The sequence below is a fragment of the Triturus cristatus genome, chromosome 4_1 (assembly GCF_964204655.1).
Source record: "Triturus cristatus chromosome 4_1, aTriCri1.1, whole genome shotgun sequence".
Taxonomy (NCBI): domain Eukaryota; kingdom Metazoa; phylum Chordata; class Amphibia; order Caudata; family Salamandridae; genus Triturus; species Triturus cristatus.
Genome location: NC_140585.1, coordinates 226,960,014 through 227,248,371, shown reverse-complemented (window position 1 = coordinate 227,248,371; position 288,358 = coordinate 226,960,014). Strand labels below are relative to the sequence as shown.

Genomic DNA, 288,358 nt, shown 5'->3' with positions numbered 1-288,358 from the left:
GTGTCCCGGTTTGTTCATGGTTTATGTCTGGAGATTAGCTCAGATATTCAGCAGAAGATTCTCTGTTGGCAAGGCAAACCTTTGGATGCAATGTTTTGCTATGCGAAGTGCTGCAGTGATGAACTGAAGATGAAACAGAAAACAATGAAAGAGAAGTTTAGGTTGGCAGAGACAAAGTTAGCACAAAGGGATTTCTGAATGGCCCGTGTGTGGCAAATACATGTTAGAATTCTGGTGGTAGTACTGGAATGCAGGGAGTTGATATTCAAGGTGGAGGACAGAAGATGCACAAAAAAATGGTGTCTTGCAAGGTACAGGTCCTGGTGTGATGATAGATCCGAATACTGAAATACACGTGGCGACTCTCAAAAAGTCCAATCCATGTCATTTTTGTAACAAGTTAGGTCATTGGAAGTGGGCATGCAGGCTTAATCCCAAACGAATTTCAAAAGATGGTCAAATGCAAAACTTGAATATGATACCAGTGAAAAACAGGCTGATGCCAAGAACTCTAAACCCAAGTATGCCCCAAGCTTTGATGATGCAGTAAAATATGGGAAACCCAAGGTTTAATGCAAACCAAGACCATATAGCTAATCCAAATCCCTTTGCGAACTATGTGAATTTCCAACAGTTCCCGGTCTTCAACACTTCTAGAGACTATGGGTTTGCCATTCACAATGATGGTGCTTGTGGGGGTAGGTTTGCCATAGACTTAGATGAAGACCAAAGTGGGCTATTGTGGATGGTGAGGTAAATGGCCATGAAGTGTCCTGTGGTGATGTTTAAAAGGGCCAGTGCCCAAAAGCTTCCATTTTACATGTTTAGGTTTAAGCTTGACTTATTTTAGACTTGTGACTTTTTGCCTGGTTTGCACGTACATGATAATGCACTCAGAAAGTGTTCTGCTTGCAAGCACATTTCATCGTAAGCATTTTATCACAACAGTGTGCATTATGTTCAAGGATAAAGTACACTGAGCATGCTGCCCTTTCGCATTGTTGTTTTCCATTCGGAGACAGCTCTGAGTCAGAAATTGAAAATAAATAACTAAGGACCTCAGGCACAGAGAGGACAGAATCAGTTTTATTTTATAAACTGTTCTGACATTTAACTCGTCATAGGAGCACTTCCATGGATTATCATGGACATTCACCTGCGACTGATTTACAGCCCGGCTGACTTCTATCATCATCCTGCAAAGAACAGCAGCCTCTTCCACACCAGGCTGGCTTTCTGATACACCACTCCTACAGGTAAATGAGGAGTTAAGCTACTCCAAGAGATCTGGCAGAATGTACAACATGTTATGCTCTCTAGCATAGTTAGGGTTAGGTAGTGTTTTAGGTATGATATACAATCATATATTCAAATAACCACTGCAAAATCATAATGGTTGAATTATTCATCTTTTTCACCATTCCTGTAATGCTGGTAACAATGCTTTGGTTCCTTCTGCTAATAATTGCAGATCAAGTCTCTTACACAAGAATCCAACTGGTCAATAAATATTTGAAATGACAATTCGTGTATTTCTTGTGTCTCCCTTTGGGCATGCCTAAGGTGAAAACGAAACGCTAGATCTGTTTCCACGATTTCCCTGGGGGTGGGTGGGGGAGGGGGGAGATTAGAGTGGTCATGTTCTAAGCTTGCAGATAACATCAGGTTCCCTTTCAGGTTTAGGGATCCAGATGGGGCACTGTGAGCTAGCCAGGAATTGGGCCAACATATTCTGATGGTATGAGTGGACTCAGTTCCCATACTCTGAAGCATAGGAACCGTGCAACAGTCCTTTTTAATAGACACTGGTGCTACCCGTTCTACTCTAAGGATAGTGGAAGTTCCAAATATACCTCTCATTGGAAAGAAAGTCCAAGTTGTAGGTGTTGCGAATAAACACATTTTGCACCCTGTGTCAGCTAAAATTCCAGTAAGAATAGTCCCTTTGAGGAGGACCATCAGTTTGTGGTACTTGATTCATGTCTAGTCAATCTATTGGGCATGGATCAACTCAGCAAGCTTAATTTCTTTATCTAGTGCACACTGGAGGGTGTTGAGCTTCAGTCAAACAATCACCATGTAGATTTTAAACCGACCATGCAAACATCAACCACTCGCTTGCTTCCTATGCTGACCAAATATGATTTGCCCCCTTCTTTGAAAGGTTCTGTGAAGCCTGAAGTTTGAGATTTTTCAGATAATGATATTGGTCTGATCAAAGGTATGTAAACAGTGGGAATAACAATCAAACGAAATGCAGAGTATTCCTGAACATGATCTCTCACAAGAGAGAGTGGCTGGAATTGCCCCATTGATTAAATCCATGATAGAGCAAGTCATTTTGAAAGAACTTTTCGGGATTCCATATAACACTACAGAAATGGGCCTACAGAAACCAAATGTGAAGTATAGAATTGCCCAAGACCTTAGAGAGATCAATAATGTTGTTGTCCCATGTTGTCCCGTGGTACCGAATCCTGCAGTGATATTGTTTCAGATACCCTGTGAATTCAAGTGGTTCTCGGTGTTCCACAAGAATACACTGAAAGCCCTTCAATCTTCTACCAGATCTTGAAAAAGAATCTGGAGACCCTGAAGATGCCATGCAACTCAGTCCTAGTTCAATATATCGCTGACCTAATGGTGATGTCGACGAAACAAGAAGCATGCAAGCAAGATACTATTGCTCTACTGAATCATTTGGCTGAGAACAGACATCAGGGGCCAGATAAACTAAGATGTCTGGCTTTCATGCAGCTCTGCATTATATGAAAGGGAGACAGCAGAAATGTGGTATATTTTTAAAGGCATGGCGCAATTTTGCTGCCTCCTAGCCTGGTGTACCTCTTGCTGCCTAGTGCCAACACAAACAATAAATCTGGGCAAAAGTGTCGCAGAGCAAATTGCACTATTGTCAGAAAGAAGTCCTGAATCTAAGACATCACATTGAGAAAGGAGCAAGGAAGGTGTCTCAAGACAGAGTATCTGCTATTCTGAATATGAAACCTCCTACCAAGCAGAGAAAAGTCAGGAAGTTTCTGGAAATGGTGGTCTACTGTTACCAGTGGATACCCAATGTTTCCCTAGTGGCAAAGCCTTTATACAGGCTAACACACAAAGATGTGTTTGATCTGCTACCTTGGGACAACTAATGCACATGAGCAACTTCCTCTAGCTGTGAGAAAGTTTATGTTATGCCTAGCTCTAGGAATGCTAGATTACAGTAAAAGGGTGTGCTCTCTCAGTGCTCACACAAACCCATGGTGATTCCAAAAGGTCTTTGGCTTATTTCTCAGCCACTTTTGGCACAGTAGCAGTAGGGTTGCCAAAAGGAGGTGGCCACTGTTGATGTCAGCATTCATCAATGTGAAAGAATTGTGATGGGGCACCCTCTCACAGTGAGAGCTCCCCACTCTGTGGAGCTCCTTTTGACTAGAACTAGAAAGCTTCAACAAACAATGGCACTGTCAGGTATCATTTAGAGAAACAAAACACATTTAATTACTCAATGGGCACAATGGCCACTTGCAATTAATGCCATCAACATAGAATCATGCCTATGACCACATTGTTACTGAATATGTATGGAAACATTTATTAGATACATTTAGTATATAATTAAGAAACTATTAACAATCACATTCACTAAATCTAGTGGAAAATAGTGTGTGCAATGTCCTTACTGAACCAGAACCACAAGAAAACGAAAACAAACTATTTTATAATAACACAATTACGTGTGTTTCTCATAAAAAACGACTCCACAATATCAACATGAATTGTCTAATGGCCTTTTAACAGCACCACAATGTTTTTTTGATATAGCTGTTGACAACGTTTCAATCATTCTGAGTCTGTGCAATTTGCCAGAAGCACAATTTGGGCAAAACGGTTGCACTGACCATGAATTACATAGGAAAGTCTGATGGGCCCTTCAATCATTTCTAGATTGATTTTGTGAAGATGCCCGATGTAATCAGTTGAAGTACATCCTTGTAATTGTGATGCTTATTTTCAGATTGGGTGGAGACATATCCTTCCAGGAGATGTAACAGTCTGACAGTCACCAAACTACTATTGCAGGAATTAATATTGTGTTTCAGGATGTCAGTTTATCTTGAATCAGATCAAGGAAGTCACTTAAAAAATTAAATATTGCCCGCGCCTTCTCAGGATTATGCAGATATTCAGAGAGAACTCGGGCCTATATATGAACAAAAGTAAATCGTGTCTGTGGTCCTTGCATGGGGGAGATCAGCTGGGTATATGGTCTCGAGAGACTACCTTGGTTCCTGATGGTTTTAAATATTTGGGGGTGTTTTTATCCACTTCTCAAACTATTTCATGGGAAAGAAATTTGGCTGCCCTATGGGCGCAGACGGGAGATCAGGTCCGCATTTGGTCTCACTTGCTGCTTTCTTTATTGGGTAGGTCAGCCATATTTAAAATGGTATCCCTGCCACACCTACTCTATCAGCTTCAAAACCACCCCTATTATATACGGCCGACCTGGTTCTGGCAACTTAATACAATCCTTGCTCGTTTTCTGTGGGGAGGAGGGGTGGCACGCATAGCATTGAGAACTTGTTTTCAGGCGGAGGCAAGATGGCGTCAGAATAGAATCAACTGGCACCTCTCTCCTACCTGGTTAGGTGTATCCCGGGAGTTCGGCGGCAGAAGCGGCATGCACGGCGCTGAAGGTGGCGACAGGATGTGTGGTGCCCTAGTGTGCTCCGGATCGGCTTTACTGTGGGGAAAACACAGTGTGTGTGGCTGTGCAAATCCCTGGAGGGAGCACAGGAGCTAGGAGAGGTTAGCACGGCTGCTGCTGATGGCGGTCGCGGAAGATGGACGTCCATACGTCTCATCGTGGTTGCTGAGGGAACACAGCGCGTCCCCGGAAGAGCTGCTGGCTTCAATGGCAACTCGAGCCAGAGGAAAGCGAGTAACGGCGGCCGCTACGGGACGGCAAGACGGAGCTGAAACAAAATAGAAGATAAGAAAAATTATCCCCATCCTTCCAGATCTGAAAAACAGGCAAAGAGCATATCTGTTTCTGAAAAGGACGACCCCTTTGTGAAAGTAGTTAGGCGCAAAAGCAAAACACCTTATGAACAGGGGAAAACCCAACCGGCCATCACAAGTCTGTTTTTACCTGTAGGTGATATAAAAAACATATGCTAAGGTGAAAATGTTATGGGGAGCCCATAGACCGAGACAGATCAAACATTAACTGATAATTCACCGGTAGGGGCAGTACAGATGACAGTGGAAAATACCTGGTATGATAGAGGGCTCACTAGAGGAGAAATTGGCTTGTAGCCTAGGTGGGGCAGCGAAGAACATAACAAATGAACAAGAGTTAGCCCTAGACTGTAATATGGCTGACAAATATGGAATTCCAGACGTAGCAGATATTATGGCAACTTATTGCCCCCCCCAGAGCGCAGTGGTTAAAGGGTTGATTGAACAATGTGAGTTACCCCTGGATGCAACAGGAGAAAAAACAATCCAAGCTGTCAGATATTAACATATCTAATAGCGGGAGGATGAAGGTTATACAGCCTCAGATGACAGTATCCCAGCAGGAAAGCCCACTACAGCCAAGAATAAATCTAAAAGGACATCAGGGGGTAGTGCCCAACAAAATACCCCGCAAGAGAGACTTGATGAGATGGGCTGGGACTACTCTGCTTCATCAATACTGTCCCCAGAGACCCAAGAGGAAGATAGGAAGCTCTCGATTGCCCTAGGAGGAGAACCGGAGCAAAGTAAGAGGGGTGGGGCCCTGACCCTTCACTTGCTTTAATCTTACAATCCTTGAGGTCATTTCAGGATGATGTCAAAGCAGACACTTGACAAGCAAGGCAAGCCACAACACATTTACAAGGATCCGTACAGAAAGTAGGGAATATTTGTTCAGAAATCGCAGAACAGATGAGTATGGTGTAAAAACGCACAGAGGTTTTGGAAAAATCTGTGGAAACCCTCCAGGTTCAGTCCACTTTTCAGGATAAAACTATCAAAGACGTTATGTGGAAACTGGAGGACTATGAGAACCGCCAGTGTCGGAATAACCTGCGGTTGCTCGGGGTGCCCGAGAACCTCGAGGGTAACAACACGAGGAAATTTGTGGTTAAGATGCTGAAAGAATCCATACCGGAATTATCATCTTGGGATTGGGAGAAAGACGTGCAAAGGGCTCACCGATTTCCACTAACTCAAGCCAAACATGGGTCCGAAACAAAAGCATTACCTTGGGCTATATTGGTATATTTTGGCAAGTTTTACTGAGACAGGCTGTCTACGATATAGCTAGACCGAACGCCATGAAACAGTTTGAGGGCTTTGCATACATTGTGAAGCCAGATTTTGCTCAGGCAACGGTGGAGCGTAGATGGCGAATTAGGCAATTAATGACTCTATTCCAACAGGCGGGAGCGTTGGTATTTCTCCAAAATCCGGCTAGGCTCAAGGTAGTATTCAAGGGGCAGACCTTCACTTTAATTCAGAAATACAAGCCCAAAAATTGTTAGATGATATTGTGACAGAAGCTAGGGGATCCAAGATATGAAAGCTGTGAGTAACTTCATCATTAGAATAGTTTTTAAATGATTTATAGAAGATAAGCTTTTTTTGTGAGAGAAACACGGGATTAAGGTATATCGTGATGTAGCTGTAATTGTAGGAGAAGGACTAGAGATGTGGATGGATTCAGAAGTCCTTACACAGGCTCATGTTGGAGCCTGGTTTCCTAGAAATTGGTGGAGGGTGGAGGGGTGGGAGAGGGATGGGGAAGGCTGTCATACAGGCGATTAAAAGGGAGATGAGAAACGTATGTAATTTGCTAGAGGCAGGAAACTTTGGTATAATTATATGTGCAGGGATATTTGTGGATAAAATTGCTATACGGATTGTGGGAGGAGGAGTTATATTTGGAATACAATATGTAAGTGTATGGGGTGGTAAAGGTTATGCCTATGATTATATGTGGCTTTAATGATGTAAAAAAAGACAAAAAGTAGCAGTAGGGTTACAAGCATTGGGAGTTAATATTGTATGTCTTCAAGAAACACATTTAGAGGGTTCTCAAACACATGTTTGAAAAACACTAGGGTTTAGGGTGATAAGTGCAACATCACAAGGGGCTAGGGTTAGAGGGGTTGCAATTCTAGCTAAAGATAGTGGGCTGGTGTTTAACCGATCTAAATCTGATAAATTTGAACGCTGGGCAATTACGGCGTGTCAATATGGAGTGGGGCAGAATCTAACACTTTGCACATTATATAGAAGTAACAGTGATGATGCGGTGGTGCTGGATGATATTTCAAGTGAACTTACTCATTGGCCTTTAACACTGATAGTCTGTGGGGATTTTAACATTTGCATATGGCCATGTCTGAACTGGGGTAGCGGAGTGAGCTAAAGAATGATGATGGATTAAACCCAGATCAGTTGACTGGGGGTGAGTGCTTGCAATGTTCAACACTCTGTCCATCATCCCCTTTGGTTTTGCTTTGGGATTTTAACATTAACCTTCCTAGCGATTGGTCTGTGGAGGAGGGATGGTGCTATGTGGGTCGGAAGCCTAAAGTATTCAAGGCATTAAAGAACAGGTGTTAGACACATGGATTAGTGGGTGGCTGGCAGGCTGCAAATTCAAAAGACCCAGGGTACGCATATTTTTCATATCCACACTCCAACCATGCCAGATTAGATTATGTGTTCATTTCCAATTCTTTAAAACAAAATGTTGTATAGAGAAACTGCTGCATGTCTTATCGGATCATAATCCATTAATATGTAAACTAGAAGTAGAAACGAGTAATTCCAACATAAGGTCTTGGACATTCGAGAGGTCCCTGCTTTTAGATAGAGAATACTGTATACATATGAGAAAATGGACTACGAACTTTCTAAAAGATAATGTAGGGAGCACTACAATTGAAATAGTGTGGGATGCCTTAAAGGCCGGAATTAGAGGTGAAACATTACGATACTCCCTAAATGCTAATAAATAAGCCAGGGAATCCTTGATGATATTACATGATAATTTGGGGTTGGCAGAAGAGGAATTGGTGAGAGCGGTTACAACAAACAAGGATCTAGAGAGAATACAAAGACAGGTCGCAAATGCTAAAGCAGCGATTATTAATATATTTACCGATAAGACCGTAAAAAAAGCTACAGTACAAAAATAAATAGTCTATGAAGTAAACAAACAAATTGGTGACCAACTTGCTGTGCGTACAAAACAACAGACCTCTCTAAATTTGATCCGAGAGATTAACGATCCTATGCTAGGTCCTTGAACTCATAAGAGAAGCTTTTGGGAGATTTTATCAATATTTATATGCAGCAGATGTGGTGTGTGGGCAGCAAGATATCGAAGGGTATCTAGATAATATATTAGGGGTAAAACTTGAGGTTGAGGATCAGGAAAGTCTGGAGGATCCACCTGATGTTGAAGAAATCTCAAGGACTATCAAAGGTTTAGCAAATGGGAAAGCGACTGGAACGGATTGAATTCTGTCGGAATTTTATGTCACCTTTATAGAGCAAGTTCAAACTATCCTTTCCGACCTTATGCTACATATTTTTAATGGTGGTCAACCTCTGAGTTCCTGGTCAAGGGCGAAAATTGTAATCTTTCCAAAGAAAAACAAACCTCCAGAGCAAATGAGGTCTTATCACCCTATCACACTCCTTAATGCTGTTTCAAAGATATACTCCAAAATATTGGCCAATAGGATTGCACCTATTATTCATAAAGTGATTTCCAAACGTCAACATGGACTTGTGCCAGGGAGGTCCACCATCAGCCATATTCAAAGTGTTATTACTCTATTTGATGCTATGGATGTTGCAGGAGACCCTTATGGCTTTGGTTTTACTTGACGCTGAAAAAGCCTTTGACAGGGTCTCCTGGCAATAATTGTGGACTGCCATGTCTAGGGTGGTAATTAAGGATGGGCATATTCAGGCAGTTCAAAAGCTATATGCCGAACCAACAGCGGTAGTGATGGTTAATGGTAGGTTATCAAAGGTATTTACAATCTCACGAGGCACGAGGCAGGGCTGTCCCTGCTCTCCGCTTTTATTCGCGATGTATAGCGACCCTTTTATCCGTAGAATGGAAGAGAACATAGGAATGGTACCTATATGGTACAGAATAATCCCACCAAATCCTTAGCCTATGCGGATGATATAGCTCTGGTAACGGCTGATCCGAATACTGCCATGGTAGCCATTGAAGATGAGGCCAAACGCTTTGGACAAATCTCTGTCTATGCTCTTAACCAAAGTAAGACACAGATTGTTTTGAATGATTAAACAAAAATGAATGATATACGCGCAGTAGACAAGGCTATATATCTAGGTGTTTGTATTTCATCTAAACTAGATAATGTGGTTAAGTTAAACATAGAACCAATTATCGATACAATGCAAAAAGATCTTCAACGCCTTGATAATTTGCATCTTTCTATTATAGGCAGAACCAATGTTATTAAGATGGTGTTTTTCCTTGGATTTTATACTTGTTTAGGGCAATATGTCTAGAATTTACAACACAGTGGTTTAAAACAATCGAGTGAATGTTTTATAGATTCATTAGGGCTTATTCGCAACCACTGCATGCTTATAAACTTCCTACCCATCCTAGAGACGGGGTGGGCTGGCACTCCCAAATTTAAAAGCATATTACTGGGCCTCTGTATTGCTTTATAGTAGGGAATTATTACAGAATGTAAGGGAGGATATACAGCCGGATGCTATACCATCTATTTTTGAACTTGTGCTAGGCAGTGGGAGTAGAGGCTACCTTTGGCGTCAACTGCATGATAGTTACCATAAAAAAGTCAGGTTCAAAACTTTGTATAGTGGGTTTAAGGCATGGAGTGCAATAAGAAGAATGCTTGGGATCGGTAGAATTTCTTGTTATACCCCTTTAACCGATAACCAAATTCTTCCGGAGATTTTTAGAGGAGTTGTATACAAAAATGGAAGAACGCGGGAATTGTTCAATTAGTTTGTTTGTTCACCCCACAGGGAATTGCGGGGCATATGTATCAAATACCGTATTTGCGATTCTCAAATAGCAATTTTTAGGGAAACGCTATTTGAGAATTGCAAACGGGATGTAACAAATAATTCGCAAATGTTTTGCGATTCCTTGGCATTCCTTAATTGCAATTAGCAAATTGCTAATCGCAATTAAGGAATACCTTCCCATTCATTCCTATGGGCTAGGAGGCCCAAAGGAATGAATGGGAAGACATTCTCAATTTGCGATTCGCAATTTGAGAATCGCAAAATGAGAATGCAATTTCAAGGGTGCCAGGGTGTCAAAAGGACACTCTGTTGCACCCCTGAAATATGTATGTGTGCACATGTGGTGCACATACATGCCCTAATGGCATGTCTGTGCGTCAGATGGCACTTTGAAAAATGCCAAAAAGTTCAGTTTTTCAAAGAAATCGCAAATTACCACCAACTTGAAGTTGGTGGTAATTTGCGACAAATTTACGGACAAATTGCACTTTTTCTGTGCTTCATACATTGCATTTAAGGAATCGCAATTTGCGATTCCTTAAATGCAATCGCAAAATAGAGAATCAAAAATTTTGCGATTCTCTAATTTGCGATGCCCTTTTGGGATGATACATCCCAAAAGGCCTTTTCCCATTCGCAAACGCGCCGATTCTGAGAATCAGCCCGTTTGCGAACGGGAAAAGGGCTTGATACATATGCCCCATAATATTTTGAAGAACTAAAAAACTAAAAAAAGCTTTTCATTTAGACTGGCAGGATTTTTTTAAGTATCTTCAACTTAGAGATTTTTTTGTCACGGAAGGTAGGGGAAAAGGTTCAATTTGAGAAAGTCGGAATTGTGGAAAAATTACTTTAGGATAAATTGAGCACTATCGGGGAAATATATGCACTTATTAATGCTGTACTGCCAGATGATATGGATACAGTTTCACAGAAGTGGCAGGAGAAAGTGGGAATTTCAAATGAGGAATTTAATTATGCATATGTGATGTCACAAACTATTTTAATGTCTTCGAAATTACAAGCACAGTTTTTTAAAACATATTTTTTTTGGTATTACTGCCTTGATAAAATTGCTAAATGGGGAAGCAGTAAGGGAACATTCTGACCGAGATGCACGCTGTTTAAAGCAGATAGTGTCCATATTTTTGCTGCCTGTGATGAGTTAACAAAACTGAAGAAAGATAGTGGGAACTTTTTGACTGAAGTGCTGCAAACAGAAATAACTCTGACTAATGATGCCATTTTATTAGGGGCTACGGATCCTAATGATGTAAAAACAGGACATGAATTGATTTTTATTGCCATGGCAGTATTAATAATGTGTATCGCTTCTGCTTGGTTGTACCCTAATGCCCCAACCTTTCAGCAATGGCTAGCCAGGATGTTGGCAATTTTCAATTTAGAAATGACTATTTACAGACGAAAGGGCAGCAAACTACGTAGAAGAGGGGTGAAGATATGGGGCCCGATTCACAGAACTAACTTAAGATAAAATCCTAAACTTACTACCATTTTGGTATTCACAGAAGGCACTTACTCATTTTGGTATTCACAGAAGGCACTTACTAACTAACTTTAGGACTCCTAAATGCCTTCTGTGAATACCGAAAGTCTTAAAATTAGAGTTTTTCTCAGTTTAGGAGTCCTAAAGTTAGGACTCTTAACTTTACTACTACTAAACTGAGAAAAATCATAATTTTAAGACTTTCGGATTCGCAGAAGGCATTTAGGAGTCCTAAAGTTAGGAGTCCTAACTTTACTACTACTAAATTGAGAAAAATCCTAATTTTAAGACTTTCGGTATTCACAGAAAGCATTTAGAAGTCTTAAAATTAGGAGTCCTAACTTTACTACTACTAAACTAAGAAAAATCCTAATTTTAAGACTTTAGGTATTCACAGAAGGCATTTAGGAGTCCTACAGTTAGGACTCCTAACTTCTGTGAATACCGAAATGAGTAAGTGCATTCTGTGACTACCAAAATGAGTAAGTGCCTTCTGTGAATACCAAAATGGTAGTAAGTTTAGGATTTTGTCTTAAGTTAGTTCTGTGAATCGGGCCCATGGACTCCCCTGCTTGAGTGGAGTCAGTCTCAAAGTAGCGAGTAGATTGAAGGAGATTATCTTCCCCAGGGAAGCAGGGATGTGCAGAATTATTTGTTAAGAGGATGATATTGTAACTGTTATGTTGATCTACAATAGACCTAATCCAGGCTCGATACTTTATGTAAATATGTAATAAACTTGAATGTATATTCCTGTCTGCAGGGGGAGGGGGAGAGTGGAGGGGGAGGACAGTGACACTTTTTAGTATTTGGGGAAAATTGAATAAAGACTGTTGAATTAATAAATTTAAAAAAGAGAACTTGTTTTTAATCCACCTATTGTGGAGGCATTGCCACCCCAGATGTCCAAGCCTATCATGCAGCCTCACACATACTAGTCCTTAACGACTGGTGGTATGGCCACCGGAGAGACCCAGCATACGTGGTGGAGCGCTGGCTGATGGGGGCCGGGTCATTACACCGGATCTTATATTCTAGCTCGCTGCTTAATGTGCTGCCGCCGGCGGCGACCAGGATGGTCCTTGGGATATGGAAATGAGCGCTGTGTGCGATGGGCTGGTGGGGCAAACTGACGAAGGAAACCCCCCTATGGAACAATGGTTAGCTGCCACAGGTGATGCAGCTGTCAGGGTTTCGGGGATGGGAGGCCATTGGTATCGACACACTGGGGCCAGTTCTACATGGGGGGAGTCTGAAATCTTTCCAGGAACTTCGGACAGAATTTAATATGCCGCACACACAATTCTACAGGTACCTCCAATTACGACACGCCCTCTCTCCGTATTTTGTGCAACAGGATGCCATTCCTGACTTCAACCTCATTGATGTCAATGTTTTTATGGGAGACTTGGGGGATCACAAAATAACTAAGATCTATCGTACACTTATAAACAACACCCCCACTACAGTAAAAAGAAAACAGGTGGCCTGGCAGCTGGACCTGGGTTCCCTCGACGAAGATGACTGGGTAGAGGCACTTTAGTCCCAACGAGGCGCAGAGATTGCCGCCCGCTTGCGGCTGATCCAATTCCAATACTTGCATTGGATATAATTCACCAGATACAGGCTGTGGCGGGCTAGGCTGATCACGTCATCTAGGTGCCTGCGCTGTGAGACGGTACAAGGTAACTTCTTTCACACAGTATGGCAGTGTATGTCCCTGTCGCGGTTTTGGAGAGGTGTGGCAGCATGCCTCTCGGAGCTCCTGGGATGGGATATTCAACCCTCGCCCCGACTGTTTCCGCTACATATAACCGAGGAGCTGGGTGGCAATATATACAAGTGCCACTGGCTGTTTCTGGGCCTTACGCTGGCTAAGCGTGATATCACAAAGGTGTGGAAGAGTAAGGCTCCGCCATCGGTTGCAACCTGGAAGAAAGGCCTCGACTTTTGCATGGGGCTGGAGATCCCAGGCTTCACAGCGAGAGGGTGCCCCTAGAAACACTATAAGATATGGAAGCGGTGGGTGGATTACAGGGGATTATATCTAGAGCCTCCACCCTCTGTCTCTGCTGTAGAAGAGCTGTTGGGTTGACCGTGCTGTGCTGCAATATTGATATGGACTTTACCTACATATGTACCAAATTGCTTCGACCTGCATGCTATAGATCGCTGGGTGCTTCCAGCGATATTGTTACGGCACTATTGTTTGTTGTTCTAAGTTCCTTTCTACTGTGTTTATTGCATCAACACAGCCCTGTTTTTATTGAAAATGTTTAAATCAATGCTGTTTGTCATTATGTACTGGTGGCGTTCTACGCGACGCCGAACTTGTATCGGCTTTCAACAATAAAATTGAGTTGTGATTTTATTTTATTTTTTTATTCTGCAGTTGCTATATACAGTGTTAGGGATAGGTCAGAGAATCCATTGTAGTTGCAGACCAGACGCTTCAGGCATCGTAGAAAGACTGAATAGAACTAGAAAATCTAAATTGGCCAAAGCCTGTGTGTCCACATCTCTTCGATGAAATGGCCTTTCGCCCATCATCTGGTACGGATGAGCTTTTGAAGCACACACTGTAGACAAACAGGATGGCCTCCTCACGAGGCATTGATGGGAATTGCCATGCAAATGCCTTCCACTCCAGCTGCTGCTCTTGTTAATATCACAGGTGATCTGGTTCTTGATTACTGCAAGGCATTCGCTGATGTGGTGCACTCCATCTCTCATCTGGCAGATGCTGCTATTCAGCTGGGCTAGAGTCTCCAGATCTCAACTTGACCCTTCCCCCGATTGGGTGCACGTGAAAAAACACATTCGCAGATTCTCTCTAGAGGAGCATTGGAGAGGTCTGTAGCATGTAATCCTGGTCACCAACACTGCTGTGAAGTGTGCTGGTCTGCTGGTCTGCTGAACTGGATACACCCCTTGCATGCCAAGAGCACGAGAGAGGAAGAGGAAGAAGCAGAGCCAACATCCACCAACCCTTCAAGTCCACCTATGTTTGAGGTCTCCTAGTAAATGTATGTAAATGTAGTTGAGCTTATATAGCGCACAGCTACCCGCTGTGGGTTTCCCGGCGCGTGCTTAGGGAACCCATCCTGGTATTCCCCTGTGAGATAGCAGGGTATCCAAAAGGTGAAAGTCAGACATCCCGCCGCGAGGGGCCGTTGTGGAGATTAAGCAGAGTCACAGAGTGTGAACCCGTGAGTCGAGGAGGCACCGGGGCGAGAATTATCGAGTCCGTGGAATTTTTAGCCCAAGACCCGCTGAGGCGGGGAATTGAACCCTGGTCCAGGACCGATCTCAGCTTCCGGGTCTGCCGCCTCTAACCCCTGAGCCACACTTCTCCTAGGCTTCAGAAGAAGAAGGTCAGTCTGAGAGCTTGCAGTGTTCCATAGGGAAAACTCAACAAAGTGTCATTCCAGTTTTGACAATGACGCCAAACACTGGGGTAAGAATATGCAGACACTGAGACAGCGAGAACTCACGGAGAGCTGAACTAAGCCTGCCCAGTCAGGGCTGCAGGAACTGGAGAGCGGCATTGGCAGAGAAAGCTTCGCTTCTGAAAGTGAATCAGAGATCATAAGCACCTCCAAGGATTTTGCATCAATAGAGTGAGGCTAGAACAAGACAAAAATTAACCGAAAAGGACTGTTGACAGCAACAAAAAGCTCAGAGACAAAGAAGAGGTTAGCGAGTTAGGAGAAAAGGGAATTCTAGAGCAATTAGACACTGAAGATGATAGCTCAGACCTGACAAACTCGAAATGACCTAAGAGCGGGAGAAAGTTAAACTGCAAGTACTCAGGTCCTGATTGGATAAACCTTGCAAGAATCAACATGGAGTCTGATGACTGTCTGACTGACATTGACAAACCTCCTTGCGCCCTAACTCGACAATAAGAGAGGCTCAAACTTCGCAAACTGCTGATTTAAGTCAAAAGGGCAAATCGAGAGCGAGGGCAATGGTTCGAGGATTTTAGAGCCTCAGGCCTCCCGTTGACGTAGAATGAACATCTGTGTAGCTTTCAAGATAGGGTAGCAAGTTAATAGCTTCATCTGAAAGAACAACTTAATCGCTTTATCTCATTTAATTTAACTTGGCACAGCAATGCTTAAAAAACTATACTTGTAGTTGTGGCAGCTGCCAGTTCTGTTTCCGTGTTTGGGTGGATGTTAGATGTCCATCTGCTGGCTGGAAATGTTTCTCGGAATCTTGTGAACATAACAAGGAGCCCTATTGTTCGCCAAACAGGACACGGAGGCGCAGTCTCACACATTCCTCATCCTGAAAGTGTTTACAGTTACAATATGTACTTTCAAAGGGTAACTGAATGTGTGCAAATGATGCCAGTAGAGGATTATTTGTCTGCTCTTATCTCCCAGCCTCTGGAGCCATTTCCAGCTAACTCTGTTCTTTTCCTTATTTCCTTATTTGTGTGCCTATTGTGAGTGAAGCATATATGTGTTTATGGTATACTAAACATGCCTATCGTTTTACCCAAGGCGTTCTTTAGATTGAGGAATCAGCGTGAGTATATGATGAAATTCTTAATGCCCAGGACTAACACAAGCGCTACTAACCAAAGCATGCATGAATTAACTTGGAAGAGTAGCAAAGATGACAGGGTTTTTGTAGAAATTTCAAAGGAGCCACTCCCAAGTATAAGCATTGCCATCACCAAGAAGGGTGTTGTATGGATAATCAGGAAACAGGAGGGGAATGAGACTGTCAAGATAGTGGGTTGGAGTGAATGTGAGCATAGTTCATGTTAGACCTGTCAGCCTAAGAGTGATCTTCCCCCAAACCTTTTGCATGCTTGCCTCCAATTTTGCTGAATTTGTTTTTGCTGCACTTAGGTCTCTGTGCACTTTACCACTGCTAACCAGTGCTAAAGTGCTTACGCTCACTCTCCTCAACATGGTTTGATGCTGAAAAGATCAATGCGAGTAAAGAGCAATTCTGCAAGTCAGACTCAGCGGGTGGCTTTAATCATAGAAGATGCTGAACCTATTACGAAGTGCCCTGCACGAACACGTAAAGATGGCCCGTCTATGAAACAAACATACTTTGCTGGAACCAGGTTTAAACTCGCAATGAAGTAGGTAGGGGTTGCTGCTGCTGCTGTAGCCACGTGTGTGAATTGCTACAAGCCATAGCTTCTGCGAGGCATGGATGATATCAGAACTGATTTTCGTTTAAGCAACAGCCATACTGTTATTTTATCAATATGAATATCAAAGCATGACCAGGAAGTGATATACCAAGCCAAGATGGCTCATCCCACATATGCTTCATTTGATACTACAAACAAAAGTAAAAGTGGAAACAAAAAACGACGGTGAAGAACAAATGCAACAGAAGTGCTTTTTTAGATATACTGCATAGCAGCATGGACAACATGGCTTAAAATACATTGCTATGACGTGGCCAGCGCTGGCTGCATCATAGCACTTTTTTTTCTTTAAGCCTGTGCTGCTTAACAGCATATCTAATAAAACATTCACAAAGCCAATAGATCTTGCAGAGACAAAACCTATTGGCTTTTCCAATGCTTGTTACTATAGCAATGCACAAACAGTCAAAAGAAAAACACCTGTAAGACCAGCCTGATGGCCCCATAGACCAGTGAACCTGTGTCTCCCCTGCAGCCTGTTGACATGTTAATGCACTCAGGGGCAGATTTACAAGGACTGGCGCATCCCTGCATATCAGCAGGGATGCGCCAGGTAAGATGCGTCATGCAAGTTTACCCTTGCGCCACCACAGATGCGCCGCATTTACAATGCAGCGCATCGTGGCACAAGGATAAACAAATCTGATGGCGTAAGGGCGGCGCATTGCTGGAGTCCTGTCGCAAGCGTGATGCAACTCCAGCAATACTCAGGGGCTGCCCATAGCTAACATGCTGCATCACGCCTTACGCCTGCTTCAAGCAGGCGCAGGGTTTTGACGCAGTGGCGTCGGAAAAGTGACTCAGTGAAATCTTGTAGATTTCACTGCGTCACTTTTCCGAGGCTTTTTCAGAAGAAACGCCCACCTTGCATACATTAAACCTGACGCAGGTTTAATGTAGCGCAGGGCTTTACAACGTGATTCATCTCCCTAGATGCGTCACGTTGTAAATAAGGCACAACATGGCGCATGGATTACGCCGCCGCTGTGTCACAGAAGTGACGCAACGGCGGCGTAAATGTGTCGCAAGGGGCTTGTAAATCTGACCCTCAGTACCTCGTCAAGTCCTTTCAAGCAAAAGGGCTTGTTAAGGTGTTAAATGCATTAGCATATTTACTTAAATAGCTGCCTCGTCACATTGCCATGCTGAGGGGCCCCATCCAAATACGGATGGGATCCCAGCACGATCTTGTTTCAACTGGATTCCTTCCCCTTTTGCAGAGCACACATGAAGAGAAAACGTCCTTCCATGCTGCCGCATTCTTTTTAAATGAGCAGCTGGGGAAGTCTTTCTCTCCGTGTCGTAATCTGCTGTGCGCTCCTGCAGAAGTGCTGGGTGTTGTGAAAGTGTACGGTGTGTACATGGGAACATAGATAACATGCATGCTGCTACCACCACAATATTTTACAAAGAAGGTGTGAGAGGCAAGAATAAACGTGCTCGCTATGCAGTCTTAACCAAAAGTAAAAACGTCCCACCAACCAAAGCGGATGGGAATGAGTCCTTAGGCGACGAGAAACACATAAGAGAAACACAGATGGGACAAGAGGCTAAAACCAATAGAGACAAGAAAAAGTGAAGAGGCAGGTACACAGACCAATATGGAGTGAAGAAGTAAAGGTGGGACGTCAGTCCCTTTAGGGATATATTAAATACAATAGATTCCACAAGCACTGCGCAAGAGCTGTGCAGACGAAACCTAAATATGTCACTTTTAGAAAGATGGCATTTTTCTGCTCCTAACCCTGTGTGCCTTCAGCCTCTCTCTGAAACACGTCTGGGGAAGGTGACAGCTGGACTTTGGGCATTCCCCCTAGACAGCCACACACAATGGAAGCTTAGGCATGACTTGATGGGCCATCCTAGGAGGATGAGAGGAAGGAGCTAGGCACAGCCTCCCACTTTTACCTGAATAGGCTGTGTCCTGCCCCCTGACAAATGGCTGCATACCCCCCTGTAGTGAGTCCGGAGCCAGGGCAGGAAGTGAGGACCTCTGTGCACTTCAGAGACCCTTCTTTGAAGTCTCCTCCATTCAAAGGCACCACTGGGTATAAGACACTTCAAAGGCACCACTGGGTATAAGAACAGGACCTCAGACCCTACCATTCCGGTGCTCTTCTGGGGTTGTGGATAGTGAAGAACTGCTTCTTGCTGTGCTGCCTGCTGCCCTCCTTTTCTGCGTGAGGACTGGACCTGCATCACTTGACCCCCAGAACCCAGAGTGACTGCAAGGGCTAGGTGGCTAGCCTCCTGATCAGACGTCTCAGGGCCAGAACAGACTTCCAACTATCATGCTTCTGTACCTGTACTCTGCCATATGTGAGCCTTCCCTGCCAAGTGGTGCTACCCCAGTCCTGGACCCTTAGAAGTGGGCCCAAGATGCTTGTGAAGTAGAATCAATGCATCGTTACAGCTGTGGAGACAGAACCACCACATTATCACCACTGCATGGGTCAACGCTGGCACATAGCTGACACTGCGCCGATTGGAACCGGTACATAGCTGACATTGCACGTATCAGAACCGGTGCATCGCTCCTGTTGAGGGGACCAGAACCGGCTCATCTCTGCTGTTGCTTGGCTCAGAGATGATGCTCTACCTTTTGAGCCACCACTGCATGATGCTCTATGAAAACCAAGTCCTCGCATCTGTGTCGACGACAGCACCGACGACGACCCTGAAACTCTGCATCACAATAACCCACTCATCGGAGCCGATGCATCGGCGCTGTTGCGCGACTAGGACTAGAACATCGTCGCTGCTGGTTGGAGCTACACCGTCACATCACCCTCTCTGTGCTCCACTCCCTCCTCGTCGACAGGATCCTCAATGTCTACGCAAACCGGACTAAGGGACTTTTGCCTAACTCAGCTGGCTCAATCTGATCCCTGTAGCCGGCCTGCGCTCGGCCTGAACTTTTGACTTTGGTCCATTCCAGCGCAACCAGATAACACTTATTGCTGTTTTGTGCTTTTTGGCACTATTTTCACTTAATTCTTTAAAAACCAATATCTCCGGTTTTACTTATTGGATTCTTGTTGCTTTGGTGTCAAATAATTTATAAAATATAATCTATTTTTCTAAATTGGTTTGGGATTTGTCTTGTGTTGTTTTTGCACTTTATTACTGTTTGTGTGCTGCATAAATACTTCACACATTGCCTCTAAGTTAAGCCTGACCACTTGTGTGCCAAGCTACCCAGGGTTAAGCACAGGGTAATTTTGTGACTTTTTGTGGTTCACCCTGCAAGGGACTGTGGCTGTTGCTTGACCAGGGATCACACCCCAGTCAACAAACAAATCAATTTGTCACAGATAATTAGCAAAAGTTCGATTCTTTGCCGAATTGGAGGTAAGTATCAAGGGTATATATTATGTATGTGGTAAATCAGCTTATTTTCATTTACTACTACACAATTTAGTAAGTGTGATTTTAAACAAGTTCTTAGTGATATCTTTGGAGCACTAATACTGTCAGCAGTAGTTACATTGAATGGCGTTAAGATTAGAGATGATCACCCTCGTAGACAGGCTTTACTATCATCGCAAGTGCTTTAACAGCTATTAATAAAGAATTGCTTGCTGTGAGAGCTACGAACATGCCAAACTGCCTTGCATTAGATTTGCTTCTCGCAAAAGAAGGTGGAGTCTGCAACGTAATTCATGCAAGGGAGAGTTGTGTTTACATCCCAAAATTAGATAACCAGCTTAATAGTTATGTTGCTAACATCACAAATATCACACATGAACTGTCTGAACTAGAAGAGACTGGTGGTTGGGAAGGGAAAGGTTCAGTAATTGGGTCTATTGGAAGGGGATTTGCTAAGATAGGTGAATGGTTAGGGAGTGTAGGCGGAAGAATACTGAAATGTCTCCGAACACAATTTTTGTTCATACTAATCGGTATTGCGTGTGTGCTTTTCTCCCTAAATTTGCCAAAGGAATCTCGTCAAAGAAATAATTTAAATTGTGGTATTAAAAAACTGTCAGCAACGAGACGAAGAAAGCAACAACAAAAAATGTATGTAAAGGTTGAAGAGATGCAAATTCAACGCTACAACACCAAGGGGCTCATTACGATAGAGGGAGGCCCGCCACTGTCAGCTCGTCGGTGGTAGTCCCCCACCAATCGTAAGGGCCGATCAGACCGCCACATTAAGATGGCAGTCGGATCGGTGGTGGTTGGAAAAACCGACTGCCACGGTTCCGACAGTCGGATTGAATCCGACTGCCAGTCGGTCCGCCTGCATAGCATAAAATGGTGGCGGTGCCTGTTAGGCACCGCCGGTCAGATTAGGATGTCAATCCATGCCAGCCTTTCCATGGCAGTTCAACCGCCATGAAAAGGCTGGTGGGGATGGATATTGGAGGCCCGTAGCGGGCCCCGCTTCACCCCTGGACCTTTCCTTTGGGTTTTGGGGTGCACCTATGGTGCCCCCCTACATATCCTGTAACAAGTGACAGGCACTGCATGGTGCCTGTCACGTAGTACAGGGATGTGTACAACATTCCTTTTTAACATTGCGGCGGGTGCTGCAGCCAGCAGCATCCGCCGCAATGTTAAAGGTGGGTGATGCGGCCGCCAGAGTGGCGGTTGCATCCTAATTCCTATTGTGGGACTGCCGCACGGTTGGTGGGTGGTCCCAGAAAGGAGACGATGGTGGACGGACTGAAGTCCGTCCGTCATCGTAATGATGCCCCAAGTAAAGATTTAAAAGAAAATCACCCCACATTGATAAAAGCTGTGTTGTAATAAATGCTGTAGATGTGATGATTAGGAAATCATCGGGGTGGTTGTGAACGTTGTTTTACTGTTTTACCACTAATATGTTTGAAATCGAGCTTGCGCTAACATGAAGCAAAATTGCCCTTTCTGCCATTTTGAAATGACGTTGCAATACACCATGTGACTATTGCTGTTGTTTTTACTTTTCTGATCTAAGAAAGAATTGTGAACTTTTCATGGAAAGACGGGAGCTTTTCCAGTCTTCTGATCGAAGTGTATCTAACTAAGGACAACCTAGCTGTCCAATACCTTATTGTATACCTTGTTTCTACTCATGTCACCTGAATAGACTCTGAGAACCTCTTGATCTAATCTAATAGTATTATCAGGAAATCATCGAATGTATTCTGTAGAAAATTATTTCTTTTTGCTTGTCTCCCATTGTTGTACATCATGAGAACCATGTACTTGTGTAGCAATGTGTGGAATCCTCTGTTAAAAGTCTTATAAAAGGATGTACTTTTTCTCTGCTATTAGAACCCCGATTCCCCATTGTTTCCAAATGAATCTATGGTGGATTTTCTATTGAACCTTACTTGGTTTATTGCCCTTATGATTTATATTTCTTGAAGCTAACTTCATCAAAGGTCTATTTATGTACTTAATATACTTTGCTTTGATAATTCTTCATATGTACCTTTAAAACTTTGGACCGTGTCTGTCATTCTTATTGATAATGTTGCACCCTTGAGTTAAAAATGTAGTTTTTGGTGTGCAGAGGTATGTACCTTGTCCAAGCAGGAAACACAATCCTAGTCAGAGAAAGTCAGATACACACCATAGGTTAACCTGTGCTTATCCTCTAGTACCTTTGCACAGAGCAGGCAGGCTTAACTTAAGAGGCATTGTGCAAAGTATTTGTGTAACACTTCAGACAGTAACACTGTAAAAACACCACAAAAGACTCCACACAAGACTAAATTATGATTTTATAAATAAAATAAGACCGAAATGACAAAAATCCAATAAGCAGAAGACGAGATATTAATTTTTAAAGAAAAAAGTAGAAACAGCAGTTAGAAGCAAAAGGAGCATATGGGGGTGATCTGGTCAATCTGGATTGGGGCAAAGTCAAGAGTTCAGGCCTACCACAATGGAGCACAGATCCGATAGAGGAGCCACGCAAGGCCCGTTGAACAAAAGTATCTTGATCCTGATCGCAAAAGTGAAATGCGAGATGCAGCATGGCAATCCGTCGGTGTCGATCCCGCAGTTGAGGTGATGTGTCAGTTTTCTCCATGCAACGATGGTGAAGCGGTGGTTCCGAAGACAAAGTGCCGGGTCCGAGATGCATTAGTTCCAAAGCCGATGCGCCGGGTTTCTCCACGCAAATGAGGGGTTGCGTCGATCGTCTCTCACTGCAGCAACGGTGATGAGGTGGTCCCGATGCATCAGTTCTGATGGCGATGCTCTGGTTTCAAGTGCAATGTGCCGGTTCTGTTCCCACAACAGCGGCGATGCATCAGTCCTGCTTCGTGCAACAAAGGAGGTGTCGGTTCTACTGGAGCAAGCACCTGGATCCCCTTCCGATGGACCAGGCACAGGAGCAAGGGGTGAGACTTTGATATGCCTGAGTCTCATAACAGGCGGCAAGCCAGAATAGCCTTGGAGATCACTCTGGGCTCAATCAAACATCCAGTTCTTCTTCAACAGGGCAGAGGACAGCAGGCAGCAGAGCAGCACAGCCGAAGAACAGTTCTTCCAAAGCAGCAGTCTAGCAGAGGGGCAGTCCTTGTAGCAGCACAGCGGTCTTCCTCTTGGCAGAGTTCTTCACAGGTCCAGTAGTGTTTGCTTCAGTGGGATCAGAGACCAAGTACTCATACCCAGTTGTGCCTCTGAAGTGGAGGTGACTTCAAAGAGGGGCTTTGAAATGCACAGAGGTCCTCCTTCCCTGCTCCAGACTCACTACAGAGGGGTATGCAGCCCTTTGTGTGGGGACAGGGCACTGCCTATTCAGGTGTAAGTATCAGCTCCTCCCTTCCATTCTGCCCAGGAGGGCCCATCAGGATGTGGATGTCCAATCAGTCACACCTAAGCCCCCTTTGTGTAAAGTTTTCTAGAGGGAGTGTACAAAGTCCAGCTGTCACCCAGCCTAGGCGTGTATTGGAGACAGGCTGAAGGCACCCAGACCTAAGAGCAGAGAAATTACATCTTACTAAAAGTGGCATTCCTAAAATAGTAATGATAAGTTCAACATTACCAGCAAAGAGGATTTATCATTACTGTTACAATTACATGAAACATGACAGAGCTTATCCTTCACAATCAGGAATTACAGATTACATTCCCAATGTTAACGTATGAGAGGGGTAGCCTCACAGTAGTGAAAAACTAATGTGTGTGTGTAGGAAGCTGGCTCTGTATACACTATACCAAAGTGAGGTATAGTGTGCATAGAGTCCAGTGGAAACCCAAAGGTAGGCAGAGGTAAAATTAGATAGAACCTTACTCTCTATTTGTGGTAGTGTGGTCAAGCAGTAGGGCAGTATCAGAGGACAGTGTTAAGCATTTGTTGTACACACTCAATCAGCAAGTGAATTCACACACTCAAAGACTGAACTTCAGACCAATTGTTTTTGTATAAAAATATTCTTTTAGTTATTTTATTTTCTAGAACCAAGCAAGCCTGGCACAGGTAAGCAATACATACTTTACAGTAGTAAATGCTGATTGTAATACAGTTCAATTGCAATTGTAAATGTACTATGGTTTGACTTACAGTATTGTTTCAGAGAAATGCAATCACTTGTAAATACAGTACATAGATTTAAATGGGATTTTCAGTAAAATAGCAGGTAAGTTACTTTTGGATTACTTTTCTTACTCAGTGCTGTATGCCTGGATGCAGCACTGGGACATTTCCTGTAAACAGGTGAGTAAAAACTTTTTTGTTAAATCGTACAATTGTAAAGAATTTCTTTAGGTTTCAAAACTCCACACTTAAAAACCTTTTCAGGAAAAAGTGTCAATGTTATCCTATGGAGGAAATATGGTTATCGTTTTTTAGGTAAGTAATCGGTCTTTGGAGTTGTGGTTCTGGGGTTAGACTCAGGGGTCCCCCAGGGTCAGTGATGCACTCTTGTTACACCCCCAGCGGCACTAGGGCGGCCGGGTGCTGAGTGTTGAGGCCCAATGTTATCCAATGGGGGATAGGGAGCCTCTGGTTGGTTGCTGCTGGCAAGCAGGCCACTGGGTTGTGGAAGCAGAGCTCCCAGACTTTAGCTCAGGGCAAATGGGAAAACAAAGTAGCACCTAAGGTGCACCCTCAGCGGCATTAGGGCGGCCGGGTGCAGGGTGCTGTTTCGAGGTTGGATGCCCTGTTGTTTCCAATGGAGAACCTCCGGTATGCAAAAGCACTGCAGGCAGGGAGTCGAAGGACTTCTGGGTGCGACCACCACTTCGAGAGGTAAGTTGGGAAGTTAGGGGTTGGTTAGGTACCAACGGTTTGGGCACACAAGGCCGTGGGGCATCGAGTGCATTGGTGCATTTTGGGGTCGGATCTTCTTACCAGCTCTTGGTCGCAGTTAAGGGGGCCTTCTGGATTTAGGCTGCAGTCATCGGCTGGAGGCTTGAGGGAGGTCAGGGGTCACCGGATATCGGTTTGGGACCACCAGAGTGACCTCCTCGTGGTGTTTGCCCACTCGAGCTCGGGCCGTAGACAGCGGGTGCAGTGTGGGGCGGATATGCGGTTTCCGGCTGCTGCCAGAGGTTGCAGTTGAACAAATCCGGTGTTCACGGGAGAAGCAGTCTTTGGAAGTGAAGGCAGGTAGGTCCTCTGGGGTTTTTGAGGTTGCTGCCTGCAGGACACACTGGGATTTTGCAGGAGCAGGTTCGAGGGGTGGAGAGGCCGGTATGGCTGGGACCAAGTCAGTGGGTGTCTTCCTCTTGTTAGCTGCTGCACGACTGTTCGGTCCTTCTTCTTCTTTTCTTCTTGTTTCTTGTCTGGATCTGAGGAAGCAAGATTCAGGGGTGCCCCTAAATACTAGATTTAGGGGTGTTCCAGGTAGGTAAAGGGCAGGGACCAATGGGTCCCACCCTAGGGTGGGTATACCCCCTATTTTTCCACCCTCCAGTGTGAGGGGGGCATACGCCTTTCCCTGGTTGGCTGAGTAGCCCCATCTGCAAGATGGCAGGGACTGAGAGTTGTGCTTCACCTCGTCTCCCCCACCTGAGGGGTGGAGTTGGCAGAGGTGGGCACACCTCTCTTCCTCACTTGTTTTTCCTGCCTGTTCTCCCGCCCAAGGTGGGGGTCAGAACTAGTGGGGACCAGTTGCTGAAAGCAGCAATTGGCCTGGGGAAGCTCACACAGGTGGCAAACTTTTGAAGCTTCCCCTTTGTGAACCCTACCCATCCTGGGGGAGGAGGCTTGGCACCTCGTCCCAGGATGTGCATTGTTTCAGGCCCCAGAGAGCAGCAGGCTCTCAACCCAGGGGTCCAGAAACATGTCTGGTGGTGGCAGCTGAAAGCAGCCACTCAGCCTGGACACTAGTGGTGGGTTCATTTTCAGGGGGCATCTCTAAGATGCCCTCTGTGTGCATTTTACATTAAATCCCACATTGGCATCAGTGTGGGTTTAATGTGCTGAGAAGTTTGATACCAAACGTCTCAGTTTTCAATGTAGCCATTTTGGTGCTGTGGAGTTCGTAATGACAAACTCCCAGCACCATATACTCTTAATGGCAGCACTGCGCTTACAATGTCTAAGAATGGACTTAGACACTGTTGGGGTACAGGGCTCATACACCTGTACCCTCACCACTGGTATAGTGCACCCAGCTAGAGGGGTGACTGATCTATGCCAGGGAAGTGGTTTGTAGGCATGGCACACAGGGATGTGTGCCATGTCGATTCTTCACTTTGTTCTGCACCAAGACATGCAGCCTGCAAAGGAAGTGTGTGAGTGTCAGAGTACAGGACCCCTAAGGGTGACACAATAAGTGCCCTTTAGAGGCCTTCTCTGGTCACAGTGTCCTGGGTGCCTGTGGTACCATTTACCAGGGGCTGACCTGTGGCCAGAGATGCCAATTGGGTTTAGGCTTCAACGCAGTTTTAGGGCAAGAACATAGGCCCAGGGTACCTGATTAGCAGGAGCCTAAGGCACACTCAGTCAAAGTACATCAGCAATTCAGCAAAAAGTGGGGGCAACCATGCAGAAAGAGGGCACTTTCTCACAGTGTGTTTTTCACTACCAGTATATGCGAACCTTAACAGTACATGTCCTACCTTTTAATTACACAGTACCCTGCCATATGGGCTACCTAGTGCCTACCTTAGGGGTGACTTGTATGTAATAAAAGGGGTGTTTAAGGCTTGGTAGTGGTTTTAAATGCCAAGTTGCCATGGCAGTGAAACTACACATGCAGGCTCTGCAGTGGCAGGCCTGAGACATGTTTAAAGGGCAACTTATGTGAGTGGCTCAATCAGTGCTGCAGGCCCAATAGTAGCAATTTACAGGCCCTGGGCACATGTCATGCACTCTACTAGGGAATTATAGATCAATTAAATAGGCAAATATTGGATATGTCCATCGAACCATGTTTTAGGGGAGAAGCACGTGCACTTTACCACTGCTAACCAGTGCTAAAGTCCTCAGGGTCCTAAGAACAACAAAACAAAATCAGCAAAAAAAAAAGTGAGGCAAACAGGCAAAAAGTTTGGGGAAGACCAAACTAAGGCTGTCAGGTCTAATACATTGTTTCTATGATTGAGCTTATTTGTAATGGAGATGGGTCCAATTAGGAAATGCCAAAGTCCGTATTAGGACTATACCGCTCTCGGTCTGAGTCGTTGGCACCCTCTTGGTAAAGATAAGAAAGACAGATTTGCGCGCTGACACTGATTGTCGATGTTGGGTTCCTCAGGGAAGATCACAAAAAGTTGAAAGAAATGGTGAGCACTAACGAATCAACATTGGTTTCTTTATGCCTCTCAGTGGCTACAGCACAAACACAGCTTGTGGCACTTCAAGAAGAAGTCAGCATATTACACTACATGGTAGATGATGCTGGGGGCCACTGTAGACAGAATAACATTTGTGGAGTGGGGCTTCTGGAGAGAGTGGAGGGCCTGAGCATGGATCTCTAAATAGAGACCTGGCTGACAGAATAGGTACTGGGGGCAAAACATCAGCCTGCTTTTCGGTGGAGCAAGCACACAAGTTGCTTGGAAGGCCACCCAGGCTGGGGCCGAGGCCAGTAGTGGTGAGGCTTTTAAATTTCCTAGACAGGGGCAACATTTTGCACATAGCCAGAGCCAAGCCCATGGACAGTAGGAAACAGCAAGGTCACAATATAGTGGGATTACACAGTAGATGTACGAAGAGAGCATAAGTTCTTTTACACAGATAAACAGCTGCTTCACCTCCTTAATATAAAATACACACTATTGTAATCGGTGAAACTGAAAGAATTAGATGGAGACAAAGCTTTGTTCTTTGCTTTCTGTGAAGGAGGAGTGGACCTGGTTGGAGACGAAAGGAGAGACAGCGCTTCAGTTTCCCGTGGATGCCGTACAGGGATGGAGGACCAGACATAGCCCCAACATGAAATTCCATAGAAAAACCACAAAGGAATAAGCCACCATTAAAAGGGATCATGTGTTAGCTGAAATCGAAGACTGGAGCATCAGGGATAAACACCCTAGACTCCGATTTGGACATGTTGGAATCACAATATTACGTTGAAATGGAGGAGATCCCGGAAGAACTGAGGGGAGGGCCGCATATTACTCCAATGACAGCAGATCTACTGGTGTGCCCATAGCGTATGTTGTATCCTTCTGGCATGCTTAAATAAGCAGACGCACTGTTTACACGCCACTGACGTGCGGTGAGGTGGACATCGGATCATAATTTGACGTGACCAGAGAGAGGTATACACTAAGATACTGGCGGGTACGACGATAAAGTGTATAGCTGATGGACCACCAGGAACCCTCCAAAACTCAGAATAATTATCACTTGTTTGCCAGATCATTGTGAGCAATAGTTGACCATGGCCAATTGATGACATGGTCTGGGCTGTAGGATTGTTGGGGTTTGTTCAAATGGCTTGTTTCCTGAGTGGGCACAACACACTAAAAGGGAGGACAACGGCAATAATGATATGGCTGCACAAGACTACTGAGTACTGACATGAGAGGCATGGGCACACATCTAAAATGGTATAGGATCCACATGTACCTGAAACAGCATACATTTGACATGCTCCAGGAGATGCATCTGATAGCAGGGGAATGAACTAAAGTACACAAGAGGTGGTGGGAAGCAGTATACAGCACCACGTATTCGGGATACACAAGGGGCATCCTGATATGGGTGGCATATACCGTGGAGCACTCGCTAATAGACCAAGAGGGATGGTATGTAATCTAGGAGTGTACTGTTGATGGGGCACCCTTAATGCTAGTGGTACTATATGCGCCGAATGTGGGACAATGCTTATTTCTTACTTCCTTTACAGAAGCACTCCTACACTCTGCATTGTCCCTAGCGTTGTGGTGCAGGGATTTTAACTGTGTATCAGATCTGGGATGGTATAGACCAACAAAACCTATCATGGAGGCACACTAACACTGAACACCTACAACAATGGGCTTGCAACTTACGGGTGGTGGACATCAGGCGATCCCAACCCTCGCAAGAGAGGACGTACTCCCACCACTCTGCATTACATGCACTGCATACAAGAATTGCTGTGATGTTCGGCAGCATGACTATGTTACAGAAATTCCCATGTACTGATTACTTGGGATGCACACTGTCAGATCACAACCCATTGCTAGTCTCACTATCATGCGGAAGCCACACTTAAACACCTACATAGCGATTACAGCCCGTGGCACTGAGTGATGGGTCATTCAGCGCACAAATAGGGGACCAAAATTTTACTGATAACAAAGGATCAGCTGCTGACGAGGTGGTGGAGTGGAATGCATTGAAGGTGGTACTGACATTGTTGTGCATGAAGATGCTGTATGGAACAAAGAAGGTTCTGAGGGAGGAGTTATTGGGGCTGGAAGACCGGATAAAGGCAGCAGAGGGCGCTTGGGTGGCAAATCAAGACCTACTAAACTCACATCACTATGAAAAAAAGAACAAACTATGGGGAAAAGTTAAACCTTCCATCGGAGGCCACAGAGTGGCACGACTAGGAGATGTCGGACCTTGACGCAAGTGTGACTACAGGGCGATAGCCCCACTCTCACTATGATTTTGGAAATAAAGCGATGAAACTCGGGTACTTCTTGGGTGTGTGTCTACAAAGGGCAAGTACTGCCACATGTTAAAATAACCTCTACCTTATGCCATTGACTAGGAAGGAGTGTATAAAGGGATCTGGATCCTGAAGAAGGCCATTGATCCATTTGGGAATTTGTTTACGGCTGAAACATGTCAATACCAGCATAAGGGTAACAGGGTTGTTGTTTGTCTGATATAACAAAATAATAATTTTTTAATCCTGCCAAGAATAAAAGTATGGGGGGACCCTCTTAGACAGTTATAATCACTTTTTCTGCAATAGGTATCCCGCTAAAATATTTTAAAATATGCGCTCCACCCTGAGAGTTAGTTTTTGCCAGGGTGTGTCAGCGGCCCTATCATGAAGCATACCACTATTTAGTGGGTGAGGGCAATTTTAAAAACCCAAAGAGTTTTCCAGGAATGTTTAACGTTTCCCCATAGTCTGTTCTATTTTTCATAGTCCTTCTTGTGATGTGAGTTTAATGGTATTCAAGGGAGAGCGAGGAAAGGCTCAATCTCTTGTTCCTTTTTTTTGCGTGCATAAATCAATACCTACGACACACACTAACAGACCTTAGAAAAGAATATAGGAATGCCCTTAACTGCTTCTCAAAGATAGAGTGTAAGAAATATATCAAATGTCAACATGAATGGGGGATAAAGAGGGAAGCTTGTTATCTTGGTTACTGAAATGGGAAACTTCTCGTCACTATCTGGGCTATTCGCACCGGAAATGACTTGGCTCTCAATCGGCCATTAACGGGGCATTCGAGAACTATTATAAAGTCCTGTTCAGTAATCATATGAGTGGAGCCAACAGCATCCCTGGACAATCTAGGACATACTGAGATCCCCACTCTCAACCCTCTACAGCCACACAAGGAACAGAGTATACTGCCTGATTCTATGAGAGAAGCACTGATAGTGGTTCTCTCGATACTGGAACATGCCCATTAGATGTAAAATCCTACCAGTCTCTATTGTTACAAAATCTTGATTACAAAATACTAGGGAAGCTGCTAGCTAACAGGATGGCCCTCTTATTACCAACAGTGGTGCACCCAGATTTAAACAGCTTTATTCCGGACGGGAATACATTTATGAATTTCTGATGTTTATTCTGGACTATGGATTGAACAAGACAGGAACGCAGTGTTGGGTGCCCTCCTTAGATAGTAAGAATGCCTTTGATACCCTGGGGTGGATATACCTACAAGCAGTGTCGGGTAGATTGGGCTTAGGACCAGAGTTCTGATGGCGGATAGCGTTATTGTACAGGTAACCATGAGTGAGGGTCCTTAGAAGTGGGATCATCTCAGATCCGATATCAAAAAGAGGGAGATTAGGCAAGGAGGCCCCCTCCCCCAATGCTATTCTCATTAGCCATGGAGCCACTGGCCTGTATGCTGTGATTAGGTATCCCACACTGGGATATCCATATAGAATGGCAGCGTTAAATACTGTCCTTCTATAAGGATGATGGATTGATATATTCAAGAGCAGACCCTGGACTGCTACGGGACGTAATGTGCCTGCTAGATGAGTTTGACCAGGTGTCCGGACTGTGGATCAAGTGGAACAAGTCAAGCCTGTTCCCGTTCCTCAGCTTACCAGAGCCACAGGAACAGGAGCTGCCCGGGGTGCAACTGCAGTGGAAGCTGGATACTATTAAATATCTTAGCATTCAAATACTTCACAGTGAGAGCAAACTCATTGATGACAACTTGGAGTAGACACTGACCTCGATCAGACAATCCCTGCCTTTCTGGCTTCGGTTGCCTTTATCCTCAATGGGCAGGGGTTTGATCGCGAACATGGTAGTACTTCCCAGACTCATTTATTACTTTGCTCCACTATTGGTTATACTTAAAAGCCCATTTTTTGCAGACCTGCAGCAGCTACTCACAGCACTCATATGGAATACCAGGAGCTGAAGGGTGGCAATTCATACGCTGTATGGCTTTATTCACGAGGGAGGACTTGGGGCCCCCAACAATGAGCTCTACTATGCAGCGGCACAATTCTAGTGGCTGTTGTGCTGGCTGGGCGGGGTGCCAAACCCTGAACATACTACGGTTCATGCTGAATTGGGGGGACATCTGCTATTGGACCGGTTCTTAGGGTACCACATCCTTGAGAGGCATAACAAATGTGATGCTGAAAGTAGCTGCATGTTTCTTAAGAACGTATGTACATGGGGTCAAGAAGACAATGCTCTATGCACCAAACCTTCCACTCTGGGCAATACATAAAACAGATGCCGATGGTCTCCTAACCTAACAAGTGGTAATAATGAGGAGGTTTTCCACAAATTGGTGACGAAAGGTTTGGATGACTATATCACTAAACATGGGCCTTCGTTGGCGACCAGGAGAGGCAACCTGACCCCCAATGAACACAAGGCACTGAAATGTCTAAGGATGAATAACAACATGACTATAAAAAAAAGCTGACAAAGGCGGGAACATAGTGGTTATGAACTGAGACGATTACGAACTTGAAGAGCATTCTCAACTTCATGACACCCGATGCTATGAGAGGGTACAACACAAACCTATATTTACATTAGTGACTATGATCAATGGGTCATTAAAGGGGTGGCATGATAAATGTTTACTAAATGATGATGAATACCTATACCTGAAAGTGGACCACCCAAGATATCCGTGTCTCTATACACTGCCAAAGATACACAAAGACCTACCATTTCCACCAGGGAGACCCATTGTATCCGGTATAGGAGGTCCAACGGAAAGAATGTCCCAATTTGTGGATATTTTTCTCCAACCTCTAGTACTAAATCTACCCTCATATATAAAGGACGGTAAATAGACATAATATCGGAAAAAAAATATCGAGTGGACAGAATATCGAGTTTTTAATATCGAATGGACAGAATATCGAATTGCCAAAATATAGTGGTGAAGAATATCGAAAAACAGGTAAGAAATATCGATTACAATAATAAGTAAGTAATATCGACAGTCATAATATAGTTGTTAAAAATATCGAATTTTTTATAGTGTTTTAAGTGTTAGTATATGTGTTAAAAGTATGTATTAATATTGTAGTGTATGTTAGAATATTTTTAAAGTAATTAATTTTATGTTATTTTATTTTTGTGTAATTCAATTCTGTAGCGGGTTGTGGGTTTATAGGGGAGTAGGGTGGGAAGTAATTTAATTATAGTACATTAAATAATAATTAATAGGAATTATTAATTATTTTTAATTTAATTTTGCGTTTTACTTCTGTAGCGGGTTGTGGGTTTATAGGGGAATAGGGTGGGAAGTTATTTAATTGTTATTAGTTAATTATTAATTAATATTGAAAATTAATTGGTTGGTGATTAATTATTAATTGGTAAATAATTTGTATTAATTGGTAATTAATTTGTATTAATTGATAATTATGTTAATTGTATTGATTTAATATTTGTAGCGGGTAGTGTGTTTATAGGGGAATATGGTGGGAAGTAATATAATTGAAAATAAATAATTATTTAATTAATTTGTGTATATTGTTAATTAATATATCTTTAATTTAATTTTGCGTTTTACTTCTGTAGCGGGTTGTGGGTTTATAGGGGAATAGGGTGGGAAGTAATTTAATTGTTATTAGTTAATTATTATTGAAAATTTATTGGTTGTTGATTAATTATTAATTGGTAAATAATTTGTATTAATTGGTAATTCATTTGGATTAATTGTTTAATTGATAATTATGTTAATTGTATTCATTTAATATGTGTAGCGGGTAGTGTGTTTATAGGGGAATATGGTGGGAAGTAATATAATTGTAAAAACGTAATTTTTTAAATATTTTGTGTATATTGTTAATCAATATATTTTTAATTAATTATTAATTGGTATTAGCATTTATTAATGTTTGTTATTGAAAAACAATTGGTTGTTAATTAATTATTAATAGATAATTAATTAAACAAAAATGTATTGGTATTTATAAATAATCAATTATTAAATCTTGTGTGATTGGTAATTAATTGTAATACTTGTATTGATATTAATAAATAATTATTTTATAAAAAAATATTAATTTATGATTTTCCCTACTTTAGCACTTACTTGAGTGGGAATAGTAAATGTTGAACTCCCGCTATCCAACGCTTTCCCTACTGTTGCACTCTCTGGAGTGGGAATAGTAATTTTTATCCCTACGTTAACCAACTCTTTCCCTACTGTTGCACTCTCTGGAGTGGGATTAGTAATTTTTATCCCTACTCTATCCAATGCTTTCCCTACTGTTGCACTCTCTGGAGTGGGAATAGTAATTTTTACCCTCCCGCTATGCAACGCTTTCCCTACTGTTGCAGTCACTGGAGTGGGAATAGTTAATTTGACCCTCCCGCTATCCAACGCTTTCCCTACTGTTGCACTCTCTGGAGTGGGAATAGTAATTTTTATCCCTACGCTATCCAACGCTTTCCCTACTGTTGCACTCTCTGGAGTGGGATTAGTAATTTTTATCCCTACTCTATCCAATGCTTTCCCTACTGTTGCACTCTCTGGAGTGGGAATAGTAATTTTTACCCCTACGCTATCCAATGCTTTCCGTACTGTTGCACTCACTGGAGTGGGAATAGTAATTTTTACCCCTACGCTATCCAACGCTTTCCCTACTGTTGCACTCACTGGAGTGGGAATAGTAAATTTTACTCTCCCGCTATCCAACACTTTCCCTACTGTTGCACTCTCTGGAGTGGGAATAGTAATTTTTACCCCTACGCTATCCAATGCTTTCCCTATTATTGCACTCTCTGGAGTGGGAATAGTAATTTTTTCCCTCTCGCTATCCAACGCTTTCTGTACTGTTGCATTCTCTGGAGTGGGAATAGTAATTTTTACCCTTCCGCTATGCAACGCTTTCCCTACTGTTGCAGTCACTGGAGTGGGAATAGTAAATTTGACCCTCCCGCTATTCAACGCTTTCCCTACTGTTGCACTCTCTGGAGTGGGAATAGTAATTTTTACCCCTACGCTATCCAATGCTTTCCCTACTGTTGCACTCTCTGGAGTGGGAATAGTAATTTTTACCCCTACGCTATCCAACGCTTTCTCTACTGTTGCACTCACTGGAGTGGGAATAGTAAATTTTACCCTCCCGCTATCCAACGCTTTCCCTACTGTTGCACTCTCTGGAGTGGGAATAGTAATTTTTACCCCTACGCTATCCAATGATTTCCCAATTATTGCACTCTCTGGAGTGGGAATAGTAATCTTTACCCTCCCGCTATCCAACGCTTTCCCTACTATTGCACTTACTGGAGTGGTAATAGTAAATTTTACCCGCCCGCTATCCTACGCAGAAAATATTGAATATTTTAAATAAATATTACGTTAATATATATGTATTAATTTTTGTTTTTTGCTTACATTAATTATTTATTAATTTTAATGTTATTTAAGTATTTTTAAGTATGTGTCAGTTAATTATATGTATTATTTCATTAATTTTACATTACTTTTAAAACATTTAAAAAATTCGATATTTTGACTAACTATATTATTTACAACGATATTTTGGATTCGATATTTTTGTACTTTCCTGTTTGGAGATAGAGAGTCGATATTTTGGTATTCTATAATTTGGCATCGATATTTTTGTAAGTCTATATTTTTGTAGTCGATATTATGTCAGTGATCCATAAAGGACACAGGCCACATATTCAATATATGAGGAGACATTGTCTGGGAACCAGGAATGATTATGGTGACACTGGACGTAGTGTCCCACTTTTATGTGCACATCAGTTGACCTCTAGTCGAGGTGCGTCGCACGGACGTGTGTCCCGTGTTTCTAGGCACAGTTTCTTGACCTCTCCGGAGGTGTGTTGTGGGGTTTTTCCCCATTATCATGTGCATTTTTACCTCTAGTCGAGGTGCGTCCGTAGGTGGACATCATATCATTTGTTTATTGCCTTCACTGTAGTGCACGGGTTACCTTTCTTTAGGTGTTTAGTGTTGGCAATTGTTTTGTTTTCAATAGTGCACATATACCTCCACACGAGGTTGCCCATGCAGATGCAAATGTTGTTACCCTTGGTGGGTGTGTGGTTTAAGTCGCCACAGTGCATGGGTTACGTTAATCTGGGCGTTTCAATTGTCTTAGTTTTGTTTGCACGCTGTAGCCCAGTTGTATTTTTTCTATTTGTAATTTTTCATGCTTTCGACAGGGAAGAATGAGTATTTCTTTCTATTCTGTCGTCTTGTTTTCTCCTGATGTGAGCTGCCTTCGTGTATCTCTACCTGGCCAGTGGTTATGCAGAGGACACTCATTAATGGTTTCTTTTTCTATTCTTCATTTGTCTCATCTTTATTCGTCTCTTGTTCTGTTTCATTCTTCTTTTTGTGTATAAAAAGGAGGATGGGTAATGGTTTTAAGTTTATTTTGCCAACTTTGTTATCTTTGTGTCTCTCTCACTATCCATTCTGGTTTCCTTTTGGTTCTCTATTTCGCTGCATCTAGCTTCTCCATCTTGTTTCTGCTTTTCTCCTTTTCACTTCACCTGTTATAGTTTTCTTTTCTGTTTTTCTGTGGAAGAAAGGAGGATATGTAGTATCCTGGTGTTATGGTTCATGATGTGCCAGTGGAATGCTGCCTTAATGATGTAAGATGGAATGTTGGGAGTGGGAACTCACAGTTGGAGATGGGCTGAGCGCCTGGCTGGCTGCTCCTGGTGGGGCTATATACTGGCTGAATACTGGCTTATAACTGGCTGTATTTCTGATCTTGTAACCAACCTCAATAAATCTACATGAAACTACTTTCTGGATCCTGGCCTGATTACTACACCCCACTTGCCCACGTCGCCCGACTGCATGACCTCAACATCATCTCCTACACCGACGACACCCAGCTGATCCTCTCCCTCACCAAGGACCCCCTCACTGCCAAAACTAACCTCCATGAAGGAATGAAAGCTGTCGCCGAGTGGATGAAGAACAGCCGACTTAAGCTAAACTCGGACAAGACGGAAGTCCTCATCCTCAGCTCCATCCCCTCAGCCTGGGACGACTCCTGGTGGCCGACCGCACTGGAAACCGCTCCAACACCCACCGACCACGCACGCAACCTAGGATTCATTCTCGACTCTACTCTCTCTCTCCATGACAAAGCAGGTCAACGCCGTCTCGCCCTCCTGCTTCAACACCCTCCGCATGCTCTGCAAGATCTACAGGTGGATCCCCACCGAAACAAGAAGAACGGTCACCCAGGCCCTCGTCAGCAGCAGGTTGTACTACGCAAACGCCCTCTACGCAGGAGCCTCGGCCAAACTCCTGAAACGACTTCAACGCATCCAAAACACCTCTGCACGCCTGATCCTCGACATCCCTCGCCGTAGCCACATCACACCCCACCTGAGAGACCTGCACTGGCTTCCCGTCAACAAGAGCATCACCTTCAAGCTCCTCACCCATGCACACAAGGCACTCCACAACACCGGACCAGCATACCTCAACAGACGACTCAGCTTCTACACCCATAACCGCCATCTCCGCTCCGCCGACCTCGCCCTCGCCACAGTCCCCCGCATCCGAAGAGCGACCTCCGGCGGCAGGTCGTTCTCCCACCTCGCCGTCAAGACCTGGAACACCCTCCCCATCCTCCTACGGCAGACCCAGGACCTACTCACCTTCAGAAGACTCCTCAAGACCTGCCTATTCCAGCAGCAGCAGCATCCAACCCCCCCCCAGCGCCTTGAGACCCTCACGGGTAAGTAGTGCACTTTACAAATGTTCTGATTGATTGATTGAATCAGCAGGTTGGATTGATCCTCCAAAACAGTACTTGAATTTAGGAGGTAAGCGTGGTATTAAGCACAGACTTAGATTCAACAGCAATTGCAATTGCTGTTTGCGAATTATTCGGTTCAGATACTGATAGTATGCGTATGTTTCTGCTCTCCTTGATTTATTAGGATCCCTTGTGAAAGCAACCAAAGTCTAGAAGGCATTGTCTTTACTGTGTTATTATTAGCATGTGTGGGTGTCACAGGTGGAGAATTACTGAAACAAATAATAAGGGTGCATTATCTGTGAATTATGAACAAATAGGTGAATGAGTACACGTTCTATGGTTACAGCACTGTGACAGACGATGGCTATGATATGATCGGTGGCCATTATTATTATTTTTGATATGAAGAGAATTTTGTGAAAACGAATGCTATGATCTAATGAGCTTGGAGTAACAGTATGGATTAAACTATATTATTAATTGTAAAAAACTCAAGAATCTGAAAACTGATAGGTGGTGGTTTAGAATGTCACAAAAATTGACCATTCATTTGATAATGTCTTTGCACCAGGTGCCTTTAGCAATGAATATGGAAAATTAGTCCTTATGCATATACTACAACACTGGTATTTTTGGTATATTTTAGCCCTGAGGAAGTCGTAAGGGGAATATACGTTGGCATAAGGCTAAAAAAGGAATAAAAGAACACAAAGAAGAACAAGAATTTCAGCATCTTTCTTTTCCAACAAACTGTAGTCTTGATTGTATTAGCGTGTGCCTTGAATGTGGTGAATTGTTGTTTCAATCATTTGATTGATAATTGGGAGGAGCAGGGTGTGTCTCCCCCACTCAAGAACACTGCATTAATTTAGCTAGTAGATACCAAGTGGTGTATTCCATGTACTGCTCCTGAAGATTAATACACCCACGACAGTAGGACATTAAACAGATGGATGAATGGATGGCAGCCGAGATTGTGGTGTGGGCAGACCTAGTAGAGGACTAGAAGTTATGGTCGTTCAAAACCCTTATGACTACATATGCACTAGGACTGGGATAGTTCCTGTTGAACTCTGTTCTATGTGGGGTAATGGGACAAACATGGGTATCAGGGGGGCGGAGTCTGGCCACCGATGGAGATAGCCGCTGGAGTGAAGGGCTCTACAGCTTTGAGAGGCCTTGGGGGGTGTTGCCGCAACATTGGATAGCTGAGTCTGTGGAGAAGACGGCTCTCTGTCTGCACTGCCCAGTACCCAATTCTCCTGCACACCGCACTGCTGGCCAGGACCCCTCCCCAAGCGGGAGTCAGCAAGGCTGCATGGCGGGTCTGTCCTGGCTCGCAGGAGGGCGTGGCCACACCAGAGAGAGCCAAAGGGCTGAGACGCGGCTGGTGAGTTCATCACCACACATCGAGGAGCTGGGAAGTTGTCCTGCCCTCCCTACTTCTCCGCACACTGTTGTTTTTGCCTCCTTTCTGCCTCCTACCTCTTATTTGGTCCACTGCATGGGCTGGTCCACTCGAGCCCTTACAGAGGAGGACATGAAGTGGTGCTGGACCTGCATGCCTGCGTGCAGCCTCCCAGGGATCTTTTGCCCCTCTTGCCAGCGGTGGAGTGGGGCCCCTGGCTCCTGACATCTGTGAGGGAAGAGTAGGGATTGTCCATTGCCCCACACGGACTTGGAGAGTCCTGTATGGACTTGGCCTATTGGAGGGGTCTGCTGCCTTCCCTTCAGCCGCATCAAGCCTCCCTTCTCAACCTACATCTTTGTTTTCTGCCCTCAGTGACTCAGTGCGGGCCAGGGTCCCCTCCTCACCCCAACCTCTCTCATTGGACTGGAGCTGGAGCTACCTCAAGGACCCTCGTGCCCGGCCCTTTACCTGGGACAGTATGAGACAGTAGGACATTCTAGGGACATAGGCCCCCACAGCAAAGACTTTTGTCCCATGTGGCAGGGGCTTATCTTGGACTTGGGATCTGCCGTACTGGGAGGCTGCACCAGGGTCCTCCCCCGGCCCCCTCCTAACCTTCGGCCTCAGGAAGCTGACGCATGCTCATCCTCACCACGGTGTGGACCGCCTATCCAGCAGCTGGGGTCCTTGCTAGTCCTGTTGGGGGGCCGTGTACCCCTCTTCTGTCCACAGAACTGGAAATGCCTTCCATAAGCCGAGCCATCAGTTGCTCTTTGCGGAGGTTGTCTCACCTTATCAACCACACCCCTAGACCCTACAATGGACCGCTTCCTTCAGGAAATCACCTCGGTTGGTCGCCCTCTGAGGGGCATGGACACTAAGATGTCTGACCTAACTGCAGAATCGAGATCTATCCGGGCCGATATAGCTGGTTTCAATGACAGGGTGGAAGGGATGGAGCACCGCCTGTCGACTGTGGAGTGACTCAACCACATCCCCAACCGGGACTCGGAACTATGGTACCTATGCTACAAACTCACTTACCTTGAGGACCGGAGCCGCAGGGATAACCTCTGCTTCTTTGGCTTCCCAAAACGCGTGGAGGGGTCTGACATTCGTGGCTTACTCAGGGACCTCCTTCCCACTCTCACATGCTTGCCTTCTGCCCTCCTCTGCAAATACTACAGGCCCATCATCTTGATCCATAGAGTATGGTGATGCCGGGACATGCGTAACCCATTATCACCTGCCTCCTCCGCAGCCCATACCATAGGTACGAATGACTAAGGGCCAAGAGAGCCGTATTGCAGCAGAATTCTCCCGGGAAACCAATGACAAGTGGAGGGCCTTCCATTCCCTCCAACCCCAGTTTTGCCATCAGAACAGACTGCAGCACCACTCCAGCTGGTCCCAGAGTGGCAAGGACAAGGCAATCTGAGCAGAGACGTAGCTTATGGAGGACAGGGGGTGCGACAATCCTGCTCCCCGCTGAAATCTGGTTTGGCTGAGGAGTGAGGTGCCCCTCCGCTCCCCCTGCTCTCTGCCTGTGCCTTTGGCACCCTCCATACAGATGGATGAGTATTACCAAATTGCCTCAATGACTGCATCCTGTGCTGCTGTTCTGCTGTTTTTTGCCTTCGATGCCGTTTTCTACACATTGTTAATTGTGCCTGGTGTGTGGTGTAGTTTGTTACCCACCATGCCCAGCTTGTGTTCCTTTGTTGTATTCCATGCCATTTACCTGCATTCAGTGTTATACTATTGCATTCCTCCCTCATACGCTGACTGTGTTCTGCCACTCCTTAGCCCCGGAACTCCCAAGCTCCCGGCTCTGCTGCTGTACCCTCCCGGCTCTGCTGCTGTGACCTTCTCATGCCCTTTCCTCCTGCTCTCCTTTTCATTCCTGCAGGCCTGACTGGTCCCTCTTAGTTTCCAGGGATTGCCGTTGTGGGCCCCGGATGTCACCCCGAGAACGTGGTAACCCCTTTCTGTCCACCCTATGCTCTAGCCTACTTCCCTCCCTCCCTGCCTCCCTGGCTCCGGTGGCCTCTCCCCAGCCTTCCCTCACCCTGGCTACTTTGGCTCCTCTGCTGTCCTTACTGGATTTCCCACACTGCCATGGGCCTCCTGAGCTCTGTGAACCCCCAGGTTTGGACCTGTGACTTAAGGCTATTGGCTGTCACCGAGACACCGGTTGTAGGTCCCTCGCCAGTTTGTCTCTGGTACCTCCCTCTTCCATGGTGTCCCTTTGCGCTCCCCTACCCTGCCCTTGACTTAGGGCTTCTTTTTCAGCCCCATCTCTCCTCCATGCCTCCCCCCTTCTTGCCCCCCTTTCCTCAGGAGGGGTTTCTTCTCCTTTCCCCCTCCCCCTACCTTTCAAATCCCCCACCCAGGGTTCCTCCACTCCTACCTGTCCCCCCTCTGCTATTCTGCCTGCCCTTTCCCACTCCCTTCTAGGCTCCTCTTTTTCTTCACTCCCTTTTCTGTTCTCCTCTTTCCCCTGTGCTACTCACCCACCCCTCTCCATCCCCTTCACCTCTTCCTCCTTCTCACCTTAGCGCTACCGCTGCTTAATAGCCACTACTGTGCTCTGCCCCCCCAAGTCCCTGCACACCATGTGCTGGAATGTGAATGGTCCCAGCCATTTTATCAAGCGCAAGAAGGTACAGGCATACATCCAGTCCAAGCAAGTTGATGTGGCCCTCCTTCAGGAGACTCACCTCTCACCCAAGGAAGTGGAGAAGCTGCGGTAAGACTGGGTGGGGAGATTGATCCACAGCAGCCGCCACCCCCCAGTGACTGAAGAGATTGGACAGCCTCTGAAATGCGGTGTTGTGACCCTCCTATGTACATCCTTGCCTCTTACCATACTCAAGACTTGTCAGCAATAGGACTATCTGTGCTGAGTCTGCATACGTGTATGGGACCCAAACGTCAGTCCTTCCTGCAGCTCCTAACGGAAATTGATACCACCCACTTGCTCATCAGGGGGTACTGGAATCTGACCCGAGATGTGGTCTTGGACCACACCGGCCTGCTCGATGTGGGCAATAACGCAGACCGGGCTCTCTTGGGGGACATCGTCGTGGATCATGTTCTTGTGGACATATGGCAGCTCTCGCATCCAGCAGAAAGAGAGTTCAAATTTTTCTCGCTGGTGCATGGTACTCAATCACATCTGGATTACTTTTTAGTTTTCCAACCAGTGGTCACCTCTGACAGCACGAGGTAATCTTTGAGGATGCACTCTCGGACAACTCCTCAATTCTCCTCTCCCTGGATATGAGACTGTCCACCCTGGGTCACAAACAATGGTGTCTTAATGTCTCACATTATCTTTCTCCTAATGAGAGGTCCTGACCTGTCCTGGGGAAGACACACATGAACCTTAATGACCTTCATGTTTCCAAAGCAGAGTGCGTGCTGCAATGGATGAAGGGCTGGCACTATGAACAGGGTGAGAAGGTTATTGGTGGTTCAATTGTGCCAATAAGAGGCAGCGTTGGCTATCCTGACCATCAGATCACCAAGGCAGAAATAGTGCAGGCCATCTCTAACCTCCCATACTACTAAACCTCCGGGGAGGATGGCTTTCCGGTAGAGTTTTACAAGTGGGCAGGTGAGGGGGGGTAGTGGATTCACTTTACGAGGCATTCTGGAAGGTAGACTGCACGGGGTTCCTTGGCTTTATCTTGAATAAGCCCTGATTGAGGTCCTCCCCAAGCCTGGGAAGGACCCTCTACGGCAGCTACCAGCCCATCTTTCTGCTCAACTGGGATATCAATATCTTGGCTGTGAATCTGGTGGCTCGCCTCCCGACACTAATCAATCCATCACTCACAGGTGGGGTTTGTCTCCGAGCACTCATCTCGGAACCACCTCTGCACCCTGGCTTGCGCATTATGGTCCACTAAGGAATTCAAGAGAAAGGAAGGTGCACTCTGATAGAAGTCAGTCAGAAATCACAAGTATAGTCTATCAATCTTCTTTAAACTTGTTTTTAAAACCGTCACACAGCCAACGCGTTTCGTTCCCTAGTGCCACGGGAACTTCATCAGGGCTGTAACAATTATAACAAAGATAACATAAATATACGTATTAAAACATAGAATAAGAATTGTGCATAAGGCATATTGACAGTAACAAGCATTAAAAACAAGACGACCCAAAGCCAATACAAAAACTTCCTTTAAAAAAGTTTACTGCGTCCTTTGCACTGGCCGAGCGCCACGCATGAGTAGTGGCTCTTGACCATGTACCAGATGGCCTCGTATGAACGAGTCATTTAAAACCTACAGGACAAGGTGGAGACCTTCCTCCAAACCTGGGCACCCTTCGTGCAAGATGATGGGCATTGAACGATCGCCTCTAGCTGTCTGATGACTGAGTCTGATTGGCTATCACGGCTCCCTGAGCCTGATCCTGCTACCTGGGGTAGGGTGGCCAGAATTTTGCAGCCTAAAACCGGGACATTTCACAAAAATAGAAGAAGGACTGCAATTTTACTTTAACTGAGTGCACAGAATGATAGCACTCATCAGCATAGTATTACAGAAGTGGCATTAAGAACATAAATAAAATGCAATTTTTAATGCCAGTATTACATTGCTATCCTGTAACAGGTGCTAACCATCCCTGCTATGGAAAACATAAAAAGGCTCCTCCCACCGTTTTCAGTTGAGCTAAATTTCCTGAAATCTGCTAGGACAGTTGGTGAAAAACGGAGACTGTCCCAGCATATCTGGGGTGCCTGGTCACCGTACCCCTGAGGCATTCCTTGGTTCCTTGGTCCACTGCCGCTGCCACAGACCTGCTCATGGATCCCCCCTTGCTCCACCCCTCATCTCTTTGATCTACCCTTACCCTCACTTTCCTTTGCCTCCCTCTTGTCTCTCGCCCCTTTTTGTGCTCTCCGCAATCCTCCTCCTTCTTCCATCATTCCCTCCTCTGCACTTTTCCTCCCTCCCCCTCCTCTCTTTCCCCTTTCATACTCTCCCCCTCTCCTCCCTTTTCTCTCGCCTCTATACTTTTCCTGTCCGGGCTGTCATTGCTCCTCCCCCACATCCTCTACTTGTCCTGCTGATTTTGCAAGTAACCACCTGTGCAGCCATGTCCACCTACACCTTCCAGTGGAAGCCCTCCCATCTCAAATACCTGGGAATCTACATCAACCAGGGTTTGGACCGTAGGGTGGCGGACATCCTTGATTCACTGCTAGCATGCAGGAAATTGGACTACGATAATGGTCCCATCTCAGTCTCTCGTTGTGGGGCAGGATGCAGGTGGTCAGGATGGTGACTCTGCCAAGATTCACCTATGTTCTGAGTATTCTATCCTAGCTCATGCCTCTCCTACTCCTACGGACAGTGAATAGGGATATAAGGTTAAGAGCAAGGCATCTGGGGGTCATTCTTGCCCCCAGAGTTAGCTTGTGCTGTTGAACTGTTCAACTTTTAAGTCATGTCCATATCCTTCGAAACTGAAAACACTGTACATTAAGAGGCAGTTATTGTTGAACAGCACAATTATCCGGCTTGTGTTAACAAGGGTCCTTTTTGCTGCTTATGTAAGAAGATTATTATTTCCTCAGAGACACTTTTCCATTTTCCTCCTAAAAAAAGACAAAATAAAATAAAGATAAAAGTTACATACTCACCAATAATTGATAACAGTGATACATCACTATACTTTCTAAGCATTACAATTTTTTTTACCCACAATCACATATTTATATCTAGTACACCATTAACTTGATATTCCTTTCTCCTGAAAAAATTCCACACCAACGACCACTCTATTTTCATAGTTTTATAATTAAATTATAACATGCCATGAACTCTGCTTGAATAATAGTTTATAAAGTAACACATTCATCTTCACACACCTTTGCTAACACTTACCACATTGTTTCACACGAGAAATAGCAATATCACCACGCAAACACCTCATAGGGCTCAAGTATATGTACAGTGAGGTTCATAAAAACACTAGGGCATGTATTAACACATTCCAAAATCTTTCTTTCATAGTTTGGCAAACACTGCTTCCTTTACTTCCATGTATATACAGTTGGAATACTTAATTTTTCAACACAATCTGCAAACCTTGCTCACATCTCTCTACATTATAATGTGTACTTTACAAAAGCTATATTAACATATCTGCACCACCCCAAACAGCTTTTCACTCTATAAACATGTAGAATAGGTTTAGCAACATTGGTACACTTACTGACTCTTCGCAACAACGTTTATGAAATATATTATGTAATATCTGAACTTGGAGCTAGTTCTTAAATGTAGACGAAGACAACAGTCTCTTTCAGTTCCAAATTAAGTAACATTTGCTGAGCACAACTCAAAAGGACTTCCTTCTCCTTCAAAGCACCAAGCACAAACTGAGATAACGCTGGTTTTGCAACAAATCACATCACAGCATTTCTTTAATCAAGTAATAAGAATGGTAACTATTAATTGAGCCTTGACCCTTTTTTTTTTACTTCCCCCATACAAACTTGTGAGATTCTGCTGGAGGAAAAAAGGTTACCGCCCACACTTGTGCGTAGTAGTGAGTGGAGAGGGACAGTCCTCTCCTTCCAGACCTCTCTCAGATGACTGTTGTGCATAATAGGGTGTGAGGAGAGACTGGCCTCTGGTGAGACCTCCGTGTGCATAGTAGGGTGTGGAAAGGGACTGGCCTCTCTTTTCACACCTCTTTCTTAGATGACAGGTGTGCATAGTAGGGTGTGTGAAGGAACAGGCTTCTCTGCTGAGACCTCTCTCTGTAATGATAGGTGTGCATAGTAGGGTGTGGGGAGGGACTGCCCTCTCATTTTAGACCTCTCTCTCAAATGACGGGTGTGCGCAGTAGGGTTTGTGGAGGGACTGGCTTCTCTGCTGAGACCTCTCTATATGTAATGATAGGTGTACGTAGTAGGGTGTGGGAAGGGACTGCCATCTCCTTTTAGATCTCTCTCTCAGATGGCAGATATGCGTTGTAGAGTGTGTTAGGAACTGGCCTTTCTGCTGAGACCGCTTTCTGTGATGATGGGTGTACGTGGTAGGGTGTCGATAGGGACAGGGCTCTCCTTTCAGACCTCTATCTCAGATGATGGCTGTGCATAGTAGGGTATTTGGAAGAGCCTTAACTCTATTCACAAATCTTCTCAAACCAATGAGTATAAATAGTAGAGTCTGATAAACAGCATCTCCAGTAAGACTCCTTCATACAGTAACAAGTTTGCATAGCAGGGGCAGCACCTCCGCTAAGGAGGAGGAGTGTTGCCCCACTACTGTCAGAGCAGGAAGTAGGAAAAATAAAATGATAATAACATTGTTATCATCATATTATTTTTCTTCGCTATGGGGTTAGGTTAGGGCCGGGCAGGGCAGGATTGGGGTCAGAGGGGGAGCAGTGGTGAGCACACTCTAAGTGCACATGACAGTTTGGCCAGTTTTTTGGGCCGGCCAAACAGTCATGCACACTTTGCATTTTCCCTACCAGGCTGTAATACACAGCCTGGTGGGGACCATGCACAGACTCCCAGTCCCCATCTAAGCGCCATACCACGGTGCTCAGAACAATCACAACACTGCATTTTAGCGTTGTGATTGGCTTAAGGAGCCAGTGTGCTTCCTGCTTCTGGCTCTGTAGCTGACGAGAGACGGCGATATGAGAAGGTGTTTCTTTTTCAATTAGTTGTTGTTCCCCCTATATCTACCCCAGCCCCAGTTCCCCCACCCACCACCCCCATTCCCTGCCAACCGTCACTGAATATAAAAATAAATAATCATCAAATGTTGAATACTGACATATCAAAAGTACATTAATCAGTCAGTTCAGCGTTCTTTGGTACCAGGCAGACACATAAGTAACGTGGCTGGGGGCACTAGGGCCAGTCAGGAGAGCAGATAAAAGACAAGTCACGTTTCTACGCCAGATGCTGAGGAAGCTTGCAGTACCTCTGCTCCAACCACCTATTCGTCTTCAGTAAGCCACTTTGTTTTACTTTTAATGCTTCAGGTATCATCAACTACAATTTTAAAATGCACTCCTCCCGTGCCAAAGGGCAAAGAAACGAATGATTCGCACACACAGTAAATTAAGGCCATGGCATTTGAAACATTTTGACATAGGTTTAATTGTGGCTTGACCGAGTGATGCCGCGTTTTACACATAACACGAAAACGTTTTCAAAATGACTACGAGGAGTCTGCTAAGTGCGGCAGCCCTATCATAAGTTAGAATAGCGTTGTGGTGTGAACTTTTTCACCCCGGCTTTATCCTGACTTCTGATAGGGCAGAGGGGCTGTTTGTGTGAGCGCTCGGGCAGGGTCCTAGATTTAGACATGCTGCACTCATAAGGCATGCCGGCATGTCTATGGGCCTGTGAATGGGTGAAAGGGCTGATGTGCACAGCGCTCGCACATCTGCGCACTCCACGTACCATGCGCACCTGCACCATCAGCACACAGGTCTGGGAAAAGCAAACAGACAAAACGGCCGACACCCGGCGCGCGAAGAGCAGCATCTCTTGCTGCCCTCGCTGGAGCTGATAGGTCGACGCCCTAGAGTTCATAAGGTCCATGCATTCATAACTACCTACGTCAAACTTCACTTGGCACAGTACTCCTAAGGAGCGGGAAGAGGCGGGGCTGATGACTGATATGAGATTTAGGAAGCAGGGTATATATAGGCAAGAGGACGGGACAGGAGAAGGAGTAAGAGATAGAGGGCTGCAGAGGAATAAGAGGTAGAGGGGAACGCCTTAGAAATATTACAATAGCCTCGTCTTTTCAAATAAACTACCTCGTGCCACTCTGCCAGTCACCATGAAGGCATTATTCCTTCTTGCAGCGATCACAACTACAGTGCTTGCAGAAAGTGAAGCCTCCGAGGGCGCACCCACAGGTAAAATGCTATTGTTCACTGATGCTATTAATTTCTGTGTTGTGTTTTCTAATGTTCAATTTGAATTTCTTTCACATGTACAAAAACTCATAGCGAAAGAGGCTACACACCGTAGAATTCATAGTTCTAGAATGGAATAATTAAAATATGACACCATCATGGCTTAATCTTTGACAGTTGAACAAAAGATATCCTATTTTATCTCCCAGTGGACATATGACATATTTTTTCAATCTTAATTATAAACAGATTATAAAAGAAATGTAAAATTAGCTTTTACTGCTCTGGACCAACGTTAGGGAATAAACCTTGGATACACAGGGCCTCATTTATGAAAACTTTCGCATCGCTGCGTGAAAACAGCGATGCAACAGGTTTCACTGCGCCCTCCTTGCAAATTGATGGATGCATCATATTTACTGTATGACACATCATGTTGCAAGTAATGACCGATACGTCATTATTACTGACTTATCTGTCAGCACAATAGTGACGCATTGCTGGGGTGTGTCTGAAAACCGGCGCGACTCCAGCAATGTCTCCTTTCACATGGGGCAACCCCTTTGTGAAAGGTCCTGCGTCAGTCTTACGCCTGCTGCGAGGCAGGCGTAAGATATTGACGCAGTAGCGTCCTAGAAATTCTTATAGATTTCACTGCATCACTTCTGCAAGGCTTTTTGCGGGGGATCGCTCACCCTGCATACATTATACCTGAACCAGAATTACGCTGCTTCATTGACTTCGAAACGAGTGCACCTTCCATTTCTTTTGTTTTGGCTTTCACATAACACCCTTGGACGGCGGGTGTGGGAAGAGTTTGCACCACCATACGAATTGGTAGTATATATGGACTGGAAGTGCTTGGCCTTGGTCTGCCGTTTGTTCTTTTCTCTTATAATGTAGCGCAGGGGTTTACAAAGTGATGCATCTGCTTAGATGCGTCACTTTGTAAAAAGGGCGCAATGTGGCGCACTTTTTACGCCGCTGCTGCGTCACAAAAAGTGATGCAACGGCGGCACAAAAGTGATGCAGGGGCTCATAAATAAGCCCCACAGTGTATAGTACTTGGATTCTAAAGTATGAAATATCTTTAAATTAATTATAAATAAAAGTTTTCCTTTAAGTGTTTGTCTAAATGTATTAATAAAAGTATTTTTAAAGTATTATTTTCAATATAATTTAGACTAAAAATTATTCGATTATTATTGGATTCGGAGGTTAGGAGGGATGGGCATTTTGCTCGATCTGTTTTGCAAGATTTTTTGGTCTAGTCAGGTGGACACCCTCCTCCGGGTGAGGTACGACTTGAGGATTCTATTCAAAAGGTGAGGAATCAACAGGCAGAAGTATCCATGAGAAGAGCAAGTTACTTACCCTCGGTAATGCTTTTTCTGGGCGATACAGTATCTGCCTGTAGATTCCTCACTGTCCCACCCGCCTCCCCGTTGTCCACCTGTTTCTACCAAAAAGATGCTTTTACTGTTTGGCATGAATGTTTTTAATATGTCTTAATCATGCTTATGTTTTAATAGTGAGAAATGCTTGATCTGTTGCAATTTCTTTATGCCTTTATTGGTTATGCATTTGTGTGTATATATATATATATATATATATATTCACTGAAAAAACCATGGGTTTCACACACGTTATAGTTAGGAATTAGCATTTAAAAAACCTTTGAAATTCAGTGAAAAAACCATAGGTTTCACACACGTTATAGTTAGGAATTAGCATTTAAAAAACCTTAGAAATTCAGTGAAAAAACCATAGGTTTCACACATGTTATAGTTAGCTGGACATTTTACTCGTAAAAAACCAATGAAATTGCCCCGTTATAGTTAGTTCAGCTAACTATAACTCGCGCGCCCGCAATGCACTGCTGATGACGTCACATATTACATCACTCATGACATGGTCAGTGACATCACTCATGACATCACTGATGACATCTCAAATGACATCACTGATGACATCACTGATGACATCATCCAGTGAATGTGGGTTTTTCTGAAAATTAAATATGTTTTATATATGTATATCTCAAGGTCAATGGAAGAATAAATGGGTATATAAGTGTCTAAATGGATGATTTGTTTTTGAAAAATTGATTGTTTAACTGACTGATTAAGTGTATCATAGTGAATACATGTTTTAGTGAGTAATGTTTAAATATGTATATATCTGTATCAGTCTCTCACTTTGTGTATAAGTGGCTGCATGGGTTGGTGAGTAGATACATGGGTGTCTATATAGGTTATTAGTTGGTTTTTTGAGTATCAGTCTGAGTGTCTGCATGGTTCGGTGGGGGGTATTACGTAGTGCATAGGTGTATGAATGAGTGACTCACTGTTTGTATGTGTTGAACACAGCATGTGTGCAGGACTGTATGGGTGGATGAGTGTGTGCATGGATGTGTTATTGAGTGAATGACTGTCTCAATAGTGTCTTTATGAGTAACTACATATGTTTTAAACTAGTATATGTGACTATTGGTGTATATATGTGAGTATATGTGAGAGTGAGAGATTGAAAGAGTTCTTGTATGAATAAGTATGTGTTTCTATAAGTGATTGTTTAAAAGACTAAGTATGTGTAAGTTTCCGTAGAAGTAAGTGTGGTGGTGTGTGTATAACTGTATATGCAAGTAAATGTATGTTTGATTCTTTGTTAGCATGAGTGACTATGTGTGTGAGTAACTCTATGGATGAGTGGCATTGTGTAACAGGATGTATAGGTGTATGAGTACATATGATGAGTGAGTACATGTATGAGTGACTGAATTGGACTGTTGGTGAATGAGTGGATGTGTATGTGGATCTTAGAATTACTGAAAAGGTTGTTTTAACTGGTATTGGTATGTCCATTGTTTTGAACATTGTAGTTTCTATTTTTGAATGTGTGTGTCAAAGGTTATATTAGGGGAAGAGGAGGTCTGCCACTCTATCACAAGGATGATGTCATCAGTGATGTCATCAGTGATGTCATTTGAGATGTCATCAGTGATGTCATGAGTGATGTCACTGACCATGTCATGAGTGATGTAATATGTGACGTCATCAGCAGTGCATTGCGGGCGCGCGAGTTATAGTTAGCTGAACTAACTATAAATTTCATTGGTTTTTTACGAGTAAAATGTCCAGCTAACTATAACATGTGTGAAACCTATGGTTTTTTCACTGAATTTCTAAGGTTTTTTAAATGCTAATTCCTAACTATAACGTGTGTGAAACCTATGGTTTTTTCACTGAATTTCAAAGGTTTTTTAAATGCTAATTCCTAACTATAACGTGTGTGAAACCCATGGTTTTTTCAGTGAATTTGCAAGGTTTTTTAAATGCTAATTTTTTTTTTATTCATATTTTTAATTTAATTTACTTACCTTTTATAAAGACTATGCTTTAATTTTTAAAATCCTTAAATATTTTTTTTTAATATATTTTTTAAAATAAACATGTAAAATTTATTTCCAGTTCTTTTTTTTATTTTTTTATTTTTTTTTGGTACGCGTACCGTAAGCTCACGGTAAGCGTACGGTTTACGCAACGTCCGTAATCTATCTACGCTGCTTGCGTATAGTTACGCACTTTGCGTAGCCGCGCGTACTGCGCGTGGGACGCTTACGCCACACGCGCACGTTACGCGGAAGTGCCGGGGAGTGACTGTTATGCGCATGCGCGCAAGCGCGTGTCTTTTTTACGCGCACGCGTACTTTTTGCCGTAAGCGTACCGTAAGCGTACCGTAAGCGTACGGTAGGTCATGTGATCTTGAAACACAACTTTTGATTGGTTGAAACTACTTTCAGTTTTAGAACTCTCCTACACCACACCCATTCCCCTCATTTCTGCTTGTGATCCCTTGGGAGAAGGAGCTGGTTTGTCTTTGGGATACGATGGCAGAACAGCAGAGCTCTTCTGAGAGTGAGGCTAGCACTAGCAGCACTGTCTTGAGGCAGAGATCGAGGAAACAAAAGCCTTCTTATGTTTGGGATTATTTTACTTTTCCAGAAGGCCAGCAAAAGGTGAATGCACCCTTAGTTACTTGCAAGCTGTGTCAGCGTGTACTTTCTAGAGGTAATCGTAACAGGAAGTATTCCTTTGGGAATCACACCATGAAGAGACACCTCCAGGATGTACACAGAAGGACACATGGTCATCTTTTTGGAGGTAACTCTTCAGAAAGACGAGCCAGTACATCCACAGCAGCTCAGCCTGGACCATCACCTGCAGGGCTTACTCCTTCTTCTGCAGGTCAGGTGAGCCCTTCATCTGTGGGGGGAGAATCTCCTTTTGCTGGCCCTCTGGAAATGAACCCTCGATTTCGGAAGGTTGATATTCATTGATATTCATTGCACATTTTGTAAAGATCTAATTTGCCATAGGGAGACCAGTGTTTCCCTAGTGAACAACAAAATAGATCAGCACATTTGTCGCTTTGAATAATTTTCCCATGCTTCCTTTCCTCTGTCCCTGCATGAACACAACGGTTCTTTTAAGAGCCAACCTTATCTTTCATCTTTTTTTTACATATGTTTTTAAAAACTTTTTTTTATTTTTTTTTACCGTACGCGTACGGTGCGCGTACTTTTTTTTTATTTTTTAAAAAAAACACTAAAAATAATTTATCACATTACATTGTCCTTGAGAGACTACAATTATTATTATTGACTTACCATACTCACTGAAAAAATATTTATTCATTTCTTTTTTTTAAAAATAGTTTTAAAAATGTTTGTAGTTTTCGAAAATTTTCTATATCTATCTGGAAAAAAAGAAAAAAGTATTAATATTTTTTAAACATTTTATAATACAGTACACATATTTACATTTTTTACCAAAAAATCTTTTTGCCTTATTTTTGCTGTTTTCAGAATATATTGCATTTCACTATAAATTGTGAAAGCAATTGCATTCATCATTTTACAGCGGGCAAAAAAAAATACCAATCACAAAGATTGTATTAAAAAAGCCCTGATTCTTTTTTTAATTAAACTTAACATTATAGAAATGCATAATATTGTAAAAAAATATCATCTAATACCAATACTTATTTCTTTAAAATACCGTCTGATATGTTTGTTTCAGAACTATAATCACAATATTATATCTCAAATAACTCCAAAATACATCTGATTTCATTTCCTTTAGGCCAAATAGTAATTTTAATTTTTTTTTGGGAATAAATTTCCAACGGAAATCCAATAAAATTCTAAAGTTTAATTTGTCCAGATCTCACCGATTCTCTGTAACATTTTGGTTCACGAAAATTTTTTGAATAATTTATTTAGTCCACAATAGAATTGGTTACTTTTCCACATGGCCAAATAGTAATTTTTTAAATCATTTTTGAAAAAATTTCCAATGGCAGTCCAATAACATTCCAAAATTTAAAATGTGCAGAAGTCACCGATAATCTCTAAATTATTGGTTTTTCAAAATTGCATTAAAAATTAAAAAAGTCCACATTACAATTGGTTATCTTTCCATTAGGCCAAATGATAATTTTAAAAATCTTTTTTTTACAAAATTGCAATGGTAATCCAGTAAAATGGTAAAATTATTTTGTCCAGATCTTGCCAAGTCTCTCTAAAATTTAGGTTTCAGGAAGATTAGATAGGAATTTGCTAAATCAAAAGGCAAACGTTGTTTGAAAATCAATTCGGAATCATTACACAGTGTCCAGCCTTTTTCACATTTTAGATAAACTGTGTAATGTCCAGAAGTAACAGTAGGTCCATCATGGGAAATTATTGCAACAGTTACAAAAGTTTTTCCTGAAATTGATAATTGCTGTCCTGTAAACTTCTTTATTAAAGTATCCAATTTTGAACCATCAGCTCTACATCGTTGCATCATTAAAATTACATACTGTCCGTATTCCTTTAAAATTAATGTTGAAAACATGTCAGAATTACACTCACCACATTTCATGCTATGATTAGCATCTTTAACTAATTTTGCAAAAGTGACTGTTTTACTCTCTGGCAATGTCAAATAAATAAACCTTTCATTATCAACAATAGAGCCACATATATTATAACAATTATCACAACTATGTTCCCATTTATAAGAGAGACCAAAAAAAATGTCAATGGGAACTCCTTCTTCTTCCACTACCTGAAGAAAATACATCAAAAATTAATGTGCATCTTGCTGTTCATTTTGAGAAAACTGTGTTCGTCCTGAACATACATCTAAAAGTTTTCTAATGTCAGTAGCACTTTCTATTTGAGTTTTATCTTTACTCAACTTTTGAAAAAGGAGACTCAGCTCTGAACAGAATCTTTTTCCCTGATTTACTATTATCTGCTCTTGCAAACTTTCCAGATAAAATGCAACATTCAGCACTACATTTGCGTAGCAGTTGACACCAGAGCTATTTTCAAAATGACATCCTACAACCTGTTCTTCATTTTCCTTTTTCTTTTTGCTTGCAATTACATCACTCCTCTTTTTTTTCCTCTTCTCTACATCTTCACTACAGATATTCTCATTTTTTCTTTTACGAGAAACTACACGTTTCTCCAACACAGGATACTGACCTAAATGAGGAGCATAGCTTCTTCTTAATCTATTATACTCCTTTACACAATTTGTATCAGCACTAACTTTTGATTCTTCAAGGTCTATCATGAATAAACCTGATAATGTTTTGACTCGTGACAAAGCAACATATGCCATACCTTCTTTGAACACAGTTGAACCAATGTTCACAAATGCACAATCTACAGTCAATCCTTGAGACTTGTGAATAGTTACAGCATATGCTAGAGAAAACGGAAACTGCTTCCTACGTACATATAAGTCTTTCACAAGCATAAAACGAACTGTACAACGACAAATATCTTTAACTTCATCTATCTGATCAAATTTTATTTTTAAACATTCAATTCCTTCTTTTTTCTGATAATTAATAAAACCCACAACTCTTCCCATCGCTCCATTAACTAAACCTTTCTCAACATCCAAATTTCTCCTTAAAAACACTCTACAGTTCATGCAAACATATAGATTTTTTTCTAATCCAGCTGTTTTGGAGATGTTCTTCTCTAGTGAGTCCAATTTATTTTTCAGTTTGCCTGTTACTGTGACAGTAATTCTTCCATCCTCAATTTTGTCCACTGCTTCCAATTTCCTGATCTCTTCCTTTTCCAATTTCAAAAGCTCCTCATTGAATATTGAGCATTCACGTAGAGTAGGCATTAAGCAGATGACACTTTTGTTTTCTGCAATGTTCTTGTATATCTTCTCTGCAACTATTTCTTCCTTTGGAAATAAATTATGTAGCAGCCGAGTCTGTAATGCTTTTTTGCCAGCTTCTGTGAGTAGTCCAATCCTGATATCTTTCAGAATACTTCCATATTCTTCATCGTTTGCTTGCCTCATATTAGTTGTAAGTTCCTTGTACTCAAAGAAGGACCAAATATTTGTATTACCGATACTTCCCAATGACTTCTTCGTGTCTTCATGTGTCACAGTATTAAACACTGGTTGTCCTTTAACTGGAGTAAGTTGCAAAAGATCTCCAAAAACTATGACGTGTTTTCCACCAAATAACACGTCATAGTCTGTCTTCAAAATTTGCTGCATTCTTAAATGCACAAAGGCAAGCATTAAGTTTGATACCATGCTCACCTCATCAATAATGAGAACTTGCATCTTCTTCAATACTCGTGAAACTTCCAAGGATGCTTCTCCAGTTAGCTTGTTGAATTGTATTTTGTTCTCATGCTCCACTGGTAACATTAGCAAACGATGTAAGGTGATTCCTTTTATGTTATATGCTGCTAACCCAGTTGGAGCAGTAACCACACAAGACAAAGTAGAATCCGTTTTTTGCTTTAGGTAGCTTCTGATGACTTTAATTAGGAAACTTTTTCCAGTGCCAGCTTGTCCGCTTACATACATCCTGATTGGATGAAATGATGTGCATGAGCACTCTTTTTTTACATGTAGAAATCCGTGATCAATTTTGTTTTTGATCTCTTCATAAATTTGTTGCTGCTCTTGATTCAGTTGTCTTTCCAAATTTTCTAAGTCTATAAATTCTTCTTGAGCTTGATTCATAGCTGTTTCCACTTCATTCATGGCTATTGATGCTTCATTTTCAACGATTGGTTGTCCTAGGGGATCTTGACTGTGTGTTCCTGAACTTTGGCTGTCCTGAGAACTGTCTCTAGCTATTTCTGCTGCAATTGTAGTTTCCTGTTCAATTTCTTCATTTAACATTTGCAGATAAGTTGTGAATGTATTGCATTGTATGCTGTCTTTGCAAGCATTAAATGAATCCTCATAGCTTTGAAATTCTCCCAGTAGTTCATCCTCTGTACGCCATGGTTTAAACAACTGTAAAAGAGCCAAGTAGTAAAATTCTTTCTTGTCGGTAGTGTCGCAACTCAGCTTCCGGTGATTTATCAAACTTCCTTTGGTTTGCTTCACCAAACATCCTTCTTCACCAACAACTTTATATTTTCCATTATTAATGTCTTCTGCAGCTTTCCGTGAATAAATGTAGTTCTGCAACACTTCATAGAGACACATGTTCTCCAGATGATGACTTCTCTTGGGATAATATGTGTCCAACATGTTTGTTTTCAATATATCTGTACTTTCTGGGTCATTCTCGGCCAAATATTCAATTTCTCCAACAGATTTCAGTACCCGATTTCTCATTGCTGCAAGGCCTAAACTTGCCCAAATTATTCTTCTTGACTTCGAGTAGAGACTTGCAGAAGATAACCTATCTGAACATTCGTAGGATCCAATTTCTCGATGCGATAACATCTTCAAACTGAAACTGTACAGCTTCTTACTGACAGTCTTCTCGTGAGAAATCTCTTCCCACATTTCCTTCAATTCTGTTTTTTCTGATTTCGTAATGTAAGACGTTACATATCGTGCAACAGCAATGGAATTGTCAGCTACATACTGTATATCCATGTTAGCGTTCCACATGGATAAAATGACTGGGTTGTAGTCATTTATATTTTTTGATTCTTCTTTTCTTTTAAGGTTGTAGGTATTCTTAGGTGATTTTCTTGTGATAGTATGTCTCACAGCTGACATAAAACTGTTTACTCTTCCATTTGAAAGAACAGGTCTAGGAAATCCAAATCGACATTTAGTGTAGTATTTTTCTTTGCTCTTGTATTTCCGTCGACAGTATTTTCCACACCGATGACTTTGGAAACGTAAAACTTGCTCCTTTAACTTGTTCTCTTCTGTGCTTTTTGGTATACCACATGTTGCATATTCTTCAATGTAAGATAACACTGCTTCATCAGTATCTGTTCCAAACTTTGGGGCATCCTTGATCCACAACAGCATATGAATATGAGGAGCACCTCTTGCCTGGTACTCTTTTCTCCAAAAGAAATCCACTACTTCTCCAAGGGGTGGATTTTGTTTATTGCAGATGAAGGACATCATAGCCTCAAATCTATGATTGAAATATCTGCAAACATTAACCGGATCCAATGAGCACAGTTCTCCTGCTGTCTTGTATTCGATGTTTTGAATGTTTGAATTGGCCTCTCGTAGAAAATCCAGTAAATCATCCCAAGCGTACTCGGCACAGCTTAGGGTAAGGAACCATGTTGGTGTTCCTAAATTGCGTAACATGCATTTTAGTTCACCATGGCGTCGGTACCAATATTCATTTGTCCCACGCTGACAAGCCATCAGATTGATCAGTTGTGTTTCCAAATGATCATCTCGGTGCTGCACTTTCTCCATAAAATCCTTAGCAGACACATTTTGTAAATGTACTCCACTTTTTAAAATGTGATTTACTGCATAAGACAGTGCAGACAAGTCGCTTTCAAATAAAAGATGAAACAAATAAGGAATACTTTGTCGAAATCTGGGATCTTCAGCATATAGTCTTGTAGTCCGATACTCTGAAGCTGGAATCTGTTCTGGACGTTCATCGTATCGTCCTCCTTTTCCCGTAGGAAACAGCTGGGGAAAACATCGAGCTTCCAAGCTCTCCTCCCATACACTCACGGGAGTTCCTTTTGCTTTCTTCATCTGAAAGAGATCAATATTGTCTCCCATAACTTCTTTCGAATGAAGAGGATGTATGCTAAAATGTTCATAAATTTCTTCTTCCTTTGTCTTGTCCACTTTTTCAATTTGTCCAGTTGGTGTTTCTGTGTCTTCTTGAAAATCTTCGTCTTCTTCTTCTTCTTCTATATAAATTGATTCATACCATTTGTTATTTTTTTTCAAATACAAATTTGCTCTTTGTACTTTCCGCACATCTACCAGCTCCTGCCAAATCTTCTTATTCTTTGTAGGTACACCATTAACCAGAATAATTAATGGTTCAGTTTCCAAAGTATCCGCATCAATAGTTTCCATATTTTTTTTCAAATCCAAGGGCAAATACACCACTCTACCTTTTAAACCTCTCAGTAAATCTGAAGGAGGTAATTTACCAGTTTTGGGCTCCATACGTACTATGGTCTGGAACGGATGAACACATTGAATGAGTATAGACTCATATGTATTTAATTCAGAAAGTTCAGCAGGAATAGCATCCAATTCTAAATTATTATGTACAGCTCTGGTCGGCATTCTATTTTCCTCTAACTTGTTGTAACAGTATTTACAAATACGCTGATCTTCACCCAATTCAAAACAATTTTCAAGAAATATATATGTGGCAAAATCCATCCACTTATAATTATCTTCATTTTCACTCTTTCTGTAGAGATCAACATTCCTAGTTTGTTTTCTATAATGAGTTCTGCTGCAACAAATACAAGTAACATTTGGTCTTTCATTAGAGACTATTGCAAATTTTGTTATGTGATCATTAAATGTCTTACTTACAGAAGGTTCTACATTCTCTTCCACTTCTTCCTCATTTACTGTGTCCTTCTCTGCACTGTTTTGTTCAGGACCAAAGTAACAAAACTGAATTTCATCAACAACCTTCTCTACATCTGATACCGTTCCTCGGAACAGAGCCCTATTCAATTCATTTAACTTTATTGCTGGACTTTTGGCAAAATACAACCGTCTCACAAACTTTCTCATTTCAGTATGATGAACAGCCAGCATCCTAAAATGATGGAAAACACTATTGCACACTTTTCTAGATAGACAAGCCAGAGAATGACCCTGCAAACCAGTATTCTCTCTCACTCTGCATGGATCCAGACTTTGAAGCACCTTAATCTTCTGTTTTACACTTTTTTTACTATATTCTCTTAGAAACTCTCGAAATCTGTCAATAGATTCCTGACGCACAGTGCAAATACTACTACAATTCCAAGTGTACACTGGGGCTTTAGGACGTCTCCCCATTGCCTCATCTGCCATCACTTGTACCTCATCTCTTGGAACCATTATCTCCTTCTCCATTATGCAACCATTTTTTACTTCGTATGAACGACCTCTGGTGTCAACTGCATGCAGCAAACTATTACTTTGAAAATCGCTCTCTTCATTAAAAAAAGGTTCACTACTTGAACTATGCATCCACTTTCCTAAAAACACTTTACAAAAGTTTGTTCTGTTCACTACTCTTTTGCTTTTGCTTTGTGATTTCAGTACATTAACCATTTTATCTAATGTACGCATCCTATTCAAAATTAATATGAATAGTTTCCTTTTTAATTCTAATGCTTTTGCTGCAATGGCTTCAATTTCTTTTTTTCTCTTGTAATATTTTGCCTTTTGCTTATATTTCTTCACATCCTTTATCAAATTGGACATAACTCTTCTCTGAAACATTTTTCTACGTATCTCTTTAAACGCTGTTTTTCTGTTTATGTAAAACTTTTCAGTTGCAGAAGGTATATTTGCATTAACTAAATTCTCAATTTTTTGCTGTTCTCTTCGTTTTGTTACATTCTTCCCAGGACAGACATTTTGTACATTTTTCTTTGTTTTGAATATTTTTTTAAGAAATTCTTTTTTCTGCTTACCAGAAGATTTTTTCTTTTTCCCAACATGAGCATCTTCTACTAACTTTGGTCCTCCAGTTGTCTTCAAATATAGTTTTTTTTTTTAGCGTTTTTTGAACTCGAGATTTTGTAGGCATCTTAAATTTTGTTCACTGTTCTTCAGCAATACCTGAAAAAAACTAAAAAAAAATCCTTTATTGTATTTAAATATATTACTACATTTCTTTTCACAATAGTCACAAAACAAAATTTCTTTGCCAATTTGAATGCACACAAACTGCTCTTTTTTTTGGGCAAGTGAAAATCTCTTTTACAAACTGTCACATTATGAAACCACTTTTCAGATTTTTTAAAAAGCCCATGTCCAGAGTGCTACACTCCAGCAAGGGCAACCAGCCTTAGTGAAGCTCAATGTATTTGCATTACAGACTGAAACCTGAAAACCCCACTCGCTTCTAAATACTGTGCATGACTATACACGGCAAGCACATGGGTGTGTGCTAAGACTCTGCTTCTTCCCCCAAAAATTCACTCCCCCTTTCCATCTAATGCAACTGTGAAATCACCAGAGCAAGACGCAATAAATCTCTGCCTATAATTCCTCTATGCACACAGAGTCATGTTTTCACATTAGTCCCAAAACGAAATTTCTTTGCCATTTTTAAAGCACACTTACTGCTCTTTTTTTTTTCGGGGCAAGTGAAAATCACTTTTACAGACTGACACATTATGAAACCTTTTTTTTTAATTTATTTAATTGCACTTGTCCAAGCTGTTTTTTTCAGACCACCACCATGTGTATTCGCGGTGACTGCCTACACTCCAGCAAGGGCAACCAGCCTTAGTGATGCTGAATGTATTTGCATTACAGACTTAAACCTGAAAACCCCACTCGCTTGTAAATACTGTGCATGACTATACATGGCAAGCACATGGGTGTGTGCTAAGACTCTGCTTCTTCCCCCAAAAATTCGCTCCCCCTTTCCATCTAATGCAACTGTGAAATCACCAGAGCAAGACGCAATAAATCTCTGCCTATAATTCCTCTATGCACACAGAGTCATTTTTTCACATTAGTCCCAAAACGAAATTTCTTTGCCATTTTGAAAGCACACTTACTGCTCTTTTTTTTTCGGGCCAAGTGAAAATCACTTTTTACAATTGGAAATCACTTTTACAGACTGACACATTATAAAACCACTTTTCAGATTTTTTAAAAAGCCCATGTCCAGAGTGCTACACTCCAGCAAGGGCAACCAGCCTTAGTGAAGCTCAATGTATTTGTATTACAGACTGAAACCTGAAAACCCCACTCGCTTCTAAATACTGTGCATGACTATACACGGCAAGCACATGGGTGTGTGCTAAGACTCTGCTTCTTCCCCCAAAAATTCACTCCCCCTTTCCATCTAATGCAACTGTGAAATCACCAGAGCAAGACGCAATAAATCTCTGCCTATAATTCCTCTATGCACACAGAGTCATGTTTTCACATTAGTCCCAAAACGAAATTTCTTTGCCATTTTTAAAGCACACTTACTGCTCTTTTTTTTTTCGGGGCAAGTGAAAATCACTTTTACAGACTGACACATTATGAAACCTTTTTTTTTAATTTATTTAATTGCACTTGTCCAAGCTGTTTTTTTCAGACCACCACCATGTGTATTCGCGGTGACTGCCTACACTCCAGCAAGGGCAACCAGCCTTAGTGATGCTGAATGTATTTGCATTACAGACTTAAACCTGAAAACCCCACTCGCTTGTAAATACTGTGCATGACTATACATGGCAAGCACATGGGTGTGTGCTAAGACTCTGCTTCTTCCCCCAAAAATTCGCTCCCCCTTTCCATCTAATGCAACTGTGAAATCACCAGAGCAAGACGCAATAAATCTCTGCCTATAATTCCTCTATGCACACAGAGTCATTTTTTCACATTAGTCCCAAAACGAAATTTCTTTGCCATTTTGAAAGCACACTTACTGCTCTTTTTTTTTCGGGCCAAGTGAAAATCACTTTTTACAATTGGAAATCACTTTTACAGACTGACACATTATAAAACCACTTTTTTTGATTTATTTAAATGCACATGTCCAAGCTGTTTTTTCAGACCACCACCATGTGTATTCTCTGTGACTGCCTACACTCCAGCAAGGGCAACCAGCCTTAGTGATGCTGAATGTATTTGCATTACAGACTTAAACCTGAAAACCCCACTCGCTTCTAAATACTGTGCATGACTATACATGGCAAGCACATGGGTGTGTGCTAAGACTCTGCTTCTTCCCCCAAAAATTCGCTCCCCCTTTCCATCTAATGCAACTGTGAAATCACCAGAGCAAGACGCAATAAATCTCTGCCTATAATTCTTCTATGCACACAGAGTCATGTTTTCACATTAGTCCCAAAACGAAATTTCTTTGCCAATTTGAAAGCACACTTACTGCTCTTTTTTTTTTCGGGGCAAGTGTAAATCACTTTTACAGACTGACACATTATGAAACCACCATGTGTAACTACAACAAAAACAATTCCCATTTCTATTATTCATTTCTTAAGTTACCACATACATCCCCTCTCAAACTGTAAACTCACCTTTAAAATTAGTTAGTTGTGAAAGAAATGTGACACTCAAACAGCAGATTATCAGAGCCAGGATCTCTGTTGTGTTCACCTCTCTCCTCTCAGCAGAACCAGATAATGGCAAACTTTCCCTCTATTTTTCCACACATATACATGTAAGTTTCAAATCTCAGTGCTTCCCCCTTTTTTTCAAATGTAATCACACATTTCTATTGGTTGAAAACCAACCCTTTTCCAAAAGTACCCTTCCCCCAACTTGACTTCTGCCTAGTACCCTTCCCCCAACTTGACTTCTGCCTGCTACCATAGCAACAGCTCATGGAACACTGCTGTGTAGAGTTAGGTCAGAAGTTCGACACACAATGTTTCAATTCCACAGAGCAAGAGTGCTTGACTTTTCAAACCTTACAGCAAATCCATAGTACTGTTCTTTGGTTACACATTTTTTTGTACCAATACAAAACATGCTTCTATTAATTTACACATACAGCCTAGTTTTTATTCTAGAATGGTATGAAACAGCCAATCAGTTCTTTTTGTTTTGAAAAAAATATGTATGCCTCCATTTCCAAACTGTCTTTCTTTTCATATTGCCATTCTACTGAAAGACACCTCCTGAGTGCATCCAGTTCTCCTTTGAAGATGTTCACAGTGTGGATTGTAGGGCACAGCTATGTCTTCTGGAGTGAAAAGTTTGCAGAGAAAACAGGTATGGTGAGAGACCTTGCTTTGCCAAATGTAGACATTAAATGGATTGGTCAGAGAGGGTTAAAGTGGCACCAATTGATGCCATTGGTGAAATCCTTCATTCAAATCCAACACCCTGACCTCATAATAGTGCACTGTGGTGGCAATGACCTAGGCACTTTGACTGGGGTAGGTCTGGAAATGCTTATGAAGGACACCTTTGCACAACTGTTTACACTTTTCCCTAAAACTGCCTTTGTGTTTTCCAACATATGCCAAAGGCAAAAATGGAACTGGTCCAATCATTTCTGTCCGCAGATTGACAAAGCAAGAAAGCACGTCAACAAATCTGTTTCTGCTTTCCTCCGTGACTATGGTATGGGTGCCATTTACCACAACAACTTGCGTTATGACATGCAAGACATTTATAGAGGAGATGGTGTGCACTTCAATGATGAAGGGAACAGAGTCTTCCTCTTGAACCTTAGACTCTGCATCGGTACTTACTTGTAGGTACCACTAAAAAAATGACTTCATAAACACAACAGCTCTTTTTAGAGCTCCCTAATTTCTAAACTCTTAAATCTGCTTTTCATTTATTTATTTTTATTTTTTTTACCGTACGCTTACCGTAAGCTTACGGTACGCGTACCCCGTGATTTTTTTTAAAATCAATAAATGTTTTTTTTGTACTTTTCTGTCCTTCTTTGACCCCCTTACAAATGTTAGGGGGTCTGTAACTCTCCTCATTGCCCCCTTTCCTTGTTTTCTCTGTTTTTTTTCTGAGTGAAACACACAAAATGGCGGCCGCCGCTTCCTGGTTTCGGCCGATTCGAATGTTTACTAAGATCTATGGGCCAATCAGAATCTCCTTCGCGCACGCCATGTTTCTTCCGTACGCTTACCGTAAGCTTACCGTACGCGTACCCCGTGATTTTTTTTAAAAATCAATAAATGTTTGTTTTGTACTTTACAGTCCTTCTTTGACCCCCTCACAAATGTAAGGGGGTCTGTAACTCTCCTCATTGCCCCCTTTTCTTGTTTTCACTCTTTTTTTTTCAGAGTGAAACACAGAAAATGGCGGCCGCCGCTTCCTGGTTTCGGCCGATTCGAATGTTTACTAAGATCTAAGAGCCAATCAGAATCGCGCTCGCGCACGCCACCGTACGCTTACCGTAAGCGTACGGTAAGCGTACCGTAAGCGGGCTCAGATATATATATTGATTTAAAGGCTATTTTCTCAGAATCTACTGAACAGATTTACACCAAACCTACAAAAGGCACTTCCTTGACCTAGGGACTACCTCTCTGCCAAATTTTGAGTAATTCTGTTCAGCCGTTCGGGCTGTAGCTCGTTCTAAAGGTCCTATGGAAAAATGCATGGGAAAAACGCGTTTTGGGACCCCCCTTTTATCTCAGCCCCCGCTTGACGGATCCCCCCGAGACTTTCAGGGTAGGAGCGGAGCGTAGCGCCCCACCTATTTTGAGAAATTCGCGAGGATTCGTCGACCGGCGCCAAAGTTATTCAAAATAGAATGTTGAGGTTTTCCTATGGAAACGTGGTCCTAACTATAACTACCTACTGGCGACCGCCAGTAGGTAATATATATATCAGCAACAACACCTCCAGGCACAGGAGCCCCAGACCCTTCAGGGCGGCCTCACAACAATGGTCCCGGAGAGACCCATCTTAATGACTTCAATCACGGAGGAACATGAGGCCCAATACCGGAGTTTAAGCTTTTATTTTGCAAGTACAGCAGCGCAGGAAATTTCATCTCCTCTCCCCTTACGCGTTTCGGCGACCTTTCGCCTTGATCACAGGTAGGAGTCCGTGTTTGCAAAGTGCATTAGTGCGCGCTTTTTAAATTAAAAGTCATGTGACAGTTTGCTGTACACTTCATGTCCCATAATGCATTTCATTGCGTCTTCACTGCAGGGAACCGTGTAAATTCCATCTGCCTTCATATTAAAAGTTTATTTATCATGCTGGCATCACCAATAGTGGGTATAATATTCAAAACTGTCCATGCTCATTTGATCGTGCTCAGTGCTCTGTTTTTTAAAGTACCTGCAGCAAAGCTTGTCCTTCGGCACGATCGAGGCGGGAGTTACCCAGCTTCGAATCCCTTCCACCAAACATTATGGGACATGAAGTGTACAGCAAACTGTCACATGACTTTTAATTTAAAAAGCGTTCACTAATGCACTTTGCAAACACGGACTCCTACCTGTGATCAAGGCGAAAGGTCGCCGAAACGCGTAAGGGGAGAGGAGATGAAATTTCCTGCGCTGCTGTACTTGCGAAATAAATAAAAAAAAAAATATATATATATATATATATATATATTTAGTATACTATGTATACATGTGAAAATGTGTCGGTCCACCTGTTTGCCTCGGTGGCACGGAAAAAATGGGTGAAACTGACGTCAGCACGCCGACGAGGTCCTCTTATGGCTCCTATGACGTCATACGGTGTCGCGAGCGGAGCCATGCTATTATGATATCGTTGTCGACGTGGGAGAGCTAGGAAAGAATTTCTGTGGAATGGTGGTGCAGGGGATATTCACCTAAGTGTTCAGGCTAGTCCATTGGGAGCAACTGTTTATGTTGCCACTCCAGAAACCGAAACCAGTGATCTGAGTCCAGAGGCCCTGCAGATGGCACATGAGGTGGGGAGCCCAGTCGTGTGCACCGGCGGGGCAGCGAAGTGACAAGCACCACTACCCACAGAAAAGGTAACAAGGGCACTGAATAACACAGAATCTTCTCTTTGTATCTGGCAGGAACAACAAGGTTAAAATGTCCTAGTTCCAAAATGTAGAATTAGTGCCACAACGGTCTTGAAGAGGACCGGCAATCGATGCCACTTCTGCCTTCCGTACACTGGAGGCGGCACATGGGTCACGCGGTACGGTCATACTGCGGTGGAACGCACACTCGTTGACCTCTCATGGCACTGCTCCACACTTCAGGGACAACGCTTTCCATTAGCTGTGTTTTCTGATGACGTGTTGCGCCGGCCCGTCCAACAGCAGAACCCCATTAATTCAAACAGACTCTTCCACTCTCTCACCGGAAGTGAAACCAGGCCACGCGGACACTTTCACAATACAACAGCCGGGACTGGACTTTTCGGTAAAAAAAAAAACACATTCCTTCCTCCTAATTTATCAAATAAACGACTCACTGAAGAACAGGGGCCAGCTTCGATCGGTAAACACCTGTTACAACGACTTTTTACTTCGCGATACCATTACAACGCATGCATTACCACGCATGCGTTGTACATCACAAAGTCATTACTACGCATTTTTTAGAACGCATGGTCATTTACCACGCATGCCTTTACAACTAATTTTGTTGTAAAGGTATGTATGGTAAATGACCATGAGTTCTAAAAAAATGTAGACGATCCACGTCGTTGTAAGGGAACAGAGGCTGTTCCGTTTCCTCACAACGACGTGCACTGCCCCCCAGAGACGACATGAAGCAGGAACCACGAGGAGAGGGAACCATGAGGAGGGAAAGGTAAGGGGGATTGGGCATGGGGTTGTGGTTACTTTTCTAGGGTTTAGGGTAGTGCAGTGGTGTTTGGGTAGTGTAGGGGGTCGTGCTGGTGGTAGTGTTTTAGGGTTTAGGGTAGCACAGTGATGTTTCTGTAGTGTAGGAGGTCGTGCTTGGGGTAGATTTAGGGTTTATGGTAGTGTAGTGGTCTTTGTGTAGTGTAGGGGGTCGTGTTTTAGGGTTTAGGGTAGTGCAGTGGTCTTTGGGTAGTGTAGAGGGTCATGCGGGGCTAGTGTTTTAGGGTTTATGGTAGTGCAGTGGTGTTTGGGTAGTGTAGGGGGTCGTGCTGAGGGTAGTGTTTTAGGATTTAGGGTAGTGCAGTGGTGTTTGGGTAGTGTAGGGGGTCGTGCTGGGGGTGGTGTTTTAGGGTTTAGGGCAGTGCAGTGGTGTTTGTGTAGTGTAGGGGGTCGTGCTGAGGGTGGTGTTTTAGGGTTTAGGGCAGTGCAGTGGTGTACGGTCAGTGTAGGAGGTCGTGCTGGGGGTGGTGTTTCAGGGTTTAGGGCAGTGCAGTGGTGTTCGGGCGGGGTGGGGGTTGTGCGGGGGTGGTGTTTCAGGGTTTAGGCCAGTGCAGTGGTGTTCGGGCAGTGTAGGGGTCGTGCAGGGGTGGTGTGTCAGGGTTTAGGGCAGTGCAGTGGTGTTTGGGCAATGTAGGGGGTAGTGCAGGGGGCTGGTGTTTCAGGGTATAGGGCAGTGCAGTGGTGTTCGGGCAGTGTAGGGGGTCGTGCAGGGGGCTGGTGTTTCAGGGTTTAGGGCAGTGCAGTGGTGTTCGGGCAGTGTAGGGGGTCATGCAGGGACTGGTGTTTCAGGGTTTTTGGCAGTGCAGTGGTGTTCGGGCAGTGTAGGGGGTCGTGCAGGGGGCTGGTGTTTCAGGGTTTAGGGCAGTGCAGTGGTGTTCAAGCAGTGTAGGGGTCGTGCAGGGGGTGGTGTTTCAGGGTTTAGGGCAGTGCAGTGGTGTTCGGGCAGTGTAGAGGGTCATGCTGAGGCTGGTGTTTCAGGGTTTAGGGCAGTGCAGTGGTGTTCGGGCAGTGTAGGAGGTCGTGCTGGGGGTAGAGTTTCAGGGTTTAGGGCAGTGCAGTGGTGTTCGGGCAGTGTAGGGGGTCATGCTAGGAGTGGTGTTTCAGGGTTTAGGGCAGTGCAGTGGTGTTCGGGCAGTGTAGGGGGTCTTGCTGGTGGTGGTGTTTCAGGGTTTAGGGCAGTGCAGTAGTGTGCGGGCAGTGTAGGGGGTCTTGCTGGGGGGGGGGTGTTTCAGGGTTTAGGGCAGTGCAGTGGTGTTCGGGCAGTGTAGGGGGTCATGCTGGGGGTGGTGTTTCAGGGTTTAGGGCAGTGCAGTTGTGTTCGGGCAGTGTAGGGGGTCGTGCTGGGGGTGGTGTTTCAGGGTTTAGGGCAGTGCAGTGGTGTTCGGGCAGTGTAGGGGGTCGTGCTGGGGTAGTGTTTCAGGGTTTAGGGCAGTGCAGTGGTGTTCGTGCAATGTAGGGGGTCGTGCTGGGGTAGTGTTTTAGGGTTTAGGGCAGTGCAGTGGTGTTTGTGTAGTGTGCAGCGCATGCACTGCATCGCTAGGCGAGACCTAAAAAGCATTGCACCAAGATGGCTGCCAACACTTCCTGGATTGAAGTGTTGGCAGCCAATTAGAGCCAAGCTTGTGTTTGTGTAGTTAGGTCCCGCCCAGATATATAAAGATTTTTTTCCTTTAATACCTCGTAAACTACTGAACGGATTTACACCATGTAAAAAAAGGCAGCTTTATGAACCAAGCACTACTTTTTTGCCAAATAACCGTGTCTAAAGTTTCCTATGGGAAATTGATTTTTTTACCTCTATTTTTTGAATTTCACAGGAACTACTGAATGGATTTACACCATTTAAAAAAAGGTCTCTTTCTGAACCAAGGGCTACCTTTTTGCCAAATTTGGTGTAATTCCGTTTAGCAGTTCGGGCTGTAGTCGTGTCTAAAGTATCCTATGGGAAATAACATGGAGAAAACGCCTTTTGGGACCGCCTTTTTTTTCTCGGCCCCCGCTTGGCGAATCATCCAGAAACTTACAGGATATGAGCTGACCGGAGCGGGACCAACGTTTTGAAAATTTCGCGAAGATTCGTCAACCGGCGCCAAAGTGATTGGGAATAAAAAAAACGCTTTTTGAATAGAAACAAGGTCCTAACTATAACTACCTACTGGCGACCGCCAGTAGGTAATATATTTACATATATATGTGTATGTAATTATTTTATATAAATATATATATACCCACACACACACACATATGCATACACCCATGCCACCTAAAACCCCATACCCACCGTAAACCCCTTACCATCCAAAAACCCATACCCACCCAAAACCCCATAACTACCCTAAACCATAAATATACCCGTACCACCCAAAACCCATACCCACCCTAAACCCTGAAAATTTCCTTACTGCCCAAAACCCCAAACCCACCCTGAACCCTAAAAAATCCCTTACCACCCAAAAACCCATACCCACCCTAAACCCTACAAATAACATTGCCACCCAAAAACCTATACCTACCCTAAACCCTAAATATACCCTTACCACCCAAAAACCCATGCCCACTATAAACTCTGAAAATAACCTTGCCACCCAAAAAACCCATACCCACCCTAAACCCTAATCCCCCCTCAGCACCCAAAAACCCCTAAACCCTAAAAATCCCAATACCAGCCAAAAACCCATACCAACCCTAAAAGTTCCCTTGCCACCCAAAACCAGCCTAGTTATAGTTAGGAAAAAGTTTTCATAGGAAAAGCGTTTTTTTTGTTTTGCCAATAACTTTGGCGCTGCTTGACGAATCTTCACGAAATTTTCAAAACACTTCCTGTTTTTGGTTCAGCTGCTGTGTTAAGAGTTTTGGGGTGATCCATCCAGCATGGGCCGAGAAACAAGAGGGGTCCCAAAATTAGTTTTCCCCGTGTTATTTCTATGAGGATTTTTCATTTTTTTAACACGACTACAGCCAGAACCGCTGAACAGAATTACACAAAATTGGCCAGAAAGCTAGATGTTGGTTCAGAAAGCATGCTATTTGTAATTTGGTGTAAATCCGTTATGTAGTTTTCAAAATATTTAACTCTAAAAAATATAAATATCTTGGGACGCGAGTCCTTGTAGTGGACTCACGGATCCTACTAAAATTTGATTGGTTGCCAACACTTCAACCAGAAAGTGTTGGCCCCCATCTTGGAATTCGGCTTGAAGCCAAGTCCCACAAAAAAGTTAAAAATAAAGAAAAGGAAGCAGGCTAGGAATTAACCTGATCCCCCACTTCCCCTAGCCCCCCCTCCCCCAGATATGGTGGGTTGTCCCACAGGTACCCCACGGGGTTTAAAAGCATTTTATTTTTAATGTTGCGGCAAACCCACAGCAAGATAAAAAAAAAGAAGTGCTGGCCACCTGCACATCTTTTTTATTAAGCCCCCAGGCGGGCCAAATCCCAGGACAATGTTTTATAATAATGTGGGCGGTGCCCATGCGGCACCCCCATGCCGAGGGGACTGCCACCTACCAGGGGCAAACAAGTAAACTGGTAGACCCAAATGGCCTCCCCTGGGCTTTATTCAAAATAATTATGGGGCTGTGCGGCCCTCTTGCCCAAGCAACCCCGAGGACCACCACCTCCCCGGGGCTTTAACTGTCAAACATGGGTAGGGCTGCTTGTCTCCCCCCTCCAATGGGCTTTATTCAAAATAAATGTGGGCCCTCCCACGTTCCCGGGGACAACCACCCCGGGGCTTTTACTTTCAATAATGGGGGGGGGGGGGCTGTGCAGACACCTAGCCCCACGGACCGCTACCTCCCCGAGGCAATTAACATATTAATGTGGGGGGCTACCTCCCTAGGGCACAAACAAAATAATGGCGGGGGTCTATTGCGGAACCCCGCCCCAGGACCACCACCTCCTCTGGGCTAAATGAAGCAAAGGAGGGGGGCATGCACCCCCTTCCTAGAGCCAAAGATGACCCTGGGGACCGCCACCCCCCAGGGCCGGCTCCTACAGTGTCTCGGGTGCCCACCCCTGGGACATTGCAGTTTGCTATGGCTTGGTATGAGCTTCACTGCTTCACTTCTCGTAAGCGAGAACAGAAAAAATGCTTTTGCTTTCTAGAAGCGGAGCAGAATTTCTTTTGACAGAGGGAGCTGCATGTTCCCTCAGTCCAAAAACAATACTGGCTCCCGCAGTACGCGGGGAGCCAGCAGGGACTGTGAGGGCCATCAGGCTCCTGCCATGACCCTCAACAAAGTGTCTGGGTGCCCTGGGTGGGACCCCATCCCCCCGGCGCTGGGGGATGGGGTCCTAGGAGCCGATATATGCCCAGGAAGAGAGCAGCTCAGCCCTTGGCTGCTGAGGGACCTTGGGGGCCAAGAAGCACTCCTGTTACCGCCAGTAAGTCCAGTCAGCGGGATTCCTGAGAGCTGGTCAGAGGTACCATCCCCTTTCTTCATCACTCTGCAAACGCGAACTAGTTAAACAACCATAGAAATTCAAGAGCAAAGCACAGGTGCACCACACACAAAAATGTGGTCAATAGGTACAGTTATGAAAGTCCATATTCAACAACGAAATTTCTTCAGTTTTTTTCTTTGCCGGATGGGAATATGGTTCATATACAGAATTACCCTCGCCTTGACAGCTCAGTGTAAATCTCTGAGTCCATCTTTATCTAGTGCCCTGAAGAAGTCCTTTATAAGGACAAAACGCGTTGGCTGTATTGTTTGTTGAGACACAAGAACTGGACTCTGTTTGTGCTTCATAAAATGAAAATGGAATAAAAAGAAAAAAACTGAAGAAAATTTGTTGTTGGATATGGACTTTTATAACTGTACCTATTGACCGAATCTTTGTGTGTGGTGCACCTGTGCTTTGATCTTACATACCTGGGTTCCCGACGGGAACAAGCACTGTGACAGTGGGTGCTATTCAGTGTGCACACGAGTCCCTATTAATACTAAAGGGATAATATTACAGGAGTGATACTAGGTTAGGTGATGAATTTTGAAGGTTCCACTGTTGGTTTCAATTGTTATTACAACCATAGAAATTCACTTTAAAAACCAAAGGTTCCAGGAACGTTCTAGTTAGGCTGAGATTTCACTTGTACAAAACAAGGGAAATTTAGTCAGTGACATAAGCAGTGCATTGCGGGGGCCTAAGTTATAGTTAGCTCAGGTAACTATAACTGCTGAATTTCTATGGTTTTATACAAATGAAATCTGAGCGGAACTATAGGGTTTTTTTAATTCCATTTCATAACTATATCATCCCTGTAACCTTTGGTTTTTTAAGTGAATATAAATATATATATGTAAAAAAACTTTAAACACTTAATACTTACATATACTTACCTTTCAAACTTTTACAACGAAAATGCCTTTACCATTCATGCCTTTACAACAAAATTTGTTGTAATGTAATGCATGATAAAGGCATATTCGTTGCAATATTGTGTGTTGTAAAGACTTGTGTGGTAGTGTTGTATGTGTGTTAAAGCCTACGTGGTAAAGGCATGCAGGGTTCTGACTTTGTTGTAAAGATGTTTCCCGCTGCGAGTCAGAAAACACCAAGGATGCATAGCTGCCACATTTTCAGATTGCTTATGTATAACATTACCATTGATTGGGTGCACACATGAGTGACATTGTACTGTCAAATATGTGACACTACGAGGCACATTTTCTCACAAGTGAAACCAAGCATAAAGGTCCATTTAAAGAGATAAATAACGGAAATTACTGGTTAAAAAAGTCCTATAAACTGCTGTAAACCCCAAGAAATGGTAGGCCCTTGACTATGCATTTCACTGTAGTGATTTCCAAAAAAGATGCCTTGTGATGTCTGCTATGATTGCTGCCTGATCGCTTTTGGGAAGACCCTTATTCTGCAGTGACCTTGGTATGCTAGACAAACCTCCCAGCAGGTAGTGAGAAAGAGGTACACCCTAAGTCGTCATCAGGGTTGAGACCTGACCAATATTTCACCAGGATTTAACCAGCCAAGTGGGTTTTTTCATGCCAATGGAGAAAAAATGGGGAACAACCTTGAGAACTTATATGTTTTCCTATAGAAATCAAACGCCCATAGCACCAAATATGCAGGCAGCATTTCCGTGTTGTCTAAAATTTTCATAAATTAGTTTTTAAGCAGCAGAAGCGCTCCATTTAAAAAAAATAATAATACAGATGATTTTACTCACTATATGACAGTGGTTTTAAACAGTTTCACTTGGCTGGTATTTTTCTTTGGGCAAGGCAACAGTCACAGATAGCCTGACATCAGGCGTGCTGCCAAAGTGGCTCTCTGGGGGGCTAGAATGTCCCTCAAGCCAGTGGTGCCTGTTGCGCCGGCTCTTATCGCTGTGCTCTCAGCCAGAGAGCTCACCTAGTCTGTCTGAGGGCTAATCTCGAGTCAGGCCTCTGGAACGTCACATGCTGGCACATAGTTTTGATGACTAGGTCACTCAGGACAGGTAGGCCGGGCACCAGGTCCCTTGGAGTATTACATCTGCAAGGTTGTATGCTTAGTCGGAACTGGATGAGTTTTTTAAGGGGTCGGCTCTCTCCTTCTGAGGGTTCAGTGAGCGGCAATCAAAGCTTCTGGGACTCCAAGGGGTTGTCAAGCCTGGGCAGCGCATGCGCTGCTCTGCGAGGCATGCTGGATTCGAGTATGGACTTGAAGCTCCCCCACTCTCTGCCCATATTTTTCATTGGCTTGTGTCATTGTCCTTCGCAAATGCTGGCGTCTGATTCGTTTATAGGCTTGTTAGTCACTGCTTAGCACCGTCTTGTCTTCATTTGACAACCTCCCATGAGGACTGGCCCTTTTACTTCTGTTGTTAAACGGTATGTCTTATTTAGTCTGTAAGCACTAATTTCTTTAATGAGTTTCTCCTACTGAAGGCACGACATGCTTTCCGGCAACATTCAGTGTGCCATGCGCACTTTTACTTTCCAAGCAGCCCGGGACAACGGCGGACGCTTCTTTGAAATGAAATAGGTCTCGCATTTACAAGAGTTTGAGCTATTGGCATTGTAAATGACATTGCCTTTTATTTATGTGTTAATTATCAAAACAGATAAATAAAATGCATCATCATTTACAATGCCAATATCTTAAACTCTTGCAAATGCGAGACCTATATTGCATTGTAAATGCTTGTTTTTAATTTGGTGATCAGTCTGCTTGAAAGGTGGCCTGTGGCTCCCATTCCTCTCTTTTTAGGTCTCGCCTAGTGTTGCAGCGCATGCGCTACTCGCTTTGCGGGGCATGTAGTATATACTATAGAGTGGAAGCTTTCTGGAAGCTCTGCCCACTAACGGACCATCTTTTTGATTGGCTTACATCCTAAATGCTGCCTTCTGATTGGCTTTAGGCTTGTTAGTCCCTCCTCCTGACGGCCATGTTGTCATTTGTATCCTTCCCTGGCTATTGGACCCTTTACTGCAACACTATTTTCTGCCCTGTGTCCCCCCACACCTTCCCGTAGTGTGTCACTTCTCGCCCCCCCTCACCAGCCCACTCCCATTAGTGCCTTCTTAAACGCCCGCACTCCCATTTCCAATGCAATACGACTTGCGTAAATGCGAGTCGTATTGCATTGCAAATGCTTGTTTTAAAGTAGTGCGCAGTCATTTACGAGCACGCCCAAGGAAGCCGTAGTGTACCGGAAGTGACGTCCCTGGGGTGCACCGGAAAAGAACCCTCGGTTGCTCCAGAACTCTTGTTTTAGTTTGCAGCTTGTTCGCTTTCAGCCTCAGTGCTGTCATCATGGCCCCAGGCGCCGTGCTAAACTGTCGGCATTAGCAACAGGGGCGCCATGCTTAATATTTTAGCAGGCGCCCACTCCGGCACATTAGCTGAAATAGTATCTGATTAAAAGAATAAAGCAGAACCTGGTCTGTAAAAAGGGGCGTCTCCGCTAGATGATGTCTTACATTAATGGACAAATCCTGATTATGTAACACATGTAAAATCCGTGCCACCAAGCGCTATATAATTTACATTATTATAATGTATGTGTATTTATAATTACGTACGTTATTTTTACTGTTGAACTTTGAAAAGCAAAATGCGTGAAGCGTACACCGCCGCCGGTTGCCGGCCGCACCACAAGTTGTCTGTAATTTTATTTCCTGCTTCCTCGGAGGAGCTGTAATTGGTGCAGGCTACGGGCCCGCCTTTTCTCTACAGGCACGGTGTGTAAGTAGCTGCCTTGCCTTGGCTGTGCTGCATATGACCCGGGGCACTCCTGGAGTCAGGGGCGCTCGGAGCTCCGGCACCCTTGTAGTCTGGGCTCAAGAAAACTGACAGGAACTGCTCCCCTCGCCCCCTCCCCACTCCACCGCTGCGGTAAGGGCTTTGTCTTTATCTCTGGGCACGTGTGCGCTGATATACAGACCGCTTTATGTTGGTGGGGATACCATGGAGGACTGATGCGCAATTGACTACAGTTTGGAGTTGGAGGGACCTCTCATAGGCGGGCGAAACCAAAACATATGGCCGGACTCAGTGAGGGCATATAACAGTGAGCCAACAGGATCTGTGCTCTAAGCTCACTAGAAAGACGCATACATCAAATGTGAGTTTATATTGTGTGATTGTGCGCTACCTTGTGCATAGTATTGTTTAAACAACTTGTGTAAAGTAACTGGTGCTCATGTGAAGCGCTCCAGTACCTTCAGGTCGATTTCGCGATATATAAAACTGTAATAATATAAACAAAGACAAAAACATACACCGTATCTTAATGCAAAGCACATATTTTTCTGTGGATGTATATACGTATCCACGCCCACCCTGTGTAAATTTGATCTGCCCAGTTACAGCATGCAACGGTCTCCCTTGGTATCGGTTGTCATTCATGTATATTTTTTTACGATTGAGCCAGCTATTGGGGGTTTGGGGTGTCAATTTCCTTCCTTGCATTAGGGCTCCTGGTACCCTTGCTATGCCACCGCAGCCTGTGCTATTTACATGGCCTAATATCCTTAGTAACTGGTCAGCTCCAACTCCTACCAGTGACAGTGGCAGGTGTAATAAGTTCTGCACTTTGTTAACTGGGACTTATAAAACTGCGCGTAAACGTAGCACAGTAAGTTATAGCATGTAAACCTAAAAGCATGTTCTGACTGGTGTCTGCATCTCTATCAGTGCACCTCACACCATAGCACACCTTCATTAGTAAATCCACACATGTGAATCCGCAGGTTTTATAGACCGATTAACCAGGTGGCCCTACAACTCTCTAAAATAAAGTGGTCTCTGGCTATTAATGTACTAGTGCAATGCCTTCAACCTGACCGGACTTCTTCGGTGGGCTGGGGAGGGGGAGGGGGTTCTGGGGTAGGATGTGTGGGTGTGTGGGGGGGGAGGGGTCAAAAATGGGATGGCATTGTCCTAAAAACTGCACTGTTTCCAATATAAATAAGTTTGCTTCGGAACTTCTACAAACAATCCTCCCCTTTCTTCTTGGATTTGCAGTGCTGGTGCTCTGCTAAGAGAAAAGTAGGGTATGCCCGTGGCTCAAGAGCCTTTAGCGTTCCTTGCAGAGCCCTTGAACTATACCGTTTCCCGCTGAAAGGAAATATTCCTCTCCATGTGTTCCCATACCTGACGTGTCACGCAGTTTGGTGCTTTCCCTCCATGTTAAAAACAGTAGATGTTTCAGCACCCAGGCTAGTGTGCAGCATAGCTAAATACAAGTAAGGTCCCAAAGGCGAGACCGATTTCATTGCAAATGCTTGTTTCTGGGATCCTCCTTCAGGTCTGCAGAATCCTCACTTCAAAACTCTGACCTTGGCCACTCCTCCTCTGGTTTGCGACTAAAGAGGCCTTCCTGGTGGCTTTCAACCAGACCTACAGATTGGAAAATTAAGGTCTTTGGTAATGTGTGCCTCTTACTTTTGCTTCTTTCCTGAGAGGTAGTTTCCCTGCTTGGCACCGGGTTTGGCGCCGAGGCTCCTTTCCAATTCAATTAGGGTGACCAACCGTCTGTAAATTTCACGGACAGTCCGTAATTTCGGCCGTCTGTCCGTTGTCCTTGAAGGATTCTTTAACGGACGCCATTTGTCCGTAATTTTAACCGGGCACCGTCGTACCACCCTAAAGCCGGCACAGCTTCCACCCACCTCCCTGCTTGACTCTGATGCTGTTGAGGTCGGGTTAACAGACTCCGATGCAGCACCAAAGCTCAGATCCCCAGCAGCATTGGAGAGGCACAGCGGGACGGCAACCCTCACACCTTCCGCCCTTGATGAGCTGTTAAGAGGTGCTTGAAGGTGACAGAGGGAGGGGCTGCAGCTTCAGGCGCAGGGGCATCTATTCAGATGCAAACAGCCCTGAATGCCTCATGTCTCTGCAATTTAGAGGGGCCTCCCACATTCCCTTCCTGCCCAGGGCCACAAACACCCTAGAACCGGCCCTGATTACCCCGAGGCAGCACGTGGTTCTCTTCACTGAGCTTAATTACTGTCACTAAATTGTAAGCAAACCTGGGTTCTTCAAACATGCAGTCTATAATGTAATAAAATAAAGAAATGGCACAATTGCACCCACACTGATTAACAAAGTATGGAGGACAATCAGTTAAATCAGTTCTCTTGGAGCATCTCCTTTAAGTACTGTACATCACAGTGGGGGATGGCAAAACTAACATTTTGGAAAGAGAGCCTGTCTTCTCGATGTCCTGTCCAGGAGGGGGTGAGGAGCCCTATGCCACCCTGGAAGAGACCAAGATTATACTAGAATACTGCATGCCCACCCCTGTGCCCACCCTGGTGGATCCTGTTCCCCCTCCTGTGATGGCTCCTGCCCCCCCCCCCCCAGTGATGGCTCCTGCCCCCCCTCCCTGTGATGGCTCCTGCCCCCCCCCCCCCAGTGATGGCTCCTGTCCCCCCATGTGATGGCTCCTGTCCCCGCCAGCTGTGATGGCTCCTGTCCCCCCTGTGATGCATCCTGTCTCCGCCCCGGGTGGCTTCTGTCCCAGACCTGGAATGGCTCCTGCAGCGAGGGTGAAGTTCTTGATGAGCCTCTTCTCAAAAAGGCTCAGCTCAAAATTAATATGAAAAGGTGAGCGAGTGAGTAAGTGAAGGGATGGGTGGATGGCTGGATGAATTAGTGAAAGGGTGAATGGATGAATGAACGATTGAATAGATGGATAACGAGAGAGGATGGATGGATGAGTGAGTGGAAGGATGGATGGATGAGAGAAAAGGTAAATAGCTGGATGTATGGGTGGAAGGGTAGCTGGATGGGTAAAAGGGTGGATGGATGAGTGAAAGGATGGATGAGTGAAAAGGTGGATGATGAGTGAGTGAGTGGATGGATGAGTGAAATTATGGATGGATTGATGAATTCATAAGTGCAAGGGTGAATGGATAGACGGATGAGTAAAAGGGTGGATGTAAGGATGGATGAGTGAGTGAAAGGGAGGGTAGATGGACAAAAGGATGAATAGATGAGTGAAGGAGTAAAGGATAGATGGATGAGAGAAAGGATGGATGAGTCATAGGGTCAATGGATGGATTCATGAGTGGATGACTAGATGGGTGGGTGGATGGATGGAAGGAAGGATGGCTAAGTAAAATGGTCGATGGAGAGAGAAAGGGAGGATGGATGGATGACTGAAAGGGTGGATGGGTGGAAGGATGAGTGACTGGGTGGATGGATGAGTAAGTGAAAGGGTGGCTGGATGGGTGAAAGGGTAAATGGCTGGAGGGATGAGTGACTGGATGGATGGGTGGAAGAGTGGATGGATGAGTGTACAGATGGATAGGGTGAAAGGGTGGATGGGTGGATAATGGATGGATGAGTGAAAGGATGGATGAAGGGATGGATCAGTGAAATAATAGATGGAAGGATACATGATGGATAGGTTTGCAATATATTTGGATAAGGCTGGGCTTACTTATATACTATTGCGCGACCTCCTCTGATGTGTCTGTAAAACTTACTTATTGTCCTGAAGTTTTGTCCTGAATTTTGACCTCCTGTCCTGAATTTGTGTCCTGAATTTTGACCCTTTGTCCTGAATTCTTACACTCACCGTCCTGAATTTGCACCAATGCCAGTTGGTCACCCTAAATTCAATAGTACCCATTAAATGCTTTGCCCTGATTCCCCTATACTGTGTCGAGAGCTGCTAAGAGTGAAGGTCGCCTGTGTCTCTAGAACCACAGATCTGCGAGGCAGGAACAGAGGATTAAGGTGCCGGATATGATGGCTCCTGAGCTACGTGTGGGCGGGATCAGCAGGAAGCTCCGTACTAATGTAACCAGGAACAATTAATCACACAGCAAACAACTTAGCAGGATCAGGCAGGCTGGTTTTCATAGCAACCTCACCCCACCATGACCCGGACCCGGTTCATACTTCTGCCTGGGGTATTACAGCAGTCTGGTCACCTCACATCCACTCAATGTGCTGCAGCGCCTAGTGGCTCATGGGGAGCTAAAATGCATGACCTTAGCATGAAAGGGAGGCATTTTTACCCGAACCCGTAATGCGTGGTACTTCGCAGGGCTGCTGTGATTAAATGCGCCGTCTTGTTTTCGAAGCTGCAGCCGCCCCTTCTGTCAGTAGAGACGCAAGAGCTTGTAAGGAGGAGGTAAGGGGGAGGAGAGGTCCCTTACACTAATTCCGTTTTTACAGATTTTTACAGATAGACATAAAACAATATGTTCCCTGTCTGTATTTATTTTTAAAAGCAGAAAAATACTGGAAATGGTGCTTCTGGTGAGACTCTCCATGCCGTATTTCATGAATTCCAGGCAAAAGCTAAGCAGATAGACAGCATGGAGCGTTAAAAAACGGAATGACCCAAATGTCCGATTAGGAGTAGGGGGTGGAAAGTGTCGGGGTTGTTGTAGTGTGGGGTCGCGGTGGATGCTCCTGAAATCACGTATAACTGTTTCATTGACAATGTTAAAGAAGGATTGGTGGGGATGGAGAATAACTGTATGTAGGCCATGTGTTTCTGTCATGCTTATTGTTTTCAATAAAAAAAATGTAAAAAAAACACCAAAAAAACAGAATGACATGTCCTTAATACAGGCATATATTTGTAATATAACACTAATATGTACCTGTGAGTGTAGTCTTTTGTTATAGATGGCTGTTTAATTAGCTAGAAAATGAAGGCATCTATGTATGTGTGCATGTCCAATAGTTAAATAAATGTGGAAATATACCATTTTACAGCTCCATTTATTCCAATACACAAAATAAATACGGATAAATACAAACAAGAAGTCCAAAAAATAAATATAGATAAATACAAACAAGAAGTCCAAAAGATAAATATGGAAAATACAGACGGAAATGTTAAAAAAATAAATCCCCTAAAACCGGGAGCCCTAATGATAATTTTTTGTCAGTCAAAGAGGCTTTATTTCGATATGAATATATCTTAAAAAGCAAAACTACAACATTGTACAATAAGAAGATAAAAAGGAATCAGTGCATGGAAAGATAGACAAACATTTCATACTGCTACTGATGCCAATAAATTAGCTAAAAACAGGTAAAAATATCGGATAAAAAACAGATTAAACAACATACAAAAGCCTAGATGACCTGATGCGCCAAGCCCATCCTAGGAACTTGGCTAAACAACAAGCAAAGAGGGGCCTTGGGTTATTTTTTAATATTCGTAGGGCTTCTATACAATGTCTGGTTCCAAGTTCTCTGCAAAGTGGTTTTAACCACCTACTCCGGGGGGCTGCATAAGCCGGACATTCAAACAAAAAATGGGGAACAGACTCAGACCTCTTATCACAAAATGGGCAAAGGGAAGTTGTTTGAGATGGAACCTTCCACCTGGATGTTAATTCTCCCACAGGGAGTAAACCTATTCTGAATTGAAAATATAGGGCCCTGTCTTTACAATTGGAGATGACATCCAGGTAAGGTTCACAAAAATAAATTTCTTTGACCAAAAGAAAATCCAAAGTGGACCTGCACAGATTGACATTACTGCTTCTGATGCCCGCCACCCAGCTCCAATAAATCTTTTTCAGCTCAGACTTAGGAGGTGCGGTTCAATTAATCCAGGCCTCGCCAAGACCAAGGCAGAAAAGGAGACGCTTGACCTCCCTCAGCCAGTGGATCTTGGACCAGCCTGGTAACCCCAGCACCTCGGTTAGGCCATCCGCATAACTGGATAATTCTGATGTTCTCCATATTCTCGCCCATAGGAGGAGAGGGCGGAGCCTAGCCTGATCGCTAATTGGCCGAGTGCCCAGATCCAAAAGCAGTGGGAGAGTTGGAGTGCTATAAGGGAGCCCCATAAGATCTTTATGGAATTTATTTTCAGAACGGGACAAGTGGTCCACCTTATAGACCCCCCAAAGTTCAGCCCCATAGAGAGCGGCGCTAACCCCCCTTGCCCTGTATATATCTAGGACAGGAGCAATGGGTTTCAGGGATGAGGCACGATGTTCCTTAAGCAAGGCACCCACCACCCTCTTATGGGTCAGCAACATCTTTTGATGGTGACACTTCCAGCTCATGGAGTCGCAGAGGCGAATACCAAGGTAGTCGAACTCTGACACTCTTTCGAGGGTAACAGAGTCCAAAGACGGTGGTTTGGCCAACCTTTTCGGGGGGTTAAGGACCAAATACTTGGTCTTAGCTGTATTAATAGCTAACCCTCTCGCATCGCAAAAAGACTTGAAGTTAGTTAATAGACTCTGCAAACCCACCGGGGTTTTAGAAATCAGAAGGGTATCATCCGCAAATAGAAGGGTGGGTATTCTTCTACCGGCCAGGGATGGTGCATCTGCGGGGTGTTGTAGCAGATGCTCCACTACTCCGTTGACGTACAATGAGAACAGAGTGGGGGCAAGGACACAACCCTGGCGTACCCCTCTATTTACAGGTATACGTGCTGTTTTTTGTCCCTGATTTCCCCACCTAATCTGGGTAAAATTATCAGAATGGAGGTTTATCAACAAGCTCAGCAAATAAGGTGGTATACCCTGTTCGCTGAGCACACTCCATAATTGGCTACGGGGAACTAGGTCAAAGGCAGTCCGCAGGTCTATGAAAGCAAGATACAGACTGCCTTTGCCCAGTAGAACCACTTTCCAGTATAGCATCAGAAGACGAAAGGATTGCTCTATTGTCCCCGTGCCTGTTCTAAAACCAGCCTGAAAGTCTGAAAGAATACCCTTTTCCTCTACCCATTGCAGTATCCTTGCCAAAACCACTTTTCCAGCCACTTTTTGTGAAGTATCTAAGAGGCTTATTGGGCGATAGTTAGCTGGGTCGTTACGACAGCCTTTCTTAAAAATAGGAACGACCTCAGCACCCTTCCATGAAGTCGGAAGGGATGCCCCTTCAAGACTGGAATTCAATAAGGCGGAGATGAGTTTTCCCCATTCGTCTGGGTTGATGCGTAGCAAATCTCCTGGGATGCCATCCGGGCCAGCAGCTTTATTGGGCGCAAGGGTATTAATCGCCTCCACCACTTCCTTGAATGTGAACACAAGCTCATCCATAGACTGAGAAGGTGCATACGGGTGGCATATTCTCAAGCTTTCCCCCTGGTCCTGGGTCGTTGAATAGAGTTGGGAAAAATGATTAACCCACGCGCACTCAGGTACGTTACAGGTGATCATTGTCTCCACAGGTCTCTCTCTATTTCTGAGTAGATCCCAAAAACCCTTTGCATCCTTCCTTAGACTAGCGGCCTTCAGGTCACACCAAAACTGGTCTTCCCAATCTGTCTTTGCCTTTGTTAATACCCTCCTATAATTACCCCTCGCGGCACAAATCAGAACTCTAATCTTAGATTTTACTGCCTTTAGGAGTTCCCGTTTGGCCATACGACATGCAGCTGAAAACCACCCAGCAGGACCCTTCCTGCCACCACTCTTATTGGCCCTCTTCCCCCCAATGGGGGCTATGAATAATTCACCTATAGCCTTTGTGGTTCGTTTAAAAACTGCAGGTACCTCTTGCACACTAAATGAGGGGGAGTCTAGGCAGAGTGTAATATTAGCCATTACAGATTGTACCTCCCGCATCTTGGCCTCATTACCAATGATATTTTTCCATTTCAGGCGCCTACCACAATTAGAGGGGCACACTTCATGGGTTGTTTTCCACACATGCGGGGTTAGGAGGGGAGACCAACCCTTCCACAGTGGGGACAAAGACAGGGTTAGAGGATTGTGGTCGCTATCAATAGAAGGCCGAACCTCCATGTCCACCAGGAAAGACCACAACCGAAAATTCAGCATAATGTAGTCAATCCTAGAGGAATGCCCTATTCTGTTAAACGTATGGGCCCCCATTTGGTCTGATTTGGATCTACCATTAGTTGCTCTGAGACCATGCTCCAGGCAAAGAGCATTGAGGTCAATTGCGTTTTGGGTCCATCTTCTAATAGGAGTAATTGACAACGGAGGGATGCCTCTCCTTGCATCATCGTCACTAATGCCCAGCACATCTTCCACAGCAAGAGGTTCGAATGTGCAGTTAAAATCCCCAGCTAATAAGACAAGGGAGTCTGGACCACAGCGCTTGAGTTCCTCGTCGATGCCAGATGGGGCAAGAATAGATAAACCACCTCTAGTGCTTCTACCATAGATATTGAATATTTCAAGCACTCCTCCACCAGACGGGCCTCTTACTGATAGTCTCAAAAGGTCCGGGGAATTAGTGGCTATGCTTTTAATAGAATACCGCAGGGAAATGCTTACCCATATTAGCAGGCCTCCGGAGGGGCGCCCTTTGCCTCCGCTCGGTCGAACTGCTGGTGCAAAATAAGTAGTGTATCCCAGCTTATGTTGTGGATCCATGCACCAGGTTTCCTGGAACAAACAAATCGAAAAAGATTCGACAAATGTGTTCCAGTCTGGGATGCTTATATTCCGAGCTAGGCCGGCAATGTTCCAGCTTACTACCTTCAGAGGAATGCTGGGAATCTCTCCATGCCCTAAAGCCAATGCTCCTGTAATGGGAGTATAATCCATGGGAATATCCTTATCACCAACAGGTGATACCACAGCAAAAGGAGTTTGAAAACCTTCAACAGGCGTCTCCCCACTAAACTGGGACAACGCCTGTAAATGTCCCCTAGGCGTAAGAAAAGGAGGGAGGGTAGTGATGGAAGAGCTCACCTGCGGCTCTCCAAGGGGTAAACTTGCAATTAATGACTCCCCAGATGGTTCAATGTATAGCTCACGTATAGAGGGAATTACCTGTCAATAACCTTTCCAAAATCGACCCTGCAAATGGCCAGGACCATTATTAAATAGGCTGAATTGAGAGGTACAGCCACGAATTTGTCTACAGTCCCGACCTTCCCACCTATGGGTTCCGGTCTGCCTCGACAGAATAGAAGGATTAAAATAGCTGAGGTCACAAGTGCCAATTGAACCCATGCTTCCTACTAAGCTATGTTCCTTCATGGGACCTCTACATATGAAACTGGCAATCCTTGGGTCTTCAAAATTCACTATGATACAATCGCCACAAATAGATTTTTCCCTAGTACCAATCCAACCAACTCTACGTACGTGTAATATCCTGCCCCCCCAAAACTCGGGCAGGGGTCTGTTCTCTTTGAGCCAAAATAAGGTCTTATTGAACAATTCAGTATAGGACTCACTCTTACCTGGACTAAGAACCGGAACTCCGGTCAAAACGACTACATAGGGCTGGCACTCAGGGGGGAGATTTATAATAGAGTCCCACCCACAGGGAGGGGCCTCACCTGGATGCATCACATGGGCTTTTGCATTTTCCTCTAAGTTAGGAGTTGGGATCTCTAGTGCGCTATCAGCTAATGGAGATATAGCTGTAATAGTAAAATTTCCCTCACCTGCGCTAGCCGAGGCCGGGGGACAAGCCGTCTTTTTGCCTGGGATGGTGGTAGTAACTTTGGGGGATTTGAATTTCTCAGCAGGCTTAGGGAGAGACAGGCCGATGGTACTGGAGGTACCAGCGACAGGCACCGTAGAGAGCAAGTTATGATTAGTCCCCTCCAAAACAGCTGGTGAGTTGTCGACTGTAGGAACTAAATTGTGTTGGGCAGTAGACGTCACCTTTTTGGCAAAAACCCCGCCTAAGCTGTCATCCCTAGATCTTAGCTGCACTTTTATAAAAGATTTCAATGAGAAAAAATTATCTAGGGCTGTCTGCTCCATTTTATCCATTCGCTCAGATAGCCCTCTAATTTTATCTAATACTGGCAAAAGTAGAGATTTCATTATTTCCTCCATTTTTTTAGCCAGGAAAGAATCTGAGGAAAGGGGCGCTACACTACCAACAGTCTGAGTATTGAGGGCGGAAGTTGCATTCCCCTCAGTGGTGCCCTCTTCTTTATCTTCCTGGAATAGACTAGAGTCCCCCCCCCTGTAACCTTATTGGAAACGCCCCTCCTAACAGCCGCCCGCCTCTGGTTTTTACAGGTTTTGGAGAGTCTATTTTTCTGTTAGGTAATAAATCTTCTAGTCTTTAGGGGGACTGGCTGGATTTCCGCCTGCACCATGGTAGTCGCCGGGTAGGTGAAATTAGGAGAGTGGTGGGGTCAGCCGAGTGGGAAATAGAGAAGGCTGACTTGCTTACTGCTACAACTGGGGCCACATAACTTTGGGCATTAAGTGCCGTATCCGACAGAATCTCAAGCCCTTCTATATTGGCTCTCAAGGCCGCCACACGAGGATGGTCCAAAGGAGAGGGGGCAAGAGGGTGCGGGAGTGGGTCCAAAACACGCTCCGGTGAGGGTATTTGAGCTATCGGGCCGATCGAGGATCGTCTATCACCAAATGGGCTACCAGATAGCCGCCGCTCAGCCATAGAGATTTCTTTGTCAATGACATTGGCCACACGGGTAATAAACTGATCCATAGTTCTCGCCATACCCCCCACGCTCCCCCTCAGGCTTTTACCTGAGCGAGTTGACATTAGTAATACAGGGGCAAACCGTGAAGCAAGTCAAAGCAAACCCCAGTAGAGTGTATAATAGGCAGGAGGTGACTAAAAAATATATGTAGCTGGAACAAACTAGTATCAAGGAAGGGAGGCCCAGACACACGAACACCTAACATATGTAGGGCGGCTATGTCAGGAAATATTCAGTAGACACAACCCAGTCCGAAACCACAACAGGGGGTGATTGACAATGTTACTTGATGACAGTACCTGGTTAGAGTCAGAAGCGTCAGTACCAGCGATTTAGAGGGGGGGCCCAGCCCAGCCTCCTGCAGCCCCTGACGGCCACAGACGGCCCGCCCTCTGCCCGGGCTCAGCCCGGCGCCGCGCGCGCGCGGTCCCGCGATGCGGAGGGTGAGCTTGATTTTGTAGCGCCTCCGGGCGCGGCAAGTGGGCGTCGACTTCCGCTCCCCTCCAGCAGGTATTGCTGGGAAATGTAGTCCCCCTCCTAGCCGCAACCGCGAGTGTGTCAGAACGCGGCGGCGGGAGGGAGACACAAGCACAGGCAGGAGCCGACGGGAGACCACAGGGCACAGGACTCAAGGCAGCAAACACGGGAACCTCCTGGAACACCACGAGAAGGTAGGACACCCCCTAATGATAATATATGACAGCGCCAACTTGCAAGGTACAAGAACAGGCCATAGAAAATGTATCAGTGCAGCTCTTCTGCCTCTCCACAGGGTGCAAGAGATAAAGGCTGATGTCTAAACGTGGGAAGGATCAATAGGTGGCTACAACACCTGCAAAAACAAAATGCAACATTTCTTGCTGCATATTCTAGTAACCCTCTTTTCATTTTATCTAGATGAGAGCGCACATAAATTGAGCCGGCGATGGGTGAACAGCTACGACCAGCAACTGTTGTTTACCTGCCCAGGTCTGAATTCAATCAACTCAATAACAAGGTATGATTAATGCATCTGCTAAATGTTCATTATTTATGACATTGCTGTAATGTACTGCACAGGCACTCTGCATTGTTCCTCCGGCTGTTGTTTAATCCCCCCCTATGTCTGGCATTTTTTCTGCCATGTTCCACAAGGTTTCCCCTGTTCTGCCTTTGAAGAAACGCAGGCCTAAATGTGACTCATTTTCCACCCAGCTCAGCCCAGCAATCACATTTGCTGTGTTGTGTTGCATGAGGAGGAACACAGCACAGAGCCATCTCTAAGACTGACCGACTACTGCTGTCATTCCCTGTGCTGGTGTTTGCCACAACGCACAGCTTTGCACCATGGTGCATAGGTGAGTGTGCTCTGTCTATCATATCCTTCCAGTTCAAATTTATATGTCTAGACATATGGATCCCACAGATAGGATATGTGATATGCGCTGACGCACAGGCGCAATACATTGGATTTTGGAGGAATAAGCACATTTCTCCTTGTTAACTCTTTCTTCGAGTAGGCGCTAGTTTTCAACATAAAACTTCGGGTAAACAGAACTCGTGGAGTTTCATAGAAGCTCTGCGAGATTCTGTGGAATTCTGCCAAAGGCTGGAAAATGTGCATGTTGTGCTGCTCTCGCTGTAATTTAGCGCCCATAGTATGAGCAGCGCTGAAGAATCAGCACGCATAGCACCATTAGGTGTGCAAGAGCGCACAGCCATTCGAGTTGATTTTGCTTCGCTCGAATAGCAAATCTCCTCGAGCTGCAGCAAATCTACTGGGAAAGCAGTTCTCTAACCACGACCGCCAGCGTTAGAAAATGACGGTTAGGAATTCCAAATCTTGCTCGCGCTCACATTTCTGGAGCTTTGTGGGAAAAATTCCACCACACGGCAATTGGCAGAATTTGGCCAGAATTCACAAAATTCTGCCAGTTCATTCCACCCACCCCTACACAAAACCTGATCTGGCTGTCTTAGTGGATCGAAATTTGTGGTGAAATCTAATGGTGTTGGTGCTGATCTGTGCAAGTAACTCCCTCTTTCCCGTAAGGCAGTAGGTAACAGTGCAGCAGGTAACCAATTTTTCACTAAGAAAAAGGGCACTCTTCCAGCACAAAACACCTTTTGTATCACTTACGAGTATTTGCCTGAATTCCTTACCAGGCAAATACCCTGCATCCCTTTGCATTGCTTTACGTTGGTACTGGCCTAGTAAATCTGTGCCAAAATACATTACCCCTATGATGTAATTTGTCACCTTCTTATCTCTTTCCTTTCCTTTTTCAAAAAGATCACCCAGTGAACTTCCCATCAACGCCCATCTGCTTTATTGACTCAAGGCCTCCCCTTTCCCTTGTAATGTATTGGGTTTGAACCCTCAGCTATGGGCACCTAGAGGGTCTTAACTTAAGATGGTGTTCTGATACTGGCTTTGCTCTTTCAACCACTATGTTTATTATGTAGGAACCTGGTAGTTTCACATCCTTTTTTGCCTCTGGACACCTCTGTGCACCACACCTATGAAGGAGGAGATTCCACAGTTGTCAGAAACACCAGTTCTAAGGTTTCTACAGTGACTTCCGTGGAAGCTATTTGTTTCTCCTCAGAAACTTTAAAACATCAGACCATTTTTCCTCTGCTGCTGCTTTATTACAGAAAATAATTGCCCATCCCGTTTAAGCGTGTTTGTGGAATACTCTCTGTTCCTCAGTAACTTTAGTTAAGTTTGGTAAGTTTAGGTGAGCATTGCTGCCAAGCACGATAACTGGTCTCCAACTTCTTATGTCACCAGTGGTGCCCAGCGTAAATTTAGTACCGCTCTTGGTACTCCCATTTTTGACTACGAGGGCTACTGAGGTCAATGAGGCTTTCTGAGCCAAAGGAAGACGAGCATTGACCCCCACAACGCTGAGTACCAACACACATTGGTGCTGACCTGGACGTAGAATCTGGTGAGATACCTTTGAAGCTCTTGCCCTTACAAGGATGTAAGGGGCGATATTTATCGCTGGCCGCAATTAGCGTGTAAAATTTTAATGCCGACTATTGCCGAAATCTATCGCCCGGTTAGCGCACTATTACCAACGCGCATCGCCGAGGCGATAGAAATCCAGGCAAAAGCGTCGGAAAGAGTCAAAATCGCCGGAATTCCAGCGATAGAAAACCGCGTTAGAGAAAACCTTGTTGATAGGGAGACGTGGACTCAGTATAACAATCCACCTCCCAGTATAGATATGGCTTAGTAAGAAAAAAAAGCAGGCGTTACAAACCGGCGAAATACCTGGTTAGCGCTGATTTTAATATCGCTATGCGTGTTAGCGATACACTTGTAAATAGAGAGAAGCTGGGTTAGCAATAATATCCCATGTTGTTTCACGGGACACGCCTCCCTTGCATCTCATTAGCGATGCAAGGCGATGCGATGTTGAAACCAGCGCTAATCCCATTAAACACACGTTAGCGTGCTCTTGTAAATAAAGCAATATTTTTATTGTCGCATTTCGTCCGAAAACGTACGCAAACGCGGCGATAAAAATATCGCTAGCCCTTGATAATATGCCCCTAAATTACTTAGAATTCCTTACCTGGAGGGATGTTGTGGTTGCAATTCATCAGATAAACTGACAGGAATTCCCCAGTTATGGTGAACATCCGTGACTTCCTCCAAAGGCATTCCTCATGACCTTATATATGATGTTACAGAAGGCATGCCAACTGCCATCAGTGTTAGCATAACGAGTGATGTCACATATTTAAGTGATGAATGCGTGTTTTCTGTGTTCTGTAACATAATTAGTGATGTCATCACTGATGCAACCGTTGTGCAAAGAAAAACGGTGACGTAGAGAACATTAGTTGGCATTATATGTGTCTCATTTGAAACAAAGTGATATGGAAACATTTGGGAGGGGCAGTCCTCCCTACCTCTTCCCCACCACAAAGTCCCTCTTCCCTGACAGCACTAAACAAAGATCCTATCTTGATGGAGTTTACCGCCTCTTCTCAGGAAACCTTTACAAAGACTCATATTGGGCAGCCTTGGGCTGCTTAATCGTTTCTCTTTACACAACTCTTTCAATTCACATGTGTGCTTCATGCGTGCAATTGTTATCAGGTTGAGAGAGAGCATGGAACACTTTCACAAAAACTAGATGAAATAATAAGTATGCAAAAAAAGCTTCAGTATTTTGTGTTTACGAAACTGCTCATATAAAGCATATTAAAAATGTATTGGATAACTTCCACCAAAGGCACGACTTATTTGTTTTATTTGATGAGTTTTATATAGCGCTGGCTAGAACCGCACGTATCAGAGCGCTTTACAGAGTATCAGCACGAAGCAAGTTACACTAGGTTACAAAACAATTACACAATGTTACACAGTAGAAAAAAAAACACGAGTTAAGGATATGAGAATTCTCGAGGATGGCAATGAGAAGACGCATGATGAGGCAACAAACAGCAAGAGGTATAACAGTAAAAGCGGAAGTTAATCGGAGGCAAAAAACAGCCTAAGGGGCAGGGGAAGAAAAAGGGGGAACTAAGAAAGGACAGGGTAAGGAAAGCAGATAAGGACAGGAAAGTTAGAGGGAAACAAAATGGAAAAGGCAGCGGTGTCCGATCCGTTGTCGAAAGGTCACGGGAGGAACTGTTACGGGCGCCAGGGCAGCAGACCAAGAGAACAGGAGGCAGCAAAGTTGGAACCAGCATGGGCGCTTGTCTGGCACGGACGGGAGGGTGACAGGCTCAAAACGCCACATAGAGCACTGCCGATAGTGCTTACCTCCGCTAAAACCCAAATCGTCCCAGTTGACTTGCAGGAGGTGCAGTAGGCGAGGTAACTGTAGGGGAAGGCAGACGTAATTCATTAAAATGATCAATCGATGGTGTGAAGGGGTCCTTCTTTTCCAGTCAGTCAGTGGAAGAGCACCAACCTATCTGGAGGACAGACCATCACTCGAGATCTTCCTTCCTATAATGTACAGTGAAGCAGCTTGGGTCTTCTCCACAACCCCAGAACTAAACTTCAGTGGTAGAGAGATCCCAGATTCTTGATAGTTGATACATGGAACCCCAAGATATTAAGGATAAGAGCACTTTGCTAAACTTGTATTCCTTTTCATTAACTAATTTAATTTCAATTTCCTTCCATGATTTGGCTGTCTCTTTTTGCTGCACTAATATATCTTTACAATATACAGCCCCAGGCAAACGTGTTTCACCCAGCAAATACACCAAAAAGCTTTCTTAAGGCCAACAATTTGCTGTTATATTATGAAATGCAAAAAGAACAGTTGATGGACGGAATGCTGAATCAATCGAACATTCAGCTCCAGTCACAGATCTGGGTTAATTCCATCGTTTTTTTGCACGCCACACCATAACAGTTTTAACCAAGCATATGCAAATTAGTCTTGACCCTGTTCCCCAACTGCCAGGCCAGGTCCTCCCTGGACTTGAAACAAGCATTCTAGGACTTGTTACGGGGTTCCACCCTTCATCAGCCAGGATAGCTTGAATCTAGTGGCGTAGCGAGCACGGAACCCGCGTCTGGGCATACCCGTCCAACTTAGGGTGACAAAGGCAAAAACAGTTGATTGACTGAATGCTGAATCAATCAAGAATTTACCACCAGTCACAGATCTGGGTTAAATCCATTGTTTGTTTGCACGCCACGCCATTCCAGTTTAGACCAAGCCATATGCAAATCAGTCTTGACCCTGTTCCCCATGGGAACAGTCCAGCCCGACCTGCCATGCCAGGACCTCCCTGCACCAGAAACAAGCATCTTAGGGCCGGTTTCAGTGTTTCAACCCTCATCAGCCAGGATAGCTTGAATCTGGTGGCGTAGCGAGCACGGGACCCACGTCTGGGCATAGTCCTTCCCACTTAGGACGACAAATGCAAATGGAACAGTTGATGGACAGAATGCTGAATCAATCGAACATTGACCCCTAGTCACAGACCTAGGCTAAATCTATTGTTTTGTTGCACGCCATGCCATTCCAGTTTAGACTAAGCCAAATGCAAATCTGTCTTGACCCTGTTCCCCGTTGGAACAGTCCAGCCGAACTACCAGGCCAGGTCCTCCCTGGACTGAAAACAGCATCCTAGGACGGGTTTTGAAGTTTCACCCCTCATCAGCTAGGATAGCTTGAATCTGGTGGGGAAGCGAGCACGTGACCCACGTCTGGGCATACCCTTCCCACTTAGGGCAACAAATGCAAAAACAAAAGTTGGTTGACGGAATGCTGAATCAATCGAACATGCACCCCAGTCACAGATCTGGGTTAAATCCATTGTTTTTTTGTACGCCACACCATTCCAGTTTAGACCAAGCCATATGCAAATCAATGTTGACCATGTTCCCCATGGGAACAGTCCAGCCCAAACTGCCAGGCCAGGACCTCCCTGGACCAGAAACAAGCATCTTAGGACCGGTTTCAGCGTTTCAACCCTCATAAGCCAGGATTGCTTGAATCTGGTGGCGTAGGGAGCACGGGACCCACGTCTGGGCATACCCTTCCCACTTAGGATGACAAATGCAAAAAGAACAGTTGATGGACAGAATGCTGAATCAATCGAAAGTTCACCCCAGTCACAGATCTGGGTTAAATCCATTGTTTTTTTGCACCCCACACCATTCCAGTTTAGACCAAGCCATATGCAAATCAGTGTTGACTATGTTCCCCATGGGAACAGTCCAGCCCGAACTGCCAGGACCTCCCTGGACCAGAAACAAGCATCTTGGGACCGGTTTCAGCATTTCAACCCTCATTAGCCAGGATAGCTTGAATCTGGTGGCGTAGCGAGCTCGGGACCCACATCTGGGCATCCCCTTTCCACTTAGTATAACAAATGCAAAAAGAACAGTTGATGGACGGAATGCTGAATCAATCAAACATTCACCCCAGTCACAGATCTGGGTTAATTCCATCGTTTTTTTGCATGCCACTCCATTCCAGTTTTGACCAAGCATATGCAAATCAGTCTTGACCCTGTTCCCCATGGGAACAGTCCAGCCTGAACTGCCAGGCCAGGTCCTCCCTGGACTTGAAACAAGCATTCTAGGACTTGTTTCGGGGTTCCACCCTTCATCAGTCAGGATAGCTTGAATCTGGTGGCGTAGCGAGCTCGGGACCCACATCTGGGCATACCCTTTCCACTTAGTATAACAAATGCAAAAAGAACAGTTGATGGACAGAATGCTGAATCAATCAAACATTCACCCCAGTCACAGATCTGGGTTAATTCCATCGTTTTTTTGCATGCCACTCCATTCCAGTTTTGACCAAGCATATGCAAATCAGTCTTGACCCTGTTCCCCATGGGAACAGTCCAGCCTGAACTGCCAGGCCAGGTCCTCCCTGGACTTGAAACAAGCATTCTAGGACTTGTTTCGGGGTTCCACCCTTCATCAGTCAGGATAGCTTGAATCTAGTGGCGTAGCGAGCACGGGACCCGCGTATGGGCATACCCGTCCAACTTAGGGTGACAAAGGCAAAAACAACAGTTGATTGACTGAATGCTGAATCAATCAAACATTCACAGGGGGAGAATGTTTGATTTGCTCTACATTCCGTCCATCATCTGTGCGTCTTTTGCTTTCTCGCCCTAAGTCTTCCAGTTGTGCCCAGACGTGGGTCTCGGGCTCATTGAGTCACTGGATTCAAGCTAGCCTGGCTGATAAGGGGTCCCAGGATGCTTGTTTCTGGTCCAGGGAGGACATAGCTTGGCAGTTCGGGCTAGACTATTCCCATGAGGCACAGGGTCAAGACTGATCCGCATATGGCTGGGTCTAATCTGGGGTGGCATGGTGAGAAAAAGAACAATGGATTTAATCCAGATCTATTGACTGGGGGTGAATGTTTGATTAGCTCTGCATTCCATCCATCATCTGTGTGTCTTTTGCTATAATATGAAATGCCATAACTGTCACCGAAAAAAAGTCTTGTATAATGGCCCAGGTTCTTAAGCTGAACTGGATCAGCTTTATTTTCTACATACACTGTCTAAGAATTTGCATCAGTGAAGGCATTACAAGTGATATTAAACAACACTAGAAACACCTTCACATCTCCATCTGATAGATACCAAAGTACTTCAGTATCCGTCTAGAAGACACCCACACAGTTGGCAAAGTATTCCAGGCTTAATGCTTAAGCACCAAAATGATAGACTCACGCTGTAATTAAAACAACATAGGCATGTAACTGAGAATATAGGCAGAATACAAGACCTGTAACATCATCAAAAGCTGAATCAGACCTAAAAAAAATAATCGGTATTTGTAAAGCGCGAACTACTCACCCTTACGGGTCTCAAGGCACTGGGGGCCGTCGTAGAAATTAAGTGAGCTATTGCCCAGAGTCACATGGTGCTGAGCTGAGCTGCCGCCGGAGCTCGAACCGTGAACCCTGTACTCCGAAGTCAGCTGCCCTGGCCGCAGCACCACACCTCTCCACTAAAGTGCCTCATGGCCCCATGGTATACCTTAATCCATATGGAAAGTGCGTGGACTTCAGAACATGCTTAAAGGCTATAACAATGGCAGAATGTGTGCTATACAAATGTGAATTACCTAACCGCACCTCACCGATTATATATTCAATAAAACTGCAGACCTGTGCCCTGAGCCTGCTATGTATGGGCAAAGACTGTGCTATGTACCCTTTGGAGGTAGGGGGAGTTTATGCTGGTCATGGCCTTTCTACTTAATATATATGTTTCAAGGACACCTATTAGCTTACAATTTTATTTCATATCTTTTCTAGTGCATTTAAAGTAGTCATTCGATTAAAGATCAATGACATATCAATACTGATAAGATATGTGAAGTCACCAGTTGCATCATAAATTGCGTAATTGGTGATGTAATCTGTTAGGCTCAAGGAGTGTTTTAAGCAAGTTGTAGTTGCATGACTTACTATAACTAGTGAATTTCAATGGCTTATAATTTTGAATAATAATGTACTTCAAAGTGAGTTTTTCAAAAATAATTTAGTTGGGCAAGTTATGTGTGTCAAGCTTAAAAATGTAGTAGAGCACACAAATTAAAGATTGATTGTTATTGTTTGGATTGGGGTATGCCTCCACTGGGCGTTGATAGTGGTGTCACATGCCAGGCAGAACAAGAGAGAGAGATAGTGGTGGAACAAAAGCAAACATCTCTAGTGCCTACCCTCTTTTCATTGGCCCAGCGGCAGTGCTGGGTTAATAAGATGGTTGAGTCAATATTTGTTAAAAGATTTTGTGGGGGCCTTTGAATAATCAGAGGATTTTTACAAAAGTCCTGTGAGAAATCGAGTTATCGGTTAAGGAGGGTGAAAACCCAACTCAATCAACAGCCTCAATCCCCAAGGTGAATTACAAAAAGTCACTAAATTAACCTATGTTTAACCTTCTATTAGCTTGGCACAAAAGCAGTTAGAATGTATTTAGAAGCAAGGTGTAAACTCAACACAAGAAAAATCCCACAGCAACTTAGAAGACAAATAGAGTGAATTGTAATAAATTATTTGACACCAAAACTACAAAAATCCAATCAGTAGAACTGGAGATATGCAATTTCAAAGATTTTAGGTAAGTATAGCACCTAAAAGCACAAAGCGCCACTCGCAGTTATATGGTCGTGTGACACCAGGTGAAAGTCCCAAGTTCAGGCAGACCATGATGGAGCATGGGCCAGATACAGGGAACAAGTTAGTTTCACTGAAAAAGTTATCTTCTAAATCTAAATGCTAACATTTCAAATTTTGGTGGGGAAGGCCGCTCCAAAAGAGGCCAGCGTGTCCAGTTGCAGGTCCAGAGCAGCAGGTTCAGTTAGGCAGTTGCAGGTAGGCCTCTTGAGCTTGTGTGTCCTTGTAGCTCTGAAACATGAGGTTGATCAGCTGACCTCTGGAGCCATTTCAGCCTGGTATGAAGGGGACAGGTCCAGTCTTCCTTCTCAGACAGCAGAGAAAGCTTCTGGCAGGTCCAGTTGCAGCTCCAGGTAGGTCAAGTGCAGCAAGTCAGTTGGGCATTCTTCTTCTGAAATATCCACAGGTCCAGGAGTGTACTGAAGAATGGGTCTGAGGGTTACCTGTATAGGTTTTGCCTGCACAGCAGTGAAATCTATTGTATTTAATATGGATCTTAAAAGGGACTTACATCCCGCCTCCTTGCTTTCTTTGTTTTTCATTGATTCTTGTGCTTGCCACTTACTTTTCCTCCATTTCTATTGACTGTTGCATACTGTTTCCTGTTACTTCCTTGTGTACTTTTCTTATCTGTTTCCCAAGGCCCAAGTACTCCTTTTCATCCTCGTTGGTGGGTGGCACTTCTTTTATTCCATTTCATTTGCACAGCGTTTTTTGTTCAAGTTTATGTAATCGCTCCATGCCTGCATGCATTTTAAGCGTGCTTGCAATCAATCTCTCCCTGCCTGCACGCACCAGCTTGTCATGTGCATGCTTTTCACGGCACCTGCTCCTTTATGTAAATGAAGCCCCTCTCTTTCATGTGCTCGCCAGCCAACCTTGTATTTCCTGGAAGGCTTTGAAGATCGAGCCATCCAACATGTGGTGCAGCTGCTTCCTTTTAAGGAACAATACATTTTGGATCTGCAGCCCCACGGTTTGTCTCCTCTACGGTTCTCCCGTGGGCACCTACTACTGTTGCACTGCTGATAGTGGCGCAAGCCGCACCTCACAGCTCCCGACTTCATTTTGTTGCTTGCTTGGCTTTTGTGTTAAGCATTTTTCCTATAGTGCAGCACTGTCATGCTTCCTACTTGTGGCTACAAGTCTCACTGCACATTTTATGCCTATTAAAGGGCTTTAGTTATTCCTCCTTCAGAATGGTGCCACACTTTCTAACCGAGTACAGTATGGTTACTGCGCTCGGTTTAATATCTACAACCAATGCGCATGTTTGCAGAAATTAGGAAGTGCACCTCTGTTTACCAATGAAAAAAAGAGATTTGGACGGTCCCTGCCCTTAGTAGGCAGACGCCAAAGACTTTTCTAGTAGTGGTATGACATCGACATTCGCCACTCTGGACTTTATTTTAGTGCCTGGTATAGGATATATTTACCATCTTTTTCATCACTGCCGCCATCGTACAGGCTGCAAGGTAAGGAAAGATTATTCGGCACGGCTATATTTGTATGTCAGCACAGTTTGAGGTGCTACAGTAGTTCAATAAGTTGCTAAGAGCCCACTGCACATTGGAAGACTAGTACAGCACCACATATGTTTTCTATTCATTCTTGCTGCGGGCGGTGTTTATTTTTGCTAGACATAAGAAATTAGACATAGCTACATGCTTGTACGGTCTGTAGGCAGTTGTTCTGCTCGAGATACTAACCAATGTAAACTGTGCCTCTCACTGTCAGTCTTAAATCCTCTGTCTAACCGTGACTAATGGGGGAGCTACTCAGTCAGTGCAGCCTATTAGTTATCTATTTGCCCAGCACTTTAATGTGTGAATTCTCACATGGCGGTTCACTCAACCCATTCCTGCCTTCCAGGACTGTGGAAACTATTCCTTAACTATATTTCCACTCTTTAAAGTTCTGGCACTGTTCATCTCAGCAACGGCTTGCCTGTAAGCCCATATCCTTCTTTGTGAACATTAACTATGTGTCAACCAATCATTCTTTCACGTTTTTATTCCCACATCTAGCTTAGATTTTTGCATTACTGTCACTGGCGTAACGAAACTTGAGCATGCCTCCCTGCAATGCACGTGGAGGGACCCCCTGTGGACTCGATCAGGAGCACTCTGGCCAGAGTACTGTGCTGAGGGGGCCCCCTGGAGCTTGGGCCCGCCCCGCAAAATATAGGCTGTGGGGGCTTTTGTAATGTCACTGTTAACTGAATACCTTTTGCTCTGTTCCAAAGTCGGCAGCTCTGGTCATTATGCCACATCTCTAAAATAATACAAATGGTTATTTATGCAACTTTTTCAGCAGATACCGACATTTTTAAGATCTGTGCATGGCGGATGTTGGTATTGTCCTTCTTAATGGCCCTCAGTTTGCCAACTACAGAAGGATGAAAGCCTGATTTAGTCTTCCGTGTTTCAAGGTTGAGCCCAGCAAATTATGCCAAATGCCAGCAGTGAACAGTTAACTATTTGATGAATCTTGCAGCCCATTTGGGATTAGAAAAAAGCAGGATAAATGAAACATGTGATCTAGCAGAAAATAAAAAGGTTGAATCACAGATAAACGACTGTTTGGTAGTGCGACTAGTAATAGGCTCTGCTCAGATGCAGCATCAGCACTTTCTGAGAGTGTTTATAAGGTCAAGCGAACAAACTTCTTGGAGAGGCACAGTATTTATTTATTTACATATTTGTTAATGGGCACAGCACTTTTTTTGGGGTAAATCGTACGAGAAAGGGAGGAAACCAGCACTGTTTCCAACTTGTAGTAACTGTTTCTCATGTAAAGTGCTCCACGTAGCAACCAATGCAAATGTTTCACAGGGCAGGGGATACACAGACAGCAGTAACTTATAAACTGGGAGGAAGCACAGGTTCGAAGAGCAGGGACAAAGGTAAACTCACATGCAGCTACCAAACACGCTTGCTTACATCCCTGGCATAATAGGGAAAATTTGCGACATACCGTGGTCATCCTTAGCCTATTTATGGCCATTTCTGGCTGGAATTTCAGTGTGCACCTCGGGCATAATGATAGCTTAAATGTGTCTACACATAGCATAATGGTAGCTCCCTCATCCAATATATTGGCCATTCCAAACACACTGTGTCTACCACAAGGCTAGTGTGAAGTCCTGTGTGTGTGAGGTAGAGTCTTTGAAGTGCTAGTGTGACAGGCGACAGCTCCACCCCCTCAAGCCAGGGTGGCCCATCCTGCCAAAACCCAGACCCTCTAAGGTGGGACTGTCTAGGAGGAATAAACGAAGGCCAACTGCCAACTATACCTAGTCATGTGACCCGGGATACAAGCTGCAGGCACCAAATGGTGAGGGGGTGAAATGAAATGAAATGAAAAATGGTATTTGTAGAGCGCACGGCTACTCCACGGAGTGTCCCGGTGCTACAGGACCAACTGAGACAGAGTAATCAGAGTTCAAAACAGTCGCACTAAAGCCATAACAGAAGCATTATGTCCGGAAAAGCCATGTTTTAAGCGGTCTCCTGAAGGCCAGCAGGTCTTGTACCCGCCTAAGATGAAGGGGTAGCCTATTCCATAGGCGGGCTGCCAGCACTTGGAATGAGCGCCCGCCTGCCCGTGAGCGGGAACATTTAGGAGTAAGTATCAGGGCTTGATCAGAGGACCCCAGGGCACGATGTGGCACATAGTGTTGGACCCGTCTTCTAAGATAAACGGCACCCGTGCCATGGAAGGCCTGAAACGCCAGAACCAATGCTTTAAACTGGATCCTTCTACGTATTGGGAGCCAGTGCATGCTTTTTAGGTGAGTGGACATGTGTGCTCTGTGTCCCACCATGAGAAAAGCTCTAGCCGCTGCATTCTGAGCCACCTGCAAGCGGTTGAGTAAGTACTCAGGAAGACCCAAGTACAATACATTGACATAGTCTGGAAGTGACCAAGGCTTGAACAACTGTCTTCGGGTGTTCCACCGGCAGCAAAGGGAGAACGTTTTTTAACATTTTCAATATGCCGAACACGTGCCGACAACAGTCTGGATTTGGGCTTTCATGGTTAGGGTGACATCTAACTTTACCCCTAGGTTTTTCACAACACTTACAGGGGCTGCAGGAGGAGACATGTCGCCAGGCCACCAATTAAGCCACGATTCGCAAGATGGACAGCCAAAAAAGATAATCTCTGATTTTTCAGGGTTGCATTTCAATTGATTGAGCCGCAACCAAGAGAAAACTTTCGACAAAGAGGTGTTAATCTCCTCATTACTAAAGTCACAACCTTTATCACGCATGAATAGCAGTTGAGTATCATCGGCGTAAGATACTATCTTAGTGCCGTGCGACTCTGCTAAGAGAGCAAGAGGGGCCATATAGATGTTAAATAGTGATGGACTCAAAATGGACCCCTGTGTGACCCCCACCTTCATAGGGGGGATGGAGGCCGAAAAAGGGGGGGACCAGATTTCTTGATGGCGGTCATTAAGGAAGGAGGTAAACCACTTAAGTACCGTGCCCCTGATGCCACAATCCGATAAGCTTTGTAAGAGCTGATCGTGGAGCACGTTATCAAAAGCTGCGGACAGGTCTAAGAGTATCAACACATCGCTTCCTCCACCATCCAATTGCTCTTTAATGGTTTCAGAGACTTTCAGTAAAGCTGTTTCAGTACTGAGATGGGTCCTAAAACCAGACTGACTATCATGGAGTATATGGTTGGCCTCTACATACTCAGTCAGTTGTGGGTTGACATATTTCTCCAAGGTTTTGGAGAAAAATGGCAGCAGTGAGATGGGCCTGTAGTTCGCAGCCACAGTGGGGTCTGCAGAAGGCGTTTTCAGCAAGGGGATGATTTTAGCCCTTTTCCAGCGGCCAGGAACCAGCCCCTGTTGCAATGAGGAGTTCAGAACCAGATTGACCACTGGATTAAGGATCTCTGCAATATCCAGAAATGTTTTTGCTGGGCACGGATCTGAAGGAGAACCGGACTTCAGGGAGTACATGATCTCGAGGGATTTTTCAGGGGAAATAGGCAGGAATTGAGTAAAAGAGTAACTGATGCTAGGGCTGACCAAGCCCACCAAACTTGCCCCATCTTGCATACAGACGAGGAGGTGGTAAAAGATTGTTGGATAATACAGATTTTATTGTAAAAGTGGTCAGCAATATTATTGACCCAGGTAGATGAGGGGGTGAACGGGGTACTCACCGCAAACGGAGAGGAAAAATCTTTAACAATTTTAAATATTTCCTTACTCTTGTTTCTGGCTTCCCCGATTTTGGAGGAGTAGTGTTTCTTGCCCTCCCGAATACTCTTATAGTGGGCTTTTAAAGCCGATTTGTATTTCGCTTTAGGTACCGGGTCAAACTTAATCCTCCGCACTCTCTCTAGCCGTTTACACATACTTCTACTGTTCCTAAGAGTTTCGGTAAACCAAGGGGCAGAAGCTCGCAGAGATTTAGCTGCGCGGGAGGCGGGCTAATTCAAGAGCCCGATCTTCTAGCCAGTTATCCAAGCTAAGCACGTCTTTCTCGAGGTCGCCGCAGAAAGGAATCATGTGGTGACTCAAGGCTCTCTTCATGGCTTCTGGTGTCATCTGGCAGAACGGCCTAAAACTATGTGAAGATGGTTTGGCATGGGATAGGGGGCGGGCCGATTCCTTCCGGATTCTGAAAGCTATCAGGAAGTAATCAGACCATACCAGCGGAAGAGGGGTGTCTGTCTGTAGGACAATATTGGAGAATATTTGATCTAAGATATGTCCCTTCTCGTGGGTGGGGAGATGAACATAGGGGGCAAGATTAAAGATCTCTAACGAGTCACGCAATTTTAGTGTGGGCGCACACTGCCTCACACTCCAGCACTCAGTTTGCCCCGATGCATCATAATAAATGCAGTGCATGATAACACTTTCTTCTGTGTCAGGCTTTGGTTTTTTATCCTTGTTGGTGCAGCCAGTGCTGTATATCTCTAGACACGTGTTTCAGGATAATTGTCCTTCTTCTGTAGAGAGCAACACGTTTTTTGGGGGGTGCTGGAGATGCTGCCTAAAGTCTTCTCAGGTCTCAGTACCACTCGCTGGGCGACTTTCTACAAGCATTATACAACACACAGGGTTGGGCTCTAATCATCAGTTAGGCTGAGCCACCTAAAAATCCAACAAACACACTGTGGCCAAAACTAATTCGCCTTTGCAATCTACAATATATCCCAAAATGCTATATTCAATAAAAGCGGTCAATATTTAATCTTTTTACAACAGCTAACCAACACTTTTATTTTTGTATTATTTTCTGTCACACATAGAAAAACCATATACATTTGATCAACAATATTTGTATCCCTCCCACCAACAGAAATATAAACGCTACAGAGGATACAAACAAAATCAATTCACACAAATGCATACATAAAAGTAGTACTCAACACAAAAATCATGAATACAACACATCAATAGATCAGTTCTTATTTTACACTGTCCAGAGCACAACCTAAAGGGAAATATATTTGAATACTCTATAAAACAAATTAACAAAGTTCTGGTGCTCTCTGATTTTCATGGACAATGAGCCTCTGCCTACACCTGACTTCTTGCACCAGGTTTGTATCTTTTACTACACCAATTGTTCAGTCTCTGGAATTTGAAGTCACTCTGTATTTAAAACAATTTTCAATTGTGACATTAGGCCCACAACAATGGTCAACTCATTTCAAACCCCCTACATCATCCTTAGTGGGGTTCTCCTCAGGACGTAGAACTGATATCCACTCATGATAACCACAGATGGCTTGAAGCATAGGCACTAATGTGATATTGGGAGCAAGTAAACGCCGTATGAATGCTGGAATAAAATGCAGATTCTGCTAAAATTACTCAGATTGTTGAATCGCCGAGTTTAAAGTCATTTGGAGACTGCGTGTGTTGGAATAGAAGGGCTCTGTCCCTTTTTTCAGTTTAAGAATCCAAATATTGCATTAGTGTCTATGCTTCAAGCCATCTGAGGTTAAATAGATTGCCCATTTTTCCTATTTTGTGTACTTTCAGCCTACTTCCAGTTTGTAGTGGAAACTGGTGTGAAACCCATGGGTGATCCTGGAAATCTATAAGTTTGAAAAAGTAGACATAATTTTGAATTCAGCAAGGGGTCATACGTGTAGATCCCTTGAGGTTTTCCTGAAGATATTAACTTTTGAAAAAAAGAAATATTGAAAATGAGTTGGAAACAAAGTCTATTTGTGACAATGTTTTCATCTGCAACTTTTTGTTTACAAAAGCAATATACCATTACATCTGCTAAAGCCTTCTGGTTTCGGGGATACATAGGGTTTGCAGCTTGTCCAAGAACCCGATGTACCCAGAGCCAACAACTGAGATGCACCTTCCAATGGTTTTTCATTGTGTAGCAAGTAAAGAACAATTCTTATGGTGAAATATGTAGAGTGAAAATGAGTATCAAAGAAACCTATGTATTGCTGAAAAGGGCAATTGATAGGGGGTTTAGGAACGGTGGGCCCGATTCACAGAACTAACTTAAGACAAAATCCTAAACTTACTAACATTTTGGTATTCACAGAAGTCACTTACTCATTTTGGTATTCACAGAAGGCACTTAATCATTTCGGTATTCTCAGAAGTTAGGAGTCCTAACTTTACTACTGAGAAAAATCCTAACTTTAAGACTTTCGGTATTCACAGAAGGCATTTAGGAGTCCTAAAGTTAGGAGTCCTAACTGTATTACTCCTGAACTGAGAAAAATCCTAACTTTAAGACTTCGGTATTCACAGAAGTCATTTGGGAGTCCTAAAGTTAGGACTCCTAACTTCTGTGAATACCAAAATGAGTAAGTGCCTTCTGTGAATACCAAAATGGTAGTAAGTTTAGGATTTTGCCTTAAGTTAGTTCTGTGAATCGGGCCCAGTGTTTATTTGCACATCTCTGAATTTGTGGCTACCCACGCAAGCATGTGATTCAGGGTGCATTTTTCAAAATGTCTTCTTTCTTACTCACTGGTTTACATTGGTAAGGCACAAATGCAGAAAAATCCAATTGGTAATAACAAATGTTCCACTATTTCAGGTTTCCATATGGCTTCCGATACAAATGGTAACTCACTTGTGTGGGTAGTCCTAGTGCACGTGACAGGAAAAGGGGAACAACACAACATGTGCACATCACATTATTCCTTTGAAAACAGGCCCTTTTATTGCAATGTGGGGGACTTAACCAAGTCCCTAACACTATTTTTAAAACATTTGGGAAAAGTCAAAAATTGAAATAAGATTCTGTTTAAAGAAATTTTTTGGATTTCCTCAGTGAAATCAATTATCAATCAAGTGGTACAACAAATGTCAAGGTATTGCACCCCACCACTGCACCACCAATGTAAGAAGCTGGCTCTGTATATGATATTGCCACTAGGTGGTAATATCATGCACAGAGTCCAGGGGTTCCCAAAAAGTGTACAGGGCTCAATATAAAACCCAAAGTGCTCTATTTTTTTTAAATATCTGTTTATTGAAACAAATAAAGACGAACAAAGACACATAACAGCAGGATAGTTCCAATCTGAGTTACATATCACATGTTTATTAGGATCATCACCCTCAGCGCTCCTCATTCTACTGTGCTATTCAACCTTCCCCTCTCTCCCAGATTCCCTCTGTTTCCTCAGTTTCCATTTCATTGGGTGGATTTCTAACTGGCTGACAAAGCATCCCTCTGCTCTCGTTCGAGCCACCCCAGATTTTGGTCCATTTATGCGGGCAACCTCTGCCTTCGTATATCGGCCTCTCAGCTTGCATAGACCAGTCCATGTCTGCTTCCCAGTCTCGGGTGTGGGTCCTACCCCCGCCCTCCATTTCTTTGCTATGTTGCGCTTGTCTACTATTAGTCCTAGTGTGACCTATATTCTTTGCCCAGCTGTTATATTTATTGTGCCCCAGATATTCAATAAACACAATTGAGGTGAGGCCTTTACCTGCTTCCCACACCGTGTCTCCATGCAGGTTACAATCTTCTTCCAATATACCTGGAGCAGCGGGCAGTTCCACCATAGGTGTAGAAAGGTGCACTCCTGCCCGCAATTCTTGGGACAATGTGTTGACTCAAGTCTGCCCATTTTTACTAGTGTTGTGCATGTATAATACGTCCTATGAAGGATTTTTAGCTGGATCAATCTAAATCTGGATCGTTTGGCCACCTACCGGTGGCACGCAAGTGCCTCCACCCACTCCTCCTCCATCAAGTCCCTAAGGTCTTCCACCCACTTGGCCCTTTCTTTCTCCAGGGTATCAGGGGAGTGGTTCAATTTTTTCCAGTAAGTTAGAGAGATAGCTTTTTCTGAAAGGTAGTTGTCTAGCAGTCTGTCCTCTAGAGGAGAGGCATCCGGGAGGTCAGTACCCTTCTGGATGGTTCGTTGTAGAGCATGTCTTACTTGGATGTAACGAAACGTCTCGGACGGCACTAATTCATAATCTCTCTGAAGGTCAGTAAAAGGACTAACCTTCCCATTAAGCCACAGATCCTCAACTTTTGAGATTCAATAAGATCCCACTTACGAAGCCTGGTTGGCTTGCTAGCCGTCCAAGCTTAGCTGCGTCCCACAGTGGCGTGACTTGAGTAATTTTGTCTTGCATCCCCAAGGCCGCCGATGCCGTATGCCACACCTTGATCGTGGTTACTGTTGATGTGGCCACTGGTGCACCACGTTTGCCTCCATAGATGGCCTTAAGGTAACCCCTCAAACCCAAATTATACCGGTCCATTCTATAGGCTGGCTCTTTGTGTGTAGCATGCAGCTACTGATTGACCACTACAATTTGTGCCGCCCAGTAGTAATATTGAAGCACCGGTAGAGCTATTCCTCCATCATACCAACCTTTAGTCAGTTTGGTCAATGCTATTCTGGGAGCTCCTTCATCCCAAAGGAAGAATCTTACCTTCGCCTCGACCGCTCGGAAGTATGGGAAGGAGACTGGATAAGGCGTATTCTGCAAAATATAAAAAAAGCGGGGCAGTGCCATCATTTTATACAAGGAGGCTCTGCCTATCAGTGACAAGGCAAAGACCTCCAATGCTGTACATTGTCTTGTAGGCGACCTGGGGGGGGGACCAAGGTGCGTTCATAGGAGAGCACAATGTCCTTAGTGATATAGATTCCTAAATATTGAAATCCCTCTGTTACCACTTTTGCCATACACGTTCTAGAGAGCTTCGGTGTTGGGCCAGAGAGAACATATATCAATGATTTATCCCAGTTTATGGTGTACCCCGAATAGTTCTGAAATAAAGCGAAAATGTGAAGTACTCTGTGTAGGGAGGGGTACGGTTTTGCCAAGTACAGGAGGATATCATCTACATAGAGGGAGATTCTATCCTCCCAATCATTAGTCCACCTAAGTCCTCTAATAAACGGGTCACCCTGAATCCATATCGCTAGTGGCTCCAGGACCAGTGCAAATATCAAAGGAGAGAGAGGACAACCCTGTTTCGTCCCTCTCTGCAATTTAAACACTGCTGATCATCCTCCATTCACCGTTACTTGTGCTAGAGGCTCTGCATATAGCAGGCAAACCCATGCAACAAATTTCCTCCCAAATCCCATCCTCTTAAGGACCGCAAACAGGAATGGCCACTCTATCATATCGAACGCCATCTTCGCGTCCAAGGACATTACGATGGTGTCTTCTTGAATACTTTTGGCTCTTCCAAGCACCCACTGAAGACCTCGCAGGTTAAGCGCCGTGCTAAGATTTGAACGTCTGTATTTAGTAAGGAGATTGGTCTATAGGACGCACATCTCTCAGGTGGCTTTCCAGCCTTATGTATCACCACTATGTTGGCAAGTCTTTGATTTTCAGGCAACTTCCCGGTCTTTAGGCTTTCTTGGTACATCCTCATCAGGAAGGGGCTAGTTTGGAAGCTGTTAGTTTATATAGCTCGATCGGTAAGCTGCTTGGGCCCATAACTTTCCCGGCCTTCAGAGCTGGGATTGCCTGTACTACTTCATTCTCTGTGAGGTCCGCTTCTAAGTTATCTCTATCTACTGCCTCCAATGAAGGCACAGCCAGAGTTGCCAACAGCTCCCTTGCCGCCACTTGTGTGATGCAGGTCGTTGGTGTATACAATTGGGTATAGTAGGCCATGAATGCGTCTGCTATTCCTAGACGATCGCGCACAACCTCCCCTTCCTTTAAGATGATCTCAAATACCCATTTCAAGGCCCTTTCTTTTTTGTCCAGCCATGCTAGGAGCCTACCCGCCATGTCTCCAACTTCATATATTCGATGCAGTGTTGCTCGATGTCTGGCTCTAGTCTCCTCCTCTTCTAAATCCCTGTATTCTTTTTGTTTAATACCTATCTTGTGTTATGCCTCTGCGGGGTCTGGTCCTAGGAGCTCCACCTCTAATTTTAGAATTTCTGCTTCTATATCTTCCAGCTGTTTTTGCTTTTCTTTTTTATATCCCGAGATTAGGGAGACCCCCTGACCTCTAATCACCGTCTTATAAGCCTCCCACAGTACCTGGGCTGACTCCACTGACCCCTCCTTTTCTTGAAAGTAATTAGTTGTTCCCCTTTGAAGGCCCTCTCGGATTAGAGGCACTTTTAGGTACCTTGGATTTAATGCCATTATACTGTCTCTGTGTGGGGGCATGCTACCGTAGGTGACACAGACCGGGGAGTGGTCAGAGATTCCCCTCGGGAGGTAGGCCATCTCCCCAAACCCGGATAATTGATCAGCTAACCCAAATATGTAGTCTATGCGAGAAAGACTTCAGTGAACGCCTGAGTGGAAGGTGTATTGGCGAGCCAGTGGATTTCTTGTCCGCCATACATCCACCAAGCCAAGTGTTGATAGGAAATCTGCTAGGTTCTTCCCATATGAGTCTCCCTGTCTGGCTGGTAGATGGTCTAGGTCGCCATTGAGTGCTGCATTACAATCCCCTCCAACTAGAAGTTTCCCATGTGGGAGTGTAATGATGTGTGGACCCAGGTCACTGAGCATGAATGCATGTAGCCTTGGGGGAATATAGAGGGACAGGATATTAAACAGTCTGCCCTCCCAGTATCCGGATAGCATTACAAACCGGCCATGAGAGTCATACGTGACTTTTTGTACGGTGAATGGAAAGGTTTTACGCAGTAGGATACCCACCCCTCTCAAACCTCTAGAGTAGCTCCCATGTGCAACTAATTTGTAGCCCCATCTATTGAGCGCACAGTAGTTGGTGCCTTGTATGTGGGTTTCTTGCAATAGCACTACCTCTGGTGAGTGGTATTTTAAATACTGTAGCACCACTCCACGTTTGATTTTATCCCCTAGACTGTTTACATTAGAAGAAAGGGTTTTAAAAGGGCTAGCGAGTATTCGCACCATGGCAATAGTGTTCTGTCTATGTGGTAATAGAGGTGTGTCATGGGATCGGCCAGCCTGGGGGGGGGGGGGGCCTGGTCTTGACCACAATCAATTGTGTATGCTAGAGAGCTACTGTGAGGGGCGGTTTTTATATGTGTTTCTGGAGCCTCTTGAGTGAAGTCATGTGCAGCTATTTCCTGCTGTGTAAGATCTGCGTCATCTGTCGATGTATCTAAAAAAGGTGTGTCTTTTCGTAATAACCTACTAAACAAACTGCTATAACTTTTCCCCTCCCCCTCCCTGCTTCGCTGTAGTGTGGACTTAAAACTGCCCACCCCCGAAGTTGCAGAGCGCCTTTGTGTCCCATCCCATAACCCTTTACTTGGGGGAGCGCATCGCAGCCGGCCCGTCACATTCCCCTACTTATTCTTATAAAAACTTTAAACCCCACAGCAACGTTCAGTTTAATAACCAATCGGGCTTCGTGCCCCTCCATCATTTTTGCGCAAGAACAATCTCCCCATTATTTAGGTTATAGCAATTATCTGTTGCTGTGCAGCCGTTCGCCTCTGTCCTGATTGCCGCCAGCCATCCAGCCAATCCGAGGCTTCCCCAGGGGAGACAAAAACTATGTCTTTCCTTCTGCAATCACACAGAGCCTGGCTGGAAACAACATTGCGTACTTGAGGTCTCTGTCACGCAGTATTCTCTTAACTTCCAAAAAAGAACAGCGCAGCCTCTGAACCTTGAGCCTAAAGTCTGGGAAGAAGGTGAGTGTGCTGTTTTCATATTTACTGGGGGGTTAAGTGGGCAGTTTGTATTATAGCATCTCAGTCCCTGTAGTTGAACATCCTCGCCAGTATTGGAGGAGGGGGTTTCCCCTGGGCTTGGAGAGCCTCCAGGAACTCGATGGGCTCTCTCCACCAAGAAGAAGTTGGAGAGTCCCCGAGGCTGTAGGCATTGCGTTATCAGGTCCTCCACAAATAGATCTATAGTTGGGCCCTTCGCCCTCTCCGGAACCCCCAAAATTCTAACGTTGTTTCTGAATGAGCATCCCTCAAAATCTTTCAGCTCAGCCTCTAGGGTAGCGGTCGTGGCCAAGAGCTCTTTGACACGCGTGTCCAGCACCCCTGTAGAAGAATGAAGGGTAGGTATTGAGTCTTCAGTGGCTTTAACATGGTCCCCCAAGTTGCGTAGATCTGCGCGTATTAATGTCACCTCAGAGGCGACCGTGTCTATCTTATTTTCCAATGCCGACCGGACCCCCTTAATTGCGGCCAGTATGTCTTGGAGCGTGAGGGTTCCTTCCTCCTCTGCCGCCTTTTGCTGCTGGTCACTACCTCCATCGTGTGATGCGTCCGATTTATGCTGCGTAAATTTGTCTAGTTTTGTTTGATGCGTTGTCTTGGGCCCTTTTTGACCAGATATTTTGCGGAGGGGCCTGAGTTGGTTGTCAGTGTATTGGAAGTCTCTTTGAGGCCCTTTCTGGGACAATTGAGTGGGTCTCAGCGTGGAAGGTACTTTAAGGTATAGTCTCTTTTTTCACTGCGATTTAGGTGTTGGCTATATCTTAATCTCTCTCCTTAATCTGGCCAGTATCGAGCGTATCAGTCAATAGAGAAAAAAGGGGGGTCCATGGAGGGCCGCTCCCCACTCGCCCCCTCAGGGATCCTTTTTCGCTCCTGCCTTCATTCACTGTGCCCTCTTCAGAAGCCCGGGGGGGCAATACGGTGCCTCAGGATCCCACCGCCCCAATGCTGCGCAGTAGGCCAGACACGTACCTCAGGTAGTTGTCTCCACCGCGGCCTAGATCTCCACTGCGGCCCAGATCGTACAAGTCTCACCTCTGAGGGCTGGGTTACTGCGTCTCTCCCTCCACCTCGAGGATCGTCGGGCAATTTTGTCGCATGCTGCCAGGTCCGCCACTGCAGTGCCACGGAGCCCAGGGTTCTCTGACGGATCTAGGCCCTCCCATCGGGCCATGTCTCGGTTGTCTCCGGCAGTCTTGAAGCAAGTCGGAGCGGACGCTGGAAATGCCGCCTCACCGCTCATATCAGTGCAGGGATCCTTCCGCTCTCTTATGCTGTGTGGCAGACGGATAATGTAGTGGATTTACGGGGGTTGTGTCGGGCGTTTGCTGGAGCTCACTCAAGCTGCAGCATGTGGCTCGGCTGCTAGCCACGCCCCCCCAAAGTGCTCTATTAGTGGTAGTGTAGGCGAGCATCCTTAGGCCTAACACAGAGGAGTATAAGACATTTATTGCACAACAGTGATCAATAATAGACACATGACTCAAGAAGGAGATCCAATTTTATAAAATTATACTTTGCTTATACTTTATTTTAAGACCCAGGTCTTTGTAATAAGGTAAGTACGTTTTTAATTAAAATAGTTTTCACATTGAAAAATCAACACTTAAAACTTTTTCACACATTCTAATGTTATGCTATGTGGAAAACAATATTGCAGTTAAACAGGTAAGTATTTAACTTACATTCTCAGTCCTTGGGGCCAAAAGTCAGCAAAGGCCAGGGGTCAGGTGAGTACCAAACCTACACCACCAGCAGCACAGGGATGTCTGGGTGCAGAGGTCAAAATCTGAGTTCGGCCCAATGCTTTCTAATGGAGTCAGGGGGTGACTGAAGCCACACTGCTTGCAGGTAAGTTGATTGGTTGTAAGGCCAAGCTTTGGGGGTTAGGTTAAGCACAGGTGTGGGGGTAGCACAAAGCAGCACAAAACATGCACCACCAGTGTTCCAGGGAGGGCCGTGTGCAGGGTGCATTTTCTTTTTTTTTAAACAGTTTTTATTAAGAACAAACTGCAGCATTGATAGACATTGTACAGACATCTTTGGCAGAGTTACACAAGGTTTCAGCATTGTATCGCACCTTCCGGACCACCAGGAGCACCAGGGAATACAATCTTTGTCAGGCATCACGCTCATTAAGATGGTTACAGTTGTACGCTTGGGTCACGATAGCAAGAAAACACGCAACAGGTTCATTTGTAGGTACTCACTATTAATGGCTGTCCCGGGCGTGGGCCATCAATGTCCCATCCTCTCCCCCCAACAATGATTGTCTCTCCCTCCTCAGTTCTATCGTAGGAGATATGCAGATCTCACCCCTATATTTGTTCCAGTGTCCCCACTTATGATCCCATTTTCGTGGACACCCTCTCCCTTTATACACTGCTTTTTCTGCAGTCATGGCATAGTCCATGTCCTTTGCCCAGTCCCGTAAGTGTGGTGTCGTGTCCACCCCCCACTTCTGGGCGATATTTCGTTTTGCTATGCTTCAGCCCATTGTGGCCCACGACTGCTCCACCTGTGAGAGGTCAGTTGCTTCCCAGATATTAAGGAGACATAGTGTGGGGGATGGTTGTATAGGTTTGACGCAAGTCCTGACCAGTTGTCGGTTGACGTTTGTCCAGAATTTTTGTATGCGTGGGCAGTCCCAAAGGATATGTAGGAATGTGCCAGTCTGATCATAGTGTCATAGGCAGAGTGGATCGGGCCTCCTACCCATCCTGAATAACAATACGGTGTCAAAGTATACCCTGTGGAGTATCTTGAGCTGGACCAGCCGTAGTCTCATTGGTATAGCCACTTCCCGGGGAGAGGCCAGTGCCTCGCTCCAATCCTCATCGGCCAACTCTCCCAAGTCAACCTCCCAACTCGACCGCAGTTTCAGTATAGGGTCCGTTCGGTTATAAGTCCAATTGGTCGCACACTGCTCGTCCTACCAGCGTGTTACCCCAAAGCATTGTGGTCCATGAAGTTAGCATCAGCGGGTGCGCCTCTGCCAGGGTATTGAGCAAGATTCAAGTCGCGTTGGCCATCCCTGGACACGTGTTTCAAGGTCATTACCTCTCGTCAGCAGGGAATAGGCATGTATGTAGGGTTGCTGCGTAGGCTGCCAAAAATATTCTCAGGTCCGGTACCGCTCGTGGCACGCAGGCGCGTAACCATGAGCTCGTCAGCCCCACCGGCTCAAGAGAGCCTGAATATAAACATAAGTCCAATTGGTCGCACACTGCTCGTCCTACCAGCGTGTTACCCCAAAGCATTGGGGTCCATGAAGTTAGCATCAGCGGGTGCGCCTCTGCCAGGGTATTGAGCAAGATTCAAGTTGCGTTGGCCATCCCTGGACACGTGTTTCGAGGTCATTACCTCTCGTCAGCAGGGAATAGGCATGTATGTAGGGTCCGTTCGGTAGTTGACCAATTTCTTATACGTGAGGGAGATAGCCTTGCGGTCCATCGGGTCCAATAACAGCCTATCTTCTAGAGGAGAGGAATCAGGAAGGGGGGCATCCTTCGGGAGGGCCGAATCAATGGCATGACTGATCTGGAGATATCGATAAGCCTCCAACGGTGCTAACTGGTACTTAAGTTGAAGGTCAGGTCAGCGAACGTGGCTTTCCTCCCTTTCACCCATATGTCCCCCACCGTAGAGATCCCAATCATGTCCCATTTATCAAACCCTGCACAGGTACTGAGGCGGCCTAAAATATCTGGTTCCCATAGGGGGGTAGCCTTCGTGAGGCGTCCCTGCCAGCCCAGCCTTCGCTGGACTCCATGCCACACTTCCACCGTACGCGCTGTGGGGCCACTTAAACGTAGCCTTCGATAGTTGGTATACAGTGCCCTATTGTAGCCTCCCTTACCCATTAGCCAATGGTCGGTGCGAAAGCTGGGGTCGTCATGTGGTCCAAAGACCCATTTGTTAATGGCTGTCAATTGCGAAACCTGGTAGTAAAGGCGCATATCCGGCAACCCTATACCCCCGTCGTACCACCCCATAGTGAGCTTAGTTATAGCGATGCGGCCGTTTTGTTCTCCCACAGCAATTCCCGCACTGCGGCTTTGATCTGAAGGAAATAAGAATTAGGAATGGGAATGGGAGCATTTTGTAGGGCACAGAGAAATCGTGGCAGGGCAAGCATTTTGAATAGGGACGCGCGGCCCAAGAGAGTAAGGGGCAGTGCCCTCCAATGTGTCACGTTTGATCTAAACCGCTGTAGGGGCCCCAGAAGATTTTGTTCGAAAAATAATGCAGCATTCGGAGTGACGAAAATACCCAAATATCGGAAGGCCTGGGTCGCTACTGGAATGTCGTATCCTCAAGGACTTTGTGGGGGTCTCCCCAGAGTGCGTACATCTGGGATTTGGACCAGTTTATCTGGTATCCTGAGTGTGCCCAAAAAATATGGAAAATATGTAACACCCGACGTAACGAGCGCCGTGGAGAGGCAAGATAAAGCAGAATATCATCCGCATAGAGCGATATGCGGTCCTCATGGTCTCTCGTCCATTTGAGGCGTCTGATGCCCGGGGCTCCCCTTAATCCACACTGATAGTGGCTCCAGCACCATGGCAAAAAGGAGCGGTGAGAGCGGGCATCCTTGACTTGTGCCACGACAAAGGGGGAAAGAGGAGGAGCGATGGTTGTTTACAGAGACATGCGCCGTGGGTCGTGTATATAAGAGTTTGATCCACCCGATCTGCTTGGGTCTAAACCCTATGCGGGCTAGGACAGCGAACAGATACTCCCAAGCAATAGTGTCAAATGCCATTTTGGCATCTAGCGCGAGCAAAATCCCTTCCTCCTCAAGTGTGTCTATACGCCCCAGTACACCATGTACACAACGCAGATTCTGTGCCGTATTCTGTCCTGGCATGAATCCCGACTGGTCTGGGTGAATCAGATCATTAAGATATGGGAGCAATCGATTGGCCAACAGTTTGGCAAGAATTTTAGCTTCCACCGTAATCAGAGACATGGGCTGGTGTGATGTGCAATCTTCCGCCGGTTTACCGGGTTTGTGAATAACCACAATGGTGGCTGCGCGAATGTAAGCTGGAAGAAGCCTAGATTCATAGCTTTCATTATATAGGTTACGCAAATGGGGCGCTAGCTTCGTTGCCATGGGATTGAAAAGTTCGATAGGAAGTCTGTTAGGACCCATCGCTTTACCTGCACGAATGTCCTGAATTGCCTTCTGGATCTCAGTTACAGATAAGTCCTCATCCACTGCCTCTCTACCCTGCTGGGAGATGCGCACTACCTCTATAGTGGTGAGGAGATCAGCTGCCATTGAAGCTTGTGAAGCTTGCGGAATTCTGTATATATTCTCATAGTGGGCCGCAAAGGCGTCAGCTATGCCTTGCGGGTCAGTGATCAGCTTGTTATTAGGCCCCTTAATTACTCGTACCCATCTCGCTGACTGTTTCTTACGTTCCAGCCATGCCAGTAATTTACCTGTGCGCTCACCCTGCTCATAAATCTGGTGGCGAGTAGCCAGGGAGCGTCTAGTAGTGTCCTCTAGAAGTAGGTACCTATAGTCCTGTCTTTTAATATTGAGACGGTGCTGGGTGTCTGGATCAGGGCCTTGAGAGATGGCCCCCTCCAGGTGCAAAATGTCAGTTTCTAGTTCAACCACCCTCCGATTACACTCGGTTCTATGGCCCACCATGAGAGACAGAGCCCTTCCCTTGATCACTGCACCTTATGCACCCCAAAGTGTAACTGCCGACTTTACTGACCCCAAATTCTCTTCAAAGTAATAATCTGTGTTTTGTCGCAAGTTTTCTAATATGTGGTAACTTTAGCGCCCATGGCTGTATCCTGATTGGACCAGATAGTCTAGCGCATTGGGCCCTGAGAACGGTTAGGACAGGGGAGTGATCCGAGATTCCTCTCGCCAAGCAAGCCGAGCCAGTAAAGTGATGTATGTCTGGGCATGAGAGAATAAATAGTCAATCTGTGATTGGCTGCCATGTACGCCTGATTGGAATGTAAAGTGTGTGTTGTGGGGATGGGACCATCGCCATATGTCTATCATCCCTAGAGCATTAGTAAAATCACGGAGTTGCGAGCTATGTGTCTGGTCCTGTCTGGACGGGGATCTGTCGAGTAGGCCGTCCATCGTCAAATTGAAGTCACCTCCCATTACTAAGGATCCCACAGATAAGTCCAACAATAACGCCCCCACATCCTTCAGTGTTAGGCGTTGCAATCCAGGCGGGGCATATATGGAAATAACATTAATGACTTTACCCTCCCACGTACCAGTGCATGCTGCATACCTACCCTGTAGATCAACCCAGGTGTTTTGTATCACATAGGGGCAGCCTTTACGTAGGAGGATCCCCACCCCTCTGGACCCAGTAGTGAAGCCCGAATGTGTTACCATGTGGTATCCCTTCCTATTCAGGGCCCTGCAGGAATTCCCTATCAGATGAGTTTCTTGAAGCATCACTATATCAAGTGCATGACGATGAATATACTGTAACACAATGCCTCTTTTGATTTTATCCTCCAGCCCGTTGACGTTCCAGGTAGCCAGTTTAAGTCCTTGACCCCTCACCATTGGCATTGAGCAGTAATACGATGAATACCACAAACAGGCTGTCCCATCCTGTGACCCCAACTGCACCCCCCGTAGGGACCCCAGGTGGCCACCCAGAGCAACAATACCTTGAGACATTTCGTACGTGACTCGGATTTCGGGGTCTACCAAGATGTATCCACACCAAATGACATTTCTTCCAGCTGCAAAAAAACAGACCTCCCAACAAAACAGACCCACACCCGCCCCCCCTTTAACTTCACGCCCCTCTCCCTGCCCCCCTGCACAACGAGACTAGAACCACCCGCCACCTCCAACATGCAGAGTGCCTGTCGCCCACCCATAAACAGTTTCAGGGCACGTGAGCTACCCCACTCCCAAACTACGTATGAAAAACAAGATTATATGTTATCCACCCGACCCTCCCCCCTCTCCCCACCCCGGGGTAAAATACAGTCAAAAGGCCTAAACGCCACTCATCTATTGTCCGGTGGTGTCCTTAAGCCAACACAAGCGTGTCCGCCACCCCAACAAGAGAAATAACAACTGCAGAACAACTAAAAGGAGAAACAGCCTACAGTTTAAAGTCTGAAATGGTCTACCAGGGCTCTGGGCCAGTCCCCCAACCCCCTGCTTTTTGCAGTACATTGATGTCAGGACCTTCCCTCGCTCAATCAGCCAAATCATTGGTCGTTGTGCACGCACATCTGAGGAAACGACCTACCGCAATCGCCGTAAAGCACTCTAGGGGGCTTCCAAAGTCCAGGATTCACACAACATAGTCTTACCAGTCTCCGGGATCAGTGCCCCCCTGTATGTCCCTGGGAGTCGGAGTCAGAGTGTGGAGGAGAACGCCTCTGCTGACGCCAGTCCTAAGCATCATCCGCAGCCGAGAAACCTTTTTTGGACTTTTTTTCGACCGTGCGCCAGCCGTCCAGCCAGTCCCAGGCGTCCTCCGGTCTAGTGAAAAAACACGATTTGCCATTGGCCTCCACTCTCAACTTGGCAGGGAACATCATTGCATATATAACCTCTTGGTCTCGGAGGGCCTGTTTCACCACCAGGAAGATGCGGCGTTGTTTCTGCACTCTGAATAAAATCCGGAAAGAACACGATCTTACTGTTTTCGTAGGTAAGTGGGGGGGCCACTCTTGCCGTTTGAAAAATGACATCACGGTCTCGGAAGTTAAACACCCGGGCAAGGAGCGGCCTCGGGGGCGCACCCCGCTTCGGCCGGCATCCCGGCACGTGATGAACCCTTTCGATCGAGAAGCACTTGGAGAGACCTCGGGGTTGCAGATGTTTAAGAACCAGCTCCTCAACAAAAAGGTCAGCTGCCTGTCCCTCTGCATGTTCCCGCACACCTAAAATGCAGGCGTTGTTGCGCCCCATTCTTCCTTCATAGTCATCTAGCTGCATTGCCATTGCATCATGCGAAGCACGCAAATCGGTCATCTGCCGCTTAAGAAGGGCGGTGTCGGAGACAAGTTCCTAGGTGGTGCTCTCAACTGTCCCCACGCGTCCCGCCATTTTCTTCATGTCCTCCCTGATTAGTGCCACGTCTGTTGCCACAGTGTCGATCTTCACCTCGAGCGAGGTCCTTATAGCCGTGATCGCCTCGAGGAGATCTTTATTCGTGGGTTCCATGGCACCGCTCGGGGCCGCCGTCTCCCCTCGGTCTGCACCCTGCTGCTTTTGCCAAGCGCAGGGTGCAATTTCGATGCCAGGCACCCAATGCCGGGTCTGGTGGCTCAGTGGGCTAAAGCAGCCACTGCAGGGGCCTGTGTTCGACCTCATGGTCACAGGTTCAAATCCCAGCGGGTCCACTCAGCCTTTCATCCATCTGAGGTTGATAAAATGAGTACCATTGAGTTGGGTAACAATAAACATCTGTTATTCAGCGCCAGGACACCTACGGGTAATTGTGCGCTTTACAAATACACATGTTATCTTATGTTATGTTAATGCTTTTCAATGAGGATTCTTCTTACTGCAAAGTGGCTGCAGGCGTGGTTCCAGAGGTTGCAAGAAGAAGACCAATGACAGCAGAGGTAGATTGGGATGTAGGGGTTAGTTGGGGCACTGTTGGTTCAGCTCACCAAGGCCCAGGGGCTTCAGATGCAGGGTTGCCTTTCGACATCAGAGTCTTCTTACCGGAATCGCTCGCGGTCAGGGGGAGCCTCAGTATTCACACTGCAGGCGCTGTCATGGAGATCAGGAGAGGTCAGCCAACGCTGGACATGAAGTTAGGATTCCTGGGGAGACTTCACTGCACAGATGAGTCACTCAGACTCAGGCCGTGGGTGTCGGGTGCAGAGTGGGGAGGAGACACGGATCCACTTGGATCCAGAGTCCTTGGAGTAGGTTTCTTCTGGACAAGTCTGCTGTCCATGGGAGAATGGTGTTTTTTTAAAGGCAGCAGTCCTTCCATGGGTTTCAGAGGTCGCTCGCTGCAAGACAGATCACAGGATCGCAGAAGCTGAAGACAGGCTGGTAGGGCTGGGGCCTAGGCATTCGTTGTCTTCAGTCTTCTCTGCAGGGTCATCTTCTTCCTTCTTAGGTCATCACAGATCTGAATTCTAGGTCTGGGGGAGCCACCTAAATACTATATTTAGGAGGTGGTTTAGTGGAGTAGCAGGTAGGCCAAATGGGCATCTCACCTGGGGTGACTACATCCTCCAATAGTAGAAAGTACGTTCTAGCCAAGAGCGTGTCACTCGAATTGCACTCCGACGGAGAAATTAATCAAGCGAGGATAAGTTCTGTAATTCGAAGAAATTTTTATTCAAGTAAATCCATTCAATGAGTCCTTTAGAGGACGAGGTTTTCATAGTATTTCCATATCACAACGAGTGTATTAAATGTCATAACTCGATGTAGCCCATGTAGCCCAATGCATTTCGGGCCAGTGAGGCCCTTCGTCAGGGGCAGCACTAAAATTAGAGGATACAAGGAAGCAGCTTTAGTCAATATGGTACATATCAATAATGAACAACAGTAAATGAAAATTGAATAGATATGTTCAAAGTGAATGAAATGATTAATGAAACCAGGATGATAATGCTGGTGATGAAGATAAGGTGCCGTTTAGTGAAAAGAATCGTGTATCTAGTTTACATGTGGGATATCGTAGGATGAAAATAAGGAAGGTGTTCAAAAGTGCAGTTAGAACAAGAAAGGATGTGTGAGAAAAAAGAAAGGAAACCAAAGGAAACCGTTGTGCGTCAGCGCACGGTGAGTTTAAAGATACGTGCGGGATGTTGGTCTACGAACGAGTACATAGACCGTCAGAATTGTGAATGTGAGAGAAAAGGTGGATAAACGGGTAACAAAAGTCACAAGTGCATAGATAAGCAGGGAATGTGAACGAAAAATGAGCTAAAACCCATGTATAGGATACGGGGTGAAATACGATATAACACAAAAACACTTACGTGATACAAGCTTTAGATTCGATCGTAACTCTGTGTTCGTGAGCTGTAGGCGTTTGTTAGCGGGTAAATCTACTGCGTGACGTAAGTGATATTTAAACTATGTCACGTGCTTATCGCCACGAATCAAAGTGTCAGAAAGTCGAAATGGCCAATGACAAGGTGTATCTAGAGGGTATACCTGCGGACGTATAGGGAGCGGGTAAATACGTTGAGAGACGGTAGAACCAATTAAATGAATCGGAGTCTACAAGAGCAGGTCAGTAGGTTACAGGTGTGTCTATATTAGTAGCGTCAGAGATAGATAAACGACCAATCAAAAGTGGAAGGTAAAAGCCTAGTGAAAAGCATCGAAAGATGCGTGTGTATTGAGACGGTCAAAAACGGTGCAAACGGGAAACCTGAAACAAAGTAGTAAACTAAATAAATCATTAGGGTGAGTGGAGGGTCAGAGAACAAAATGTAGTGCCAACCAAGACAAATGTGTGTGAATAGGGTGTGAACGTAATAAAAAAGGAGAAGATGTAAAAGAGTTCACGTTTGTTGAAGTGGTAAATAAAAGTGATCAAGAATAGTGGTGAGAGTGAGGGAAAAAAAAGAGATAAACAGAGAGAGAGTGAAACGGGAATCTGAAAGCAGAAAATACTGAACAGTCTGTGTTGGTATAATATGTGAAAAGAACAAGACCTGTATGTGTAGAAAAGATGGTCACAATAAAGTAGTGAGTGAAACTGACAGTGTTTGTGGTGTTTTCTGTACGAGAAATGTGGAACATCAGGAAGCAGAAGGTTATAGGATCACAGGTGACAAGGAGTTGGGGTCCTAAACATAGAGTACTGGTGTGTTTGTCAAAACAATGAAATATATTTAAGAATCGAAGAACATTACAAAAAACAACCCAGATCATAGCGTTCATTGAGTCCTTTGGGATGAATGGAATCTAGTTTATTGATCCAAAAAGCTTCACGTTGTAGTAGATGTTGTGTGTTGTTGCGTCCTTTTATGATGGGAACCTGTTCCAAAATCAAAAAGCGTAGTTGGCAGATATTGTGTTGTAGTAGATCAAAATGGTTGGCAATAGGAGATTTGGCATGATGGGTACGTATGTTGCTCTTGTGTTCATTGAGTCGAATTCGTATTTTTCTCTGTCTTGCCAACGTACACGAGCCCACAAGGGCATTTGAGTAGGTAAATTACGTTTTGACTGTTACATGTGGCTGTGACCAGCAAGTTGATAGGAAAACCTTTATGAGGATGTGAGATCTTGTTACCTTTAATGATAGAGTTGCAATTTCCACAATTTAAGCAAGGAATAGTGCCTTTGTAAACCGTGGTAGTCTGATTTGCAGATGTAGACAGCAGTTGTTTCAGATTGCGAGATCTTTGGTAGGCAAATCTGGGCGGTGAATCAAAAATGTGCTGAAAATCAGGTTCGTTACTTAGTATTGGCCAATACCTTAAAACGTTTTTTTTAATTTGATGACTTCTTGTTGAAAATTTGGAGATGAATACCGATCTGGTTTCTTGTTTGGCTTGCGTCTTCGGTTGAAGCAAGTCCTGGCGCGTAGGGGTATTAGCTTTGATGATGGCACTCTCCAGTATGGTGGATGGATAATTGCGTTTTTTGAATTTGTCAATGCAGGCAACTTTACTGACTTCATAAAGGTCCTTGGAACTGGCGATTCTTTTCAATCGTAACAGTTGTGAATACGGTAGGTGTTTTTTTAAAGAAGGTTGATGAAAACTGTCATAGTGTAATAAGTTGTTACGATCAGTTGGTTTGGTGTAAACTTGTGTAGTGAGTTGATCTCCAGTGTTGGTAACCAGAGTATCTAGAAAGGTAACTGAATCTTGGCTGATGGTGTGGGTGAATTCTATTCGATGATCCACTGCATTCAGTGTGTCAATTTACATCCTCTAATAGACCACCTTTCTGTGGGAGGAGGCATAGACCTAGTCCTGAATGGAGGGGTCCCCCATCTTCAAGATGGCGGGGACTGAAAGTTGTGCTTCACCTTAGGGTGGGGTTGGCAGAGGTGGGCACATCTCCTTTTCTTTTGAATTTTTCCAGCAGTTTGTCCGGCCCAAAGTGGGGGCGTTAACAAGGAGCTGCCATCTGCTGGTAGCAGCAGAGGCTGGGGGTGGCATTATAGCGGCAGAGGCTTTTGAAGCTCCCCTCTCCAAGCATTAGCCCATCCTTGGGGAGGAGGCATGACACCTCTGCCCAGGATGTGCATTGTTTCTGGTCCAAGAGAGCAAGGGCTCTCTACCCAGGGTCAGAGACCCCACCAGCGTTGGCAGGTTGTCAGCAGGCACCTCTGAGGCGCTCTCCGTGTACATGGTACAATAAATCCCATTCTGGCATCAGTGTGGATTTATTGAAAGGAGTAGTTTGGTACCAAACACTCTTGTGTTTAGTGAAGCCATCATGGTGCTGTGGAACTCAGTTTTCCAGCTCATGTACTCTCTATGGCTTCACTGGCACTTACAATAATAGGAAATGGACCCCAATATTGTAGGGGCAATCTGCTCATGCAGATATGCCCCCACCTGTGGTATAGTGCACCCTGCCTTAGGAATGTGAGGCCTGCTACAGCGGTGACTTACCTATGCCTTCAGGCAGTGCTAGTTGGCATGGCACCCAAGCAGGGTGCCATGTCGACTTTGTCGTTTTCACCCTCGCAGGGGCACGTAAGCTACAAAGGCAGTAGCATGATACCAATGAGGGGGGTCCCAGGGGACCCTCTTCAGCTCCCAGGCCCTAGGTACTCAGAGCACCATTTACTAGGGACTTGCAGAGTGCCAATTAGGGATTTGGTTTTTGAGGGAAGGAGCACTGGCACAGGCAAATTGGTTGGCAGGGACCCTGTTTACTACATTTAAAACCACATCAAAACCAGGCAAAAAATGGGGGGCTAACCAAGCAAAAGAGGCACTTTCTCACATGATCCACCCCCACCTCCCAAATGAAAGTGGATGAAACTAACCTTCCCCTGGAGAGTATTCATCTTTTAAGTGGAAGAACCTGGAAAGGCCATCTGCATTAGCATGGGCAGTCCCAGGTCTGTGTTCCAATGTGAAGTCAGAGGAGAGCAGTTGGCCTAACGGCTAGGGCGCTCGACCTTGGACCTGGGGAACTGGGTTCGAGTCTCGGTAATGACGCTGAACATCCTGTGATTCTGGGCAAATCACTTAATCTCCCTGTGCCTAACAAAAAATTAATGTGTGTCCTCATGTAAAGTAACTGGTGCTATGTAAAGCGCTCTGATACCTGATTGGATTCGGGTCAAGTTTGCCCTATATAAAACTCTGGAGAAAAAAAAAAAGAAAAAGTCCATTCCCTGTAGGGATATGGAGTACCTTAGCAGTTTGGGATTTTCGCCTTTCATCTGTTGTACCCACCTGAGAGGCCTGTGGTCTGTCTGAACTAGGAAGTGAGTGGCAAACAGGAATGGCCTCAACTTCTACAGGGACCACATCAAAGGCTTCCCCCTCTATGGCACTCCAACGCTGTCCTCTAGGAAGTAGTCTTCTGCTTATAAAAACAACAGGTTGGTCATATACCACATCATTTGTTTGGGCTAGGACTACACCCATCCCATGCTCAGGGGCATCTGTCTGCACAATGAACTGCTGGCATAGTCTGGAGCTTTTTGGACTGGACACAAGGAGAGGGGAGACTCTAGTTATTTGTGACAGTGTCTGTCTTGCCTGTATCCGAGACAAGTTAGCGTAATGCACCAGGGTAAATTGGTGCTTGCTTCACAATTTCTCAGACAGTAATCTTTCTCTGAGATGGTGTGTAAAATGAATATATATTTATATATTAGGGTCCTCAGCCACAGGTACCATCTGTGGCATGCTTCATCATTGGACCCTCACCCAGACACTGGACATAAATGGGTGGGCTTGACACGTTGGTAAGTGGAGCTCTTTGAGTGGTAGCAGTGAATGAAGGCAGGGTTGAGAAAGTGTGTTAAAATAGCATTTAAATCCTTTGTAACACATATATTATTCTGGGATCTAGAGGTAGGTTAAATAAGATCAGTGTGATGCTTTTAGGAATTAATGTTCCCAGGCATCCGATAGGTCAACATGTTTCAACCTTTGTACAGCCCATGAAGGGTCAGTAATCTTTCATCAGGACCTCGTTTTTACCCTGCTTTTTGCGATTGCAAATTTTTTATGCAAATAAATAGTAACAAACATGCATATTACCATACAGACCATGGGGCAGATTTATAATAACTGGCGCATCCCTGCATATCAGCAGGGAAGCGCCAGTCATTGTGCGCCACAGCTCCGCCACCATGGATGCGCCGCATTTACAATGCGGCGCACCATGGGGCAAAAACGGCACAGATGCGTGACACATCTGTGCCGTAAAAGTGGCGCATTGCTGGAGTTGCGTCGCAAGCGCGACGCTGCTCCAGCAATGCTTTGGGGGGACCTATCTTCACAATGCTGCGTCAATCCTTACGCCTGCTTCAAGCAGGCGCAGGGTTTTGACGCAGCATGGGCTCAAAAGTGACTGAGTGAAATCTTGTAGATTTCACTCAGCCACTTTTAAGAGGCGTTCCTGCGACGGAACGCCCCCCCCCCCTGCGCAGGAACGCCTACTTCTGGCGCAGGGCTTTACAACGTGACGCATCTCCCAGATGCGTCACGTTGTAAATACCCCGCAGCCTGGCGCTGGTTTTGCGCCGCCGCTGCGTCACAAAAGTGACGCAACGGCAGCGTAAAAGAGGCGCAAGGGGCTTATAAATCTGACCCCATATTTATAGGACCTTTTCCTTGTATGGTTGTAACTGAAGCGAAAAAGTGGGGGTTGGATTAGGCATCTGTGGGCGCTTATACGTTTTTGGAGCACCCCCAATATTGACAATATTAAAGAGGCTATAAATATTTAGGTGAAAACCATGTGCTTGCCTTAAAATAGTTGTCACCACATCTAGAAACTCAGCATAATTAAAATTTAAAGTAGCACTACGGAAAATAAATTTAGAAGCAAAAACAAACTAGACCTATTACATACATGACTTGTTTTTTCAACAGACATCATGGGGGTACCGGGGAGGATGGACTCTGTATTCACACACTAGGAGGAAAAAAATAATTTTAAGTCATTTTGTTGTGAAAAATTACTTTCTGAATTAACAGAGCAATTCAGCTAATCTGCATAGAAAAACAGGAGGTAAAATTATGAGAGAAAAGACCTTACTTCATCAAGAGTATGCGTCCGCTCGCACTCGTAGCATCTCCCTGTGTCCCTGCATGTTGAGGAATGTCTGTTTGTTCTCTCGCTTTATGTCATGTGATCTTTGGTCAGATGATCAGGACCAGAAAGGAAATTAAAGAAATACTCTTTTGGTTGCATTGAAGAACTGTGGTGTTTGTGTGAGCCTCAAAATACCTCCACCGGTATCTGGTCGGAACAATAAACAGATACGTTGCCAATGGTTGTGTGCGGGCTTGCTGGTTTTGGTTAAAGTACCGATAAATTTTATTGCGTGTGCATTAACGTGGCTCCTCCCTTTCAATGTATCAGGAGCAAAGAATTCTGGAACCTTGAGTCCAAAAATCGAGATTGAAGTTAAAAGACCTTGTTTGTAACCGAAACCGGTAGTTAAAACTATCCGTGATCGAACCCTATTTGTATAATCACCCTACTCCATTTTCAATGCGAGCAATCAGATCGTTGCAATTAACAAGATGGCTAAGTTGTTGCATCTACCCCCTTTGCATCCATTGGGGGTGATAAAAAAAGTATTTGGCTGTGGTTGTTATCATGCCTAGTATTTCCCGCTGTGTAAATAGCGAGATGCCAATATTTGGGGTGTCTTGATTCAGAACTATCACTATTCCTCATTTTCGACTTATTTGCAAAAAATATATGAGAATATTTAGAGAACGTTACCTCCATTGAAAATCACCATTTAATCCTCTGGTGTGACTTGATAATTTATAAATTCATCTTTGTTCCTTTTCAAAAAGGATTTTTTCCAAATTTCTTGTATCTGCGGATACCTGTTCCAAAACTATCCATCTCATATCATTAGGGGTATGATTGTTTGTTATGAAGTGTTCCGCCATCTTGGTGGTACTGCGTCTACATCGTATTGTGCTCCTATGTTCCACGATACGTGTGTTTACTTTTCGTGTTGTCTATGTATTTGAAATTACATGGGCATACAATGAGGTAGATCATTTGTTTGGTGTTGCCATTAGTATGTTTACTCCACTCCCACGGGGTATTTAGTCCCAGGTCTACAGTTTTTGTTGCTGACATCAGGTGGCAAACACTACATTGCCCTCAGGGGTAATGCCCTGTGATCGGTGGGAGCTCCAGCATTGTGTGCATTGTCTGTCCTCGTGTTTGTTGTTGTCTAGGTCTTGTGTGTATCAGACTATTCCGTATGCTTTGTGCTCTCTTGTGAAAGAATAGGGGCTGATCCCATTGTCTGTCTCCTATATTCAGAGTTCTCCAATTACGTTGATTTTTTTTTTATTCGGTTAGATGCTATGTTATGTGTAATGATGCAGACCAGGGGGGATCTGGCTTGTTGCATGATGCGCCCTTCAAAGTGCCTGTCCATTTTGGTTTCTAGCTCTTTTTTTTTATTTCTCTATCAGTTGTTCAGGGTAGTTCCTGGCTTTCAGCTTGTTTGTCAATATTTCTGCTTGTTTCTTGAAGTGTTTTGTTTGGCTACACGTGCATCGAAGGTGGAGAAACTGGCCATAAGGGAAATTCTCTTGCAGAGGGCGCGGATGAAAATTATCAAATCTCAAAAGATTGTTTGTTGCTGTGGATTTATGGTACGTGTCTGTATGTAACCTACCCTCTTCATGGAAGATCGTGACATCAAGGAACGTGAGACTATTTTCATCTATGGTATGAGTGAATTTGAGGTTTCTGTCTTGTTCATTTAACCAATCAATAAAGGTTAAGGCTGTGTTCCTGTCTCCCTTCCATATAATGAAGATGTTATCTATATATCTTTCCCTTATGGAGATGTGTTTGTTATAAGGATTTGTCTCATGAAGGATGCATTCTGGTTCTAGGTTGAAGACATAAAGTCCTGCTATGCTTGGAGCGAAGGCGCTCCCCATCGATGTCCCGTTTGTTTGCAGGTACTGTGTTCCCTCGAATTCAAAAAAGTTCCTAGTCAGAGCTAGATCTGCACATTATGAAATAAATTCTCTTGGTGTGTTAAATTGCCAGCCTTCTTTGTGTAAGGTTTGTCTTAATACCTCCAGAGTCGCATCCTGTGGGAGACTCGTATAGAAGCTTTCCACATCCAAGCTCAATAGCAGGTGTGTTTGAGAATTATACTCGTAATCTTGAATTTGTGTCAACAAATCTTTTTTTTGTTTAATCGTTTTTATTAACCTTTTCTGTTTGTGTTGCACATTATCAATAAAGCATACATTCAGAACAGTGCTCATGTCATCGGCGGAAAAGAAGGAAAATTGATTGCCAGTAGCACGGTACACACTAACTATTAGCAACAAGAAAGCGGAGATACAGGATAAGGTGAGTACATCAAATCGTGAGGCAATATCTCAAAAAGAACAGAGCAGTGCTGACAAATCATGGCACCAGGTAGCATGCGAATAATGCAGGTACAGTGCAGTTCAAACTCAACCGGGGATATAGGGCACAACCAAATGAGGACAACTAAAGTGAAGGAAGATTAGGGGGGAGTCACTCAAGACCTGCTGCCGCATCCAATGTAGCTGGGGGGTCAAAAACCACCAAGACTTAGTGACAGTGGGGCTCTGAGACAGAGGGGTTGAAGCAGTGTGGGTGTCGGCGTTAGACCACATTCACGCCATTGGGGGATATATCCTGAGTGATAACACTTTGTGTTGTAGTTGGGGCCCTGCGTCAGTGTCCACCCCCAAGAGTTTGGAGACCATTGCATCCCATTGAGGTGCCAGGGGAAACATTTGAATGCCCAGTAGGTCCTCCCTGCGGCTGGGGCGACGGGAGATTTCCACCTCTTGGTAATCAAGCGCATGGCTGTTAACAGACCCAGGTCTATAAATCGTGTGGCAGCTCTGTATTTCTTGTTTTTGCTGAAGAGGTGCAGTACATGGGCCTCCCAAGTCGGGGGAATGGTGCGCGAGGTGCAAGTTGTGAGGGTGACCGTCACTGCGCTCCAATAGCAAGTCAGAACCAAACAACCCCAAAGCAGATGAAGCATGTCGGCATCTAATTGCCGGCAATGGGGGCAAGCCGCATCTATGCGGAGGAAGTAACTGTTGATTTGGGCTGTGGTAAGGTAGGCCTGATGCAATATAACAAATTGTATCTGCTTGAATCGCTGGTTACGAGGGATGCGGGTCGGACTGCCTTGGGCTGCCAACCACTCCCTATCAGTAAACACCCTCCCCAGGGTCTCCTCCCAATGAAGTCGAAGTTGGGTGAGATCTATCTCCGTATGTTGTCGAAGTGAAGACGAGAACCAGCGCATGAGGTGTCTTCCTTTCCCCATCACATGAAGGTACTGCAAAGAGTGGTGTGTGTGAGGTTCCTGGGCGAGTATACCCCATTTGGACGCTAGTGAAGCTATGAGTGTTCTGTGTAATAGAAACTGCCCAGGGTGTAGGTTCTCATCCGCTATGAGTTCCTGGAACGGAATAAGAGTGCCCTCCTAAAATAGGTCCCCCACATCCTGTATCCTTTCAGAGGCCCATTGATGTAACTCAGCCACCGTTGTGTAGGCGTCCCCCCTTGGGGTTCCCAACAGTGGGATAGCGGGCGCGTAGGGGACGGTGGTTCTAGTGAGGAAAAGACACCTAAGGAAGCATTTGTATGAGGAAGAATATCGGAAGGCCTAAGCTTGGAGCAAGGGTGGAAAATTTGTAAGAGGGTTTTCAGTAGCAGTGGAGGCCGCAGAGAGGCCATGTCTAATAAGTAACGGGAGGACATCCACCGGGCGATCCATTGCAGTTGGGAGGCCAGGTAGTAGTGTTCGAAATTGGGTACCACAAGGCCCCCTAGCTCAGTAGGCAGATAAAGCTTTCCCATGGACACTCTATGACGCGATGTCCCCCATATGAAATCTCGCAGCACCCTTTCCCACTGTTTGACAAAGGGGGGAGAGATGTTTGGGGGTAAAGTGGTAAAGTAATAGAGACGGCGGGGAAGAACCACCATTTTGACCAGGGCGATTCTGCCAGAATCTGATGGCCTTTAGAAAAAAGCTCAAAACATGGCTGTTTGGCCAATAAGTTTCACCTTCCCCTGATGGAGTTCTTTGGTTACGGGTCTGACAGCGCCGGGACACTCTGCTTGAGTAGCTGAGCGCTTAACAAAACCCCTCATAACATAACATAACATAACATCGCCAATGGGAGAGTCTTCCAGAATCCCATCTGAGATCAAATCGCTGTGGCAGCCCGGATGACATTCCCGTCGAAGAGGTCAGCTTTGGTGCGATACACACGGACCCCCAAATAGCAAAAAGAGTCGATGCACCAGGCCACAGGCGTTGCCCCAAGCGTGTAGCCCCGATCAGGCGTATCTCCTAAGAATGGAGAAAGTATGAATTTGGTCGGGTTAACCCGTAGCCCCGAGGCACACGCGAAATGGCTAAGAGCAAAGTCAAGGGAGTGGGGAATGTCATGAAGGTCCCGAGCATAAAGTAATAGATCAGCCGTGTAAAGCGAAATGGTATGCATGCCATCCCTAAGCTCAATCCCCATATCGACATGTGCGCGGATGTGGGCCGCCAGTTTTGGCTTGGAGGCGACACCAAAGGAGACACCCATGGTGTGGGGCCAGAGACCTTCTCGATGACCCCCAATTGTTCTAGTTTCCGTAGTTCCTCCTCCACCTGTGGGTGCAAATGGAAGGGTACTCTCCTATGTCTCAATGCTGTCTGCTTAATAGACGAATCGATGTGCAACTTGAACTGTTTTCCTTTGAGTCGTCCGAGGCCTTCGAACAGCATGGGGAACTCTCGCAGGATGACATCAGCATGTAGGTCGTGGACTTGGTTTGCAAAGAAAACCAGTTCCAGGTCTTTAGCCGTGTGGCAGCTGAGGAGAGTGCCTCTCTTTCCTTCTATAACATGAAACCTGGTGGGGATGCAGTGCCCTTCCCTGGCTACATCTACCTCGATTACCCCTCTCAGGGAGAGTGGTTCGGTCCCTCCGTATGTGTAAATCTTTGCCCTGGAGGGCGACAGTGGCGTCCGTGGTGAGAGTTGTTCATACTGTGCGATGTCATGACATTCACCGAGGCTCCCATATTTATGAGAGCTTCGATGGTGGACCCTGCCACGAGTATGGAGCACATGGGAGGCAGTCTCTTCTACACAAACTCCAAACCATCAAGAACGCCGCAGCCAGGCTCGTCCTAGGGACACCGCGCCACGAACATTTGACCCTACACCTCGAAGCCTCCACTGGCTACCCGTCGAGAAGAGGGTCACCTTCAAACTCCTCACCCACGCCTACAAATCCCTCAACAACATCGGCCCCAAATACCTCAACGACCGAGTAGGTTTCCACGTACCAAAGAGGAAATTTCGCTCTGCCGACCTCACCCTGGCAGAGGTCCCCCGCATCCGCAGAAACAGAACCGGCGGGAAGCTTTCTCTTACATCGCAGCCAAGACCTGGAACGAGCTCCCGGTCAACATCAGATGCTCCCCAACCCTCCATACGTTCAGGAAGGATCTCAAGACCTGGTTCTTCGACTGACCCGGATTTGTTCCCCCCCCCCCCAGCGCCTTGAGACCCTCAGGGTGAGTAGCACGCTATATAAACCACTGATTGATTGATTGAGTCTGTGGCACGGTCCCTCGCGGCTCACAAATGACACCACAAGCACATCATCGTCATCTACTCCTAAACTGTAGCCTGGGCCCGGTGGGGTGGTGTCTGCCTTTCCCAGTGGGTCGTCTAGGGATAGCTGTCTGATGGCTGCCGACACTCCTCATTATCCCGGGGTATTTGTTTGTGACCTTCCGCTTCTTCACACCTTGGTGAAATGGTTTAGCTTACCACACAGAGAGCAGGTCTTGCCTTTTGCGAAACATGGGCCTGTTAGTGGGTGTTCCATGCCACAGTTCCCGCAGGTCCCCAGCGTGGGTGTCTTTGGGTTCACACGTGGTGCCATCGGGCATCTTTGAATGGCGTCTACCCTCTCTTCTTTGACCGCCGGCAGTCTGAATGATCCTGAAGAGGCTGGGTGTCAATTGAGAGCTGCCTCATTTCATCCGCCCGTGCGTTCGAAAGTTCTTTGGACCTTGCCACTACCAGTATCTCGTCGAGCGTCATCCCTGGTTGTGTAAGTATCAGGAGGCGTAGTAGCACCAATCTGCACCCTTGTATGATCTGTGCCCTTATTTCCTCTCGTTGGTCAGGAAACGTGCATGGAAAGGAGTCTATCAGGCACATGCATCAAGTCAAAACGTGCTCGCAAAATTAGAGAATCGCAATTTGCCTGCGCATTTAAGCGATTTCGTATGCATCAACCAAATAACCAATAATCGCAAAAATACCGACTCGCAAATACCGGGAATCCAGAAATAGCGATTCCTTATTAGCGAAAATTTGAATTGCGGGAGCAAATAACGAATCGCAGTAATTAATTGCTAATGGATGCATCAAAAATCGCTAATAGCGATTTTCCCAAAAATCGCATCTTAGCAAGTGCAGATTAAGGAGAATCAGAAGCAGGTGGTAAAAATATTTTTGACATTTTATTTAAGTACAACTGATGAGCTGGTGAGGGGTATTGCAACTGACCAATGAGTCCATAGAGGACGCATGTTATCACTCCATCAACGTCCAACCAATGTGCAATGTGAATGACATCATGACCGACATCGTAGCGCAATATCCTGGGAGCATCCATGATTCATACATCTTCCGAAACATTGGCATACACACACGCCTGCTCAGGGGTGGATATGGCGAGGGACACCTGCTAGGTCAGACAATATGCTTATGCACACTAAATCATTCTGTAATGGCAATGCATACCTGACACATACACATTCCACACTACCCTGTAGGTGACAGTGCATACGCCGTGAGGAACTATATCATGACTCCATAGTTGAACCCAGGCTCCCAACAGGAGCAGCGGTACAACGCAACACACACCAGGACAGGTTATGTGATTGAACGGACATTTGGAGAGCTCAAGAGTCGCCTCCACATCCTGCACAGACCTGGTGGTGCGATGCAGGACCAGCCGGTGACCTGCTGTAGGATAGTGGCAGCATGTGCAATGTAACCCAACATAGCTCCCACGAGACGCATACCCATAGATGCCTACGGCACTGCGGACAACCAGCCCCCTGTACACCCACCACACCCGCATCCTGCAAGCTCAGCGGAGGGGCAGTTGATGCGTGCCCACATCACCCAACATCACTTCAAAGGTACGTAATCATGAGATAGAAACTATCATTCTTTACATGCAAAGTTTTTATTTGCACGTGCACATGGACTGTTGTGTGTCTAAAAATACACGTAGCCTAAGGATACATTCACGGCATGTACCAAGGCACTATTGTAAATAAGGATTGGGACTTCATTAGCAGTCCCTCTGTATGTCCTGACCATGGTTACGCCTCCATGGCTAATTGTCCGGAGGGATGTGTGTGCACAGCGCTTCCTCCCACGCACACCGAGGCGTCTTTCTACTGCAACGGCATCCCCACCCATTGGTGCAATTGTAGGTGTAGAACGGCGTGTACTACACCTCCTGCCGGTGTTGACTGGCGCAGACATGCTGCTCAGGCTGGATGCCCCCTCACTCCCCTCATCTCCAGTGGCATTGCTGAGGCCACCTGCACCAGCCTGGAGCTGTTCAACAGCTGTGGTAACTTGGCCAAGGGCCCTGGCCACGTCCCCACAACAATGCCCCATGTCAATCTGCATTGCCACCGACCTCCGTGACAGCAGTGCAGTGGCGTTGCACAACTTGTTGTTGGATCGTGTATATCCAGCCAGGCGCGCCATGAATTGTCGATGCCTCCTCCGCTCGGTGTTCTGTCCCTCCTGCATCACACGCACGAGCTTGTGCAATGTGGCTTTGGTGTGCCTGTTGCCCTCCACAACTGCTTGAGTGAGTTCACTCAAGCGATCTGGCATGGTGGAGAGGTTCTTGTTTAATTTGGCCATTTGCAGGCTGATGGCTCCCATGTGGTATGCCTGCTGGCGCTGCACCCTCGTCATCTGCATCTCAACACCTCCCCAGAAATTTGGAGTCGATGCCTCCTGTGCTGATGTGTGGCCCCTTGCCCTGCGTCTTCGCGTCATCTGGACCGGTGTCTGCGGGGTGGTGGACCTGACATGAGGCTGACTTTGTACAGTTGCCCTTTCTGGTTCCGGAAGGCACTCCATTGGCTGAAGGGGAGGGACTGTGGCCCTGCGTCGTGTGGGTGCCTGGGATGTGCTGGGAGGTGTCCACTGCAGAGTCTGGCAACGGCAGTCTCTGCAGTGGACTGTGTGCTCTCCCTGCATTCGCTCTCATCACTGTCTCCTTCCTCAGCACCTGTGGTGTGAAACCGTGCAGGATTAAAATTTGTTTGGGATAATGTTTTGCAACATGGTGATTTTGTCTGCTCTTACGTTCTCACTCTCTGTAATCACTGTCTGTAAAGCATATTTGGCACAATGGTCACACAAAGTGCAATGTGACTCACTAATTCGTTCAGGGGACTACGACTCCCATGATGCATTAGTAGCTGTATATGGACTGTGGCCTGGGGTTGATTACAGCTGCTTGTCTTCCTATTACTGTATGGGCGCTATTTTAATTTACATTGATGGGTATATTATAGTGCCTCTTACCTTGTGTACTGCAGGCTGCGCCGGATGTATCCATCTGCGTCACTCCCACTGCAGCTTCTGGCAGGATTGTGCCCTCCACCAGGTCCTCCCGGGCTGTGTTGTCCGGGACTGTCGAGGGTCCTCCTCCAGTGCTCTTTGCCTCCCTCAGCCTCTGGGCAATTCGCTCCTTGACACGGCTCCGCAGATCATACCAGCGTTTCTTTAACTCTTCAATGCTGCGGTGTGTCACACCCACAGCATTGACTTTTGATTTGATCCTGTTCCAGATGCGTCTTTTCTCAGCCTCTGGGACTTTTAGGGAGAGCTTCCCAAAGAGCTTGTCATGGCTCTTTACAACCTCTTCAATTAGGTACTCCAGTTCCCTCTCACTAAATTTTATCTTTCTTTTTCTGGCACCTGCCCCCTCCTCTGCTGATGTGTTGGCCATTTCCTGTGTTTGCAGTAGTCTGGATGCCAAGTCTTCCTTTCCACAGCTCTCCACAGGCACTCTGCTTCCTGCTCTGGCTTCCTATGGGCACAGACTGCACCATGGGAAGAGTTACTTACTGGTTGTGAGGTCATCAGGCTGCTCCCAATGCGACTCGGTAAAAATGCGAACTCGCAATTAGCGATTTCGCTAATTGCGATCTCGGTAATAGCGATCTCGCTATTTGCGAGATCGCAATTTGTGAGTTTTTAGCGATTGGCGATTTTTTTGTTTTTTTCGGTAACGCGTTTAGCGATTTTTAGCGATTCGGTAATTTTTCTGTATCTGCGTCATGCATAGGAGATACCAAATCCTTATTTGCGATTCCTTAAAAATCGCAATTAAGGACTCGCTATTTCTTAGCTTGATGCATGTGCCTATATGTGCCCAAATTTGTCTTTACAGGTTTTTTCTTTTTTTTTTCTTTGCCTGTGCTTGTTTTTATTTGGGGCCCTTTCCCGTCTCATGGGGCAGTCTCTCTGATGTGCTCTCATGGAGCGCAGCGGTTGGTTATCATGTAAGTGTGTCCTCTCCAGGGCGTGAGACGAGACAGGGAGTGAGCACACGTGAATGAGTTAATTGATGATGAGTCACGTGGCAGTGACTCCGGCTTCCGCGCTCATGGGATGGTGCACTGACCTCGGGGCACAACATGCGTTGCTCCTCTGCTTTGCGGGTGCTTTCCAGAATGTGCCATGGGTCGCACCTGCTTGCAGCCCGCATCTCAGCTGTTCAGCCCTCCCGCCGCTTTCACGTGCCTGCGGCGAAGGGAGAGGGAGTCGACGAGACACTAACAGGCCTGCTGCGCCAGTCGTGCGCTGTGTCTTGACGGCGTAGGAGTCGTCTCGCTAGTGACGGGCTTGAGCATAGTGGCGTAGCTGGGTCGCGATCTTCCCTGGATGCTTCCAAGGCATAGGGGGGACCCCCTCGTTGCCAATGTGGTGAGTAAGGTGGCATGCAACGGAGCAATGCACGGGGATGCCTTTGGTTGAAAATGGTGATTGTACAAATCACGACACGCACACAGTAATGTAGCAAGGGCCAAGAACACGAGCGGTCATGCGCCCATTTATTTATCCCCTCAGGCGAGCCCGCCGTCCGGGGTGATACAGGCTGCAACACTGTCGTGTGCGGGCCGGGTGGCTCCGGCACTACAAGTAGGGGTCAGGGTAGAGGAGAGGTTGACACCCTCCACTAATCAATTGTGCTCATGGGCAGACAGGAAGCCGGGGAGAGGCTCGCTGTCCTCTTTCACTCATTCATCTGTCACCAGGATTCTACTCACTACCGACCTCTAAAAGTGTGGTTTGAGGCGTTTCACCATGTAATTAGATTTCCCTTTCCAATCCTTCACCTCATATGGGCATGTCCATCAATCCTGGAGAGCTCTGGGCTCCACAGACTCCATAACCCATACCTTCTGGCCAGGTTGAAACTTTACCAGAGGGGCCTTTCGGTCATACCAGAGTTTAATAACTTCTTAACTGGTTTTTTGCCTTCTTCCAGAAGCAGTGCATCTGGTTGCAGAGGGCCAGCATGTAGCTGACCACATCCTCAGGGGGTTTCTGGGGAGCTTGCTCCTACACCTCTCTCACAAGGCTAAGAGATCCCCTAACAGGGTGGCCATAGAGAAGTACAAAGGGGCTAATCCCAATCCTCTTCTGTGGCACTTCCCAGTACGCAGAAAGAAGGCATGCAGAAGGACGTCCCCCTTATGCCTCAGGGGCTCAGGTAGACCTATTATCATGTTGTATCTCTCCACAAGGCTGTTGGATCGGGGTCGATAGGGTGTGTAGGACCTATATGTTACTCCACATTCATCCCACATGGTCTTCATGTACGCTGACATTAAGCTAGTTCCTCTGGCAGACACTACCTCTTTGGGTAATCCCACACGGGTAGAAATCCCCATCAGGGACCTGGCCACTGCAGGTGCAGTCACTGACCTCAGAAGTATGGCCTCTGTGTAGCAAGTGGCGTGGTCCACCAAGACCAGGATGAACCTGTTGTCTAAAGCTAACTTGGGGTCCAAGGGTTCAACGATGTCGATGCCTGCCCTCTCAAATAGAGTACCAACAACAGGTAATGTGGTCAGGGGAGCCTGGAGCTTTTTTCCTGACTTCCCACTGGTTTGGCAGTGGGACAGGACCTACAGAAATCATCTGACACCATCTTTATCTGGGGCCAATAGAAGTGGGCATCAAGCCTGGCGAAGGTCTTGTCTTGCCACAGATGTCCTGCCAGGGGTATGTCAGGAGCCAAACACAGTAGGAAGGTCCTGTAACACTGGGGGACTGCCAGCACATGGGCTGCCCCAGGTCCAGGAACCTCAGGGTTGCTATATAGGATGTCATTCCCCAACAGATCAGGTGATCTCCAGATGTGTCACCTGCTGTCTGGGCTTCAGCGTGCCGCCTCAAGCCATCCAGAGTGGGGACCTCTTTCTGCTCTTTGCAGAATTTCTCCCTGGTTGGCCCACCCTCAACTTGTCAACCAGCAAGCTCAGGCAGGTCAAAAAGGGTCCTCCTGTGGTGCCCTGTCAACCTCGACTGGGGGATCTTCAGGGGTTAGTTTCCTTCACCCATTACTCCCATGCTTCTTGGCAGCTGCTTGGGCCATTGTTCCAGGCTCCCTTGACTCTCTTTCCAGGTATAAACACAAAGCTAACTGTGAGTCTGGAGGGCTAGGTGAACTTCAAATAACAGCATCATATAGGTATGTTCCTACCAAAATATCACTTTGGATATGTGCATGCATTATGAAATCTATAAATGCATCGAAGGTTCCCATCACCCACATAGAGTGGCTTGCCTCATCATTTGGGAAACCAGGGACTTTTATCTGAGAACCGGATGCCACCAACTTGTCATGAGGCAAGGTTCAGAAAACGTCCCGGATGCTCGTGTGGCAGTGTTGTTGAAATGGGAGGACCACTCTAGGACATTATGTGGGGTGATGTGTGCAGTGCAATTAAGTGAATGTGGTGTAATAAAATTGGGAGCAAGGCACAAAAATAGTTTAATAAAGTGCTGCCTTGGTACCAAATTAAAACAGTGCTTGAACAGTTTTAACAAATAACTGTGATAGAGGTGGTCGACATGTTTCAGCCTTGGGTAAACGTACCCTGGCTTTCGTCAGGACCAAGTAAGCTACTGCAACTGTGATTGTGAAAAAAGGTAAATCATACAACCTGCACCTGGAGTAGGTGTGGAAGAAATTACCTGTGGGGTGGAGATAAACATAATAGATAATGCTGTTTAAAGATGAACACTTCTGAATGATAGGTCACACAACGCATCTAATTAATGCTAAATTAAGCCCAATACACATTCGTAGAAACACCTTTTTAAAAAGATAAAGGTTTAAGTATTTTAGTTCACTTACCCGAATTAATCTGGGTAATGGCCTCACCTCACTGGCAACTGCTCAGGAAATAGGAGGCCCCGCTCTGGAATAATAAAAAAGAGGCATGGTCCCTCATATAATGTGACACATTACCTTTAGAAAGTGGGAGACGCTCATCCTTAAAAACCATGTGGCAGAAGCACATAGGCGTAGTCCTGTGACTGGGGTGGAGCCCTATCTGAGCTAGGTCTTCCTAACAATGATGTTAGAAATGGGTAGAAAGCTATCATAGCATTGTTACCAGATGTTCCGGCACTCACGAATGATATAAACTACACTCGTCACTACCGATAAATATAGTGATGTCTTACGAGATACAGTATGTTCACAAAGTGCCAGGGGAAACAAATAATATCCGAAATCTCATTTATAGCCCTTCTCATGTGGCCGTAGCGATATTGCAAAAGCGGAAAGAGTATCATGTGCGCGCCATACATAGGGTGCAAATCAGTCTATACAGACAACCCCTCGAGTGGTTTTAAAGCAGTAATACAAATCATCCACCAGTCTTACCTCTCCGTCGGTACCTCGGGCAATTGCTGAGCCGGAGGGGAGGTAAGCGGTCTTCGTGCCTACAGGCATTTAAACTCCCCGGGAAACAAAGGATGCCGGAAAGGGCGTCCACAATGGGCGCCTACCGATGACGTGGTAGCACGTGACCAAGGCATCATGGGGGTTGTAGTTCGAATGTCAAACTGTACTTCTATCTAATCAGCGTTTGTACTTCCCAATAAAGAGTACCAGATCCATGATTGTAATTGTTCGTAAAAAGGGAACTAGTCGGAGTATATTTAGTGGAGCGCGCTTATGATGTTTTAACATTCTGAATATTTTTTTTTGTGTACCTGTGGGACCTTCCACCGGTACAGGGCCACTATCCTTGTGGGTCCTGTTCTGTATGTCCCCAGACACAACAAGCGAAATCCATTGATCTAGGGTTGGCAAAACCTTGGATCTTACGAAAACACACAAACTGTAATTCTGACAAGGTGATTTATCAGATCATGTGCCCTTGCTCACTTCGATACATTGGCATGACCACACGTAAGATCAAGACTCGTATCAGTGAGCACAAGAGTACTATAAGGCGCAATAAACAAGCTACCAGATTGACTAGTCATTTTCTTGCTCTTAATCATAAACCCGAGGATCTGAGATGGATTATCTTGGAACAACCTTTTATTCCATCGCATATTAGTGACATCACGAAATTTCTTTTCCTCAAAGAGCAAAAATGGGTTTTCAAATTGAAGAGCGATGTCCAAGGTTTGAATGATCAGATACCTTGGACATCGTTGTGATGACCAGCAATTCTGAATACCAGGGAGTTTCTTTATACTACAATTGTGGGTATACTTAACTCGAATCAGGAGTACAGAGCGCCAGCGCGATTCCCCTTGATGTTTGCAACACTCCTACATCATTTGTTTTTTTACAACATCAGAACTGCAGGTTGAACATATTAGCTCAACTGCTATAATATCATAAGTGCGTGCTACTTGGTATAATCCCATAACAAGACTGTAAGCTTCATAACACGCAATCATACTCTGTGGAAGAATTTTCATTCATTAGGTTAATGGTTTGCCTTGCACCTGGACTACTATTCCCAGGATGCACGGATCACGTGTGAACTCACGCGAATCTCCCCGTAGTTTCAAAATATGACAGTTATACCTCCTGTCGTAGATTAATGGTTTGGTACAGTCGGGGGATATTGTCAGAAGTATTGTCATCCTTCCCGTATAGTCACACGCATATTTAAAATATTTTAAAAAACAAAAAAATATTCAGAATGTTAAAACATCATAAGCGCGCTCCACTAAATATACTCCGACTAGTTCCCTTTTTACGAACAATTACAATCATGGATCTGGTACTCTTTATTGGGAAGTACAAACGCTGATTAGATAGAAGTACAGTTTGACATTCGAACTACAACCCCCATGATGCCTTGGTCACGTGCTACCACGTCATCGGTAGGCGCCCATTGTGGACGCCCTTTCCGGCATCCTTTGTTTCCCGGGGAGTTTAAATGCCTGTAGGCACGAAGACCGCTTACCTCCCCTCCGGCTCAGCAATTGCCCGAGGTACCGACGGAGAGGTAAGACTGGTGGATGATTTGTATTACTGCTTTAAAACCACTCGAGGGGTTGTCTGTATAGACTGATTTGCACCCTATGTATGGCGCGCACATGATACTCTTTCCGCTTTTGCAATATCGCTACGGCCACATGAGAAGGGCTATAAATGAGATTTCGGATATTATTTGTTTCCCCTGGCACTTTGTGAACATACTGTATCTCGTAAGACATCACTATATTTATCGGTAGTGACGAGTGTAGTTTATATCATTCGTGAGTGCCGGAACATCTGGTAACAATGCTATGATAGCTTTCTACCCATTTCTAACATCATTGTTAGGAAGACCTAGCTCAGATAGGGCTCCACCCCAGTCACAGGACTACGCCTATGTGCTTCTGCCACATGGTTTTTAAGGATGAGCGTCTCCCACTTTCTAAAGGTAATGTGTCACATTATATGAGGGACCATGCCTCTTTTTTATTATTCCAGAGCGGGGCCTCCTATTTCCTGAGCAGTTGCCAGGTGAGGTGAGGCCATTACCCAGATTAATTCGGGTAAGTGAACTAAAATACTTAAACCTTTATCTTTTTAAAAAGGTGTTTCTACGAATGTGTATTGGGCTTAATTTAGCATTAATTAGATGCGTTGTGTGACCTATCATTCAGAAGTGTTCATCTTTAAACAGCATTATCTATTATGTTTATCTCCACCCCACAGGTAATTTCTTCCACACCTACTCCAGGTGCAGGTTGTATGATTTACCTTTTTTCACAATCACAGTTGCAGTAGCTTACTTGGTCCTGACGAAAGCCAGGGTACGTTTACCCAAGGCTGAAACATGTCGACCACCTCTATCACAGTTATTTGTTAAAACTGTTCAAGCACTGTTTTAATTTGGTACCAAGGCAGCACTTTATTAAACTATTTTTGTGCCTTGCTCCCAATTTTATTACACCACATTCACTTAATTGCACTGCACACATCACCCCACATAATGTCCTAGAGTGGTCCTCCCATTTCAACAACACTGCCACACGAGCATCCGGGACGTTTTCTGAACCTTGCCTCATGACAAGTTGGTGGCATCCGGTTCTCAGATAAAAGTTCCTGGTTTCCCAAATGATGAGGCAAGCCACTCTATGTGGGTGATGGGAACCTTCGATGCATTTATAGATTTCATAATGCATGCACATATCCAAAGTGATATTTTGGTAGGAACATACCTATATGATGCTGTTATTTGAAGTTCACCTAGCCCTCCAGACTCACAGTTAGCTTTGTGTTTATATTGTGGATTGGGATTTTTTCTGGTTGAGTCTTTAAATTGATATCCCTTAGACCCCCTACTCTCTTTGAGATTCTTTTTTATTGTCTCTTTCCAGGTAGCCATGGACCTTTTGGTAATGCAGACCCATTCAGACAATCCCAACATCTCCAAGTGTAACCTGATCTCTACCTCCCTCCAGATACTGTTCTAGGTTGTTGCCAATCTACAGTCATAGTAGGGCTCACAGCTACACTTAGAGAACCTGCGAACCTCCCACCCCCCACTCAAGGGGAATGAGAGCCACTGGTAGATGACTCTCACGATTGTCTGTGACTATGTCTTTGGTGGAATGTGTTAGGGAAGACCTGCTCTGAGGTCACCAGCTGATGCTTTACGATAGTCATTCTGGCTCCTGTGTCTCTCAGAGCGTCCACCTGTTGCCCAATGATGGCGACCCACTGCCTGTACATAGAAGTATTGAAAGGCATATTGGATTTTGGCACCATCTCCGTATCCCACAAGGAAACTAGGGTCACCTCTATCTGCTCCCTAAAGCTAACTAGGACCACATCCTCCCAGAACGCTATACTCGCCAACCCAGGTGTCTGCCCACCAGTGGGGGGCTCTACCCACTTGGAGCATTTGGAGTCGCCTTTGGAGTGCTCATACTTGTAGAACTTTGTACATTATGGGACAAACCTCCTTGTCTGCATGTCAAAGAGCCCCTTCTTCTTGGGTTTAGACTGAGACTGGTTACCACGGTTCTCTTGAGAATTACTTTGGGGGTCTTATGAGAACTCCTTATTTTTAAGTTTCCTCCCTCCTCTTTCTTCTGGTGTGGCTCCTGATCAACACCAGATACCTTTTTGGACACTCTGGTGCTGGCCCAGAGGTCCACCTCCTCAGAAAGCTTCCTGGGTCAGTTAGCTTACTGTCTACTAGGTGCTGGCACAGATCTGGAAAACAAATTTTGAGCATGTGCTCTCTCAAGATTAGATTGTACTGTAGTAATTCACTTTGCTGTCCCACACCCAACCATTCAGTGACTTGCTGAAGTAGTCCATAAATTCCACTAGAGAGTTTGACTGTCTCTGAACCTTTGGCAGTACTTTTCAGGGGTCAAGTACAAACGCAGCGATCAAGATGGCTTTCAGGGAGGTGTGTCTGGTTTTGTTCTCAACCTCTAAAGTATGCGTGTCCCACCCCACTATAAGCATGTGTTTCTACAACCCCCCCCCCCCCCCCCCCCCGTGCTCTTCTGGGATCTTGTGAACCCACAGGGCTACCTCATAGGCAGGAAACTATTTGTGTCATCCCCCACTACATAACTGGGCACCAGATCCCTGGGGATGTGAACCACTGGATCTCCTTCAGATACTGGAGGTATGCCGCCACCACTATTGCTGGACTCCACCTGCTTATCTCTGATGTCTCCAGCTCTCTGAGACTTAGCTCATGGGCCATTCTCCTTTCCTCAATGGCTAGTCTCCTCTGCTCCAAGTCATTCTCAGTCTCACCATTCTTCTTTGACTAGGGCCTCTCAGCCTTATGCTTCTCTTTTGATGCCTCCAAGGCCAGTTAATGTTCCTCCATTCTGAGCCTGGCCACCTCCAGCCTGAACTCTTTCTCCTCTCTCCTTTCCGCTAGCTCCTCTAGGGACAGGCTGTAGGAAAATACACTACTACCTGCCTTTTCAAGGGGCTTCACTTTAGAAGCCAAGTCACCCCCTCAGTTGGATCTCAGAGAGGGCCTCTCCTTGTCCTTCTATCACTTCATCCCCATCTGTGGCTTTAACCAGTGGTGACTGGTGAGCTTCTGTCCAGGCCCTCAGTGCCTTCTGGGCCTCCATTTTCCTGCTGGTGCTTTTTACTGGAATCCCCCTCTTCTTGCAGAACTCCTTGAGCTGTGGCACAATGTAAGCATTCATGTTGGCTAGTTCGAATTCCATCATAGCAGGTGTGGTATAAGACACAACAGCCAGTGGAAGAATTTAGAAAAACGATAAGAAGCTAATCAAGGAGAATTTAAACTCAAATTGGTCTTAGATGTAGCTGGTAGTGTACACCAAATCACAGAATGGCACTGCACAAACACAAGACCTAAACCACAAAACTCACACCAGTAGCACAGGAGTTATGAAATATTGAAGAATAGCCTCTAAAAGCACAAAGCACCAACCGCGGCCATCTGGTCGCTCTAGACCAGTTCAAATTTAAAAGTTCATGCTGACCGCAATGGAGCAAAGGTCAGATACAATCCAAGTTTAGCCTGAATTTTTACCTAAATTTGTGGCAAGAGTCTCACTTGTGTTGCCTTGAGGAGCAGGGAGAGTGTTGCGGGAGGCTGTCAGCAAAGTGTGAGGAGCCAGACGGCCTCGCCTGTGGGCATTGCTGGAGCTTCGTATTGGAAATCCCCGCGAGTGGTCGATGCTACACTGCAAAGAGTCAAACTGCCAGAGCTTTAGGCTGATTTGCGGTGCGAGTGACAAGGTCTTGGTGTGAATGGGCCCATTCACATTGCAAAGAGATCAAAAGCTTGATTTCAGCACCCATGAGCCACACTAAGGGCCAGATGTACGACCTGCCAAATAGCGCCTTGCAAATTGCGTCACATTTGCAACTCGCAATTTGCGAGGTGCTATTATGGCATGTACAACAGTGTGTTCTTCACTGTTAGTGATTCCTAAGGGGTCGCAAATTGCGCGGCTCATAAATATTAATGAGTCTCTCGCAATTTGCGAACCCATTGGGAATGACAGGCCCTCCCAGGGATGGTGGCCCGCTGGGCTCAGCAGACCTCCATGTCTGGAACTGCTTTTCCATAAAGTAGCTTTTTTTTTTATGCAGCCCGTTTTCCTTAAAGGAAAACGGGCTGCATTTAAATAAAAAAACATGAAACGTTTTCGATTAATTTTTTTAAGGGCAGGCAGTGGACCCTGGGACCACTGCCTGCCCTTAAAAAATAATATTGCATACATTTGCAAAGGGGAAGGGGTCCCCTGGGGACCCCTTACCATTTGCGAATGCATTACCACCTGTAGGAGAGTAGGATCTGCTTCATATAGTTACCCCTACTTTTTGCTGATGTATCACTGTTTTCGACTTAGACTGACTGGGTTCCTGCTATCCAGGGCCCCAGTCTAGCAACTTGCTCCTCTAAATTGATTACATGTACTTTAGGTACACTCCAGATTGGATACTGGGGTACCCTTCAGTCCCTAGTATATGGTACACCATGTACCCAGGGCATTGGTACCCCAGAGGCCTCCCAGGGGCTGCAGCATGTATTATGCTACTCCTGAGAGACCATTCTAACTGACACCACAGGTCTGCTACTGCAGCCTATGTAAGGTGTTGCATGCACCCCTTTCTTAGATATAGGTTCACTATATTCTAAATCACTGCACATATAAACCTATCAGTCACCCCTATGGCAGGCCTTATCAATCCTGAAGGCAGGGTGCTGGGTTTTATGTGAGAGGGTGCCCCTGCATGAGCAGAGCCCCTCTACAGCCTTCGGAACCTATTTTCGGGGTTGTTTGTGATGCAGACAACCATATATATTTAAGTGCATTATAACCTTGCGGTAAATGCCAACTTTATAAACGGCTGCCTAGAAACATATTGTGTTTGGTGTCAAACACCTTGGAATCATACCTCCCCACCAGTAACTGGCGGGGAGGTATGATTCCACCCTTCTAGAGGGACTTATTTGAAACACTGGTACACCTGGTACCAGCTTTCTCGACCTGAGCATCACAAAATGGATGCTGCCAGCCACAGAGAAGAGTCTGCCCTCCTGCTGCTGAGCTGAGGTCGAGCAGGAGAAGGCTTGACAATAGGTTTCCTGTCACAGGGAGGTGTGACCACCTCCCAGACAGGATTTAGTGTATTGGGGCTGGGTGAGTGCACTCTGAGAGTGTTTGAAAGTCTGCACTGGGGCACATTTGGTGTCCCTGTGCATAGTCCAGCTCAAACCGGTTGCAGGAGCCATTTGCTCCTGCTCTGGCATGAAACTGGACAAAGGACATGGGTGTAGCCACCCCTCTGTCCTGACCCTCCCATAGGTGGGGCCCCAGAGTTTGTCCAACCCCTTCCTTGAGTATAAAGTAGGAACCCTGACTACAGGACTTTAGATTTTACCTGGACTAAACTCTGCAAGCAGAAACTAAGTACTTCGATGAACTACACTTCGCTGGATGACAGAAGAATCTCCCTTGGAGTAAAGGAGTTACTCTCCCGCAGCAGCAGGCACCTTAACGCATCTGACCGGTTTGCGTCTCCCGAGCTCCTCAGGACTCCGAAGATTTCTGCAACACAGGAGGTGGGTTCCCGAGCATCCCTGAGGTTGATCTGACCTCTCAGCAATTCTGAGACAAGTATCCCTCGTGGGGACGTGCAACCCAAACCCCTGTGCACCATGTACTTTTGCAGCAGCATATGCTTTTTGGTAATCCCGGAGGTTGTGCTTTGGGCTATGTGTAGTCCTGACCCGAGCAGTATTTCCACTGAAGATTCCCAGCCTACACTCCACGAGTGTTCCGAGGGCTGGTATTTCGTAATTCAGCTCGAGGTCCCTTCGCAATCCCTGGTCCGTTGGCCTGTGGGTCCCTGTTAAGGTAACTTTGACTTTCCTTGGGCTTCCCTGGTTGCTCCACTTGACCCCTACGCACCCGGCTCCTCTGGGATAGGTAACACGGGTACCTCGGTACTCACAAGGGTGCTGGCCTTAGAACCTTCTATGTTCCAAAGGGTTTGCTTGAAGTCCTCTCTGAAGTGTCCTTAAACTGTCATTTTCCAACCGCGACTCTCCCATAGAGTTGTACGGAGCTCACGTCTGTGTTCTCACACTGCACCTGTCCTCCGTGGGTCCCCTGTGTCACTACTTTGGGTGGTTCCATGGGGTCCAGCGCTTCTCCGTGCTCTAGGCACTGTGTCTAGTGAAGTCGTTGTTATACCATTTTTTTAGTATATGGTTCGGTCTCCCCCTGGAGCCCACTGTGTATTGTGCTAATTACTGTCATTCTATTGATTCAGTATTGTGTGTCTTGTGCTCTAATCTCATAAAGAGGTTAGTAGAAAGTGTTTAGTAATAATTGCATATATTTTATATATCTCTTGTGTGGTTCTCCTTTCATTTGGTCATTCAGGAGGTTTTGATCTGGTAAAACAAGCTGCTTTACATTCCTTCGAGACTTAGCCTGAAGGCTGCTCTCCACAGCTACCACTAGGATAGCTTTCAATAAAGGTTTTCTTAAACCTAATCATCAATAAGGGTTGTTTGGACTGGTACAAGGTGCCCACTTTATTTAGTGGACAGCATATACCAGGCCAACTTCTCACACCACCTACTTGAAGTAGGTGGTAATCTGCGAGTGTTTTGCGACCCCAATTGCAGTCGCAAAACATTGGTACATAGCTTTGCGGTCGCTATTAGGAAGGGAACGCTCCTTCCTAATAGCGAGTCTCAAAACAGTATTTTGCGAGTCGCAATATTTGTGACTCGCCAATACTGTTTGTATATGGGCCTATGCTTTTTTTTGTGCGCAAACGGGTCTAAAACCCATTTGCGCACGCTAAAAAGCATCGTACATCTGGCCCTCAAAGTCCAGGAGCTGAGAGGCACAACTTGGTGGTCAGGAACTCGCTGCAGCTGGTCCAGGGGCTGGTGCAGGATGCTGGGGAGCCTTTTGTGTTCCTGAGACTGAGATCAAGAAGCCAGCAGACTATCCCTTGGAGTCACTTTGGGTTCCTGGGTTCAAGATGAAGTTGTAGGTCCAGTTCTCCATCCCCAAGAAAGAGGGCAGCAGGTCAGTAGTTCCCTTAGAGCAGCAGTACAGCTGATTGGCAGTCCTTGTAGCAGCATCCTTCTTCCTGGCAGAGTATCCACAGCTCCAGAAGTGTTCTGAAGAGTTGGTGTCTGAGGTCCAGTATTTATACCAAGTTGTGCCATCGAAGTGGCGAAGAAGCTTCTAGAGCTTCCCTCTGAAGTCCCAAGGGATCCTGCCTTAACTGTCCTGGCTCAAATGTCCTGGCTCCAGACTAACTACAGGGGATATGCAACCCTTTGTGTGGAGGCAGGACACAGCCTATTAAAGTATAAGTGGATATGTGGCACGCTCCTCCCTTCCATCCTGCATATGATGGCTCATCCATGCACACCTAAGCTCCCTATTTTGTGTGGTTGTCCAGTAAGAGTATACAAAGCTCTACTGTCAGCTACACCCAGTCATGTGACAGGAAACAGGCTACAGGCACTAAATGTCTAAGGCAGGAAAGTGACAACTTTCTAAAAGTGTAATTTTCAGAACTGTGATTTACATCCGACGTTACCATAAATTAAAATTTTAAAGTCTGGTACACGAGAGACCAAACATGAACTGGTTACCTATTCCCATTTGGAAATTACACTTATAAAAGGCAATAAGATAACTTCAATGTTATCTAATGGGAGAGTTAGGCATAGCAGTTTTGAAAAACAAATGTAAGAGTTTTTCACTACCAGGAAACCTAAAACTTAAAAGTGCACTTCCAACTTTTTAAATACATTGAACCCAGTCCCCTGGGCTATTCAGGGCCTACCCTAGAGGTGACTGGTATGTATTAAAAAGTAAGGTTTGGGCCAGGAGAAAGGCTTATTTTACTGCAATGGCAGGCACAATCAGTGCTGCAGACCCACTAGAAGCATTTACTTTACAGGCCCTGGGCACATGTAGTGCCACATTACTATGTACTTAAAAATAAAATAAATATGCCATTTGGCTATAAGCCAATGGGGATGTGGTACCAGCAGACTTTTGGCCCTTGTGCATCTGCCCTGAACACAGCTGTGGTGAGGGGGAGGCACCGGTGACCGCGCTCAAAAGTTCTGCCTCTTCTCCCTCGTCACGGGATGAGCTACAAGCTGACTCTTGGCCCTGGTGGAACTCGCTGTCCCAGGGTGCATCTGCCCTGAACACAGCTGCGGTGAGGGGGAGTCACTGGTGACTATGCTTAAAAGAGCTGCCTCGTCCCCTGCGGCACAGGCGCACGTAGGCGGTGCCTGAGCAAAGCCCGTGCCAAGGATGGGCCTGTCAGCAGCCGGACGAGGCTGGGCCACCCCTCTTGCCTTCATTTTGCGGGGGACTCATTGAGGTACTGTGCATTTATCATTTTACTCCCCATTGTTGCTTGTAGATTGATGGTCCGCAATGGGCTTTGTTGCTGTCCTGGACTGGGGGATTCTGATTCCTAGCTTGCACCACACCTTGGAGGAGGGTCCAGATTCGCATTGTGTGAGCCTGAAATCCTTTTGGCAGTTGATATTGATAGTTGAAATTGAGTGCCGGAATAGGTTTTCAATGCTTTGCCCTGATTCTGATGTGAACAGTGTCCTGTACTGATGTCCCCAGAGCCCCCACCGAGGAATGTTATCTAATGCTTCGATGTTTGATAGGAGTCATAGGGGAGTTAAGGGACCAGGTAGTGACCCTGACGAGGGTGTTAAGAGAGTTTTTTAGGAAAAGAGGAAGTATAGCCCCCATGCTACTGGTGAGACGGATCACAAAAGGGTGGACCCAAGTGTGGCCAATAGCTGTGGGGATCCCCATCATAGGTTGTATACTAGGCAATTGTCCAGGGAAAACTATGCCCCCCTCCCCACATTGTTCTATCCTCCCTCTCCACTTCCAGTTCTAGTCATCATTGTGGGGGTTTTCAACAAGTTATATGGGGTTGGAACCCCCTAGGAGGGAGTTGGGAGTCAGCCCTGGGCAGGGTCACAGGGCCCTGAGGCCGTAGGGCCCGCCTTCTGATACCCCTCAAATGTCCTGGGGGAGGTGAGAAATAGGCGCTATATACTGAGTCAGCTGGGGAATCTGAAGGCACAAATTTATCTTACATCTGTACCTAGGCTAACTGAGGGTGTTTTAACAAAGATCAAGATTTGTGAAGTTCGCCATTGCCATTCCATTACAAGAAGTGACATAGTGGACGTTGACTGTCCAGTCCAAGGAAGCTCATGATAAGGTGAAGGTTTACTTTTCCCATAGGTATATTGTTGACCGTCTCATAGCAGTGGATGCTAGAACCATATCCTAGGCCAACACCTGCATTGTGAGAAAGTATTGGATTCAGGGAATGGGTGCCAGTAGTCCTGCAGGTGAAACTGGCGAGGTTAGGGGGGATGCTAGCCTTGGGTCGAATGGGCCTTAACCTTACGCCTGCTGATGATGGTTGTGCTGATATGGTAAGCCCCATCGCTCATTTTGACATAATCAAGCTTTTCACTGCCACCCGTCAACTAGTCCGCCCTCCTTAGCTAGGGGGAAAACCATTAGTCCCCTTGTAACTAGTTCTAGGTCTGGTGGTAGTTCCCCTATCCTCTGCAAGCAGGTTGCATTTGATCCCCCATACCTGGTAGTAGAGTTGGCAGTTGGTGCTTTTTCACCAAAAATCCAGCAAAATGAACCATCCCTAAAAATCTGTTTGGAATGTAGCTGGGATCACAAAACTGCTCCCTCAGTTGTAATGGGGTAATTTTATAGATGCCCATGATGTTTGGACCTGGTCCTTGTCACCAGGTTTACTTCCTATAATATAAATGCAGTCCAAAGGGGAAGGGGCAGTCATCCTGGTGTCCTGGGGATCTGGATCAAAACTTCTCTACAATGTAAAATAAAGGAAATTTGTATTGATTGTCAGTTGTGCTTGTATTACCCTCGGGTATGTTTTTTAAAATCTTTAATGTGTACAATAGAGTAGGTACCGGACTTTCAGAGTCAGTGGTTTTAAATACCCTGGAGGCTACGATTACTGAACATAAGGGGAAGGGCTACCTTCTGGTGGTAGAAGATTTTAACACAGTGTTTGAACCCCAAACCGATAACCACTCTGAACTGACAGCAGACTGTGATAATCAGAGGGGTATTCCCCAGCTTGAATTGCCATGTGTATGATGGTCCCCCATAGCAGGTCAGGTATTGGCTCTAACTCTCAATTTTGATCTTAGAGTCGCAAATAGTAGGATGTTATCAGATTGCCAGGCAAAAATGACATAACAGACCTGGGCACCAGAGTAGGATCGACTGTTTTATTGTAGATGTGAAGTTATGGCCGGCTTTAGTAGATATGGAAGCGTAGGATAGACTCGACAGTGACCACCATGCGCTAACCTTAACCCTAGCTGACAATCCCAGGTTAAAACCAGTTTTGCGGGTTTCCCGGGATTTGGTTGGTTTCTCCGCATCTAATAATCAGAAAAACATTGCATGGAAATTGGTGGGAAAAACCCCTAACCCTAGAGGCAGTTGTTGCTAGAGTAGGAAAAGAAGTAGATCATCAATCATCCCTTCCTTAGCATTCTAGGAGCGAGGTGTTGAGGGCGAACCACACTGAACTCTTTGCACAGGTTAGGGATCTGTTTGGTGAAACATGAAAAGGGGGATTGAGGAGGCCTAAGAGAAATCCTTGGTTTAATAGTACTTGCGGGTTAGCAAAGAGTAATCTCCTATTGGCAGTCAAATCCTATGTACACCCTAATATTATTAAATGTAGGGATAGGTATTTTTATAAACAACCAAACAAATTGTTTATTCACTTCAGTAAGTTGTATGCCTTAGAGGTGCAGTAGAAATGGATGATAAAATGATTCAACGTGTTGCTGCCCAAGAGAACGCCAACACATTTGCCTTTACTCAAAATAAGACCATGAATGCCATAAATTCCTGTATTCCATCTTGCACCCCAGGTCTGGACAGCATCCCAAATGATCTATATAAAGCAATCATGGAAGCGTGGGGATCATATATAAACATTTTATCTAATGCCATCTTGTTGGGTCATGAGATCCCATCCTCGTGGAAGCTAGCAAAGATCCTGCCACTACACAAGAAGGGACACCAGGTAAATCTGGGAAATTACTGTCCTATTAGTCTAACTGACTGTATACAAAAAGAATTCGTAAGTAAGTTCTGACCCACCTGCAGGATTGGATAGAGGAGGGTATCCTATCTGATGAGGCGGGTTTTAGAACAAACGTCAGTACCTTAGATCAGGCCTTTTGGCTTTGTTTTATATATTAGCATGAGGTGTAATTCTATGGGGGAAAGCTGTACGTTACTTTTATTGATTTGCGTACACCATTTGATCTTGTCCCCGAGAGAAACTATGGAAAGTACTGGAAAATATGGGCATCCCCCTTCTCTTTTGAACATCTTGATGAGGCTCCATGTGGGAAACCAGGCACAGGTCAGATGGGGAGCGTATAGGCAATTAACTGACCCATTTAGACTGGTCCAATGGACTTAGACAGGGTTTTGTTTTAGCCCCCATCCTGTTATCCCTAAATTTCAAAGGGGTGATTGACTATCTTAGTAAAGAAGGGTGTGATGCAGAGGAGGGTATCCTATCTGATGAGGCGGGTTTTAGAACACGTCAGTACCTTAGATCAGGCCTTTTGGCGTTGTTTTATATATTAGCATGAGGTGTAATTCTATGGGGGAAAGCTGTACGTTACTTTTATTGATTTGCGTACACCATTTGATCTTGTCCCCCGAGAGAAACTATGGAAAGTACTGGAAAATATGGGCATCCCCCTTCTCTTTTGAACATCTTGGCGAGGCTCCATGTGGGAAACCAGGCACAGGTCAGATGGGGAGCGTATAGGCAACTAACTGACCCATTTAGACTGGTCCAATGGACTTAGACAGGGTTTTGTTTTAGCCCCCATCCTGTTATCCCTAAATTTCAAAGGGGTGATTGACTATCTTAGTAAAGAAGGGTGTGATGCACTGAAACTCCGGGGGAGGAGGGTTCCGGCCCTCCTTTTCGTCGATGACACCCTATTGATTTCTGAGACTCCCCAGGGGGTGCAATTCCTCTTAGATCTTTTTTCTTCTTTTTGCCCTGAGCAGTGCCTAGAGCTTGATGGTTCCAAAAGCAAATGTACGTTCCTTCCTAAGAACAGGGTGTTCCATTGCAACAGGCAGATAATAGTGGGCAACACATATATTGATCGGGTATCTGTTTTTGACTACTTAGATATCTGTATGACTCCCAATAGGAGTTGGGCCCTACAGATTGAAAAGGCTCATATGGTGCTCACCCAACAGACCACAAATCCAGCAAAGGTTCATCATAAGACCTCCTCCTGGTAGGTTGCCCCTGCCCTTGAGATTTACAGTGTCAAGGTTATTGGATCTGCTTCGTATGGTGCCGAAGTATGGGGCTCTTCTAACCCAAATAGTCTTGCAATGGTGGAACATAAGTTCGCAGCCACGAGATAGTTGGTGAAATTTAAGAAGTCACGGCTATACTCCTCACAGTCCAGCGTTAATTTTAGCCCTCTGTTTTACATGATTAACTGTTTCTTAATACCTTGATTAACTGTTTTAAATACCTGCTTTGCTGCTTTTACTCCCCCTTTAACATTGTGCTCACGCCCACACCTCGGACCACCGCGGGGTTTCCCCGTTTGATGTGGAGGGTGCCGGCTTGCTAGAAATCCTGTTCTCTGGTTGGTGGGGGCTTGTGGGGGCAGAGCAGGACTTTCAGCGTCCCAGAGCTTGCTGCCTACTTAAATCGCATGCCTTCCTCCTCGTGCAGCGGAGGCGCGCAGCCACGAGATAGTTGGCAAAATTGAATAAGTCTCGGCTATACTCCTCACAGCCCAGCGTTAATTTTAGTCCTCTGTTTTACACGATTAACTGTTTTCCAAATATCTTGATTAACTGTTTTAAATACCTGCTTTGCTGCTATTACTCGCACTTTAACATCGTGATCATGCCCACACCTTCGTCCACCGCGGGGTTTCCCCATTTGATGTGGAGGGTGCCAGCTTGTTAGAAATCCTGTTCTCTGGTTGGTGGGGGCTTGTAGGGGCGGAGCAGGACGGTCAGCGTCCCAGAGGTTGCTGCCTACTTAAATCGTATGCCTTCCTCCTCGCGCAGCGGACACGCGCAGAGCACGCCAAAGGCAATCCCGTCTGCGCCCATCTGCGCCCGACCGGGACCAGGGGCCATGACCCCTGGCCCAAACAGGGTACTTAGAGTACATTACTCCACTAGCCAACTAATGGCTTACCGTAATCCACCGCTCCCCAACTGTACCTTGTTACATCTTGAGGACGGGGGGAGTAAATGTTCATGCTGCGGCTTCTCTTTTGACAAAACCCAGGACCACATATCTACTCCAAAGGGCAACAAACAAAAAAAATACTCCCCCCCCCCCCCCGCAACCATGTTGACCCAAATAGCAAGGAATTCTCTTTCCTCAGCACTAACTGCCGCTCTCTCCCAAAGCATAAAGCGGACATTTTTGATCTTTTGGTCAACGACCAACCGGACGCCATGTTCCTTAAGGAGACGTGGCTGCACTAGAGTTCTGGCCCTGATATTGCGGGCCGCCTTACCTCCTAACTATGCTATAAGTAGGAGAGATAGGGTCTCCAAAATAGGTGGGGGTATTGCCATCATTTTTAAAAAAAAGATTACCAGTGTAAATTTGAAGAGCTACAGTTTAGGAATTGTGGGGCAGCATTGTTTAAGTTGGCCCTGACCCCAAAATTTACCTTCTCTGGAATTCTTGTGTACTGCCCTCCAGGGCTGGCCGCTCCTTGGGCTTTATTATTCCCCAGTCTGATAACCCCTCTGCTTATGAATACTGCTAATTTTTCGATTTTGGGCAATTTTAACTTGCATTTGGAGGACCCGACATGTAACATCAGCACTACTCTCATCTCTGATTTGGCAGCTACGAATATTACTGTACACAACTCTGGCCCCACACATGTGGCAGGCCACTTATTAGATCCTATTTTTTCCAGCTTCTCTAGCATTCATTGCTTCCCAGCGCTTCCTCGATGTTGGTCTGATCATTTTATTACCGGGTTCCGTTTGGTATCTCCAGAAAACTCTGTGTCTGCTACTCCTACTGTTAGAAAATTAACAAGAAACGGAAAAAGACTTGATATGACTGCTTTAAATAATATTCTGTCCTCCAATATGCCCATTTCCAAACAAATGTTGGACACCCTCTCGGGCACCGTTCAACAATGGCTTCTTAATGCCATCGATACCTATCTCCCTGTTTCCCAAAAAAGGGTCAATAATAATCATCGTCCTGCTGCGCCCTAGTTTTATGAAACACTGAAAATAGAGAAGGCTGAAGACCCCAAAATTGCTTAATAAAAAAGGCCAAAAAAGTATATCACAATCTTTGCATGTCAGCTCGCGCGGAATATGTATCGTCAACCATCTCCGGTGCTCTGAAATGCTCTAAAACACTATTTAGCATGGTCAAGGAGCTCGCTCCCTCCGATACCCAATCTAGGCCCCCCTCACTTAATAATCGGCAATGTGAGGATCTGGCCACCTTCTTTGTCCAGAAAGTAGAGAAAATATACTTGGAAATAGTGAGCTTGCAATGTGGCAGCCCCCCTCCACGCAGCCTACTAATTCACCCCAACCAATATCTGCACTGCCCTCAGTTGATAATATCCTCCCTGACCAGGGCAGGGTGCTTTGCGCACCTTCTAATAAACTGGACACATGGCCCTTACTCAACACAGTCTCCTTTAAATGCCTTCTAGACAGCTTCAAATCCGGATCGCACAGGGACCCTCTTCCCATCTCTGTGCTCAAACAGCTTGAGCTGCCATCCGTGTTTGTTATTATGGATCTTTTAAATGCCTCCTTACAGGAAGCCTCAGTTCCACCAGAGTGGAAGCACGCTATGGTGCTCCCCCTTTTGAATAAGGCCAACGCGGATCCCGATTTGCCCTCTAATTATTGGCCTATTTCTCTGTTGCCGGAGTTATCGAAAATTTTAGAGAAACCCATCTATGTTCAGCTCTCCAAGTTTGTAGAATCACAAAAACTCCTCCACCCGTCCCAATTGGGCTTTAGAGCCGGTTACTCAACGGAAACAACCCTACTCGGGGTAACGGAAAGACTGCGTCGTCACCTGGATGCTGGAGACACGGTGGCCCTCATTTTGTTGGATTTAAGCGCATCATTTGACATGGTGTCTCACACCGTGTTAGTGAAAACATTAAAATCAATAGGCATCTGCGCCTCAGCCCTAAATTGGCTTATTTCATTCCTTGCCAACCGTACTTTCCAAGTCTTTTCCCCAACAGCCAGCTCTGACACCCATCCTTCTCCTCATGGGGTACCCCGGGGCTCCATTCTTAGCCCTTTACTATTCAATCATTACGTTAGACCCTTAGCTGAGGTAGCTGAAGATGCCGGGTAGTCCCTGTTCTCCTACGCGAACGACTCCCAGATTACCTTTTCTCTTTCTATGAAGAGTGCGGCTGAGACTGTGTTTATGCTGCTGAATTTATTTTTAAACTGCTTTTATTCATTCCTGCCTGTTTGCACTTTGCATTTTAATGTATTGAATTGATTTTCTGAGCTTCCACATCACGGAGTGTGTCTGCACTGATTGGCTGCCACTGGCCAATCAGACGCGACGGGAGGAGCCTGTTTGCCCACCGTCTATTTTAGACACACCGGATGCGGACACGCGTTCCCCAAAGGTACTTGTGCTGAGTGCTCAGTGAATATTGTGCCGCTGAGACTCTGTTTATGCTGCTGAATTTATTTTTAAACTGCTTTTATTTATTCCTGCCTGTTTGCACTTTGCATTTTTATGTATTGAATTGATTTTCTGAGCTTCCACATCACGGAGTGTGTCTGCACTGATTGGCTGCCACTGGCCAATCAGACGCGACGGGAGGAGCCTGTTTGCCCACCGTCTATTTTAGACACACCGGATGCGGACGTGCATTCCCCAAAGGTACTTGTGCTGAGTGCTCAGTGAATATTGTGCCGCTGAGACTCTGTTTATGCTGCTGAATTTATTTTTAAACTGCTTTTATTCATTCCTGCCTGTTTGCACTTTGCATTTTTATGTATTGAATTGATTTTCTGAGCTTCCACATCACGGAGTGTGTCTGCACTGATTGGCTGCCACTGGCCAATCAGACGCAACGGGAGGAGCCCGTTTGCCCACCGTCTATTTTAGACACACCGGATGCGGACGTGCATTCCCCAAAGGTACTTGTGCTGAGTGCTCAGTGAATATTGTGCCGCTGAGACTCTGTTTATGCTGCTGAATTTATTTTTAAACTGCTTTTATTCATTCCTGCCTGTTTGCACTTTGCATTTTATGTATTGAATTGATTTTCTGAGCTTCCGCATCATGGAGTGTGTCTGCACTGATTGGCTACCACTGGCCAATCAGACGCGAAAGGAGCAGCCTGTTTGCCCACCATCTATTTTAGACACACCGGATGAGGACGCGCAACAGGCGCGCGGCTGACGCGCCTAAGGCAAGCCTGTCTGCGCCCGTCCGCGCCTGGACATCGCCAGACGCCAGCCACTCTGCCCGTTCTCTAAGTGCTCTACGATCTTACTCTCGGTATGAGCTTTTATCGTTGAAAACAGAATACTCCACGTGTATAGGTTGGGTTCTTTAAGTGCAATCTCTGTCCTTTTCAAAATAAGACAGATGCAACAGGCCTACCTTCCCCTAATTTCACTGAGTACAGGTTTCTTAACCTGAACTGCAGGTCCTTAGTTAAGCACCATGCTGAGATCTTCGATTTACTAACAGAAAGATCCCCTGACGTATTGTTTCTTACCGAGACATAGTTGACGCAGGATTCCATTGCAGAACCCTGTCTGGCACTTCCCAATGGGTATATTATGAAACAGCTTCATAGACATGGTAATAGAGGTGGTGGCATTGCTCTAATCCACAAGGAGTCTTATTTGTGTAGCTTTAAGAAAGAAGACATCCCTGAGTGCGAAAACGCGCTATTTAAAATCACTCTAAACAATAATTTGACAGTCTCAGGATTGCTCATTTATCGTCCACCAGGGCCATCCAAAGTTTTTAGGGAAGAATTGGTGAACAAGACCATTCTTCTCGCCAGTAAAGCAGCGAACGTCACCATTCTAGGAGACCTTTATTTACATCTTGAAGACAATTGTAAGACGGGCATTTCGAGTTTTATAGCCGACTTAGAGGCCTGTCAGCTGATCCAATGTGTCTCTGATACTACCCACATAGCGGAGCACCTGTTGGATCATATATTTTCCAACTTAGGCTCCATAAATGTCGTGTCCCCAATTCCCATGGCGTAGACGGATCATTTCCTTGTTCCTTTCTCTTTTTATTGGCTAGGCAAGCCAGTCCAGTAACATCCACGGTCAACATTGAAACGACCAAGGTATAAGTTAGATGTCAACCAACTTACGGATTTATTGCTTAGTCACAAACCTCAGCTGCCACCTGATATTGAATCAGCCAATATGCTTTTCCAGGACTGGCTGATCCAAGCCCTTGACAGTTGTATTCCGGCCAAACTTAGCCCTAATAAAGAAAGAGGACAGTCCAATCCATGGTTTAACGATTCTTTGATTACAGCAAAAAAAACCTGCAAAAAACTTGAACAGGCTTGGAGGCGCGCTTACGACACAGAAGCAAAAATAAAATATCGAGACTCAATTAAAACATACCACAAGCTGGTCCAGAGAGCTAGAGCAGAATATATCGCTGGTAAAATAGCGAATAGTATCAACCTCTTTAAAATGATTTTCTCCCTTCTCAAGACTATGAAATGCTCTAACTTGAAAGCTGACTCACCTATCACTTCTAATACTCAGTGAGATGAACTGGCTAAGTATTTTGTGAGTAAGGTAGAGAATATTTATAATGGCTTTCCTTTGGCCACTACTAGCACCAATATGGTAGATTGGTCTGAGGATAGTGGCCCTACCACAAAAAACACACTGTGTTCCTTTCCCCACCTATCTCTTGTTGAGGGTGAATCTCTTTTCTCGAAAATAAAATCGGGCTCTCCAGCTGACCCCTTAAGACCAGCCCAAATTCACCAATTTCATAACTCTGTTTTACCAGTGGCGAGAGAACTGGTTCATTTATCTCTGTCATCTGCTTCCATACCTCCATCTTGGAAGCATGCTAAGGTAATACCACTCTTAAAGAAATCATCTTTAGAACCTTCAGAGCCAGGCAATTACCGCCCCATCGCTCAGTTGCCCTTTTTGGCTAAAGCTACGGAATGTCATGTAAACCATATTCTCACTGAGTTGGCTTTAGATCTCGCCATAGTACTGAGTCTGCTCTGCTGGCAGTGATCGAAGAGATTCGCAGTAGCTTGGGTGAGGGTAACTCCGCGGCCTTAATTCTTCTTGACTTAAGTGCCGCTTTCGATACTGTCTCCCACGAGTTATTGATACGGTGTTTACAGGGGATTGAGGTCGGAGGTTTGGCCCTAGCCTGGTTTTGTTCTTTTCTGGAAAGTAGATCCTTCCAGGTCACGGTGCCACCCTACCACTACCAGGAGTACGCTATCAGACACGGGGTACCTCAGGGTTCGATACTGAGCCCTGTGCTCTTCAATATTTATGTACAACTCTTGGCTGTGGTAGCAAGAAGAAGAGGGTTGTCGTTGGTGTCTTATGCCGACGACACCCAATTGGTCATTGTGTTTTTTAAGGAGTGCAAAAATAACCTCATTAAATTTAAAGAAGATATGCAGGTGATTGCCGACTGGATGACTACAAATTGCTTGCAGCTTAATACAAGCAAGTCAGAGATACTTTTGCTTGGAAAAGATAGTGACATGTGGTCAGAGCAATGGTGACCAGACAAATTAAAACCCGCACCACTGCCTAAAGAGGCGGTCAAGAACTTAGGCATCTGGGTCGATAGAGGCTTGTCCTTTGATACTCAATCTAAGCTAGTTGCAGGGACTTGTTTTGAACTCCTGAGGGGGCTAAAAACGTTATTGGGGTATTTTGACCCTAAAATCTGCCAAACCATCCTACAGGCCACGATCTTGTCCAGGCTAGATTATGGCAACTCCTTCTATTTAGGAGCCAATATATATCTTGTATTAAGCGCCTTCAAAGAATTCAAAAAGCGGCAGTCCGCACCTTGCTGGCACTCCCAAAAATCATGCTCAGTGTCTAAGTTCCTAACTAGATTGCATTGGCTACCCGTAGATAAAAGAATTCAGTTTAAGACACTGTGTGTTGCTCATAAAATCATGACCCAACAAGCACCTCCTGTGCTAGCGGCTTTGCTAGTACCGTACGCTCCGAGTCGTTCCTTACGCTCAGCCAATCAAGAACTCGCATGTACTCCCCGAGTCCGAAGAGCGAGAGCGGGTGGTCGCTCTTTCAAAGTTTTAGCAGCTAAACTCTGGAACTCTCTTCCAGGTTCCGTCAGAGGGCTCCAGAATCATCTGGCGTTCTGTAAAGCCTTAAAGACCTGGCTTTTCCCGGCATAACTTTCATCTTTTGTCTGGGCGGCTTTTAGTCACTTGTATCTGGTGTAGCGCTGGGACGCCCCGTTGCTGGGGCAGCTATGCGCTGTATAAATCCAAATCATATAAATCAAATCTCCCCCCTCCAACTGGGCTTGGGCAAAATTGCATCATGGATGCAGGCTAATTACCTCAAGCTCAACGGAGAGAAGACCGAGGTCCTGATATTGGGTAAAAACAAGGATCTCTGGGACCCACAACATTGGCCTAGTGAGATGGGTGCACTTCCTCAACCCGCCCGTCAAGTCCGCAAACTGGGCATCATCATCGATGACTCACTAACCATGCAACATCAAGCTGTCAAGGTGGCCGCCACATGTTTTACCATCCTGAAGTGGCTAAAAAAGATCATTTGAATGCTGCCAGAGCCTACCCAGAGAACAGTAGTCCAGGCGTTAATCACCTCAAGACTGGACTACAGAAACGTTCTTTATCTAGGGACCAACAAGGAGGTGGCTCGCAGGTTGCAAATGCACAGCGGAAGATTTAGCAAAAAATCAAATGTACATTGTTAACGTTCTGGTATCGGTTGTGTACCATTGCAGAACATGAATCTTACTCGGAGGTGCAAGAGACCTCATGGTCCATCCAGGTGTAGTGAAGATCCCATGATTTGCGCCACTAAATCACTCTTCGAGAAGCTGAGCCTTGAAACCTACTGGTTCTCTCCTGAGTTGTGTACGTTGTCCTGAGCTAAGATTAAAAACGTACTGGGAGGCTGTACATGTGGATTCAGTGACCAAGAGTAAAGGTAGATGTACAATGTCCTTTATCGATTTTAAACCGTGCATGTGTTATGAGGCAACTATTGATGAAATTGAACCTTCTATGGCGCGCAAACTATATCTGCAGTCCAGATATGACATCCTCCCGGTTAAAACCTTTACCTCAAATTTCTTGTTTAGAGGAAGGGAGAAGATCAGTGCCTGGCATGTGTAGGGGAGAAAGAAACGTTGGAACATATATTGTTTCTCTGCCCTCAGCATAGTAGGCTCTGGCCTGAGTGGATTGTCCCCCTCTGTAAGAATTTAGATACCAGGAGTCATGAGGGTGCCTTTTGAATTTTGAGAACAAGTACAAACAGGCCCCATGTTTTTGGCCTGGCAAAATTTCTTAAGGCTTCCTGAATAAGACGTACTTAGTGCCAACAAAATGTTGTGGTTGTGGGGTCCATGTGACCCTCATCCTTGCATGGAATGTAGGATAGGGCACTGTGGCTATGCATCTGTAAATGTGCCTTTTATACTTATCAGCTTGTTTTAATATATGTATCTTCCTTCCTGATAACAGCTTTTTGAGTCATGTTTTATATTTTCTGTGCTTTGTTGATCGAAATAAAGAATTTGATGCTAAGCCAATGTTAACATGTTTAGTGGAGGTATGTCACAAGCACAGGACAATTGCTGCGGTCACACAATTGCATAATTCCAGTGGCCCTGGCTGTTATGAACACTGTGTTAAATAAACTACTGCAATACCAACACATCACCTGTAGGTGGCAGCACTGCAGGAAGCAGCATTTAGGAACAGAGTGCAAGATGATATAATTAATGAATTCATTGATAATGGTGACTCAGTCCAAGACAATGTTGAATAAGCCTTTTTTATGGTATTGCTTAGAGGTGATTGTATTAATAGGGGATCAGCACCCTTCAGTTCAGGTTTTGGAAAAGTGTGATAAACAAGCAGTCCAACATCTTCTCATTGCTAGAACTAAATATGTACCCCTTTTGGAAAGAGTATGGTGACTTAGTTATAATGAATACAACTCGAAACAACACTCAGAAGGCAGGAAACTGCTGTGTTGGTTATTCTCCTTGTAAGGCCCAAGACCTCCAGTGTGTGCCATACATAGGGACGAGTCGATCATCTAGAACTCCCAACTCAGATAAATAGCATATTTGCTAGCCATTACAACTTACCTCTCCTCCACATGCATAGGAAGGATGTAAAGCAGCTGGAGATCACTCCCCAAATGCAAACCCCCAGTACAGATGTGTTCCACATGGTGTGGGAGTGCCCCTTGAAAAGTGACTGCTGTAATAAACAGGCATTGGCAGAGCCAATGGGTCTCGTCAATCCGAGAGCTATTGCCTTTGGCAATGTCAATGTAATTTATCAGTAGTTTAATTTGTTAAAACAGCTCTTATGTGCTCAACGTTGCTACGAAGAATGCTCGAAACGATCGAGTTCGGAAAGTACTGCAAGTGTACCATTGCAAGATTGAATTGTGTATTCTTGCACTTTTATAAACACCAAAGAATTATAATTCTACAAAAAACTGCTTTGATAACATTGTAATTGTATACACAGTAATTATGCTGCGAGAAAAGGTCAATTATGCGATATTATGCAGCACATTTTCAGATAGTACAACTTCATTATTTTGTCATTTTTAGGTCGAGCCTAGAGTCAGCGTGTATGTGCTACGCTGCAAGAAATGCTGTACTGGAGTTTGGATAGAAGCCCCGCCCACACTCCACCCATATTTGTCATTGGCTTGTGTCATTGTCCTTCGTAAATGCTGGCTTCTGATTCATAAATATTCTTGTTAGTCCCTCCTTAGTACCGCTTTGTCTTCATTTGTAACCTCCCATGGCGACTGGCCCTGTTACTTCGATTGTTACACAGTACGTCTTTTTTAGTCTGTAAGCACTATTTTCTTCATTGAGTCTCTCTGATTGCAAGCAAGACCTACTTTGTTTACATTCAGCGCACCATGCCCGCTATCTCTTTTCAAGCAGCCGGGACAATGGCAGCCACTTGTTTCTAAAGTCATAGGCCTCGTTCAAAGTGAGAGATTGCTTTAAAATGTGTATTTTCATCGTGCAGTACATTCCTTCTTTTGTGCTTGTACATTATCCCCCGAGTAAAAGGAAATGTTTGCCCTCGGCACACCAAGCAGACTGCTCCATTCATATGTAGTTAATGCGCATAAGTAAAGAAAAACAAGCATTTGGAATGCAATCGGTCTCGCTTTTGGGTCCTTATATGTATTTAGCTATGCAGCACATTAGCCTGGGTGCTGAAACATCTACTGTTCTTTAACATGGAGGGAAAGTAAGCACCAAACTGCGTGACACGCCAGGTATGGGAGCACATGGAGAGAAATATTGCCTTTCAGCAGGAAATGGTATAGTCCAAAGCTCTGTTTTTAATATAAAATCAGGGCCTTCGGTGGTCATATCACTGAAAATACAAGATTTTAAAAAATAATTATTGTCTGCGGGTTCTCGTGGAAGACAATTTCTATGGACAGGAATCTAGAGAATGCTAAAGTGATTCTAATATTTTCTGCAAGGTCAGTAGCAGTGCAGTGAGGGCACAGACCAGCATTTCATGCAAGGTCAGTAGCACTGCAGCGAGGGCATGGAGTTACATTTCTGAGCTAACTCTAATTTCCTAAATGTTAGTTATTTATGAAGAACCTTTTGGGTCACATTGATTAGTCATGCAAATATACATATTTGAATGTATTCTGATATACGCCTGGTAAATCACTGGCTACAAATGATTTCTCAGTGCTACGAAGCCGTCCCAATGAGCTATACAAAAAAACTGTCAACATAACATGATATCAACAATTAGGGCTGAAAATACTTAAAAACCAACGAAAACAATTTAAAAAGCTGCAGTTCATAGTGAAAACACACCAGATATGGCACTATGTGGAATTTAGTGATGAAAGCTGTGTATTGTGGTCCCTATGCCAACTTTGGATTCTTACTTGTGTAAATTGCGTTAGCATAATTACAGGAAATTGTGAGCTGAAAATCGTTAAAAAAACACAAGTGCTGTGAACAACCACTCTTGCGTTCATGCGTTTTGTTCCTCTGTGCCTGTCATAGGATTTTTTCCAGAACAGACTTAAAATTTCGCATGTGGCATAATGACATAATTCCAGGAATTTTGCATAATAAACGTAATGCAATTTGGAAATTTAAGTGAGAATACCCCGGCGTAACAAAAATTTAGCTCAGCCCTAATTCTTTCCGACTTTGCAGACAAATATTTTTACACAAATATTGTCTTTCTGTCTTAGTTCTGAAATGCATCTTCTAAACATTCAACTGGGACACGTTGTGCACTGTGCAGGAGGAAATTTTCAACACTAACTAAGGCTGAACTTAAAAACACCTGCATATATAACAATATGTTATCATCAAAAAGACGATTGTGACAGACATATGCACGACGTCGGCCATACACACAAAATAGCTCCTCAAAGTAAAGCCGGGTGCTCCTAGTCACCATGTTCCTTTGAGCGGAATAACATCCTGCAGCTGTAACAAAGATCGCCAAATAAATACTTCTCACACGACCCCTCGGAAGAGGGGGCTAATGTGAGCTAATCCGGGTCACTTCGCACTCCATTACCATAAAGTACTATTTTTGTTACCGATACGCGGACACGACCATAGTATTTGCTGACTTTTATGCTTTCCTCGACTCAGGAACATGTAATGCACAGTGCCTTGTATCTAACAGCCCCAGTGCAGAGTACATGGCAGTGGTTACCCACTAGCACAGAACACTGATTTTTCATGCTTGCAGGTAAAGGCCAATCGGTACCTGGGCGCAAATCACGGCTGCAGCCGGGCCAAAGAAATTCATTCAGTCTTTCCAGTGAGAGGCCATTTAATTTCAAAAACACTCACAATATTCAGGCTGGAATTAGTGGCGAAGACTTCAATGCCTTCCAGCTCATAAAATTGTCACTTGGCAGCATGTGCAAGTGTCACACGCTGGCCACAAACACAGCATGGTGTTGTATCACAATATTTCAGAGGAGGCCGGAATTGGAAGCCAGCCTTTGGCTGTGAGGCGCCTATTAGCTGTTTCCAAATAGTTGGTTTAATGGCTACAGCCAGCGAGGTTCCAACGTTCTTATTGAGGAATAGGAAAACGAGGCGGTAACAACTCTGCCGCAGGGCAAGGTCAGAAGCACGCGTGGCATACCACGATAGCAGAGGACCTTTGGGACCGGAAGATGTTGCTGCTTAATGCAGGAATGCTAGCAGGATTAATGTGGGAATGCATGTGCGATAAGGCACGGAACGGTCGGGGGTTGGAGAAGGCATCGGACTGCGGGAGGAGGGGTATGCCACCGGAAGAAAGTAGTCTGCAGTAAAGGGGCCAGTAACCATGGAAGGACACGAATGACGACATGGCCGTCATAAGGCGGGACTAACAAGCCTACAACCAATCAGAAGGCAGCATTTACAACACAAGCCAATCAAAAAGATGGGTGGAGAGTGGGCGGAGCTTCCTTGTAGCTTCCACGCTATAGTGTATACTGCATGCCTCGCAAAGCGAGCAGCGCATGCGCTGCAACGCTAGGCGAGACCTAAAAAATGCACTCCAGGAAGACCTTTGCATGAACATTGCTGAGCTGAAACTATTAAACTAGCAGAAACCCCGGCGAGGCTCTCAGAACTCCTATATATTCAGTTACAGAAACATAGCAAGATTAAATAACATCTCAATTTCAATTTAAAAGCCAATTCTTCGCATAGTATCAAAGTTTTAAAGGACATTGCCGAGGGCACCAATCAGAAACGAAGAATGCTTGGTATGTTGGATTGGTAGAAATACAAACATGTGCATGGATGTTTGTTAAAATGTCCGATCGTTTCATGCAGAGCCCAGAAAAGCCCATCAAAGACCACCTTAGAGGCCTTCCAGGGCAAGAGGGGTTTACAGTAAACAGCAGCTGCCCCTTCCTAATGTACAACGAAAAAAGGAACAAAAAAGCTAAATTAAAATCCACTTGTTGCCAAAGACTTTGTTGGCTTCCTAGATTCTGCTACAGCCAGCCGGCGTTTTAGACCTTGCACTTTCGGTCATTCTCTACACTGTGTCTATTTTTAAAGGTGAATTCTTACATATATTAACAGAGATATTGGATCTCTCTTGGTTATTCTGTCTGCCTACCAGAACTTGTTATCAGTTAAATTCACATGGCAAATGGATCCTACCAACAGTAACTTGATTTTAATCTAAAGCAATAGGAGAAAAAAAGACTGTCTGATATTCAATCCAAGCATTGCTGTCATGTGCAGAGTGGTCAATTTTTTTGCAATATTCCTAATGTATGGAAAACCGGAAAAAATCTAGAACACGCAGTGTCAAAATGCTTGCAACAATGCAAAATTGTTTGTAACCAACCGTGTTTGAACTAACTGCACAATTCTGCTTTTCAAATAGTTGGAACCTTAGTGAGTCACCAAGTGAAACATTGTGCTCCACAGTGGCTTGTTAATAACTGGGGTTGTAAATCATATTTCAATGAAACGCAATGGGATTTGCTTTCGCCAATACCTTCCAGGTGCATTTATTTGCAAAGCACTTTCATAGAGACAGAGGCCCTGTTTTGCTACATATTTGTGTGGGCACTTGCGCTCATCATTAGAGTCATTTTGTGGCACAGAGAGCAGTGCCGGTCAACATTCTCAAGCATAAGGTTGTCGCACTGCACCAAAACCCCTTTTCACGACAGAACACCACTCAATCGGAAATCTGCAGAGAGTAGCATATCTCTCCCCAGCCCAGATCAATAAGTACTTCCACCACGTGCAGATTCTGAATGCTCAAGATGCAGACTGTCCGGCGCAGAACTACTGCACATGCTCTGGCACTGCCCAGCCCTGGGAGGGTATTGAACTGATATAGCGACTACTTTAGCCGCTGTGTACCAAGCACGACATCCCTTTCCATTGGGAGGTGTATATATTACACCTTTTTAACAGGGGCAGGAAACACAGAGTCAGCTCACGATTCTGAGACCTGGGCTTGATCACAGCGAAGCGCCTGATTACTTAAAGATGGAAAGCGCCAGTGGCACCACATGCATTGGCCTGGCGTCGCTCCTTGCTCAACTGGGCCAGGGCGGTAGGCGTGGCCCTGCAGGAGGAGGACCTGCTAGGACTCCGCAAGTTTCCCCTAGTCATCGACTGGGGGACAGTTGTAAGCACATTGCAGAAGTTAGATACACATATTGAGAGAGCACAGAGGGACACAGAGGCCTAAGCAGCTCGGAAGTCACATGCAGCTGTCACCGCTATAATGCCCCAGGTAGGACGGCATCCCTTTCTCTCTACATAGCCAGGCGTACCATAGGATCCTACTGCACACTACAAGCAGCTGCTCAACTGTTGTAACACAATGAGGCCTTAGGTCACGGGCAGTTACCCCCTCCCTTTTGTAGAGTTATTTTATCCTCATTTTGTTGTACCCTCTGTCCATTGTTCGGAGATGGACTACACCACACATGGATCAGTGACGAACAGCACAACTGTATGGCAGGTACACACTGATGTCCTCTCTCAAGTTCCCTATCCGTGCTGACTATTTAAATCCCATATGTGGGTCACATTACTCATAAGCCATTAGCTCGGAGTATATAACATATGATTTGCATTGTATACACTCCTTACATTTGGTGTTGTTGATCTCATACTGAACTGCATCGTTACAAATTGTAAAAGACAATAAAATAATTTAAACAAAAAATGTTCAGAGAGGTTTTAGTTACTGAAATAGTTCTTGCTAAGTTAGACATTGATTCATTGCTGAATAATCATCAGCAGACAGGTCTGTTCTAAGTACATTACTTATCCATAATATTGTCTTCAACACTACTACTGAGCTTTTTCTACAATCTCTGCCCATACTTTTCATTGGCTTGTGTCACTGTCCTCAGTAAACTAGAGCTTTTATTGGTCAATAGGCTTAGTAGTCTCTACTCAGTACCGCCTTGTCCCATTTTGAAACCTTTTTATACCAAAAGGAGTAGGGAGCAATAAAATGTCTGTGTCTCGTGGTGGCATGTACTGTGTGTGTTAATACTGCCCTCACTCACACAATTGTGTGACATGCTTCATCATAGGGCTGCTTACAAAACACCCCGGCGCAGCCAACGCCAGGCATGGAGCTATAGGGTGGGGGAAGACAATACAACACAAAAAAGAAAAACAATAGTATTCCAAAAGTGACTGGGAACGTCGGAAGTGAAAGTGCAGTGTGGTGTAGATTAAAAATAGGTCGGTGGTGTCGCTGTGCCTATAACTTTATTCCTGGATCCTCCGGCCAGGAATAAAAACGTGAAGGATGGTGGTGATTGGTAGATGTAATGTGCTCCTTACACCCCTCCTTACTTTCTGTTTGTTATCAGATTTCCTTTTTCTGCACTTGTGAACTCAGCTGTGTATGAGCAATTTAAGAAAAGTTGCACAACCAGTAGAACATAACAGGATATGATAGAAAAGCGCAGATTTATCGTCTTAAACGCACATTTTAAAACAAGTGAGCACTGTGTAGAAAAAAGAAATGAGACCACCTCCTAAATCAGCCATCATGCTGAAAGATGAAACATAGCGGTCTTTAAGCAGGCGCTGTGCTGATCAAGGAAAACGCTGCCGCTCTACTTGGCTGCCATGCCAGTCACCAGAACGCCGTGCTGCCTAGTAGAGACTGTGCCATGCTGGAGCAAGAACAATATACCACAACAGAGCTTGAGCGAGTGAAAAAATGAGAGTTCATTCAAAGTGCTCCAAATCCGAAGTTCCGAAAACATTTTCTAAAATGGGAGATATGGAGGGATAGCAGTAATTAGTCCATGCTCTCGGGGAGGGCTAAACGCAGCAAGAGGCTTGATACATGCATATGGGGAGAGGGAATATTGAGTGACGTTGAAGCCAGTAAATGGGAAGCCTATAGGCCGGCTGAAGCCCATAAAGTTTCTACAACATGTCTTTTTGAGGCAGCACATGCGCTGCCTAGAGCAGAGTCCTAAAAAGTGTCCCTAATGGAAGACATGTAGCTCAAATGTTGCCTGTTGAGACATCTGTCCAGATCAAAGAACTAAACCTGTACAAAGATGTTTATTGATCTTGCGTACGTCCTAGCTAAGAGGGAAAAGCCATGTCTTATAAGGCATTGACTTCACCCATATAGATCTATGGCTGAAGGATCTACAGAGATGGACAACTGCTGAAAATGATACACTCGCTATACTGCAAAGACAAAGAAAGGACAGAATGGATTGTAATACAACATCTTGCTAGCCTTAACCAACAAGAATGATTAAAGGCTACCATAAGTACCTGGAATAAATCCAAGTCCATGGCCGTAATCAAAGTGTACAATATGGGAAAGAGCCACATATATTTCCCCCACCCCAGACTTTCTGGAACACTGAATGCTGTAGAAGATGTGGCCTCCAACTCTCATATTGCTACGTATCATCGCACACTTCCATATAACCAATGTATAACACTAATAAATGCCAATAAAAGGTACATTTAGGACATCCTGATTTGTGTATTTAGACGCTCGCCCAACATTCTCTCTTGGCAGGAGGAGGTCCTACATACCAACCCTCAATATATATACACATCATCACTAGATCAAGTTTGATACATTTTTTTATTGTTTTCTGTTGTACTCTAAATGATGGTATTAAAATGTGCACAATTTTATGAGCACCAACTCGATATGGAACATTGTAGAGCAACCAGTCATAAAACAAACAAAGAGTGATTTAAAAATGTTTCATACTCATAACATATTAATGTGTTATTAATAGAACATTTAAAATCTCAGGGAGGAGCATTTCAATTGACCACTGTTTAATTTTCTTTTTAGTCAGCATCACAACGGGTATGAGGACCGGGTGTGGGATTTCACCTGCAAGAACACATTCAGTGGATCACCATACTGTTACTGGAGCCCATACGTTAATGACTTTGATAAGGAGTTCACGTATACCTGCCCTTTGGGATCCGTCATCAGTGGCTTTCATAGCTATCATCAGGACAATTATGAGGACAGGAGGTAATTTCACCCAAAAATTAGGAAGCAATTGTTGATACACAACTCAGCTATGACAACAGCTCTTGTGTCAAACCATTGCGACCAGTGCACTTCTCCTACCAACCACAGGCTCCGTAAAACAATCTGTTCCACTGACCATCACCATTCCAATTCAATCATAAAACTACTGCCAAATGAGACTCACTATTCACACACACCATTACCAAGCAATATCAAACCATTGCCATCAACCAACTGCTGAAGACAAACACTAACCACAGCCACACTATACTTGCCTCTTATTTTCCATTTTTCATAGCATTGCCAGAAGAAACCTGCTTATTCTCATGAATTCACTTCCACATAAAACACAATTATCCTCTGTGACAATGACAAAGCAACACACAAAACCCATCCTTTACCATTGACTACATTCTGCCCAGGCGCATCCATTCACTCCCTTCCTTTGCCATGAACACACATGCAGTGAGTCCACTCTAACCCCAGAAGACCAGTCTAGCAGATGGGTTCATAATGCAGTAATTGAAAACAAAAATTAACATGAAGATCAACGTTTGGTCTTGCATCTCTACGTGATGCATCTAATGTTTCCTTATGGGTCTGTTAATGCATAAGAAGGTTGTAAAATGCTGTACATATTTCAGGATCAAATAAAGCAGAACCACTGCCACATGAAATATTACCATTTTCACGGATGAGATGCATAGGATGGCAATCTTAGTCGTTCTGACAAATCAGCTAATACAGACAAACTAAACTTTCACACAAAGCAGCTGGTCATAAAACATAAACTGTCCCACACAGCACTAACACAACAGAAGCATCCTTTACACCTGTTTCTACATAAACGTTGCACCAACTACTACATGCCCAAACACTCACTAGTACACCAATGCAATTCTGGTTCCACGAATATGCAGATAACATATGTGTAAATTAGTCTCTGTGTACGGGATTATGCTTCATTGTATGCTAAATATATTTTGGATTATGTACACATGATTACCGAACAGGTACCTGTACCTATGTATATTCGTCTTTATGCTTTCTATAAGGCCATTACAATATATTTAGATATTGAAAAAATACAGCTGTATAGTCACATAAGACAACAAAATATTTATTTCCGGTTATGTAAATGAGGTTGTCTTCATACTTTCTATAAACATAAAACAATATGTGTAGATATTAAAAAATCTTGGTTGAGATTTTACCTTCGGACTTAGAAACTTTTCTGAAGCTTTTTTCTGCTGGGGTCCCTCTATGCTCTTCACCAGTCTGGATTCAGAGAAGGTTCGCTGGCTGCTTTCCATGGAGCCGCCAGTTAAACTCTGGAAATTGGACCTCTGGAGCTTTTCAGTGGTACTAACCAGCAGGCCAGGCCAGGCCAGCTCACGGTTGAAGGTGGGCAGCTTGGCCCTCGCGGTTGAGTCGGTCCCCTAATGGAGCTTTTTTCCAAAGTTGCTCCAAACATCTCCAAACTTCTGGAACTTCTTTCTGAATTTCCTCTTGAGGGTTCAACGTGTCCAAAACACAATACACAATACACGGGTCTGGAATCTCTAAGATGGTCCTAGAAGGTTGGGACCACATTTGCCACAATGCACCTGAACAAAACCCTTACAAATCCACTGGAGGCATTCCAGGCAGGGGAGACTTTAGAGGTGCTGGAAATGCAAAAATAGAATAAAATCCTCACTCCATAGTGCTCCTAGCACAAAAGTCGATCTTAGGAAGCACTTTACTGCAATGTGGAAAGTGAAATGTGCAATTTCTGTATCCCCAGGACATATAAAACCTCTTTTATAAGGGCCCTCCTTATAAGTATGTGACCTCTCACCCCTGCGATGCCATTGGGAGACCCTGGGAATACCTAACGTGCCAATATATTGTAGTTAGCACTTTTAAAGTGCCCCTACCACCAAAATCAAATTTGGGCACAATGTACTTTTAAAAGCAGTGCTCCAACATGGGGCTGCATTTCAAATGGCCTCAGGCTCTCACCAGTGCACACATGCAAGTGCGGAAAGGACCTGCCATGCCCTACTGTATACTAGGGAATTCCTGGTAGTTTTAATCCCCCCTGCCCTATTACGTACTAGGGACGTATAGGTTAGGTCATGCCAATCATAGGGGTACCCTAACACATAGTGTTCCCTAATGCATGTGTGTGTTTTCACATAACAGTGGGTGCCCAGGGCACTCTCAGAGTTGGAAAACATGCACCCAGGGGTCTCAAACGGAGCAAAAGTGAGGTTATACTGCAAACAGGTCCTGATTTCCAACAAATACCTTAAAAAAATCAATGTATTTTCTAACATGATGAAATATTTATCTTTGATTAATTAAATCAGGCTCTGTATATACAAGTGAGTAAGTATAAGGGTGTATGCTTCTGTTTATAAAGATATGCATATATGTAAAAATTGAAAACAATAAAAAAAAATCTATGTATATTTATGCACAAAATGTGTGTTTGGCCATGTTAAATTGTATTACATGTATGTATATGTTCAATACATGTATCGCTATAAAAATATATATTTTAATGAACATATATAGCTATATATGTTTCTGTAAATTAATTATACGTCTGCGACCATCCTCCGAGACTGCATCCACCTACCTACCCTAACCCCCAAGGGGAGTCAACCCCTGGGGAGTTGGCTGCAGAGAATCCAGTGCCCCGCAGGCACCAACCCCCCCATGAGTGGCCAACCAGCCACAGACCTCCATTCCATGGTTTCTTTTTTTTCTGGGGTGGGGGGAGCATCCTGGCCCCCACGAGAACTCCATGTGACTGCAATGGACCCAAAAAATGCTTTTTTAATTTTCTAGACGTAGGGAAAATTGCATGCGGAAAAAAGTATGTTGGCCCGCCACATCCCCAAATTACTCCTCCCCAGCTCGATGAATTCACCACAAAACATTCTAGGAAGGAGCTGAAGATTCATCAAACTGCATCAAAGTTCTGAGTAAAACAAAAAATGCTCCTCCTGTGGAAACTGTGGATTCATGGATAACAACACTTAGGGTCTTATTTCGATGTTAGGTGGACTTGCATTCGCCCGACACCAGTGCGGTCGCAAGATCCATTTTCTGTATGGGAGCTTGTGCTGTGGTCAGAAACCAGCTGCAGCACAAGCTCCCATACAGAAAAGGGAGTTTGTGTTCATCCCTGCACTGCCTATCAGGCACCTCACGGTGCCTGGCAAATGATGCAGGGATGAAACCCCCTCGCACCCCAACCAGAGGCCACTGGCTGAAGTGGGCACTGCAAGGGTGCCCCAAAGTTGCTTTCCGACAGGGTTTCCATGTTGGAAAGCCCCGCATGGAAACCCTGCCGGAAAACGACATCGTAATCCGGATGTGGTAAAATGCCATCCATAGGGATTACGTGCCAGTTCTGACTGGCTGATGGGCTCCATTGTAATGAGGCTGTTGGTTTTGAAACCGCGATGAGGCTCTGAACTGCGTTTGGAGGCTGTCTGAGCCTCATCGTAATGAAGCCCATAGTGGTTACTGCCATCATGTAATATAAACTTAAAAATCATTAAATAAAAAAACTAAAATCCACTTCTTTCCTCCACTCTGACTCATCCCAAACCTTTCTGTGTTCTATGGACTTTCAAACACACTTTCAGGACTTCCATCCAATTCATCCCACTGACAGGCACACATGCCCTCCACTCCCATTAACATCTAACATCTTCCCTTTATTTTCAACGTAAAATGAATCTACTCTTATTCAGAAAACACTAGAGTAAATGCATGAGATAACAAAGCACCAACGTAACAACCTTAATTCAACTAATTCTACTGGGAACGGGGAGCACGGATTACTAACCTATCACCTGTCTCGAACCCTGGGTTCCGGAGTTGTGTGCTAGTCACCACAAAGAGCTTCGGTGATTCGTCAGGGTAGTAAGTGCTAAATAATATCATTGATTTAGTGGACACTGCAGCACCCTTTAGACCTATGAATGCATCACAGCCGCAACAGATGATTAGACCTAACATCCCCCCATTAACTCAGAATTGTGCAATGTCAACTATTGACAGAAATTCACAGCTACACAGAACTCACCCATTATCACAGACCTAAAACTGAATTCATACTGTCACCAGAAAGCACTAAGAAATAACACCATTCCCTCAAGCCAACTGCTATCCTGCATCAGTTCCACTGTCTATCTTCTTTGGCAACTACAGCCATCACTACATACTTCTGTACCTACTTCTTAAGTCAATACGGCGATTTCAACAGGTGTACTGTCACAGGTAGCCCACCCATCCCAATGAGTCCAGTATCACGAACACAAATACTCTTCAGAGTCAAACTTAACAACGTGCATGAACTGTAAGAGGCTCAGCAGATGTACAGCAGCAAGACAACTCAACCGAAACTCATGTTTAGATCCAATACAACCATTCTTCATTGTCCAGTCGCACTACAAATGTTCAATTGCTGCTTTCATCTCACCTGAATAAGTCAAGCAGCATTTGTCTCGGCTTCCCAACCCAACCCACCATCTCCCATGTTATTCTTTTAAAGTATCTCTGATCCAAGTTTGTTGGACCCGGCCTCGTGGCTTGGTCCTGACTTCCCGGGGAATGGGCCCGTTCCCCGCCCTAGCCTCCACGAGCTACCCGTGCGGGCCGCCCGAGGTCACCTGCGCCTCGAGGTTCCGCCATCTTGTCACCTGCCACGTGACCCTGCACGCCAGCCCTCAGGACTCCGCTCAACCCGGCCTCGGCCCCAGCAAGGCCCAGACATTGAGGAACCAAGAACTGGCCAGGGGGTGTCACGTGAACACCTCATCGTCCTGGCGGAGGGCGGTATCGATGGGACCCCCAACCGCCCCCACACACCGAGGTGCGATCGGCCTCTAGCTCTCTTGGGCCGGGCGCCTCTCCTGCTGGGCGTCTGGCCACCTCCACCCGGCCTCTCCGCCCCCCGGGCGCAAGGGTCCGGACATCAAAGGGCTCCAGACCTATATCTGGGGCGACCCCGCCACAGATCGGCAGTTGTATCCCGGAGTCGAGAGCCCTGCTGATTGAATCGCGGCCGACCCTACGGAGAAGAACTCTTGCTTGAACTACCGCGAGCCCTGCAGACTGCGTCGCGGCTCCTTCTTGCTGAAACCTTGAAGCCCCCCCCCGGAACATCGGGGCCCTGCTGACGCTGTCGCGGCCCAACCTCGCTGAAACCTCCCTCGGAGCCCTGCTGACGACGTCGCGGCTCGAGCTGAGCAGAAACCATCTTGAGAGCCCTGCTGATCTGATCGCGGCTCTCCACGGACTGAACGCCAGAGCCCTGCTGACGCCGTCGCAGCTCGACCCCTCCGAGATCCGGAGGTCCTCCAGCTTGAGGATAAGAACTGGGCCCCAGGTACCCTCGTACCGAGCTCCTGCCGAAGACTGTCCCGCTACCCCTACCCTTCTAACGAGACACAGACTTTTTGTGGATCCCTCGATCCCTTTCGTGTAAATATTGATCCCGTAACCTTTTAGTGCTGATAAAGAATTGCTCGTCTTGAAACAACCTCCTTGAGTCCTGTGTGGTGGTGTTACTGTGCTAGTACGTGATAGGAGAAGGATCTCTCAGGAGGCTTCTCTGCAGCGCTCGGCTACTTCGTGCAGTGTGGGGGCCCCCCTCTGAGTGGTCTCGCCGACTCCTCGGGGTCCGCCTTCCAACATTTGGTGGCCAGCGACGGGATCCGAGCCGAACGCAGTACGTACCAGCCAGTACCCACTAGCTACCCATCCAGTCAAACAGAAATCATGAGCAACCAGGAAAACAACGCGACCATGGAGTTCCAGCCCGAACGGTTGGAGGAATATACGCACAAGGAATTGAAACAGTTCTGCAAGGACAAAGGCATTGCAACCACCGGCCTAGGTACCAAAGAGGAGATGCAGAAAGCCCTGAGGACCTGGCTGGAGGCCGAGGCAGGCCACTCCCAGGAAGAAGGTCCCTTGCCCCTGACGGAGGCCACATCAACCGCACTGACTCCGGCAACCGGAGGAAGAAAGAGCCTAGAAACCGGCCTCTCCGAAGAAGAAATACAAGAGCGGGAGAAGGTCCGGAACCACGAACTAGAACTCGCACGACTGCGGCTGGACGGCGAACTCCAGCTGGCGGAAAAAAAACTGGCCCTAGAGCAGCTACGGCTTCAAGAGGAGATAGAAGAGAAGAGACGGCACCGAGAGTTGGAGGAAAAAAAATGACCCTTGAGCACGAGCGAAGTCTCAAAGAGCTCGAAATCAAGGCCAAGAACGGGGGGACCGACACCCCCAGCACTAGAGACACCCTACCGCCTGCCAAAGCCAAGGTACATATCCCGAAAGAGGTCGTCAAGGAGTACTATAAGAATGACGACATCCAACAATGGTTCAAGGCATACGAGGTGGCCATGACCTCTCATCGGGTGCCCCGAAAGGACTGGGGCGCCGGCCTGTGGGGGCGGTTCCTGAGTGAGGGTCGAGACACACTGCTCCAGCTGCCGGAGGAGGTGATGACCTCCTACGACCACATGAAGGAGGCCCTGCTCACCCGCTACGGGCTAACCGCGGAAATGTACCGCCAGCGGTTCAGGGACTGCAAAAAGATCCCGGGTACTACCTGGGTGGAGTATGTGGACTTTTTCAGCCGGGCCCTAGAAGGATGGATCAAGGGTAGCAAAGCCACCACCTACGGGCAGCTGGTCGACCTCATCGTTTGGGAGCATCTCTCCAACAATTGCTTCGTGGAGCTAAGGCAACACCTCCTCGACAGCAAGATGACCGACCCACGAAAACTCGCCGTCGAGGCCGATCGATGGGTCAACTCCCGAGCCCCCCGGAACTCGATGGGGGAGTACCAGAGGAACCCCACCGGACCCCCCCGCCAACGCGGTGGAGGGGGAGGGCCGAACAGGAACCGGGACCCCCCCGCCGGGGCCCCCAGGAGCCCCCCTCGAGGGCCACCGCAGCAACACCTCTCCCCGAGCCTAGCCCGAAGGGGGGCGACCCCGGCCAGAACCGGACCACGGCCACCAGTAACATGCTACGGCTGCCAACAAACCGGACACTATGCCAGCGACCCGGTCTGCCCCCTGAACCGAAGAAGCGGGGCCGGCGGGCCCCCGCCCAGACAGCTGGCGGCCGCCGCCCTGGGAGAGGGAGAAGAAGAAGGAGAAACCCTCGACCGAGGGACCACCGAATGGGAGCCGGCAGCCATGTCCCTGGTCTGCCTGGGTAGCCGAGAAATGGTGCCCCGCACCCCCATCCCAAGCAACACCCAGAAGTACAGGCAGCAGGTCACCGTCAATGGGCAACGGGCCGAAGCCCTTCGTGACACCGGCGCCAGCGTCACCGCTGTCCGCTGCCACCTGGTGACCCCCGAACAGATCCTACCCAATGTGCTGTGCCCCGTCCGGACGGCCGACAACAGCGAATGCCTGTGCCAGATGGCCCTGGTCCCCTTCGAGTGGGGAGGGGTGACAGGCCTACTAAAGGTGACGGTCCGCGACGACGCACCCGTGGACTGCCTCCTGGGGAATGACTTGGAGAGTTCCCCCTGGGCTCAAGTAGAGCGACGAGAGCACCTCCGAATGCTGGGACTATCAGAATGGGCCTGCGCCATCACCCGGTCCATGACCGCCCCGGCCCCCCGCTCGTCCTTGGCCCCCGGTACCGCCCAGCCCGAGGGGCTCGCACCACCCCCCGCCTGCGGCGAGGGGGAGGCGGACACCGACCCTGGACCTAGTGAATCCTCCCCCGAAGAGATTGCTTCCCTGGGCGCCCTACCAGAACTTGCACAATGGCGACACGAAGGGGGCCCCACCCGGGAGCAGTTCCAGCAAGAACAGCAGTCCTGACCCTCTCTCGAAGGGGTCCGACAACAAGCGTCCGCACAAGCCAACGGGGACCAGACCGGCACCCACTGGGTCTACTGGGCCGAGGGCCTGTTGTACAGCGAGCAAAAAGTGGCAGAACTCGGGGCCAGCCGCGTGTTGGTGGTCCCCCTACGCTTCCGGGAGTTCCTTCTCAACCTGGCACATGACGTGCCCCTCGCCGGACACTTAGGGCAAGACAAAACGTACAGCCGCCTGGTGACCCACTTCTACTGGCCCCGGAAGCGGAGAGACGTGGACCACCACTATCGGTCCTGCCAGACCTGCCAAGCCAGTGGGAAGACGGGGGGTCGGGTCAAGGCCCCCCTCCAGCCCTTTCCAGCCGTCAGCACCCCGTTCGAACGGGTCGGAATCGACATCGTGGGGCCCCTGGACCCCCAGACCGCCCTGGGCCACCGCTTCATCCTGGTCCTCGTGGACCACGCCACCAGGTACCCGGAGGCGGTCCCGCTAAGAACTATAACGGCCCCCGTGGTAGGCCGGGCCTTGATGGGGATCTTCTCCCGAGTGGGATTTCCCCGCAAAGTGGTGAGCGTCAGGGGCACGAACTTCATTTCCAAATACATGCGGTCCCTGTGGCAGCAGTGCGGGGTCACGTACAAATTCACAACCCCCTATCACCCTCAGGGGAACGGACTGGTCGAGCGGTTCAACAGAACCTTAAAGGGAATGATCCAGGGCCTGGAAGAGCCCCTAAGGCGGAGATGGGATGTCCTGCTGCCGTGCCTCCTGTTTGCCTATCGGGAGGTCCCGCAGAAGTCCCTGGGGTTCAGCCCGTTTGAACTATTGTACGGACATCCGGTCCGCGGACCGCTCAGCCTGGTCAAGGAGGGATGGGAGACGAAGCTCCAAGGCGCCCCTCCTGACGTCTACCGATACCTCCTGACTCTCCGAAACCAGACCCGCAAGTTCCGAGCCATGGCCGAAGCCAACCTCGAGGCCAGCCAGGAGGACATGAAGCGGTGGTACGATCGGAACTCCTCTACCATCGAATTCGAGCCAGGCCAGAGAGTCTGGGTCATGGCCCCGGTTGAACCCTGCGCCCTCCAGGACAAGTGGACCGGGCCCTTCAAGGTGGTGGAGAAGAAAAGCCCCGTCACCTACCTAGTCGACCTGGAGTCCCCCCGAAACCCCCTCCGGGTTCTACATGCTAACAGGTTCAAACCCCACTTTGCCTGGACCGAACTGAGCCTGCTACTGGCGACCGACGAGGGGGGCGAGGACGACTCCGAGCCCCTGCCCGACCTCTTGCAGTCCAACGTCCACGACGGATCCATCAAAGGTGTCCAACTCGCCTCTTCCCTGACCCCGGAACAGCGTGACGACTGTCAACAACTGCTGCAGGACTACGCAGCCCTCTTCTCCCTCACCCCGGGGGTGACCCACTGGTGCGTCCACGACGTCGACACCGGGGAGAGCCCCCCCGTGCGACACCGAGCCTACAGGGTACCCGACCGAGTGCGGGCATGCATCCAGGCCGAAGTAGCGAAGATGCTGGCCCTGGGGGTCATCGAACCCTCCGACAGCCCGTGGGCCAGCCCTGTCGTCCTGGTACCAAAGGCCGCAGCCCCCGGCCACCCCTCGGAGTTATGATTCTGCATAGACTACCGAGCCCTGAATGCGGTGACCAAAACGGACGCCCATCCTATACCCCGGGCCGACGAACTCATCGACCGCTTGGGGGCCGCCCGCTACCTGAGCACGCTGGACCTCACCGCCGGGTACTGGCAGATCCAGCTCACCCCCGGCGTCCGAGAAAGGTCCGCCTTTTCTACCCCTGATGGGCATTACCACTTTCGGGTGATGCCCTTCGGCATGAAGAACGCCCCGGCCACTTTTCAGAGACTTGTAAACAAGGTTCTGGCCGGGCTCGAGGCCTTCAGCGCGGCCTACTTGGATGACATTGCCGTGTACAGCAACCACTGGGCGGAGCACCTCCTTCACCTCAAAGCCGTCCTGGCCGCCCTCCAGCGGGCCGGGCTCACGATCAAGGCCAGCAAATGCCAGATCGGCCAAGGATCAGTGACCTACCTGGGCCATCAAGTGGGAAGCGGGCAGGTGGCCCCTCTCCAGCCAAAAATCGATGCCATCCAGGCCTGGGAACCCCCTACTACCCAGACCGCTGTGCGGGCCTTCCTGGGCCTCACTGGGTACTACCGGCGGTTCATCCGGGACTATGGAGGCATTGTTGGGCCTCTCACAGAGCTCACTTCGAAGAAACAACCCAAGAAGGTGCACTGGACTCCTCGCTGCCAGACAGCTTTCGAAACTCTCAAGGCAGCGATGTGCACTGCCCCTGTACTCCAGGCCCCTGACTACAGTAAGGAGTTCATCGTGCAGACAGATGCCTCCGAATATGGGATCGGGGCCGTCCTGTCTCAAGTTGATGAGAAGGGACTCGACCGCCCGGTGGCCTTCATCAGCCGACGGCTGCTGCCCCGGGAGCAACGATGGAGCACCATCGAGCGCGAGGCCTTCGCCGTAGTGTGGGCCCTTAAGAAGCTCCGGCCCTATCTCTTCGGTACCCACTTTCGGGTCCAGACCGACCACCGGCCCTTGCGGTGGTTAATGCAAATGAGAGGCGAGAATCCCAAGCTGCTGCGGTGGTCCATTGCCCTGCAAGGGATGGACTTTTCAGTCGAACACCGACCCGGCAATGACCACGCCAACGCGGACGGCCTGTCCCGCTTCTTCCGCCTTGACGAGGAGAATCCCCAAGGAGATGGGTGACTCTCTCCGCCTTCGGCTGGGGGGGGGGGGGGGGGGGACGCCTGTTGGACCCGGCCTCGTGGCGTGGTCCTGACTTCCCGGGGAATGGGCCCGTTCCCCGCCCTAGCCTCCACGAGCTACCCGTGCGGGCCGCCCGAGGTCACCTGCGCCTCGAGGTTCCGCCATCTTGTCACCTGCCACGTGACACTGCACGCCAGCCCTCAGGACTCCGCTCAACCCGGCCTCGGCCCCAGCAAGGCCCAGACATTGAGGCACCAAGAACTGGCCAGGGGGTGTCACGTGAACACCTCATCGCCCTGGCGGAGGGCGGTATCGATGGGACCCCCAACCGCCCCCACACACCGAGGTGCGATCGGCCTCTAGCTCTCTTGGGCCGGGCGCCTCTCCTGCTGGGCGTCTGGCCACCTCCACCCGGCCTCTCCGCCCCCCCGGGCGCAAGGGTCCGGACATCAAAGGGCTCCAGACCTATATCTGGGGCGACCCCGCCACAGATCGGCAGTTGTATCCCGGAGTCGAGAGCCCTGCTGATTGAATCGCGGCCGACCCTACGGAGAAGAACTCTTGCTTGAACTACCGCGAGCCCTGCAGACTGCGTCGCGGCTCCTTCTTGCTGAAACCTTGAAGCCCCCCCCCGGAACATCCGGGCCCTGCTGACGCTGTCGCGGCCCAACCTCGCTGAAACCTCCCTCGGAGCCCTGCTGACGACGTCGCGGCTCAAGCTGAGCAGAAACCATCTTGAGAGCCCTGCTGATCTGATCACGGCTCTCCACGAACTGAACGCCAGAGCCCTGCTGACGCCGTCGCGGCTCGACCCCTCCGAGATCCGGAGGTCCTCCAGCTTGAGGATAAGAACTGGGCCCCAGGTACCCTCGTACCGAGCTCCTGCCGAAGACTGTCCCGCTACCCCTACCCTTCTAACGAGACACTGAGACTTTGTGGATCCCTCGATCCCTTTCATGTAAATATTGATCCCGTAACCTTTTAGTGCTGATAAAGAATTGCTCGTCTTGAAACAACCTCCTTGAGTCCTGTGTGGTGGTGTTACTGTGCTAGTACGTGATAGGAGAAGGATCTCTCAGGAGGCTTCTCTGCAGCGCTCGGCTACTTCGTGCAGTGTGGGGGCCCCCCTCTGAGTGGTCTCGCCGACTCCTCGGGGTCCGCCTTCCAACAAAGTTTCATTCCTAATAGAGCAAGGGGCATATCAACAAGGTGTGGCGATAATATCATTGCCGCTTTAGAGCCCGTTTTCGGGCAAAAAGCAGCGATATTATCCCATTATCAACAAGGACACGCTAGCGCGTGTTTCCTTGCAATAGCGCCCCTTGTCAGCAAGCCTCCCATCGCATCGCTAATTAGATGCAAAGGAGGCGTGCCTGACAAGCAGTGCTTAATTTGTAAAATATGAAGTGCAGGTGCTCACATTTTTTTAGGAGGCCACACCGACTTCCTCAGCTCCGCCCACAACCTCCAGTGGCCCCACCCACTTCCTTTATTGGCTCCAGCCACATCCACAAGCCTAAACACATTAGAGCTACCTTCTCACTTCTTGAGGTCTGCAAAAGCTGAAGACCTAGTTCTCCACTTAAGCACCTCGAGGACCTCACACTTGCACACCTGCCCAAGGGCCTGGATACCCTCTAACATGACACACATGGCCAAAATCAGGAGCGCCGTGACCCGTGCTACTGGGTTTGATGGAAGAGGCGGCACTGGGAGAGAAAACTAAAGTATTTCGAGAGGTAACCGAGTAGGCGCCGCAGCAGTCAAGCGACCGCGAGAGAAGCAGGTTCGCATCCATTTTGTCCTATGATCACAAATCTGAGCAATTCCTCTGTGACTTAAAAATGAAAGAAATAACAGTGCTATGATCAGAAAACATTATTGCATCAGTGTACTTTGAATCCCATTTGCATGCATGTGGCTTGTTAATTAAAAGCTCAAGCTGAAAAAAAATCAGCTTGGAGTTCAGACAGAGCACGTATTGGAAACCAAGCCTTGGCATTTTGAAGAGATCGGTTCGACTCTAAAGTTAAGGGAAGAAATGTGTGCTGGATGCTTCAAAGTTAAAAGGTCAATACACAGGTTTGTAATAAACACTGACAAACCCCATCATAGGCCGAGCATGCGCGCTCATTTATACAGACAGTCAAATCCAAACCCATCAATTCTGAGAGTATATAGTTTTTATTGTAATATCCATTTTATCTGTATCACTTGAGTTTTCTTCGCCAATGCCACTTAACAGCAAGCTTTCAGGAACCACGGAAGTAGGGTCCACAGACAGAAAAAAAATTCTGAACTGTGTAAATCAGCGTTGTTCTTCTCTGCGCTGCATCTGATCATTGATATACAATCAGAACAATGAGGAGCAATCCAAACGTTAAATGAACAAAGGAAATCACGTTACCATTTTTCAATACAAAATCAGTGGTAAGTAAAAGAAGCAGTTGAACTGCAAAGGGGCTTTCTGGCTCCTTTGTGGGAAGGGTCCGGCCCATAAAAGCACCAGACAAAGTACAAGAGGCTCAGAGGCACAGCCCTAGTCCAGGGTCCCTGGTTCTACGTTAGTGTCAGAGGGGCCAGACACCAGTGTTGTGATAGCACCAATGCACGCCACTTGTGGCTGTTTTACTACCAAAGAGGGGATACAGGAGCCATTTTGCTTGCTTCCATTAGGGTCCATGGCACCCATAAAGACACTAATGCAAAGTGGGCCAGAGTTGTAAGACAGGGAGGGTACAGGGCCCAAGAGTTTTAAAGAATTAAATGGCCAGAGGAGGGAGGCTTGGGGTGCCATTATCATTAGTGCAGCAGGTGTGGCAGTAAATAGGCCAAGGAGTGTAACAGGCCCAACCGACCCCACTGAAGCTAGCCTTTTGCTAGCCCATGACACCCTTGATGTGCCAGTGACCTCCTGAAATGCAGGCATTAACGGTACAATGTTCAAGACAGAAGCCAGAGGAAGATGCCGAACTTAGAGGTGGCGGCGCATGCTAGCTGATGGAGTGAACTTTGCCTCCCAGTGGCCGGATGTGCTGAATGAACCCGAAGCCCTTCAAGGCCCTATGTCAGTTGACTCAATAAACACCCCCCACCACCCCCCCCCCCGGCTGTCTCTCCAATTATCAACAACCCATACCCCCTTCCTAATAACAGTGTAATGGAAAAGGATCTTAGTGGACGAGTAGGACAGCAAACCACAACAACTGCTTGTCCATAAGTAATCTATGTGTAATTCCTCCCAACCTCAGAACCGACTGAATGATAAAGCCCTATCATCACGTCTATCAACATCAGTATCTACAAAAATAGATCATCCATCACCTCTCTCTCTCACTCGATTTACCAACCCAGTCTGTCTCACCTCTAGAAAGTTGTATGCCACACCCACTTGTGTGAAGACTTCTGATGTCCATCGATTTGACCCCTGAGTTTCGAAAGATTATCGCCACCGGAATTACACCATTTTGAATATCAGATTATGTGTTTCCCTCTTTTTTATGCTCTGCACTGTTAGGCTTTCGCTTCACTGACCCACGGAAGAATAAATATCACGTCAGGTTAGCATACAATCTATGTGCCTGAATAAACGTTTGGGTGTACGTGTACCCGTCAAAATGAAAAGTTCTTGGATTGCAGAGTCACCTTAGCAAAGGATAGCACTCCCTTTATGATATACGATAAACATGTCGGTGCTAATAAAAAAAAAATACTTTGTCAGGGAGACGAAACAGAGTGAGACAAGCCTGCAACAATCGCTAAAGTATTTTTTAATCTGCTTCATGATTAACGTTATTTGAAAAGCGGGAAAACAATGCATGATGAAAAAAATATAAGAAAATGCCAAGCATCAAGTGAACCAGCAACACTTACCCTGAGCCAAATTTATGACTGGGGCAGCCGCAGCTCGTGGGCCGAGGACAGATTGGAGCTTGACATTCTTTACCAAAGGCTTGAGGTCCTAGAATGACGGCAGCTGCACCAAGGAAGCGCAAGCGGTGCGCTTCCAGAAGCATCTGCAACCAATCCGAGCCTCCTCTGGATTCTAGTTAAAAGTGACCCCCCCCTACCCCGCAAATATGTAGAACCAAATACAGCCTGAGCCCGGGCCGGCAACACCGAACTAACGGCCGCCACGCCATTAACATATATAGAATAGTCCGATTTCAGATTCATTCATGAATCTGTCTCCTCTTTGATCAGCCAGGGCAGGCCAGCCGAGGCTCACATGCGCGCCCGCAACACACTTAGCTGGGACTGAGTGGGATGGGACCAGACAGTATACATTGAGTGGGACGTGGGACTCACTCGGGACTCTATGCACTGCCTTAGGCTGCTCCGCACTTGCACGGCTTTATCTTAACTGATTAGGCCTACCAGGCCCTGTCTCACCTGGTGCAGCTGTTACCAGCAATGGCTGCTATTCAAGGCTCAACGCCAATGTTTGCCGGGTCGCGCTCAATCTTGAAGACAGTGAAGTGAGTGAACGGTTGTTTGAACCACGATGTATCGGTGGTCGGATGCGGCCGTGCTGGGGCGTGGCAAGGAGGGGAATGCGTGCCCAATCATCAATCTGACAAACTCTGCGCATGCTGCCTCCTGCCACGCAGAGCCCCAACCCCTGCAGAGAACCAAAATCAGCCCAACTCAGTGTCCCACCCACTGGGCCGGAAACACTGAACTAACGGCTGCCAGTGCCACTGCATTCAACATAGGAGAGAATCTGGTCCGTCGGCTTAAACTGCCGACTTTGGTGCAGCAAACCAGGGTTCAAGCCTCGAGGTCGCGTCCACATCCTGTGAGTCTGGGCAAATCACTTAATCTCACCGTGCCTGAATGTGTAATGTAAATACGGCGCTCATGTACAGCGCTCCAATACCTTCGGGTCGAGTTTGCGCTATATAAATATGCAAATGGGAAAAAAACCTTAGAGATCTCTGAGAAGAAGTCAGACAGACTGACTCATGACTAATGACTCGGAACTCGGGTCGGACGACGTCGACGAGCAGGCAGAAGACAGTACTACGGAGCCTGTGGACGAGAAGTAGTTGAACACAAGTTCAACAGTAACACTCTGTGCCAACTTACCAAGTCCCGTAGCGAAGACCCGGCCCTGATAATTAGGTGCCGGTGCTAAGCACCGGAAAGCCCCGGCACAAATTAAGCACTGCTGACAAGACTCCCTAGGGAAAATATCGCTAACCCAGCTTCGTCCTATTGACAATGAAGGTTAGCGATATTTAAAATCTCGTTAAGTATGCTTTAACGCAGGAATTTAACGTCTGTTAAATTCCTGACTAAGGCATACCTAACATGGGGGGTGGATTGTGTGGCTAAGACCACAGGCCCTATCATCTAGGATATCGCCGTTTTCCACCATGGAAAACTGCGATATCCCCACTATCTCTGGAATTTTTATCGCCTTGGAGATGCACGTTGTTGATAACGCACTAACCGGGCGATAAATTCCAGAGATAGCCGCCGATAAATATGCAAGCACTAAGCATGCTTTGCGATATTTCGCACCGGTCCTTGATAATATGCCCCCGTGTCTTTAAAAAAAAAAAAAAACTCTCAAAATTACTTCTCTTGCTACAACCCTAAGTATTTAAGAAAAATATTTGCTGTTAACGCTCCAGCAGTATTCCTAAAGTGCCAATTGCTCCGAAAATCTGATCAGTCTTTCTCCTGAATGTACTCTAAGCGCTCTCCACAACCGTCTTCCAAATTGTTGACGTCCTTCTTTTAATTGTTCTCTCACTCTTTTGTTAATTAACTTAATTCCCCCCTTAACTTCATTCCCCCCCCTCCCCATTCCTAATGCTGCGGTTTCATCTCTCCTACTTCCTTTCACCTCTTCCCATGGCCCCTTAACCAATTTTAACCTTTGCTAATATTCCCAATTTTTACTTTATTCTTTCATAGGTGGAAGATTTATTGCTGCTCTCAGAACTCGAACAAAAACCATGATTGCCAGTGGACTTATTATGTCAATGACTTTGATGCATATTTCCATTGGCGAGTGCCCTATGGAAGATACCTCGTGGGTGTCTCCAGTTACCACGACGACAACAAAGAGTAAGTCCTGACAGTACCTTACATGCTACTCTAGCCTCTGGTTTGAGATTTGGTTTCTGACTGTTTGTGCACCAACTAAATTACTTCAGCTAAGAACATCCTTAGAAGCATCTGTTTATTGTTTGCACCTAATCAGTTTCTTCTACTGGTCTGTAAAGAGACTAAAAGGTTTTTGACCTCGGCATTCCTTTTTTAAAATGCATTATACTTGGTTTACTCCCCAGAGTCACAATCAAATTCCTGCAATGGGCGGCGTCAAAACTATTCAGTACCAGCAAAACCCAGGGTGGGGGTACAGCTTGCACAAGGGTCTCCCTGTCACCCTCCCCTGACCACAGTTAATACCTCATCATGGCCTTAGCCACAGATATCAGTCTCCTCACCCTAAACATCAGGGAAATGCACTCAGGGCATTAACGATACGCAGTCTATTCCTCCATCAAGTGCCAACAAGCACAGATAACCCTTTTGCAAGAAACGCACCGCACAAAGGGCGAATTAGAGCACTTGCGTAGACTAGGGTGAGGCACCCTAAGCGCTACCATATTTTCCACATATGCAACCGGGGCGAGGATCTGACTCAGGCCTGGGGTTCCATTCCAGGAAACCCGGGAGATGGTGGACACAGAGGGGAGGATATGCGCTTCTAGAAGGGCTCATAGATGGCCAACCACTACTAATAGGCAGCATAAATACCCCGAACACTGAGCAAGGATCATTCTGGGACTCTTTATCAGAAGCCCTAGCCCAGTTTATGACATCATCCTACATACTGGATATTTCCCTAGATCGGTACCAGCCCTCCACCCCCACTCTCCGGCTTACACAGAAACAGAGCACCTCCGTTCCTGGGCAAATCACTGGGCACTAGTAGACACTTGGAGAAGCCGGCACCCAGCAACCAAACTCTATTCCTTCCACTCCATCCTCCACAACCTACGAGTGTGCCTTGACCAGTTTCCGTGCTCACTGACAATAATTCCCATGACCCAGCATGTAGACTACTTAGGCTGGGTCCTATCCAACCTTGACGCACATCTCCTAACTCTTAAATGGCGACCACCCCTCCCCCCGGTCCCCACTTGGAAATTGCTGCGAGATTGCCTGGAAGACCCGGTATTCCGCCATGACCAAGAAACCAGCTTTCGGGACTACTTTGTGGTGAACACCCATACAGCATCCACTAGGATGCTGGAATAGGATGCTTTTAAGGTGATCGTCAGAGGAGCCTGTATCAGACAGATCATGGGAGTTTGCAGGAGGCTCGATCAGAATCTACAAAAAACTGAGAACACGCTGTCAGCCATGACCAGGGATGCGGACATGGGATAAGTGTCACCGACTCTGGTCGAGGAAGCCAAGTCAGCATATGCAGTAGCACTAGTATATTTACGGAGGTACAACTTCAAAGCATACGCAGCTAGGACGCACAGGGAAGGGGATTGGTCAGGAGCCCTTCTGGCCTGGCTAGCCCATAAAAACATGGCCAATAATGGAAATAATCGGTTCCGCAGGGGTCGTGGCCCACTCACAAGCAGACATCCCGTAGCTCTACCATGACCATTACACAAGGGTATATAGGAGCCGGGACAGAACTGATAGATGCTTGTTGACCTATTCCTTGCTCCCTTAACATACCCCAAATTTCGGCAGGAGACAGATCCACCCTCAAGGCAGAGGTCACACCCACAGATCTGAAACAAGCTATCCAGGCCTTGGCACGTAACAAGGCCCCGGGCATAGATGGCCTGCCACTGGAGTACTAAAGTTCTTTCATCACACAACTGGTGCCATGATTAGTGGCCAAGGACAAAGCAGCACTGAAGGGAGGAGAACTCCCAGGCTGGCTACGTGAATCTCTCTTAGTATCATTCCTAAAACCTGATTGTGATCCGACAACTTCTCACTTCTTATTGGCCAATAACGCTGTTGTCCTCAGACTGTAATATTCTCGGCATGATCCTAGTGGATCGATTCGTCCAAGTCCTCCTGCCGTTAATACACCCGGACCAATGCAGGTTTGTCCCAGGGAGGAACATCTCTTAAAACTTACATCGACTGATCCATGTCCAGGATCAGGTCTAGAACAGCTACCCGAGGGCTGGCTGCCTGATCCCGGATTTGGGGAAAGCCTTTGATACTCTGATCTGGCCATACCTCTTCGAAGTACTCAGACAGATGGGGATAGGCCCCACCCTGCAGGCATACACAAGACGTCTGGAGACGAAGCTCACATCTATAGTGCGTCTGGGTTGATCACTTTCTGCCCCCCTCCAGGTAGAACATCGCACACAACAAGGATGCCCCCTCTCCCCCTGCTGTTTGCCATGCCGATGGGGCACCTGGCAATCCTCCTTCGCCAGGAGAGGGGGGTGTGGGGTATTCCACTGGCAGGCACCATCTAAAGTGTGTCCCTGTATGCTGATGACCTGCTGCTCTATGAGTGGGACAACACATCAGACCTCAGCTCTATCTGGACCACACTAACAGACTTTGCGGCTTCAGCAGGGCTGAAAGTTAATTGGGCGAAGTCCACCATGTACCGGTTGACTCCAGACCTCCTTCCAAGAGAGATAATCGTGGGAAACTCTAGACTTACTTGGAGCACCCAAGCCCGTCACTACCTAGGAGTTAAACTTTACCATTCCCTAGCAGATCTATTCGAAGGCAACAACTGTAAAGCGCTGGCAGGCATAAGGACCCAGGTAGGTTTCTGGAGGACTCCGCCATTAGCCCCCATAGGCAGAACAGCCCTGGCAAAAATGATCATAGTACTACAGCTCTGTTAGATTTGGGGGTCTCCAGTTGGCAGAAGTAGATACCTTTGACTAAGTAGGGGCCCTTGCTTCTAGTCAGGCTAAGGGGGTACACTCCTAAAATAACCCCAGCTCACCCCCTTGGTGGCTTGGTATGAGCAGACAGGCTTATCTCAGAGGCAGTGTGTGAGAAGTTGGCCTGATATGTAGTGCTCACTATTCTAGTGATCACTGTGTATCATTCCAAACGACCCTTATTGATGATTGGTTGTAAGTCAACCTTATAGACCAGCTATCCTAGTAGCGTGGATACGAGCAGTCTTAGGCTAAACTCTAGAGGGCGTGTTAAGCCAGCTGTTTACCATCACATATACCCCTTGAACACCAAGTGAAAGGACACCACACAAGTTGTTATGAAAATAAAGGATATTTATTTATAACAGGACTACCCTGGCTCTTTATGAGTCAGGGAGCTAAGCACCGTACAAAACTCTTAGGAAAATACTTCTGGTTGCACAATTTACACAAATGCCCGAGGGCACGAAACCATTACACTGCAAGTGGAAGGGGAGAGGTTAGAAAGTCTACAGTTACTGATTCCGGAGTGATCCGCTCAGCGGGACTAAACGAAAAAGGAACTGGACACTTGTAAAGCGAACCTGCGATGGAGCACCGAAATGCTCGAGTTACCTAGCCCAGAGGCTGCGGCTGCGGGAGGTTCGGCAAGATGTCGGAGGTCCTCGTTGTAGTCTCAGGAGCCTGAAAGAAGAGTTGCTGGCAGGCGACCAGTGACGATGTTCAGCGAGATCCAAGCCTGGATCGGGGATGAAGGAAACCTGAAAGCAGAGGGGACTCAGTTCTCAACCGTTAGCCAGCGATCGTGTGGGCACCAGGAGGGTACCGGCTGAAGTCACCTCGACCAGGTGAGTGGATGACGTCGGACTCGGCTGTAGCTCGGACCAGGAGGCGCGGTGGCGACCAGGATGGAGGGCGAGCTGTCCCACGAAGGTGTCTGCTGTCGATGATGCTGGGCCCAGGAATGGGGCAGCGGATCTTGGCAGTGGCAAGCCCACGCGGTGGAGTCAAGATGGCGTCTGGAGTGGACCAGGAGGGTCCGTGGTACTCCTCTGTTGAAGGGGAGCAAGAGCCAGTCTGGAGCAACCAGACTAGTGATGAAACAATCGTGGTGCGTCGTGAAGAGGGCCACAAGCCGGTCGGCAAGTGGTCGGACAACGCGGTGAACAGCAAGGAGCGGAAGGGCCCCCACGCAGATCTCGTGGATGCTGGGGAGGCAGACTTCGGTGCTGGAGCTGCTCAGGGTTAGGGCTTCTCAAACCCTAGGTGCACTCACTCGAGGGTCCCTCGGTGGGCGTGCTAGATAAGCGTCGTGCAGGTTCTGAAGATGGCCGGTCCCGCAGGTCTCGTCACACCTACGACTCTCAGCTGGGCTGATGACGTAGGTAAAAGGTCAGAGATGGCAGGGAACTCGGGTCTCGTCGAGCTGGGCAGTCTTGATCCGTAGGAGAGACTTACAGCAAACCGCAAGCGCGTAGGTGGTGCCTGCTGGTGCAGGGTGACTACTCCTTAGCCACAAGGGAGAGTCTTCAGAAAATAGTCAAGAGTTCCTTTCGTGGAAAGTAGTTCAAGATTCAGAATTATCCAATTTGGGAAGGGGACTCGCTCCTACCTTTATTCTAAGAAAAGGGGCTGGCCCGTGACTAGGTCCTACCTATGGGTGGGGCCAGGAGGGGGGTGGTTACACCCCTATCCTTTGTCCGGCTTCGCCCCAGCTCAGGGGCTGGTGTGCCCCCGAAACTGGTTTGAGCCGGGCTATGCACAGTGAGCACCGGGGTGCCACTTGCAATCACCTTCCTTTCAGCCCTGCCTACCTGGGATACACAAACCCTGTCTGGGATGGTGCTAACACCGCCCTCGACGGGAAACCCTTTGTCCAAGCTCTCCTCGCTGGAAGGTCTCCCAGCAGCAGGAGGTCAGGCTTGTGTCTGGTGGCAGCATCCATTTTGTGATGCTGAGGCTTGAGTCAACTTTAACCGGGGTTCAAGGTTACTTCCATGTCGTGCCCCTCTAAAAGGGGGGAATGCTAACCCCGTCGCCAGAACTGGCGAGGGGTTCGTATTCCAATTCGTATGACACCTTACTCGACATGTGTAGGTGATGCGATGCCAAAGTTAGCAAATAACCGCAAGGATTATAATGCATGTCAAAGGAGTTGGCCCGCGTCACCATGGAACGGCTATTAGGACTTGGTTCCGCAAGCCGTCGACGGGCTCAGCTCGCGCCAGAGCACCGTCCCACATGATTCCCTGCACTCTGCCTTCAGGATTGATAAGGCCTGCCATAGGAGTGACTGATAGGAATCCGTGTGTCCATTTTAGGGTTAGGTGTAGGAATACTACACCTACAGCAACGGGTGATTACACCACTTTGCCCCAGCTGTCGTGCAGCCAGTTGTGTCAGATTTGGGCGGCCATCCAGGGGTGGCATAATACATGCTGCAGCCCCTGGTAGGCCCTGGGTACACCGATGCCCTGGATACCTGTGGTATGCTGAGACAGGGACTGACAAGGCGGCCCAGTTCCAATTAGTGGATGCACCTAATGTACATGTGTGTTAATTTCGAGAGAGAACAGCTAGGCTGTGGGTCTGATTGGCAGGCCCACAGCCGGGGAAAGTCGTAAACCAATGAAGCAAAAGCAAAAAATCTGGGTGATCATAGGATTGCAGACCCTACTCTCCTACATGACCCCCCCCAAACTTTGGGACAATAAGCTAACCTTGACCAGGTGAGTCTTCTTGCTCTAAGTGGAAATACCTGGAGAGCCCATCTGCATTGCCATGATCAGTGCCAGGTCTATGCTCCACTGTGAAGTCCATCCCCTGGAGGGAAATGGACCACCTAAGTAGTTTGGGGTTTTCACCCTTCATTTGATTTAGCCACAAGAGGGGCTTATGGTCGGTCTGAATTTTGAAGTGAGTGCCAAACAAGTATGGCCTCAACTTCTTCAGGGCCCAAACCACAGCAAAGGCCTCCCTCTCAATAGCGGACCAATTCTTCTCTCTGGGGGTCAGCCTCCTGCTAATAAAAGCTATGGGCTGGTCATGACCATCAAAATTCAGTTGAGATAGAACAGCTCCCACACCCAGCTCCGAAGTGTCTGTTTGGACAATGAATGGTTTGGAGTAGTCTGGACTCTTTAGGATAGGTGCTGTGCACATGGCCTGCTTTAGGTCATCGAATGCCTTCTGACAGCTTGCTGTCCACTGAACTTTTTTTGGCATCTTTTTACTCGTCAGGTCGTTTAGCGGGGTCACAATGGATCCATAATTTCTGACAAATTTCCGGTAATAACCAGTCAGGCCCAAGAAAGCTTGAACCTGAGTCTGGGTGGTTGGAGGAGCCCAGTCCTGGATGGCCTGTATTTTGCTCTCCAATGGCTGAACCTGGCCTCCACCTACAAGGTGGCCCAGGTATACAACCTGTGTCTGCCCTATCTGGCACTCAGTGGCCTTGATAGTGAGGCCTGCCTTTTGCAGGGCCTCTAACACTTTCCTCAGGTGGACCAGGTGATCCTCCCAGGTGGAGCTAAAGACAGCGATATCGTCCAGATACGCCGCACAGAAGTCGTCCAACCCAGTGAGAACTCGATTCACCAGCCTTTGGAAGGTGGCAGGTGCATTTTTCTAACCAAAGGGCATTACCACGAACTGATAATGCCCACCCGGGGTAGAAAATGCTGTTTTGGGCTTGGCCTCCTCAGCTAACCTGATTTGCCAATACCCAGCTGTCAGGTCAAACGTACTTAAGTAGCTGGCCGAAGCCAACCGGTCGATAAGTTCGTCTGCTCTTGGTATCGGGTGGGCGTCAGTCTTAGTGACTGCATTGAGACCTCTGTAGTCCACGCAAAACCTCATCTCTTTCTTACCGCCCTGGGTGTGAGGTTTCGGCACGAGAACTACGGGACTAGCCCAGGGGCTGTCCGAGGGCTCAATGACTCCCAGCTCCAACATTTTCTGCACCTCCGTCTTGATGCAGTCTCTGACATGATCAGGTTGCCGATAGATTTTACTCTTTACGGGCAGACTGTCCCCAGTGTCGACCTCATGGGTACACCAATTGGTCTGACTGGGCGTCAGAGAGAACATATGTCGAAAGGATTGAAGAACCTGTTTACAATCCTTTTGTTGATGTCCAGAGAGGCTGCCACAAAAGACAACACCATCTACTGACCCATCGTCAGGGTTCTGAGAGAGCAGGTCCGGGAGAGGGTCACTCTCCTCCTCCTGTCCCTCATCTGTGGCCATGAGCAAGCCCATGCCCTCCCTGTCGACATATGCCTTGAGCCTGTTTACATGGAGCACCCTGTGGGGGCTCCGGGGAGTTCCCAGGTCTACCAAGTAGGTGACCTCTCCCTTTTGCTCAATGATCGTGTGGGGCCCAGACCATTTGTCTTTGAGTGCTGCTGGGGCCACTGGCTCCAGCACCCACACCTTCTGTCCAGGCTGGTACACAGTCAGGACAGCCTTTTGGTCGTGCCAAGCTTTCTGTAATTCTTGGCTCGCCTCAAGGTTTTTAGACGCCTTTTCCATGTACTCCGCCATCCGCGAGCGGAGACCGAGCACATAGTCCACAATGTTTGATGCCGGCTTTCTGAGAGGTCTCTCCCATCCTTCCTTTACCAAACAAAGGGGTCCCCTTACAGGATGTCCGAACAGAAGCTCAAAAGGGCTGTAGCCAACCCCCTTCTGCGGGACCTCTCTGTAGGCGAACAAGAGGCAGGGTATCAGGACATCCCATCTCCGCCGAAGCTTTTCAGGTAGTCCGTGAATCATCCCTTTTAGGGTCCTGTTGAATCTCTCAACAAGCCCATTGCATTGTGGGTGATAGGGTGTGGTGAACTTGTAGTTGACACCACACTCCTTCCACATAGCAGTCAGATATCCCGACATGAAGTTTGCACCTCTGTCTGAGACGACCTCCTTAGGGAAGCCCACTCTGGAGAACACTCCAAGTAGGGCCCGTGCCACCACAGGTGCTGTAGTGGTCCTAAGTGGAATAGCTTCAGGATACCTAGTGGCGTGGTCCACCACCACCAGTATAAACTTGTGCCCTGATGCTGTCTGGGGTTCCATTGGTCCGACAATGTCGATCCCCACTCGTTCAAAGGGTACCCCCACCACCGGTAGTGGTATGAGGGGGGCCTTTGTCGTGCCACCTGACTTACCACTGGCTTGGCAAGTGACACAGGAGCGGCAAAACTCCTTCGTATCTTCGGACATGTGGGGCCAGTGAAAGTGTGGAACAATTCTGTCCCAAGTCTTATTCTGGCCTAAGTGACCTGCAAGGGGAATCTCGTGGGCCAAGGTAAGAAGGAAACCTCTCAGAGACAAGGGGATGACCAGCCTCCTGGTCGCGCCAGGTTTGGGGTCTCTTGCCTCGGAGTACAGGAGTCCATCGTCCCAGTACACTTTGTGGGTACCTGTGGCGTTCCCTGCAGCCTCAGCAGCAGCCTGCTGTCTGAGGGGTTCAAGTGAGGGGCAGTCTAACTGTGCCTTCCCCAGGTCTTCCCTGGAGGGTCCCCCTGAGCCCAGAAACTCAACCTGGCCAGGTTCAAGCTCTTTCGGCTCAGTTTCCCTCAGTTCTTTAAGGTCAGCCTCCTCAGAGACTTGATCCACGACCTGGGGCAAGGGGGAAGGCGAAGCCTTACCCTTACTGCTCCTCTTCTTGGAAGGTGTCTGGTCCGTTCTTCCAGGATCCAGTACCTGTTCAGTGGGGCATCTTTTGGCCTGTGACCTGGTCACAGCAAGGACATGTGCTGGCAAGCCTAACATTTCCATGTGAGTCCTCTGCACCACTTCTGACCATTGTGACGTTTCCAAATCATTGCCCAACAGACATTCTACGGGGAGGTCTGAACTAACCACAACCTTTTTCGGGCCACTTACCCCTCCCCAGGAGAAATCAACAACTGCCATACTGTGATTGGTAGTGACGTTGCTGGCATTGGTCACTAGGTAATTGGTACCTAGCATGATCTGTCCAGGGTCCACAAAGTTAGGCGTCACCATGGTGACACTGGCACAAGTGTCCCAGTAGGCCTGAGCCACTTTTCCATTGATCAAAGGTGTCTGTCTGTATTTGCCCAAAGTATTGGGACTGGCATCAGGGGACATATCCATATCCCCTGTACAGACAAGGACGGCCTGAGTGAGCGTGCTGACTAAGTCGTCACTCCCCTCGGTTCCCAAGGTTAACCCAACTAATGCCTTGGGAGGCGCACTACCACTGCTGACTGTACTAGGGGGTGCAGGTGCCTTAGGGGCTGCAGTGGCAGGAGTTTGCCCTCCTTTCTTGGTGCACTCACTAAACCAGTGAGTCTTACTTTTACAGTATTGGCACCACCTTTTTGACTCGCCTTCTTGAGTCTTCTTCTTCTGTGAAGCCTGACCCCCACCCTCTTTGGTTTGTTGGGGACCTGTCGAAGACTTCTGGTCATTTTGTTCGTTCTTGTTACTACCCTTTTGGTCTGCTTTCTTCTGACCACCCTGGTTCTGGTTCTGCTTGACCCTTGTTCTGACCCATCTGTCTGCCTTCTTTCCCAATTCTTGGGGAGAGGTCAGATCCGAGTCGACAAGGTGCTGATGCAACAATTGGTTCTGACAGTTGTTTAAAATCTGTTCTCGCATGATAAGATTGTACAATCCTGTGTAATCAGTAACCTTGCTACCCAGCAACCAGCCTTCCAAAGCCTTAGTGGCACAATCGACAAAGTCAGTCCAATCCTGAGACTGAATTTTCTGGGTGTCCCGGAACAGCACCCGGTACTGCTCCGTGGTTAAGCCGAACCCATCAATCAGTGTGTTCTTCAGGACTTGGTAGTTGTTAGCATCCTCAGCTCTCGTAGTGAGGAGCTTGTCCCTTCCTTTACCTTCAAAGGAAAGCCACAGTATAGCTGCCCACTGACTTGGGGGGACGCACTGGACAGTGCAGGCCCTCTCCAAAGCAGTTATCCACTTGTGGATGTCGTCCCCTTGTTTAAAGGGGGGCACTATTTTACTCAGGTGTCTAGTGTCTATACCCCTGTCTTTCTCTCTATTGAGAATGCTGCCACCAGTGGGATCTAACCCACTTAACTTCTGCTCTCGGGCCAGGGCAAGTCTTTCTTTGGCGAGGGCAAGTTCTTCCCGCTCGATCCTCAGATTGACTTCCCTCATCTTCGCTTCATGCTCCCTTCTCTGAGGGGACGTCATTCCTCTCTGAGAAGATGCCTGAGAGACATGTGTATGAACCGATCTGCCAGAGCCTCTGGAGAGAGACCTAGCTCGTCCGTTCCCAAGGTTAGGCCTGCTTGAGCGTGGGCCCGGGGCTCCCCCAGTTCCATTCTCATGCCTGCTTAAGTTGGTCCTTGTAAGCCTGCTGACTACCACTGGACCTTTGTCTGCCTCGTCTTCTGTTAACTCCTCCTCGTCCTCCTCCTCTGTGTGGAGGTCGAGGTCTGGGTCACCGAGGGTTCCCTCTAAGGGAGGCATGTTCCCATCAGCACTGGGGGGACCTGTGTTAGAGGACCTCCTAGCATCGTACGCCTCTAAGAGACCTATCAGAATTGCGATGGTAGGGTTAGAACCCTGGTTTAGCTTCCTGGAGGCACACAGTTGTCTCATCTCCTTGAAGCTAAGAGCTGCATATTGTGACACGACCTGTGGAGGGTCACTGACCACTAAGGGAGTCTCAGCAGACTCTCCGTGGACCGACATGCTTTTCTAGTGAGGTGTAAGTGATGCACCTACCTACACTATGTGTTTACCTACTGATCCCTTGCTAAGAGTTGTAGTCAGGGTGTGCTAAGCCCTGTTACACTACAACAGCCGGTTCAGTAGAACTCGGAGTATTCTAAGTTAAGTTATATGTACCTGGGTACTTATGTGATCTTTCACTTCGATATTCTTAGGATACGTGTGTGGTAAAACAACAGCAAGCTCAAATCCCAACCGCTGCCACCAATGTGAGAAGTTGGCCTGATATGTAGTGCTCACTATTCTAGTGATCACTGTGTATCATTCCAAACGACCCTTATTGATGATTGGTTGTAAGTCAACCTTATAGACCAGCTATCCTAGTAGCGTGGATACGAGCAGTCTTAGGCTAAACTCTAGAGGGCGTGTTAAGCCAGCTGTTTACCATCACATATACCCCTTGAACACCGAGTGAAAGGACACCACACAAGTTGTTATGAAAATAAAGGATATTTATTTATAACAGGACTACCCTGGCTCTTTATGAGTCAGGGAGCTAAGCACACTACAAAACTCTTAGGAAAATACTTCTGGTTGCACAATTTACACAAATGCCCGAGGGCACGAAACCATTACACTGCAAGTGGAAGGGGAGAGGTTAGAAAGTCTACAGTTACTGATTCCGGAGTGATCCGATCAGCGGGACTAAACGAAAAAGGAACTGGACACTTGTAAAGCAAACCTGCGATGGAGCACCGAAATGCTCGAGTTACCTAGCCCAGAGGCTGTGGCTGCGGGAGGTTCGGCAAGATGTCGGAGGTCCTCGTTGTAGTCTCAGGAGCCTGAAAGAAGAGTTGCTGGCAGGCGACCAGTGACGATGTTCAGCGAGATCCAAGCCTGGATCGGGGATGAAGGAAACCTGAAAGCAGAGGGGACTCAGTTCTCAACCGCTAGCCAGCGATCGTGTGGGCACCAGGAGGGTACCGGCTGAAGTCACCTCGACCAGGTGAGTGGATGACGTCGGACTCGGCTGTTCCTCGGACCAGGAGGCGCGGTGGCGACCAGGATGGAGGGCGAGCTGTCCCACGAAGGTGTCTGCTGTCGATGATGCTGGGCCCAGGAATGGGGCAGCGGATCTTGGCAGTGGCAAGCCCACGCGGTGGAGTCAAGATGGCGTCTGGAGTGGACCAGGAGGGTCCGTGGTACTCCTCTGTTGAAGGGGAGCAAGAGCCAGTCTGGAGCAACCAGACTAGTGATGAAACAATTGTGGTGCGTCATGAAGAGGGCCACAAGCCGGTCGGCAAGTGGTCGGACAACGCGGTGAACAGCAAGGAGCGGAAGGGCCCCCACACAGATCTCGTGGATGCTGGGGAGGCAGACTTCGGTGCTGGAGCTGCTCAGGGTTAGGGCTTCTCAAACCCTAGGTGCACTCACTCGAGGGTCCCTCGGTGGGCGTGCTAGATAAGCGTCGTGCAGGTTCTGAAGATGGCCGGTCCCGCAGGTCTCGTCACACCTACGACTCTCAGCTGGGCTGATGACGTAGGTAAAAGGTCAGAGATGGCAGGGAACTCTGGTCTCGTCGAGCTGGGCAGTCTTGATCCGTAGGAGAGACTTACAGCAAACCGCAAGCGCTTAGGTGGTGCCTGCTGGTGCAGGGTGGCTACTCCTTAGCCACAAGGGAGAGTCTTCAGAAAATAGTCAAGAGTTCCTTTCGTGGAAAGTAGTTCAAGATTCAGAATTATCCAATTTGGGAAGGGGACTCGCTCCTACCTTTATTCTAAGAAAAGGGGCTGGCCCGTGACTAGGTCCTACCTATGGGTGGGGCCAGGAGGGGGGTGGTTACACCCCTATCCTTTGTCCGGCTTCGCCCCAGCTCAGGGGCTGGTGTGCCCCCGAAACTGGTTTGAGCCGGGCTATGCACAGTGAGCACCGGGGTGCCACTTGCAATCACCTTCCTTTCAGCCCTGCCTACCTGGGATACACAAACCCTGTCTGGGATGGTGCTAACACCGCCCTCGACAGGAAACCCTTTGTCCAAGCTCTCCTCGCTGGAAGGTCTCCCAGCAGCAGGAGGTCAGGCTTGTGTCTGGTGGCAGCATCCATTTTGTGATGCTGAGGCTTGAGTCAACTTTAACCGGGGTTCAAGGTTACTTCCATGTCGTGCCCCTCTAAAAGGGGGGAATGCTAACCCCGTCGCCAGAACTGGCGAGGGGTTCGTATTCCAATTCGTATGACACCTTACTCGACATGTGTAGGTGATGCGATGCCAAAGTTAGCAAATAACCGCAAGGATTATAATGCATGTCAAAGGAGTTGGCCCGCGTCACCATGGAACGGCTATTAGGACTTGGTTCCGCAAGCCGTCGACGGGCTCAGCTCGCGCCAGAGCACCGTCCCACATGATTCCCTGCACTCTGCCTTCAGGATTGATAAGGCCTGCCATAGGAGTGACTGATAGGAATCCGTGTGTCCATTTTAGGGTTAGGTGTAGGAATACTACACCTACAGCAACGGGTGATTACACCACTTTGCGCCAGCTGTCGTGCAGCCAGTTGTGTCAGATTTGGGCGGCCATCCAGGGGTGGCATAATACATGCTGCAGCCCCTGGTAGGCCCTGGGTACACCGATGCCCTGGATACCTGTGGTATGCTGAGACAGGGACTGACAAGGCGGCCCAGTTCCAATTAGTGGATGCACCTAATGTACATGTGTGTTAATTTCGAGAGAGAACAGCTAGGCTGTGGGTCTGATTGGCAGGCCCACAGCCGGGGAAAGTCGTAAACCAATGAAGCAAAAGCAAAAAATCTGGGTGATCATAGGATTGCAGACCCTACTCTCCTACACAGTGTGTAAAGCATTTGTGAACACATACAGTAACCCAGTGACAACACTACAGATGGACACCACACAAGTTGTATATTAAAAATAAGTATCTTTTATATAGATTTGACACAAGACCACAAACGACAAAAATCCACAATACTGTACTTAAAATGGTAGAATTAGCTTAGTTCTCTTAAGATGGTAAATGCGACACTTTGAGTTCAATGTACCTTAGAAAGCGTAACGCTATACAACGAAAGGGTTGCAGGGAAGGTGATGCATCTGTTCCTTACACGCAAGAATGGTGATGCTTCGGGTCCCTACTGATGCGTAGGGGATGCGTCGGTTCTTCTCTGCGAGGGAAGGTGATGCGTCGGTTTCTTACTGCGCTTCTTTGGCGATGTGGCACACAATGCCGTGATGCGATGACAATCCGGTACAATGCGACAAAGATGGCGTCTTCTTCTTGATGCGACACGATGCATGCCCGCCCGACAGCCCTGCGGCGACTCAACGATTCTTCTGAGCCACGAAAGGCCCAGCGACATGCTGCCCGGTGATGCGGCGGCGTCTGATGTGACGCTGATCCTCTTCTTCGGTGATACGAGGCGCTTCGGCAACGATGCGATGGTTGTGCGGCGACTCAACGATTCTTCTGAGCCGCGACAGGCCCTGCGACATGCTTCCCACTGATGTGGCAGCGTCTGATGCGACGTCGATCCTCTTCTCCGGCGATGCGAGGCGCTTCGGCAACGATGCGACAACTGTAGCGGTGGCGACACGCTTCTCCGTTGATACGGCGGCATCCGATGCGACGTCGATCCTCTTCTTCGGCGTTGCGACGACAGCGGCTGCGGCGGCGACACGCTTCTTCTTCGTGAGTCGCGCTTCCAGCTCCTTGTGACACGCAGTCCCTCAGAAAGCCTCGCACAACAGCAGGCACTTCCAAAAGGACTCTTGGGGAGCTGGTGGATGAAGTCTGTTGTCCCTGAGACTTCAGCAGGAGGCAAGCTCTCTCTCAAGCCCTAGGACATCCTTTACAAGTTGATGAAAGTACACACAAAGTTCCTCTCTCCTTTCTTTCTCAGTTTAGGTAACCACTACAGGCCAATCCCCCAAGCCGCACTTCAGCTTAGGGATAGTCTCTCCTCAGTCTCTCTGGTTCCTCTCCTCAGCAAAGGTTTCTTCTTGTTTTCCAAAGTGATCTAAAGTTCTGGGGTCTGGGTCCCCCTTTTTATACACAGTTTCTCTTTGTTCTCTGAAGTCAGAGAGGCCTTTGCCTAGTCCAAACCAGTTCTGGTCAGTCCTGGAGCACTTTGTTGACAGGACTCCTTCTTTCCTTTCACAGTGCAGGCCAGGGAGATCAGACACACCACAGGAGGTGGAGCCAGCATTGTGGAGGGAAGGCACAGCCCTTTTCAGGTCCCAGGTGCAACTCCCACCCATCTACATGCAGATCTGTCTATTCAGCCCTGTGCTGACTAACCCTGTCTTCTGGAATCCCCCAGCCCCTGTCACTCAAACTCCAGACAAGGAATGCACAACCTAGCAGAGGCAGGTTTGGATGGTTAGACAAGAAAATATCTACTTTCTAAAAGTGGTATTTTCAAACACAGAATGTTAAAACCAACTTCACTAAAAGATGCATTTTATCATTCTGAGTTCAGAAATACTAAACTCGAATTTCTACCTAGTTCCCTGAGTCAGTTAGGATTATAAGATGTAATAATCAAACTACCCATTCTGGCCTAACGGGGACCGGTAGCCTTGCAAGAGTGAAAAACGAAAATGGCTGTAATTGACTATTAGGGCATGCCACACACACCAGGGCATGTCCTACCTTATACTTACAATGCACCCTGCCCTTGGGCCTACCATAGGGGTGTCTGATATGAAGAAAAGGGAAGGTTTAGGGACTGGCGAGTGGGTGCACTTAACCAGTCAACATGGCAGTACCAGACTGCACACAGGCTCTGCAATTGCAGACCTGAGACACACTTTTACAGGCTGCTTCTGTGGGTGGCACAACCAGTGCTGCAAGCCCACCAGCAGCCTTTGGTTTACAAGCCCTGGGCACCCCTGGTGCACTGTATTAGGGTCTGAAAGGTAAACCAAACCAGCCAATCATGGAATCACTAATCCATACATCAATTTGCCATGGGGAGCACTTGCAATGTGGCACTGGACAGCAGTGTCACAGTGCCCAAACCATCTATAACCAGCAAATACACATGAGGGAACAGCAAAAAATGGAAGGGAGACCCACGCCAAGGTGCCAGGTCTAACAAGCTGCTATACCACTTTACCAATATCCCCGTCATTCCCCTGCTCCTTTTTTTGGCAACTAGAAACCTTACTCGGCTCCCTTATCTGGGGGCAGCAGACGTTGAGGAGTGTCCCTGGCCAAGGTGCAACTACCGACAGACCGTGTAGGATTGGGAGCCCCTTCCTTTGAGGTGTATTTCCTGACAGCACAACTCCAGTGGTTATCCTGCTGGACAGCGGGATGCCACATGGGGGAGACCATTTCAGAGACAGGTCCTCTGCAAATACCGGCGCTCTGTCGTTTACTTCTCCTGGGAGCCCGAGCCGACCTATCCACTACAGGTGACCGTTGGTCGTGCCTCTATGTTACAACTTCATTGCATGTCCTGCAGAAGGCTGTTGTACACCCCCCTATTACCGCTGGTCGGCCAACCCCAAGGCGTAGGATACTATACAGCTCAAGTCATGCAAACCTGGATGGACCACTCACTCCTTGAGAATGAGTCCTTGTTTGCAGACGGCAGCTTCTCCCATTTGACCAAAAAAGGAAAGGGGCCTCCCAGGAGGACAATTCCTTTTCCATATGCAAATCGTTTTAAGCTGTCACCAACTCTGGGAGCTGTTCGAAGGAGAACCAGCAACACACCCAGTACTCTACACAATACTCCACATGGGCACAGAGTGCCACTTAATCACTTGGTTCTATAAAGTCAAACAAGACCTTACAGCCATGTCACCTACTCCAATACGGCGTAAGTATGAAGAAGAAGAGGAGTGGCCACTGCACGACAAAGAAAGGGAATACACCTTAGACTACCCAAAGAAAGTATCCTGTAACTTGTGGTTCAAAAACATACAATTTTCCATCTTACACCATGCATACCTCATGCCGGAACGACTCCAGCGTTTTCACCCTGAAACACAGTTCCTATACCCACCCTGTCAGACCTCCAGCGCAACATTTCAGCATATGTTCTAGAACTGCCCCACTATACAATTCTATTGGAGCACAGTACATAAAACGCTATGGAGATCACAGGTCTCGCTGCCATTAACACGTGGGAAGCCTGCGCACTGGGGGTGTTCTGTCGACGGAAGCACCTCACGGTTCAAATGCTATTGACCTTGCTGGCTCTCCTGCCACCAAAACAAGGGATCACTATGCATTGGCGGACTCCAGCGGGACCCCCGCTGGCAGCCTGGACAGGTGTTACAGCAAACAAATGATGGACATAATGCTGACAATGCAAACATTCTCCCCCAGTCAAAAGATCTGGGTTAAATCCATTGTTCTTTTGCCCACTGCGCCACCCCAGCCTGGATCCAGCCATATGCAAATCAGTCCTGACCCTGTGCCCCACGGGAACAGTCCAGACCAAACTGCCACGGCAGGTCCTCCCTGGACCGGAAGCAAGCATCCTGGGACCGGTTTCAGGGTATGTCACCCTTCTTCAGCCAGGCCAGCTTGAATCCAGTGGCGCAGCGAGCAAGGGCCCCACGTCTGGGCATACCTATCCCTCTTAGGACAAAAAGTGTTGCAGCAAACAAATGATAGACGGAATGCTGAAAATGCAAACATTCTCCCCCAGTCAAAAGATCTGGGTTAAATCCATCATTCTTCTGCCCACTGCCTGGACCCAGCCATATGCAAATCAGTACAAACCCTGTGCCCCATGGAAACAGTCCACAACGAACTGCCAGGCCAGGTCTGTCAGGCTCTGTCAGGTAAGTGGGCTCTCACCTGTGCCTCTGCAGGGATGCCCTGGAACTGAAGACAAGGTCCTCGACCTCCCCCAATTGCCTCTTGAGCATATCAGACCCTATGCAACAAGGGCAATCTGGGGAAGAAGGGAAACAAAACAAGGAAAGGAAAACAAGGGGAAGAAGTCTTCAGGTTGTCGCTGCTTCCAGAAGTGTCCTCAAAACAACTAAAAGAAAAAGGAAGGATTAGACAACAGGGTACACACCTTTCTCTATGTAAACCCTCAAAAACTCAGGCCAATACCTTAATGTTCCCTTCTTCCTATCTGGAACTGACAACAAAATTGTGTAAGGCAAAAGCGAGTCTGTGTAAACAAGAAATACAGAAAACAGGATTACCATACAGAGTAAATTTCCTAATACGTAAATGAGCGCTATTCTATCTACTCGCGCTCACCACTTAGATTACTCGCTGTCAAGGTGGGGTGTTTAAAGTAATCCTATCACTGTCAACCAGACTGGATTAGTTAGGAATCCTTCATCGGAGTGGAGCAAGATATTTCACCAGGACATCACAATACATGAATATTTCCTCCGCGGCAAAACAAGGCATTTCATGAGGTAACAAAAAGAAAATAAACATAGATCAGTGGCAATCCCGCTGTTACTGGTACTCCGTGTCTTTGTCTCCATAAAGCTGAAGTCCAAAATGACCACAAGGTAGGAGCTGGAGGAATACTGAGGAGACTCTCCTTAGCTAGCACTTTGTCCCCATAAGACAAGGGCTGTAACTGCCACTATGCCGTTAGAAGTCAAGGACCTTCAAATGAGTGGCCGGAGGGTAGGTAGCGTGAGGCGGGACCACGGAAAGAAGGTAGTCCGGCAGAGGAGGAGAGCGGCACGCCCCCGATCCGGCCGACGAGCGGAACACAAGTCCGGCCCGCAGGCGGAACCGACGGCCTCCGCTTCAACTCAACCGCGGAACCCCTTCCACCGGAAACCGGCCACAGAGACCTATACCAGAATACCACTCGAAGGAATAAAAAAAAAAAGGGTAACGGCCCCTTTTAAAGTAGTTGAGTCACCACAAGAGAACGCGGCTCCAGGTTCTCAAGAAAGAAAAGGGGCACCAAGGTTCGGGGAAGGCAGATGATGGTTTCTTCAGAATGCAAATTCCAAAACGGACAGAAATCGGGCTTCGGGTCACAAGGTTTCCAAGATCCGGAACGCAAAGCGTTTCTTCCGGGGGAAGCCAGGCTTTTGAGTCCGCCTGACGTACTAGCGCATGCGCAGTCAACGGCAGCCATCTTGCTTAGGGGTGTCGGCAATCCTGACAAGGTCCTTCCTGGACCGGAAACAAGCATCCTGGGACCATTTTCAGGGTATGTCCCCCTTCTTCAGCCAGGCCAGCTTGAATCCAGTGGCGCAGCGAGCAAGGGACCTATGTCTGGTGTGGTAAATAAAATCTTCTTTACCGGACTGAATTTCATACGGAATCTTAAAATAAGTAAAATAGCTCAAAATAACAAGAGGCAGAATCCGTGGTATAAGAGGTTTTCTAAATGGGCTTTATTCCATCAAAAATGGCCGACTCGAGTCGCGGCCTTCAGGTTCCGTCACCACGAGGGTTCAGGAAGTGAAGTACAATACTTTATTGACAGACATGCATTTTTATAATAAGTACATTACAATGAAACGAATGTAGAAGGCGTAACATTTGATAAGAAAAGTGACATAACAGGTGCGTAATCGAAACTAGGCGTAATAAGGAATAAAAGAAACATGATTGGTTAGGATTATCAGACATAGGTGGATCTATAAGATAATACTTGGCATAGATGCGCGCGCAGCAGCATGACGTGTGAGTGACGTGCAACTAGGGGGTGAAGGGGACTTGACATTTAGCTCTACATGTGGAGACGAGAAGTCTGGGGGGTCAAGTCAACCTAATCCCAAATCATATCTAACATCCTATGTTTAGAGAACTATGTTATCCACAAGGAAGGACTCTCGGACAGAATCTATTCTATACTGACTGTGTGCGTGCACAAACGCCTAAGTGTCTATATGAGATGCGAGAGGCAGAAAACTTTCCATGGCAACAGGGCTATGAATCATTTGCAGGAGGACGGAAAGGCTGAGTCCTTTGCTTGTGAGCTAAAGGAAATGTTTACCTAAATCACTAGACAGGAATGCATCGGCTGGAGAGCAAAATAGATAATTCGAAGGTGAAATACAGCTTCTTGGCAGGCAGGCGAAAACTGGCCGAGGCAGGCACCGTTAGCTGCACAGGGAGTAGGACAAAGTTCATGGATACAGATGCGAGCTCAAGCTGAAGCTGTCAGAGACAGAGAGCAGGGAAAGGCTTTGAGGACAGAATCGGGCCTACTTGCCTGAACTGTAAAAATGTAGTAACTTAGCCATATAAAGTCGGTGGCCTTTCATACTTAGGAATCGAATATCCAGCCCATTGATGGCGGATCTGACAGAGAACATGTCGACGGTAGACACACATATGTTTGCGTCTTAGAAACTGGAACTGGAGGGAACATACATGTACTTGTAACATGCATATAGAACCGTTGGGGTCCAAGATAGGGGACATAACTGATCAGGAAAATCCACATTTCCACATTCCCTCCTTGTCCCCTACTTGCCCTTCAAGAGATATCAATCTCCATCATTCCATCGATTTGCTCATGGAGCATCATTTCTTCTTCCTTCTTCTTCCGGTATTTTGAACGAGAACTGTGATATGGAATGCATGATGTGGCACACAGACCACAAATCGCTGGTCCACATTGCAGGCATAAACAACAACTGAAGAGCATAAGAAGGCCAATACCTAGGAAGGATAGAACTCTCCATCCCCAGGCTGATATCACACTCCAAAACCACCCGGACCACGTCCAAGTGCCTGGATTTTCGTGTATCTGGCTTACAATCTTATGAAGGCGTGTTATAGCTTTATATACAGATGGCGAATTTTCTGGTATGAATATGCAGCAGCTGGATCCGATGACCCTGCAAGCTCCGCCCCTATCGGCCAGGATGACGTCAAGGACAAGACGATTCTGGAGAACAACAATTCTCATCACTGATTGTTCCTCTGTCAGATTGCCTAGGGCGGCTATAGTCTCGTTTACTACAGCTTCAAGAGTCTTGGTTAGTCTGCGTATCAGCTTACTATTTGATATTGTACCTATATAGGGAAAGATACCTTTATTGAAATCTACATACTTGTCCCATGCCGTCTCAGTATAATCGACAACTGGGAGATCTCTTCGCTCTCTATTGTGTACTAAATGAACATTTCGATAATAATCAGGGGGAGCTAGGAAAACAGGTGGCAGAAGGAATGCTATGTAACAGGTACCATCCCAATCTAGAGGCAGACGCATATATGCCGTCTGACCACATATAAAGTAAGAATGGCGAGAAGCTCTAAATGAAGATTTACCTTCATCACTATATTCTACTGTAGTAACGCATTGGCTATGGCCCATATGTATGGAACCAACTTTTCTCACACATAATTCACCCTTAACTGGAAATACAGACATAGTGGGCAGAATTAGTTCAACTTCGGTTTTGACATTCAAAATCATAAGATTAGGCGTAAAATTACCTAATTTATACACTTCATTTTCTAAATCAGTTCCTGTTCTACTGGGGTGACCCTCCTTATTGGGGTGACAGACTTTGAATAAAACTAGATTCAGATTTCCCCATATCCAATGTTGTTGATAAACTGCTGTGTCTGGGTCTATGGAATTTAATAAACTAAACCATGCTCCACAGGAGCCATTGTGTGTGAACGGATGTGGAAAGAAAGGCAGAACTCCTTTGTTATTCTGATAGGGAGGGAGTCGGCCACACACCCAACAATTGGTGGCATTACTAGTCTGATGGGAATGATGTAACATATTAATGAATGTGTTATTGCGCAGCACAAGTCTATAGGACAACTCATGTGGGGGTAGGTCACTAAAAGAATGTTCATCAGTTATATTGAAAGCACGTTTAGAAACAGGATAATACATATGCAACAATATGCTTGCAGTAACTATTAAAAAACTCAAGGAAAACAAAATTAATAAAGTCACAATACAGTGGCTACGCAGTAATTTACAATAAGCATGTCGTTTCATTATGATTCTGGACTCTACATCATTCAGACCTAAGGGATACATGTCGGGACAGATTCAACCGCTTCACCTTGGAGAGGACTTAAACAATCAAATCGTCCGACAGTTTGGATCTGGACCTGAGTTTCTGCTTATAGAGTTCGGTGCTACTGGCCTCAGCCAAGGGTAGCTTTGAGTCAATGGGGGAAGACACACGGGGAGTACTGTTTGTGTCAGGAGGAAGTCCATGAAATTTCTTGATATGGCTGGAATGCACCCAGCCTTTTCTCCCTTCGATCTTCACAGCTGTTCTGGTCGTCAGCAGGACCAACTTAGGAAGCCTCCACCTTGGCTCCAGTTGGGTTTTCCGATCGAAATTCCTGACGAGAACATAATCGCCGGGAATTACATCATGAGGTTTCACCTCGGTGTTGTCGGGAAAAGCTGCGACTACCTGTGAACGACAAGATTGTAGTGCAGACATCAAGGAAGCCAGGTAATCTGTCAGCACATTACAGTCAACATCAGTTATTTTACGGGGTATAGGCGTCCCCCACATATTCGGTGGTCTACCAAAGATCACCTCATAAGGGGATAGCCCTGTTCGAGAGTGTGCTACCATCCTCATGTAAAATAGCGCAACTGGTAAGGCTACTATCCAGTCCACACCTTTTTCCTGACATATTTTAGACAATCTGATTTTTAAAAGTTGATTATGTCGTTCCACGAGACCTGCTGCCTCGGGGTGTCGGACACAGTGGAATTTCCACTGATATCCCAACAAAAGTGAGACATGTTTCATTAATTCGGATGAGAAAGGCTGGCCGTTATCTGAATATACAACACGTGGTAAACCGTACCGTGGGAAGAATTCTCGAACTAGCTGTTTGGCAGTAGTCGGGGCAGTGTAATCTGATACGGGATACGCCTCTGTCCAACGGGAGAGAGCGCAGACAACTACGAGAACATATTTGAATCCTCGACAACGTTCCATCTGAATATAATCCATCTGGAGGACTTCAAAAGGATGGTCAGGAGGCTGAAATCCACCCTGCTCTACGGGAACACTCTTTCCTGGATTAAACTGACAACATATCATACAGGTACGAACTTTTTGTTTAGCTGCTGCTCGTAAATGTTTGTTGAACCAAATGTGCTGAATGCTGTCTAGCATAGCCTTCTCTCCTAAATGTGCTGGACTGTGAACTGTAGCTATAATGGCTTGAACCATGGAATCAGGGAGAAACCATACAGATTTCTCCTTCGTCATCCATCCTTGATCTGTCTGGATCCCTCCTAGTTCAGTCCATTTCTTTATTTCTTCTGCTGTGGCATGTGTCTGTATGTCAATTACGTCAAGTGCGGGATCCTTAATTGTCATACACTGTGTTGGTGTCTGAACTATTGGCTTTGTCATGTCTAATGTGCGATTCTGAGCAGTCTGTTTAGCTGTTCTGTCAGCTAAATCATTGCCTTGAGAAATGGTATCAGTAACCTTCGTGTGTGCTTTACATTTCATAATCGATATAGCAGTGGGTAGATGTATTGCGTCTAACAAAGCATGAATGAGGGGTCCGTGCTGAATGTGGGCACCATGGGAGGTTAAATAACCTCTCTCTCGCCACAGCACGCCGAAGTCGTGTACAACTCCGAATGCATAACGTGAGTCAGTGTATACATTAACTTTCTTATTTGTGGCTTGAATACAGGCTTGTGTTAGAGCAATAAGTTCTGCTGCTTGGGCTGACAAAGTATCTATACAATTTGTCTCAATAACTTCAGTGTCTGTTGTGACTGCATACGCGGCCACTAAATCTCCTGTACTTGTTCTCATGCACGATCCGTCTACATACAACGTCAGGTCTGGATCTAACAATGGAACGTCTGTCAAGTCTTGTCTAGGTTTCGTCTTTATTTCAATGATTTCAACACAATCATGAGCTAGTGGGTCTGTTCCAATTACAGGTAATAGTGTAGCAGGATTCAATGTATTACACCGTCGGATCTCTATGTGTGGTTGAAACAATGTCAGTTCATAACCGGTAAGTCTTGCTATGGTCAAGTGTTGTGTTTGTGTTCGGTTCACAAGAACCTCTACTGCATGTGGTACTTGTACTGTCAATGGGTGTCCTAATACTATGGCATCGCTTTGTCTGATTGCTAAAGCTGTCGCTGCCACTGATTTCAGGCATGCAGGCAAAGCCTGAGCTACGGGATCTAATGTACTGGAAAAATAAGCACATGGCTTGCGTGATCCTGCTTGATCCTGAGTGAGTACTGACAAGGCAGTACCTTCGCGTTCTGTAACAAAGAGTGTAAAATGTTTGCTATAACATGGTGTTGCTAAAACAGGTGCTTGACATAAAGCTTCCTTTAGGCTTTCAAAAGCTTGTGTATGTTCCTGAGTCCAAGGGAGAACAGTCGATGTGGCTGCCTCCTGTGTGGTTAACTGAATGAGTGGTTTTGCTAGAAATGCGTACTGAGGGATCCACTGCCTACAATATGAAGTGAGGCCTATGAAAGCCCGCACCTCCTTTTGTGTCTGGGGTATTGACATGTTAGCAATTAACTGGATGCGATCTGGTGTAAGCTGCCTTCCCTCCTTGGACAGCGAGTGACCAAGATAAATAACTCGCTGGACACAGAATTGCAGCTTAGAAGGAGACACCTTGTGCCCCTTGTCGGCTAGAAAATGTAAAACTGTCAGAGAAGCTTTTTCACATTCTGGCTCGCTTCTCGCTGTGATCAGCAGATCATCGACATATTGAAGCAGTGCAGTATTGACTGGCATGTGGATACTGTCAAGTTCTCGTTTCAGTGCTTGGCTGTAAATGCTGGGGCTTTCTGTGAATCCTTGGGGAGCGCGTGAGAATTTAAAACTGCGCCCATTTAAACTGAATCCGAACAAATATTGGCTTTCCGGATCTATTGGGACGCTGAAAAAGGCATTCTTGAGATCGATTACAGTAAAGAATGTTGCTTCGGGATCAATTGCTGTCAACAATGATGATATATCAGGGACCACAGGGAATTGTGGTACAATACACTTGTTTAGTTCACGCAAATCAATAACCAATCGGTACACTGGTGGGGCAGTAGGATCAGTTCGTTTAAGAATCGGAATTATCGGTGAATTACATACATTGGAGTCTGTTTCTACAACTACTCCCTGGACAATCAGCTCATCAATGATTTTCAGCAAAGCCACTACAGCATCATGCGGTAACTTGTATTGTCGCATTCGTGGTAGTACCACTCCTGCTTTCAGTGTGACTCGATAGGGTGTAATGTTCATGCAGCCAACATCCGTAGGGCCTTGTGCCCATAGATGTACTGGTAAAGTCTGTAGTCGGGGATCCATGTCTCTAGACACATAGTGACCTTTAAAGTCACGTAAAAACAACCTTACTCCTTCCGGAGAACAACATATTATGGCTCCTAGTGCTTTCAGAGTTTTAATTCCTAACAGATTTTCTGGGCATGATTTAGTAAGCAATAAATCTGTAGTTCGTGTCAAAGGTCCTATCGTAAGTGGTAGAGGCTGTGATACTTCATTAACAATAGGTTTTCCTGAAAAACCAAGGGAAACATTTTGAGAGCCTGAGAGGGGTGCCCCTGGAACTTCACTACGTTTTATGGTTGTTCGACTTGCCCCTGTATCGAGTAAGAATTTTCTATCTTGACCTAATAATTCACTATGTACATAAGGTCCTTCTTGATCTACAGGAATCTCGATAAGCGGTAAGTCAACTTCCCTCTCTAGGCTGGTTCATGCGTAACGCTGATACTCAGGGTATTCATACTGTGCAGTCTGATACATTTGTCGTGTTGTGGTTTGTGTGGCAGTAGCAGGCAACGGTGGTGCAGCTGGCACAAACTGTATGGGTTGCTGTGAGGCTGGCATGGACTGTTGTTGAACTGGCATGGACTGTCCATGCTGCATAGCTCCTTGTTCATTCTGATCTTGTCTAACTAATCGTGGTCTCTCTTTTGCAATACCTGTAGCTATATTACGTTTCAGGACTGGACAATCGTGTACATAATGGCCCAGTTGTTTACAGTAATTGCAGGTTCCCTTTACAGGAACTGCAGAATCACCAGAATGTGTCACACCCTTTTTGTGACCATCTGCTGGTACTGTCTGAGAAACTAGCATTTTCATTTTTGTATCCTTCATGCGTCTATGCTCGTGTTCTTGTTCATCCCTAATTCTATTGTGATGATACTGTAACATTTGTAGCATTTGCGACGGAGTGTTACTTTGCCAGGTACTCTCGAATTTCAATATTCTATTCTTTACTGGAGGCAATGCATTTTCCACTAATTTTGTCACAAATAAATGTGGATATGAGTCACTACTTGCTTTTATACCACTATTTATACCAAAACATTTTTCAAATCGAGCATAATAATCGCTTGTGTCTTCATCTTGCTTTTGTTTGCAGGCTGTGATTGCACCCCAATCTTCCTTTTTTGTAGTTAATAAACGTGGCAGTACCTGTACTAGTAAACCTGGTAACAGTTTAACTTTATCCCCGAGCCCTGAACCTGCAGTTCGGCCCCTTTCTTCCTCTGCTAATGCTGTCCAGTCTATCTTTTGGTCACCCACTTCCCACTCTTTTTCTTTCAGTTTTTCATAAATGCCAGCAGGCAAAAGCACCTTTAATATCGTCATAATATCAGGAAAGGTGTACTCTCCCATCAGTAACATGTCTTTAATTTCTCGGTGGAAACCCGCTGGGTCTTTATCATGACTAGGTACTACTTTCTTCATTTCTAATAATTCCATTTTTGATATGGGTGTGTAAACAAATACACGGTGAAACTCATTGTCTTCGCCTTTTATTGGGTGCACTTCTCGTAGGGGATTTTGTCTATCCATATAGTACGGCGCTCTTTCTCTGCGGGGCAGCGAGAGAGAATCCGGACTTACAAAAAGGACATACTGCTTACGTGACACTAATATCTCTTTAATTAGCTTGTTACTAGAACCTCCCCATCTGTTTGTGAGTAGTTCCGTTAATATATCAGGTAAAGGACCAGGGTCAGCATGTTGGCTCTTATATAATATGAGGAGTTGCTGAATCATATAGATTCCAGCTAAACGTTGTTCATCTGTACTGAGATTAAAAAACGTGTGTGCTACGGTCTCATCACCGTATTTTTCAGGACTGTCAATCCAGTGAACAGCTGATCTGGCTAATTCTTGCTCATCCATGGAATCGAGGAGGTGGTAACCCCTTCGTTCTCGTAGTATTTTATCTGCGGCTTGAAACGAATGTTCAGGAGACTTCAGATTTATTACAGGCGTCGGATACGTTCTGCTATTATTTGGACATACAGAGTGTATGGGATCAGAAAAACATCTAGTATTTTCACAGGATCTTCCTCTGCCTACATAGGCTATGGTCTCTGACTGTCTTGCGGAATTCCCTGATTCGGACACTTCATCTTGCTCAAACTCGTCTGTTCCCAATCTTTCTTCATGAATACGCTCTATTTCTTTACGGATTTTTCGGCACATGGCTATTATACAATTTTGCTTATCGTGTCTCCCTTCCTTCTGACTCCATCTTGTAAGAATAAGCATTGCATTCGGGTCTACCCCCGGGCGGTCTTGATTTCTGATCACACAGTTTATGAGGAAACGTAACAGTTCCCCCTGTATCTCTACTTTCTGGAATTCCATAGCTCTGTTAATACATCCTGGATCTCGTCCTGTTTGAACAAAATGATATATGTTATCTAGATGCGTAGTCATTCCTGGTAACCTTGCTAAATACTCTGCGGTTCGCCTGATACGTAATGATGCCAGGACCATTTCATCCTCTTTACCAACCACCGGGTCATATCTACAATTTACAAGGAGTTCTTTAAGCGTACGTTCACTTACGAATTTAGGTGTACGAGAATGCACTGACTCTTGAAAAACAAGTTTATTTATTCTGGGTGGTGTAAAGGTACTGCTAGCACCTCCCGTGGCCCCATCTGGGGCGTCGGGTGTGAATGGGTTCGTTGAACGTGACACAGCAACTATGGGTGTCGATACCTCTGTAGAGTCGACTGCGGAGACAGATGCGGAAACAGATGTGCTTGCCGAAGCTTGTGTCGGGACTTGCTGTTGCACGGGTACAGATACCTGATCCTGACGTTGAACCCCTCCGCCAGACGGTCTATGTGGTGTGGCGTTAGCATACTCGGGAGCTGCATCGTCTAGATATGAGGAAAGAAAAACATCTTCTGCGGTTCTGGGATGCCCTTTTGGATGTACCTTAATTGGAAATAATGGGGGTGGCAAGTCTTTTGGCATCTCTGTAACAGCCTTAGGTAGTCCTTCGGCTAGAAGGGGATACATACCATTCATAAGAGCATTTCTTTGTCTATTTACTTGTTCTGATTTCACTCGGATACCTTCCTCAATTAATAGATTTTCTTGAACTTTATTTGAACTTTCTTTACTCCTCTCTTCTTGTCTACGTGCTTTTTCTGTTCGTCTATGAGATTCTTTACGCCATAACTCAACAGCGTCTTTCTGTGACTGTCTGACCTTTCTTTTCCATAACTCTTCCTCTACTTTCATGATGCACTCTGCATCCCAGGTTCCCGCTGCGGGCCACCTTTGACTTTCCGGCAATCCCTTGGTATAATCTACCCATAGATCAAGAAACAATATGGCATCTAAGCCATGCTTATGGTACATAAAATGCCCTGGAGTGTCCCTAGGAGGAATAGGAACTGCTTCTTCAAGCACCCCTTTTCTGGTAGTAATCTGTCTTAACTTCGAGAAAAGCGGCATATTGACAACTGATCTGATACTTACTCTTGAATTCACTTAATACGAAAAACACAATAATGAACAGTGAACAATGAACAATCATTCATACCACAATATGCAAGACATTTAAACACTTTAAATATTGAACATTAAATATTTTTAACAATGACCGACAATGATGACAGTCTGCCTAACTAATCACCACGCTGAATTCTTGACAGTAACTGAATACTTCGGAATACTTGATATACTGCTAAACAGTACATATACACTGCTAAACAGTGCAGACCGGATTTGTGTACCCAAATCCGTCTTGACCGGCACAACCTATGTGCGCGTCAACACGCCTCCCCGGCGATGGTACTCACCGAGTAGCTCCTTGAAACGGAAGGCCTCAGAGAATGGACAGGACTCGATGACTGCGGACAGCGGACCCTCTGGACATCGGGATTTCGAGAAACCTGGTGGGCCTCTGTATACCTCGGATCTTGCTCTCTCAGCTAGGCTCTGGTCGGGATACTTCGCACTTCTCACCGCCTCGTCTGGGTTGATCGCAGCCTCAGTCGCCCCCGCTTGACCGGAGGGAGCTTACAGGAAATCCTGCTGGTACGCGTTTATGGTCCGTCCAGTTGTGGCAGGAGACCGGGCCTGCAACGCACCGCCGGCGCGTGAGATGAGAAAGTGTCCCTATTCGGGCGCCATTATGTGGTAAATAAAATCTTCTTTACCGGACTGAATTTCATACGGAATCTTAAAATAAGTAAAATAGCTCAAAATAACAAGAGGCAGAATCCGTGGTATAAGAGGTTTTCTAAATGGGCTTTATTCCATCAAAAATGGCCGACTCGAGTCGCGGCCTTCAGGTTCCGTCACCACGAGGGTTCAGGAAGTGAAGTACAATACTTTATTGACAGACATGCATTTTTATAATAAGTACATTACAATGAAACGAATGTAGAAGGCGTAACATTTGATAAGAAAAGTGACATAACAGGTGCGTAATCGAAACTAGGCGTAATAAGGAATAAAAGAAACATGATTGGTTAGGATTATCAGACATAGGTGGATCTATAAGATAATACTTGGCATAGATGCGCGCGCAGCAGCATGACGTGTGAGTGACGTGCAACTAGGGGGTGAAGGGGACTTGACATTTAGCTCTACATGTGGAGACGAGAAGTCTGGGGGGTCAAGTCAACCTAATCCCAAATCATATCTAACATCCTATGTTTAGAGAACTATGTTATCCACAAGGAAGGACTCTCGGACAGAATCTATTCTATACTGACTGTGTGCGTGCACAAACGCCTAAGTGTCTATATGAGATGCGAGAGGCAGAAAACTTTCCATGGCAACAGGGCTATGAATCATTTGCAGGAGGACGGAAAGGCTGAGTCCTTTGCTTGTGAGCTAAAGGAAATGTTTACCTAAATCACTAGACAGGAATGCATCGGCTGGAGAGCAAAATAGATAATTCGAAGGTGAAATACAGCTTCTTGGCAGGCAGGCGAAAACTGGCCGAGGCAGGCACCGTTAGCTGCACAGGGAGTAGGACAAAGTTCATGGATACAGATGCGAGCTCAAGCTGAAGCTGTCAGAGACAGAGAGCAGGGAAAGGCTTTGAGGACAGAATCGGGCCTACTTGCCTGAACTGTAAAAATGTAGTAACTTAGCCATATAAAGTCGGTGGCCTTTCATACTTAGGAATCGAATATCCAGCCCATTGATGGCGGATCTGACAGAGAACATGTCGACGGTAGACACACATATGTTTGCGTCTTAGAAACTGGAACTGGAGGGAACATACATGTACTTGTAACATGCATATAGAACCGTTGGGGTCCAAGATAGGGGACATAACTGATCAGGAAAATCCACATTTCCACACTGGGCATACCCATCCCACTTAGGGCGAAAAGTGTTACAGCAAACAAATGATGGATGGAATGCTGACAATGCAAACAGTCTCAACCAGTCAAAAGATCTGGGTTAAATCCATTGTTCTTTTGCCCACTACGCCACCCCAGCCTGGACCCAGCCATATGCAAATCAGTCCTGACCCTGTGCCCCATGGGAACAGTCCAGACCGAAATGCCAGGCCAGGTCCTCCCTGGACTGGAAACAAGCATCCTGGGACCGGTTTCAGGGTATGTCACCCTTCTTCAGCCAGGCCAGCTTGAATCCAGTGGCGTAGCGAGTAAGGGACCCACGTCTGAGCATACCCATCACACTTAGGGCAAAAAGTGTTACAGTAAACAAATGATGGACGGAATGCTGACAATGCAAACATTCTCCCCCATTCAAAAGATCTGCGTTAAATCCATCATTCTTTTGCCCACTACACTACACCAGCCTGGACCCAGCAATATGCAAAGCAGTCCTGACCCTGTGCCCCATGGGAACAGTCCAGACCGAACTGCCAAGCCAGGTCCTCCCTGGACTGGAAACAAGCATCCTGGGACCGGTTTCGGGGTATGAATCAAGCTATCCTGGCTGAAGAGGGGTGAAACACCGAAACCGGTCCTAGAATGCTTGTTTCCGGTCCAGGGAGGACCTGGCTTGGCAGTTCAGGCTGGACTGTTCCCATGAGGCACAGGGTCAAGACTGATTTACATATGGCCAGGTCTAAACTGGGGTGGCATGGTGAGCAAAAGAATGATGGATTTAACCCAGATTTCTTGACTGGGGGTGTGTTTTGATTTGTTCTGCATTCTGTCCATCAATTGTGTGTCTTTTGCATTCTCGCCCTAAGTGCGCCAGGTATGCCCAGACGTGGGTCGTGGGCTCACAGCGTCACTGGAATCAAGCTATCCTGGCTGAAGAGGGGTGAAACCCCAAAACCGGTCCTAGGATGCTTGTTTCCGGTCTAGGGAGGACCTGGCTTGGCAGTTCGGGCTGGACTTTTCCCACGAGGCACAGGGTAAAGACTGATTTGCATATGGCCAGGTCTAAACTGGGGTGGCATCTTGACTGGGGGTGAATGTTTTGATTTGTTCTGCATTCCGTCCATCGATTGTGTGTCTTTAGCAGCCCGGCCAGGAGCAGTGATCAAATGGGGTGCAGCTGTGGAGGACGCGCTCAGACATGAGAAGGTGAGGGGTGTGCACTGGCATCGCATCTCCGCCGACTGGGCCGTGATACTACACCACTTCCGACAACACACAATAGACACCCAGCATCCCTCGATGCTGCTGACCCCCACAGGATCCCTGGATCGGGACCTGCCAGCCGGGATCCCTCAGGCCAGCCACAGCACTGTAGAAACCCCTGCGCACCACATAGGCAGACGAACCTCAGTATCCCCGCAGAATCAGATGCCCTCACAACGCACCCAACCTTGCAAGAACCACAGTAAAGCTTCCAACAACCAGCACACACCCTCCTGTGTACACATATCCTCACCCTAAACAACCTATCCCAGGTTCTAATCGCAAGTTAGTAGTTAGTAGACCATGCCGGTAGTTGCAATCGCATGACGTATTTCAGGAAACACAACCCCTTTTTGAGCTGCAACAAAACACAATACAGCACCCTCCCAGCTCCATTCGTACTATTAACACACATGCTCACTACCTTGTAAATTTACCACTACCTCTGTAGTACAATAGATTATATAACATGTGTGTGAAATTATATGTATGACACAAGAGAATGAATCTGTAAACTAGGAAAAACTCAATAAAATGTTTTTTTTAAATGTAAGATTTCATAAATGGTCACTATTTTACAGTGATAACATTGGTTAGTAGCTCAGGGTTACTTTCCTTGAGCTGACGGAACACTCACTGCAGAAAAAGTTGGAAAAACCTGTCTGTACCCATGCACTCCTACACACATTCATTATGAATTAATCCGTCAATCTATTTGATATCTGCTATAGCTAAGAAACACACAGACGTTAATGTCCTATAACTTTCAAATGTGTTTTTAATTACTTCAGAAATGAAGATCTAAATACAGAAGTTTTATTCATGAGACATTTTTCTTGGTGAATGATCGGTTGCCCCCACATGCTTTGTTTCATGTGTGCTATTACATTGATCTGTACTGAATGGGTCATCGAAAATGTAAATGCATTTTATTTTCTTGTAGGGACCGTCGATGGAAATTCCAATACTGTTGGTGAGCATAAAGGATGCAGCAGGAGAGCGCCTCTGTGATTAGAGCTTCAACACTCTCCGCAGCAATGTGTTTATGTATCAATTATATTCTGTGATATAATCAGTCTGCTATGTGTCTCAAATGTTAGATTACCTTTTCATTAATAAAGCATTTGCCAGAGGTTTGTTTGTGGTTGGACTGTTTTGTAGGTAGGGTCCTTTTACGACGAATGTGCTGTTATTTGACCAAGATTGTTCACGTTACACATTAAGGGGCATATTTACTATTATTTCACGCAATGTGGCTCAGCAAGGGAACTTGCAGCTCTGCATTGAGTGAAAGGGAAAGAGCAAAAATGTTCCACATTTACCAAGATATGGAGCATTTCTATTCTTTCCATGCTCTAGCGGACTTTGTGCCTCCTAGAACTAACACTGATACCCTTGCATAATAGTGTAAGGTTGCCTACATTTCTGGCAGGGTTTAAACTGAAAATTCTACTTTTATTTGTTTAAGAGTTGGCGGTGGTCACCCGGACCACTGCGAATTCTTGTACACATTTTTTTACATTCCCAAAGAGGAAGGGGTTGCCCAGAGGACTCCTTCTCTTTTGCAAATGCATAACCACCTCCTTTGAGGTATCAGTAAAATAAAATGCTTTGCGACTCAATTTTGGTTGCAAAACAATGACACATCAGTTAATGATTTGATATTTGGAAGTGACGTATAGAAAACACAGCTTCCAGATACTGAATCGGTATCTATTCGGTACCCAATTTTAAGAGTTTGAAAACTTTTCCAACTTCTAAAATAGTATTAATAATTAGGAAAATGCATTTTAATGGTTGAGAATGCCAAATGAGATCGTCTGAAGTCATTGAAATGCTTAGTAGGCCCTAATGCTTCATACACATATATGTATATATGTTTATATATATACATAAGTGTGTGTGCATATATATATATTTATGTATATGTGTAGATATGTACTTATACATCTGTGTGTGTATATATATATATATATATATTTGTTTTTTTTTCACTGAAAAAACCATAGGTTTTACAGACGTTATAGTTATGAATTAGCATTTAAAAAACCTTAGAAATTCACTAAAAAAAACATAGGTTTCAGGGACTTTATAGTTAGTTGAACATTTGACTCATATAAAACCAGAGAAATGTGCCTGTTATAGTTAGTTGAGCTAACTATAACTCGCGCGCCCGCAATGCACTGCTGATGATGTCACATATTACATCACTCATGACATGGTCAGTGACATCACTCATGACATCTCAAATGACATCACTCATTACATCACTCATGACATCATCCAGTGAATGTGTGTTTCTATAAAATGTAAATATGTTTTATATATATGTGCCAAGGTGTATTAAAGGATGAATGCATTTACAAGTGCCTAAAGGAAATATTTCGTATGTGTGTGACTGACTGTATAAGTGAGTGATTGAACGTGTCTTACTGAATGCATGGGTTAGTGACTAAACTGTGTAAAAGTCTGTATTAGTCTCTCCATTGGTATGTAAGCAACAGCATGGGTTGCTGAAAACCTACACAAGTGCCTATATAGGTTATTAATTTGTTGTCTGAGTATCTGTATGGGTCCCTGAGTGTCTGTGTGGGTGGGTGGGTGGGTGTATGAGTCTGTGCATAGATGTCTGAATGAGTGATTCAGTGGTTGTATAGATTAAAAAGTGCATCTGGAAAGGGCTGTATGGGTGAGTTAGTGTGTCTATGGGTGTGTTGGTGAGTGAATAAATGCCTCAGTGGTATATCTGTGACTAAATACATATGATTTAAGCCACTATATGTGAGTGTTGGAGTATATAAATGAGTATACGTGAGACTAAGTTATTTCAAGAGTGGGTGTCCAAATAAGTGTCTGCTTCTATCAGTGATTGTATAAGACTGTAAATATGTGTTAGTATCTGTATAAATAAGTCATGTGGTATGTCTAAAAATAACGAAGTTGGTGTGTATAACTTAATACATGATTAAATGGGTATGTGATTCATTCTTTGCATTACTGACTAGGCGTGTGAGTAAACTATGGATGAGTGGCAGCGTGTGACTGCATGTATAGATGTATGAGTGCATATTATAGTCCTCTATTGATGAGTAACTACATGTATAAGTGACTGGATGTGTGTGTAGACCTACGAAATAGTGAGTGCTATGTAGTATAGGGCATTCTTCTGTGTATGGTTTCAAAAATAGTAGTAAGCATTTTGGAATGGGTGAATCAAAGTTTATATTAGAGCATCAGTATGTGCATCAGATTGTCACGTGGATGATGTCATGAGTGATGTCATTTGAGATGTCATCAGTGATGTCACTGACCATGTCATGAGTGATGTAATATGTGACATCATCAGCAGTGCATTGCGGGCGCGCGAGTTATAGTTAGCTCAACTACCTATAACAGGCCAATTTCTCTGGTTTTATATGAGTCAAATGTTCAACTAACTATAACGTTCCTGAAACCTATGTTTTTTTTAGTGAATTTCTAAGGCTTTTTAAATGCTAATTCCTAACTATAACGTCTGTAAAACCTATGGTTTTTTCAGTGAATTTCGAATGTTTTTTAAATGTTAATTTCATATTTTAATGTATATAAAACCTATATTTTTTCTATTAATTTTTTTTAAATATTTTGGAACTCTATTATACTTCTTGTTTTTAACTTTAAAAATCATGTAATGTTTTATATCTTCCCCCAAAAATATGTATATATTTTATTTTTTGGGGGGAGAAAACTGCACTCCCATACCGGTAGCGTACCAAGCTCCATCACCACATGAATCCTATCCGCCATATTACTAAACTTGTAAATGATGCGCATTTCGTATCCGAAGTTTGTGGCACCGCGTCCTGCGTAACATCATAAACGCATGAAGTCTCCCCAGGTACTACTTTGGTATCCGACGGGTACGCAGTACCAAGCCACGCGTTACATCATGTACGTAAGGGGTCGCGCCTGATGCGGGTTGAGTATTCGACGAGTACATGCTGCCAGGCCCTGTGTTACGTCACAGACGTATAGTATCGCGCCGGGTACGCCATTCCCTTTTTTTTTTGTCTCAAAAGTATATCTAAATAACTTTAAACAGTATATGAGAGCACACGAAAATCTTAATTATTTTAAACATTCATATATTTCTAACTGTAATAAACTTATATCATGATAAATATATTTTGGCAAAATCGCGTCAGGTGCGGCCTCCTTGCGCGCTTGGTGCGCGATTACGATGTGACCTTAAAAAAAGCATTTGATTGGTTCATAACATTTCCCATTGTAACAGTTGTAAGACCCACCCATTTTACTCATTCTCTCTACAGCGTTTGATGAGAGACAACCCTTCTGCTTCAAAAGCTTTTTTGTTTCCTGTATACACATATCTCATACTACACACAACATGCAACGATCATCTTGATCAATATTCATCCTCTGTACATTAGCCTTCCACGTGTGATTGCCATGCATCTCAAACGTTCCATCAAAAAACAAATATGTGTTACACAAGGCCCCTGGTGTGTGTGTCTGCACATTATTGTGCTGCCTTTCGGCCTGGGTATTGGTGGCTTTAAGGAGCATCATCAGCCACGGGCAGACTGCACATCCTAGATCACATGCCATCTCATTAACGATAGTTTCCGCCCTCCCGACACATGCTACACTAATCTAAATTGCACACTCTGCGAGGTCAAAACTACAAAAGAAACACACATAAGTACACTTCCTGGCCAGGCAGGAACTGAACAACGCCCAAGTCCCTGGAATAATTATTCACACCCCTATGCTGGTCTGGCGTACGCAAGCCCAGCCCACTTTGCATACGTATAAATAGGATAACCACGACGCCACAGGTCCCTCTTCTTCCACACTACCTCAAATGATTTTCCGCATCCACCTCGCATATCACAATGCGCAAAAAAAAAGAAATGGATCCATGAGGTGTACTCCATCCTGGCAATCAACACGGGCCCTAAATTGGGATCCATGAGGTGTACACTCTCCTGCAATCAACACTCCATCTGAATTGTGAGCACTGCTGCCCATAGTGTTTGCTCACACAACAATGACAGCAGGTAAGCAGAGCGGCCTGGGTGCACAGGGCCTCCAATTTAGCATGCTGCGGCGAGAGGGGTGGGGTGCTTCAGCTTAGCTCCACAGGTTCAAACAAACGATATTGCCATGTGTTATGATGTGATCTTTGACCTCATTCAGTCACATCTCTGTCTCATTTTAAAGACCGGCTTGACTGTACTGTAGGCCTGAGCCAGCGGGCAGTGCTGCCCTACAGACATCTCTTCAGCGCGGTGCTGCGGGAGGGATGGAATGCATCAACTAGACTGCGCACGTGCGAATAAGCGATATTGCCATGTGTTATAATGTGATCTTTGACCTCATTCAGTGACATCTCTGTCTCATTTTAAAGACCTGCTACACCATAAGGTAGGCCTGAACCAACGGGCAGCGCTGCCCTACATACACCTGTTGAGGGCGGTTCTGCGGGAGGGGTGGGGTGCATCACCCTGAGTGTGCACCTGCGAAAAAGCGATGTTGCCGTGCGTAATGATGTGATCTCTGACCTCATTCAGTCACATAAGTCTAATTTTAAGGACCTGTTGGACCATACTGTAGGCCTGAGCCAGCGGGCAGCCCTACAGGCACGTGGTGTTGGCTTTTAGGACACTGTAGTGAGCTCCTTACTAAGTGTACATGCACACAGGCTCCCGCCACTGCATTACACGCGCACATTATGCTTCTAGCACGTGCTCTGTACCTTTGTATGTGAACGTTTGCATAACATATTATTTAACCTTGTGTATTCTCGTGCACTCCAACTCCTCTTTGAACCACGATTACCACTAACAGTTGGTAGATCGTACTTAAAAAACGAAGGATACACTCAACTCCTATTTTCTATCAAGCTTGAAATAAACCTTCATTTACCTCCAGACGTTTCCACCATTAAATTATTTCTCCCTTTTCAGACATTCCATTGATTGCCACAAGGGCGGAGCGGGAGCTGACCCCGCAATGATGCCCTGGCATTCTGACACCTTCCATTGTGGTATCAAGACACCGTCCCCGACCGGAGACCTGGTCTATCGTACAAACATACCCCGGACTAGGAGCTTGCACCAACACGTCGTGGGACACACCAGTGGTGGCAGGTGAGCAGTGAAGCCTCGGTGTGCAAGACCTACAATTGAGCACATTGCGGGGGAAGGGGTTGGGGTGCAGCACCCTGGGTGCACAGGTGCATGCAAGCGATTTTCCCGTAGCTAATAATGTAGGACTATATTATCAAACAACGGCGATAACATTATCACCACTTTAGCGACAGGAAACTGCCGCTAAAGCGACGATAAGGGGTTGATAATATGCCCTTGTAAATTCCCATAGAAGCCCAGGTTCACACCAGATCCTGGGCTTCTAAGGGAATTCACAAGGGCATATTATCAACCCCTTATCGCTGCTTTAGCTGCAGTTTCCTGCCGCTAAAGCGGCGATAATGTTATCGCCCTTCCTTCATAATATGGCCCATAATCTCTGGTCTCATGTATTTAAATTTATGGACTTGCTGAACCAAACTCTTTCTTGCAGACCCCAGTGTCCTAGACAAATGGGTGACGGAGGGTATACACTAAGGGCTGGGTGCAATAGGCCGACACACTGTCTCCTCCTCCCTCTCTTCTTTTGACTCTCCCTCCCCTTCTCCCTTCCACCCACTCCCCATCCCTTCCATTCTCACTATGTTCCTTTCATTCAGACTATCTTTCTTTACCTCTTCCACATAGGACACATACATTTGTTTCATTTTTGTCTTGCAGGTTTCCTACGCTGCTTCCACTGGAGTCCAACCCACGTTTTTTTTATTATACTGTTCTATTAAAGTTACATTTCTATTTATTTCTGTTTTAATAAAGGTTACTTATTTTTTCAAATAAATAACTGAGTGTATAGGTCTTCTCTTTCTGACGACACTTGTCTATTGTTTATTGTGAAAATCATCCATTTATAGGAGATTTTAATGACAACATTATTTAATATTAGAGTGCTCCTACCGAACATAATCTAACTGACTATTAGACAAATGAAGCCTGGGTAATTGTACAACTGCAAGAGTTCTATGAGTGTATCACTTTATAACACCATAAGTACTGCCAGTGTGATTACAGAACAAATAAGGCACTGCCTAGGACCACTGAGGCTTCAGGGACTGCCGAGGCCCACCCTGCATATTTAAATAAAGGCCCGGAGTGTGGCAATCCCCGGACTTCAGTTGGCCTCGAACCCCCTGAACAATTAGTAAACAATACCCGGGAAGGTGGCGCTCCTCTAGGCTTCAAAACGTCTCTGTGCCCTTCTGCGCCTAACTTACATGTGACATTAAGATCCCTAGTCCTACAGAGACCCCGCAATATAATCATTGGATTGGCCACGGAACATTACCCACCCACCAGGGGCCTCATTTAAAAGAACGGGTGAGACCCCACTTTTTCTCTCCATTTTTACCATCCGCATCCCCTCTATTACAGCGATACAAGGTTTTCCTCCTCTCGCTTCAAGTAGTCGAACAAGCATTTGCTATCACAGGGTGGAAGCCATGCACCACCCTCTAATAGCAAACACAAATGTCCAGCGAATGCACACCCCGGGACATTGTATGAGCTGCACCTGAGAGGTCGCCCTCCCTACTACCATGATGCATTTGTTAGTATAAACGCATACTAACTCTACTTACACACGTGTAGTACAGCAACCAGAATGTAGTGAAGAAGCAGAGGAAGCGCAAAATCTAAAAATATAAATCCTACCAGAAGTCGGATGACATAGTTTAATAAGCCGACGACCATGGCATGAGTAGAAACCGCTACAAGAACAAAACGAGTCTTCAGCACAACGCAAGCAATTTTGAAATATTGCTGAGTGGTGCCTTCTTTTTGCCTTCTCCCACTCGTTGCCAAATTTATGTAGTGAAGAGGCAGACAGCAGTGAATCCAATAAGTAGATGTATTACAAGAAAACAAGACACCTGAAAAAACCACCAACAGGAGCAGACAGCAAAGCAACCGTCTAATCCAGCACCGTGTACAAACTCCGCAGGGTTCCCCTCATGACAGTCCTACATTCTAACATTACATACAAAGGGCCATATTATCAAGGAACGACGATAAAATTATCGACGCTGTAGCGGCAGGAAACTGCCGCTAAAACGGCGATAATGGGCTTGATAATATGCCATAGAGAATTCCAATAGAAGCCCATGTTCTGGTGTTAACATGGGCTTCTATTGTAATTCTCTACGGCATATTATCAAGCCCATTATCACCGTTTTATCAGCAGTTTCCTGCCGCTAAATCGGCGATAATTTTAACGCCGTTCCTTGATAATATGTCCCTTAGATTCTAGTAGAATTACATACTAACATTCTACTATGACTTACAATGGAATACTACACAGAGCACATGACTTTACAGCAATGAGCTCATAGTTTCATCCACGAGTCTTGACACCGGTAGGGGTAAGACTTTCGCTTCCTATTCCCTATATTGTATAAATGTAAACTAACACTTCTTCCACAAGTATGCTACAGCGCCCAGAGCACATCACTTTACAGCAATGAGCTCACAATTTAGGCTCACGGTTTAATCCCCGAGTCTTTACACCAGTAGGGATGAGTAGTTCGCTTCCCACTCTCTATATACGATAAACGCATACTAACACTACTTACACACTTATACCACAGCGGCTAGTATCCTACACCGCCCAGAGCCGATCTTTTTACAGCAATCAGCTCGGTTTCATCCCCAAGTCTTCACACCGGTAGGCGTAACTACTTCGCTTCCCGCTTCCTGGTATACTATCAACACACAGTAGCGGTCAGTAGTTCGCTTCCCACTCCCTGTATGGTATAAATGCCTACTAACACTACTTGCACACGTATGCTACAAACACCAGACCACATCACTTTACAACAATGACCTCACGGTTTAGGCTCTCAGTTTCATACCAGAGTGTAGCACCATATCATATCACCACCATGCCACTCTGAGCAACACCGCACTTTCAGACCGTTAACAGTGATAACTACCTACTGGTGACTGCAAGTAGGTAATCAAGAACAAATTACAATAGTTCCTTGATTCTTTTAGCTTTCAAAAATTCTCTCTATTACTGTCTTTCTACTTTTCCATATAAATAGTTTTTTTAATATTCAAGTACACATCAAAGTCAAAAATGCAATGTATTCTATCAACACACTTTCTAGAACATTCTTCAACACGTGGAGGTTAAAAGTTCATCAATTTTTTTTAAACCTAATGATAATTTTTTGCAACATTTTCTCGAACATTTAACGGCACGTGCAGGTTAAAAGGTCACAATTGTTTTAAGTTCGAACAGTGCCTTCCAAATGCAAGTAGCAGGTGTGGTTCAGTTGAGCAAACTTTATCCTATAATATGTACGTGCAAACTGCTTTTTCTTAACCAATCACAAACATACTTTTCCACAAAAAGAATGTGCACCCTACTTTTAAAAAACAATGCTTTTCATCTCCCAATCAGGTACCGTTTTGTATGCGAAAAGAAACTAGTTCCCCATCTTTAAACATATCTCTTATTCTACGAAGGAACTGCATGAGCTACAGACATCTTTCCATACCTTCCAGCCATACCTTCAAAATGCTAGTGTGGATCGTAGGACATAGCTATGTTTTCTGGTGCAAGAGGTATGCAGAACAGACAAGTACTGACTTAGACCTAGGTTTCCAAAATGTGGACATTAAATGGTTTAGACAGAGAGGATTGAAGTGGCACCAATTGTTGCCTTTGGTTAAAACCTGTTTGCATCTCCAACACCCTTACCTCATGATTGTGCACTGTGGTGGAAACGACCTAGGCACATTGACTGGGGTAGATTTGGAAATGCTTATGAAGGACACCTTTGGACAATTGATGTTACTTTTGCCTCAAACTGTCTTTGTATATTCCAATATATGCCAAAGACAGAAGTGGAAATGGTCCAAACAATTTTGTCCTCAGATTGAAAAATCTCGGAAAAAAAGTCAACAAAGCTGGATCTGCATACCTCAGAGACCAAAAAATGGGGTCCATATACAACAACAACATACGTTTTGATATGGCGGATATATACAGAAGTGATGGAGTACACTTCACAGATCAGGGAAACCGAGTTCTCCTGAATAACTGTGAGCTGTGCACCCAGAGGGGTGAGTAGTTTGCGCTCTACAAATACCATATTGATTTACCTTCACACTCCCTATACAACACCACCGAAGCACCATACACAAGCTACAATGTTCTAAACAAAAGTTCATCCAAGTACCTATAACTACATTCTGACACTACTTGCACAGATGTGGCACAGCGGCCAGAGCACATGACTTCACAGCATGTGACACACAGTTTGGGCTCCCGCTTTAATCCCCGACTCCGTCAGCAGCTCAGCTTAGCAACATGAGACTCTAGACAATACCTCACATATATTCGGTACCCCAGGACTTTCATACTAGTACGGGTCAGTAGTTCGTCCTAGTAGTTATAAACACATCCGGACACTACTTCCACAACTGTAGTGCAGCGGCCACGGCACGTGACTTCACAGCATAAGACACACAATTTGGGCTCACGCTTTAATCCCCGAGTCCCGCACCAGCTCACCTTACCCGCATCAGACTCTACCCAATACCTCACTTAATTTCCGTAGCCCACCACTTAGACACCGGTAGGGGTAAATACTTTGCTTCGCACTTCCTCTATAGCACTCCCTAAACACCCCACAGAGGTTACAGTGCTCCTACCCTCCTATTTCCCACTGTTTTCCCCCCTTTTTCCCCCCTTTTTCACCTTACTCGCTTCAACGGAATCACAAAATGGCTGCCAACACTTCCTAGTTGCAACCGCTCGCAGACAATCAGCAACAAGCTTGTGCTCGTAACGTCTCAGCCAATCAGATGGCAGAATTCCCAAATATCGATATCTGTAAATTTCGATATTAAAATTACTGAACAAATGTACACCAAATAAACAAAAGTGTGCTTTCTAGAGCATGACCCTTCTTCCTGGCAAATTTCGGGGTAATTCCGTTCACCCGTTCGACCTGTAGCCTTGTCTAAAGTATCCTATGGAAATTAACATGGAAAAAACACGTTTTGGGACCCCCCTTTTTTCTTGGCCCCCCCTTGGCGAATCACCCCCAAACTTTCAACATAGGAGCTGCTCTCCACAAAGAATTAGCTTTGAAAATTTCGCAAAGATTCGTCAATCGGCGCCAAAGTTATTGGGAATAGAATGTTGCCATTTTCCTATAGTAACTAGGTTCTAACTATAACTATCTACTGGCGGCTGCCAGTAGGTAATATATATATATATATATATATATTAGCAAATACGACCTCCTCGAGACAACGGAGCACGGACCACAGATTGGTGCAGCAAAATGTACTCTTTATTTCACTTAGACCTCTACAGTCATACATACATATATATGTGTGTATTTTTATATTTACCGCTTGGGGTTCCCCCCTGGGTAGTTATAGTTCGGTCAGAATTTCCATAAGAAATGCCTTTTTAGGTCGAGCCTATAGTGGCAGCGCGCATGCGCTGCACGCTTTGCGAGACATGCAGTATTCAGTATGGAGTGGAATCTCAGTGGAAGCTACGCCCACTTTCCACTCATTTTTTTTCATTGGCTTTGTTCCTAAATGCTGCCTTCCGATTGGTTTTAGGCTTGCTAGTCCCTCCTCATGACAGCCATGTCGTCATTTGTATCCTTCCATGGCTACTTTACTTCGAGTGTTGCACAGTATGTTTGATGTACACTGTGAGCACTATTTTCTTCCCGTCTCTCCCCTGTAATCCGTGCCTTCTCTGCCCCCCCACTCCCGTTGTTCGTGCCTTCTCACCTGCCTGCACTCCCGTTTGCAATGCAATAGGTCTCACGTAAATGCCAGTCCTATTGCATTGCAAATGCTTGTTTATATAGTGCAAACTCGATCCGTAGATATTGGACCGCTTTAAATGCAAGCCGCTTACGTTGCAAAAGTACACATACACTTTTGGTAGGCTCACAGAGCTTAATTTATTCATGAGGCCTGAGTGGGCAGAGTCAAGGCTACTCTTGTTTCCTCTGTGACTCCGGTTGCCACTCCTGCTCGAGTATTTCTTGCCGCCCCCGCCCTGCTGGTTTTCAGGGGCGGCTGCTCTGTCTTCACAAGGGTCGGTGGAACTATGACTCCGCCGCCGGACCTGGAAAAGACCTGTCAGTTGTTTGAGCGTGTTTCATGGTGAGAAGTTGATTAGAAATGTGTCAGATATGCCACCACACCAAACTGACCTTGGCAAGGGGGCAGATTTTTAGCAACGTATTCCGGAAAACAGTTGAGACCTCACATTTCGACCTAAAGGGCAGAACTGGCAGAGAGAGGCCTGGATAAAACCCTCCATCTAGCCCTTTTTTGTCGCAGTTTAAAAACATTACACATCACTGTTGATCCATGGAAAATACTCGAAAGAGGAAACCAAAAACCCGAACATTATTCTACAGGCATGCTATGCCAACTGCATTCTCCTGACGCGCAGTATGCAAATACTAGGGGGCTTCTTTACAAGCCTCTTGTGCCACTTTTGTATAATTTTTAACATGGGAAACGTGACATACATTTGACGCAAGGGTCTTGTAAATAAGTCCCTAGGAATATATATTTTTTCTGTGCCACATTGCCGCAACGCAAAGCACACAAAACACTCCTGAGCACCACAAATCTATGATCTTTTTGTCTAATACAGTCTAACTTCTTTCACCAGCTGTAATTGTGTCAACAGCGACACTTGAGCGTCGGTGTTAATTGTGGCAGCAGCCAGAATCTCGAAGCACAAAGCCTGTGGCCTCCACTGGTCGCTTGCTTTGTGGATGTGTTTTTGCTGACGTGCAGCCAGTTTGCAAAGCTTGCTTGGATGACACCATGAACAAGCATTTGCAATGCAAATAGGTTTCGCATTTGCAAGCATGTAAGCTATTGGCATGGTTAATGACAATACCTTTTCTTTGTGTTTTGAAAACCTGAAAGCGGTGCGTAAACACGCACTTTGTTAGTCCTTGCTTACGAGAAGCAAGGCTTGCAGTAAAAGGGGTGCAGACTGCCAGTCTTGCTTCCTGTAAGCAACGACTATAAGTACAAATTGTGTGTTTACGCACAGCTTGAAGGATTTCAAAACACATAAATAAAAGACATTCAGGCACATGCATCAACCAAACCAAAAGCGATTCCTTAATAGCGAGAAATAAGGAATCGTTATTAAAGAATCGCTTTTGAGCATGCATCAACAGATTCGGTAAATTTTAGCGATTCCTTAAAAATCGCTATATTTACCGAATAATCATTAGCGGGGCATGCAAACTCCGATTAGCTATTAGCGAGTTCGGTAATACCGAATTCGCTAATAGCGAATTCGGTGTTAGCGAAATCGCAATTGACCGCGTCGCTCCGGGAACGTGCAGATGACATCACCAACCAGGAAATACTGCAGCCCCACCCTCATTGCCTCGACAGAGGAGCAAACAGGAGCTGTGAGTGAAGACTGCCTGTGCAGAGTGAAGCCACACTGACTGTGCAATTCGCAAAACCTATTCATCATGGAGAAGGAAGTACCATCCAGCGCTGAGTCAGCACGCAAGCGCAAGCGCAAGCGCAAGCGCAAGTTCTCTGATAGGGAGCTGGAGTACCTTATAGAGGGAGTCAGCAGCAAGCACGATCGCCTTTTCGGTAAGCTGTCCCTCAAGGTGCCTGAGCAAGAGAAGCGGCGCATATGGCTGCGCATCCGGGAGAGGGTGAATGCAGTTGGTGTAACGCCCCGCAGCATCGACGACCTCAAGAAAAGGTGGTACGACCTGCGGAAGGGTGCCAAGGAGAGGATTGCGGAGAGGCTCCGGGAGGCGAGCAGGACCGGAGGCGGCCCTTCAACGGTACAAGCCAACACTGCCCTGGAGGACCTGGTGGAAGGGACGATCGAGCGGGAAGCCGTCGTGGAAGTGACCCAGATGGACACGTCCGGCGCAGCCACAAGTGCCCAAGGTAAGATGCATGCCTGTGCCCATACCCAGCATAGCGTAAATCCATTCCCATGCCCCCAGCAGGACCTGAGTGTGTATGCAGCTTTGGGCCACACAGTTTAACTCTTAACACTAGTGCATCATGGGAGTTGTAGTCTAGTCTGGCCAGTGTGCATGTACAGGCGTAAATACAATTACGGATCACCACATCAGCTGAACATGGATATAGACTGTTTATTTAGTGGATCACAGAGGGACATGTATGTGTACAACACTACGGAGGTGTAACTATCCCACTAACCATGCACTGTTTCACACACAGATGCATCTCCTGGGGAATCGGACGACAGCAGCCGGCTGATCATATCCGAGACACCGGTGGATTCCGACATGGAGACAGCGCAGGATGCGCATCCATCACCTCCACCTGCCACCCCACCACCACCAGCACCAGCACCACCACCACCAGCACCAGCACCACCAGCACCAGCACCACCAGCACCAGCACCAGCCACACCAGCTGCAGCAACAACAGCCACTAAAGCGCCGAGGCGCAGGTCCCAAGTAGCGCCCTTGCAGGTGATGGAAACACCCTCCACACAATTGGGACAAAGTCTGCGCACCATCACACCGCCTGCTGCACCACCTGGACGTGCCAGACTCCAACAGCGGCGCAGGGCTCGGCCAAGTTCTGTCTCCTCAGGCGACCTTGATCTCCCACACACTTCTGCCATCGAGGATAGGATGCTGCGTGTACAGCGCCTGCAGGGACGACACATGGCAACAATTAGCTCTAATATCGTGCACCTTGCTCGGGAAATGCGTGCCATGACTGCGGCGGTTAGGGACATGACCACTGTGGTGGCAGAGGGCAATGGGCACCTCAGGGCATCCATGAGCTCACCCATGCCATGAGGGAGAGCCATGAGTGCGAGAGGAGGAGGCACCGTCAGCAATTGTTGCGGTCCGCGGCCTCTACAAAGGCTATCACACGTCTCAGCAACAGCACCGCGGTGTTGGCACGCCGCTCTGTGTCCTTGCAGGTGGACCTTGGGCACTTTTGCGGGGATGTAGCAAAGGCACTAGGGCAGATGACTGCTGCTGTCGAACACCTACAGAGCGGCACATTCAGTGCTGGTGCATTGGGAGGGGAAGATGGCAGTGAGGCTGCCTCGAGTGTCAGCAGTGTGTCAGTGGCAGAGGCCAGCACCAGGCGCCGCAGTTCGCGGGCCTCCACGGGGACAGGCCGTGGTGAGGCGTCGGAGACACCTGAGCGGAGGCTTGGTGTACGTGGCAAGCGCCACTAGACAGAATTACAGTCCTACCTGACCGTGGTGGGGCAACCATGGTCCTCCCCTTCCTGAGTCTACACAGCTGTGACTTTAACGCACATTTGTTTTAACTTTTTACATTTGGAGCATTATTTCCATTGCTTGTTTTGTTGCACATACCGCAGTGTTACTGTGCATTAAACAGTTGCACCCCCAACAAATTAGTTATGTATCATTCTCACCTGATTCAGAAATGATGTTGCATGATGTATGTCCGCCTCCTATGGCCCTCTGCTGTGTTAGGGACGTGTGCCTGTCGGTGTTGGGCGGGTGGTTGGTCATCCCGGTGGTCCCCATTCCTGTCCACCTCTATGGGTATCCCCCTTCTGGTCGCAATGTTGTACAGCATTGCACATACGGCAATAATCCGGCAGCAGGTTTCAGGTTTGTATAGCATGGCGCCGCCAGTCTTGTGTAGGATTCGAAAGCGACTCTTCAGAATCCCAAATGTCCTCTCTATTACATTCCTGGTGCTTATGTGTGCTGCGTTGTAGCGTTGCTCCTGTGGGGTTGCTGGATTGATGTATGGGGTGAGTATAAAATCACGCCGGGTGTAAGCACTGTCACCTAGAAGATAGAAGCAAAGACTTAGCAATGGTGAAGTTCATACATGTGTGGTGTTCATGTTGGGAAGCGGAATTTGTACGTACCAAGCAGGAGGCCCTCTCCAAATTCTCAGTTGAGTAGACACCTGTGGATTCCACTGTTGCGGAATATGTAGGAGTCGTGTGTGCTCCCTGGGAATTGTGCCACTAGGTCCGTTATGATGTGATTGGCATCGCACACAACCTGCACGTTGATTGAGTGGTATGACTTGCGGTTACGGAATATGTACTCATTTGCTGCCGGTGGACATATGGCGATATGCGTACAGTCGATGCATCCAATTACATGGGGGAATTGTGCCACCTGGTAGAATGCCTGTTTGTTGCGGTCCAACTGCTGTGGGGTTGTGGGGAAGCTGATGTGGGTGTGTAGCATTGTCAGCATGGCATCTAGGAATTTCTTGAAGAAGCGTGAGAGTGCGCTTTGCGATACGCCTCCGGCTACCGCAATTACCCCCTGGAAACTTCCTGAGGCCAGTAGGTGCAGGCTGCATAGGACCTGGACGTGCGCAGGGATTGCATTGGTCCGGTGTGTCTGGTGCTGCAGTAATGGTTCCAGGTCTGCAATGAGGCGCATGATCATGGCACGATTGAGTCGATACTTCTCGTACACCTCGTCCTCATTCTGGCCGAGCAAGGTGATGCGCAGTCTGAAAACTCTCTCCTGGACCCTTCTCCTGCGCTGTCCTGCCGCATTGATACGCATCCTCCTTGCAAGCACGTAGAGGGCTGCCATTTTGTGGTAGCCAACAGGGTCTCCTTGGCCACATTTAAGGGTTTGGTGATTACCACAATCAGTTGCACCTGTAGAAACATTTTTTTTTATTCACAATTTTTTATTTTTAACTTTACCTCCAGGTTCTGATTCTCCTTATTTAGCTCATGCAAAATAGCGATTTTTGGGATTTTCGGTATTTGCGACTGTTGTTGCATTGGGTAGCGATTCGTTATTAGCCATTGGCACTTGCCGGGAGCTATTAGTGATTTCGGTGATTGCTAATTCGGTATTTAGCAAATCGGTATTTTTGCATGTTGGTTAATTGCGATTCAGTATTTTACCGGATTTCATTTAGCGATTCGTTATTTGCTCACAGTTTGGGTTGATGCATTGGGATTCGGTCTTTTTTTAATCGCTAACGGGTGTTTTTAGCGATTCAGTATTTTACCGACTGGATTTTGGCTTGATGCATGAGGCTGGTAGTCATTTGCAATGCCAATAGCTTAATCTCTTGCAAACGTGTGACCTATTGCATTGCAAATGCTTTTTTTTTTGTAGGCACCACGAGATTGAGTGATTTTCCAGAATCACAAGATGCAGAGCAGACGCCAAGATTCAAACCCCTTTCTCCAGCTCCATAGTCAGCGGCTCTAGCAACATTCTCTCCCCATGTGACCTTGTATACCCTAATCTGCTGCCCACGTAAAGCTCCTTTAATGCCACTACGCCGAGTCTGCGCTCTTGAAGCTGCAAAAAATACATGCAGTAAACAATGGCCCGCAGAAAGGAACTGCCTGGCACTGGCATGGCAATGAAGTTGCCCTATTAAAATCCACTCACGCAGGCAGTGACATGAAGTGAGCCACGAGTTGGTGCCAGAGACCGGCTCTGAGCCCAGCAGGGACAGTGGCTAGAAACTGCCTGATAGTTTGTGTGCTGGCTTCCTGCTGTTGACATTCACTGTGTCCCCCCATAGCGCAGTGGTACAGTCCAGACGCTTCCACATTTGCACGCTTGATAATCAGGGCCTTCAACAGGGCCTGCTGGTTAAGGGTAATCGCATGTGGCCTTTCATCCTTGGCAGCACGATAAGCAGAAATAATGCAACCCCGGAGCCAGTCCTGGCTACCACCAGTACAAGACCAGCAGCCCGTAGCTATGAATGGTGAACGTACAGGCTATCTCCACCCTCTCGACCTCTGTGGCCTCTGCTTCTGGGGGCTGGCTGAACTGGAATCGTGGGGGCAGATTTATGTTTCCTGGCGCATCCCTTCAAATCAGCAAGGATGCGCCAGGAATGATGCGTCACGCAAGTTTACCCTTGCGCCACACATGATGCGCCGCATTTACAATGCGGCGCATCATGGCGCAGGAATAAACAGATGCGTGACGCATCCGATGGCGTAAGGTTGGCGCAGTGCTTCAGTTGCGTCGCAAGCGCGACGCAACTCCAGCACTGTTCCAACCTACCCTATCCCTAACATGGTGCGTCAAGCCTTACGCCTGCTTTAAGCAGGCGCAGGGTTTTGGCGCATCAGCGTTGGGAAAGTGACTCAGTCAAATCTTATAGATTTGACTGAGTCACTTTTCAGGGGCGTTCCTGCGACGGAACGCCCCCCCTCTGTCGACACGCCCACGTGAAACCTGACGCAGGTTTTACGTGGCGCAGGGCTTTACATCGTGACGCATCTCCATAGATGCGTCACGATGTAAATATGGCGCAACGTGGCGCAGGGTTTACACCGCCGCTGCGTCACAAAAGTGACGCAACGGCGGCGTAAAAGTGGCGCATCTCCAATATAGATCTGCCCCCTGGAATCTCCGGTGTATGGCCAAATTTTGTCCTCTTGTATTGTGATCTACAAGAGTTCAGTTCCCTTGTCGTAAATCACTCTAATACCGAGGACAACGTGACCTCTGTACTCAGTGGCCGAAGGTAGTGAGCAGAACAAACAGCCTGGCTGAGCGCAGTGAGAAACAGTCAATACCTTTCAGTTTCTGACATTTCCATATGTAGACGGCGCCATGCCACTAACCATACAACCATAATAGTGACACTTCCTGATCCTTTTTATTCAGTCAGGGCTGTTGCAGGTATTATTATGCCTTTTTTTTTATCCGTGTTGTGGAACAAATAACCACTCTGCGTGTCTATACAGAGACACGTAGCCTTTTCATGGAACATCATCCTCTATTACACATTAGGCTAACATTATTTAAGTATGCAGTGAAGATCCCAACGATTATGTTGATTTTTTTTCAGTATTAATTACAAGCTTGCTTTCTATAATGATTTATTCTTACTATTTAGTTTGCCGTGTTATGCACGCTCACTGAGAGGAGAAACAGGAAGCGAGGCCGCCGGCCACTTTCCTTCTGGTCCACAATGTTGCAGACCAGCTGCTTCACGCGCGCCTGTGTTGGGAGACTGAGGACGGACAGACGCCCTCCGAAATCAGAGTTGTGCTGTTAAGAATGCACAATCTTGGCGTGCCACATTTTATGAAAAATTATTAATAAAAAAAAATTATTTTGGCGGTGCGCGCTATAAGGACGTAGCGCCGTCGCCGTTATTGAAGTTTAAACGCGGCATGGGAGCTAAGACATTAAAGAAGCACTAAACTGACGTGAAAGCATGCGTGTGCTAACGCTATACACATCAAAGCATCACAATTAGTGGTGCAGAACAAAAAAAATGTGCGTCCGCCATATTACAAGCTACAGCTCATCATCCTGGGCTGCAACAATTGTAAAAAAAAAGTGTTCTCCTCAACAACCCACGAACCATGGAAGCCGAAGGAAAACTGTAGTTAGGCAGTGCTGCTTCCGGAAAAAAACGAAAGTGACATTTGGCTGCATCAACCATTTAGAAAGCAGCAACGTAGAGTTACACTGCACCACACCAATGATGAGGCAGCAGACGGAGCAAAGTCGTTTTTGGAATAATTTAGGTCTTCCAGACAGCGCATGCGCGCTGCCTGGGCTCGCCCTAAAAATGAATGCATTTTAAGCTGTTGTCATTAGTTTCTACACAGGCTAGCTTTCTGTGTATTGTTCAGACATCACTCAGACTGAAAGGAGACCTGATGTGTTTGCGAAACGAAATACTCCAATCAGGCGAGCGCAGATGCCGTGGCTATTCTTCAGAATCAGAATGCCCCTCTCCCCTAATAAAAAATAAGGCCCTAGGGCTCACGAACAGAGGCCATGTGCCCCTTCCCTTTTTTTAAGAGATGGGCCCTGGAAGATGGAGACTGCCTGAGTGCGGGCAACCCCCTGCAGACAACTCCACGCTACGCATGGTCAAATGGGTGTTAGCCCCACATATTACATCACTCGTGACATGTTCCATGACATCATTGATAACGTCACTGCAACGTTTGCAATAACATCATTGATGAGAAGACTGTGAATGGTTGCGAGTGTGAAAATTGTACTTTTTATGAAAGACTTTACAAAATAAATGTTTTGGGGTTCTGACATGTTGGCCGTTGAAACTCTAAAACACGTTCAGAATGAACACATAAATAACAATAGAGATGCAGAGTACGTGTCTATTAAACTATCTAACTGCATGAATTTTCTGAATAATGAACATGCAAAAGCTGCAGTGTTGTGTTATTAAAGGCTGGTAAGTGTAGTATCCGGCTGGATACGTTCTAGTGTTCCAGTTGACATGTAACCCACACTGAACACCCACCCACCACAGGGGTCACCAGTCAGGTGACCCTGACAATAAAAGGGGCCGAGCGCACGTGCTCGAGGCCAGTTTACAGTACCATCCATCCTGTGTCCTGCGTCCCTCATTTGTATGCATGAGGGCCTGAGGGCCCAATCACCACAATGGCGACGAGTGGGTCCTATCCCACGTGTGCGGTGGCCTTGCCTCCCCCAGGCCTGGTGGGGGACGTATGAGGCCGAGGAAAAAAAAAACGAGGGAGGGGAAGAGAGCTGCCGCGTGGAATCGGCTTCCCCCCCCCCCCCTGCGAGGTGCCAGCCGCCGGAAGGCCTGCGGAGTATGTGGCGAGCCCCGGGCCTGTAGGAAGAGAGCGAGGCGACCGGGAGCCCACCCCGCACCTCATGAGCCAGCCGCCGTGTCCCCGGTGGGGTATTGCCCCGAACGAGAACGAAGAGCAAGCCGAGCGGAGCCCACCCGCATCAGCCGCGACCGAGGGACCCGAAACGTGAGAAAGTCGCAACGGGTGCCCACCCCGCATCTGGCCGCAGGAGGTGAGCCCGTGAATGTGAGAGGTGTCCAGAGGCTCCGTGAGGGAAAAGGGCGACTACCAGGAAGCCAGCGAGAGCCCACCGGCAGCGGGATCTGGGGCAGGCAGCGAGTGAAGCGGCACCGTAGCAGAGGTAGCGCCGCAGCATCGGTCGGTGACCCCTGTCTCCTCGGCCTGGCCCGCCCCCCCCCCCCCGCGCTGCATGCGCCCAAGATCGAGTACGCCTGCGGGCGGAAGGAACAGAGAATGAAAGCGGAGCCCACCCGCAGCGGTACGCGACTGCAGGCGGCCAGCGCCGCCAAGAAGGGAGAAAAGTAAAGGTGCCGGCAAAGGTACTCAGCCCGCCCCTCCTCACGAGAGCAGAATAGAGACAGTGGTGTCCACCCTCCCCCGCACCGGACAGCGCGTGAACTGAAGAGCTGCTGCTGCGGGCGGGGAGGGTAAGGGCAGGTCAACGGATGGCCGGCGGCGCGTTTGAAGCGCTATGCCAGAAAAACATGCGCGAAGAGCGCGAGGTGCCCCCAGGCGGTCTGCACCGTGAAGAGGACAGCAGCATCCAGCCCACGGCCCGGAGAGAGAGAAGCGACTCACCAGTGTAGAAGCAGAGCCCACCCGCAGACACCACTGCACGGAGAGACCACAGTCTCCCCCGCCCGCTCCCCGGGCAGCATGCAAGCCGAGTGAGGCTGCGGGGGCGGGAGGGAGTGGAGAGAGATCAGCGCGCGGCCCGTAGCCGTGGAAACTTAATACATGCGGCCGGCGCAGGGAGAGTCAAGGGCAATCAGCAGAACAGAGACAGCACAGCGAGGCGCGACATGACTGTAGCGCGAGGAGCCCCCAGGCGGGCATCACAGAGGACCTAGCAGACTGACGTGCCCAGAAGTAGGTACAGGTACAGGTGCGCCAGGAGATAGAGACGCTCACCTGCAGCATCAAAAGCCACACACACGCAGTCTGTAAAATTAAGGGACTTACCCATTGTCTGGCAGCAGGAGCCAGTTGCCCGGAGCTCGTCCACTGAGTCTCTGATCCCAAGCTGCTTGGAGGAAGAGCACCGGAAAGGCCCAGAACGAAGGAAAGACTGCCGGTGCCTGGAAAGGCGCTACCCTGCCATCTGGTGGACACCTTTGGTACTGCAGAAAAGAAAAGAAGCAAACAAGCCTACAGCAAGCCAAAGAAAACCCAGTAGCAACAGGAGACCGGGGGATTGGAGCAAAAAGAGAGAAGAATCTACAGGTGTGCAAAAGCGAGTGCGCAGCAAAGCTGCCATGCCACGGTGGCGCCAAGCCGTCACACTGCCTGTGAGGATGAAGAGACAAGGTGCCGGAACGCTCCAGGAGTGCTGAAACTCCAAGAAGGGAAGAAGAAAGAAGACACGAGCGCGCCAAGAGGAGTAACCAGGAGCAGGTCGACGGAGCGGTGGCGCAGACCACCAGAAGCACGAAGCTGAGACAGAGCGAGAGCGCAGCGGTACCTAGTGGCCACAGGTTGTCGCTGCAATAGTAAGAAAAGGAGCAACACCAGACAAGCGAACGAAGATTCAGGAGCTCAGCACCTGGCGAGGGCGAAGACGTGCAAGAAATGCGGACACTGCTCCAGGGACAAAGGAGGTTGAGGAACACGCAGCGAGTACACCCAGTGGCGCCTAGAAGCCACCACATCAAGAAATCACATAGCGAAAGGAGCAACGCTACACTGAAGAGGTACCACGACGGTACGAAGTGAAGCATGCACCAGCGCCTGACAAGTCGCTACACTGAAGAGGTACCACGACGGTACGAAGTGAAGCATGCACCAGCGCCTGACAAGTCGCTACACTGAAGATGTACCGCGACGGTACGAAGAGAAGCATGCACCAGCACTCGACAATTCAGCAAACACAGGGAGTCACACGACGTGACTCACCTCGTGAAGCCGGCCACCCGGATGGTCGCGCGAAGGTTGCCGGCCACCCAGAGGGTCGCGCGAAGGTTGCCGGCCACCCAGAGGGTCGCGCGAAGGTTGCCGGCCACCCAGAGGGTCGCGCGAAGGTTGCCGGCCACCCAGAGGGTCGCGCGAAGGTTGCCGGCCACCCAGAGGGTCGCGCGAAGGTTGCCGGCCACCCAGAGGGTCGCGCGAAGGTTGCCGGCCACCCAGAGGGTCGCGCGAAGGTTGCCGGCCACCCAGAGGGTCGCGCGAAGGTTGCCGGCCACCCAGAGGGTCGCGCGAAGGTTGCCGGCCACCCAGATGGTCGCGCGAAGGTTGCCGGCCACCCAGATGGTCGCGCGAAGGTTGCAGACCACCCAAGATGGTCGCAAGGAGGACGAAGCCGACCATCAAGATGGTCGCAAGGAGGACGAAGCCGACCAGCAAGATGGTCGCAAGGAGGAAGAAGCCGACCAGCAAGATGGTCGCAAGGAGGACGACGATTGACCACCAGTTGGTCGCAAGGAGGATGTAGACCTACAAGAGGTCGGAGAGTGCACTGACCTGCCAAGAGGTCAGAGCCGGAGAGAAGAGGAAGGTCAGAGCTGGAGAGAAGAGGAAGTCCGAAGGGACGTCAGTGAAGAGGACCCCATGAGAGGTTCACAAAGAGGACCAGGAGGAGTAGGAAAAGAGGTCCAGTAACATCACTCGATATCAGAAGCAACATCAGAAGCAACTACGAGACAGAGTGTCGCGATGATCGGTCCAGTCACAGAGTGAAAGGAAGACAGTGTCCTAGTGGCGGGACAAGACCAGAGGGAAACGCGTAGAGTGCACGCTACACGAAGAAGCCTGGTAAGGACGAGCAAAAAGGCAGGAAGACTGGATCACGTCGCAGTGGAAGGAGAAGGAGAACACCCGAAGAGGAAAGGAGAAGAGCACAGAGGTGTGCGTGACAGATCACCATGCACACACCAGAAGGAGAACACCCGAAGAGGAAAGGAGAAGAGCACAGAGGTGTGCGTGACAGATCAACACGCACACACCAGAAGGAGAATACCCGAAGAGGGAAGTGAGAAGGTGCATGGGCACCCAGACCCAGTATCTGGAAAACAACATCAGCCCCACTGGGAGTATACGTCGATGCGTAAGCCCGAAGGTCACCCGGGGACGACAGACACGAGCAAGCCGGTCCGTTGGTAACAACCACCTCTGGGAAGTCACGGAAACAGGACCGTGGACATCCAAGGGGCAGAGGCCTCAGGGACACCGGTGGCAGCGGGTCCCCAAGACGAGAGATGGACTGTTGAAGCTGGCTCTGGAGCTCCTGGGAGAACAAGGCAGAGCGCGAAGGACCAAGTGCCAACAGCACCCTTTCAGGCGAAACTTCGGACACGGGAAGAGGACCCGTCGTGACTCCCCCAACGCGAGTGGAGCGACAAGGCGGCGGTCCACCGGTCCAGTGGAAACCTGGCAACAAAGGGCCTCCGGGTCGTCCAGTGAGAGGGGACACCCACGAGAGAGGGGTATCCGTGAGAGGGACATCCTGCAACGGTGAGTCCTGTAAGAAGACAACTACTAGTCGGAGGAAACACCTCTACCAGGGCGCCCAGCGGAAAAGAGAACAAACAGTGGTCCATCACCATTCCACCCACACTTCCACCGATGGCGGTACTAGAAAGAGATTGTGAGGCGCACTTCCACGATGTAAGTCCAAAGGAACACATCCGCAGAGCACTCAGACATAGTGTCAAGGAGACAGAGTGGTCCCGGCTGTCAGAACACCCTCGCCGGCAGTTGACCATCAGCCAAGAGACTACGTGGAAGTCATGATCGCCAATTTATGTTTTGTTTGGAACTTGTGTTTTCTCCCACAGGTTCGGACTTCATTTAAGTTTAACTTTCATTAAAGTTTGGGAGGGATATAGTATCCGGCTGGATATGTTCTAGTGTTCCAGTTGACATGTAACCCACACTGAACACCCACCCACCACAGGCGTCACCAGTCAGGTGACCCTGACAATAAAAGGGGCCGAGCGCACGTGCTCGAGGCCAGTTTACAGTACCATCCATCCTGTGTCCTGCGTCCCTCATTTGTATGCATGAGGGCCTGAGGGCCCAATCACCACAGTAAGATGTGTGCCTGACTCTTTCCCAGCCCGGCATGACTTTCAGAGGACAAATTATCTAACGTCTTTAGTAGCTTTCCTAATGAAAGCTGTGTGGCTGTAGTGGGACACTGTGGCAGGAGCTGAAGTTACTGCAGCTCTTTCCCTAACTAATGATATGCGAAATTTGCATAATTTGCAATTTTGCAATTATGTGAAATTTCAGAAGAATGATGCACAATTAGGGTAAAAGCAAAACCGGCAGGCGGTGCTTTCTTTTACTGTGAACTGCGCCCTTGCATCTATTTGGAATGCTATCATTTCACACTAACAAAGTGCAAAAAAAACCAAGAGCTGCAAGTGGCATCTGCTGGCATTCCCATCGTTTAAATTGTGCCTGTGAGCTTGTGCTAAATGTTTACTACAAACATATCTAGGCAATGTGACATCATCGTTTTTTTCGTAATAATTACTTGGCAAGCGTAGCTCGAAATTACCAGAGGAAACCCGGCATGATATCATTTTTGCCAGGGCCTACTGATGATTTCAGTGACTCCTGCTCGAGGGAATGAGGTAATTTCACCAGGTAGGCGCTATGTATTCCAACTGCAACCCTTTTTGCAGGCTGCACAGTAGCAAAGAAGTGCCCTTGAGCTTCCATCCTACTCTTCCTTGCCTTTCTGTAGTGTGCAGGCTGAATTTCTCAAATTTGTAATACATTTGTTAGTGCATATGTTTGAAAGAAAAGGAGCAGTGTTATTTTTAAGGATCACAGGACACATCCAATAATAGTTGTAATGTAGATTTAATCCAGTAAAGAGTACAGACCCCCAGATGTCTCCTTCCAGCTCCACAGCCCAGTCTCTCTCCCAGGAATCAACACTCTAGAATTCCCAGTGAAACTCCGTTGCTAGGAGACTGTGGATTGTATGACAACAAGAGTACATCAGAGATCCCCATACATGAAATATAACAGTTATAACATAGGCAATCGCTGAATCAAGGCACCTCCCACAGTTCTGCTAGTCGTTTTCCATTATTCCAGCATCCTCCACCTCTCTGCTCACACAGTGAGATATCCCAAACGTCCTTGGTGCCATCTCCTTCTCCCACAAGAACTCGTCCTCCATCCATTCTCGCGTTTCTTCTTCTCAAGCCTCTCTATCTACTAAAACAATATCTCTCTCAACTAATGAAGCCTTGTCCACCTGCAGTGGGAGCACACGATACATGCAACATTCCATGGCGCAAGCAGAAATGCGAATTCAAACATTAGCTGGAGCGTGACTTAGAAATGCATTTCAGGCCTACACTTAAATTGAATTGATATCGCACAGGTTACATTATGTGCTCCCTCCTACCTAAAAATAAACTATACCCCTGCCTTTTGAGAAAGACAGGAATAATTCACTAACCGCTTGCTTTGCGACACACTTGATTTAAGATGAAGGATGTATGAGGAAAAAAACCATCGAAAGATTATCTGATATTTAAAAAAGAGGAAGAAAACCACCTGGTCATCTCTTTGTCAAAGCAGTAAACACAATTTTACAAAACTAGCTTCATTTATTGGGGGAGGCTGCTGTACTGGTTTTGCTTTGTTTACATTGACCTCTTCCTATTCACACTAACACAACAGATAGCAATAATTTGCAAACAAAAAGACCAGGAATGGAAACATGGATGCAGGGCGGGCACTTCAGAAAGCTAGGTACGACAGCATCCTTTGAACACTGCTCTGCGTAACACCAAAAACAATAAAAGTCTAACACCCTTATTTTTTTCGGCAGAGGGAGCACGCTAAAATAAAATCTTATTTCGCTTGCTACGCTAAAAATCCTTGCACCCTTCCATACTCTGCCCTCGATTCAGCAACAAATGACTACTTGCTCTGCTGCAAAAGTCTTAACCTTGTACGATGAATTGCGCATTTTTCATCTCACGTGTTTCTCTTTTCAAACTCTCTTGTCGTAATTGGCATGATTAGCTTTTGTTGGCTTTAGTGGTGCATGCTGGTCCCTGTAGTCCCTTCCGGGCCCTTTAGTCATGTCCTTAACTTTTCAGGCAAAACTACTCATTAATTTCTAAATAATAAGTCTAAACCTGTACAGGTAACTATGCGGCTCTGCTTACATTTCGCATGCTTTACTTAATCCTGCATTCCAGATAAATATTTGATTTTTCCTGGATGGTGTTACTTTTTTTTCAGACTGCATATTACTCTTGTCTCCCCTCCCTCATAACCTATTTCCCATTTTCTGGTTCTTCAGCGCTGCAAGGTCATACAAATGACAATGGCGCTATGCAAATGTAATAACTCTACTCCAAATACAAATACAAAAGTGAGAAAAACATTGTCAATTTCAATGCCAGAAGCTCTAAGTTTTACAAATGCGAGACCGATTGCATTGTAAATTCTTGTTGTAATAGCAATTCTACCCATAACGGACAGAGGCAGCCTTTGCCAAAAGCGCACTGAGCCTTTTATACCATCCACCAATTTCCCGATGTCGCGTTCCAAGTGCCTCTCTGGTGAACCCGCTAATCTGATTCTCAAATATTTAGGGTCATCCTCTGCCCACAGATGTCCCACCGCCAGCAACAACTCCCTAGGCTCCTGTGCTAGTCGGCCTATCGGAAGCAATGTTGATTTATTGGGATTCGTTTTTTTGCCCCGATATTTTCCTGAATTTATACAATATATATAGTAATCTAGGGACCGCTTGTGTTGGTTCACGAATATATACTAATGTATCATCTGCATATATTGAGACCACATAGTTAGTTATTTTCACCCAATTTAATCCCCATCCCTCTAATTGTTGCCATAAAGACTCCACTAATGGTTCCATCGCCACCTCAAATAGAAGCGGCGACAGCGGTCACCTCTGTCTGGTGCCACGCTGGAGCATAAAAGCTCTTGAAATTAGTCCTCTCATACGCACTTGGGCTTAAGAGGCCGTGTATAACAGTTGCAGCCATTTGAGGAATCCCGTTCCCAACCCTATTGCCCATAATGTCGTCCATATATACACCCAGCTTACTGAATCAAAATCTTGTTCTATATCAAGCAAAGCCAAGGCATGGTCCTCTTTCTCTATGGGTGGGGAATGCCATATATGGGCCAACCGTCTTAGCGTATGTGTAGTGCTGCATTTTAGGATGAATCCTGATTGGTCAGGGTGTATCAAGTGTGGCATATTAGGTAAAAGTTTGTTAGCCAACACCCCGCTCATAATTTTCATGTCTAGATTTAAAAGCGACATCGGTCTGTAGAAGCTTGGTATCTGTGGGTTTCTGTCCGGTTTATGAATCGCAATCACCCGTGCTTCCCTCATAGAGACCGGCAAGGATTGCAACTGCAAAGCCTCATTGTATACTCCTTATAAATGGTCCACTAACGTTGGCGCAAATGTCCTGTAAAACTCTGACGGAAAGCCGTCGCTGCCAGGACGTTTGGCCGGTTTTAGTTTCTGGATGGCTTCTAATACTGTCTGTCTAGTAATTGGGTTACCGAGCCTCTCGCTCATCTCTTTCTCCAACTGCGGCAGACCCAGAGAGGTAAGAAAGTCTCCCATCATCTCTAGGAGGAGGGGGATTGTTGTGTATGTACCTCTGCCTTGTGCTCCGTCAAGATGGCAAGAATCGACGTCTGATTATACACCATCGTCTCATTTGGCACTTTCATCTGTACTATAGGTGATACTGGTTGCTCATTTCTTATCAACTTAGCGAGCAAAGACCCTAATCTATCCCCCTCCATGTGTAGGCGCTGTCTGTACGCTACATAGTTGAATTTTTGGTGATGTAGGGGCTCCAGAAGGTCCTTATGGGCAGTACACCATTCCGTAATACGCTGGGATTCCCTTTAATTTCTTTTCAGTGTTGTTTTACATCTCTTTTAAGCAGTTGCCTTACTCCATAAGAGGTCTTTATATAGACCCCTCTAATCACCGCTTTCATTGCCTCCCATTCTGTCACCCTCGTGGCCGTTGTCGCCAGTTTTCCTTAAAATAACTAGAGAGTTCCTCTGCGATTATCTTTGTTACGGGTGGATGAGACAGCGCCTCAACCTGCAGTCTCCATGTAGGCATCGCCGGTCTGAGACGTCTGACACCAAGAGTAAGCAACTCTGGGGAATGATCCGAAAGGTATCTGGGTAAGTAGGATATGTCCATTATGTCAGGGGTCAGATCGCCTGTTAAAAAACACTGGTCTACGCGGCTAAATGTATTAGTTGCTGGTGTATGAATGGAAAAGGTTCTTATATATGGGTTCCTCACCCTCCATATGTCCCCTAGCCCCATTCCCGATAGTGTGTCCCTGAGAGCCCCAGTAAACCTTGGTTTGTTATTTTGTCTGGGGGGCTTCCTATCCAGTGTTCCATCTAGGATGCAGTTAACGTCCCCCATCATAATCACCCCGCCGCCAAATATGGTGTCGCCGCAGCTACCCTGGCAGGGAAGAAGTCAGGGAAGTAAGAGTTTGGAGCATATACATTATTGAGGCATATCTCTTGTCCATCCAACCTGCCATGCAGAATCACATAACGTCCCTCTAGGTCCGGAACATGATGGAGGTATTGGAATGGGACTTCTGGGGCTATCCAGATAAGGGCCCCTCGAGCAATCCCAGAATAAGAAGTGGAATAAATATGTCCGTCCCATCTTTGGCTAATGCATGGTAATGTATCTCCCCAGACATGTGTTTCCTGTAGACATGCTATTGATATTCTATATCTCTTTAAATAGGCAAACACCTGTCTCAGTTTTTTAAACTTTGCTATTCCCCGTACATTCCAGGTGAGTAATTTCATCATAGGGGGGTACCCGGTATCACTTGTTCTCTCTTCATCTCCAATAAATGCTGTGACGGTGGTTTGATTTTCAAACCTGGAATCCCTCTACCCTCCCCCAATGTAATTCAAACCCCCCAACTACACGTAACAAGCCCCCTCTCACCCCTCCCCATGGGCAGTGATAGGAGTCCTGTTCCCCCTTGGTAGAGATCTAGGATCCGCCTACCCCGCCCCAATCCCACCCCCTCAGTATCCCACCCCCTCAGTTTCCTTTAGAAAAGTAACCATCCATACTATAGTTAACCATAACAATGGATTCACTTAATTTTGACATTTTGTTTTATCATAATGATGCCGCAAGTATTGATTGCATTGCCAGTGGTCAAGCCATCGCCGGGGTACGAGGTCTGGACCTCTAGCTCCCCGTACGTGCCTCAACCTCTGTGAAGGACAGGATTATCCCGCCAGCCACAGGGGATGAATACGTTGTATAGTTCCCCACATTATAAATATCACAAGATCAAATTCCCCCTATAACTTATCTGATTATTTCAAGAACTGGTCCTATTTCATCTCTCTGAGTGTGACGTATTCTTTAAGAGGCAGTAGAAGTCAGTAGCAGGTCTAATGTGGCAGTATCGGACTCAGAGGAAGGCTCAGCTAGCTGCAAAATTTAGTCTGGGCACACCCAGATACAACTCGTATTGTCCACTCCTTTTCTTGGTGTTTTTGGAGGGGGTCTGTTTCGTCCCCCTTGGTATTCCATAATCCTCGTCGACTCTGTCCTCTCCGAGCCTCTATCTCGATGTGTTTTATTCCCACCCATGGAATCCAACCATTCAGAAACTTCCAATGCAGAAAAAAAGAATATAGCTTTGCTGTTGTGTTCGATACATAGTTTGGACAAGAATAAAAGGCTGTATTTCACCCCAGCTTCCCTTAGTCATCTCTTGACAGCCATGTATGTCCTCCGTTGGTCTTGTACTTGTGTGTAATCGGGATAAATCACGATTCAGTGGCCCTCATAGGATGGCACACGTCTATTGCAAGTGGTCTGCAGTATTATGTCCCTATCTCGCTTGTTAAAGAAGCGTGCTATAATGGCTCGTGGCGGAGCCCCCAGTCGGGGGTAGGGGACCAGCGCCCTGTGTGCTCTTTTAATGTTAAAACATTTTGATAATCTGTTGGGGGTAAGGACCTTAGGGATCCAGTACTCCAGCAACAGTTCTGCCGAGGGGCCCTCCGCTCGTTCCAGGAAGCCCAAAAATCTCAGGTTATTTCTTCTTGACCTCTCTTCCGGGTCTTCTGCCCGGTCATCGATTTTGGACACTCTTTTTTTGTTAGTCTGTGACTGTTTCCTTCAGAGATTGGACTTCCTTCATGGAGGGCTCCAACATTTTGTTCATTCATGGTGACCCTGCTTGTGACTTTACGTAAGTCACATCTTAACAGGTTAACATCAATGGTTACCACGTCTATTCTCTTTAACTTCGACAACAACTTATCACCACATTCACAAGACTCTCACAACATATCCGCTAGGCATTCCACAACTAATTCTTCACCACAATCTAACATAACTGTCACAAACATACAACCATGTTGATACTCACTTCTCCTCCATTACTGGATTCATCACACGTCACCGCAACGCTGTTTTGCCTCCAATTCTCGATCTTGGGCACTACACTAGGGACGCTGGTTCTGGGCTCTAAATTATTCCAGATTAGTTCTAAGTTCTCCCTTACTTCAAGTGCACAACCATCCTCTACCATATAGGAAAGCTGGAACCCTTCTTCCCAACAACCTGGTCAGTGGTTCTTGCTGTGCAGAATGAGACATAAAGAGAAATATTCCTTTCCCAATGTCCAGAGTCCAAAGTAACCAACTATTAAATACGATCTCCGGCTGACTACTAAACTCAGGTTAGCTAGTTTAGTTAACATTTTGAAACAGATTAATATACACCAATCTAAGCATAATGGTATAGAAGTACAGAGAAAATAGGTGAAGCCAAATTGACGGAAACAGTTTACTCAATATAACAAAAAGAAAACAACTACTTCGATCATGGCCACATAGGTTAATGAGAGAAAAGTGCATTCCTTGTCTAAGGAAAGCTTCATCAATGATGAAAAGGTGTCAGCCATCAGAGCCTTCCAAAGAAAGGACTCCAACCTGGGTCATGTAGCACAAAGTCACAACAACCAAAGATGAAGTCTGCACATGAAGGCTTCCTGAAGCAAAAGTGTCAGCTATCCCTAACACCGTATCAAGGCACCTTCCACAGTTCTACTAGTCATTTTCCATTATTCCAGCATCCTCCAGTTTCCTTTCTCCGCCTCTCTGTTCACTCGGTGAGATATCCCGAACGTCCTTGGTGCCATCTCCTTCTCCCACAAGAACTCGTCCTCCATCCATTATCACGTTTGTGCTTCTCAGGCCTCTTTATCTACTACAACAATAAGTCTTTCTCCCAACTAATGAAGCCTTGTCCACCTGCAGTGGGAACACAAGATGCTTGCAACATTCTATGGTGCAAGCAGAAATGCGAATTCAAACATTAGCTGGAGCGTGAATTAGAAATGTATTTCAGGCCTACAGTTAAATTGAAATGATAATGCACAGGTTACATTATGTGCTCCCTCCTAGCTAAAAATAAATCATACCTTTGATGTATACTCTAAAATTTACAAATAGGTAATCCTGCAATATTATCATCATAAGGATAATGCTAAATCAAACACATAAATGTGTTTCATCTGTTATCGCATCACAAAGTATTAATGCAAAATATCACAAATCTAGGCAGTTACATTTCTGAAGTACAAATATGATTTGCGTTAATCATGTGGATACTTTAAACATCTCGTACCCATCTTTCTTTTGTCATATACCAGTCACACAGAATATATGTGAGGGCAGACTACCTGTTATTATAACACACTCCTACTATCATCTCAAAGTGGGGGCAACTAGTCTCCTCCATGTGCAAGCCCTCTCACTCATGAAGTGCAAAGTTGACCAACAGCATTCCCTGAAAATGTTAATATCCCTCCTACACTGTTCTGCCAATCACTTCAGTCCTAATGCGATCTTCCTTTCTAGTCGGGTCTGGTGGCTCAGTGGACAAATGGGTCTACTGCAGGGGCTTGTGTTTGACCTCATGGTCACAGGTCCAAATCCTGGTGGGTCCACTCAGCCTTTCATCCATTTGAGGTCAATAAAATGAGAACCATTGAGTTGGGTAACAAGAAACATCTGTTATTCAGTGCCAAGATTCCTACGGGTGAACATGCACTTTACAAATACATGTTATGTAGTAAGGTTCTGGGATGCCACTTCCCCCCCCCGCCGCCCCCGGAGATACAGATAACAGAGGCGGGTAAAACCTAGCCCATAACTAGTTAGTCCCTTAGGGTATCTTTAAAATGAGAAATTAACAGCCGAAATCAGTAATCCCAGCTCCGATCTCCTGGGAATTTCACATTTAGGGCCAGACTTATACCCCACTTTTAAAGTTCAGAAATCTGCAGCGTTCTGGCAGATTACTTAATTTCGATGGTGTCAGCAGCTGCTGTTACCTATCCTGTCAGAATTAAGAAGTCACTATAATTAGGAGTTAAGTGAGAGGCAGAATTAACTGAAGTAGTGAGATTGCATAATTGGGGGGCAGGAGGCCCAAGGGAATTATCACTACAATAAAATCTTCTGAACTACAGTTTAGTGACTGATCCTAGAAAGAATGGATTCTTTTTCTGTTTTTGAACAAGAAAAACTGCTAGAGCAAGGTGGGTCAAGTGCCTCAGTCTTTTTCTTTTTGTTTGAATCTGTTTATATTTTTTTCCAATTAACAATACAGACTTACATAGTATCTAACATAGGGTCTGATTACGATGGTGGACGGACTTTGCTTAAATGTATTTATTGACTGCAAACAAGACACAATAATGTACATATCCGTGCGCCACCAACCAGGGGCTCGCCACCTTTTCTCCTATATCAGCCAACTGTATCGGCTATCCCACATCCCGGAGGTCGGGCATCGCCGTGCATAACTGATTTAATACCCACTGCTTACCGAGTGTCCCTCCACCTCGACGCTCGTTTGTGGGGCAGTCCCCCTGTCGGCGGCAAGGCTCTAGCGTGTTCCTCCCACAGAACGTAGGGCACAGTCACGCGTTTGTGGCCGTAAACTCCAAACCCCCTCCCTCCTCCCACAATTCCCCCTAACTCCCCTAACCCTCCCACCCCAGCTAAACAATTGAGGTCCTAAGTCAGTCGCAGCCCCATTCGCTTCCCACACTCAGCCTCCACTCATCTTCCACCCGAGTGGCACCCCAGCCCCTTCCGTCGCCTCCTCCCTGATCGCAGCCGTTGGGTCATCTTGCGTCCCCCACACAAACATCTCCCCCGGGAGCTTCCTCTTCTGCCATCTCCGTGACGGGACCCCCGCTGCAGTCTCCCGCCTGCCCAGATAGTCTACGTACAGTTCCCAGAAGTTTTTTGGCCGGCTACGCGGTGGCAACAACTCGCTAAACCTCTCCGCTTGGGTGCAGCAGTATAGCACATCGCGCTTCCACTGCTCCACCGTGGGCAAGGGACCACGCATCCAGCTCATTGCAACTCGTCGTTTCGCAACGAGCATCCCCATATCCACCAGGCGCCGGGCCGCTTTCGGCACCACTCTGGAATGCCCCAGTAGCGCCACTGCCGGGTCCGGAGCCAACTCCACCCCCGTCACCTCTACTATCTGTTGGTATACCGCCTCCCAGTAGTTGTATATGCCCGGGCATTGCCACGCTAGGTGAAGGAAGTCCGCCGTCGGGTGTTTGCACCGTTCACATACAGGGTCTTCACGCAGCCCATATCTATGTAAGCGCTCCGGCGTGTAGTAGTACCTGTTGATGAACTTGAAATGGACGAGCCGATGCCTGCCATGCAGAGAGATGCGTCTGATCCCTGTGCAGCAGTATGCCCACATAGCATCGTCAATTGTAACATCTAAGTCTCTTTGCCAGTCCAGTCTGCATTTTGAGAACTCATGCACCCTATGAGATTGCGCCATTCGGTACAGCTTAGAGATCAACCCTTGGGGGTTGTCATTCTTAATTACGTACGTCAGTTCCTGAACCTCCGCTGGCTCCTCCATGTCACACCCCAACAATTGCTTCCAGGCATGCCTGACTCTGTGATATTGAAAACGTTGCAACTGCGTGCCCTCTACGCCCGAGGCTGCCACCGCCTCCCATGTCTTGACCTGTCCGTCTGCAAACATGTCACCCATGGTGTGTACACCTATCTCTTTGAGCGATCGCCGCACTCCGTCCTCATTACAAGGGGCCAGCCATACCGCCCAAGCAATTGGCATTGCCGGCGAATAAAGCTGCGCCCCCGACTCGCGTTGTAGTATACAGTTCCAGGCATGCCTAGTGGAGTTCAAGGAATCGAGGAACCCCGTGCGTCGGTCCGGATGTCCAAAAATGACCGCGGGGAGCGGCTGCGGCGCCGCAAACAATGTCTCTAACTTGAGATACGGGACAGTCTCACCACCGTGTATCCAGCTATGCGCCTGAGCCCCCTGCGCCACCCGATAGCACAGCTCCATATCGGGCGCCCCCAGGCCGCCCATCTGGTAAGGCAGCGTCAGTACCCTCCAGCTGGTCCGCGCCTGCTTGCCAGCCCATGCCAGCCTCAGCATTGACGCCTGGAGCCGCGCGAAGAAAGCACGGGACAGCACCATGGGGATGTTCGCAAACAGAAACAGAAACCGTGGGAGTACCACCATCTTCATGATGGATATGCGCCCCAATAACGAAAGGGGCAGCTTGATCCAGGTCTCCACGTCGTCCTCCAGTTTACTGATGGCCCTTCCGTAATTCTCAGACAGCACCACCTCTGAGTCCCTATGGAGCTGGATCCCCAGGTATCGGACCGGTTCCTCAGACCATTGCAACGGGTATTCCATATCAAATGGGGTCGTGACCGGTGTCAGCGGGAACACGATGGACTTGTCCCAGTTAACCTTCAGCCCGGAGAGCGCTCCAAATTGAACCACCTCCCTCAACACTGGGGCCAGGTTATTTTCTGGGTCCCTGACATATAGCAGGGTATCATCGGCATACGTGGATACCGTTATCTTGTAAGTTGGAAAATTAATACCTCGTAGGCTGTGGTATTCACGCATAGCACAAGCCAGCGGTTCTGCCACTAGGGCGTATAACAGGGGCGACAGGGGGCAACCTTGCCTCGTGCCTCTCGAGATTGTTATCGGTTCCGTGACTCGATCGCCTAATCGTATTCTCGCCGTGGGGCCACTATACAGCACCCCTATCATTTGAAGGAAGATCGGGCCTAGCCCCATTCTCGTCAGGACCTGCCGCATGAATGGCCACTCGACAGAGTCAAAGGCCTTTTCCATGTCGAGGAAGACTGCGAGCGCGCGTGCGTCAGGGCGGACATGTTGCATGACGCCAAACACCGTCCGCAAATTGTATGTGAGGTTCCTGCCTGGAATGAATCCCGCCTGCTCTGGGGCAACCAGGTCGGGAGCGAGAAGGGCCAACCGCGTGGCCAGGACCTTGGCATATAAATTCGCATCCACGTTGAGCAGCGATAACGGCCTATAGGAGCTGCACTCATCGGGTGGTTTGCCCGGTTTCGGTATAGCGACCAAGAGCGCCTCGCGCATGGACGGCGGCATATGTCCCTTAACACACATATCGTCGAACAGCGTCGACACGTGTGGCAAAAGCTGGTCTATAAAAGCGCGGTAGAACGCGACAGTGAGGCCATCAGCTCCCGGAGCGCTCTGCGCCTTCATGCTCGCAAGGGCCTCTAGAATTTCGTCCCTCTCGATAGGCAGGGATAGAAACTCCCTGTGCTCGCTCGCTAGGAACGGCAACTTTATATAGTCCAGATAGTCCCCTATGCTGTCTTCCATCCCGGTTTGCTGAGAAGCGTAGAGCCCGGCGTAGTACGACCTAAATCGCTCCACCACGTCTTCCTCAGCCGTGAGCAGCGAGCCATCCCCAGACTTGATCTGCGTGACGGCGGTTCTGCGTCTACGGGCCTTGAGCAGATTAGCTAACACCGACCCCGGTCTGTCGCCCTCACCATAAACCCTGGCCGTAGCATACTTCCCCAGGTGTAGCACCTCTGCATCAGCAGACTCGTGGTACTTTGCCAGGAGAGTTTTTATCTCCTCAGTAACGTCCTCTCCGCCCGTCTCTAGTAGTCTGGTCTCCAGTGCAGTCAGACTGCGCTCCTGCGTCGCAAGGCGCTGCCGGATATCTCGGAGAACCCCCGAGTGTTTGGCCATCGACACTCCTCGAATGTAGACCTTAAAGGTCTCCCAGACAGTCTGGAAATCCTCCACGGAGCCCAAATTGGTGTCAAAGAATAGCTCGATCGCAGCTGCCAGCTCCTCCTTGAATAGGGGATCCAGCAGCGAGTAAGGGGGAAATCGCCAAAGAAACGGCGGGGGGACCTTTCTGGGCGCCGCCAGGGAGATCAGTATCGGCGAATGGTCGGAAAGCGTGCGCGGGAATACCGCGCACTCGCGTATCTGCGAGAGGAGGGACGCAGATAGTAGCCAGTAATCTATCCGCGTGTGCAGGTTATGGTATGCTGAGTAATGTGTGTAGCCCCCTATTGCCGGGTTACGAGTTCTCCACAAATCCACGAGATCCAAACAAAGCATACCTCGAGCAATCGCCTTCGCTGCCGCTGGTTGCGCTCGTTTCGGGCCGCCTGCTCTATCCAGCTCCGGGTCAAACACCACATTAAAGTCGCCTCCCCAAAGCACATTCCGCGCGCCTGCATCCCCAACCGCGCCTGTCATCGCTGTGAAAAACTCCGGGCAGTCATAGTTCGGCCCGTACCAATTAACCAGGAGTAAATCCATGCCCTTTCCCTGGAAGCGCGTGAGCGCAAATCTGCCTGCGCTGTCTGTGGCAACGCGTTGCAATCTGTGTTCCACCCGCGCGCTAACCCATGTCAGCACCCCTCTAGAGTGTGTAGTGAACCCCGCTGCATGTGCCTCCCGCAGGTCCCTAGTGCGTAGAATGGGGCTATTATTAGGAAGATGCGTCTCTTGCAGGAAAGCAATATCTATCTTATGCCTCTTAAGGTAGTGCATTACTTTACGGGCTTTGCGGTAATCATTCAGGCCCCTTACATTCCAAGTGAGGATTCTTAGTGAGTCGTGCCTCTCAGGCATGGCCGCTTCGGTGTACGCCATAGCCTGCTCCAGGGCGCAAATCCCTTAACTGAGCGCGTCTCAAAGCGCAGGAGCACACAAGCAGATAAAACCACGCACACCAACCTAGTGACCTCAAACCCCCGTAACACAAACCCCCCCTCCCCCCCACCCACAGCAGACCCACCCCAACTTGGCCTTGCAGATTCCCATACTTGGGCACCCCATACCTCCCGCCACCCCACCCATAACTTTTGAACCCTCAGAAAGGTGTGGCACGCACACGCGGGCGGAGGTCGCTCAGCGCTCACACACTAGTGTGGAAGCGCCTAGTACCTAACTGCCGCTGCCCGGCCCAGCGAGCCACTATTGTGTCTCCCGTCCCATCCCAGCGCAAAGTTACCACATCTCAGCCGCCCTTCTCAGGTAGCAGGGCCCAGCAGCGCCCTCGATAACCACATAAAGGATTGGATCAACTGGGGGGTGAGTCACTGTCCATGGGCCTCCCATTCGCGTCTAGGCAGGGGGGTGGGAGGTGTATCTCACATTGTACTGTACTCCAGAACGATATCGTCCAACTGCTCCCCACCCGTTCTCCCCCAAGCCTACCTCCCGTCAGCCAAGCATATCCCGCCAAAAATACAAACTAGGTGAGTCCTGTCCTCGTGGTCAGTCCTGTGCGTCCAGATCGCCGTCTCTCTCGTCCTCCCGCAGTGGCGTCGCTGGGCTCCGGCGCTGCTCCTTAGTCCAGTCCTTCAGCGCCTTTTGGAGTGCTTTAGGGTCTTGGAAGATGTGCGACTTGCCCTGCCGGTTGACTCGCAGCTTAGCCGGGTACAGCATTGCATAGTCAACTCCTAGTTCCCGGAGCTGCTTTTTGGCCGGGGCAAACTGTCGCCTGGCCTCCTGCACCCGGGCCATGAAGTCCGGGTAGAGCGAGATAGGCGACCCTTCGTAGGACAATGTCTTCTTTTCCCGGGCAACCCTCAGCGCTGCATCTCGGTCCCTGTAGTTCAATAGTTTAGCAATAACCGGTCGGGGTGGTGCTCCCGGTGGAGGCCTGGGGCCCAGGGACCTGTGCGCTCTCTCCACCACGAACATCCCAGAGAACACATCTTTCCCCAGCAGCGCAATCAGCAGCGTTTCCACGAAGGTCTCCATTCGACCCGTGGCAGTGGACTCCGGCAGGCCAGTGATTCGCAAGTTGCACCGCCGAGAACGGGCCTCTAAGTCCTCCGTTTTGTCCTGCAACACCTGCATTTGGCGCTCGAGCTTCTTGTGGTCACGATCCAGTGTCGTCTGCGCGCCCTCCACCTCCGATATGCGACTGTCGGCTTGGTCCAGGCGTTCCGAATGTTTGTCCAGGCGCTCCCCCATGCGGTCCATTCGGTAGGAGAGCGCGTCAATCTTAGCGCCCAGGGCGGTAATGCCGCTCTGCAACCCCTTCTCCATGGACAACAAGAGGCCCCTCAAGTCCCGGTCGTCCTCCGCGGGCGCAGACTCGCCTCCCGTAGCTCCCTCCAGCGGTGTCTGCGTCTTGGGGCGCCGCTGCTCGAACATCAGTTTTGACTGGGTTTTATCGGATTTGCCCATCGTGGTCCCACACACCGTTCAGCGCAGCGTCGTCCGGCCTGGGCGCGCTCCAGTCGCCACGCAGCTGTGCCTCGAACTAAGGCAGCCCTCCGTGGGCGTCCTGGTGGCTTGCTCACCTCCAGTTGGCACCACCAGGCGCGCCAGTCGTCTGCAGTCTTCACCGCGCCGCCGCTAGGCCGCCCGCTCTGCCTCCACTCCTCTCACTCCAAGCTCGTGGCGTTTGCACCCAGCCCCACACCAGAGGCACCTCACCGGTAATGTCTCCTCTCCTGCTGTCGCCTCCGCGCCACCGCAGCAGGGTTGCACCAGTCTCCCTCGCCCAGGCCGCCACTGCAACTAGGCCCGGGAATGCCCCAATGTGTCTTATTCCAAGTCACTCTGCCACTTCTCCTGCTCGCTGCGGGGGTTTAAGGGGTGCTGCTGACCTTCCATGCACCGAGCGCCGCGGGGCTCTCCCAGGGCCTCCCAATGCGCTCTCCGCCGGCTCGCTCGCTCCTCCGCGGCACCCCGCTTACTGCGCTCTCTGCTGCCTCTGTACTCGCCGCAGGTCTCCGCCTCCAAACTCTGCTGTCCGCCTCTCGGAGCCACGGGTCCGCCCCTCGCGGCCGCCGCTGGCCGCACGTTGCACCACGTCGTCGGCCGTCCTCCTCACGCGAGGCTGGGGATCTTCGGCCTAGGACGCGCCCCGAGTCTCCGGCTCCGGAAGTCGCCTCTCCGCTCGATCGGGCTGAAAATCCCGCCGGTCGACTGCCCAGCACCTCAGGATGTTCCGCTGGGGCCGATCGTTGTTCTGGGCGTCGTTGGGAACAGGATTATTGACGAATATATGGCGTGGCTCGCCGGAGCTCCGAGCTCAAGCAGCCATCTCCGTTGCGAGCTAAGCTCCGCCCCCCATGGTGGACGGACTTTAGTCCGTCTGCAAATGTATCTGGGATGGGACCAGCACAGAGGTATTTACAATGCGACCGACACCACAGCAGTCGCAATACCTATATTTTACATTGCGGCGGGTGCTGCTGGCTGCAGCACCCGCACCAATGTACAAACGGGACATGTAAAATATTCCTGCACTATGTGGCAGGTAACATGCAGTGTCTGCCACATATTGCAGGGATATGTAGTGGGGCATCATAGGTGCCCATATCTGGGGTGCAGGGGGGAAAGGGAGCCCGCTACGTGCCCCAAAGTCAATTTCCGCCTGCCTTTTCATGGAGGGTTACCTGCCATGAAAAAGGCAGGTGGTAAGGGACATCATAATCCCTACGGCGGTGCCTGGCAGGCACCGCCACCGTTGAAGGGATATGATTCCCCTCTCATGGTCTGACGGGTTCCTTGCGCACGCCAAAACCGTGGCAGTCGGTCTTCCCGACCGCCAAAGACACGCCCGCCAGTGTAATGTAGCAGGCATAAAAGTGCTTATGATTGTGGTGAAACCACCACCGACAGGCCGTCGGTGGTGGTTTCACCACCATTGTAACCAGGCCCAAAGTTCGTAGTAGCCATTAAGCTTACAAGTGCCTTCAGTCTTATCAGCTTTCTGTTTATACTGTTTCAGATAATCAGGCTGGCATAAGCCCCAACACACTCTTGAAAACATGCCTGGATGGTGATAGTAAAATTCAAAGACTAAAGTGCAGGCATCAGCAGTGCAGGAAGAGAATGAGAACCTAAATATGAAGGTGGTGAGGGCAAGAGTTGAAGCCTGTGGCTGACAGAAGAACTTCGAGACACTCTGCAGAAAAATCTCAGAGGAGCAGCACAGGGGAGGCTTGATCCGGGCTGGTGAAACAAACCAGGCTGAGGCTTGACCTCTCCCCACCATGGTCAAAAGAAACTACAGAAGACTGAGCTTGAGCCACCCATCTGCCACCATCTACAGTCACGCAAAGTGTGGCCTCAGGAATGAAATGAAATCAGTGGGTCGAAGCTGCACTTGGGCAGTCCAGGAGCAGTCTATTGGCTGCTCCTTGAAATACCTTGGATGAAAGGGATGAAAGTGGTGTAAGTGGCATAAGTGTGTTTATAGTTGGATAGTTAGGTAATGAGTCTGGTGATGGTCTAAATATGATGTTCTAGTGAGTGCTCCAATCTTTGCTGCTGCAATATAGGAATTTCGGCTAAGACATAGAATGCTTTGGATGCTGGGATAAACTGCTGGCGCTAGCATAACACCACTGATGCTCTGCTGAAAGACCTACAGTGCCCTGAGAGATGGCACAAGAATCTGTCATTTCTCTCTTTACATAGTTGCTTGTAAGAATTCCTACAGATGAAACCTTGGTTATTGCAACAAAGCCATGATGATTTAACCACGAGTACACCTGCTCTAACCAGTGGATAATGAGAGTTCCTTGCTTGTGGGGGCCACAGACCCAGGGCCCGATTCACAGAACCAACTTAAGACAAAATCCTAAACTTACTACCATTTTGGTATTCACAGAAGGCACTTACTCATTTCGGTATTCATAGAAGTTAGAAGTCCTAACTTTAGAACTCCTAAATGCCTTCTGTGAATACCGAAAGTCTTAAAGTTAGGATTTTTCTCAGTTTAGTAGTAGTATAGTTAGGACTCCTAACTTTAGGACTCCTAAATGCCTTCCGTGAATACCGAAAGTCTTAAAATTAGGATTTTTCTCAATTTAGTAGTAGTAAAGTTAGGACTCCTAACTTTAGGACTCCTAAATGCCTTCTGTGAATACCGAAAGCCTTAAAATTAGGATTTTTCTCAGTTTAGTAGTAGTAAAGTTAGGAGTCCTAACTTTAGGACTCCTAAACTGAGAAAAATCCTAATTTTAAGACTTTCGGTATTCACAGAAGGCATTTAGGAGTCCTAAAGTTAGGACTACTAACTTCTGTGAATACCGAAATGAGTAAGTGTCTTCTGTGAATACCAAAATGAGTAAGTGCCTTCTGTGAATACGAAAATGGTAGTAAGTTTAGGATTTTGTCTTAAGTTAGTTCTGTGAATCGGGCCCCCAGTACCTGAAAAACAAATGTGTGCCTTTTGCCCAACAAGACATAGCTTGGTCACTATTGTGCAGATGAAACGATTTTGTACCAAGGATATGCCAGCTGTGAATTAAAGAATACGGATTTTCTCGATTATTTTAATTGTGACCAATGGCTGCAAGCCTCATTTAAATTCATGTTTACAACCCATCATTAAAATAAAAAAATCCGTATTTGTAAAGCACAAACTACTCACCCTTATGGGTCTCAAGGCGCTGGGGGCCGTTGTGGAAATTAAGTGAGCTATTGCCCAGAGTCACATGGTGCTGAGCTGAGCTGCCACCGGAGCCGGGGATTGAACCGTGAGCCCTTTGCTCCGAAGTCAGCTGCCCTGGCCGCTGCACCACACCTCGCCACATTACCTCTTTAGGAGACAGTTGTATAGGGAGGCTCAAACTTAATGACATATAGCTTGCCACCTCTTTCCAGAATTTTTGTATACACGGGCAAAGCACAAACATCGGCAGCAAAGACATCAGGTTCTATCCAACCTGTCTACTGACAGAGTTACTCCCCATTTTAAAACATCCGGAGTATAATATAAAAAACACATCATGCGCAAATGTTGTAGTTTGAGATTCACAGAATGTACAGAGCCGTCCAACAGGTCCAACATCATTTGAACCTCACCAGCTGAAACTTCGGATGTACGAAGTCTACTCCATTTTGCTGCCACGAATGAGTATCATTTATCAACAGCTGTGAGAGTGCCTGATACGTCTGTTGCATTCTGGAATGGCGCGGGCCTAGCTGGAGCAGCGCGCAATAATGGAGGCCACACACAGGTTCACAGTCGGTGTGCAAGTGCCCCGCATGGGCACGCCCCTTTTATTTATACCCTGCGCGTACGCCACCGTCGTGGCGTACGCACGTCACAGGCAACAAGGGCGCTCTAGCGAGAACCGCTAGAGCGCTGACTGCAACATCCCTATCCAACTTTGGCTGAAAACTCGGACCCCCAAGTCCCTTCTATCAGTCACTTACTTGACAGGCAAAGTCTTTGAGGCGGCTGCTTGGCGGGGGGTTCCGCCGCAGTTCATACCTGGCCGTCGCTCGGGTGTTGGTGACCCCTGGGCCTTCACAGGCGGCTTCCTCAGTTCCGGAGCTGGGCCCCTCCTGGGCTGCCGTCTCCTCAGGCCGGTCGGGCGGCGGCGACTGCGGCCTCACGGGGCCTTGTGCGCCCCTGTCCTCCTCTCCCTCCGATTCGGGCCGGTGTCTTGTGGCTGTGGGGACGCGTTTGAACCACGAGATGTTTCGGGTGGCTGACTCATTCCCCCGGCGAACGGTGACCATTGTCCCCTGGCGTCGTTCTACCGTCCAACTCCCCGACTCGTACCGTGGCTTGAATTTGCTCCCCGGCCGCCGATCCTTGATAAGGACATTGTCTCCCGGCTCGAGGGTGCGCTCCCGGCACCCCCTCGCCTGGCTCACCTGCTGGTTTCGGTGCGCTCGTCGTCGTAGAGCTTGTCCCGCATCAAATGGTGGGGGAGCCCACCCCGGGACCGTGGGCAAACCATCCCGGCGGGCCCCATTCAGCATGAGCGCCCAGGGAGCTTGCTTGGTCGAGCAGTGGGGTGTACTTCGATATTCTCCAAGGAAACGCTGGACCTCTCGCTCGGGGTCCACTTGTTCTGTGATGGCAATTCGGATGATTTTGTTCAGTGTTCTCATGAACCGCTCGACCTCGCCGTTTGCCTGAGGCCATTGTGGAGTGATCCGCCGGTGTCGTATTCCTTGGCGGGCGAGGAACTCTTTGAACTCATGTCCTTGGAACGGGGGCCCGTTGTCGCTCTTTAGTTCCGACGGGCGCCCGAACATGTGAAATATTTTCTCCAGTGCTGGTCCTACAAAGGTGAACGCCGTGGACGGCAGCGCTTCTACCAACGGATACTTGGAGAAATTGTCCAACACCACCAGTGTGACCCTGCCATCAGGGAGGGTCCCAAAATCGACGCTGACCTTGTCCCACGGGTGCTTTCCGGGTTCCTCAGTCGCAATGGGGGCTGGACGCTCCGGTGTGCTGGTCATCTGACACGCTGGACAGCTCCTTACGACTTCACCCACCAAGGCTTCCATCTCTGGGAACCACACCTTCTCCCTCATCCTGGCCTTCATTTTCTCCGTCCCCTGATGTCCGTTGTGGGCCAGAAGGGTGGCTTGGCGTCGCAGAGTTGTTGGCACGACGATCCTGGCCCCTCGCAGGACTACCCCGTCTCTGGAGATGCTGAGCTCGTTGCGTACCCTCCAGATCTGCTGCAGGTCCGCTCTTTCTTCCGGTGTCCACGCGTTAGCGGACCGGAGGAAGTTGGCCCATGACCCGTGCAGGAGGGCTTCCTTGGTTCTGGTTATCACAGGGTCTTGTTCTGCTGCTTGTTTTATCTCTTGTATTGTCAGCACTTGTGGACACGTTAAGGCCGCGATGAAATCGAGATGTGCTTCGGCGTCGTCCTCTTCGGTTGTTCCCTCTGGGATGTGCTCACGAGGGCCTGGGTGTCTGGACAGGAAATCGGCGGGGTTCTTGGCTCCAGGCCGGTACACTATGTCCATGTGATACTGCTGCAGTCCGATGGCCCACCGTTCTATCCGTGGCGGGGGGTGCGGGGCAGTTCCTTTGAACAGGGGTACCAGCGGTTGATGGTCCGTCACGACCGTGAAGGGATGTCCACAGACATACAGGTGGAAGTGTCGACAACCCCACCGTATGGCTAGTGCCTCCCGCTCAATCTGGGAGTATCTCCGTTCGGTCGCCGTGAGAGCCTTGCTTGCGTAGGCCAACGTGGCCCACCGTCCTGGTTCTTGCTCTTGGGTGAGGACTGCACCAAGTCCCACTGGGCTGGCGTCGACTATCAGCTCCGTCTTCTTTTCCGGGTCAAAGTATACTAACGTGGCTTGGTCAAGGAGCGCCGTCTTAACGGACTGAAACGCCGAGTCTTCTTGTGGCCCCCAGTGCCACGGGGCGTCCTTTTTCGTGAGCTGTCGGAGCGGCTCTGCAATTGTTGCTAGGTTCGGAATGAACCTTCCACAGTATGTGGCCATTCCTAAGAAACTGCGCACCTCTGCCGCTGACATGGGTGCAGGAGCGTCCTTGATGGATTGTGATTTGCGGGGGTCTACTTGAATGCCGTCGTTTGTGAAGGTGTATCCGAAAAACTCAATTTGCTGTTGGAACAGCTGGCACTTGTCCTTGTGGAGGGTAACCCCGTACTCTCTGAGGCGTGTCAGGGTGGCTCTGACCCACCGCTAGTGTTCATCTACGGTCGTCGAGTGAATCAGGATGTCGTCGCTCACGTTCATGACTCCAGGAAGGCCTTGCAGGATGTCTCTGATGGTGTTCTGGAATATTTCCGCTGCCGAAGATATTCCGAAGTTGAGTCGCCGGTATCGCCGTAGCCCTAGGTGCGTGCTGAAAGTGGTGATGTACCTACTCTCCTTGGCTAGTGTTAGCTGGTGATAGCCGGCGTTAAGGTCCAGTTTGGAGAACCACCTCGCACCGTTCAGATCTGCAATGATGTCATCCATGGTGGGCGTGATGTGCCTCTCCCTCTTAATGGCTTTGTTGGGGAGCCTCATGTCGATGCACACCCGGATCTTGCCTGGTTGGCGGGGCTTCTCCGCGATTACCATCGGGGACACCCACGGGGTGGGTCCGGTGACTGGCTCTATGACCCCTTGTTCCTCGAGTTTTCGGAGTTCTTCCTCTACCAGAGGTCGTAGACAGAACGGGATTCGCCTGTGCTTCAGGGCTGTGGGTGCAACAGAGCGGTCGATGTGAAGCTTGACCGGTGGACGTTTGATCTTTCCTAGGCCCGTGAACAGTTCGGGGAACTGATCTAGCAGGTCGGCTGTTTGCGTGTCCTGAACCTTTCGGAGGAACACCAGTAGCCCCAGGTCTTCAGCGGCGTGCCCGCTCAGGAGGGTGTCTACCTCTTGGTTTATGATGTGCACCTCAATTGTGATCTCCGCATCGTCCGTTCCCACCGGCACTGTCATCTTCCCTAGGAGGGGCAGAGGGACATCGCTGCCGTATGCGTAGATCCGGGCCTTCGAGGTTCTGAGCTCTGGCTTGGGCCGAAGGCGGTTGTACTGCTGCACCCCCATGACGGTGACATACGCCCCTGTGTCGATCACGGCATTCACCTTCGATCCGGCGACCATGATGTCGCACCGAGGCTGGGGCCGTCTCGTGCTTTTCAGTGCCCTGGTAAACGAGACCACGTAGGTCTCTTCGTCGTCATCGGACTCCACTTCGTCTTCTTGTAGGGCTTGCGCATGCCGTTGCCCTGTGTCGGCTTTGGATGAGAGAGACAAATGGGACAGTTGCCTCACCATGCCTCTTGTGGGCCTCCTCCCTCGCGCCTCCTTCCTTGTGGCACGCTTTCTGCAAACGGAGGAAAAATGGTTCATCGTACCACAGTTCGTGCAGGTCTTCCCTTTTGCTGGGCAGGTTTTTCCTTGGTGTTCTTCATACCCGCAGTAGTCGCACTGTGTCGGGGTGGACTGTCCGGCTGCAGGCCTGCGTTTCTTTTCGTGCGTCCGCACTGCGTCAGCGCGTTCTGTTTTGATCGTGGCGCTCGGCCCTGGGCCTCGGGCCAGTGCCAGTTCCATCTCTCCTGCCCGAGCGTCGGACAGGTCGTGGGAGCGGGCTAGCACGAGGATGTCGGCCATGGGAATGTCCGGCTGGCGGAGGATGAGGGTCCGCAACTTCTTACTGCGGATGCCACAGATGAGCTGGGCTCTGATTTCCTCCTTTGCGCGGTCGCCAGCCAGGTGGGTGTCCGCTAGCACCCTCAGTCGTGCATGAAATGAGTCTACCGATTCCCCCTCCTTTTGCTTGGCCTGGCGCATCTTGAACATCTCGAAGTCTGGGTTCGTCTGGGGGTCGAAATATGCGTTGAGGGCCATCACGGCGGCATCGTAGTCATCTGCGTTACCAGTGTTCGGGAGGTGCTTGAACAACAGGTATACCTCCTCCCCCGCGTAGTGTAGCAGAAGGGACCTCTTCACTGCGCCGTCCGTCTCCCGGGAGCCGATGAAATAGTTGTTCAGCCGCCCAATCCACGTGTGCCAGCGTGGTGCGGCGGTCGCCGGGTCAGCCGTCTCGCTAAACGGAGGCAGGACACCTGTGGGCGGGTGGAACGGGTGGGCAGGAGGCGGAGCCTCATCATCTGCCATGGCGCAGCAGCTGGGGGGCGACCCTTGGCAGTGAGGGGCACCAAAACCGGCCTACGGCGGCACAACCAGGGCAGAAGCAAACCCGGTGCAGGGCCAGAGGGCGGGAATCTTCGTCCGCTCCACCGCGTGTCTGTGTTTGGTGCACGTGCTCACCTCGCGGATTAGGCCTGTAGTGGGAGAGGCGCCGGATCAGGAGCAGCTCGAGGGCCTCACGTGCGCGATCGCGGGTCTGCCGCGACGCGCTCAGCGGGGCGCTGGTGAAGGTGTGTACGGCGGGTCCGACCGCCTCGTCGCCAATGTTGCGTTCTGGAATGGCGCGGGCCTAGCTGGAGCAGCGCGCAATAATGGAGGCCACACACAGGTTCACAGTCGGTGCGCAAGTGCCCCGCATGGGCATGCCCCTTTTATTTATACCCTGCGCGTACGCCACCGTCGTGGCGTACGCACGTCACAGGCAACACGGGCGCTCTAGCGAGAACCGCTAGAGCGCTGACTGCAACAACGTCATACTAATAGTTGGTTTAATATCAGTCTTAAAACAAAATTGAGGAAAAGTCTGAGCTCTCGATGCCTAGCCCATGCCCCCACCCCACCCGCATATTATCCCTCAACTGAAGATATTTGAAGAAGGAATGTTGAGGTAGTTTGATGGCACTTGGCAGGTCAGAAAAGGATCTAAAACCATTTAAATCAAATAATTGGCCCATTGTTGTAATTCCGCAATCTGCCCATACTCTGCAAGTTGCATCGCAAGAGATAAAAGGAAAAGCAGGATTATCCCATATATGGGTATCTTGATTAAAAAAGACTAAAGAATATTTCTTACAAACCCCCTTCCAAATACAGATATCTTTGAGTACCCTAAAGCACACCCTCTTGTAATAATTGGGATCATCAAGCCGATAAAATAATCGCCTAGTTTCTGCTCCCAGAGTGAGCGGATACTATAGTAGTATTTGATTTAAATCTCCATATGTCAGTAAACTACGTATGTGGCCAGTACAAGCAGCTGAGAAGTAAAGTTTAAAGTCCGGATTAAAAAAATCAGCTGGCGCGTCTAGTGCTTTGATACCCCCAGATAAAACTACTGATAGCACCTTCGAAACATCTAAAAAAAGACTCCGGAACCCTCAGCGGAATTGCCCTAAACAAATACAAAAACTTTGGGAGGATATTCATTTTAATAATATTTATTCGCCCAATAATGGTGAGTGGTACCATATTCCATGATTTTAACTTGGTAATTGTTGTAGATAGTAGGGTTTCATAATTTAATTTCACGATATTAAAAAACGCAGAACACAACCTAATGCCTAAATAAACCGTTGAGGTAGTGACCCCCTGAATTGCAGAGTCGGACTTATTATTCAGAAGAACCTGAGCCTTACCTAAATTTAACTTATAGCCAGAGAACTCCACAAGAGTAACCACTGAGGTAGGGTTCAAAGAAAAAATTGCCACATTGTCAGCATAAGCGTTGATTTTAAGCTGCTGATCGGCAAAGACGCATGGTTGAACATCTGGGTTTCTTTGAAGGGACTGTAAATAAGATTCAATTAATAACCATTATATTTTTCACCTTTGCAGCGCTGGCAGCAGGGAGGAGATGCTCCTCTGTCCTAAACAAGGTGCCGCCGCTTATATAAAGGATGAATGCGAATATTTGTTTTTCTGGTTCCCTGTTCATGGTAGGCAAACGGGGTTCTATTAGAAGCAAAGTTTCATGTTCGCTTGTTAAGGCCTTTTTTATAGAACAATACGCTTTTGAGAGGAAGGGTTGATATTTGTCATTAACACTGCTAGTAGAAGATGTACATGCACATAGTAGTCAAATACTTTACTGCTCTGAGTTGAATGTTAAATGCCAGAGTTTAGATGAACAGATTCGTGCATGTTGTGCAGCTCAGACTGCACATCAATTATCTCTAGGCTTTACATGGCTTCACACCACTAATATTAAATAGATCCTGACTTTTGCATGGACTCTGTGACTTCTTGACATCTGAGCTGGTGATGTTTGTCATAGCTCTTGCTGTGTAATAATACTCCTTCAGTGTCCACGAGCAGATAGCTGGCGTAAACCTATTTTTGACATTGTTATCAACTACTTAATCATTAAAAAACACCTTATCTAGTGTAAATCCATATGGCCGTCATGCTGGGATTTGATTTTAGGCTGAACACCTGCCAAGTTGGATTGTTGGTCCTACACCATAAATCAATGTTTGAAATCGGACATCCATTACTAGCTTGTTTTGGATGTATTCCCTTCCTGGAAGTACTGCTAGCCATTCACCACCAAAGGCTGTACCGCGAGTAGTGACGGCATGTAGGAAGAACAGCATACTCTGAAATGATACACACAGAAATACGGCTAGCAAATGTATACATTCCAGACTTATTCTGGAACCCCGGGCCGATAACCTTTTTGCCTGCTTTGCAAGTGTGGAGGGGATGAAAAATCACTAGCCAATTACGTTAACATTTTCCATGAACCCAAAGGATCACAGACTTTATATCATGTTAGTATGAAGCCAAAAATAGTTGGACATATAAACACCTCAATACAAGCGGGTGGAAAGATATGGACACTAATACAAATCCGAATCTACGAATAATATTTAAGCGGTGCAACATGCACAGAGTAACCAATTCCAAAATCGAGACGCAAATGATCATAGAAACCACATCCAGGGTCTTCTTCATTGGTTAATAACAGACACAACCCTATCTGTTGCTACACTACCTCTATCATGACATCCCTGCTTAGCATTTCCCAGGAAAGCCCCAGAAAGGTGAAGACTTCCTAAGAAACACACTCATGTTATATGGATCATGTAGCCTAAAGCTACAGAGCTTGTTCTAAGATGCTCTCCCCTCTCCAGGTAAGGCAGAAGTCCCCCGGGCTCTGTTCCTAGCCTCAATACCAGTCGAAAATCACACACACAAATATGTCACATGACTAATTCAGCCGAGAGAACACCTTCTTGGAGGTTATTTTCCGTGAAGCAATGGTACGTTCAAGCTCTTGGTCAATGACCTTGGTTTCCAGGGCTTTCCAGACCTGGAAGGCTTCCTCATACATTATCCGCTCTCTCAAAGAAATTCTCTCCTCCCTATGTCTGTCTATTTCCTAAAAACAAAGACATCATTCTAACTAACAAGGACGAATTCTTGCACCTGCAACAGAAATGAGAAAGAAAACTTTTCCACAGACACATGTCTAATTAACAATTTTGTTTAGAGAAAACAGGAAGAAACGAAATTCAGGCCTAACGAGTTCAGGCCTAACGAGTTCAGCTAACATAAGTACAAAACTTGCATATAACATACATGAATATATGATTTGTTAATGCACACGTTATGTGAGACTTTATATAAAAGTTCACTAATCATAAACGCACTTCGCACGTATATAATTTACCTAACATGTATATTAACTACTTTAATTCTTTGATTACACGAAGAAAATATCTAGCACTTCACTTACATGTCACACTCTAATATCTTAACCCCTTCTGTGCCCATGACGAGCTGGACTCGTCATGGGCCGCGGTTGCGCTGTGCCCATGACGAGTCCCGCTCGTCATGAACCCCGCCCGCTAATGCAACGCCCGGCACAGGGCGGGGAAAGGGCGTGGCACACAAGGGGTTAATGTTAATACAACATTAGATTATATGTGGATGCGGACTAACCATGATTATAATGCACCCCTACAAAATAAAGAGTAATGTTGCGCTCTATCACATGTGAACAAAAAAACTGAAGATAGAGAAAGCACTCACACGTTTGAGCATGGATACATCACACATAAGGAAAGGACAAGTTACATGACAAATAGGCTGCAGACAAAAACAAGCATTGGCAAAGCCTTTGGGTCTGCTGCTGGGTGCCACCCTCTTGGTATTGTCAATGTTTGTTATGATTTGTCATGGTTTTTGTAAAGCTTTATTGTTGAGGGAGCCACCAGACTCTCTACAACGTGAAATAAAACATTGGCTAAAAGAAAATAAATATTTGTTTGCTTTCAAAAGAGCACACATTCACATAGCACTCCTTGGCACTAAAAGCCACAACTTTGTGGCTGCACTACATGTTAAAGGTTAGAATGCCTCCATTCACAGGAAATGCAGCTAATGGCTGAAGTGGGTAAAGCGGAGGAGCCACTGCCCCGTGATGTATGTTGTAGAGGGCGGGAGAAAAATGTGAATGACGCAAATAAGACCAATGAATGAAGAGAGATGGCTGAAAGTCTCTATCAAAAGTCTCTATCAGTGAGTATATCATACAGATAACTTTAATAAAGTCAAAAAGGTCTTATTAACACCAGACCTAATGAATGGGGCAGGCAGGCTAGGGCAAAATGGCAACAACAAAACGAGTAATGGTTTTAGGTACGCGGCAAAACACCCTACAAACATTAATGAATAAATAAAGCTGTGCAAAATGTAATTGTCTGAACTCACACAGTGGTAAAATATGCAGAAAACAGAATGGTACACAAATGCAACAATTATTTTCAATGCAATAGGTCTCGCATTTATCAGAGTTAGAGCTATTGGTGTTGTAAATGACAATGTGTTTTACCCATGTGTTTTGGTTTGGAGTGTAGTAGATGTTTAAACAGCGAGTCAGCTGCAGCACTGTCCTGGGGACTGAGAATGAGGAATTACCACTGGGTCCAGAGACGCAGATGCAGCACTGCCTAGAGGACTTAGAATAGGAAAGTTATTGGCTGGACCAGATAAGCAGCTAGCAGCACTGTCTAGAGGGCTAAGAATGAGGAATTACCACTGGGACCAGAGAAGCAGCTGCAGCACTGTCTAGAGGACTAAGAATGAGGAATTACCACTGGGACCAGAGAAGCAGCTGCAGCACTGTCTAGAGGACTTAGAATGAGGAATTACCACTGGGAACAGACACAGCTGCAGCACTGCCTAGTGGACGTAGAATGGGGAATTACCAGAGAAACAGCTAGCAGCACTGTGTGGACTTAGAATGAGGAGCTACCACTGGAACCAGAGAGGCAGCAGTGGTACTGCCTAGAGGACTAAGAATAACGAATTTCGCACCAAAGGCCTTGGACACCTTATTACAAATCCAACATACTTTGCTGCTCTCCCACAGTTGACGAAAAAGTAAACAACCCTTTGTGAAACTAGCCCCCTAAATTAATGATGTTTCTGCTGGAGGGGCATCCAAATACGATGCGCTCTTATTCTTGCAGAAAATAGGGATGACCTGTCCAGACTGATGCAGGCAACACATACCATGCATCTGCACAAAACATATGCAGCAAAGTAAGTGCAGCATACTTTCAAAGTGTACTGCATGTTCTGAGCCAATCCTGCGCTTTTCTAAAGCAAAGATGTCCTTTGAACCTTATCAGAAGCATAAAAATGGACATTCGATCCAGACAGGAATTGTCTTCAGATAGTCAGCAATCAAATAATGAGTTTCCCCATGAAATAGAGATTTTTTCTGAAATCATGGCTAGCATTGAGGGTTGTGAAACCAAATTATTAAGATAAATTCAAATTAAACAATGTAGCATATTTAAGGAACAGTATTGTCACATTTCAGTGACATACCATGTCTAATTTAAGCTACTTTGCCATTTTCAAGATGAGAGCTTTCACAAAAATAAATGTAAATGCCAATATAAGTTTAAAAAACAAGCATTTGCAATGCAAAAGGTCTCGCATTACTGAACATTTGAGCTATTGGTGTTGCATTATTATTAGCTTCCAAACTGTTCTTAAGAAGGGGCAGGGGTGGGAGAGGTGAAGGAACATCCAAAAGCGAACAGGTGAGGGTCAGACTCACTAGCTGTTACTGCTTTCTTGCTTTATGGTACTTAAGAGTGACATGAATTTTGCTTTTTTAAAACTGCTTTTTTGTGCACGTCTTAGCTTGGGTACTCTCCAATTTCGCTTTCTACCAACGCCACTTCTTCCATACAAAGCATGGAAAAAATGTTTCTGTGAATGCAAATAGCAGTTTGATTGAGTAAACCTGTTCTCGCCTGTGACGTTCTCACCCTGCAGAATTCATGCCTTCCTATCACTAATGGTTATTTTAAAGGGAAAGGATGACATACTGAGAAGCAGAGAGGGGAACATTTAAGGGACCTATTTATTTATTTATTTGCGAGTTTATACCGCGCTGGAATCGACTCCCAAAGGAGTATCTTCGCGCCTTTGGCCAACCATAATACAAGAAAAGAGTCCAAGCAGTATATCATGTTAATTTTGAAATAGGTAAGTTTTTAATTGTTTCCTGAAAGGGAGGTGATCATCACAGAGTCTCAGAGATATTGGGAGGCTATTCCATAGAATTGGGCCAGCAACTGAAAGGGCTCTAGCTCCCTGTCTTGCTTTTTTTGCTCTGGGTACACACAGCAAGGCCTGTTCACTGGATCTCAGAGAGCGCATGGGTACATAGGGGGAGAATTTGTTGGACAGGTAAGCAGGGCCTCTCCCATGTAAACATTTGTGTATAATACAACAGGTTTTAAACGTCACCCTCTGTTTGATGGATAGCCAATGAAGCTTGGTCAGCAGAGGTTTAGAGGGAGTGCGAGGGGGCCGGTTTAAGACAAGACGAGCAGCGGTATTCTGGACCACCTGGAGTCTGGAAATTACTCCTTCATTTGCCGACAGTAATAGTCAATTACAGTAATCCAGTCGACTCAATACTAGAGCCTGCACCAAGGTTTTTCTAGTAGAGTCTGGCAGCAAAGGAAACACTTTCCGCAACAAACCGATGATGTGGAAACAAGAGCCCACCACTTGGTTTCCATGATGTTTTAGGGAAAGCTCCTGGTCCAGTCGGACCCCTAGATTTTTCACTACCTGCTTGGGCTCGGGGACTGGGCCAAGATCTTGAGGCCACCAGTCAGGAGTCCACAGGAGTTTGGCCTCACCGAACAGCATCACTTCCGTCTTGGCAACATTACATTGCAGGAAGTTAGATGCCATCCAGTGAGCCACTGCTTTCATCCCCTGGGCAAAGGAGTTCCTAACCTCAGCAGTGAGGATTTTAAAAGGAAAGAGGAGTTGGGTGTCATTCGCATATGACACTGGGATGAAACCATGGGACCTCATGATGTTAGCTAGGGGGGCCACATAGATGTTGAAAAGAGTAGGGCTCAAACAGGAGCCCTGTGGCACCCCCTTAGAGATCCCCAACTCCTCTGACCGATATGCACCCAAGGTGACCCTTTGGGTGCGGTCTGTTAGGAAGCTCCTCAACCAAGCCAAAGCCTTGTCTTCCAGGCCGATGTTAACTAGCCTGGTGGTCATGATGTTGTGTGACACGGTGTCAAACGCCGCAGACAGATCCAACAGAACCAGGATAACAGAGTGACCTTTATCCTGGAACATGTGTAGATTGTCTGCGACTGACAACAAGGTGGTCTCAGTACTGTGTCTTGGCCTAAAACCTGACTGGGAAGAATCCAGCCCACCTGCCTTTTCGATGTGATTCGACAGGTGCCGATTTACAAATTTCTCAGTTATTTTACCCAAAAAGGGGAGAAGCGAGATGGGTCTTAGGTTAGACAATTCCGTCCAGGGGATAGCAGTATTTTTGCCCAGTGGTCTTACCAGCGCCCTTTTCCAGTCTAGAGGAACCTCCCCTGTGCTAAGGGAGAGGTTGACTAAATTCTGAATTCCTGGCCCCAGAACATCTGCCAACATAGGCATGATACGTGCAGGGATGGTGTCCAAAGGGCTACCACTCTTGATTTGAGTGATTAATGAGGTTACCTCCTCTAAGGAAATGGGGGGAAAGCTTGTAAGGCACTGAGTGTATTGCACTTGCTGTGCAGTATTCTGAGAAGTGTTATTTTCTCCTGCAGAAGTTGCGTTTGAGACCATAATCTTGTCATAGATCCCATCTATCTTCTTCATGAAGAATAGGGAGATCTCATTACAAAGATCCTGGGATGCAACCTCTGCAGTCTCACAAGCTACTGGCTTGGTAAAAGTTTGTAAGATTTTATACAGTACTTTTGAATCTTTCCCAGCCGCTGTTAATTGTGCTGCAATATGATGTTTTCGTGCCGCCCTAATGGCCTTATAATATATCTTAAGAGAGGTTCTATGATGTTCTTTATCTTCAGGCCTCTGAGACTGTCTCCATAACTTTTCCAGTTTTCTGGTTATTTGTTTCAGAGATCTTAGATCCTCAGAGAACCAGACTTCTTGCCTATTTGCCGGGCGAGGTTTATATATTTTCTGCGGGATAATGGTGTTTATTGCTTCTCTAACCTTCTCTTCAAACCTATTAAGAGCAGTTATTACATCATCTGTAGAGTTCTTAGACAGGGGAGCTTTATACTTCTCTCTGAAGACTTCCGTGGTAAGTTTATGCCAAGGTCTCCTTTTACTAGCCAAGGCGATCTGTATTCGTGGCTTATCAATGGCAGCAGTATGGAATTTTAGGATAAAATGATCTGTCCATTCTACCTGAGTGGGTGCCATGCATTTGATTGAGGATGAGTTGGACAGAACTAGATCCAAGGTATGGCCTGCCTCATGAGTGGGTCCATAATTGATCTTTTTGAGTCCCAGAGAGTCCAGATCCATTAGGAGAGTTCTTGCCTCCATGCACTTCTCTGACTCACTATGGACATTAAAATCCCCCACCAAGAGGAAGTCCCGATTTTCTTGCACATACGGTGCTAAGGCCTCTATGAGTACAACAGAGAAGTTCCCACTCGGGCCCGGTGGACGATACACCAATGCTCCCTTCCTTTGTTCCCTAGATGTTGAGTTGATTTTAAAAATTAATAATTCCATCTGGGGTGTACATATTTCCTCGAGAATGATGATATTCAATTCCTCCTTATAGACGATTGCCACCCCCCCTCCTATTTTATTGGGACGGTCCAGCCTGACTATTTTGTATCCCAACGGAATACCCAATGTAATGGCTGGGACTGAGTGAGGCTTAAGCCATGTTTCTGTTAAGAAACAAAGGTCGGGTTCCTCAGTTGATATAAGATCCCAAACCTGGGTGGCATGCTTCGGTAGTGAGCGAGTATTACAAAGCAGGTTTTTGCTCCCCAGGGGGAGACTATCCATTGTATTATTTGTCGGGACAGTATCTTGCACTTTAAGTTGCAGGGCAACTGGATCCCTCAATTGGTTTCTTTCCTCCGCAGAGAGGTGGAACTGTGTATGGCATGCCTGACAAGTAAACGGGCCTTCTAAGGTAGTTCCTATATTTTTATCGCATACAATCGGGAGGTGGTTGCGTAACTCTAACAATACCTGTGAGGTGTATGTTCTCCGGTTGCTGGAAGGGGTCTCTGGGGTATTTGTGAGAATCGCCATAGCCCCCTGCCCCTAGCCCCGTCCTGTCGCGGACGGGCGCAGACGGGCTGGTCTTCGGCTCGTCTTAGGCGCAGGAGTAGGCGCCACACTGCGCGCTGAAGCCGACGAGGGGCTAAATAGCCCTGAAATGAAGAAGGGCTAGAGCGCTAACCGCTCGTCTTCCTGTGTGGCCTGTCTCTGCCCCGCCCTCCGCACACCGGGATTGGCTGCCGAGCGTGCAGGCACGGTTCAGGGCTCAGGAGACAGTGAGTCTAATACAACACCTAGCAACCTCAGTGTTTGCGAGTATGTGGTAAAATTCACAGCGTGCCACTAAATTTAGAACAACATATCATGAGCTGCAATTAAAATAGAAAGCAAAATGGTGACAGTTTCAATTTTAAAATTCTATCTCGAAGCTGCCTTCAATATTAAAATGAACACAGCGTAGCCGCGTTAGTTGCAGCAACAATCCGCATCTGAGCACTACCGCCTGGGATGGGGATAGGGCTTGACATATCAGGATCACTTTTTCCTGTGGGCACACATGCTGACCAGCTCAGCTCATGCTGCCATTTTAAACACACGCTGGAAGCACGCCAAGGAGAGTGAGTATCACAGGAAGGAACAGGTCCAAAGACCAATGGTTATGGCCATTAGCCTAAAGCAATACATTAGCTAGGTCTTTCTCTTTATATGCATCTTAGTAGCAAAAACATAGCTATGAGCATGAGTAATTGTAGTTTACATATTTACTTCCAAGCATTTAAATATTATAAAACGTGTGAACATCAGAAAATCAGCGCACAACGTGATTTTAAGTCAAAGAGATGGAAGATAAGCATGTGGGTTTAATTGAAAACACATCAAAACCTCTTTTGAGTATGTTTTTTTATTTGGTAAAGGGAGTGAGTTATTGTTCTGTTATGTCTGTTTGCTAAAATCCCAAGTATCAAGAATAAAGCATTTGGCAAACAGTTCGCACCACTTCTTTGTAATAATCCCTTAATATTTTTGCACAGTTTGCATTTGACTGCCTTTTGTATCAGAGCACCACGAGTCAGGAGAGTCCTCGGTGATTGTTTGAGGGGAAAAAACGGTAATCCGGCAACTGATTAGCACTGGTCACCAAGCATCAATATTATCTGTAAAACGTAAGTGGGTACAGGGTGGCATAGTAACTACCCTTCACTAGCAGGAAGTGTACACTTCGGGTAAACTGCAATTTTAGTCCAGCCTAAAACCCACCGAAGGTGAACAAATCAAATAAACTTGTGAAACGCGTGCCACTGGGATCCGAATTGAAGTCTGAAGAAGATGCAACAAGGAGGAGTGCAGGCACAGCTCACAAAGCCACGTGGGACCTTCCACCCACCAATCCCGCAGCCTCCATTCGCAAAGCATCGCACATAAGTAATAATTCAACACACTCTATTGCATGTCTGCGTCACACTGGATGACACCCATTCACAATTCAGTGATGGCCTTGCTAAATACAAATCTCTAGTCTTCAGTGCAACTTTTCATTTATTTTGACCTTTGAGAATGTTCAAAACCGCCATTTCATAAAGGTGATGCGAGTCTGTGTTTAGTATTGAAAAGTCTGCAACATTACTTATTGTCCATTGATGTAATTGTACGCTTGCTATTGATCAGACTTCTTGCATTGACAACTTCTTTTCCCATCTATAAATTTTGCTTTTCAGTGAAAAAAAAATAAAAAATATAATTTATTTAAAAATAAACACCATTTCAGGGAGAAGAACTACAGAGCAGCTGTACTTCCACAGGGCAGGGGCTCTGGGTACCCCTTTCCGGCGGGTTGGACCTGCATGTAAAGTTTCCATGCCTTGCACTTAACAGTCAAACCAAAGTCAACCAACTTTGTGTTACTTGCCGGCGGTTTGTAATGTTTTAGGCTTAGCCAAAATGAGTGAAGTATGAATCAGCGACCGTAGGGTTCTCATTGTCTCCTGTTCACAATAAAACTTCAAACCATGTAGTCAAAAACAAGTTACATTCAAAACAGGTGACAATACACGTTTGACAATACGTGGGCACTACCGCGCATACAGCTGAGCTCCAAGCCACCTACTTGACCAAGCATTTGCCACCTCAATACTATATCAAGAACAAATAATACTCACGCCTTACCCTACAACAGAAGACAGCAAACATAACTCATGGCACTATCATGCGCACAAGTCTCCTGGAAAGTAGTTGCCCCCAAAATGGAACATCCACACAGCTCTATATAACATCAAGACAGAGATAGATAGGGCATGTAATTCAACCTAAAGCATGTTACCGTATCTAAACGACAAACCCACAAGTGTGTAATGTTAAGAACAGTGGCAAGTTTGGAAAACCATGGAGGACCTTATGCAAAACATCAAAGCATTTTATACAGGCCAAAGCACAACCACAGTATGTACCATCCATGCATGCAAATGTCAGAGTCCACCTAATGTTACAACAATTCAGTGGGTAAAACTCTAACATGCACCAAATGGGACAAGGCAAATGTGCACAAAGGTGCCAGTTTGTACCAAATCACTAAAACGCCTTTTTTACTGCTGCCTCCCCCACCGTGGCTCCCGCTCTGTTGCTTGTTAATAGAAGAGCAAACACTTCTAATTTCCTGTATTCAGCAGTCAAAAATGACCCACCCCATAGACCCCCTCTTTTTTCTAAGCCATATACAAACACAAGAGGCCTTTAAAAAACTGATGTGTGAAATAAGGACATGTAGTGAAATAAAAGCATATTTCAGTGTAATTACAATGAGAGCGGTAGAAAGTAGCATGAGCTTTTCTGCTTCCTGGTGGCATTACTCATGAACTTGTCACAGGATTAAAGTGTAGCAATACATGTACCAGTGTGTGCTTTACTAAAATGCACAGTCCATTTCTTCCATACAGCACTTTGTATTGGGGATTGGCTTGTTTCTAAGCACACACAATTTTGGATAACCTACATGGGACCTCGCAAGACAAAGCAATTTGCCCAGGCTCACACTATTTGTCAACTGCGTGAGCTGGGATTACCAAGGTCGAAGTGAACTGTCTGATTTAGTACAAAGCACAAGCACCATATTTTGTGAATTAAGCATGATTTATTAACTGCTTGCAACACTTTTGCGCTGACGTTGCGTCACTTTTTGTGATGCAGCATTGGCATAACTAATGCGCCACGTTGTGGCATACTTACAAGGTGACTCATCTAGGCAGATGCATTACTTTGTAAAGCCCAGCGCCAAATTATACCTGTGTCAGGTATTATGCATGCAGGGTTGGCGTTCCCACTCAAGAAAGCCTCTTAGGAGTGGTGCAGTGAAATCTATGAGAATTCACTGCAACACTTCGAGGATGACACTACGTCAAATCCTTACGCCTGCCTAATGGCAGGCGTAAGAGTGACAGTGCTATATTCATAGGCCTTCCCCACGCATGCTGAGGTTGCATCACATTTCCAACACTACTACAGCAATGCGCCGGTTTTGCGGGAATAGATAGGTCAGAAATACTGAAGTATCTGTCATTTCTTGCAACATGATGCATCATACAGTAAATGCGACGCATCCATCATGTCGCAAGGAGGGCGCATTGAAAACTGTTGCATCACTGCTATCACGCAGCGATGCAACAGTTTTCATAAATAAAGCCCCCAGTCTTTTGCTGAACTGAAGCTTCGTGGTCACTTCTTTTCATCTGCATATTTCTCTTATTCATGAATACCGCTAAGAATTCCTTATTTTGCCCAGGATAATATTATCTGGGGCTTCTGAAGAAACGCACGTTTTGTTCCACATACCACCATTCAACCCCTGAGCTTATATTATCCTGAAATCAATCATGTCTTTTTTATTAGCAAAGCGAGCCTGCTTTTTATAAAATATAGTGTGAGTTTGTGTGTGTGTGTAACTGAAAGAATGTAAATTGTGTCAAAACAATTGGACGTTTCTTTGAACTCTAATCATTTCCTTTGCAGCTACTATTAGGCTCAGGGGCACGTCCCAGCCACTTGCTTTGTTGTGTGGTTGTAAAAGTGTTTAAAAAGCGAGGTGGGAGTGTGAGAGGCTGGCTCAGTATATAATGTACAATTATATAAGTGGACACCTTGCACTGATCCAGGCAACCCTTATGGTCATTTAAGAGGTCTTAGACAACCTCAGAAAGCTCTCTAAGTGGTAGCTGTGGAAAACAGCCTCCAAGCATAGTCCAGAAGGAGTGTAAAGCAGCTTGTTTTACCAGAACACAATCTTATAGGTATAGAATAAGTGAAAAAGAACCACAAAGTGTATTTATAAAAATGTATTTATTATAAGACACTCACTAACGCATACAGATATCCGCTAGCCAGAGATATACACAATGCACACAATACTTTGCAATAGACACAGGTAAGTAGCACAGAATACACAATGGTCACCGGGGGGGGTCCAAACCATATACTAAAATAGTGGTATGCGACCCATGACTCGAGTCAAGACAATAGTCAGAGGACGTAGAAGTGCCGGGTACCCAAGTAACCACCCGAGGTGAGCCTCTAGGAACCCCGTGGAGGTTGTGTGCTGTGTGAGAACACGACCGCGGTATGCGTACAAATCAACGTACAAGTCGCGGTTGCAATTTTAAAGAAGAAAGACCCTTCCCAGTGGACCCTGAAGAAACCCTGTGGAAGACAGAAGGTTGGAGAGCCACCCCACCCGCCGATACCTTAGGAACTAGGATGCCTGTCCCAGGGGAGCCAGGTGCATAGAAGTGAAGTGACGCCGGAAAACACAGTCGAACCCAATGGAGGACTTCATGAAGATGCCGCTGCTGGAAAAGGTGAAAGTGTCCTGTGGAACCCAAAGGTGGATTCAAGTCGAGAAGTACCTGAAAGCAGAGGGGACAGAGTCTATGCCACTTGGAAGTGACCAGGAGGCACGGAAGACTAAAGCCCACCAATGTCATGTGTTGTAAGAGAGTTGACGGTGCCCTTGGAACTGCAGCTGTGAGGACCAGGCGACGCTGTGGAAGACCAGGAGCCATTCATGAGTTGTCCCATGTCAGATGTCGAGAATTGAGGGGTCTGTGTCCTGTGGCAGCACCAACAAGCCTTGTCAACTATAAACAACGTGGAAGCAGAAGAAGGTGCAATGTCGGGGCCAGCAAGGTCCAGGAGACTCACCACAAGCAGGGGAGTCAGGGCAGGCCCCGAACAATCAGAGGAGCCAAAGAAAATTCAAAATTGACCCTCAAGAGGACCCACAGGCTGAAGGCACTGGAGTCGCAGAGGACCACGAGCAGCTCACCAAAGATGCATGCCCATGGTGTAAGTGATGTGGTGAGGATGAAGTTCTTGGTCGCTGGAGATGCTTGAGGTAGGGGCTACTTGGAGCCCAAAGATCTTGGTGGAAGGAAGCCAACAAGCCTTTGAAACTGCAAGTCAACGTGATGCACAGGGGTTCGGTTCCTGCATCTCCGACAAGGGATACTGGCCTCAAATTTGGTGAGAGGACAGGGTAGGCCTCGAGGGATGTGGAGAGCCACCACCTGTGTTGCTGAGTCTTTCGGAGTTCAAAGGAGCCCAGGTTTAGAGATCGGACAGCTTAGTAGCAGTGCCTGCAGATGCAGGGAAGTGACTCCTTCACTTCAAGGGAGATTCCTTCTGGTGTCTTGGATGTCCACAGGCCCTGGATGGCATCCTGTATGGAGCACAGTCATGTGCATTGCAAAAGACGAGCAGGGCTAAGAGATCGGAAGCAACAGGAGTCTTCCTGATTGCAGCCTTGATGCCCGGAGCAAAGTCCAGTGAAGTCTAGAGTGCCCAAACGATTGAAGTTGAAGTGGTGTCTGAATTGTATTGTGTCCCATGACGAATCTAGGGACCCACCCTCAGGTAAGCCCTTAAGTACCCTAAGAAAAGGATTGGGACGATTCAGGGGTCTCTCCCCGAGGTGGGACTGGACAAGGGGGAGGATACTCCCCTGTCCTTTGTCCTGTTTCGCGCCAGAGCGGGAGCCTATGGCTACCTGAATTGGTTTGAGCTCGACTATGCATGGAGAACACAAATGTGCCCTGCACGCAGACTATGTGGGGCTGGTGATGGAGCAGGGTTTTTACTTTAAACCCAAATACCTGTTTCATTTTCACATGTTATAATTAAAAGTACTACTGATTAATTATTAATCATTAAAAGTTTGTCGAGTCTTGTCTAACCAATCTTATTAACAAAAGAATTACACGTGGGAATGCTATTGCATGGCTAAAATAATATGTGAACTAAGTTGGTGAGCAAACTGACAGAAATAGATGTTGCTTATGTAATGTTATTGTGTTTTGCGCTTATAATTAATATGCATTAATGGCCTTTGATGTCGCAAATGGCTAGATAAATACATACAAATAAGGGTATTAGTAGGGGAATAACACTGTATAATCATTTCCGTGCAGTAATTTTGTTTTGTATTCTATTTCACTTAAGTTGACCAATGTGGCCTACCAAAAGATGGCTACCATCCGCAGCCTGCATTCGAGTTGATGGAAATTTTGCAAGGAAGCTTCGCGCTGCCTGTGACCTTGCCCTCTTGACGATCTGAAAAGCCATGATCATGACGACAAGCCCAGGAAGTCTGCCAAGTGCCCCTGAACATGGAATTTGTTGCAAAACCGAAATATTGAATTTATGAACTTATAATGATCCCACAACTGAGATACATTTTATCCAAAAGAGACATCCGTAGAAGTAACGAATTAGTGATGGACCCCTTATTTTCTATTCATTATTTGAGACGATCAATGTGTGAGAAAATCTTGCACTGTATCTCAATGTACCAAGACGACATTATTTCCGCCGTTCATCCGTTTTGTACAATATAATTGTAACATTTTGGAATGTAATTTTAGTATAAATATTAGTAGACTAGAGAGGTCTAGCGCCACTTCTTCCCGAACTGATGATCTGATGTCCCGATGCTGACGGAGAGGACGGTGACTCTACATGACGGCTAGAAACTTTGATTCTTTTACTGAGGACCGGTTCTGACTTAGAAAACGACTATTAGCCAGAATAGGTAAATATGACAGAAATGATTTTGCATCCAATTGGCTTTTCTTACAATTTTAGATAAACAAATATTCTGTTTGAATCTTTGTGTCGGGTGGTTATTTTGTCATGTTTATTGAATTTATTTGCTTATTGTAAAATGTTTCACCAGATCTATAGCAACTAGTTGATGCCATTGACCTCAGGATATATGCAGATTGGTTAGGTATTGAAAGTGTTTCCCCTTGTACATGGCACGGATAGGGTGGTAGGATGAATGTTGGTGTAATGGGCCCCACCAGCGTGTGATGTGTGTGTGCGTGTGTGACTGTGAGATCACTCCGTCCGAGGAAGTAGAGGGGATTCGGAAGCTCCGATCTGCACCAGTTTCTTGGTAGCAGAATGATGGTTAACTATTGTCTTGATCTGGCGAATTTGCGTGTATATAGGCTTGTTGATTATTGATTGATATTTGTACTAACATTGTATGTCGAAGTTGTATTGAGTTTATGTATTGTGTACGGCTTCTGGGAGGGACGTAGGAAGTCGGTGACAGTTCCGTAGTAGGGCAGAGGGAAGCGCTGCTCTCGGAAAAAGCGGGATTGTTGGCCCTGTATGTAGGCAGGGGAAAACGTGTGACAATTGAAGTTGCGCGTTGCATTGTCTGGGTTCGATGAGGTAGCATCGCCGTGTGTTGCCATTAGAAACTTATTTTCTGTGTGAGAGAAGTGTATATGATAGCGAAGGTTATCTGTGAAGTTCTGGTCTTAGGTATCAGGGATCCTTATGGCATTCCGTTATCACTTATCACTAGAAAGGTAATAGGTATTCACTGAGCTTGTTAGAAGGACGGGGCAGAGGTAAGCGCTGCTTTGTTAACGTGTGATATAATTCTGTAGTAGGACAGACTGTTCGCTGTTCTCAGGAAAGACAGGATTCTGTGTGAATGTACTACGTTTTCTGGTGTGAAAGTGCGTGGATGAGAAGGCATTCTGGTTAATTGTGAAACTCTTAGGAGCATTCCGGAGAAAACAGTTAATTGGTGCTTGTTAGAAGGGTAGAGTAGAGGGATGTGCTACTTTATCAACGGAAGTAACGATTCCGTAGTGGGGCAGAGGTAAGCGCTGCTCTCGGGAAAGGCGGAATTCTCGTGGGAAAGGTCTTTTGCTGTTCTATGGCTAGCGAAGCAGACAATGGAGATGTTTGTATGTTGTAACTAACAGACTCGTAGAAATTGAAACAAAGTCTACCGAGTAGTCTTGTAAAGGAGCGGTAGACGAGAGAGACAGGAGACAGGAGCAGAAGCTGCCGCAGCGACTGCTGATGTCAGAAAGACCGCGCTGTGATTGGACAGTGGGTCAGAACGGTGGAAGCACGGTGATTGGTGTGCTAGTGTACGCCGCGCTAGGATTGGGTAACAGACAGGGTGACGTAGACGCTCCAGGATTGGTGCGTTGGTGTGAGTCGCGCTGGGATTCATGGACTGAGTCAGTGACGTAGACGCTCCAGGATTGGTGCGTTAGTGTGAGTCGCGCTGCAATTGGACAAGAGATCGTACAGTTGTAGAAAGGACGAAAAGGTTGCAGAAAATAAGAAAATGTATTACCACACTGAAGAAAAGAAAAAGAAATCCTTGTTTAGTAAGGTTAAGAACTGGTTTGACAAGGATAAGGATATTGTAACTAGGGAAGGACAGTTACTTCCTCCGATAAGAACCCCCGCATCCTTCATGGTTGCGAAATATGGGTATCATACCTGTATTTGGTTAGACAACTGGGTAAAGTATACCAAAGAGGATGGAGTTTTAGCTTTCCCGGAACATGGCTCATTTAATCTGGCCATACTGAGGAACTTACGGGAGCGAATGATGGATCTAGAGCCTCGGCCTAGGGCGACACAATTTGAGGCATTAACTGAATGGGAAGATGAAATGCATGAGCGAGAAAAGCAGAGGGGTGGAGGAAGTTATCGCTATATGTTTGGGCGGAAGTATGATCGCGAAACCCATCATGACCGAATGAGACGATGGCGTGATGCCAGCATGACTGAGGGATTATATCCTGTAAGAACAGGAGAGGAGACCGAAGGGAGAAAATGTACAGAGAAAGAACATAACGTAGAAACTAGGAGGTATGGGGCGAATGAGTCTGATGATGAGGTCTTAGAAGACATGCTCTATAAAAGACCACCCCCGTATAGACGAGAACCAGAGGTAGGAACAGCAGTTACCCCAATGAGAAACACCCTGCGGATTATAAAAACAGAGGTTACGACCCCTGAGTTGAAAAGCAGTTGTTCTCTGGCAGAAAGAGAGAGGGAAAGAGAGAGAGAAAGAGAGAGAGAAAGAGAGAGAGAAAGGGAAAATGAAGTTAAGGATGAAAAGACCAGAGAACTAGCAAGAACTACTTTTGAATTGACAGAGAAAATCAGGGAACTGACTAAAAATCTTGAGGCAGTTACAGTGCCTGTTGCAATAGGTCCGGTTATGCCGATTTTCGACAAGCAGAGGACTGGTGAAAGTGGTTTGACAGTGCCATATGTGGGCAATAGATTGGTTGTTCCTCCAGAGCAGGCAGAAATGAGAGCGGGAGAAAATCAGTGGAGAACAGGAGAAAATCAGTGGAGACATACCATATGTGGAGGAGAATTGAGTGTGCAGAATAACTCAAGTTTGAATTCTGGATGTGTGGAAGGGAACAGAGGATCGATCTTAGAACCACAAAGAGTGACAGAACCAGGGGGTGCAGAAAAATCAGTGGGAATAACTGCTGAAGATTTGAATGATTGGCTGAAGGCTTTGCAGAGGAAAGAAAAAGAATCCCAGGGAATTGATGTAGCTAGACTGCGTATGGAAATGGAGGAGCTGATTGTAGGAACAATCCCTACAGAAACGCTGAAAAATTATCAGGAAGGGGAGATTCTATTTCTCTGCAAAAGTATCACATGGAGAGCAAAGAACATACATGACAGGTTGAAAGGAATAGCCAGTGAATTGGGAATTGATATGGACAAGGTAAAAGCTTTACAAAAGCCTTACTGAGTGGATTTTACAGATAAAGACATTGAGAATTTGAACAATGCAGGCCGAACAGGGCAGATTAAGGAGATGATTGCTTTGCTGAGAATATGGGGAGATGTGGAGAGATGGAAAGACAGATGGTATAGAAAGCGAGACGATGCAGCAGACAGAACTTACTCAGCCTTCCCTATGAAAGAAAAGGAGAAAGCAGTGACAGCTTACCCCATGAGGGAGATTCCAGGAGGTGGGTACGTACATGTCCCATGGACCAGACAGGATATTTTGTCATTTACAAATGATTTCCCTCGACTAAGGGAGAAGCCCGTCGAGTGGTGTTGACAGATTTGTGAAGTTGTCAAAGGTACTGTGGATTGACCTGAATAGTCTGTTTGATATAATTGTACCAGGAGACCTGTGGGCAGAATGTAAAATAGTCATAGACTGGCCCACTAAGGAATACCCAAGAGATCCAAAGACAGGAGCTCCAGATCCGGAGGTCATGAAAAAGTACGAACAGGTTATGGCCTTCTTGAAAAATAAGGTACCCCCCAAGGAAACAGACTGGGTTAAAATAGATCGAACACATCAGGAAGTGAAGGAATCAGTCCATGCTTATTATGAAAGACTAATACTGGCTTTCAAACAGTTCAGTGGAGATGAACATTTGGGTGACAAGGATCTGAGCCATTTTGTATATAGATTTGTGTATGGTTTGCGACCTGAAATCAGTGAAATGATAAGGCAGCATGCAGTAGACTGGCAGAGCAAAAAGATTGATGAGATCCTGAGACATGCAAAATACTTCAGTGATGAGATTGAGGCGAAGCAAAGGAAACTGAAAGTAAAGGCAATGTGGGCACAGGTGAAAGTTGCAGAAAGACAGGAAGCTCAGCTGGTTGAACAAGGAAATAAACCCAGGTTTGGTTCAGGAAAAGGGAAAGGAAACATTGAGGAAGCCAAGAAGAAATTCCCATGTCACAACTGTGGAAAATTAGGGCACTGGAAATCCGAGTGTAAGAATCCACCGTCTACTAATGATGACAATCCATCATTGAATTCACAGGTGCAGAGTGAGGGGTGTGGCCAGCATCAGCAACAGCAGAAGGCTGTTAAGCAGCAGAATCAGGTGCCAAAACCACCCTTGCCACAGAGGAGAGGATCCCAGAAGTACAGCCAAGAGTCGGGGTTCTACGATGAAGAGCAGGTAAACAGGCCAAAACGCGCAAGCACTGTTGCTCAATATTGGCTAAAAAATGAGGGAAGTGATTCTGAGGAAGACTTCTGACGGTGCCGAAGAGAGGAGGAGGAGTGCGTACTTGGCGCAACTCTAGAAATAGATCAGGCAGGACCTTTTGTAGATGGAAAAATCAATGGTGAAAGTGTTACTTTTCTAGTTGACACAGGAGCTACGAGATCAACTGTCAGGTCAGCGGATATAAAGAATCTTCCTCTCTCGGATGAAGCAATCCAAGTAGTTGGTGTGTCTAACACACAGATTAAAACTCATCTGACTGAACCAGTAAGGGTTAGAATAGGGAAATTCTCAGACATGCACCGATTTGTGGTGTGTGACACTAGTCCTGTGAACTTGCTAGGCAGGGATCTGCTGTGCAAGATGAATTGCACTATTTTCTGTACTCCAGATGGAATAACCTTTGAAACACCAGATGAGGATGTCCTATACAGAATGACCATGGATAACAGGGAATGTGAGGCTTTGGGAACATATGCTGTATTTAATCCAGATGCATTACCCCAAGAACTGAAACAGACAGTGAAAGCAGCAGTTTGGGATTTTACTGGAGAAGATGTGGGCCTGATGAGAAATGTAGATCCAGTAAAAATTACTGTAAAAGTGGTTTACCCAAACATTCCACAATACAGACTGACACCTGAAATAATTGAAGGAATAACACCCATAATTGAGAAAATGATTCAGCAGGGGGTGTTAAGAGAAATATTGAGCAGCCCATGTAATTCACCAATAATGGGACTGAAGAAACCTAATGGAAAGTTCAGAATAGTACAGGATTTGAGAAAAATTAACAAGATTGTTGTGTCATGCTGTCCCATTGTGCCGAATCCATCAGTGCTTTTGTATCAGATTCCCCATGATGCAGAATGGTATACTGTAATTGATTTATGTCATGCTTTCTTTTCAATCCTGTTGCATCATGACAGCCAGCCAATATTTTCTTTTAGATTTGGAGAGCGAATTTTGGCATGGTGCCGAATTCCACAAGGGTATACAGAGAGCCCTTCGATATTTAATCAATTGCTGAAGAAATCTCTGGAAAGTTTAACAATGCCTGAAAATTCAGTTTTGGTCCAATACATTGATGACCTGCTTGTGGCATCAAAAACACGTGAAGCCTGTGAAGTAGACACCATTGCGTTACTGAATCACTTGGCAGATGGAGGATTAAAGGTATCTCCAGCCAAATTGAAATTCTGCAAGAAAGAAGTCCAGTATCTGGGACATAACATTGAGAAAGGCCTGAGAAAAGTGACCATTGACAGAATTAAAATCATCAGAGGAATGAGGGCCCCAATGACACAAAGAGAAGTAAGAATGTTTCTGGGAATGGTTGGCTACTGTCGTCAATGGATAAGTAACTTTTCCTTGATTGCCAAGCCATTGATTAAATTGACCAAAAGTGAGGTGAAAGACCCATTGGAACTAAACCCAGAAGAAATGGCAGCATTTAAAGAGTTAAAGAACAGGCTGTGTGAAGCTCCCGCCTTGGGAATGCCAGATTATGAAAAAGAATTTGAGCTGTACTGTAGTGAGAGAAATGGATGTGCACTTTCAGTGTTAATCCAGAAACATGGACGTCTGAGAAGGCCAATTGCCTACTTCTCATCAACACTTGACCCAGTAGCTGTGGGTTTACCAGGTTGTCTGAAACCAGTAGCTGCTACCTGTAGACGTCTGGAACAAAGTGAGGGAATTATAATGGGATATCCTGTACGGGTATTTGTACCTCATGATGTGGCAATCCTTTTGACAAGGAGCCGGACACAATTCATGTCTCATAGTCGGCTGACTAAATATGAGAAAGTCATTCTTGGTTCAACCAATGTGAGCCTGGAGAGATGTGTGAATGTGAATCCAGCGACACTGTTGCCTGATGCTGAATGTGTGGGAGTGAGAAATGAAGTTGATCATGACTGTTTGGATGTGCTTGATTACTGTACAAAACCAAGACCTGATATAAGAGATCTGCCACTGCCTGAGAGTGATCATATGTTATTTGTGGATGGATCTTGCTTGAGAACGGATGAAGGAACACTGAGTGCTGCATATGCTGTGTGTATGGTTTCAGGAGTTGTGGAAGCATCACCTTTGAAAGGAGTTAAATCTGCTCAGGTGGCAGAATTAGTGGCACTGACGAAAGCCTGCAAAATTGGAAGAAATGTGAGAGTGACTGTGATGACTTCGGAGTTGTCCATGATTTTGGCCAGCTATGGCTACAAAGAGGTTTCCTGACTTCAAGTGGAACTCCCATAAAGAATGCTGAAGTGGTTGGAAAATTGCTAGAGGCGATACAGCTGCCTAAAGAACTAGCAGTGGTAAAATGTGCTGCTCATGGTCAAGGTGATGATTTTGTCACCGTTGGGAATAAATTTGCCAATGACATAGCACAATACTGTGCAAGAAACAATCATTTCATTAACCGGAGTAAAGAAAGAGAAATGTCTTCTTGTTCCTTAATGTTTACTAATGAGGTGGGAACATGGGAGGAAGTGAAACAGCTGCAGGATGAGGCAGGAGATGAGGAAATGAAAGATTGGGTGAAAGCAGGTTGTGCACCAAGGGAAAAAGACCATGTGTGGGTCTATAGAGATGGAAGACCAGTCATGCCAAATAGCATGCTGTCAACAATGGCAAGGATGTATCATGGCCAAGGACACCTGGGGAGGGATGCTATGATAAGGGCCTTTAAGCAGACCTGGTATAGTCCAAAATTCAGGCTGATAGCAGAAAGTCTCTGTCAGAGATGTCTGATATGTCAGCAATTCAATCCTGGAAAGAAAACAGTGGTGAGCCTAGGAACAATAGGCAGAGAGGGAGGACCCTTCACAAGAATGCAGATAGACTTCATTGAAATGCCCCAAGTCAACAGATTGAGGTATGTCCTGGTGGTGGTCTGTTTGTTCTCCAGGTGGGTGGAGGCATATCCAACAAGAAGAAACAATGGGATAACAGTGGCCAAGCTACTGTTAAGAGAGTTCATCCCAAGGTACGGGTTCCCAGTAACCATTGAATCAGACAGAGGAGGACTTTTTTATAATGAAATCATGGGTTTGATCTGTGAAGCATTGAGTGTACAGCAGAAGCTACATTGTGCTTACCAACCAGTGGCTTCTGGTGTGGTTGAACAAATGAATGGTACCATCAAAAACAGAATTGGCAAAATGTGCCTAGCCACAGGAATGAAATGGCCCGATGTCTTGCCTCTAGTCCTGATGACCATTAGGTCTACTCCAGACAGAACAACAGGTTTAAGTCCACATGAAATTATCATGGGACGTGCTATGAGACATGCATTTGTAACAGTCAACAAGCTGATGACTATAACTGATGACATGATTTTGGATTACTGTAAAGGCCTGGCTGACGCAGTTCATTCTGTGTTTCACCAGGTTGGAGAAGACGCCACCACACTTGAAAAGAAACCAGCCCATGATCTAAGCCCAGGGGACTGGGTAAGGATAAAAGTCCACAGAACAAGGAATTGCCTGGTTCCAAGGTGGGGAAGGCCAAGACAAGTCATTCTGACCACAACAACTGCTGTGAAGTGTGCTGGAGTGAAAAACTGGATACATGCAAGTCACACACTGAGAGTTCCAAATCCAAGAGACGGCACTGGAAAAGAATACTTTGAAGAATCAGATTCCAGTGATGATGCAGACAGCGAGACAGTAAGAAGGAAAAAGAATCCTGAAAGTGGGGAAAGTGAGTCAAGAGAAATTTTCATCCCACCAGAAGAGGTTATGAAAAGGACAGTGCAAACCGCAGAGGCAAGTTCAGATTCTGAAGAAGTACCTGAGGTTCCAACTAACAGTGACCAACACAAAAAGAAAGAAAGAAAAGAAAAGAACATTCCAACAGAAGTGACACCTGAATCAAATGAGGAACTTGGACAAGTTCCACCTGAGATAATTCTTGAAGAAGAAGGGACAGAAAAAGATAGAGAGGGACAGATTGCGGAAAAACCCCGAAGAGGTGTATGGAACATCGACAAAAAGCTAGGTGAAGGGACAAGTAGACAGCAAGAAGATTGCGTGTCGGAGACCCGAGGAGGGACAGAAGTAGGGAAATCTCAATTGGTGGAAAAAGAGACTGTTGGAGAAAAGGAAGTGGTTGGAGAAAAGAAAACTGTTGATGAACAAGAGGCAACTGAGACAGAGTCTGATGAAAGTGACAATGAGATACATGGAGGACGAGTTCTGAGAAAGAGAACTTGGATTGGAGAAAGAAGCAATAAAGAAGGAAGGCAAAAGAGAAATGCTAAAGGAGATCTTTGGCCTAACAAGATAAAGAGACTGAGATACCGACTGACACGAGTTAACTCTTCGAAAGCTGAACAAGTGAACGAAGTGTCAAGTCAGAATCCAACAAAAGAAGAAGAAACAAAGATATCGGAGAGAACTAAAAGAATCAGAAAACCAAACCAGAGGTATAAGTCACCAGAATGGACGTATGTGGCACTGCCTGAACAAGGAGAAGAGGCAGACAGTCAAGGAAGTCCAGAGGAGGCTTTGCTGAAAGTGGTTGATGAAGAAGA

General features: G+C 46.5%; 1 protein-coding gene across 1 annotated transcript; it reads left to right on the top strand.

Annotated features, from left to right (window-relative positions):
• The first annotated feature begins 47,560 nt into the window (after positions 1-47,560).
• Positions 47,561-216,609, top strand: LOC146854152 (hemagglutinin/amebocyte aggregation factor-like). The gene is made up of 5 exons (XM_085651930.1): positions 47,561-47,848; positions 86,362-86,461; positions 167,233-167,421; positions 183,975-184,127; positions 216,420-216,609. The coding sequence occupies exons 1-5, from the start codon at positions 47,770-47,772 to the stop codon at positions 216,451-216,453; spliced, it is 555 nt and encodes a 184-aa protein (XP_085508056.1). The 5' UTR covers positions 47,561-47,769; the 3' UTR covers positions 216,454-216,609.
• The last annotated feature ends 71,749 nt before the right edge of the window (positions 216,610-288,358 follow it).

Coding starts and splice junctions, on each gene's coding strand:
- LOC146854152 (XM_085651930.1), top strand. CDS start 47,770: ATGAAGGCATTATTCCTTCTTGCAGCGATCACAACTACAGTGCTTGCA. Junction 86,462..167,232: donor TCAATCAACTCAATAACAAG/GTATGATTAATG, acceptor TTTTCTTTTTAG/TCAGCATCACAACGGGTATG. Junction 167,422..183,974: donor GACAATTATGAGGACAGGAG/GTAATTTCACCC, acceptor ATTCTTTCATAG/GTGGAAGATTTATTGCTGCT.